Source organism: Patella vulgata, chromosome 8 (genome assembly GCF_932274485.2).
Source record: "Patella vulgata chromosome 8, xgPatVulg1.2, whole genome shotgun sequence".
Lineage (NCBI taxonomy): Eukaryota > Metazoa > Mollusca > Gastropoda > Patellidae > Patella > Patella vulgata.
In genome coordinates, this window is record NC_065886.2 from 42,072,739 (window position 1) to 42,316,531 (window position 243,793).

Below are 243,793 nucleotides of genomic sequence, written 5' to 3' on the forward strand. Positions count from 1 at the left end.
CTCAACACTGTTCCACTAATCTGGAACCAATGGTATTTAAACATCCACTACATCTAAAAACTCAGATATTTGAGAAGAGAAGCGTTTATACCCAAAGGACAAAGCTAGACTTTCTTTAAATGAAGTCACACGTAGTACTGGGGCATCAGAGATCACCAACACCTTCACCAGGGTCTGGAAGTCGTGGAAGGACAACACAAGGGTCAGTCTAATAGAAGACTAATCTAATTAATGGATTAATTAATGAGAAAGCTCCGTGTACAAAATACATTCTGATCAATATATTTCAGATCTAGTTTTATTAATTTTCTCAGGGTTTCTATTTACAAAATATTGTCAACATTAATCAGCAAAAATAACTGTGTGGGTATATTGTCAACAAAACAAAATAAACCCACAAAAATATTAACTCCTTAAGGATTCTAAAGATATATTGGTCATTTTATAAATATTTTTATATACTAATGGATACTTAATCATATTTTTTTTCTTTCAACCCCTTCATTGAGGTGGGGTCAAAGTCAAACCCTAATATAACCACAAATATTCTAGTTGTAGAAGTATAGAGGTTTGTTTAATGAAGTGTTGAGACATTAAACAAATTATCCCTTTGTTAATCCCACAATTAAGTGTAATTTTATTATAATCTGTTGTTAATTTCATCATTTAGTCAACTTCCTAAATGATAACTCATCTTTTTTTGTATTCGGGCAATTATTTCCCTATCCCATGACTAGCAATAGCATCCATGACATGACATTAGGCTGGATCTATGCCTCATACTACGCTATAATTGAGATGTTTAATAATGACACCAAAGAAGGATTTTTATAGAAATCCAGATAAAAAAACTGCCCTCTTTGACATTACCCCCATCAATAGAAGTCAAATTAAGTATATCGCAAAAGAATAAAAACTTGAGGTGTCTTAGTATTTTTTTATTTTGTTCGTCATCTTTCCGCTAGAGTAGCGTTGTTTAAAATCATCACATATATCCATTAGCACACAGTCAATACCATAATACACTCTAATATAAATAGAAGGGATAAGCTCGACTTGAAAGGGAATAAAGGCAGTGCATCCTGGTACGGATACATACCCAGATCAATTCCCTACTTTTATGTCTCCGCTAACAGTTCAATGCACAGAAGAACAATAAAGATGCGTGATTTATTTCATCAATATTCTTTCGTCCGTTGAAAAAGTTCTTCCAACCAGACATGATACATGATTATAACACATTATTTAAAATTGTACTCTGGTTAAAATCTTAACTTATGTGGATAAAAGGTCAACCACAGATAACCTGTATTTGGTGAAGAAATCATGTTTTGACACTAATCTTCTGTTGTAAAATCAATCCTTTAGGTCTCTGTTAATCTGTACACAAAATACAAGTACATTCCAGTCATTCTGAGAATTATAATCCTAAATTCTTCATGTTTTTAATTATTCTTAAAAATATTAAGACTTTTTTTCAAATATTTTATGAGGGGTCCAATCACAAGAATTCCCTTTTTAATTTCAGAAATACAAAATTTTGTCTGCGGCTCAAATAGATTTCATTCTTAACTTTACTAAATTCCACATAAAATGATATGGCTGTAGTTGTTTATTCACTGGATTATAGGGATTCTGGAATCTTTATTTTTATAGATTACATATGAATTAGTATTAGTATCTATTAAATTTTCAAATGAACAAGTAGGTAATAAATCATAATTCATAATTTTGGGTGGTCAGTTCTAGCAATTTCTATAAAAATACAACGTCCATACTACAAATCATCTTTATCTTCAGCTTTCATAATAATCTTATCCATATCCAGACTAGTGTTAAGCTCATAAACCTATCACAAAATAATCAAAAATGGTTCTGGACAATAAGAAAGGTTAAATGATCCGACCTCATGGTCAATGCTTAAGGTGATAATTTGGCAATTTGTGTGGCTATTCTGAGTAAGCAGGTCTACTTTCATCTCTTTTATAAACATTTTGACGAAGATCAACTCTTCCCCTTATAATAAGAAAAGACCCACCTTAAAGACAAAATTATGGATGACTCTTTGAAGGATGTCCAGTACAATGGAGATTCGTCCATTAAGACCCTTCATTTATTACTGTGATTCACGGTTATCATTCATATTATTTTTCTGCGCCTTAAAAAGCCTTTACAGATCTAATCACAACAGAAACAATATTCTTTAATTGTGTATAGAGAGGGCCGAGTACAATCTTCAGATACCATTCAGTTAGACACTTTAGAGTATTAGGGTGCCTTTGTACCTCCCACTTTATGTTCAGGGGTCAGTGACATTCTAAAGGTGCATGAATAGGGAAATGGACGTTCAAGGAAGAATGGTCTAAAAGCATTCACAAAACTACTTTTGTCGGGATTTCCAATATCAAAATACGTTGGTTTCCATTTTAGAGTTGAATATGAACAAAATGTTTTTTTTGTGGTCTATATTTAGGACTGTACTTAAGAGGGAAGGCATTAACTCTTTAGAATTCAGAAGAGCAATTAATTTGTGGTCCTTTCTGTCCAAATCAGATACAATTTGAATGTGTTTTAGAACGTGCGATCTGTATAGTGGAAACCCACCCGATATACAATATGTTCTATTATTTGTATAAGTACACAAGTACACTTCGACACTTCTTCATATAATAAATAGTATCCTTGAATATCTTTTGTATAATAGTGACCTGGTCATTACAAACTGACAGAAAAAAATGTTTAAATAAACCAATATGAATAACTAGTCAATGGTAGATGGTCAAGAGCATTTTGCTCTCTCTCCTATTCAATTAAAAATACTATAAACACGCGTGTAAGTTGTCAGATCTGTAGTATTTGCTTAGAAGAACTAAGAATGTGACTATGACATTCTTTCTTACTATATTATTTTGTTATAAGTATATTTTATTTAAGCATACACTTAGACAAAAACAATGAGGTTTAAATATATAATGACCAATGTTTATGTAATTAACATATTACATAATGTCGCTTGATATTCTCCCGAGTCAAGTGTCGTGGTTCCGATCCCACACTTGTGTATGTGAAAAGGAGTAATGTCGCCTGGCCAACCTTGTGGGTTTTCTTTGGACCCTTCAGTTTCCTCCCTCTGCTAAAGATCCCTATGTGCAAGCAAATTATTGCACCATGTGTTAATCCCAAAATGACCTTTTTTGGGTTGACTGGATGTTAAACTTCATTTCTCTCACTCTTAGTAAATGATACTGCAGAATGTGGTGTAATCCAAAATATAAGATTTTTCCTTTCTTTTGCTATATATTATTATATTGTGTCATTTTTTCAAACCTAGAAATTTATGAGAATTGTCGGATTCCCTTCCCGAAACATCGGAAGCTTAATTTATAACTTGTCCAAATATGTATCAGGGACATATTTTTCGGACTCTCCTCTGGTTTTCAACCATCACCCGTCTTCGTTAGCCCAGTCCAAGCAGAACAGTATGACGTAAAACCCCATTTCATTTCATTTTTTGTCAACCATCACCAAAGTCATAAAATGTCAAGAAAAAATGCCAGATAAGCAGCCGTTATTTTGTAATTCAATTTATACTCCCAAGGGACATCACAGAATGGAATTGAAATGTGCTTTAACGTCCATCGTCCATCGTTTCTGCACCAAGCGGGGTTAATGAAGACGGACGACATCACATAGAAAGTGTTAATAATCATTACAAAAAGAACAGAGCAAATAAACTTTAATCAAGTCACAAGAACTTTGTGAATTAATAGTTTTGCACATATTAGAATAAGTAGGATTAGTCAGCTGAATATGAAATACGTGTTGACATTTTAAATGTCATGTATACCTATTTCCATCTCTAGCAAATTATGTATTACCTTTTCTTACAACTCACAGTGGTGTCACTCCGATTTAGTAAATATACATTACTGTATGCATAGAACATAAAAAAAACCAAATAATTATCATAGACTCTTACATACAGATTTAAATTCCTTAAGTGACACTTGACAACTAAATAAAGGATATCACCATCCTACATATATTATGTTTCAACACCTTGTCAAGAACAAGATGTAACAAAGAAAAAGTAGAATTAAAATAATTACTTAGCCCTTTGTCAACTAAATTTAAATGTGATGAAAATGATTTAAAAGTTGATATCTGAAAAGGCAATTCTGTCTGTTACTAATATCTTTGTTTGATCATCAACCATCTACAATGTACATAGAATATATCTATATTAATATTTTCATGACTTTCTCTACATTTCTCTGGTGATTAAGAAAACTATTATTATGTAAATTTGAAATGAGTAAATATAGAATTTGTTAAAATAAATATAATTTTATCTGTACAAAAAAACCCCTGCATTTTGCATTTTATGTGATGCAACCAGTAATTATATTTCTGGACTAGTACCTATATAAAGTTTTGGAAAGTTAATAGACATCTGGGTGTTCATAAAAAAAACCAGTACACATTACAGTTGAAGGCTTATTGACCCTATTTCCTGAAGTTATGACCTCTGTTAACACCACCTAAAAATGCCAGCCATTCAAAATTTTGAAACAGCACCCCTGGTGTGGTCATATACCAACTACTCAAATCCTTTTTTATGAAAATTTCATAACCCCACCTCCCTTAGCTTTAAACTTTTAGAAATGTCAACTTGTAAACTGTGGCACCTTTAAACACTCTGGTTTGTAGCTTTAATATAGTTGTGTAAGTCTGTTTAATTCTATCAGATAATAATACTGTGCAAACAAAGACACAAATTGTACGAAGATGTCACTAAAAGACACTTAGAATAAAACATTGATTTCTTTTGGAACTGGCGTCAAAAGTTTCATGAAGCAAATCTGTGAAAAAGTCATTTAAAATAATACCTGTGTTTCCTGTGAAAGACCTGATCCGTTTACTTAATACTGATATTAGCCGAAGAATCAGGCGCTTTTCAGCTCTTTGTTCCAGGCGGGTCAATATAACTATAATACTCTATCTATGTACATCTACATAGATTACTAGGTACAAGCAACAATGGTCGATGGATGCTTCATGGAAGAGAAAACGAAAATGTGTTTTTGTTTTTACTGATATAGTTACCGCTTACGAATCCTTTATAGTCAAATAAACGTCAATATCCCCCACAAACAACTGTGTCCAACTATTTGAAAAGAAAGGAAGTGCAAAAGCGGTTAGAAATTTTAAATAGTTGAATAAAAAAAATGGATATTGATGTCTGTGCGTCATTTGGTAAAGAATTTGTAGTTTTGTACTCAGACAATGACTGAGGTTATATGGAAGAAAATATATTCAACTGGTGAAATCCAAATGCAAATTTTTGTTCCAATTAGTTGCAAGTTATGATAAAGTGTCATGCATCGGACATGGACCCAAGGTAACCATTCCTTTTTATAAAGCATCTTTTACCATTTTATTGAAAAGGAAAAACTATCACTGGAAAGGACGACGAACCAGAAGCTGAAAACTTTGAGAGACTAGTACCAGTAAGGGGATAATAACAAGATTCAGCAATGGGACTACAATTTGTAAGATACAAGAAAAGAAATAACAATTTAACAACATGAGTTGTAGAGAATATTAGCAATACCCCAGTAAATACTACCATGGGTATTAACATATTTAACCAGAAATAATTCTATCTCTATCCAAATTCAGTTATACCTTCTAAATTTATTGTTCCAGAGAGAGAGAAAGAGAGAGAGAGAAATGGGGTTTACAACCACTTGATACAAACTAGGTCATTTCGGGACTAACATATGGTTCAATTTAGTTTCAATAATCCGCTTGCGTGTAGGGGTCTTTAGCAGTGGGAGGAAACCGTAACACCCGGAGAAAACCCACAAGGTTGGACAGGCGACCCTACTTCTTGTCACGTACAACTGGGGAATCGAAACCACGGCAGATAACTCAATGATAGACCTCATGATACAGCGTGCACATGCTAACCATGCAGCCATCCAACCCCCCTTATTGTTCTAGATATTCAGTACATACAACCTAAGGTTGAGTGCATTCAATGATTATATGGAGTCTATTGACCTAATTCCTAAACAATTATTAAAACTGGTATGTTGTGAAGAAGACATCATTATAACATCTTATCTTAAAACTCATTTTATCAGGTATGAAACAACTATAATTGCAGCAATTAACAAACAAAAATGTGTGATAATACAAATCAATGTATTATTACACACACACACACACAAAGAAATTAAAGTGATGTGAAATGCAGCAGAAATGAAAATTAAACAACTTTCCATTTAGGATCCCAATCATCTAAACAGCGGTACTGTTGTCAAAAGTAAAAAGAAAAGTCAAATTCAATTATAAATGTCAAAACTTTGTGTTTTATTAGTGAAAGCTTTGGGTTTTATCTTTAACACAATTTGAACACATTTGAAAATGGCATTTCTTACATGGTTTTTTGACCATATTTCTGTTCTCTAATAAAGCTAGCGACAGGACAATCGACAGACTCCAAGCGACATTTAATAGCAACAAATGATTTTGAAACTATGAATAACTTTAAGTAGGTATTTTGAAATCAACCCAATATGGTTTACCTTTTACTGAAGACCTTTTTATTGAAAAATTTAACAAAGCATGTGTCGAAAATTAAGTTTGTTGGTAACAAAATTCCTCCATCTATCGGTGTGAATATATGGTGCTGTTTACCATATTCAAGTAACCATGGTTAGATTGGATGTAAATATTCAACCAAGAACTGTTTGTAATAGTTAAATTATGGATTAATATGCAAATGTAAATATGTCTTCACACTAATGGACGCCTATCAATGGATAGATAAATATTACTACTAACTTCAGTGATTTAAAATCACATTTCCTAATATTATATTGTTTTTATTTTGTTAATGTGTAGGCGTCTGCTATTCAAATCTGAGTTTCCGATAACATATAACAATTGATCAAAACTATATATCAAAGATATTTTTTGCTACAGAATATGATTTAAGCAGGCATGCAAAGCTGGTAGTAATAGAGCAATTGCAGATGAAAAACATAATAATATGCTCTATTTTAAACTGCTCATTAAACCTCCTGAAAATCGAAGGCCCCATACTGCCCCACTTCCTCTCATCCTATCCCCCATCTGTCCTGGCCTGGAATTAAGATGGTCAAATTAAGGTCTTCTAGCAGTAGTAAACCATGTTTAATATGAGGAGTTCTCTTTTGTTGTATTTTTTGCACAGATCTGACATCAGAATTTCAAAGTAAACATTTTTAATGTTGTTTTCTTTCTTTCCCCTCTGTGTGAGGAGATATTTTCAACAACCCAATTGTTTATTATTCGTTTAAAATATCTGATTTGATGTTGTACTTTTTATTTATTTACATATATTTCTTTTGTACTTATTATCATTGTAAAATTTAAATAGTTATATTTCTTGAAAAAATCTCAGAGGGAGGGTTGTTTGCACAGTACTAGAAAAAACAAGATACCCCCCAAACCCTGGTACCTACTCAAACCACACCACGAATAGTTTATTCTGACTCTTATTCTATTATAATTCAATATTAATAAAGAATGACTAACTCTCTTGTGAACATTCTACAATTGCAAATTTGGGTGTTATTTTCTAGTACTGACAATTATCTGTCCATGTATTGGAACAATATAATATAATATAAGTAGAAATAATAACTGCAAATCAGTGTAATCTAAAATATAGACCATATTAATAAAAGCAACAAATAATTCACTGAACTAGAAATTCTTTATTGCCTTTAGTTTACAAAACTCTATAGAAAATCCAGAATGGGTAGGGTTTTATTGCTCTAAAGATTATGGTTAATAATGAGCTTTCTTTTATCCATGAAAATAAAATTTCATGCCAATGTCTTTTGAACTAGTTACCCTTTAAGGCTCCGTATGTCTACTTTTATTTTCAGTCACTCCTCAGATTTATGAGATTATTTTTAATCTTTGAACAAATCTATAACTGAGTAAATAAAAAAACAACAGGGGTATATTTAACTAAACAACCCCAAAACATCTACAAGTAGATTAAAAGATTTAACACTAAATAATCAAATCTTAATGGGAAAATTTAGTATTTTAAGAAACAAATTGCATCAAGTCTTAGCAAAATCAGTGCTATCCAGTACTTACATTATAACCCTTGAAGAATTTGGTCAATTTAGTTTGTTTAGTCATATAAACATCTAGCCAATGAATGGAGGACTGGGATGGCCTAGAGGTCTAGAGTGTTGCACTTCAAGCTCTAGCTGGCTGGTCACCTCTGACTTGCGGTCGTGGTTTCGACTCCTGGTATGAGTGTATGTGGCTTGAAGATAGGATTGCCATCTCAACCTTGTGGGTTTACTCCGGGTACTCCAGTTTCCTCTCTTATCAAAGATAATAAATATAAGACAACTTGTCTGCAATATCACCCTCGGTGAAAGCGGGCGTTAAACACTAACAGAATAAGAAGAAATGCCCTCTTTGCAGTTAGGTTAACATTTATCATAGTGAATTGTTTCATCAAAACCTTTTGAAATAATAGCTGTCTATATGCATAAACAACATACCCATATATAAGCCTTCAGCAGGCATCGATATTTCCGCGCACATGCGCACGGCATGCGCAGGCACAATCATTTCAAAAAAATTTTTGCAGGCACATTTTTAAAGATGTAGCCACGCCGGGCGCACCGCCCGGCACAAAGAAAAAATCGAAGAAAGCCGCCCAGTCGTATTTAAACCCCTTCGTCCTTCTCTGTACACAAACTCGGCGCTCGAAATTTACCACGGCAAAAACGGCAAAGCCATGGTAAAAGCCGACGTACGTACGTAAACCATGTCTGTCACGGCATAATTTATTTTTGTGTGCCGTAGTAGACCCTATCATCCCAAATTAGTTTAAAGAAAGATGTATTGGTATTTTGTTTATTTAGACTTAGAAGATGTGTAGGCCTAGGTCTATTCATTTTACAATTATTCTACGGTCTTTATATTTGTTTATTTGCCGTAAATAGGTCACCCAGACCAATTTACGGCACTCCAATGTTAAAGGTTTGAATGTCGTAATTGTCCAACACGTGCCTGCAAATTTTCAAGACGTTTCTTATTTTATTTCTTACTCGTGTTGACCGTGGATTTGCTACGGCCCGAGAGTAGGACTAGGAGGACGATGAGAGCTTTCTCAGTTTCTGTCTGACCCGATTCTCATTCCACCGTAATAATAATAATATTCGTGAGACACGTACAACAACTTTACAAACAAGTCAAATAATACAACGTGTTTTAATTATCGATATCTACCTGTTGTCATAGTTCGTTGTACTCAAATAAAAGTAATAAAGTAATATTTGAAAAAAAAAAAAACAACAAAACAACAAATACCGAAAGGTCCTCAACTTATCTATCCAGAGAAACAGAGTGGGGCGGGACAATTTTATGCTCGGTCGGGTGGTGTCAAAAAGTTTTTAGATCCCTGTATCATTGATGAAAATTAAGTGAATTTGGTAAAATGTGAATATATAAATTGAAATTTGATTTGCACTGAACCAAATACAAAAGGCAGCAGATGCTCTGAAAATACACAAAGAAGGGTATAATTTTCATAAAAGACCACGCCCCCCCTCTCCAAAATTTTTTGGACTTGCTCCGCTCGCCACATATATTTTTACACCACTCACCAAATCATGGCTACATCCCTGTGTTTCAGTATGACCCTGCAGGCACATTTTCAAGTGTGTGGGCAGGCACACTCAACTTTTATAGAGCCCTGGCCTTCAGATGTGACAAATCAGATAATTAACCATCAAGACGCTACAAAATAGTTTTAAGGTTAACAGTATCAGTGATTTTATAATATGTACAAATTTTTCTATTCAAAAATTGGCCAAATTACCCCTAGGAGTTCAAGGAAGTGGATGAATAGGTGGCCTGTGTTTAAAGGATTAAAAGATGATATTACTCAATGAATTAAATGAAGATAGAAATCTAACAATAAATAGTGACAGGTATCATACATAAGGCAGGGTATGGATAGTCTTTCTAGAACACTTGATGCAACTTCTTATCTCACAGAACTGACAAATTTTATTGTACTAAATTATGTGAAACTGTTCACACTTGTCAGAGATGACACCTGCTGGGCTTTCAAATTAAATATGTTTAGTCATTAAGATGGTCCAAAAATCCAAAGTCCATCTCTGTCCACATTTTAAATTTTTTTTATGCAAGTAGAAGAACCCTTATTAATTACAATTCTATGAAAAGTATGTGGAAATGCTGCTATCCAGGCCAAATTCTCCCCATTGCATTGCATACATAACCACTGAAATGAAAAATATTAATTTCAAAATGATCAAAGTACTGAGTTAACGAGCCGTTAAACCTCATTTACAAAGATATGGGTGTTTACTGTAAAGCAAAAAAAACCAAAAAACAAATTTTCCCATGTAATAATACAGAATAAGATAATTTAAATTTTGCGTATTATAAAATACACGGATGACTGATATAACGAAGAAATATCGTATTTAAATAGGTGAAGTAGAAGTTTCCTTGTATCAACATCCCAAATACAAGGTTTTACAAATCTCTATTCATATCAGCCCTTCTGTCTTATTTACCTTTAATAAAGGCTTAACACATGACTTTCTTTTCACAGCGTCAAACCCATAGGAAAAATACTACTTGTGCTTCACGTTCTAAAAATCAGCTGTGTTTTTCTTTTTATGTATGTAAGTTAACTCACAATAAATTACATATTACATTCAAAAGATAAGTATATACCTGGAATGTGATTTTGTCTCCTACGTAATTTTCCCACACATGATGTTATGATAATTCATCATCATTGGAAATTATTTAATGCAGGGGTGTGGGAATGCTCGGAAATTTGGAGAAAAAATTATTGTTATTATTTCTTGCTTCGGGAGATAAAATTAATACGGGTACTTATGATGGGCCTGCAGATGTAAAATATCTTGTTGTAAGATATAAAACAGATTTTAAATAAACTCCTCTAGTCTCAAATTTAAAATTAAAAAATATTGGGAATATCGAAAATGATTTTAAGACAAAGTTTTGATCAAATGGTGCCATCATGGGTAAAAATCATAAAAGCAAAAGTCAGACTGAAAAGATGTGATCTGTCACGGAATCTGTCATGGTTTTTCTATCCATCAAAACACCAGACAGACATTGTCACATCATTGACAGTCATAAAGGTTTTATCTCTTACAACAGAGAATCATCTTGAAATGAATTAAAAGTCTGGTTCATTTTATATAAATCAGGCCATACAAATTTAATTTTTAGTTCAATAAATAATCAACTCAATTCTTGTTTGCAATTTTTTGTTAAAATAAATTTAAAAACTTAAATATTTGGAACTAAAAGCTATTGAGAAGAGCATTTATGTTCTTAAAGTAGTTTTCTTCAAGAAGAGGGGGTGGGGTGGGTGGTGGGCGTGGGTGGTGGTTGTCCAAATGATTTAACATGTGAACATTAAATCATAAGGTCTGTCACTGAGTCAGGTGGAGTGGTTTCTATTACCAGCTTGTACGTGACAAAGCGTAGGGTCGGCCTATCCAACGTTGTGGGTTTTCTTTGGGTCCTCCTATTTCCTCCCACAGCTAAAGACTCCTATGAGTAAGTGAATTATTGATCCGAATGTTAGTCTGAAAATGACATATTTTGTCACGAGTGGACATTAAACCCCATTTCTCTCTCTCTCTTCCGGAAGAAATTGGAGGCAAGATTTTTAATAAGTGTTCCAAAACAACAAAAATTGAAACTGGTATAGCCTTAATAACAGATCGATAGATAGGGCAAGATATATTTACATATTGTTGTAACATATTTTCTTTTTGGTCAATAACATGGCAATTGGTGACTAGAATTATCCTATTATAAAATCATAGAAAACTGATCTCGGATATAGACTTTCACCACTTTACTGTCAATTAATTTTTACTAACAAAGAGTTAATTTATTGTGAAAGTTGATCAGTGTAAGTATTGACAGCAGACAATAGTTATAAAGAGGTGATGATTGTTTAAAGTACCCTGTTTAATAGATTTAATGTGCTTCGTGAGTTACTGAAAGTGGTGAAGTTTTGCCTTCAGCCATCTCCTATTGTCTGTCTTGTTGACACGATTTATATGGGAGACATCAATGATAATGAAGGGGTGGGTAGAGTTACCCCTCTCTCCCTTGGATGTGAAACCTTAACACCAACATTCAGGTCCTTTTTCTGTCCTCATATCTCCCACATGGACAAATAATGGAAAACGGCCATGTGTTTAAAAACACTGATATACGTAGCAGGACTGAAATAGTCCCCCTTTGAAATACTTTCATAAATCGATGCACAGCTTTGAACTTCACTAGATTTTCTCCTTACAACTAGCTAAATAATCCTAGCAAGTTTTTAAAGATGAAACTCCCAAAACTGTAAAGCAATTAAAGAAGCAATAACTTTGTTGAAAATCAATCCCAATTAACCAAACAAAACCTTCAAGTTTTAAAACAAGAATTACTAACTGACAGCAGGGGTGACAAAATTAAACTCCCACATGCAAGAATTCAATGAAATGAAATGAAATGAAATGGAGTTTAACGTCCTACTGTTCTGCTCCTAACCTGGGCTAATGAAGACGGGCATACGCCATACAGTGTGCTATGAGGGAAATTTTGCCCGGACAGCGCCACTACGGCCTACTCTTATATCGAATTCCAACTGCCAAGGGATCTTTTACGTGCACGCCAATGTGTACACGGGACCTTGGTTTTTCGTCCCATCCGAACGACTAGACAGCTTTCCTTGTCAGCCCCTCCGTCCTGCATCACTGACAAGGGAGAACCACGCCGGAAAATCTGAATGAACTTTCTCGGCCAATGCAGGGATCGAACACCCGACCTCCAGGCTAGCGAGCTAACAGAATTCAATGAAGGTTCTCCCCTCTTTAACAAGCAAATAATGAAACATTTGGATAAATGGAAGTTCAGGATATTTATCAAGATGCTCCTATCAGAACTCAAACCATCAATGTCAGACATAGAATCCACGTACTTTTACTAACTGATTGAAGAAAATTTCCTTCATCAATGTCATTCGGGAGCATTTACATTCCTGCAATATACAGCTAGGTACAAATACTGAAATATTGATACATTTGTATTACCTGTAAATATATGGAAAAAATGTCTCTGCCCATTCTTTAATATTACTGGTCCTCAATCTTTCAGTATAGAAAATGTTCCCCACAGGAAACGTTCACAATGAAGTGTTTATGTAATTGTCCATCATGGATATGTTATTCAAATGAAATGAAATGGGTTATAAAATCCTTTCTTGCCAACACTGGGTTTGAAACTGGCACCTAAAAGGTTAGTGAGACAGCGCCTCCCCCACTGAGCCAACGTGGCTCCTGGACAAGTTATGATCTTTGTACATCAGAAGTCACTGTTGAAGATGACCAAGCTTTGATTTGATTCAAGTAGTCCACCAAACTGATTTATGAAATAGAAGGGTGGGGAGACATTTTTTTCCTAAGAGGGAAGTTCACCGTAGGGGGTGAGGTGCATTTTACAGAAGGAGGCAAGAACGCTCTCCTTCCCTTACACTTTCATACTATCGAAAATTCCATTATGTGTAGTAAACAAAAATGAATATTTAAAGTGCTCAAGGCCAAAAAATGTCAACAATTTTCATTATCTGCCAAGTCAGATTGACATTAGAGGTCAGGATCCCAGAATTCTGCCATTATCTAAAATATTTACCCAAAAGATGTAAAGGAGTAAAGATAGATTATATTACAGCTAGAATAACCAACGACAATAAAAGAAATCACTCCAACTTATTTTCACAATTTAGCCCCAAAGCAGACGGCTGTCCTCCTGTCCCACCTCGAGGATCAGTCAGTGAATAACATTGGTCAAGTGGAAAATGGGCTGTAACAACACGGTTTGTAAACTGAGTATGATGGACATGTTATGTTTAAAAACAACATGGTGGTCTCGCTGGATGTCCTCAAGTCATCATCTGGAAATATTTTCTTCCCGGGATATCACCTGAATCTTATTCAAATTCTATCTTGTAGTCAAAGACACAGAGCAGCAGTCTATTGTCATTTCATCTATTTATGGTCAAACCAGTTTAAGAATTTGGGTTTACTGGCCTTACATTATATTAATTTCTTTCAAGCTAGAGAAGTCAAAGAAACAGTTAATATCTGTGGGCCATTTGAAATCTCAACTCAAAACATTCTTGTTTCAAAATTCTGATCTGTAAATAATCAGTGAATATAACAACCAACAGCGCCTTAGAAACTGTTCTTTAGTATGAACGCACTTTATAAATGAAGATATATTATTATAGAAGAGTAACATTCAACACCAAGCAATCATTGTGAAAATATTGTCAATATATTAGAAACAGATATGATGCCAAATCGGTTGGTAAACGACTGGCATATCTCAACTGTTTATAAATGACATAACCAAAATGCAGCAGATAATTCTTCTACTCGGATATCTGGTTGATTCGGAGAGAGTGCAAGTGGACGTAAAAAAAACCCCAATATTTCATTATGCTGGATGGGAATTTGCGAATTTAGATATGAAATTTTGTTCATAAAGATAACAAGATATGATTTTGTAATTCATGTGATGGAAACAGGAAATGAAGCAAATGAAATCAAGATACAGGGAGATTCACCCAATATTATGTATTTGTTCGATTTCAATGAATTGATTACAATACTTCTAATTACCCGATGATCATGAAACAAGACTTTCTAAGAACATTTTGTTCATAAAATTTGATAGTGAATTCTTAATCTATGTAACATTCTCTTACAAACCCTAAAATTGCAAGAATATAAACTGACTAATAGAAGGAATAAAATCAGAACACCAAAAATTTAGTCATAGATAGAATAGTCTAGTAGTTTCAAAACTTGCAAAAGTGTACCCCGATTGAAAAGGTCATATCTCAGCCAATATTAAGGCTAGAGTCATATAACTTTGCAGTTTTACATATGTTTGTATGTACTATAACATATATTTTTTTCATAATTTTCTAAGGGGATCACCTGACAACTTTCTATGAATTAAACCTTTTCATTAAATAAATAATTGATTCAGCATTCACAAAATAAAATAACTTTTCAGTTCACTGAAGACCCTCTAGCTGGGGGGTGGGTGGGGTTGGATGGTCAAATGATTAGCGTGTGCATGTTGCATCATAAGGTTTGTCATTGAGTCAACTGGCATGGTTTGGATTGCCCAGTTGTATGTGACAAGGAGTTGGGTCGCCTGTCCAACCTTGTTGGTTTTCTCCTGGTCCTCCGGTTTCCTCCCATGGCTATAGACCCTTATGCACAAGCAAATTATTGAAATAAAAATGAACCATGTTAGTTCAGAAATGACCCAAATTGAGTCCAGTGGAGTAAAACCCATTTCTTTCTCTCTCTCTCTTTCTCTTTCTCTCCCTCCCTCTAGCTGGTGGAGGACTCTCGACTGCAGCCCCTTAAGCCCACGCCTTAATTCCGCCCTGCATTTTGGAGATCATGTTGGTGCCTGACTGGATTCAGTTTCTTTATAAATTATAATTTTTCTATATATATAATTTAACTAAAATTAAAGACTATTTATTCACTTGGGAACAAAATATAATACTGAACGCAAATCTTGGCAAAGAGGACAGAGATTCTAGGAAATGTAATGTGGAAGCATGGCATATTTCCCGCCAAAATTGTGAAGCGGTGAAAATAATAGTAGTTTTAACGACTTAAATTGGCTTACCATTTTCAACATCTTCCGTTGTACTTTGACCACCTTGATGTCACTATAATGCATCCTTTTTATTGTTAAATAAATGGTTCAAATAAAACAAAAACCTGTTCTCTTCTATTGTCTCCCAGACTTTTGTAACAACCGTTCAAAGCAGCCATTATTTAATGCAAGGGAAATAACTACACTATTTCTAGTAGCTTTGGGATACTATATAACACAAAATAATATTTCGTGGGAAAATAATTCATATTGGGAAGGGGAGGGGAGGGGAGGGGCGGGGGCTGAGATTTGTCGTGTAGTGAAGCCGAAATGGGGTCTCTGGGGTTTGTCCCCGGGTCAATTTTTACACTTATAAACGGGGATGATAAATGGTGTAGAAAGCATTTAATTACCTACAGTTCTTATTTGTTGATCCACATTATTGGAGAGAGAAATGGGGTTTAACGTGCATTCGAAACAAACTAGGTCATTTTGGGACTAACATATGGTTCAGTTTTATTTCAATTATGCGCTTGCGCGTAGGTGTCTTAAGCAGTGGGGGGAAACCGGAGGACCCGGCGCAAATTCACGAGGTTGGACAGGGGACCCTATACTCACTGTCACGTACAACCGGGGAATCGAAACCACGGCAGTTGACTCAATGACAGACCGTATGATGCAGCAGGCACGTGCTAACCATTCGGCCATCTAACCCCCCTCCACATAATTGACTGAACAGGAGAAGAACGAAATGTTTAATATGTCAACTAAGTTCAGTTTTCACGACCCTAATATAGGTGGAATAACTAACGGTTCATGTCTGCTTCAGTGCGCTTTGCATAAAAGTTAATAAAATATATGGATGATAAAATCATTCGTCCAAATAATTGCTTCTTTGTATCGATCAAAAATGGGGGAACTTAACCTATTTGGATAGGGCTGGCTTCGAATAAAAATTAAAACATTAATTCTCAAAAAAAATATATGTTCATTAGATAGGACGAGGTCTTCTGGTAGCCGAATACAATCGTATCGGAACACGTCAGAGTCTGACGGTCAGACCAAAGACCATTCGGACCAATGCCAGTCATGGCAATATAAAGACCAGTCGGGCCAAATTATTTTTGTATCATCAACGCTGTGTAAGACCACGATATGTCTTGCTTCGTGATGTTTAAAAAGATTTATTTCCATTTCTATAATTAAAATACAACCAATAATTATATTGATAACTCATATTTATTCATTATTAAATCATAATAACCTTGATAACAGTAATAGGTTAGTACATGCAGGTTTAGATCGATGATTCTGGCTGTCTGACATCGGTGTGCTATTGAAGAATGTGATCTTCGATGTTGTTCTCTCTGGATAAAAAGCTCTAAGACAGTATTAATTTTGGACTGAAAAATATCAGTAAAATACAATTAGACGTTAAAAGACGAATACTAAAATAAGTTTGAAACTTATGAATCAAGGGGGGGGGGGCAAGGGGGCCCCCCTATAAATCTGGTCTGCCCTCTGTTTGCCCCCCCCCCCAATAATTTTAGAAAATAAAAAAAGTATTTGTGGTACGTTTCGGTAATCAATACCTTCTACAGTGAATAAATCCCACATCCCCACTCAGTCATAGACTGGCATGTTGTAGGGCATTTCCGACAGTCTATTTTTCAAAATTTTCTTGGGGAGGTCCCCAATACCCCTCACAAGGACTCGCTACTTTGGCGCTCATAAGGGAATTCGTTATGGTTCGCATGTCCGTTCGTTTAACATTTTGTTCTATGGTCGGATAAACTAGTGACAAGGCGACGGGCGGTATCTGGTCAGACCTATTTATCTCGACGATCGGTGCCTGACTGAATACTGTCAGACAGCATTTCCGGCAGTCTATTTTTCAATATTTTCTTGTAGGAGGTCCCCCATATCCTCCGCAAGGACTCCCTACTTCGACGCTCGTGAGTGGGCTTCGTCGAGGTTCGCAAGTCCGTTCGTTTGACACTTTAACTCAACGATCAGTGCCTGAAATATTGCCAGGCTCCAATTCAGGCAATCTGGTTTTCAAAATTTTCTGAGGGAGCCCCCCCCACCCCTAGTTGAAGCTCGTGCTTTTGCCCCCTTAACCTTGGACTTTGCCCCAGCTTTGCCCCTCCAACCACCGACGGCTGGCGCTGCCACTGTTATGAATTACTTTTAAACTTTTATTACTATTCTCGTCATTATATTCAGGTTATATGTACTGAAGCGTATAGGGGTCATGCAATTTTTTTTAGGAGACCCCGACATCCTGCGATCCTGTGATACTTTCTCGAGAACCCGAGATCACCTGATAATTTTCTCGGGATCTTAATTTTATTTTCTCGAGATCCCGATTTAATTGTCTCGAGATCATCCTATCCTGTGTTAACGATCCCAAGAATTCGAGTTAATGTTCTCGAGATCTTGACATCCTGTGTAAATTTTCTCGACATCTCGAGTTAATGTTATCCAGATTTTGATTATTATGCGAGATCTGCAGTGTATCGACGCTGTGGAGCAAGCATCATTGTTAATCTAACTGTAGCCTACCTGAAAGGTAAGGACAACTTATTGAATTAAACCTGATTCATTTGTCATCGATTGTTGATTTCCTTGTTCAGCATACATGTTGCTATATAAATGTTCTGCTTCTACTGGGCTAATGAAGACGGGCATAGGCCATGCAGTGTGCTATGAGGGAAATTTTTGCCCGAACAGAGGAGCTAAGGCCTACTCTTTTTTCGAACTGTCAAGGTTTCTTTTACGTGCATGCCAATGTGTACATGGGGGTCACGCCGGAAAATCCCGATGAACTTTCTCGGCCAACGCCGGGATCGAACATAGGATCCCCAGTTAATTAGCGAGTCAACACCCCATCCACTGATCCACCGTAGCTTCCCTGCTATATAAATGAAATTAAATGAAACAACTGTGCCAATGAAGACGAGCATACACCATGCAGTGCTCTATTAAAAGGAAATCTTGACCGTACACTGTCGTTGCAACCTATTCGAATTCCGGTTTTGTCGAAGACGACAAGTCGACGAAATGAAGGCGACGATCGTCGGGTTATTATGTCGTTTTGGCGGGTTGATTTTGTCGACTTGTCGACTTGTCGCCTTCTTAACAAGGCGACGATTTAGATTCATTTGAATGGCCGCTAACAGCCACCATACAGATCACATCACCTAACTAACGGTACGATAGGCGTCAGTGTGTATGTCCCGTCAAAAGACAAGAAGGCAACGGGAAAAACATTGTGATTTTTTTATCCAAGTTTTTGTTGTGTTTTGCAAATTATTTCTTTTTCATGCCTTGGTCAGTTTATTCGTCTTGAATAGTAAAAAAGCCAAAAGCGACTCTGGTTTGCACATTAACAACGTAAATAATTTGACACTGGGAGATTATGACTTCGTGACGTTAAGTGCCACTGAAACAATTGACACAAAAATTTGAAACGCTGTTTTTTTTAGTTTTAGTTTGTTCCTTTTATTGGATATTTTTCAAAACACCGAATGTCATTATCTTACATAATGGTTATGCATACAATCTCTTTGGTTTCAAGAAAAACAAAAATTATAATTCTATCAGTCGTTAAATTAAAAGAAACAAACACATTCCTTAGTGTAAAGTTTTAAAAAATGTTAGAAGATTAAAGCATTTTCTCAATTCACCTAAACAATTTCTTATTGTTGATGCATGTACACAAATGCTGGGAATCAGTCGAATACTTTGACTTTAACTTACAGCAAATGATATTGAACAGAAATTGTTTTCTGAAAAGGATATCATGCATTAGTTCAATTATGGTTCCTTTTAAAGCGATGTCCATCACCCAAATTTTGGAACGTAAAACATTATTTAATTCCGTGTGCGATGGGTCTTCTTGCAAGGCCGGGTATGTATTTCAATTCAACATCAATTTTGTCCACGGTAATCAAGTCGGATCCAGTACAAAATCTCAAAAATAATACCAATTGATGCCAATCCAGTTCCCGGATATACCACTTGAGATGATTAGCTACTTCACTTTGAGCTTTTGTCAAATTATCGGAGAACTGAAGTAGTTTCAGGATTTTCAAGTTGCTTACCCCAAGCCTATCGTAAATGTTTTTTAGGCTTTCGTAAAACAAATATGACATGGGCGAATTTTCAAAGGCATCTGCCCAACAATCAATGACAAAGTTTGGTTCTTGTATAATTTCTTTGTGGCCAATTTCTTGTATAATTTGGACTATGTTTTCTGAGGTTCATTTTTATCAACTGTTTCAAAGTCAGACATGGACTGTTGCAATACGGATCTTTCACTTAGACTTAAATATTTCATAAACACATCAATTATATTACTGAAGGTTGTTTTGAAAAGAGCGAGTTCGATAACAGGTGGTGCGAGTCTTAATGGAAAATAATGTAACTTTTTATAAGCGAAAACAATTATTCGTCCTTGGAAATCCTGTCTTAAAAATGGAACTTTGAGATCAGAGCCCAGGGTATATCCATCGTAAAAACAAGTAAAGAATTCAGTGATGGTATCGCGGATGACACCGGACCAATGTCTGGCCCCCCTTTCTCCATTTGGCAGCACTCTTTGTATATTTATCTCATCCTGTAGAATTGTAGGGTCTGAAAATGCTTGAACCATGTCACTAATAAAACAATGACTTAGTCGTATAGTAACTGTTTGTTTACGTGGTTTGGCTTGCGTTGTGTATTCAGCTAACACATCCCCAAAGTATATTTCATTGTCAAAACTTGGTTGATTATCTAATACAACCACATTTTGACCTTCTTCCAACTCCTGTGATAGATATATTGTTGCATTTTGTGTCTCACTATAGCTACTACAAGGCAAACTTATGGAGTATCGGGGACTGTATGGTGAAGGTTCACGTGGTGTCAAGCTTATATAGTGGGTAAAGAATCATCGCTAAGGGGGGAGTTTGTAATTACAGCTTCCTCGTTGTTCTGATAAGCACCCGAAGTTATGGTGTGTGGTTTCTCTGTTACGGGTACTTCAAGTATTGATTTTTTAAAACATTTGTAATCCCACGGCTTTGACCTTTTTTCTTCTGGTGAAAGTTCATCACTGTCACCATTGCTAACATCATCTGCTGGGTTAGCAACAGTGCAGAGATAGAACCTTAGCATTTTGACATGATTTTCTGCATAATATTCAGCCACTGTCTTTTCTTCGTCCAAATCACGTTCCTGGAAGTCGCGCAGATCAAAGGTAAAATTACGCTCTGGTCCTTTATTAGAAATTCCGTTTAGGAAAAATATTGCTTTGGCCTTTTCAAGCAACGGTGCTTTTTTACAGTCCCTCCCAACTGTCCACCTCTTGTTCCACCACCGGATCTCGATCTCACTTGTTTAAAACATTGTCTGTAATCAAGCCAGCCAGGTTCAATAATTCTACTTGATTTATGGTGTGATTTTGATTCCTCGTTAGCTTTTGGTGGCGATCTTGTATTTAGCTTTTTCCTTAAAACCTCCATCAGGGAGATTTTCGCTTTCTTTGATGCTGGTTGGTACTGCTGCTGTTTAGTGATTTACAGAAATTAATTGCTGCTATCCTGTCTCCTTCAAGGGGTATGTACTTTTCTAGAGTTGCCGAATCCATCAACGTGATTGTCAATACATCAATCTACAAACGAAAATTAAAGAGAATCAGATTCAATAGTTACTGCAAAAGTAATTGATGGACAGACAGACGAACGCCAAAAACGACAGTAAATCATTAACATCGACAGGGTCCATCGTTACGGAAGAACAAACAGCTCTTAATTCATAGTTCTAAATTCATAGTCCCTAATTCTTATTTCTTCATTTGTTGTCGTATTCCGACATTTGTGCACTAAAATTATCATTTGTATCTTAAAACAAATATTTGTATCTTAAAACAAATATTTGTGTCTTAAAAAAAATATTTGTATCTTATAAGAAATATTTGTTTCTTATAAGAAATATTTGTATCTTAAAACAAATATTTGTTTTACAAATCAGAATTTGTCATCGTATTATGGTCTCACTGCATCACGTCAAATTTGAAAAACAAAACACTATCTATACACCAGAATATGTAGGCGTATAACTAACTAACACTGTCTAGATACTGCCGAGACTTAACAGCAAATAGGGTGAATGTTCCGAATTTGCAACCTAAGTCAGTAATGGGATAAAGATAAATTAAGTGGGAGTGCCCCCTCTACCCACAGCCCCCGCAAATTGTGAAAGCACCCGTCTATAGGCTCGCCACTCTATTCAATAGACTTCAGCCGTAGTGGTTCAGTCAGTATGGTCTGACGGCTCTAGTGTTAGCTGAGAAAGATCCTAGGGATTTGTGTAGCCCGGCTTCCCCTTGTCACTACAGCGAGCAATGACTTGGCAAGCAGAAACATCTAGTTGCTTGGGAGGGACCAAAAAGCTTTGTTCCGTTGTAATTGGCACGTTATACATTCCCCTGGTGGTTTGAAAATACAAACAAGCCAACAGTGAGGCTGATGCCCCCCGCCAAAATCCCAAAATAAATAGATGGCACATATTAATTAATCGCACATTTATTTTTTTCAAAAGTATCAAACAATTAAACTGATTATCAACTATACACTAAGTTTCATCATTCTCTATCAGATAGATTCGAAGTTATCTTGTTCTAAAGCATCGACCAATCAAATTGCTTAGCTTTAGCTCGAAATGTTAATCATTAACTCAGTCAAGACATTCACCTAATGAACATCTACATCAAGTTTAAACATTCTAACATTTTATGTTCCAAAGTCTTGACCAATCAAATTGCTTATCGCTCCTTAGCCTAAGCAGAAAATTCTCATCATCGAACTTAGTCAAGGTAACGATATAATGAATCTATACTCGGAGTTTCATCACTCTCACTTAATTATTACCAAAGTTATCGTGCCCCAAAGCATCATCTAATCAGATTACTTATCTCTGCTGATCGTAAGCAGACAATGTTTATCATTAAACTTGATCAAGACATTCGCCTAATTAACGCCTACACTAAGTTTGATCATTCTACCTCAATTAGAAGGAGAGTTATTGTGTTCCAAAGTCTTGACCAATCAAATTGCTTATCGCTCTGCTTACCCTGAGCAGCAAGTGTTCATTGTTGAACTTCGTCAAGGTATTGGTGTGATAAAATCTAACACTAAGTGTCCTCACTCTCACTTAATTAGAACTAACGTTATCGTGCCCCAAAGCATTAACCAATCAAATTGATTATCTCTGAATACCCTACACAGAAAATTCTGACCTAATAAACAGCAAGTTTGAACATTCTACCTCAATTTGAAGGAGAGTTACTGTGTTCCAAAGTCTCGGCCAATCAAATTGCTTATCGCTCTGATTACTCCGAACAGAAAGTGATCATTATCGAACTTGGTATTGATATCATAAAACTATACACTGAGTTTCCTCACTCTCCCTTAATTAGAACTAAAGTTATCGTGTCCCAAAGCATCAACCAATCAAATTGCTTATCTCTGCTTACCCTAAACAGAAAATTATCATCTTCGTACTCCATCAAGGCATTCACCTAATAAACACCTATGCCATGTGTGAACATTCTAGCTCAATTAGAATTAGAGTTATTGTGTTCGAAAGTCTCGACCAATCAAATTGGCTATTGCTCTGCTTACCCTGAGCAGAAAATGCTCATTATCGAACTTAGTCAAGGTATTGATGTAATAAAACTAACATCAACGTTCATCACTCTCACTTAATTAGAACTAAAATTATCGTGCCCCAAAGCATCAACCAATCAAATTGCTTATTTCTGTATACCCTAAACAGCAAATTCTCATCTTCGAACTCCATCAAGGCATTGACCTAATAAACACCTACACCAAGTTTGAACATTCTAGCTCAATAAGAAGGAAAGTTATTGTGTCCTAAAAAGTGTGACGGACGGACAGACAGACGGACGAACCCATTTTAATAGTCCCCTGCTTTCTTCGAAAGGCGGGGGACAATAAGAGTAAGTCGTAATGCCGTAAGGCAAACCTCCCCTCATAAAAATGACACTGCATGGCGTATCACGTCTTCACGAGTCCAGGAGCGTGTTCGATCCCTGCATTGGCCGAGAAAGTTCGTCAGGATTTTCCGACGTGGTTTCCCCACTTGTCAGTGGAGCAGGATTGAGGGCCTGACAAGGACAGCTGCCTAGTCATTCGGATGATACGAAAAAACGAGGTCCCGTGTATACATTGGCGGGACGTAAAAGATCCCTTGGCAGTTGGAATTCGACATAAGGCCATAGTGCCGCTGCGCGGGCAAAATTTCCCTCATAGCACACTGAATGGCGTATGCCCGTTTTCATTAGACCAGTTTGGGATCAAACCAGGAGGGCGTTAAACCCCAGTTCATTTCAGTCATTTAATTGAAAAGTGGAGGACGAGAATAATCTGTGAATAGCGATACATAAATAACTGTACATGTACACATACGTTCTGTTTCTTGATCTTCATAATTTGTGTTTCTGTTAGATTACGGGATCGTAGAAAATATTCTAATCTATCCATCATATCGGCTGAAACGAAAATCATACAGTTATTTTGAAGCTCAATTATAAAATTAAACAGGTAGGCCTACTATGCAATAAAATTTGTTAAAAATGCTAAGAATAGAAACACAAATAGCTATGCTGACCTCCTTGTAATAAGCGGGTTGGCACGTCAGAAATTTGAGATGATAATCCGTTTCGAAGGACATACTTTGAAGAACTGGCCTTATAGGGCACAGGTCACAAATTATCCTTATTACACATCTGTTGTACACAACCCAGCGAAAATTTAAGAAAACTGGGGAAATAATGGTCCACATTGGCCGACCAAATATGAACTAGCCTCCTTCGCTTCTATCTGAAACATATTTGTAGCAAAAAGATAAAGACCGGTACGTTGTATAAATCTACCACCCTCCTGGAATAGTTAAACTTACTGTAATTCGAAGAATTTCCCTTACCTATCAAGTTTAGTCTACAGTTAGATTAACAATGATGCTTGCTTCACAGCGTCGATACACTGCAGATCTCGCATAATAATCAAAATCTAGATAACATTAACTCGAGATGTCGAGAAAATTTACACAGGATGTCAAGATCTCGAGACCTTCTACAAAATTTTGCATGACCCCTATACGCTTCCGTACGTATGTGGGTCATGCAAAATTTTGTAGAAGGTCTCGAGATCCTGCGATCCTATGATACTTTTTCGAAATCCCATGATCATCTGGTAATTTTCTCGAGATCTCAATTTAATGTTCTCGAAATCCCCAGATAATTTTCCTGAGATATTGACATCCTGTGTAAATTTTCTCGAGAATTCGAGTTAATATTCTAGAGATATTGATATCCTATGTAAATTTTCTCGAGAATTCGAGTTAATTTTCTCGAGATATTGACATCCTATGTAAATTTTCTCGAGATCCCGAGTTAATATGAAACCTTATAATAGTGTTTCCACGTTGTGAAGCAACCATTGTCCCGATACTTCGCACCAAATTTGATAAAAAAAAAATACTCAAACATTTGTTACAAAAGAAAACTGCTAACTAATGAAAGAATAAACGGACAATCGATAGGAAACCCATGATTTACACTAAATTTGAAATATGATTAAAATCGATTGGGTTCATCGTCTTACGGCCGCAATACTTCACACCAAATATGAAATTCAAAACCCTACCACGTTAGCTTTAATGTGTGAAGCTTTGAACTACAGACTTGCTTGTTAAATTATTTCAATTTAATGTGTGGGCGACGTTTAATTGAAAATGTCATATTTTGTTTTAGAATAAAGCCAGACAGAGTGTTTATTGTCTTGTGGCACAAGTGCTTCGGAGCAGATTTTAAATAAAAAATCTTGAAAAACTCTGGGCTCTAACGCGTTCACAGTTTTACCGGAAAGTAGGAATAACGCCATAACATAACTTCAGGGAGCGCTGCAAATCAATAAGGTTCATTGTTCCGCCGAGAATAAATAGGGTTCCTCTGCCTGTGACACTAATGATTCAAAAGAAATTTAAACGATAGTCACGCAAAGTGTGAAGATACGCCCACGCAGCATCTATGCATCAACAGCAGATTATTCGAAAGGAAAACTTGGTTGTTTAATAAATAGTATAAGGATCTAGCATTCATCAAGAAATCTAATCTCTATCGTGTTCGCGTGCTTGTTATCTCTCTGGGACAGAAATCTTATATTGCTGAAAATTAACAGGGGTCATCCTTGTCGCGGAACACTGAATATCGAAAATCCGTTAAAACACAAAATTTGAAACAAAACCGTTAAAAACTGTAGGCTCTATCGTGCTATTAAGGTTTTCGGGAAAGTGTGTGTGTGTGTGGGGGGGGGGGGGTAAGCTCCGAAACAACAGGTTGTGGGGCGCTGAGAATACGTTAAAACTACGCGCACACATAAAAATACTCGAGTAAATTTACACAGGAGGGCAAGATCCCGAGAACATTAACTCGGATTCTCGAGATCGTTAACGCAGGATGGGAGATTCTTGAGAAATTTATTAGGGGATTTCGAGAACATTAAATTGAGATCTCGAGAAAAGATCGCAGGATCTCGAGGTCTTCTACAAAATTTTGTATGACCCCTATACGCTTCCGTAGAATTTGGAGAAATGTTTTTTGACATTGGTTTGGCAAGATTGGTATTTGGAAATTTGTTGTTCGAGATTTGTTTTTCGTTGAATGTTTCTGATTAAATTTAAATGCATTTTTTTTATTTTCGAAAATAAATTTTACCATTTATATTAAAATACAATAAAATTAAACTAAGATACAATTTACAAATCTGATATGACAAATTTTAATGTCTTATTTATAAAACAAAAAAATATTAATATTTAGTATACAAATATTAATATTTAGTATACGTAGTATACAAATGTTAATTTTATTATACATATGTCGAAATACGACAACAAATGAAGAACTGAGGACTATGAATTAACACCCAAGAATTAATAACACGGAATAAAGAGTTGTTTGATCTTCCATACTGGAATAATGAAGACGGAAAAAAATTGAATTTCAACTGCCGAGGGTTCTTTTAGTGCACACCCGAACGTGTCCTGCATCGCTGACAAGGGAAAACCAAGCCGAAAAACCCCGATGAACTTTCGCGGCCAACACCGAGATCGAACCCGGGACATAGTGAAACAGATTAGTCATCAGTATACCTATAAAAGAAAATTCGTTTTCGCATCATCCACTGAAAAAAACAAATGACTTAAATCTGAGGAGAAACATAGGCCTAATGCTATGATTGGGGCGCGGGAATGATAAATCAAGCAGGTTTTGTTTCCTTCACTTATTCTTCGCCGCGATGGGCGCCCAAGAAAAACCAGTGGATCAGAAGGCCAACAGCAAGCCTTTAAAAGTGTGCTATGAAGGAATTTAAAATCCAACTGGCAAGGGTTCTTTTAGACGGATCGGAACGTCTTTTTAAAATCAAATATTAATTTTCATACGCCGATCTTGAAATGTGATTATGTATTGTCGTCCCCCGCACCCCCGCCCCCCCCCCCCCCGTCCGTCGTCCACAATTGCTTGTGGACGCTCTACAAGCTAAAATTTTGGTAAATATTCGTGATTTAGAGGCGGAAGGATAAAAATTAACAGGTTGCTTGGTTACGTTGATGTGTACGGCGAATAGTTACATTTTTTTAGTATGGAACTTCAAGTTTGTGTATATCAAAATTTTGGTGGTCAACCTCATACAAATTTTGGTGCAAAGACATGGCCGTTTGTTTCTCCGTCTGTAATGAAAAGCATTCAGCCCAATGAAAATTTGGGGAAAAGTTGTGCCCGGGCTAAGAGACAAAAATCCGCATTGAAGTCAATCGGGAAATTAATTGTTGTCTGCATCCATTTTGCTTAAATGGAGTGGCCTCCCTTTTACCGTAAATTTATTTTTGTGAGCGGAAATTAATGGTTAGTGCTAATGATAAGGCCAGCTCAATTTTTGTCATAGGTCACGAGATGTAAACAGGGCTGGGGCTAATCCCAGCTCTAACCTAACCCTGGACCTAGCCCCAATGCTTACTCTAACCCTTACCTATAATCTCGCAAACAATCACTTGCCCCCTAACCATATTTACATCTCAACAACTGGACAAAAATTGAGCTGGCCTTAACAAATAGATTTAGCCGTTTGTTTGTATGGTGTTTATTTTCTTTCCTGGTTAATCTAGACTATCAACAAGCGCCGTGTTGTGGAAGTTTTGAACGAAAATTTAAGGAATTCTAAAATCCATCACCAGCTGTTTTCACAATGTTGTCTGTGAGTGGATGGTTGATGTATGCATTAAACAGAAGCAGATTGGTAGCACCAGGTAATGCTTAGTTCATCTACCGAATCCAAATAATTAAACACCAATTATTCGTCCCTTTTCTGTCTACATAAAGTTCCTTTACATAACAATAATAAAGCGAAAGTAGAACATAGAAAGGCCCAGGGGTCTCGAGGAATGGTAGGTATAATCTGACCATACCATCAGAAATGTTATTCTGTATAGATAGGCTACATGTGTAGAATATTATTTAGAAAAAACTGAATTTTCCTATAAATATTACCGTACATATTAAAGAAATATTTGAACATTTCACCATTATGTAGGCCTATTAATATAAGCTTATAACTTATAAGGTTCAAGATTTCACATTTTATTTGTATATTTAATTTCTTTACCGGTAGGCCTAATATATTTTGTAAAGCGCACTTTTTTTGTCCCATCCGAATGACTAGACAACTGTCCTTGTCAGACCCTCCGTCCTGCACCACTGACAAGGGGAAACCACGTTGGAAAATCCTGATGAACTACATTGAAATAGACAAAAATGGTTTTAAAAGCAAATGTAATATAGATGTATGTAAAGTGATTTATTTTCAATTTTTGAAAAAAATATTGTAATTTCTAATCAATTATATTCGGTGAAATACTTGAACAGTTCAACTTCAAATTCAACGGCATTCATTTACGTCTGCTTAGTGTATTCTACAACCGTCTTCATAAGCCCAGTTCGGAGCAAAACAGTAGGACGTTAAACCCCATTTCATTTCATTTGTATTTTACAAGTTTTTAAAATTATTATTTTGTAGGATTGTGTTATAGGATATGTTTTTATTTTTTCATTACACTTGGCACCTGAAACAATAGAATACAGGATTTGTGTACTGATTATAAAATGTTAATTGTGTCTTAAATATTGGATATTGGGATCCAGGATATTGAGATTAGATATCATCTTTAGATAATCTCCTGTATTTGATTTAAAATAGGATTTGGCTATGTCGAATTTTGACAAATTTTCAATTCATCATATCTATGTGCATTGTAATGGATGAATCACAAATTTGAAACATTTTGATTATTGTTTACAGTTAGTTTTGGTTGTCATCGTTATACTTCTGCTGCCCAATCAGCACCAAATGTTTTAATCGATATGGTTAAATCCTTTATACCACCTTTAACCTATGACCAACATAAAGGTCAATCAGGTCGTGTTGCTGTATTTGGTGGATGCCAAGAGTAAGTTGGTTGTTTTTATTAAACTATTAACAGAATTACTTTAATAAATAAAATTTATAAAAATTAATAAGCAGACTAGCGGCTAAATGAATAATCTTATTTACAGCAGTAGGAAATGGAACCGAATTTAGCACCATATTCCAGACTAAAAGACAAATACAGACTTTGCTGCTAAAAATCATATCCGATCAAAAATGAATCAAACAGAAGTAATGACCATCTGTGTTCCCATTTTATTTGATTCCATGCAGCCATGCAGGTTTTTTTTTTAGTTTGTAAATCAACGTCTAAATGATGCATCATTTTTATCCACAAGCAATCCTCAAGCTTAATTTCGGGTCTTGGCAGAGTGAGGGCTGTGAGAAAAAACAACTAGATAGGACAGGAACCTGACGTACAAGCTTGGCGCAGACGCTAGGCCACTTAACAACACCCAATCCTAAGTAAATCGGAACAACCCACTATTCTTTGTCGAATATCATTTGCCTATATTTATTGTCCCCCGCCTTTTGAAGAAAATGTTACCGGGGTCGTGAATTATAAAAGATAATCCTGACTCTTTAGACAGCGTACAACAGGAGTGAGATTTCAGTCTGTGGGGAAAGAAACAAAACATGTGACATTAGGTTTAGATTTTATTGAGCTGGCTGGGTGACAAACACAATGCACTCTGGGAAAAGATTTACCTTGTAACAATTGTCTCAATTACAATAAACATTTTATAATATGAACACTCATATAAATAAACTATTCTAGGCCTACGTCAAACAGAAACACTAATTAGCAACATTGCAGCCGTAATGTTGGAAAATGAATAGCATGAATATGATCTTTTGGGCCAATTAAAACATACTAGTAATAGTACTGAACTAAGACAATGACATGATATTAATTACTTATGTTGTATGGCGAGGCCTAATATTACAAAGATGGCTGCCATGACAAAAAACATGTGCTCTGTAAGGTTTCTAGGTATTTCAACTAAGGCTGCTCAATACTTAAAATACTGGCTATAGCAATATCAATAAGAATTATCATGAACACCTATTAGTTCTTTTAATACAAGTTATAGTAATGGTAAACTAAATAATTACCTGTGGGGAAAGAAACAAAACATGTGACATTAGGTTTAGATTTTATTTAGCTGGTTGGGTGACAGACACAATGCACTCTGGGAAAGGATTATCTCCCCTTATCAACCCTTGCAAAACTGTAGTTGTCTCCCTTCTACCATTAGCCTAACTCAAAATAATACCCCCCTATTCTCACTCCGTCACAAAAGCAGGGGACTATTAAAATGGGTCTGTTTGTCTGCCTGTCTGTCTATCTGGCACTCTTTTTTTAGGACACAATAACTCTCCTTCTAATTGAGCTAGAATGTTCAAACTTGATGTAGATGTTCATTAAGTGAATGTCTTGACTGAGTTTAATGATTAGCATTTCCTGCTAAAGCTAAGCAGAGACCAGCAATTTCATTGGTCAGTGCTTTAGGACAAGATAACTTTGATTCTATCTCACAGAGAGTGATGAAACTTAGTATATAGTTAATAATCAGTTTGATTGCTCGATACTTTTGAAAAAGATGGGGGGTTGGATGGCCGAATGGTTAGCACAGGTGTGCTGTATCATAAGGCCTGTCATTGAGTCAACTGGCGTGGTTTTGAATCCCCGGTTGTACGTGACAAGGAGTAGGGTCGCCTGTTCAACCTCGTGGGTTTTCTCCGGGTCCCCCAGTTTCCTTCCACTGCTAAATTAAGACCCCTACGCGCAAGCGAATTATTGAAATAAAATTAAACCATGTGTTATTCCCGAAATGACCTAGTTTGTGTCGAGTGGTCGTTTAACCCCATTTCTCTCTCTCTCTCCCTCTTGAAAAAGATAAATTGTGCAATTGAATAATATGTGTCATCTATTTATTTTGGGATTTTGGCTGGGGACATCAGCCTCACTGTTTGCTTGTTAAAATTATTGCAGATATACTGGTGCTCCATATTTTGCAGCCATTTCAGCTCTTAAACTTGTAAGTTTTTCATACAAATTTTACAAATGGTACACCAGTCTAATTGTAAAACAATGATTGGATGAGCACTGGTTATTGGTTTGTAATAGCTTAGTTACTTCATTTATTCTTATATGGCAATGGGTCCATCTTTAAGACAGAATATTAATAGATAAAATATTATGTCACTTTATTAATGGTTGCTAGATTAATTCATTAATTTTTAGATTGGTTTTAATTCTTTCAATATTATTGCTAATTGTTTATAACTCTGATTGGATATTTTACAGGGCGCTGATTTATCTCATGTTTTTTGTACTCAAGAAGCAGCTACAGTTATTAAATCTTATAGTCCAGAACTTATTGTACATCCTATTATGTAAGTATAGATACATTAAACTATTCACATACAGGTAGTCATCAATTGGGTTTAACTTCCACTAGACGCAATCTATGGACCCTAACTTGCTTTCACTCTGGAGTGAAAAGAGAGGACGAGGAGAAAACCCATGATGATGGGCAGGCGATCCAAACCACCACTTAACTCAACATATTTGTCTTCAAGATTTTAGTTTCTTGCACAAGAAGCATGTTTTATTTATACATTAGTGAAATGTACGTGACAACTGTCTGCAGAAAGAATGTCCCCTCCCCCCGCACGCCTCTACTAAAACATTCTATGTGCTTTATTTTATCTATCAAAATTTGTTTATTCGTCTGATTTAGAATAATATAACATCTTCAAACTATTGCCCATTTTTTCAGTAATTCTGATAATTTGTCAACTACAAGTGAGGAAACATCAAAATGGTTAGAAAGAATGCATGCTGTTATTTTAGGTCCAGGATTAGGTAGAGATATAAATACTTTAAAATATGCTGAGGTAAGTTGACCATTGTACTTCTTGTTATATTATGGGGTTTTGATACGCTTACATATTTTGAGACACAGTTATAAAACACAACGATATATAAAAAAAATATTTATGACTTCCAAGAACCAAACATGTCACAATTATATATCTGACAAAAAGGGTTGACTATCTCTATTCCTTCTGCCTCAAATCTTGAGTATTCACCAAAATCTGGCAGAAAATGTAAATTCAAACTCTCTTCTTGATTCTGGGATAAAAGTCAACAAAAATTTTCCATGCAAAAGGGGGGAAAGAGAATTGTTATAAATAGACAGGAGGAATGGTGGCAGTCCATCATTAAATTTATGCTCTCTCTCTCTCTCTCTCTCTCTCTCTCTCTCTCTCTCTCTCCTCCCTCCCTCCCTCTCCCCTTTTCTCCCCTTTTGCATGGCCATTTTAGTTGATTTTTTGGTCTAAAATCAAAGAAGAGAGTTTGGATTAACATGAAAGGATAAAAGAGATTGATTCCATCTGGGTGATATGTTTGGCGGATAGTTACATAGTATATTACTTCAAGTTTGTGTATCTCAAAATTTCACTGGTCAATATTATAAAAATTTTGGAACAAAGACATGGCCATTTGTAGCTCTGTCTGAAGTGAAAAGTGTTAGTCAAAAGTTGCAGCCAGGCAAAGAGACTAGAATTAACATTGAAGTTAACAGGGAAATTAATGGTGGTCTGCCCCCGAATAATCATTTGAGTTTATCTCCCTTTAATGTCCCCTCTATAGCTAAATATTTTCTGTGACTAAAAATCTCTGAGTTGCTATTGGAATATAAGCTTAAAGATACATTATGTAAGATTTAGATAAAGAACTAGCCATTCTTGCTATAATAATTCGAAAGTAGATGATGTAAAATGAATAATTTGAAAATTTCATTGAAATTACTATATTGCAAGCGAAGATATTAGCCTTTGAAGGTTTGACAGACATGTGCAATAATTTCAACCACCGTACTGGTTGATCGAAGCTACGTCGCGGTCCTCCATATTTGATTAAATATTGCTGAACCATTCTAATCTATTTAATATCGGAGAAAACTGATGCCATCTAGAGTTGATTAAGGCCTGGGTCAGTTAATTAATGTCTAATTAATACTTTAGAAAACACTTCAGACCTAAAGAAAGACCTGCAATAGGCAGATTTAGCTCTTGCATAATGCATGTTTAACAGTTATCCTAATATTAGAAAGCACAGCTTTAGTATAATAAATACTTTTAATTTTTTGCAGGCAATAATAAAAATAGCTAAAGAAAAATGTCTTCCAATAGTCATAGATGCAGTAAGTAAAATGCTTTTTTTAAGATAATTTTCTTGAATTAACAAATCAGAGAAATTTTCCACTATGACACTTGGATAATCTAGAGCATTAGTCCTATATTTTTGTTGAGCAATCAATAGGGCTTCAAAACATTTTGTCACCAGTATAGTCCCACAATTTGATTGGGAAGATGTAGATTTCAACCATTTCCTTCAACTGCTAAGACATGTCTAAAAGCTCTTTATTGGATAATGACACCAAGGTGAAAAACAATCAGTTGAAATTGAACTTTAAAAATAATTGTAAATCATTTTGCTTTTTATTGATAATTTACTTTTTTATTAATTTTCTGCCAATATTCTTCATTTATTATTCTTGTTTAATTTGACAGGATGGACTCTTCCTTATCACACAAAAACCTGAACTTGTCAAAGGATATAAACGTGCCATTTTAACACCAAATGTTGCAGAGTTTTCAAGATTATATGAAAAAGTGGTATTAATTACTTCATTATATTATCATATTGTTAAAAGAAAATAAGATTATTGGTTTTAATGGTCAGTAGACCTTTGAGAGAAACAAGGCTATATAAGAAAACAATTCTGGTTCTCATCTACCACTACATCACTTGAAAAAGGATGCATTACTTATGTTGAACCATAGAATGTTATGTTTGTGTTAAAGGGACAATAACACTCTTGCTGGCTTGAAAGCTCCAGAAAATAAATAATATCTCTATCTAAGTACTAGATGTTTAAGTGTCCTACCTGTTGTGTAAATTATCCATTACATCCTATTTTACTTGTCCAGAGGGTTCGAAAATATTTTTAAATTGAAGTTTCATTTGAAAAGGTTTACGTTAGACGTTTCAAACCATTATGTTTAATTTTTCAAAATTTTTAAATAAGGTGTGTTAAGATGAAATTTGTATCATCAATTAATTGAAATATCCTAAAATAGTACAATTTGTTGACCAGAATAAATATTGGGACATATTATTCAGTTACAACAAGAGTGGTATTGAGCCTTTAAGCCATTTACCCACATGAATGTTTGACAAAGTAAAGACATAAAATAAAAATTCTTGTTTTTTGAAGGATTTTCTAAGAACCAGAATACAGAATATTTATTTTGTATGGACCAAATATACAAATATATGAATTCTCACCAGAGCCCACGATTATTTTGTACTGGAGTTCCCTCCCCTTGATTAAAAACACCAACCTTAATCCTACTATGACTATTAATAGCATTTCTTTCTAATAAAATTTGTATTAAAGGGGAGTATAAATTTGTTCAACCATCTTGATATTAATAATTCTATGTATTTCAAAAGTTTGATTTAAACTATTTTGTATGATTAGTATGATAATTTTGTACAGTTTGGTGAAAAGCCACCAGAAAATGAGCCAGTTATATGTGTGAAGTCATTAGCAGAAAGATTAGGCAATATTACAATTGTACAGAAAGGATTCAGTGATGTCATGTCAGATGGTGACAAAGGTATTTATCTTTATGTATTCGTATTTAAGGGGAATACATAATGTCATCATTTGTGTCCGTCAGTCCATTCGATTTTTTAAAATTTCCTGTAAGAATTCTACATACAGGATTCTTGGCCAATTTGTTTTCAAAATTGTTGTGATTGTTACTGTGCATAAAGAATGATCCCATCACTATCCTGGAGTAACTTGATTCTTATGTCCTTTAATTGAAGAGTTCTGTAGATGATAGCTGTTGGGCAAAAGAGGGGATAGGTGGATTGGGTTGGTTGTGGGGTAGCTAGCTGGCATAATTGAAGTCGATAAAGAATATTTTTTTAAAAAAAATACTTATTGAACACGCTAGAAACTACAGTTTTTAACAGATTTTTTAAAATTTTGGATTAAAGCTTTGCAGTCATGAGAGGATGAACCCTATTGATTTTTTATGTTCCATTACTTATCCCCTGTAGGCTGAAAACTGGCCACAGTTTTAAACATTCTTTGTGGTCCTGATTGGACGACCCCTGTCAATACTCAGTGCTCCACAACTTCAGATCCTGAATTATCCCCCAATTTGCCAAAAACCTTGTTTTTAGCAGATTTTTCCCAAGCTTGAAGGTATAAATTACATATCCTTGTCAAATTTGGTAAACAAACAAGTTTTCTTTTCAGATGAGCTGCTGTCTATGGCTATCTTCTTTTTTCTTTAAAACAAAGCTACTGTGTGACCATATTTCCACCATTTGCATGTATATCTTTTTACAATTCTCTGTCAGATTTATAGTCAATAAATATAGTATTTGTAAAATTTGGATTAACAAAAGATGTATTATGAAATTATACAGCATTTTCTTCCTTCTCGGGCTTCTCTAGGGAATTACAATGATAAGAATAGGTTTCATTCATGAATCTGGCTACGGAAATTGTCTATGATTATCCTGTGTGAAATGTAATTGATTATTAAGATAAGTAAGTGTTCTATGATCTGTGTGGGCCGTGACGCTATATTTGTCATGATGTATCATCTCGATCAGTTGGCTAATAGTTAACAATAGCAGGAACAAGGCGTCAAGAAGAGTTTGTGATGTAGCAATGTCTTTGATTGTGTAATGATAAGCCATACATTGATGATTTAGCCAGTGGTTATGTCTGTTATTATTATCAACAGCGATACAATCCGTCTGCCCTTTTTATATTAAAATAGATCAATAACTTCTTATTTAACCTCTTTGATGTTTTTATAGGAAGTTTATTTTTTGACCATTAGTTAAGTTGTTGATTTTTTTATAGAGGTTATTTCCATTGCTTTATATTGTTTAATCATTTAGTTTGATTTGTATCCTTTTTGATGGTAAAATAGAATTTCATTTTGTGATAATTTTAGACTTTTTTAATCTCACTCCCGCCTACAACCATCAGTCTTTGGTTCACCTTTCTTGTTAGTGCAAAAAAAGACTACAATAATTCCTCATAAAATTCATATATATTTTTTTAAACTGATTTAGATATCTCATTCCGATGAAAGATTATTGATTTTGGATAGTAACTTCCAGAGTTATTCCACTTTCTTAGCACCATAGAAGCATCAATTATGATCTGATGTTTCTGAAAATTATATTGATTACCTGATCATTGATTTTCAACATTTTTCAATAAATCTCTGATAAGAACTTCCAGAGTTATTGCTCTTTGTAAGCACCTAAGATGCTTGAATTATGATCCAATCTTTTTTTTTAATTTAAATTTGCTGTCTGTCTTATTTAAAAGAAGACTCATATTGATTTACAGTGATTTTTCTATAATAACTTTCAGAGTTATTCTCCTTTGTTATGAAATCTTGTTAGCACCTTAGAATTTTATTGTGATCTGATCATTTTGAACTCTTTACTTGTGGGTGGGGGGGTGGTGGTGGTTGGATGGCCGAATGGTTACCACGTGCACACGTGCGTGCTGTATCATAAGGCTTGTCATTGAGTCAACTGGCGTGGTTTCGAATCCCCGGTTGTACGTGACAAGGAGTAGGGTTGCCTGTCCAACCTCGTGGGTTTTCTCCGGGTCCTCCGGTTTCCTCCCACTGCTAAAGACCCATATGCGCAAGCGAATTATTGAAATAAAATTAAACCATATGTTAGTCCCGAAATGACCCAGTTTGTGTCAAGTGGACGTTAAACCCTCTCTCTCTCTCTCTCTCTCTCTCTCTCTCTCTCTTTACTTGTGTTTTTTTACTTCATAACTGCTCAGAGAGCTTAGCTGCTTGTGGATGTAGGTTTCGTTTCCTGGCAACCTATAGTTTTAACATTTTTATAAACAATCATCTTTTATATTACAACCGTTTGTTACTGTTGAAATGTACCCTCTACATCAGATTTCCCTTGAAACCCTCTTGGCACATTTTCATCCGCTTATAAACTATTATTGTAGTGGTCATCAATCAGAAGATGTCTGTCAGTTTATTGAAAGTTGTAATATCAGTTGGGAAATAATAACCTAGTTTTCTTCTTTCATTAATCCACTCAATATACCATTGGTATTTTTAGCTTTTATCAAAGGTCATTGATGTCTAGCATCTTCATCATATCAAAAAATTTCATTTGAAACAATTTTAAGAAGGCATTATCCTTCCCACCAAGAAAATAATGCTAATTAATTGTGAAAAACAATGTATTTAAATTAACAAGAGAATCTCTTAATTATAGAACATCCAGACATTGATTTTACTTAGATTTAAGTATTTTGTTAACCTCCTTGGAAACGACCAAATTTTTTTTACCTCAAATAACATCTAATTTGAAGACACATTTTTTAACCCTATAGAAAAATAACTTCAAATAGAAAATTATATCTTTACCAACTGGCAAAAACCTCCAAAGTGTTAACAACTCATTAATGTCAATGATTTTACTGATTTGATGTATAGAGAATAAGTTTGTGTATAAGTTCCACTGTAGATTGTGTCTGGGGAGTATGACTCTGAATCTGGAGGCCTCGGGTTCGATCCCAGTGATTATCAAGGATTATCAAGCCTGGTGTCTCTTATGCCAGTCTCCACTAGTCCGGTTGGTGTGGAACTGTACAATGTTAAACTTCATTTCATTTCCACTTTAGATTACATAAAGTTTATATATTATTACAAGTAAAACTAGGTGTGATCTATTCCACTTGTCGTCTGCTTTAAGTGGAAGGTTAATTTAAGGTCTTGTTGAAGTAAATACGTCTTTGTTTGGTGGGAAATACTGCTTGAGATTACGTTCCTGACTTTCAAACCACAGCCCTGCCATTATAGAAGAGAGATAGGAAGTTGATAAAACCAGGAATTGCTCTCTTTAAGATAGTGTAAACAACCTGAGGACCTTTATGTTAAAACACTTACCAAGGAAATGAAATCTGTCCAATGTTGTAAACACTTTTAATAGACTTTTAGATAAAAAGATTTATTTGAAATTGGAGGGAATTTCTAAATAATTTCTTTTTGTCTTTGGTTTTTGCCATTTCTGGCGAAATGGAATATTTTTTGCCATAATTCTGAAGAAATGCATGGATCTTATTCAATGTTCACCATGCAATGTATTTTAAAGCAACTGTGTGTGGTTTGCATTTTTTAGAAAATGTAAAAATTTTCACATCTTAATCCATGCTAATATGTGCTCAGATTGATGTTTTAACATTTAATTAAGAAATCAAAATAATAATCTCCCGGCTTGGATTCTATCAAATTTAAACCAGGTTCATCAATTTGGTTCATGGTTAATAAAGTTGATGGCTGTCTTGTTATATACCGAGCAGCATAGATCAATTCATCATACTATTTTTGGACGGATATTCCTATCATAGATTCAACTTGCACGATATTGTCGTTTGCCAGCGATTCTACAGTGTTAAAATCACTCATAAAGTCTATAATTAATGTTTTAATTGTTCCTATTCCAGTAACACTATTTAAGTTAGGTAGTTCAGAGTTGAGAGCATTGCTAAAAACAATCCTAAATAGTTGATTTGAAGTTAAAGGTGACGTCCCGGATATATTTCAGTGAATATAACTGATTAATTCTGTGTGGACTGCTTTAATATACCTTAATCCCAAGTAACTATCTGAACCTCCTCTGTGATATGTTTTAAAAGAAGTACAAAAGCCCAGTTGTCAGGTGAAGTTGAAAAACTCTCTGCCACTCTGATGTGAGCTCTGTGACAATGTCCCGCAATACTTCTATTTTTTGTTTTTGACCTAAAACGGGTCTTGCAGGTTATTGCTGTGTTTGAATAATCTCCTGGTCAAATTCATAAATGATATCAAATAATCGCTTTTATGATGTCACTCAATGGAAAACTATGTAACCCCTGTGAACTGTTTGTCAATTTTTGTCAAATTGCTAGCTGAAACTTTCAGACAACATAAACAGGCCATTCCTTCACCTTTTGACATTTGATTTGCATGCTGTGACTTCTTCTTTAAGGAATCTTGAAACATTCATTCTTAGTGAATGACTGTATGAGAGGCGAGCATATTCAGTAGTGAGTCAAACACTGTTTAAAACAAAAGCATAATTATATTCTTGTTTGAAGCAAAATATTAACACAGAATGATCATGACCCGTGCATAAATAACCTCATTTTAATTCCGTTATTGCTCATTCAAAAAACTTCACTCAGAAATAATTCCACCAGTCTTACTTGCTGACGTCGGTACACTTATAGATCAACTTGTGACAAAAACGGCAACAAAATTGCAGAAATCAATCTTTGGTTTAACCATCCACTTTTTGCTGAAATTAATCTGAGAACCAAAAATGGCAAATTTTCAATATTGCAAGTTATTAGAAAAACTTTGAAATTAAACATCTCCTGAATTAAACACAATTACAAGATCTAGAACACGCAAAATAAAAAACATATCTTTATAAATAAGTCGAGAAATTAAATAGATTTTCTTATACTGTAATTTATCTGACTAAATACGGAAACTAAATCAAGCACATATTTTGAAGGTCAGATTGCCAATCTGTTTTCTATTTCTGAAAGGTATATTTTTTAGAATGAATTGGAAAATACATTTGAAAAAAAAAACGATTCTATAAAGACAATTGTTATATATTTCTAAGAAGCAAATTGGTGAACGTGCCCCTTGATCTAAAGCATTGCACTTCTGGTATGACATCAATTCAGTGCATGTTTTTATTCCTGATTCCTCCCTTCTGTCTAAGTAGACTTGCTTATTCCTCATTTTGAAATTCATTTTTTTTAAACATTTTGAAATTTTGTCCTTGACAGTGGCAGTCTCAAGGGATTTCAGTACATATTCCGTTAATTTCCAAAATGAATTTTTGACACACAAACATTTGATATCGTATTTCTAAAATATTGATAGTTATGGTACTGGTAACATTGAAGAACCAGTTGTTCTGGGATAGTTTGGGTATTACTTCAGAGGAAAATGTACTCAGTACCCACTTGCCTTGCCATGAACTTCAAACAGGTTTGTCTTATCACCGATTAAATCTTCATTGAATGAAGGTAAAATAAACAGGGCCTCCTGGGATCGTAGATAGTGTCACATCGGCTATGGGAAATGAGTTTATTATAAATGTCAGGGAATTGCTTGTGTGATGAAGAATGTCAATATTATAGATATAGATCTGTTCTCCCAGCTTCCTATTTAAATCACATTCCAATCAGTACTAACCAATTTTTGTCCGTTTCAGAATTCATGATTGATATTTACCTTACAGATGGGTTATAACATCATTATATTTTTTGGCCCTAAGAAAAATAGAACAATTATTTATTAATAAATTTGAATTTGTTGTTGAGTTTTTTTAGAATTTTAATTTTTTATAAAACCACATGTCGCGTGAGAGTATATTGTCGTCACTTCTGTCTTTCTCACTAGCCTTCTGTTGGTCCTTCCATGATTCTTGAAAAAACCTGAGTTTGTTTATTTCCAACCTGCTGAAATTTATCAACAAGTCTTAGAAGGAAATCAGGTCAAAATTCAAAGTTGAGGATGGAGTTACAGCCCCTGCCACAAAACCTTGTAAATGCTCTATCAATGATATTTTGATTGAAAACTTGTGTCACTAAGCTTTTGAATTAGAGCACCAGTTTTGTGTGTGATGTGGTTTTCCTACACATACTATTAGGACAGAGCTTGATATTCGTAACTCAGTGTTTATCCTGAGATTGCATATCTAAAGTAATGAAAAAAATTTACTTTCCTTCATAACTCATTGAAAATTATTGTTTTGTACAGTTAGGAATTTTTTGTAAGTCAAGCCAAATATACTTACTACTGGCTTTTATATTTGAAATAGATGCATGAATTGTGTATCCAATATTCATTTTTATTGATACGTGATTAAGTAGAAATGTATTTTAGACCTCTACATATTTAGATGTCGACTTATCAGATGAATTAACATTTTTTATAATTGTTATCTGATGAAGTTAATGTTCTATACAAGTACAATTGATTTTGTAGGGTTGCAGATTCTTCTGATGACCACATTTATCTAGCTTTGTTTATCTCAAAAAGAAGGACATTAAACCCAGTTTTATTTACTATATTTATGTTTCATAATGTCAGTTTAATGTTAGATTGAAAAATAAAAATAAATATTTGCAGATGTCCATTTTTCTTTTGACAGGATATTTTTATAAAAATTTATATGACAGTTTCTTGTTTTTGTTAAAGTAGTTGTACCAGATATCTAAGAGTAAAAAAAACCACTCAAATGTCAGAAATTGTCCATGTCCGAGAATGTTTCAACCCAGAATATTCAGTTATTTCCAAAATATTCAACATTACTTAAAACAGCATTAGGTAAGATTAGATGAGCTGACAGTTCTTGCTATAATAGTTTTAAAAAAATAGATAATTATAATGAGCCAAGGAATCAATGATATAATTATAGGCTAGCCTCGATTGTCATTAATGCAATTGTTATGATAATAAACAAAGTCTCGATTATCCATTGTTTTGGGTCATGAGCTGCAGAATCCTATTGATTTTCAATGATTTCCAATAATTACTGCCCTTGATGGTCCTTGATCGCTTTGCGGACACACTAGAGGCTAAAGTTAATATCCAATTGACTTTAAATTTATACGCAGTGTTTAATGTCAAGAGACAGAATCCTATTCATTTTCAACAATTTCCAATAATAATAACTGCCAGAGTTAAGGCCCTTAAACACTTTGAAAAATCTTGTGGACGCTCAAGAGTCTAAAGTTAATATAGATTATTTAAGGTCATGAGACAAACAATCGAAACAAATTCTAATGTTTTCTGATAATTACTTCATGGGTTATTACTCATAATCAGATTTTCATGTGTTGTAAATGTTCTGATTACTGACAAAAGAAAAAAAAATATGTGACAACACTTGTTGACTGTCCGGATGACTTAGCTGCTGTGAGCGTATGTTTTATTGCCTGGCAACCTATCTTTAGTATTTTTAATGAGTTACATTCACTGAAATAGTTCTATGAGATCCAGGGTTCTATTCCCATGTTTTTCTGAGAAAGTTCCTCAGGATTTTCCAGGACGGAGGAGCTGGCAAGAAACAGTGTCTAGTTGTTTGGATAGTATAACAAACCAAGCTCCAGTGTACACCATGGCATGCACATAAAAGAACGCTTGACAGTTGGAATTCGAAATAGGATTTAGACATAGACATAGCAAGCTGTCAGCGTAAAAGCTTTCCTCATAGAACACTGCATGGCATGGCTATCGTCATTTCCTCAGTTTGAACCAATTTCTGTAATACAGGAAAGATATCCTTGGAGAATATAGTAATCAAACATTGCGGAATGTCTGAAAGCATGTTCCCAATGCAATTTTTAAAACTCAAATTGTGGTCAATAATCCATTTTCAATCTATCTCAATCAGTAACAAATATAGAACTGAATAGAGGACATAGATACTTTCAGTCATAACAAAATGAATACTGTATTAAACAATCATACAGTTTAATTTTAATCATATTTAGCCATTCGGTCCGTATATTTTGATATTTTTGTGTTTATTGATATCCTGTATGCTTTTTAAGGTTGCTCGTGGATCGGTGAGTACAATGTTGACTCACTAACCTGGAGGTCCAATGTTCGATCCCTGCATTAGCCCATTCGGAGCAGAACACTAGGGCGTTAAACCCTATTTCATTTCATTTGTAAGCTTGCTTTATGTTCACAAGAGTGTGCTCTGTGTTCATGAGGTACTGCTCTGTGTTCACAAGGTAAGCTCTGTGTTCACAAGGTACTGTATACATGTAGTTATGAAACTGGGGTTTAATATTCACTACCTGTTTTGATATTTTTAGAGCTGACTACATTTTCCACATGAAAAAAGTCTGTTAATTTCTCTCATTGTCAAAGCCTAATTTCCATGTGTAAATCCACAGAGCGATTCATGAATCCCCATAATTCAAAGATACCCAGTTGAAGTCGGAGCAGAACAGTAGGACATTGAACTTCATTTCATTTACCCACCTGGAAATAGTCTGTTACTTCATCTCATGTTCAAAGCCTAATTTCCATAAAATTTTGAAAATATTTTGTGTGAATCCACAGAGCAAATCATGAATCTCCACAAGAATCAGATTCAGATATACGCACAAATTTCTAGCCCAGCTAGTTACAATATAAAGTAGCTACAAATACACAAAAGCAATGTACATTTGAATCTCTTAAACATACATTATGCAAGAGCTAAATCGCCCATTGCAGGTCTTTCTTTAGGCCTGAAATGTTATCTAAATTATTAATTAGACAAATATTAACATGACAGACCATAACAAACTCTTGATGCCATCTGATGGGTACAATATTAAACAGATTTGAATTCTATCTGCAAGTTTAACTGTAAAAATGGATAATCAAGACTGTTCATTATTGTTACAACGACAATCAAGGCTACTAGTGTTTTTGAAATTTGGTTTTCTCGACTCAGAGTGAAGTAATTTAACTGAAATTTTCAGCATATTCTCTTTACATTATCTATTTTTGAACTATTATAGCAAGAACTGTCAGCTCTTTATCTAATCTTCCACAATACTGCTTTAAACGAATGTTAGTCCAAAAATTTTTCAAGCCCATTAAGTATTTAGAAAGATATGCAGAATAAAATAAATGGGATGTGGTCAAAACGCGCTATAATCTTTGCTAAACTTTTTATTTTGATGAGCTTCTTTTTAATCTGACTGAATTCAAGCTCTGAGATTATCTGCCATTGATATTTTGGTTTAATTTTTGTAACTAAATGTTAAATAATCAATTTGACTCAAATTGATTATTTAACATTTAATTAAGAAAATTAGTACATTGTAGCATGTATTAATGCATATCAAAATAGACACTCTCCAACTTATATGTTATGTAATTTTAAAGTCTTCTGTATTTAAAGTTAACATAATGCAGCCATGATGATTTCTTATTGATCTGTGTTTGAAAATTTAATAACGGTATCGAAGGAACCAAATTGGATATATGGTAGTAATTTCTGCTTCTCAATAAACTCAACGAATTCGTCCTTGCATGTAATTTTTTTAAATCAAATTTTATTACAATATTACTTCCAGACTAGTCAATTTATTGGTTAGTGATCACAAAAGTGAACGGTCCGTGTAGAGCAATAAGTCTATAAAAGGAAAGACTTGTGGGTACAATGTAAACAAATGAAGCAAAACTGTCTCTCTGGCACCATAGCACAATATATATCTATAGATAACAAACTATTAACAAAATAGTGCAATAAAAAACTGATTAGGGGCTTACAACTAAATCTATTATTTAAAGCTTTCGTTCTTTATTATTGTCCTGACACATAAAATAAATACTGTTAGCAGACTAACCACATGGGGCAACTTTATAGATCCATATAGACTATTTCGGATTGTCTCTAACAGAAAGATATTAATGTATTTTGAGTATGGTCAGAGTGTTAGAAGCTTATTTTTATGATAAAGGGGACTAACTATGGCATGATTTTGCACATGTATGTTTCACAATGCTTAATGAGTTTATTTGGTAGACTATTGACTATATATGCATATCATTTTAGCGTCTTAACTGTCCTCAACCATGATTCATATCCAATATTCTTGGTTTTATAAAGACAATGGTATCCCATACCGATATGGTCATGCCTCTTTGACAATATTAAACTAACATGTCAACCCTGGACTACTAATTAATTTTATGTGTTGCCCATCATTTTTTTATTACATGTAAGTGCTATAAAAATACTAACGTTAGTTATTCTAAGGGTGATTACGATTAATGTCTTTGATAAATTCAGCGCCATTGTTACAGGAAATGCACATTGTATGCTTTATAACCCTCTAATGGTATCTTAGTTGCTGATGCTATTAGTTGTTTTGCTTAATAATAGCGTGCTGGCAACCATTTGCATTTTTTTTTTATCTTTTCTGCATTTTACCATTACATAACAAATAGTACGACTAAGCAACTAAAAGAAAGGAACTCATCCATAACGGAAGTACTGTAATTAATATCTAATTATCAGTTAGTTTATTCTACTACTTGATGCATTTATAGATTTTTTTAAAATGAACTAGAGACAAAGGACAATTTATCAGATCTTCAACATCCAAAAACAGGTAGTTGTTACAATTTAGAAAATTAACTTTACATGTACATAATGTTAATAAATTAATGCCCATGAGCAAATGTTGATCAGAACTCATCAATTTTTCTCCCCATTATAACCTCAAAGAACGCATTTTTGACCTCAATTGTAACTTTTCCCTACCAATTATTTGAGGTTTTGAAACTTTAAACTTAGGAGATGCTCTTTACATATGAAGCAACATGTAACATTGATCTGTTGTGTTTCTGTAAAGACAATTAAATCTGGTTATCATTTATGAAAAGGCCTACATGTAGTTTGTATTTTTGATCAAGATCAAAATGTGCCATACATTTAACTTTTTTCACCACTTTTTATACGCCCACATTGAAATGTGGTCGTATATTGTCGTCGCCCCCGTCCGTCCGTCCGGCATCCACAATTGCTTGTGGACGCTCTAGAGGCCAAAGTTAATATCAGATTGACTTTAAATTTATACACAGTGTTTAAGGTCATGAGACGAAGAATCCAATTAATTTTCAACGATTTCCGTTAATTCCTGCCAAAGTTATGGCCCTTGAATACTTTGTGATGCTCTAAAGGCTAAAGTTATCATCCGATTGACTTCAGATTGATACACAGAGTTTAAGATCTTGAGACGAACAAGTATATTGATTTTCAATGAATTTTTATGTCTTGAACAGCTAAATCCATGATATTAAAAGTTTTGTATACAAAACGTTAGCATGGGGCAGAATTTTATAAAAACAAACAAATTCTAATGGTTTTCTGATAATTACTTCATGAGTTGTTGCTCTTAATCAGATTTTAGTGTATTATAAATGTTTCATTACCGAAAAAAGTAAAAATATGCGGACGATTTAGCTGCTGTGGACGTATGTTTTGTTGCCTGGCAACCTATCTTTTCCAGTTTCATAACTTTAAAATGTTCTTTACGTATGTATTGATTGTCTTAATGTAAAACAGAAATGAAATGAAATGAAATGGGGTTTAACATCCTACTTGTCTGCTCCGACAGGACTAATGAAGATGGGCATATGCCATACACCGGCTCTACAGCCTACTCTTATATTGAATTTCAACTGTCAAGGTATCGTTTACATGCACACCAATGTGCCTCAAGTTTTTTTCCTATCCAAACGACTATACCTTGTCCCTTGCCAGGCCCTCTGTCCCTCACCACTGACAAGGGGCTGAACCACGCCGGAAAATCCACATGAACTTCCTCTGCCAACGCAGGGATCGAACGCTGAACCTGCAAGTTAGCAAGCCAACGTCTTACTCACTCATCCATTGTGCCTCTCTTAATGTAAAACTGCATGTTAAATTGATCTGTTGCATTTCTAAAAAGGCAAATAAATTTGGTTACCATCTATAAACAGACCTAGTTTAATTATGTTTAAAATGTGCCATAATCCAAATGCCTTTATAATGGATGAATTTTTTGAGATAAACACAAGAGAATTTGTCTGGACCAAAATGTTTCCAGATTTGAGTCTGATATTTTGTAATAACCTTTAAGATAATCCATGGATACAAGAATTAGACTTCAAGATTTATCCAGAGGGCTGTTCTATTATAAAGCAAAATGCTTTAAAAAAGAAGAATTGGAGTTGGAAAATAGAAACAATAAATCCTTGTGGCTATCTATTTTTTTTTTAATTTATCATTTCTATTTTAAAAGAGGTGCCATCAAGAAACAAAAGATATTTGTCTGTCCTATTAGGCACCATTTTGGTGTGAACGGTACAATTAAGACAATTGTCTTCTGCTATGATGGGTCAGCTTGTGATAGTATGATATATTTATTTGTAAGACATTGATCAGTTACAATCCATAATAGTTCAGCCTAAGATGGTGATTTGTCGCAATAAGATCAAGTTTTTGCGGCTCAGCTTTGAATGTATTCTGTCTAGACAGAAGATTATCGATAGCATTATCCTTTTTTGAAGTTGCTATCTTTTATTGAGGGCTATTTGTAACAAGACGGATCCATCATTATCATTAACCTTCGGACAATATTGATATCTCTAATATATACACGTCACATTCGATACAGAATGGCGTTATAACCTTTTACATATCCCATCAATAAGAACAAGTGTTACTGATGTGTATTCAATGATCTTTAGTCTGACCTTTTTTGACTTGAAGACAAAAACCAACTGTTAAATGGATTGAGTTAATTGAATTATCTTCTCAACTTCTAGGATATTTATTACTTTGTTTTAAAAAAAGGATACAATTAGTGTCTATATCCTTTAATGGGTTTTGAGTAAAGTACTGATCACATTTGACTGTATTATATTTGGTCTATTATTAATTCTGTTTTATATCCCATTTTTAGAGAAATTTGAAGATCGCTGTGGGTTTTCTCTTTCTAGAAAAAAATTATGTTGAGACCATTATTATATGTCTGTCTGTCAGTTGTTAACCTACTTGTTAAAAAAGTGATTCAACCATAAATACATACGAATCAATTGTCAATGCCACCAAAATCCTGGATGGTTTGAAAGTACAGCTATAAGTTAACTCTAGGACCACTAATCCACCAATACTTAATTCTGGAATGTATTGAAAAAAAGTTCCCCTTTTCATGTTTTGCATTTGCCTCCCTTATCCATTAACATGATTTATTATTTACAATGCCTGTGTGTTTGATGTGTCTTGTTCACAGATTTGTCTTCTGGGTTAGTTGATGTGTGGTGTGCTTCTTCTTCACTTACTATAATTATTGCAGTACAGTAGCTAACTGGAAGAGATGATTTTTTTCCTGATGTTCCGAAAATAGGACATAGACCACTATTAATTCGACCACTATTAATTCTATTCATTTGGTTACCCACAAATGTAGTTCCTTTAATTGATTGTCATTTTTTCTCCCTTTTTGCCCCCTTTTGCATGATTTTGAGCAAGACGTTGCCACATGTTGCTCCAACCGTGGTAGAATTTGTTCAACTCAGCTTGGGAGAAGGTTAGAGTCAGTCAAAGAGATGAGAAATAACATTAAAGTCTGTGGTGATGTTTGGCCAAATGTTGTGTGGCTTCCGATTTATCCACATTGTGTTATTTGTGGTTAAAACATTTTACAGAGAAGATAAGATCACATACAATTTGTCTAATTATTATCAACATTATTGTTTGAATAATTTCAGTATTGGTATGTTATGGGGAAGGTAGTCCTAGACGTTGTGGAGGACAGGGTGATCTACTATCTGGTAGCATGGGAATCTTCACTCACTGGTCACATTCGGCGGTAGAATCTGACAATAGCAAGTAAGATTTAGAAATTTTATTTTGTCCTTTTTACAAGCATAACACTACAATCATGGAAGCATAACACTAAAATCATGCAGGAAATTATGTGTAAACTATACGAAGGATGTTAATCCTTTTGTTATTTATATAAAATTGTTACAATACATGCAAATATCATACCCGAATGATCATCATTTGATTTACATGTAAAACATACAAAAATCATGTGATATACAAAATGTAAAACAAGTACAGAAATCATGTGATTAACAAAATGATGAATACAGAAATCATAATATACAAAACATGACCAGTACAGAATTGATATAAAAGTAATTGACATTCAGTAATTATCTACCAGCTATATATTTTCACTCTGCTTCTGACACAGGTACTTTAATTTTACTTTTAACATTTCAATAAAGTTGAATGCTTCTTTTAATTCATGTCTTGATTATGTTAATTACAGGTTTTGGACTTGAAAATAACAGCCAAATCAAGCTACTTGCCAGAAGAAAATATGACTTGTTACATGATTTGAACAATATTTTCAAGTCCAAGACATTGCATGAATCAAACACTGAATAAGACTACAACATGCATCCCAAACAATCACTATTCAATACATGGAAATAACATATCATACATAATATCAGTCTACGCAGACAAGTTTTTATTGATTCTGGCACCACCGTTATTATTTATGGGAATGAATGCAGAGAAAACTGTGATTCAAAACAAAACAACTCGTTCATGTACACAAATTAGGTTACCCATTAGTTTATTTACATAAATAGTGGTATTCATTCACAAAAAAACAACAACTGACATCCTTTCATTCAAATACAAAATGATTCATATAAAGTTCAATACAGCAGAATATTGATGGCATCTTCCTGTTAGTTGTTACAGTTTTGTAGCCCAATGTTATTCTTGTTTTTAAAAAAAAATGTAACAATTCTGAATGCATTTTTAGATCATCTGGTGATCTGTAGCAAATCCCCCTTTTTGTTAGAACATATTTGATAGCAAAGTTGATGAGCTGTGATGAATAGAATTTATGATGACATGCAGGTTATTAGTTACTGTGGGTATAATAGAAGCGTTGATGAGACCAAACACTGTAATGTTGACAATAGCTGTTTAAAATCTTAATAATATTTACTCTCGGCTCTTTCTATCCTAGTTTATAGGACAGATTAGAGATTTAGTCTGTTTGTAAATGACTCTTTTAAATCTAGATTTATAGAATCTGCCATACCAGATTAGAAAAATAGCCTAAAGAAAATGATTAACACACCAAGGATTAATATTTTAAGAATAGAGACAAGATTTTTTCCTTTATAAAAAAAAGACTGTGACATAGTGTGATGTGTTTTTTGGCGGAAATAATGTATACATATATTTGAAATATAAGATATATGAACATTTGAAAAAGGCAGAAAGAAATGGATTTGAGTGTTGATTAATTAGAAGTCCCCCCCCCCCCAAAAAAAAAACCCCAACCCAAACAACACAAACGAAAAGCAAGTGAGGAAACATGATACATGTAAATCAATTCTCAGCAAATTAGCACATTGGTACTATATGAAAATCGATACATAACTGCAGCTTTTTCATTCAAGACACTTGCCCGAAGAATGAGCCAATCTACAACGCGGAACCCAGAACCTTTCTACAAGATTTTCAGTACAGTAAAAGGGTCAAACTATAATCATTAAGGACCAAAATTACTATTTCTGATGTAGGATTCACTTTAATAGTGTAAATGAAAATCGGGCCGGGCCCATTTATTACAGTACACACATGTTTAGTAGTGCCATCTACTACTAAGCATAACCTTGCCGTCCCAAAATATAAACTCAGCTCCTATGAAGCTCACTCATTTGGTGTTGAAGCTGCCAATTTGTGGAACTTGCTACCTGAAAATCTTAGATCCTGACCATAGACTCCTTTAAATCCTGACTGAAAACATTCTTATCTGAGAAATATTTCCAAGAGTGTGTTTTTTTTGTAGCATTATGTGAAAATAATGTGATATAAATGGACTCATTATTATCATTATTAGTGACAGTAACCACTTCCCTGCTGGACCATAGGCAGATTAGAAAAGTCCCATACAGAACCATGCTGAGAATATTCTAGTAATTCGGAACAACACCTTTAATTTTATCTTGTCCAGATATGGATCTGGTATGACACACTTTGTTGAGGCCCCACATAAATGGTGTTTAAGTCATTTTCATTACAAATAAAATACATGAAAAAGATCAGACAAATAACAAGTTATTTTATGAACTGCAGACCAAAGTGTAATTGTGAAAGAGTCCTTATTTACTACTTGATATATACCATTAAACTACTCCATCAACAAGGACCTTCCGGATACAGTTTTGTTTTAAACTCAGCCACGCAGACGGTCTTGAACAACATCTTCTATGTTATGAGATGAGAAATTACTACGTAACTGTAAGAAATAACTGTCAGTTTCCTCCAGCTAAAGTTTCATCAAATGTTTTTTTTTCTACAGGAGTGAAAGCTAATTAACGGGTCTAAGATTATATATGGACTAACAACAATACTACGTACAGATTAAACTATATGCTAGAGGACTATAATGTCTGGACATGACTAAAATGAAATGTCAAAATACTTACATAGCTTAAAGATAAGATATGGTATTGTTTTCTTGTCAAGTCATCAATTAACAGTATTATATATAGAATATATTATGTGTATGGTGGATTTATATTTATAATAATTTCTATTTAAAAACAAGTATGCATGTACTATATGAAACATGAACCAAGCATGATGTTGATGCAGCCATCTTGGAATCATGAAGTACTGTAATATTAAATGCTGATGTGCCATTGCTTAAAGATACATTATGGGAGATTCGATAATGAGTTGGCAGTTCTCCCTATAATAGTTAAAAACTAGATAATGTAAAGGCAATTTGCTGAAAATTTCAGTCAAATTGATCCATTATGAACCTTAAACTAAGCGATCGAAATTTCCACCTAGCCTCGATCATGCTATCATTTCACAGCTGTCATACACACAAAGACTAAATAAACTTTTTCAAATGTATCAGATGGAAGCAGAATAAATACTTAACAAAATTCTCAAAGTATACTGATTTAGGACTTAAAATGTCGACCAACTAGCTTAATGTCTGTTCTCAAGTGCAAGAGCAGCTAATTTGAAGAAACTGCCCCCAGGTCTGCACCTTTCCAACCAGTAAAATGGATGAGAAAAGTCATTATATTTGTCAGAATCCACAGCACCTTCTGATCATCTTAACAGCATCCAGTGTGAAATCTATTTCTTTATGTCTTATAAGGATTATGACTATTTTGGTTCAAAGAGTTCAGTATTGAAACCTTTTTGTTTATATTTGGGAAAATGTATTAATTTCATTTAGAATCAATAACATCATATACTTGAATGGCCCTTTTTGATTTTATAGTATTGTAACTATTACATTATTCTTTCTGTTATGTAATGATTAGTTTATAATCTGAAATGCACATTACATACTGTTCTCATTTGATTTGTTCTAAGTTATAATGTTTCGTTATAGTACATTGCATGACATAAAACATATAAGATGGGGTATAGCAATCATTTGTCTTGACAAGACTAGTCCGAATCGAAGAAACTACTATTAAAAGATTACTCTAAATGTTCTTCCTCCATTTTCTAAATGATCAATTGCAAATAATACAAATGTTCATGAACTAAGTTTATATGATCATTGCTTGAAACCCATTTGTTTCATAAAAGCCAAAATAATTAATTATTTGTATTGGCTTCATTGGTGTTCATATATTAGCAGCGTCGATAACAATTTCACACCCATCTTGTTTTAATAGGTAGCCTATAATTGTAGGTGTATATTCTGATGAAAATCATACGAGAATATGGCTACAACGACTGTCTTGATTATGGTATTTATGTAACAAACAAGTGAAATCACTCCTTTAAGTATGCTTATTTGTCTCGCTCATTTCATATAAAAAAAATTATTCCGTAGTTAATTGTTTTATTCTAGTAGGGGATTAAGGAATTGGTCAGGTGTTAATGAGTACACCACCCCGGTTGAGTATATGGTAATTAAGGATATGACATTTCTAATATACATTCGGTCATTGTGATGTCACTTGCTTTTGAGGGGATTAAAAGTGTTGGCAAAGTCGTAGACTGTAGGTCTGTATTTGCAACTTTGAATGAAGATAACTCAATTAATTTTTTTTCAGATTGCTGTGATCTTGCCGTAAAGTGTATATTCTAACCACTGGCTATAAGTACATAACATTTTGTTTGGTCATTTTATGTGCTCTTTAAATATATATATATATAGGACACATCATAGTGGAATAAACATACATATAGTTAAATATACTCTACATATTACAGTCGAACGCACATCACAGTTAAATATAATTAAATTACATATTTCCGGCCAATACACATTTGATATCACAGTCGCAAGCACATTATGTACCTGAGCTGAATAGGCCTACACACAACGAATTTTACAAATACATAAAAGTTAAAGACATTAACATCTCTTTCTGTGTGCCTGTAACTGTATTTTACTTTACGTGTGTGTTAATTAAATTTTAAACACTTAGTTTTAACAGTTTTTTGTTTATTTACATCAGTAAAAAAAATAATTCTGCCTTAATTAATATTTAATCGAACCACTTTTTATTGTTAATTACTATTTCATCAGTAAGTCGGGAAAAAAAACTTACTTTTCTCTAATTACCCATGAGATTCTGTTCGTTTTTAGTCAATTGAAGAATCAATCTGAAGTTTGACTTAGTAAGTTCTCTGCTGGAAGTGCAGAAAACAAGCCTCAACAATAGATATTACATGACAACCAGACATTATTTACTTACTAGAACAGCAGCTGTCATGCATGCGTAGAATTCTTATTGGTAATTAAGCAAGACAGGATATATGTTGGGGAATTATTCTAAATGTGTAGATGTGTAAACCCTATTAACTCATGTCAACTTTTAAAGAGTCGTCTTGGAAAAGATCAGCTGTTTTGCATAACTCATTGCGGAATTACTCGACTGTTTTGCAAACTTTTGCGCCAGAGTAAAACTACGATATTTCACAATTAAGATTTAATCCTACAGCAGCGGAAACTGCAGACAAATTATGTGAGAAGGGCTAAAGATTTCTGTTCTTGGAATAAACCTAAATATTTTAGATAGCATCTTAATATAAATTGCTGCTGTATTTGTTGGCATTTGATTGGCTAATAGTTCTCTTGCCAAATTTTGTACTTTTTTTGGGGTTCTGAAAAAAAATGTTATTTAGATATGTGCCACAGAATTGTAATGTTTAATGCCAGTTTCTAGATATTTGTTTTAAAGTAAAGAATTTTTATCATGAACAAATGTTCAATGTCAAATAAATATAAGGTTGTGTTTTTTGTTGAAAAAACAGAATTTTTTTTTTAGGGTAATGGTAGGTTTAGAAATAGTGTAATTTAAAGTATTAGTAACCCAAAGCTAACGGACACAATAATATATTGATTTCAGCATAATCACTGCATCCGCAGAACATTTTTTGCATGAACCTTAGTCATGATGCCTGCTATTATCGTATAATTTTCATATAATGGAATATCTGTAAATATCCAAGTTGCATACTCATAGCAAGTAAATGCAAAACAACTGATGAGTAATCTTTAGTTTTTCCCCATTTTTCTGATTAAATCTAGTAGTTATTTGAGAGTTGTTTCAAATTATGTATGCTGAACAAAAATACAGACCAGATGAATTTGAGAAGCTAATAAACCAATTACATCTCAAGTTAGGTACAAGTAGTCAAAGAAATGTTCTATACAGAGCATGGTTTTGCTTTGTAGAACACTTCATGCCACTTCTTATCTACCATTTTTTGGATTACTTCGAAACAAAATGCGGTTTGACATCCTACTTTTTTGCACAAACTTGTAGGGGGGAGGGGGAGTTTGACCGAACACTGGCATTTTCAACTACCCATCATCAAATTACAACTATCAAAGTTTCTTTTACAATGGTTAACATATTGTGCACGTTGGATCAGAAGGTCTGTCATTGAGTCAAGTGTCCAACCGCGTGGATTTTCTCCAGGTCCTCCGGTATCCTCCCACTGCTAAAGACCCCTAAGCGCAAGCGAATTATTGAAATAAAATTGAACCATGTGTTAGTCCCAAAATGACCTAGTTTGCATCGAGTGGACGTTAAACCCAATTTTTCTCTATCTCTTTGAGTCAAGTGGTGTTGTTGCGATTCCCCGCTTATACTTGACAAGGAGTAGGGTTGCCTATCGAACCTCGTGGGTTTTCTCCAAGTCCTCCGGTTTCCTCCTACTGCTAAAAACATGAAACACAAGCGCATAATTGAAATAAAATTGAACCATATGTTAGTGCTGAAATGTCTTAGTTTGTGTTGGATGGACATTAAACCCCATTCCTCTCTCTCTCTCATTGGTGTAATTATACTATTAAATTTGCTTTCCACAAATTGGTTACATAATTTGTTCCATTTCTAAATGAAGTTGGGTTTTTTTTGGGCAATCTAAGAGGCTCTATAATAAGAAGCAGACTAATCGGATTAACAAACATTATTCCATTTTTGCAGGGATGCTGATATTGTATTTAAAATATTAAATGTTACTTAAAAACAGGATCATTTACAGTTTCAATGCTGTTAATGTATTTGCACTGAAAACATTATTTAAGATATCCAACTGGGTGAAAGTTTTTCCCACAGTGAGATGTCTTCATTAACCAGCTGGATAGAAACTGGAAAAATGGCAGCATTTCTTTTAGAATAATTAAACTTAGGAGTCTTGAAATACCAGATGGTTAGCTCACAAAAACGTAACCTTCATCTTTGATTGGGATGCTGACAAAATCATCTTCTTACTTGTAAAGAATAGATTCCTTGTATTTCTTAGAAATGTTGAGCAATAAAATACAATACATAGTCCGCATTCATGGTAATAAATGATGTGTGAGTGTAGGTGTTATTTTTAACCATGCTGATCTAATTAAAATGCCAAGTTAATAGGAAGTTAAATTAGAAAAAAAAAACTTTTCAAAATAATTTGTATTTTTAAAGTTCCTGGTTAAAAGAAGTGAACAGAGATTAATGACTAAAAGAATATATAGCAAACATAGACTTTCTTACTATACACAAAAATTGAATCTTGCGAAATAATCAATCCTTTCTGACGTTATGACCATAAAAGTTTTTGTTTTTTTTATTGTTTTTACCCCATTCTTTTTTTTTAATGATCTATATTTTAATGATTATGATCTGTCAACATTTAAATTAGAACTCTTTCTTTCCTTGAACATCAGTGACTAGATGGTATCAAACCAATTTGTTTAAATCATCTAAATCACTATCTAAAAAACAACTTTCAGCATTTAATTTTTTTTTCATTTGATATTAGAGAAATGTTTGTTGAACTTCTGATATAGTGTGTCTGTATGTTTATCAAGAGATATGGGGCACTGAACTCTAGACTCTCAAATCTAGATGTGGACCCAGAAGAATCGCAGAGTTTTTTATGCTTGGTTCAAAGTAAAGTGTTGCCTAGATGTTTGAATGGAAAATGTAAAAGAAATGAATAGAAATGGGGTTTAATGTCCTACTGTTCTGCTCCGACTGGGCTAATGAAGACGGGCATACACCAGTGTGCTATGAGGGAAACTTTGCCCAGACAGGAGCACTATAAACTATTCTTATATCATGTTCCAACTACAAGGGATCTTTTACGTGCACGCCGATGTGTACACAGGACCTCAGTTTTTCATCTCATCCAAACAACTATATGTTGTCTTTTGCCCGGCCCTCAGTCCTGCACCACTGACAAGGAAGAACCACGCCGGAAAATCCTGATGAACTTTCTCAGCCAATGCAGGGATGGAACACAGGACCTCAAGGTTTGCCAGCCAACGTCGTACCCACTGAGCCACCGTGACTCCCACATGTAAAGGATCTTTGACATTTGGAATTTGATGAAACGTTAGTAGTAACTCTGCAAAATTTCCATGACCAAAATAAACAAGGGCGTGGATACGTCATAACTTTTGGGGGGGATGGACGAACCCTGGAACCTTTCATTACTAAACCAAAATAATAATTACGAACAGTTTACCAGTGTTATTTCGATGAAAGCTGTAACTAGGGGTAATATGATGACGATATGGTAAAATTGACTACCTCCAATTAAGGAGGAGGATATCGTGAAGATGAATTACAGTGGTGAGACCCACGGCAGTGGTTAGATAACCTTCAGAACGGGACATTCATCTATACTAATATTTGTGACTGTCGTTTGTCTTTCTGTTTGTCTGTCTGTTCGGGATTGGCGGTATAGGGGTAGCTCAGACCGGGGAGTAACATAGGCCAGGTGGCGTTAGTCTACCACTTCTGGTTTCGGGTTATGACCCCCGAGCGAAGCCGGGCATTCTTCTAGTATCGACATAAACCTGAAAATCTGTCCTTGCGATCAAAATCATGGGGGGACAGAGACATATTCGTCCCCCCCTTCCGATTCTAAGGGGGGGACCCATCCCCCCCTCTAAATCCACGCCCATGCATGTATTGCATGGACAAGATCTTCAATTCAATTCCTTTCCTTTGTTTTCTTTACTGTTCTAATATTCTTTCATTCTTCTTCATTGTTACATTCCTTTGTTCAACATTCTTGTTATCGACTGATTTCATTTAATTTCCTTTGAAAAGAAAAACAAACAAGATAACAGGTATTGATGGACAGTTGACATTTCATTCAAAGCTATTGTCGAAAAAATCACCTCATTAATTATTTAGGCGTGCAGATTAACTCTAATTGAGTTTCTTGCCATGATAAAAAAATTGTCCAATAGAAAAATAAATAAGGTAAGATAATATGGAGAATTACATCAAAGTCTTTTAGTATGGGGTTTTAAACACAGATAATTCAAAATACATAATCGTCATAATTTTACTTTCGAATAACTTTTATATGTAATAACCTTTTGGCTTTTCATTAAATTTGTGAGACTTTTTACCTCCTTATCTTCGTAATTTTCATTTTGTGCTAATACAACTTATATTTCAAAGGTTAGCAACTTTTGTTTTTGAACATTGGTTTTTATTCTTTAGTAATAGTAATTGTCTTCTTTTTATTTTCTCTCTTTTTTTCGAAAGCAAATTAACTTAAATTTCAGGAAATAGAAAATTTTAGATTAGATCCAATTTGTCATTCTTTAGAAATTGTTCTTGATCTGACACAGGACTCAAAATAGCAACATGGAGGTGTAATAGAATGTAATCTTAACATCATTTGTCCTTCTCTGGGAGTTGATCCTTGATTTTATTACCCCTGAGAACAGACTTCTAGAACATACAGTGATTAAACTTCTGTTGGCGGCAAAATGAAATGTGATTAACCTTTTACTTTTCTTCACCAATCGGGCTAATGAAGATGGGCATATGCCATGCAGTCTGCTATGAGGGAAATTTGGCCTGGACAGGGGCATTGTCACCTACTCTTTATCAAATACCACCTAACAAGGATTCTTTTACCTGTGAAGATTCTTTTACCTGCAAACCTACGTGTACACAGTACCTCATGGTTTCTTTTTTCCCATTCAAACAACTAGATTCTGTTCCATGCCCAGCCGTCCCTCCATTCTGCACCACTGACAAAGGGAAACACCTCTTTAGTGTCCCAGTGCTGTCTCGCTGAGCCACCATGAATCCCTGAATCCCTATCGGCAAAATAGCTAGGACCTTAATCAGATTACCTGCCTCATCACCAATTCTCATTATGGTCCTCTTTGATATCCTCAACTGATCCATAAGAAAATGATCCACAATAGATACTATACATTTATCTGTGAAATTTGATCGAAAATAATTGTTAATCTATGTTGGTGGCATTGTTTATATTTATGTTATTAATGTTTCGTAACCTCATAACAAATAATTGTAGCTTTGTTTATATTCATATTATTAATGTATCATATCCTAATAACAAAAAATCATAACAAACAAGTAAGTAATATTAGTTTCTACAATATATCACACTAAAAACAAAATAACATGGATGGTGTTTGATCACTAAAAAACATTTATGTTCTTTTATAACTTTTCCAGAAATTAATGTTTTGGATCATATCTTTTATGACCAGTAATAACGGTGCAATTAAGTAAGTAAATTTAGAACAAATGTATTGTACAGAGATAAATTCAATAATGTGTTATTATGGCGCGTGATTTGGTTAATGATTATTATGGTTTTGTACGTAATGTAATGAATTTGGTTAATGCTTTGTACCAAACTGAATTCTTTCATCCTTAACCATATCCTTTTACATTATATTTTACATTTGACTCTATTAATTATTAACCGCAAGACTGCAAGTCCGAGTCCCCCCAAAATAAAGATATTAAAGATGAAGAAATTGATTTAACCCTACATCTAAAATATATTATGGTTATGATATTTGATTAAGTATTTAATTAACCATATAACATAATTGCTCGTTTAGATTTCAAGCTATGCTGGAACTGATATATGTATGTATATGGAGGAGATTGCTTAATTAGCCATGTACCCCAACATCAAACAACCTCCAAGACTCTTTGCAAATCCATCAATAAGAAAATCAGGCAGTCGGAACCCATGTAACCAGTTTAATGTTTTATTCTGAAATCTATATTGGGACGATCTCAAAATATTTCAGATCCAACTTTTTTTGCGGAGTATACAATTACTTTTGCATTAATCAAACATTGTGTTGTATTGCATGTATCAACCAATCCTTACTGTTAAAACTATTACAAACTTGTTTATTATCCAAGAGAAGTTGGTTGTGGCGTTTTTTGGCTTAAGATGCTTATTTTGAAATCATCCCCATGTATGAAATATTTGAAAAAGGTGAATGTTAGACGGACGAAAGTTATTTAATTAGTATCTGTCTGTTTTAGCTGTTTTCTGCACCATTAGGATTCAGTGAGACTTCAGGCGTGCAGTAAGCTATATGATTTTGATGATGAGTTTTCTGTCTGTTTTAAATGGGTGATAAACTTATCAAAGTCGCTACCTTTATATTGGGTAACATACAGATAGACTATAGTCAGACCTCTACTAACAATCTGAATTTGTGGTCCATTTCTTTTTGTTTTATTTAATGGTTTTGAGAAAGATGAATTTGAAGGTTATATTCATGGGTAAGATCAAATGGAGTTATGAAACAAGAGGTAAAATGATGCTTAATACAAGAGTTTCTTCCATTTATGTTGTTTAGAAATACAGTAAAAGAATTCCAATCACAGAAAAAATATTTGTTGCAGTGACTTCTAGAAAAAAAAATAACAAAGCACAATAAATGGTAATGGATATTCCGATATTAACAATGAATCTGTTTTTTCTGTTGCCGAAAGAATTATCTCATTTCTATTCTTAAAACAGGTGTTTATTTGTTAATTGGTGTGTGGTATTTAGCTGAAGTCAAAGTTCCTGAAACTCCGAATTGTTGCCAGAATGTCACCAAGTGCAATAGACAATTTCGTTGTTCGATTGCCAAAATGTACAAAATACTATCTTTAAAATATCACAAGAAACATGTCTTGTGGGACTGATTATTGAAACAAGAAGATTGAAGCGAGCACGTCGGCAAGATAAATAGGGACGTATGGGTAATTTTGGCATTGGAACAATATACATTTTACTAACGCTTTCATACACACAATATTCTTGTTATTTGAATGATGTAACATTTGGTCTAATAGTTGAAAACAATATCAATATAGCTGTTTAGAAATTTCTTACACCATGTGGCTGCTAAAAAATACTCAGTCTTTATTCAAGATAATGGGGTTAAAAAGTTCAAATTGTTTATGTAATAATCTGTCAGGACTAAAGATTTGTTAATGAGTATTTAAGTGTTGTGAATATGTGTTTACAAGTAAAATAAATTGTATTTATAGAATATGCCTACCAAGAATAGACAATTTATATTTACTACACATGTCTTTGTGATTGCTTTTGGTGATCTTATTTCGGTCTTCTGTCTGCTGGCATTAAAGTTCATTCCTCTAGACCTTAGTTTACAAAGTTGTATTATAAAACAGTCATTGATGATCAGAAGTAAATAGTCGCCCGCCTAACCCTGTGGGTTTACTCTAAGTCCTCCAGTTTTCTCCCACAAGGCGTGACCTGACGCACCAAAACAGTCAGTTCTGCTTTTTCGCAGTTCTAGTTTTTTTTGTTTTTTTTTTATGAATTTCTACATTTGAAATTTCTTACTGCTGCTGGCTGGTAGGTTTTATCACACTTATTATTATTTAATAGGATTAAACAGAATGATTTAATGAGATTAAACAGAATGATTTAATGAGATTAAACAGAATGATTTAATGAGATTAAACAGAATGATTTAATGGGATTAAACAACAGCCTTATGGGTGATTATAAACTGTTACCAGACTATCAGCCATCACAAATTACTTCCCTTGTTTATTTTGTCAATATTATAGTCTTGATATCATTACCCCTTTAAATCAATTTATTTATTATTCTAGCCATTAGGTAAAACTGTTTTATCATTAGCAAGACAGATGTCCAGCCTCTTTTTTCAATTAATTTGGCGTCTGCCTTTTTTTTTTATAACCAGGTTGACATGTTTTGTAGGTTTGATACCCTGTGTGTAGTCTTAATTCAATTCTTAAACTACTTTTCGTTGATCGTTTGCCGCCTGGTTTGACAGATTAATATCAATAAAAAACAGAATCGTGGAATTTGAAAAGATCAAGATTATTAAAAGAAACCGGATGCCAGTATCCCAAGAGAACATGCAAATTACATCCGATTCCATTTACTTTTTTTTTTTTCAGTTCGTAAATAAACAGAAGATAAGTAATAGACATTATGTCTGTCAGTTTGTCTGTAAAACCAATATAGATAATTCATGTATGTGTATGTTCAAAGCCCATGAGATGACGTTGACACAATTTTGTCTAAAAAGGAACCACACTGTTTTTGCTCAAAATATGTCGTGTACAGCTACAAAATGTAGCTGTGGCTTACTCAAAATGTAATAAAGATTTCTTTTGACAAAACTCCAATTAATTGAAGTTTGTACTTTAAAGGGCCAATCCCGATAATATTTTGGAGAATCAAAGTGCTTAATTTTGTGTTAAAATCCTTTAAAATCCCCTACCTTAGAGCCGAGCAATTAACTCAATATATGTGATATGTTTTCAAACAATTTAAACCCGTCAGTCTTCATTTGCAAATGGAGACCGGCGTCCCAAGCTGTATTATAGGGTGTCTGGATAAAACCAGACTTTTTTTTTTATAAAAATAATGTGTAGGTGATAATTACCTTTTGTTATAAAGTAGAGCACATGGGTCATTCATTGTATAGACCTCTAAAGGAACGGGAATCGATTAGCAGGTCACCCAACGAAAAAATTAACCTGAAATCTTAAAACGGTTACGTGTCCAGATAAGCAGTTGTGACGTTCACGTCCAAACGACTCAATATTTTGAGCTGAGATTTTAAGACAAAGTAAATACACCATTCCTCTATATTTTGGCGCCTAACTTTCATACGTACTTTGACTTTTATTTTTTAGACTCTGTTCAAATCGGGATAGTCCCTTTAAAGTAGCTAAGTCTCTAACTCAATATCATCCAAAATCTTCAACATTGAAAACACGATTTATTTGTCAAATTAAATCAACATTCATGTTGTGATCTTACCGGAAAAAGATGGGCTTTGATATCCAATATTTAAGACAAAATAAACATTTTACCATTGGTACACGAATCGTGTACCATAATGCGCTTCAGCCCCAGTTGTATCAAGAGACTCGAGGGACGAGGCTAGACACATTGCACCAAATCAAACGGCGTATGTAGACTGGAATAACCAGACGCTAGAAATTTGCACTCGCTTGAGACTGCTGGCTTATTTCGCCGAACATAACTGATTTGAAATTGGAGTAAAAACGGAAACTATTGAATGTAAATCAGTTTATATACATTCATATTACAGTATTATATGCGTTGCGACCCACTTTTGTCAATTCTAGGTCCCAAATGTTAGCGATTTAGCTCCTTTAAGTTAAGCCAAATACTCTAAAATTTCATTGACCTAAATATATTTGACTGTAGTTTTTAAACCAATATCAGAAAGTGGATTTCAAATTATAATAATTTTAATTTGCAAATAGATTTATGATTTTCATTTTTCAGGTAATATGTTGTGATCTTACCGGAAAAAGATGGGCTTTGATATCCAATATTTAAGACAAAATAAACATTTTACCATTGGTACACGAATCGTGTACCATAATGCGCTTCAGCCCCAGTTGTATCAAGAGACTCGAGGGACGAGGCTAGACACATTGCACCAAATCAAACGGCGTATGTAGACTGGAATAACCAGACGCTAGAAATTTGCACTCGCTTGAGACTGCTGGCTTATTTCGCCGAACATAACTGATTTGAAATTGGAGTAAAAACGGAAACTATTGAATGTAAATCAGTTTATATACATTCATATTACAGTATTATATGCGTTGCGACCCACTTTTGTCAATTCTAGGTCCCAAATGTTAGCGATTTAGCTCCTTTAAGTTAAGCCAAATACTCTAAAATTTCATTGACCTAAATATATTTGACTGTAGTTTTTAAACCAATATCAGAAAGTGGATTTCAAATTATAATAATTTTAATTTGCAAATAGATTTATGATTTTCATTTTTCAGGTAATATCCAACTTAAACTATATTACATGTTTTCAGAGAACTGTATTTGAGTTTGGTATGAGAAGTGGAGGGTGTACCGTATTTCACGGGGTATAAATTGAATCGTCATATTTTACTGTTTTTCCGACCTCCATCCATATATAAATTGAAGCGATATATAAGACAAATGTTTTTCAACTCCATGGTGGCAATCTATTATCAAGTTTCAGGGCTGTTATCCTAGTCTAGTAATATGCCAAGAAAAATTGGCCCATAATATTGATTAATGTAAAATAATCACTTTATAAATGTAGGACTGTGTTCTTGTATCATTTTAACCAGTTTTTATTTCAATATATCCGATAAATATAAGACAATGCAGGCTTTGTTTCTAATTGCAGGGTTTATAAGTTATGTTACTAAAAATAAAATAAAACAATGTAGTATAGTATGATTGGTTAATTTAAATAAAAACTAAAAGTAGATATCTAGCGAAACGCATGAAATTACGAGAAATGGAAACGTGCCAATTTTGGCGAATGATGGAGAAAAGATTCTATTTTTTTTCCATATACTCGGCTTGATGATCATATTTTGAAGAAGGTGGGGTGGAGGTATGTTTTTAAATAAAGAAATAAACAAGCTAAGAAATGCCCACAAATATTTCGATTGCAATAAGCCTAGTGTAAGTAGTTTTGTTTTAGACAATAGTGTGTGTGGCATCGTACATACATGGAACGACAATTACTCACTGACCAAATTTTTTGTTGAGATGTCATTTTTTTATCTTCATCCGTATATTAGTCGAAGCCGAAGGCCGGACTTCAGCGGAAAAAAGCAGCGACTCATCCCCCCCCCCCAAAGTACGGTAAATGTCTAGTTAACAGCATATACTGCAGGACATATTTTAGATATAGTTCAAGTGAAGTTGTGAGCAGGGTTTGATCTCACAGTTGATGGGAAGCTGGATCAGCTGTCGAGATCCTGGTTCTATGGTTTCCTTACATTTTTAAAAATGACCTATGCACAAATGATGTTATGAATTCAATTTTTTTACATTAGTCCTAAAAGTTGTCTGTATTGACCATTAAATGAAATAGCTTTCTCTTCAGTTTAAGGCTGGGTATGTGTCATTTGTCTGTTTATAAAAAGGTAATGGTGCTAGTTTCCACAGAAGCTTGTTAGATTTGATATATCAGATGATTTAAGGTGCTATAATGACAGATTCCTTCAACAGCTTGTCTGCTGTACCTACATCTCTATTCTCACTCATAATACCAATATTGTATTAAGAGAGGCAAGAGCTAGCTAGCTGCTGCACATTACACACAGCACTGATCTTTTTACTCTTGCCACAGTCTCATAACCAAGGTTGTCTTTTATTTCCTTTCTAGGTTTTAGTGGAGAAGTTTAGTGCGAGGCATAGAACTGGCAGAGGGTTTGAGATATGTAAAGAATAAATTGTTTCAATAAAACCATTTGTCCTGATTACTTATTGGTATGTCCAAATTTGAGATTATGAATTTAAGTTTCTTTAGAATCCTGTCTAATCGAATATTATGTTAGTTTAGTGAAAGGAGGTGAATTGGCAGCCAAATGTCCAGTCCACAACTTTCTATAATTAATCATTTATAGTCAAGATAAGACATTAGAGATTAGGAAGAGAGAAATGGAGTTTAGCATCTACTATGTGATTTCAGGACTAACATATGGTACAATTTTACTTCAATAATTTGCTTTGCGCAAAGGGTATTTAACAGACTAGAGAACCCAAAGAAAACCCACGAGGTTGGTCAGGGGCCCATCTTCTTGTCACTTACACGCTTGGGATCGAAACCATGCCCCTCGACTCAATGACAGACCTTATTATCTAAAACGCACGTATTAAACCATTCGACCACTTAACCAGAGTATCTGGAGAAAACCCCAAGGTTGGGCAGATGGTCCTCCCTACTCCTTGTCTTGTTCAAGCTTGGGATCAAAACCATGCCACTTGACTCAATGACAGACCTTATGATCTAAAATGCATGCATTAGAAAACTCAACCACCCAACCCCCTTAGAGATTAGGACCAAATAATTAAAGGGTTAAAAATGGTCAGCATTACATATCTTTTACAGGCTATTGTATTTCATGTCACATGGTCCATTAGAATTTTTATTGACTTTTAATTTTTTCTTATCACTCAAACAAATTCCATCCATATAAATATTTTATTGGTTCATTGCAGGAATAGCATTGTAGGTGCTGTAAACTGCAGGTTCTTTAATTCTCTGATCATGTACAGAGGTTTTTATGTATCAAGTGACATTTTTATAAACTTTATGATGATAAATGGAATAGGCTTGTACACTCCTAGGACTAGCTTCGAAAAGATAATAGTTTTATAGATTTATATTGCCTGGTTTCACACATACTTCCCCCTGCATATAAATCTGCCAAATTTTATTGAAGGGCATCTCAAGGGATGCATGCAGGACATAAATACTAAATTCTGTGCAGTATTTGTGGTTTCAAATTTATCTTTGTCTGGATTTTCATATGAAAACAATCGTAAGTGATGGGTATCGGAGGTGAGTGTATCTAAGCAACTGTTCAGATTATAAATTTAAACTTTAATGTTAGATTGAAGACAGTTTTATTCTAGTAGAAATAATTAATGGTATGTTTATTGCACCCGTATAATGGATACTATATCCTGTTGTTCCTCCATCTGCAAAACATAGAAATATTTTCCTGATTTTATTATTTGTTATGTCATGACATGAAATTATTGGACTACCAGAAGGTCAAAGATCTTTTGTCTACAAAATGCTGTGTATATTAAAATTGTTGCTTGATTTCTGTTAGATTTCAATATACACATTATACAATCTTATTAAAATTTTATTTTTATTTCCTTTCATCATTATGGTTTTCTACCATGCATATGATCTACATATATTCAAAGCGGCTGCAGTTGGATGACTGCTGTCTACACATTATGCATTATACACATTTCAGTGAATGATGTCTTGATATGATTGGAACTGCTGCGTTTTCATTGGCTATTTGCAGTACACAACTAGGAAGACAATACATTGATAAAATTCAAATATTGATTAAAGTGGATTCTAGTAAAATATTGAATGAGGGTGAGGTTTTCTTTATCTTATCTATAATGATCTTGAAGTCTTTGTCAAGCATATTATACAACTTTTTTAAAAAGTGAGAGGGGCATAACAACTTAATTAATAATATACCATCAAAGAATGTCACTTATTTATTCATAACTTTTATGGAGATGATCAAAGTGTTAATTAAGGTAACATTAAAAATATACGTAAAATAAAGTAAATGCATCCATTCTAGATAGTTACTTTATTGCTGACATGTTTCATACAATTTTCAAAGTAATGTAGGTAACTAGAATGTACGCATTTACTTTATTTTACATATATTATCTACTTCTAAATGGAATCTTCTAACTACTTGATTGAAATTGAATCAAATCTAAAATCTAATCTAAGAAAAACAGTTATTACATGGAAAATAATGTAAATTAATCAATAGGTAATAAAGAGATGTCCAGTCTTTAGTAAGATAACACTAAACACTATTATTATACAATCTTTGAGGTGGACTTATACATTTATACATAACTTTTACATTTTATGTCCACTTATTTATAGGCTAAGATACACAAGCTGGATTTAATTAAGATTACATTTTTTAAGTTGTAATTTATTAACTTCAAACATTCTTTCAGATTTTTTAAGGTAACTTTTAAAAATATGTTTATTATTAATTTCTAACAGATGACTGAGTACTCCATCAGTCTATTTGAGATTTCTGAACACTTCTTTCATGTAATAAACGATTTAAGTGAGCGTTAAACAACTATAATTATGTTTTTGAGCAGAAACTTGAAAAACAAGACATTTCCTCTTAATCTTTACAGCAAACTACAGAATTGACGGCAAATAAACAATATTTTACATTCTCATGTGTCTTTGGTAAATTAGCCATTTGTTTTTCTAAATCTGGGGTTGGCCAAAGACAGATTGCAGTGATAAATTTAAAACCAGAGGAAAAAAACACAAAAAGTAGGAAATATTTGATGAGCTGTGCAGCTGGTACGTTCATCTCTGCCATTTTACGTCCCTTCCCCCTCGCTTCCTGATTTGTGGCTCCGAAAATCTGATAACTTTTCAAAGACTTTGAAAAATGGGTAAAAACAGAAGTTATAGCCATTTGGTGAAAATGTGATATGTTTTTTTTTTTATACTAGATCCACTGTTTCATGTTAGTGAAGACATAATATTGTTAAGGTTAAAAGTTAAGAGGGTAATTATCCTGTTGACTTGATTCTCACCTTTATGCTATTTCCATAAGTTTGTAACCTTTAAAGTTATATATCATCAATTGGAACATTTATTTAAAAAGATATATTTGTTGGAACATTTATTTAAAAAGATATATTTGTTGCTTCCCAAACAACATTACAATTGGAATGAACTTGGTTTAATGTCATATTTTCTGCTCGAAACAGTAGCTATTTTGATTTCTAGCTGTCAGAAGATCTCACAGGATCTTGTTTTTTTTTTTTATCTCATCTGAACAACAAGACATTTTTCTTGTGAGGACTTCAAACGGATTATATCTTACAACACTACTTCAAAAGAAGTTACTTTTGCAATTTTCAAATTGCTGTAAACCTTAATGTTAGTTAATTTATAAAGAAATTTAACCAGTCGAGAAACCTATACAAAGTAACTGGGCTTGGGTACCCAGACAAAGTAGTATGATGTATTTAAATATATCATTTTTTCAGAAACAAGTCCCTAAACTTCAAACCAGTGTCCCAGGTTAAGATTTGGTTTTAAGGAGTTCATTCTCTTCATTTATGAACCCAACAGATGAAATAAATTCAATTTATATGATATAAACATACAAGGCATTCATCCTGTTGGGAACAGCAGAATTATAACAGACATACTCTTGGTTTATTTGAAAAGAAAAACACTATTTCAAAAGATGTTTATTTCAAAAACAAATTTCGATACGTTTATTTATGTAAACTTAAACCCAGTGTTCTGTCTACATATGGTAGAGATACAGAGGAATGAGAATCTTATTGTAGTGAAGTTATGTAGTTTTTGTATTGCCATAATTTTGTTTATATCTCTTACATAATAAAATCATTATAGATTGGTACAGACCAATAAAGGCAGACAAATTACTTACATATGAAGAGAAAATTCAAATTTCACACCCCAAGTGAAGCGATTAGTTTGAAATTATGTGGAACTAAGATTTTGAACTGGTTTACATTTAAAGTGGCACTTGGGGATAAACCTTAGTTTATTAAAAACATCCCAAATTATTTGTTAATATATAAGCTTACTCATTTTAGGAAATAAATGTTTCCCCTAATTTTAAATTTTGCCGTTTTCTACACCTGCAAAGTGTTACGCTCATAAAATGGAAGTAAATTTAGGATTGTTGAACTCTTCTGGTTAAGTCAAGGGTTATTATTTGAAAATGGTGATTCAATTTTTTCTTAGTGTTACTTTAAGTAAATAGTAATTTAAATTAATTAGTGGAAACTACTGGAGGAATAAGATGTTTATAAGTACATTTATTTAGGCCATTTGGTGTATCAGGTGCCCGTATACCTTGTACCTACATTTGTTACCTTCAGCTGATGTTGGGTACTGAAGACTTTCAAATTAAAAACAAATCACTTCAAGTAAAAAATATCACAGAACTCAAGGGTGTTCCAACTAGAGTACTACTCATTACTGAGATAGAAATTATGCTTCAATTAAAAGCCTATCAGGCTCAGACAAGCCCCAGAGACAATTATATAATGTTACCTGGATATGATTAACAGAATGTTTAAAATAGAAATTATTTCATATAAATAGAGTGTACACAGATTGATATTAAATCTACGATATGGTTTCTTATTAGCAGCATTGACCATTTATTGTATTCCGCAGAAAGCTGGACTGCTGTTCTAACTTCAGATGAGCAATCATAAGTGTTGAAAATCATGAATAATTTCCACAAAACTAAATCAGAATGTTAACTATGTGAATTTCCCTGATCAATGTATCAGGTGTTAAAATCTATAACGGTGGCTAAGTGGGTAAGACGCTGGCTCGCTAATCTGGAGGTCGGGTGTTCGAACCCTGCATCGGCTGAGAAAGTTCATCCAGATTTTCCAGCGTGGTTCCCCCTTGTCAGTGATGCAAGACGGAGGGCCTAACAAGGACAGCTGTCTAGTCGTTTGGATGGGACGAAAAACCAAGGTTCTGTGTACACATTGGCATGCATACAAAAGATCCCTGTACAGTTGGAATTCGATATAAGAGTAGGCCGTGGTGCCACAGTCCAGGCAAAATTTCCCTCATAGCACACTGTATGGCGTATGCCCGTCTTCATTAGCCCAGTTCAGAGCAGAACAGTAGGACGTTAAACCCCATTTCATTCTACCATCACAACTGAAGCAATAGTTTGGACTTGGGTTGTGAAGCTGAAACCTCATAATATGTTACAATGGTGGAAGCTTTGTTTAATTACATTTAGTGATAAATTAGTTTAGTTTAGGTATCTATACTTCCCCACTAATATTATCACCACACTTTAATTGATTGACTGTCAGCGCATGAATTAACATGTCAAAATTTGCCCACAGAGACTTGCCTTAGCTTGATACAAATTGATTGAATTAAGAGAGAAAATTATCAGGGCTGGAGAATTTGGAAATATTCCCAGATGGGCACTCTTAATCTCGTTGTTAAACCCATAAACCTTTGGACCCTGTCCACTCTGGTCAGTTTTAATCATGGTCCAGGGGCAATGAACACCAATATTGTGTCAATCAAGGCACTCAGAAACATTACAGGAACAATGACCACGCATGTTGAGTGTGATTATTGGTAAAATCAATTTAGTATCGGCTTTCTTCACAAGTTGTGGTGCTAAACTTAGCTTGGTTTTTGTATTCAGTAGATTTTGAGTAACGAGGGTAAGAAGTATCAAGTATGATTTGTATTATCAAGTTGAGATAGCAGATATGCAAATACAGATGCAATGATTCATTGAACAGACGACAGTGACTACAGATATGATACAACCTGAAATATTACCCTTCAAACATGGCCGATATCTTAATCCTTGAATAAAGATCATTTGTATAAATGCATTCGCTTGTTTTTATTGAAACTGATCCTTTTAGAACATTAGTCTGTCTGAGAGTTAACGATCTGGTCAAACATTTGACAAAGAAGGAATTAGACAACTGCCCATAATCTGTCGTCTTCGGCAAAGATAATGAATGAAATAAATGATTTCAGTGAATAGTATTCCGTAGTTGCCAAGATTATTATCTTGAGGTAGAACAAAGCATGTAAAGCACACAGTTTAACGCTGGAAATAAAGGTCAGAAAATATTTGACTTCAGACATATCATGCATGTATTACGTTTGATCAGGGTGCCAAATATCTGATTGGCGTAATTTTATAGATCACATATTCAAAAAGAGTAGACTTAATTAGGTTCAGAATAAAATTTGTTTTCATATCGACTGGATTTACCATAGGAATCTAATAATGTGGATTGTAAAAAACGTGTTCAGATTGAATCATTTGTTGTGTGTTCAAATACATTTACCTAGGTAACGTGTATTAATATTGCCATATCAACTTAGGTATATTATGACATGGAGTTGTCTACTATTTTAAGCTTTGGTTGTCACATACCCTTTTTCTTAGGAATTGTCATGAAGATGTTAACAATTTTATGAAGTGCATAGAAGAATGTAATTTCATACCACCATCTGCAGAAATCAAGCAATGATCATGTTGAAATTAATTCAACAATTGGATATAAATGTTTCCATATACATTGGATTAATTTTTTCTGAACTAGATGAAGAACAATAAAGAATATCATCATTATCCCGGTTGTTGCAGAAAAATGGGACGTTAAACTTGATTTTATTTCATTTATTGAACCAATAGATGACAATTACTTATTGTTTTATTGACATCCGTATTCCATGTTCTTTACTATATTGAGGGGTGGGGGTTCTAACATGTGCACTTTAGATAATTAGGATGGCCTGTCCAACCTCTTGGGTTTTCCCAGGGTCTCCTGATATCAAACCACAGCTTATAAAATTGAACCATATGTTAGTCCTGAAATGACATAATTGTGTCAAGTAGCTGTTAAACCCAATTTTCTCTCTTTGTCTTTAATATGACCTTGGATAACCCCAACCTAAAACTGGGTGCAGCTCCATTATCTTATGTCATGTATCTAGAAATTCCATCTTCATCTTATCTGAAATATAAAGCATACAGAAAGTCACATGTGGTGTGAGTTAAACTGAGAAACAACAAGACACCATTAGTTAAAATCACAGTTTCAATGAATGACCATTTCTAATTGAAATAAATAAAACTATCTATCTTGTACATATCATGTGCAGACTTCAGGTGATGTGATATGTAGAATATGTCTTAATTTGCCTGGTAAAAACATCTGAACAACAAGAATTCTCGCTCACCTACAGGCATCTGTTCCACATAAGAAATCATTTGTCTGTTAGAATTAAATTGGTCATAGTTTATAAGCAATATGGCAGCAAAATCACAGACAAGTATGCATCCATTAAGATGTGTTATCTGATGAACGATGTTGGCCACTTAACTGGTCAAGTCAACAAATAAATGATATCAGTTTAGCAGCAATTGTCTACCAGATTGATCTGCACCTAGCTCTGTATACCCAACTTTGAAGATTTGTGTTAATAAATGAGGATTGTCAAACTGACCAACCTCCTCCAATAATAGCATTCTTTCTGTCAGGTGCCATGGCACCATTATCGTTATTTCAAGTAAGCAAATTCTTGAGAACTTGTCCTCAATTTTTCTCAAACCATTGATTGGTACAGCATATTTGTTCACCACCCTGGAACCAAAATAACTCAATTATTCATCTCAAACATGTTTTGAACCAACAAAATTGTTATTCAGTAAGAGAAAAAAATGTTTTCTTTTCTCCGTATTTTCAAGGAATTTTATGGGTACCATAAATATTTGTAGTTTCTCAAATTATTTGCAGGATTCCATGCAGTTTTAAAATTAAATTTCATAAATGACCAGGCACTTTTATGTCTTGCTTTATGATGTATGATTCAGAATTGGATCATTTTAGCCACCTGAGGAAACAGAACTACATTACTTAAATCATACGTGAAGGATATTGCATGACATAACAATATTCTGGCCAATTCTGTCATAACTATATCTCTAGTTTTATCTTTCATATGGATTGGTACAAGAAATATTTCTGATGTAATTCTTTGGAGACTTGACTTTTTTTCTTTTTTTTCTTTTTGAACATTATAAAAACAGTATCTGCTCTATTGATTGTCGTGTAGAACTTTTTTTAAGCATATCTTGTAAAATTCCACTGAGTGATTTTTGGTGAATGGATATATCTAAGGCAAATGTGGGGGAATTGATAAATCAAGCAGCGCTTGTCATTCAAGTTTCTATAGGTAATAGCCCCCCTCCCCTCCCACACTCTCTCATTCTTTAGCCAGAAGTTGTTACCTCCCTTGCCAATCATATTCCAATCTGCTTTTTTACTCTCTCCTTTTGGATTTAAAGGAAAACCGCAAGTTTCTCTCAATAATATGAATTAAATACTATAAGGAATCATTAAAGATGGTATCAATCATATTGTGGTAATTAATTGAGACTGGTAAAAGGAAGAAACTTATTCATTAAGCCTATTTACATGATTACATAACGGTAGTTCCAGAGGCTCCCCATTCTGAACAGGACTTAAAAATCATGACAACCACTGACGCTCCCAGCTAAGGGATTTTAATAAATTCTATCATTTGGGTGACACACTGATTACCAGTAATGAAATGTGACAGGGCTAAATGAAAATTCTCCCCAACCCAACAAAATCACAGACATTAAATAATTTTATTAAGCCCACAACATATATGGTATAGAGATTTGTAAAATTTGCTGTATTCAAATTCATTTATTCCGTTGACGATCAGAGAATGGAACACATTGGAACCCGAAGTACAAAATTCAAGTTCTGTCTCATCATTAGTTTCAAGCTTGATTAAAAACGACTATATTTTTCCACAGTACTATTATATTGGAGATAGAAAAAATCAAATAATACATAGTAAACTGAGATTAGGCTGCAGCGATTTAAATGGTCATAAGTTTTTGAGTCATTTAACGGATAGCCCCGCCTGCGCGTGTGGTCACCATTTTGAAGATTGTTATCATTATCTACTAGTATGTTCCTTGCATTCGGGTGCCCGAGGTCAAACTATTGGTTTACTAAAGCAGCAATTTCAAGATATTAGTATTTTATTAAATGGTCAGTTTTTCCTCTCAGTTGATCAAAATGAGTTCATTTTTAACACTGTTCATAATTTCTTAAAATTGTCAAAACGTTTCTAACTTCCAAATCATCCCGTCTGTTATTGATTTATTTACTCTATACATAATATACCAAATAATACTTCACGTTTAGATAGGTTTTATATGGAGGGGAGGGGGTTTGCGGCCATATTAATATAAAGTAATGGTACCATATTAATATAAAGTAATGGAACGGACAACTGTATATATGTATAAATGTTTAGTTTATATTTAAATCTCAAATAATTTTATATTTTTATATGTTCTTGTTGTATATATGTTCTGTATGTACATAAATTAAACTTATTTTTGTAAATTCTGGAGAGGAGTCAACATAGGCCCAGCCTGTTCTCCAATCCATTTTCAAATGAAATAAAATACTGTTTAAAAAAAAAATAATATTTGAACTCATAGAATACAAACAGATAATATAAAAAATATCTGTTCATTTTGATAGTCATGTGTATTGTGCAATCATAAAAAAACGAATCTGTTTTATTAATATTAATATTAGCAAAAGTCATCAAAATTTAATATGAAACATTGTCAACACTTTATGAAAAAAAACTCATCTTGCAATACCAATCATAATTTTTGTCGATATTTCTTTTGTTCAAATCTTTCTGAAAAACTTGTTTGTCAGGATTTAATTTTCGAGCTATAAAATTTTTTCAAGATGAATCTGAAATTGTGGGGAGAATCGTGAAAGGGTAATAACAATGTTGACAAGAAATGATGTTTTTTAACAAGAAATATCGTGTAAAAATGATGTTCTGTGATTGAAAGAAGTACATTGATTAATCTTACAATTTCCAATCTTGACCATCATTTGTCAGCACTGATTGCAGGCTGTCCAGAAAAATGGCACCTTGCCTGACACTTGGTCAATGTATAATGCCAGTGTTAAAGTCATGACTCATGAATCCATTATTTTCCCCACTAAAAACCTAAATACCCCTTTTAGCATGTTTGTCAAAGAATATAATTCATTGGAATTTTTTCTCCAGGTTTTCTTTCAACCAGTTGAATCCTTTCTTCACACCATATTTCATCGTTTTATTTTAACATTAGTTTTTAAAAGCTGGTCTTTTATTACACCATTCAGATTTCATGATTGTGTGACTTTTTTTCGGTAGCCGATTGATTCTGAAGCCAAAAAACATTTATCCTGATCTGCTATCTGTCTCATGTAATGGCCAAACATTTTCAAATATTGACATCTCACAGATTACACATAGATTTGTCAGCAATTATGTTTAACAACGAACATTAGGCAAAAGATGTAGATTTGAGTGATGTTTTAAATATGCATTTAAGCAAAATGTCAAAAAAATTCTTGGAACTTTGATTTCAGAGAACTATTAATGGTAATCTAAATGTTTACGAGTACAAAGCTGCCAAAATTATTTGAAATAAATTTTTACATTCATCTTTCGAGGTTACTCTTCTGTATCATTTGTAGTCCTTAAAAGTAAAACAAACATTTTTCCTCCATGTCCAGCAAAGCTAAGTTATATATGCCATTTAGACACTTCAATTAAGCTGCTTTAAAAATGTCAGTGATATTAAGCTAGGTCTAAATACGCTAGCTCTCTACCTTTAAAAATGGCAGACTAGATATAGCGATCTGAAGTCCGAACAGGCTATAATAGTTTGGACCTGAATTTCTAAAATTTTTGTCCCCCGCCTTTCGAAGAAAGCAGGGGACTATTAAAATGGGTTCGTCCGTCTGTCTGTCTGTCCTCTGTCTGTCCGTCTGTCTGTCCGTCTGTCCGTCCGTCCGTCCGTCCGTCCGTCTGTCTGTCCGTCTGTCTGTCCGTCACACTTTTTGGGACACAATAACTCTCTTCCTAATTGAGCTAGAATGTTCAAACTTGGTGTATGTGTTTATTAGGTCAATGCCTTGATGGAGTTCGAAGATGAGCATTTTCCGCTTAGGGTAAGCAGAGATAAGCAATTTGATTGGTTGATGCTTTAGGACACGATAACTCTCTTCCTAATTGGGCTAGAATGTTCAAACTTGGTGTATGTGTTGATTAGGTCAATGCCTTGATGGAGTTCGAAGATGAGCATTTTCCGCTTAGGGTAAGCAGAGATAAGCAATTTGATTGGTTGATGCTTTGGGACACGATAACTTTTAATTGAGCTAGAATGTTCAAACTTGGTGTATGTGTTTATTAGGTCAATGCCTTGATGGAGTTCGAAGATGAGCATTTTCCGCTTAGGGTAAGCAGAGATAAGCAATTTGATTGGTTGATACTTTGGGGCACGATAACTCTCTTCCTAATTGAGCTAGAATGTTCAAACTTGGTGTATGTGTTGATTAGGTCAATGCCTTGATGGAGTTCGAAGATGAGCATTTTCCACTTAGGGTAAGCAGAGATAAGCAATTTGATTGGTTGATGCTTTGGGACACGATAACTTTAGTTCTAATTAAGTGAGATTGATGAAACTTGGTGTATAGATTTATTATATGAATACCTTAACTAAGTTCGATAATGAACATTTTTTGCTGAGGGTAAGCAGAGTGATAAGCAATTTGATTGGTAGAAACTTTGGAACACAATAACTCTCCTTCTAATTGAGGTAGAATGTTCAAACTTGGCATAGGTGTCTATTAGGTGAATGTTTAAACTTGATGTATATGTAGATGTTCATTAGGTGAATGTCTTGACTGAGTTCAATAATTAACATTTCGAGCTGAAGCTAAGCAGAGCTAATCGATTTCATTTGTCGATGGTTTGGGACAAGATAATCTTGATTCTATCTGATAGAGAGTGATGAAACTTAGTGAAAAAAATAAATGTGCGATTAATTAATATGTGTCATCTATTTATTTTGCAATTTCGGCGGGGGACATCAGCCTCACTGTTGGCTTGTTATCCTTATTGTGTTTGATTACCATGTGTTACACTTTTAAAATGTACTTGTAGAGTTGAGTGGACCGTGAACTACATTCCTCTCTTAAGCAGACATTTAAATTCAACTATTTAGTCATCTGTAATAATTCAAGGATCTTAATTATGTTAAGTTATTTATTGTTTGTTTATCCCATACATTTAACATAGAAATAAAGTCCCTAATGGCTATTTATTTAAACCAATATTTTTTATTAGACCACTTTACTTCCATTATGATTAACCTCAGTACTTAAACAAATCAGACTAGGGGGAAATTGGCCAAGTCAATTTGTCAAAACACATTACTAAATATGTAGAATTTCTCGGAATACTCCTCCCAAAGCTCAGGTGGCCAGTGGTCAATTTACACTGGACAGGCAGCAATGGTCAATGTCAGGATTAATTTAATACCAATTCCATTTTCTTGTCAGATTGTCTGTCAGTGCAGGCATGAATCAGACTAGATATCTAGAAATATAATCGCAATTTACAATGCCTGTACCCGGTTTAGAATGACAAGTATTTTTATTTGTCTGTGGGAAATGGAGTGGACAGTATATTCACTAATTACAAGAAACATAGATTAGCATGATATTTTGATTTATTTATTTGGAGATTCCATTGATAAAAGTTTTCTAAGAGAACTGCAGAGTTTATTTTATTTTCCTGATAAATGATTTATAAGACAAAAAATTGTAGTCATTTTACTAAATGTTTTTAGATTTCCTAAAATGAATTCTTTTTTGTTCCAAATTTCTGTCATTGTGTATATTTCTTGAAAATTCATCAATAAGAGTCCAAAAGCTTCTCGTTTCGATTCAATCATATATTCAAATAGCATCCGAATAATGAGTTAGAATATTCAAATAGTAGAATAAGCATTTGCTGTGACCACTCATACTTTGACCAGTGAGCTCATTTGTAAGTTAATTAGAGTAAATGGAATGTTGTTTTCCAAACTCACTTGTTTAGACATACATAAATTGAAAAATAGTAAACAAAGTTGCACTTGTCTTTCAGTGTGCAGGTAGTTAATGAACAGAAAGCGTTATTTATCTTTATTAAGTCAGTCTATAATTGACAGTTTCCAGCATATTTGTCCAAAATTCCTGGCATTGTTTATTCTTTGGAATCTCAGAACTCATATTTTATTCTAGACAGAATTTGAATGCTTAATGAACTCCAGACCACAATTTGTAAGTTTACTATGTTTTGTGATAATATAGAAAGGATTTTAAGTGATATGATTAGTTTCAGGTGTTGTCAAGATCATTGTCCTGTATAAACAGGTAATATATAACAAGAGGTACTTACAAATGAGAGAGAGGGTTTGCAGCTAGGTTATGTTTGAGTACCCAGTGTTTTTATCTGGGTATTGTTTTAAGACATGACTTATGTGACCAGCATATTCAACCCAGTGTATAGAGACTGTTACTCAATAACGGCTTGCCATACCAACAGAGTGTTGCCTACCAATTCAATCAATGGCATAATTTTGACCAAATCTGGACAGTAAATCCCATCACTGCACCAATGGTATAGTCCCTATTGTGGTATAATCAATTGTATAGCTAAAAAATGAAACAAAAATGCAATGAAATGAAATATTAATTATATATACAAATGACTATTAATATAATATAAAGAACTGCATACAGTCTAACAGGCTGTCAAAGATCACAAAAGAACTGCTGGCTTTATAAATCCACAAGCAGTGTAGACACAAATCTTTGCTTTGTAATAGCCACCTTCAGGTCTCAAAACAGAACCTGGATTAAAAAGTACTGAATATTTTTCACATGGTTCTGTATTTGATCTCTGTATTTAAAGCTTGCTAGTCTCTAAAGCACTGCTGCCCCAAATTGGTGATAACAAAAGTTATAAAATGTTTTACATCTGTTATTCTTATTTAAAATATAATATATACACCTTCAATTGAAATAAACAAATAGTAATTTATTTGATAATAAAACCAAAATAAAGATGTCTGCCCTCTGAATGATAACTCTTAATTGAAAGAAACAGTTTTATCCATTTGTACTTTGTGTTTTAAATACTGGATTGATGAACTCCTAGATTATTATGTCAGAATGTGTGAACTATGTAACCGATAGTGGGGTACTAGTTGATAATCTAATAACAGTTGTTGATTTCTAGTTATCATCTCTGTAGGAGAACAAGGTCTTATCTTAACCAGTATAACCTCTAAATTAGTGAGTTCAGTGCCAAACCAGTGGTTTTAGATATGATAGATATCTTGGATCTTCATCACAAGAGGTCTAGATTTAACATTGATTTCAGATTAAAAACAGATCTGGACTTTTTTTCCTTTTTATATTTATCTAATTTTTTGCTTGTAAAAAGGTTAGATATACATCACATGCGGTCTCGATTTAACATTGAATTAATGACATATCAGAACTCCTTATAGTTTGTTATAATTAAAGTCATCAATTCCAATCAGACATTTTTCAGACAATACCTTAATTTATGCCTTTGTTTTTTTTCATGTCTGCTTCCACAAAATTGATATCGCGCAGGAAACTAGAAACATTTAAATCGATGAACCATACCCAGTCTGAACCAGAACTGGGGCAACATCATCAGTGTAAAATTTTATAATGGAAACCGAGTTTATCCTGGTTATTTCAGTATGTACGAGCATGTCCAGAACAGTTTGGCATAAATAATGAAAATGGATACAACTTCTGGGTGTGAAAATGGGGTTGTATTGTAATTGTGTAACCCATATTGCATATTTTGGGTTAGTGTAATTTCTCAGACATTACAACCCCCCCCCTCCCCAATGAACTTATCTTGCAATGTTTTTACATCGTTGAATTAGATTTATAATTTATTTTTTTTGTTTCTCAGGTGATTATACAGGATGTAACAATCATACACAAATGATATTTTAACTTAGAGAAAAATTATTATTTTAATTCAATCCTGCTGTGCAAAGTAATATGTTCGTGCATTTTGATTATATGCAATTTCAGCATTTTGTAATTGAAATACATTGGTTCTGTACTCGTTCAACTTGACTGGTCATATTATAAATGTTAAATCAGATGTTTTCCTGGAAATTATTAGATATTAATTTAATATTCCCTTTAAGGGGAGATAATTCATATCAATCAATTTGAATCCATATTGTGCCTGAAGGTATTCCTCTTCAAGAAATCAGATAATAACTTTTTTAATGTCTAATTATTGACCATAAATTAATTGAATTTATTCAAGTGAATCCTTATGCTGCGTAATTGTTATTATAACTATTAAATCTGTTATGTTTTATGGTGTCAAGTGCAAACAGACACATTTCTTCAAATGAATGATGCTTTTATTTTTTTAGATAGGTAAGGCAGAATTATGGAAAAATTCAGATGTTTTTTACCAAAATAAATCTTGCTAACATGGAAAAGCTTTTCCCTGAAATTAAATAAAGTAAATATAATTATCTTTTCCTTGGCTTTATCAAAAAAAATGTTGATGTATCAAAATGTATTACGAGTCTTTAAAGGCACATGGGAGTTATTTTATTGACTAAATGTTTTATTCTGTTTCTGTTGACTTTATTAATGTGGACATGAGCCGGTATTTAAGACAATAATTGATGTAACGTTTAAAAACCATTTCTATAATTAAATTCATGACCATTAGCATATGTTTTTAATCAGAGATACATGGGGTAACCTTGTTTAAGATGCTATTCATTTTGCCAAAAGGTATTTAAAAAAACAAAAGATAACAATTCTTGCCGATATACTTTTTGTTGATGATTATTATTATTTACACATTTGAATACAATTTCCGGTTGCGGGGGCATTTCACCAGTTTTCGTTAAAATGATTTTATTTTAAGAATATAATAGATCTATTATTCTGATTTGAAGAAGTACTTTTTTCCTTAGGACATAACCATGTTATTAACTCAAATTGAATTTTCATGTATTACAATGGGTTGTAGAAACCGATAGAAAAAGTGAGAGTCAACTCAAATACCCATCGCAATCCCAGGTGATTCCATCAGACATACAAGGATTTTATAATAAATTTCATTATATCACTGTCATGTTAAATATTTTGTCGAAGCTGTGGTATTGATGTATATAAAAAAGACTATTTTAAAACTCAGTATCTGTAAGTCAAATTTCGATCTGCTGTAATAGTATCAGTTTTACTTCTTGAAAAAAAAAAAATTCACTTAGTCATAGGACGTACTGATAGATATTATTAGTTATTTGAACTGAATAAATTGATTAGAAAGAATAAGAAGCATACAATACCTGTTATAATAGGAGTGAGACTATAGACTTGGATTTCAGAAGACAAAGCTTTTTGGTAGAAAGCATCCTCATGGAAATGAAATTAACTGAATTGCGGACCTACTTTTCTGCACCAACCGACCTATGAGGGAAATTTTTGCACAGACAGCAGTGTTACTACTATCTTTTTTTTCAATTCCAACTGTCAACAGTTCTTTTATGTGCATGCCAAAGTGTATACAGGACCTCAAGCTTTTTTGGGTTTTTTTTGGCCAATCTGAATGACTAGATGCTATTTCCTACCAGGCCCTCTGTCGTTCACCTTCGACAAGTGCCTTACTCACAGTACTACCTAGCTCCTTCTAGAACGAGTAAGAATTGGATTTCAGAAGCCAAAACTACTTGGTTATAAAGTGTCCTCTGGGTATAATGGCAGTTTGATTCTGTTAACCAAATCAGTATATGACTGTAAGTAAAGTAATTAATGTTGCTATAATTTGCTATAAGATATTTTGATGTATATTTATATATCAGATGTAGCAGTTTTAGTGGTTCATAGATTTAATATACATCTGTGTTTATCATACTAAATCTTCTATAGACCAAACTTGATTAACTTTTAATTTCCTCGAGCTAAACAACTCCTTACGAATAAAAGAAAAACCATTGCAGGCTTCCTCTAGTATTATATGTATTTCCGCTAAGGAAGCCTCACTAAGTCGTTTAAATTGCCTTACACAGTAGGGTTCCCATACCGTTTACACATGCTTTTCATTTTATCTCACACCGGTTGAAGTTCTCCACTATTATATGATATATATGATTTCAATTTGTAGTAAGATGAAATTATCAATAGCTACAAGTGAAACACAAATTGAAATTTGTTTCTTAAATATGACATATTAAATGGAGAATCTGTTTTTGCTTTCTATTTTTTGGTTATTAACGAATAGACAATTATGACTGACAGATATGAATTTGTTTATTTCATTAACTTAATATCACTTTCTCCTGACTCAAGGTCTTTTTTATAAATGTAATTTTAACACAAGCCATCCATATTCCAGTTTTCAGTTATGTCCCCTTGGCAAAAAGTTCTTAAATAAAGTCGCTTTTACAATCTGGGCAGAAATCAATAGAGAAAAAAAAAAGGAAAATTTTTGTATTCCTCACTAAGCTTTGTTATCTTTTCTTGACCGCCAGACTCAGTGGAATACTTTTTTCGCTCTGCAAACCATATTTTGGCTGTGTTCATTGCCATTCACAGGATTTCTGCTGATTTGACTTGGTTGGAATTCCTTTTAGTCAACTGTATCATATTCATAGAAAGTTTTCTCATTGATTTTCATAGAAGCCTAAACAGAATATAGTTTACTGATTGCATACACTTTTTAAAAGGTCATGAGACAGTAAACTAGACCTTTAATAGAATGTGCAAGCATGTCAAGACTTTTTTTCCCCGACGAAGATGAATTTCTACATCGATTATTTGATAGGATCATAATAATTTGAACATCTTTAAATGGAGATTGAAACCACAAGTAGCATTTCAGTCCCCAAGGCCATAAAACATGTTTATTTTATGCAGTTGATGATATTGACTTGGATTTGTACTCATTTCTTTCTGAAGAGGTGACGAGTGCCAGAACCATTTCTTAGTTAAAGGAACTATCCCGATTTGAACAGTCTCTCAAAAATAAAAGTCTGAGCACGTATAAAATTTAAGCGCCAAAATATAGAGGAATGGTGTATTTACTTTGTCTCACAATTTCAGCTCAAAATATTGAGTTGTTAAGATTTTGGGTCAATTTTTTCGTTGCGTGACCTGATAATTGATTCCCATTACTTTAGAGGTCTATACAATGAATGACCCATGTGCTGTACTTGATAACAAAAGGTAAATTTCACCTACACATTATTTTTATAAAATATAAGTCTGGTTTTATCCAGACACCGCATAATACGGCTTGGGACACCGGTCTACATTTGCAGATGATGACTGACAGGGTTAAGTTGTTTGAAAATGTATCACATATATTGAGTTAGCTGCTCGTCCCTAAGGCAGGGGATTTTAAGGGTTTTTAACACAAAATTAAGCAGTGTTATTCTGCAAAATATTATCTCGATTGGCCCTTTAAATTTAGTAACAAATAAAGTGTATGTTAAATAATCATTTTGAGTACATTCTAGCAGGGATTAAGCAGTGCAAAATCAGATATTGTCCAATGCAAACGATGATCAGTGGCTTTAACCTGCTGAACCAGATCGAAGGCCAATAAGACAACCTGCTGAACCAGATCGAAGGCCAATAAGACAACCTGCTGAGACTTATTAAAATTAATTATAGGGAGACACAATGAGCAAGACTTACCACTACGTGCACTATATTAAATGCTTGGTTTCCATATTGACTTCATTGTTAAGAACTGGTGCCGGAACGATTATATAGTGGAAATAATTGTCAGAGTATTTAACAGAATAAGAAAAATTATTGGATGATTAGTCGTTGGTCAGTATATCATATTCCCCGTCTGTCAGTCACTCGCTCGGCAGGACATCTTTTACAAATACTATGGATGAAGGTCACAATTAGCTTGAATTAATAGTAATGAAAATTGATGACTTTCAACAATGGCTGATGATTATAATAAAGAGCCACTGGTCACCTTATCATAATTTGATCTCATATTTTTTTTTAGCCGATAAAAAGTTCTGCTTAGAAATATTGTCATGGCTCATTAAGGAATCTGAAAGATCAGCTAATTTGACAAATTATACTTATCCCTTATCTGTGTTTTTTTCTTTTAGATAAAGAAATGAATTTTGTGTTGCAGTCAAATACGAACAATACCCATTCCCTTATGTCAATGCCACCATGATTTCTGATGTTTTGACTTTCATGAATGTTATCTAACATCTAATTCTTTTCACACACAAAAAGGCCAATCCTAGATTTTTTAAATGGGATAAATGTCTTATGAATATGAGGAGCAAATTTCATTGGCTTTCTTAGAATAATAATTATTATTTACCTGTAAGATTTTTATTCCCTTGAAACAATAATAAAGAACATGTTTTGCTTATTATAACGGTGACTCTTATTGTAATTAATAAAAGCCTCTCTAAATTTAAAATATATTATCCAGAAATGCATTAACTGTTTCCAGGAATGTAGGAGTGAAGATCCCTTCAGCAACATTGATTTTGTACACATTTTATATCAAATATCTTCTTGGATTCTTTTCTTTCAAATACCATCTTGACTCAAAGTTCCTGATATAATTAGCATTAATTTTTCATCTCAGTGATTCTTGAATTGATTTTTTAATGATATATTTTAATGTTCTTAGAAATACAAAGAGTGAAATTAATGAAATTGTTGATATTCTATGAGAAAAGTACAAAGAATGAAATGATTTTTTTGAATGATATTTTTTAATATTCCAGGAAAAAAGTATTCAGTAGAGTCTTTGTAATATCTTAATAAGATACTAGATTATATTTACAAAAACTCATTAGCTTTTAAAGGTAGGGGGTCTTGGTGGCTGACTAACACACATTTCATGGCCAGAATCATCAATATCTCTAATTTGATATTAATAATTTTATGTTATTATAACTTATTTGATGTGAATTAAAACGGTGGTCTTAACTGACCATTACACTTTAATTTGGCCAAGTTTAACCTTTGAAAGTTCAACTTGAAAGATAAGTATGTCTTTATTGTGTCCAGAGTATTGTGAGCTATGCACATTAAGAGGAGTTAAGTGAGAAGTTCTCTACTTAGTATCCACAATTTTATCTATGTCCTTCTCTTTTCTCACATTCTTCAATATTTATTGTGAAACTAATCAAATGAATAGTCATTTTACTCCAGATGAAAATGATAAGAAGCAGTTACCCTATACAGTTACACATAAGTAGAATTCTGTTTGGTTGTGAAATGAAATGGGGTTTAACATCTTACTTTCCTGCATCAGCCAGGCAAAAGAAGACAGGCACACGCCATGCAGTGTGCTATGAGGGAAATTTTAACCAGGCAACAGTTTCAATTACAATGCAATTAATACTAACCATACATTATTGAAATTATTGTATATATATAATTTGTTGATAAATTTGACTCGAGGCTGACCTTTGACATTGTGACAAAAAAATATGGATTTTCACAAATAGCAAACTCGTTTTATGTATGTTCATTATTTCACATCACATAATATTTTGAAAGATGAAGAAAATCAGAAAGCTTAATAGTTGTGCATTTCTCAATATTAGAATAAAAGGTGGATTAATTTTGCACGAAAAGGTGACTTAAACCCTGTGAAACGATCATCACAACTGAAGGCATCTTTTTTTAAGTAGGGTGTCTTTTCTTGGTGAAGACAGGTGCAAACTAATGTAATGAATATAGGTGGATTTTAAACCAGGTTTTGCCTTTCAATTTTTTGCACATTTTGATTACCATGAATTGTCATGATTCTTGTCATAATCGGACACTCTTTGGTATTATCTTAATTTAAAACCAAATTTGACATGTTTGTACACATAAAAACTATAAATTCTGTATCATATTTCATGACATGTAAATTAATTGACTTAAATTCTCCAGCCAGTCATTTTGAAAATCAGTCAAGACTTGCAAATATGACCAAAACGAAGGCCCTGTTTTAAAAACATATAACCACATTGTCATCTGAAAGAAGACAATAAAGAGGTATGACTTTGATCAGCTTTCAATACAATATCTCATTTTCTTTGCTCCAACTGATCTAGAATAAGGGAGCTACAGTGATATATCTTTAGCTTCGATGGTTATAAAGAAGGAATATCACAAATGTCAAACAAATACAGACATCAAAACAATTCTAAATTCAATAGAATGAAGAAAGTAAGTAGAGGCTAATAGTTTAAGACATATCTAACGAAATCCCAAAGAGTTCAATATAAACCTAATTCCTACTCAAAGTTCCAATATTGGCTTATATTTGAAATGTTACGAGAAACATTTAGTACATGAGTCGGGGCTAACATGTATATCACAATGTTGTCTAAACTAATTCATTTTGTCTGCAAAATAATCAACTGTTCATCACAGAGAAAATGCTTATTTTTTCCCCTCTCTTTGATAGAAGATAATCATCTCTTGCTACAGATCCAGAGACGTGCTGGATCATTCTTTCCACCCAAAACGACTGTAACAATATTTGGATAACTCTCTGTAAATTAAAGAGTCCAAATCGCGTAGTTCTGCCATATTGCAGCTGTTTTTCCTACCAACATCTTCAATACACAAAGCAATTGTAAAGAATCTCTTCACATTATCTACGCCTGCCGTGTAAAAAACATCTCCCCTGAGGAATCTTCGTTAAGCGTTTGCTTGCCATCTTGTAAGAATCTATTTATTCAATCATTTGGTGCTAAGATTCTTCAAGCCATCAGGTCTGCTCTGATATTATCATTTGCCTCGATTGTTGTGTTATTCCGTCTGCCCCTAGGTACGAAAACTGATCTTCCTGTAAGTGGTGTTTGGAGAATTTGAGACCAAAAATGTCCAAAAACACTGTGTTACATCTGTTGTTTTTTGTCTCCCGTGTTGAAAAAATTTCACAACTATTTTTGCAGTATTAGCAGTTACAAAGAGGATGAATGAGTGACGAATACCACATTTCCTAACCAATAGAATAAACATTGGATTTTAATTCTAAATTTAAAGACTTAAGAGAATTTCTCTTGATTTGTTTGTAACCTGCTTGTCAAAGTTAAATTAATGTCTGCCAATAAGTCTGCTTCTTTGAGATAATAGGTTTATGTTTGTGCAATTAATTTACCTAAAAACAGTTTTGCCTATTTCTATTGTTTACCAATTAATTTTGTTCAATATGGCTCCTATAACCCTATTCACGGTTATCTTGAGCTTGAGATAATTCAGAGAGAACTGGATTTAGAAAATTGATTCATGAATATTATTAGATCAGACAGATGCAATATTTATTTTATTTTGTTTGAAGTGGAGTAGGGTGGTGTCTGTTGGTCTGAAAACCAAAGTATGTCCTGTCTTTTTGGATGGTATGAAAAACCACTTTTTTAATTCCATGACGAGTAGGTGGAAAAACTACTGCCTGGGCAAAATTTAATCTCCGGTGACATTAAACCTCATTTTTCTCTATCTTTCAAAAGTCTACAAATCACCAATTTATCATTTTTTCCCAGAAAAAAGGCTGTGTACAAAATGGTATATTTTATTGAAATATAAGTCTGTTATTATTATGTTGATTGGCTTATTTCTTTACATTGTTTGACATCTCACAGTGTGATAAGGCTTGTTTCATGTTTCTGGTAAATTTATAAAGTTATCTGGAAGCTGAACTAATAGGTAGTCTTAAAACTCATGATTATTAAATTAGGAGGCAGAGAGTGCTAACGGTTAGTTTCTTCCACCTCACAAAGAAAGATGGCGCTCCAATAAGTCTGTAACATGATTAGCACTAACAGTTGTTCTCTTTGTCAAAAGGGATCTGGTTTTCAGATTCTCTCCCCATTTTAATTTGTAGCCTTCACTGACTTCAGGTCTGTTTTTAAAAAATGTGTTGGCAATTAGCTTGTTACATTGTGAGAATATCTAGACAATTATCTGGGTGTTTGCATCGTGTGTATCATGTTCTTTAGGACTACCATGTTCTTTTTATTTTTTTTTTCACATTTCATTTGACACTGATGATCTGTTGGCTATTTAGAATATTAGTAGATCTTGGGATGGTAGGGAAGATAGTTTAACTTTCTTGAAAAGATCAGGCTTCTTCTACGTAATTGTATGCAAATAACCGTAAATTAATTAACCTAGAAGTTGAGAGGGGGCAAGGTCATTAAACTCAGTTTTATTCTTGCTAAAAACCCATATTAACAGGATTTTTAACACTATTAAGTAAATCTAGCTATCATTTCTGAATGGTGCAATAATTAGATTTGAAATTTTAAGTAAAAACTAAATTATATAAGCAAACTGACATCTGTTTAATATTTCGAATAGAATTTTATTCATATCAACTTTGTATCTTCATTAATGTAAATAACACACTTTATTTTGACATAAATCAGTGAGCTTTAGCTCCTTTAAAATACAAGGATATTGCAATACTGCTGATTCCAATTAAAGAAGTAGCATTGGATATTTTGATTAACAGTAAACATACACTGCCTCTGACAAATTGATGGATGCAATTAGTAAGGTCAATTAAGTTGTTAATTGTTTATAAATCATTAAGTAATTATTTTGTCAACATTAAGTGACTAAAGATCAAAGTAAAATGTTTGTAATCAGCTATGTAAGAGGGGTTTTAAGTCAACCCCCCTGTTTATTTACTATTTGAGGTATAATAAAGTTGCTGGGTTACATAAAGACAGGTCATGATTTATAATTGTTATTATTTACCTCTAATTTGATAATCTAACCTTTGAACTCTAGTTGTGATTGTTTACATCATTATTTACCTCACTGTTTTGTTTATTTGTTGATTGTTCAATAAAGCAATAAATGATGTAAGGTATGGAAATCGGGGTAATGAAAGCATTATGGTGCCATCTGTATCTCTTCTAATTTTGTGGGTTGGGTAGCTGGAAATTGTCTAACACATGCACTTTACATCATAAGGTCTGTCATTAAGTCAAGTGGCATGATTTTATTCCAACACTGGTATGTGACAGGAGTAGGGTCGCCTGCCTAACCTTATGAATTTTCTGTGGGACTTCCAGTTACCTCTCACTGTTAAAGACCCTATGTGCAAGCAAATTATTAAAATAAAATTTTACCATATGTTAGTCCCAAAATGACCTAGTTGAGTATTGAGTCACTGTCAAATCACATTTCTCAACCTTTCTTGTAATCTTTCTTCATACAATATTAAATTTTTAAAGGATTAATCCTTGCTGAAAATAAAAACCTTGGATTGATTTTAAAATTTTATTACTTACTTTTAAATGTTTAAATAATTTAGCTCCTGTTTACCTCTCAGATCTTTTAGAACTTTATACACCTGGCCGAACATTACGTACATCAGATAAACTACTTTTAAAGCCCAAAACTGTTCAACTAGTCTCCTATGGTCAGTGCTCTTTTAGTTATCAAGCACCTGTTTTATGGAATAATCTACCATTTAGTTTAAGATGTTGTACATCTCTGTATTCTTTTAAAAAACAACTTAAAACACATTTATTTAATCAGGCTTTTAACTGACTCTGTATACAATCGTTAACATGCCCATAATCTTGTTGTTTATGTGTGATTTACATTGTCACTTTGTAAAGTGCCTCTGAACATGTTATATGAAAGGGTGCACTATAAATATGCTGTAATAATAATAATAATAATAATAACATTTAATCAAGAAAACAAAACCAAAAATCAATGGTAGATAATCTCCTGGATTGGATTCAATCAGATTAAGAAGATATCCTTTAAATGATATCACTGAACACTTATAGGTGGTGCTGTTTATGTTGTCTGCTCAGGATGCCAAATTTTCAATTCATCATGTACTTGTAAATACTGTATGGAATTGAACCATTTTAGACAAATATTTATTTGAAAGATTCAACTTTGACAATATTGTAGCAAATGATTCAAAATCGATCAAATCATGATCAATGGCTTTAAATTGTGGTGAGCACAGAAACATTAGACAAATATTTCACAAAATGTATCACTTTATTTTGCACTATCTTCCTCCTAATAACTTTGCTCTCTGGCTTTGCTCTCATTAAATTTAATTTTTTATTAGAAGATTGAAAGCAACAATATCCATGTATGTTTATAAGATTAGATATTATTTGTTATGCATTTTTAAGTCTGCATGCAGCATTTAACCTGTGATTCTAGGATAATAAACACTTGTAGTATCTTTCCGAGAGAGTGCACAAAATGTTTCAAACGACTTTGTTATCAACAAAAAAATCAGTGTTTCTCAAAGTGCACAGCTTTACCTTAAACCAAGTGCTAAAATTGAGTTCTCATGAGTTGCATTGCAATATCTGTTTATTCTGTAAGAAGAGGAAGCCATCTTAATTACTGTTTGTTTATGAAATAGGTTGGGGAAATTGTGCAGAACCGGATGAGATTGGTAACAAGGTATAATAGTATTGCTCAATATATCTCAATGATGAGTTTAGCTGGCTAGAAGGCAAAACGTGATGATCTGCGTATTGAAGTTACCGGGATCTGCCTAACATCTCATCCATCTGGAATCACCATATTAACTTAAGATGTAATACCCTTACATAATTCGTACCCAAAATACTCTAACTTCCAGTAATCTTCCTCGTATTTTGTTTATCAATAAAAGACTCAAATTTGTTTATGTGCCGTCATCTTATAAATATATTTCCTGTAGCAATTTTTCATGTTCTGTAACAATTATTTCTTCATTTTTTTTCTGCTGTCTTTTTTTTAAATAATGGATGCCTTTGGCTTAGAAAGTTCATGTATTACATGAAAAAAAAAAAGCTAAAATCCTCTGAAAGTAAGAGAAAATAACAGTCATGTTAAAAAAAATCGTGGAAGAGTACAAAAGATGTTGTGATCCAAATTAGTATGATTTATGGAATAAGCCTTTTCTTGAGTAATGTTATTTATTAGTTACGACAAAGTACTGAAGGAAAAATTCATTTTCTTAGATCAAGCTCCTTTGATTCTTTAGCTGGAAGTTTCTGGTGAAAGGATGTAAAATCTGACAGATTTGTCACTTCCTTCAACAGTTGATATGCAGATGGTAAAAATTGTCACATGTTTGGTGTTTTATGCCCATATTTTAATAGTTTATATGATTATTTATTATCCTCTGTGTACAAAATATTGTTTATAACCATGAAATGGCATTGGATTTTTGTTAATATATCATAAAAATTTTCTGAATGTTTTCCCTTGTAAAATGAATTTTCAAAAATTCTCAAATCACAAAGAAAAACAGTTCACAGACTGGATTAATGGTCATGCCAGAGAAAGTAGTGTAGCTTGAGGGCTAGAAGGCTTATGCTCTCCCGCCCCCCCCCCCTCCCCAAGTCCCCACGAAAATAATTATTCAGGAAGTTAACTTGGAACCAAGAGTTGTATTATATTTCTTACTGTTTTAGTTATCTTTCTGACTATATTCTTTCATCTCACAATCGTCTCAATATTGTGGGTGTGGAACCAGCAGGGCTGACAAGGAACTTGTGCCTAGTCCTTTTGATGGGCATACATGTAATAGAAACCTTGACAGAAATCGAAATTTACCGCATTTGTCTCAAATAATCTGAAGTATTGTGTTGAGATTTAAAACTCTATACCATTCCATCACTTAAATGAACCTAAAATAAACTCATAGTTGCAGGGATTTTACTAAACAAAGATTTTAGAAACTTTTTTATACCCAAGTCTGCCCAAAATTTTACGACCTACAACTTAACTTTTATCTTTCCACATGTGTAATAGCTAATTATAGCACCTTTTAATTAGCCAACCAGATAACCTCTAACAGTAGTAGACTAATGTAATGATGTAAGACTGGGTGGGGTATGTATACACCTCCCATGGTTAAATTAATTTTACTGAAATCATCTCTCTCTGCTAAGCTTCTATTGGAAACAGTAGGAATCGAGAAAATATAAACATGTCATACCCTGGCTTCTTCTGTTTGTTGAAAGTAAACAGATATTCTGTTCAAATGAGTTCTTTTCATAATATGCAGAAGTCAAAAGTTCAGCCATTTTGAAAGTTAATAAATTTGAAATCTTAGCAATATTTCTTCAGCTGGACATGGTAAAAAATGTTGGTTTGGAATGTAGTATTAAATGTCCTCTAATAATACCATGTCGGAATTATCTCATTTTCTGTGTGTCATAACTTTTTCTTACAGCTGTAGCGGAATCTAGATTTATGACATCCTATTTCAATATAATAGCATTTCCTTTACATTTAATCGTATAGCCAAATCTGATATTGTGGAATCGACAAGTGGGTGTAAAGAACTTTTTCCTGTTTTAAAAGTCCAGGCCAGCAGTTTTTCAAATTCAGATTTCAAGTACCATGCATTCTCAAAGGAAAGGTTTAAATTGGGGAATTTAACAGCCAGGGGGTCAAGCATGTTGGACACTGGTATCAATGTCTCTCTAAACATTCCGGGAGGTATTGGTGGGTGTCCTAAAGACATGGACCACATACCTTGCCATCACTCTGGTTAGATTATGAACTTGTAATGAACTAGGCATTATTGATGGCACAACAGAAATCTTTGATGATCAGAGCTTGTGTAAGATCAGTATTTTATAAGATTTTCAGCTTGATTGATGACTTTTTGAAGACATTCTACAATGAAAGTGCAAGAAGACATCAAAACGTTATGCTGTAATAAGACCGATAGAGACACACAGGACATGAAATAAACTTTAAAGTGGTTTTCTTCATATAATATGCATGATACGTTAATCTTGACATTCTCCAGTCTTTTATAGCAACTAATAGAAATGATCTTTGAGGGGCATTGATGGCCCTAGCTTCTTAAACCATAAAAACCATGTCTCGATGACTGCCAATTTTTTAATACACTAATGGAAAAATATTATTTTTCCATTTTTTCAAACAGTACACTTTAGATTCCAGGGTATTATTTTTGATCTTTTAGAATGTACATTTGGAATAAACAGTAAGCTTAATATTACATTATATTTATGGATATAAACGAAGTAGAAAGCTCTACCAAAAAAATGTAAAAAAACAAATGTCTAAGTAGAAGAATCGATAAAAAGGAAAAGATATAGAAAAAAAACACATGGAGTGATCTATCTTGTCAACGTGAATTTATCCTCCCAATATAGCAATCTGTTAATACCTGTATCAGACAATTCTGACTTTAAAAGCATATTATGATTGATATTTTTCTTAAAGGTAAACCATAGAATCAATATTGACATAGAAATTACGTATTACAAGGAAAGAAGTGTAACAAAATATATTTTGATGAAAATTGATTCCTACATTTGACAACGACTTGATAATTCTGCAACCGAAATCATAATGATAGTTATGATACTAATTTGTTTAGACGAGATATCTTATTTAGTTTAAAGTAAACTAACCTTTTATTAGTCCCTTCTAAATTATAAAACATATATACACGTTATACAGGGAAAGAAAAAAACAATTTTAATTTAAAAAACACAAAAATGAAATGCTATTGCAGTTTAAAGAAAGAGATGTGGGTTAATAATAAGAATGTTTTAAAGATGCATTATGTAGGAACTAAATCTGCCTATTGCCTGCCTATTGCAGATCTTTTTTTTTCTAGCTTCAAATGTCAAATAGATTATTATTTAGACTTCTAGATCATTGCATGGCTTAGATATTAAATGGATTTGAACAGCTTTGCCATTTAATTTTTCAACAATAAAATGGATAATCGAGACATTGATTATTATCAAAACTTCAAACACTCATAACTATGCTCGGAATAAAGTAATTTGACAAATAAATTTTTCATTATTTATTTTTAAACTAGTATAGCACTAACAGCCATAATAATGCATCTTTAACAATAGTGTGGGCCCATGGAAAAATATAGCACTTGAAATATTATGGTTTCCTCTGTTTTGAATTGCACATTAGGCAGAATGTAGAATAATGAAAAGTATGGATTCTATTGCACAATTTGGTAGAAACAGAGATTTATTTGTCTGTGGACCAGCATATCAATTTTTGAAACAATGTTTATTTCATGGAGATGTGAATCCACATGGTATAATTTTTTCGTGCTCTTGACATAACTGAAGACAAAATCTTTGTCATGGTTTAAGATTATGCTATAATGAATACACATCTTGAAAATTGATCCGAACATGATAGACAAGAGACAAGTCTTGGAAAAAGACATATTGCAAAACTTATGAACTATATTATGTATGATAATGACAAAATGAGAGTAAAAAAATTGTAAAAGTTGTATCGATATTTGCAATAGGATGACAATATGTCTTTGTTACATTATATTTATGCCAGTCACCCAAGGTTTCAAGTCTTTTCCTTATGATCTGTGACAATATTAAAACAGTCATCTGTCATTCATGTTTTCTGATATCAATGAAATATGTGCATTAATTTCCTGTTTTATGGCTATTGTTTTCTATGGTACTGCTTTACTATGGAAATATACTGCAAATCAAGGTTTCACGAGGAGAAATGAAGCTTCATTTAGCTTTAAGTAGAGAAGGTTATCCTTTCTCATTCCAGAGCATCTGATACCACTTATCAATTTTGGAAAGTTCACAAAGCTACCAGTTCCGGTTGTATTTATATAATTTTAACCAATAAAAATAATTGCTAATATCTAATTTTTCATGGCTTATAATTAATTCATGATAAAATGTGCTCAAATTGATTATTAAACAAATAATTAAGAAAACAAAATCAAAATATCAACACTGGATAATCTCCAATGTTGGATTCAATCCAATTAAAAAGAAGCCCATCAAAAGACTTGGGCTTATTTTGACCAGGGGAGACACGGTGACTAAGTGGGTTAAACGCTGGCTCGCTAGCCTGGAGTTCGCGTGTTTGATCCCTGAATTGGCCGAGAAAGTTCATCGGGATTTTCCGGCGTAGTTTCCCCTTGTCAGTGGTGCAGGACAGAGGGTCTGACAAGGACAGCTGTCTAGTTGTTTGGATGGGACAAAAAATCGAGGACCTGTGTATACATTGGCATGCACGAAAAAGATCCCTTGGCAGTTGGAATTCGATATAAGAGTAGGCCAAAGTACCGCTGCATGAGCGAGATTTCCCTCATAGCACAATGTATGGTGTATGCCTGTTTTCATTAGCCCAGTAGGAGCAGCACTGTAGGACGTTAAACCCCATTTCATTTATTTTGACCATATACCATATGCTTTCCCTTTCAATAACGCCTGATTTGTTTAAGAAATTCATACAAGTAATAAAAATTATTGTACTTTCGTAACCAAAATTTTAATAGCACAGAAGATGTGATTGGTCAGAAAACTCAATTTGGATGTTCTTCAGTTTACAGGAATTCACCCCATGAGAAAATGGCGGTATTTGTGTAGTTAACAGAGCTGTGCAAACAAACACATGGACTGTCAGAATAATTAGTACAGGATCTATATAATGTGCTTCTAATGTTGACCAAACTGACTACTGGTCAATGTTTATTTTTCAAACCTCAGTGTTTACTGCAAGAAACAGATGTAATCAATGACCCTGAGTGACCACATGGACTTAATTATCCTGCAATATGAACTGGTCAACCTGCTGAAATATTTATAAGGATGCTTACACTTTCACCATGCATGGTGGTGATCAAAGTCTCTTCCTTGAATTGGATACATCCAATCAAAGCCTGAATAACAATATTTTTCTCTAATTACAAGTTCGATGCTTGGAAAAAATGATTTCGAAATGCAATAAGTGTCTATTTTCCTTGTTAAGGTATATTACTTTTATTCCATATGTTGATTCTGAAATATTTAATTCATTTGCTTCGTGACATCTGCGCAAATACTTTCTCACCATGTTGAACTTTTTATTTGGTAAATTTTTAAAAGTAACATCAAAAGATTTTGATATAATTAAAGTGGTACAGCATGGAACCGTTCAATAATTCTCTATTTACCGAAGCGTTTATTAGTTTTCTGATTATTTACCCTTGCAGCAACCCTTGTTACATGTACTTCAATTTTTAATGAAACAAACATGTCGCCAGTGTATACTGTAATAATTAAGACATCAAAAATAGTTATTTAGTTGGCATGTTGAGTAGTCGAGTGTATGAACTCATGAGATGAGATTATGGTATTGTGGTGTTTTGTAAATGTTAGGTTTTGCTACAGGCTAGTTTCAACTAGCGATGGAAATCTGATGATTTCTATTGTGAACTCCAAATCAATTCATCTTTACATTTGGACAGTAATTTTTGTTAGCAGCCAAATCAAAAACTTTTGATCTTCCTCTTGATGTGCTTTGCTTTAGATAAACAAGATGGAGGCACGCAGAAAGGCCCCAAAACAACACTAATCACAGTACTTATGGCCAATTTTATGGATACGATTTTCAGAAAATGTGGATTTAATTTTATTCGGTTGCAAGTTTATGGGCAATTAACTTGAATGAATTACCCCCCTTTTTTGCGTTTTGTTAAAGAAATTATTGGAATCAACATTAAAATATCTTCAGTTAGCCAAGATTCCTTTTAACCTAATTGTTTTCAAAAATAGTTTTTTCTTTTTTTTTACAACTACATACATTTACAAACGATTAGGCAAATCTGAAGTAGGATTATGGTTGCCATGACAACAGCTTTAAGGTAGAATTGTTTATTGCTGGGTTTTTTTTTTTTTAACTAAACTGAATCAGGTTTCATATACAATAAAAAAATGCCTGTCTTGATTTGCTGGGCAGAGGTGAATTGAAATGGGGTTTATGTACTACTTTTGGGGACGAGCTAGTGTTAGAATGTTCCAAGGGGGTTGGAGAATATTTACTTGACCTGTGAGGGTAATTGCAGAGAGCAGAAGCTCTGAGTAGCGCTGAAGTGGTCATTGTCGGTTTTAGTACTACAGGGGTGTACACGATTGGTTGGAAAACTCTGTAATGGTATAAGGATCTCAAATTTGTAAAATCTTGAAGGTGGTCACATGATATTGTCATAAAAATTATTGCTACCTCGGTTAGTCTTTGGAATACATGGGAAATATAATGGCAGTCATAATAAAGCAAGCAATCTTCATGATTAACTCTACAGTATTGAAACACTTCATCTCGATTATTAAAGCGTGATCAGGCCACTTTCAACATTTGAGTACCCAGAGGCGTGCTGGGGCCTGCGACAGAGGATAGGCAGACCAAACATAGGGCACAATTGGGGGGAGGGGACAGCACAGTGAAATATTTGGTGGTATATGCTAGAATCGATTTAACATATCGGAGCCATGACACATCATACAATGACACCTGGTCAAGGAATTATGATTAAGTTCTGAACATGAACATAGATTAGGGATCAGACGATTGATATTCATTGGGTAGTAGTGGCAAAATTTCATTCCATTTCTCCAGGGGGACCTGGTTGCACGAACTAGAAACCAATAATAAATTAGAGTCTGTAAGACAAAGACTATTTAATATTTTTGTAAGGAATCTAAAATGGTAATTAAAGTGGATAAAAGAGGTGTTAATATAACAACTAGACAAAACAATCAACGACCATCTTTCATTTACTTGCCACTGTTACCCTCTTCCTGTCAGTAAAGGTGTTAAAGTAAAGAATATATACTTGCTGAAAATTTGGCAGAAGTCACATTATTAGAGAATAAACAGACAATGTTCTTAGAATCTAGTGCAATCTGATTCCTGCTTCAGAAAAATAAACAGTTTTTCAATGTGTTTTTTCCCTCTTCCTTTGATCAAAGATGTTTAGAGAGTGTTTGGAGGAGAAGATAACTGCTAGTTACGATAACATTGCATGTTGGTGGTATTGTGTGTTCAATTATAACATTATAGTAGTGATTTGTTTTTACAATTGAATATTTATGTCCTTTGAATAACCAGCATTTGGATAATGTTTTTTTGGGTTATTGATTTGAGAAAGCCAAAAGATTGAATGGGTTTAATATTAAAAACTATAATCCTCAAATCTGAAATGAAATGAAATGGGGTTTAACGTCCTACTGTACAGGCTCAAATCTACACAATAAAAAAGTTAATATAGCATGTGTACAACTATGCCAAGAGTCCAACAAATAATAATGATAATATAATAATCTGCTATATATAATACGCAATAATACTAAAACAGAAGTTTTAAGGAGTCAATGCTTCTAATGTAGTAAGGAATGAATTCCATAAGAGAGAGATCTTTTCATAATTTCAAGATTCACTGATGGTTGATGCAGAAATTGTTTATCTGTGGACCTAAGAGTTCTTGTGGATTTGTATAGAGTGATCAGATCTTTGATATTTTTGGTGATTGGTAATATTTTGAACCCGATACTCTGTTGAACTTGGAGCCAGTGAAGATTTTTCAGGATCGGGATTGTGTTCTGACTTTTTTGTGCTTGATAAAACTCTTTGTCTCATTTCACAAAGTGCATAAATCAAACATTTTATTATACAAGACCATGCATAATGTTTGTGAATCAGGTTGCCTGTCTACACATAAGGCATTGGCAGATATGTGTATATCTTCCCTTGCAATACACGTAGTTAAAGTAAAACACATTATGTTCATCACAGATTAGCCTTAGTAATTAAAGAGATGTGTTAACTCTTAATCCATGACTATATCAGAAATTTTTTGGGGTAGAAATATTTAATAGCACGAGAAGCTTATTACAACTATTCTGAATATGTTTTGATATTCATTATTTGATAAATGGGTGAGGTCTAACGACACTTACTGAACATAAACAAATTCTAAAAGTGTATGGTTTTAACACAACTTCTCTTTACTAACATATTTTAGCAGAGAAACCAGGAAGCTTTTCTACAGAAACCTAGTATGGGGTAAACATCAGAAAGTATTTTTTAATTACAAATTGAGTTGAGAGGAAATGGTAACTCCAGAAAAGAAATCTTTGACCTATTATTTTCTCTGCATATAAAAAGTATTATAAGAATAGTTCAGAAGCCTGCAGAGACTTTTGTTACATGAGATATTTATTGTATAATAACAATGGGGACTTTGGGTTTTTTTTATAAGCCCACTTTTTATGTAGGTGCATATTGTTGTCACACAGTCCGTCCCTTTGTAGTCTGTACAAAACTCTTGTAAACACTCTACAGGTAAGTGTTTTTGTAAAATTTATTTTCAAACTTGCTAAGTCTGTTTTCCTAGTCCTAATAAAAATTCAGCAATGTGCAACGATTTTTCACAGTTAATACCCTTGTAACTAAAACCATGTGAAGGCTGTACGGATCAGAGTTCTTTTTTCAAACTTGCTGGTATTGTTTGGCTAATTATACAAATCCTATTGCAATTCAGTCTTGCCAATCAATTTTGTTATTGCCCTTGAAAACATGAAAAGATATCCTTCAAAATGAAGTTTGTAGACATACAGTCATTGTCAAGCAACACAATGAAAGACTAAACCTATTTTCTGTCGCACTGGTCTTGAAATCCCTAATCTTTCTTCTCAGCCAATGATCTAACTTCTGGATATCTGGTATATCAGGTTCAGTTAACTTACCATACTTTTTGGGAACATAATAAGTCTTCATCTGAACAGGTTGGTCCATCATTTTTAGTGCATATTTTATCACATTATGAGGAAAAATGGATTTTGGTTATTATTTAGGTTTGAAGAAAAGGTATTTGGTTTTCAAGCTGAATTCCCACTTGTCAAGGGAAGTGCCTGTTGGACAGACAAATAAAGTGTTGTCTAGTCATTTGGATGGGACAACAAAAACATGTACACGTAGTCATTGACAGTTTGAATTTGATCAAAAGTAGTCAGAAATACTTCTTTCCAGGTCCTCCACAGCATTGCACATGTGAACACAGAAAAAATAACCATATGTTAGTCTCAAATTGACTGAAATATTGTGTTGACGACACGTAAAACTTTGCGTAAAAGTCCGATAATATTAGAATATTGAAGTTGGAATTTCTGACCCACATATAATATCAATGATTCTTAATTCCAGTATGGCCAATAGAATAGGCCTACATATATGAACACCACTGATATAGATTTGTTTATTTTATACATAGAGAATATCACCAATATACTTTTTGTTTGTTTATTTATTTGAAACAAATTGATTCATGTTATATTCCTGTTTTATGCCGTAGATGAAAGAAACACTCCCTTATTATCGTAGCGATAGAAAAGAAAGATGTCTAAACTTCTCTTAAGTGGCTTCCTTCCACACCTTGGAACACTTAAAGAGTTAATTAGAGAAACAGATCTGTTTGCTACATGCATCCCGCTTTTGATACAAACGACAGCTGAAAAACCTTCACTCTCCAGAAGAAAATAATGTAAAAAAAACTCACTGGTGGATAGTTTAGAGGAAACCTTTCCCCTTAGGCCTGCCCTAATCATTAGGCAAGGAGACTGCCAATTCCCTGTTGGCTAATTTGTACAGACGAGGAGTATAATCAGCATTATCTGCTGAAGTAAAACATGCAGTAGAGAAAAAACATGAAATTTGCCAGTGAAAGTAGCGGTAAACTGGAAAAAAAACAGGAAGGAGACTAGATAGAATTAGATATCACCGTGTTTCACTTTGGGCTATTGTTGATTAAACCATCTACAGTCTAATTGAATCATATTTTAATGAAGCTTGTATTCCCAACTTTTAACTTCAAAATCCTATTTTCATTATACATTGCGATATATGGTAGAAACAAAAAAAGAGAGAGGGAAAAAAAAAGCTTTAATGGGGACTAACAAATGTTGGGGGGGGGGGACCTAGAATTGAATAGAGTTTAATGTCTTGTTAAGTCAATACTTTGGCCATTTTAAGACTAACATATTATTCATTTCTGTGGTTATGTGTGCAGTGTGAGAGCGAGGGGGGGGGGGGTGTTCCTAGATCCCGGACTGCGACATTTCAGTCTTTTTTTCTAATTCCAGCAGTGTTCTTTTACTTTTACATGTACACCAATATGCACAAGGGTGGACCACAGTTTTAGTGCCAATGAAACCACTGGGCACATTTTCCTTGTCAGCCCCTCAGCGACCACCACAAGCAAGTGAGATCCAGGATCAAAAATTCCAGAAGGTTCTTAGCCCATGTCAGGATTCAAGACCGGAACATTCTAGATGAGAGCTAATGCCCCACCACTTGGCCTCCACAGATACCCTCTGGGAAAAGCCACATTCAGCCCACCTCCATGTTTGATCAACCCTATCATGTGCATAAAAGAGGCCTTATGATCTACAGAGTGTGTCAGACCATTTGGTTATGAAACCTCCAGACTGACTGTTGCAAACTTTGTTTCATTTATTTGACAAATTCATTACCATTTGTGTTGCTTTTGTAAGCAGTGACAATCAACTAAAGAAACTACTAGAAGGAAATGAGTTCAGATGTGTGAATTATTACGTTTGTCGCATTAAATGCAATCATGAGTATAATTCTGTATCCATTGTTCAAGATCATAACCATTCAATTTTCTGTTTTATGAATGCTTAGAGGATATATAAATAACCTATTATCTGAATTATTTGTTTCATTTTGTAAATAAATTACTCAGAATTAATGTCCGCATTTCAGCTCCGAACATTAATGATTGACTGTGTTCAAAGGAATTGTTTTTTCAAGAATGTGACTTATGGAGTTAATGTCTCCCTTGTGCCAGACTTTCTCAAATTAAAACTGAATGTTGAGAATACTTTTTCTGTTGATTTTACAATAAACGAGCCTCAATTATGATTTTCACCGAAAGGATAGATCACAATTCTTGATTCCAGTTCTTTTTTTCTTATTATTATAGGAAATTCATTGGTCCCATTATATGTAGGTAGATTCATTTGTTGTCTCACGGTTTTGAAATGATGGTCAATGTCTTATATGACTTGAAATAGTCTGTCTTTAATGGTGTAGAAAAAATCTTTTTATAAGTCCCTTTTGTATAGTGTCTATTTTATCTCATTATCTTCCTGTCTGCCCCCATTGTCTGTATATTTCATACCTCATAATGGATTGAAAACACTATATAGATGACCTGCAACATTAATTCCAGTACAAAAATCAGATTTCCAAGTGTTCTGTTAAAGCACTCAGAGATATATTAATTAAATAAAAACTGAAAGAGTGCCACCAGACATGCCACAGAACAAGTCTATAAATAGTATTTTCACTAAGGCAAAAAGCTAATTTCAAGGTAGCTTTAAGTCAGGTTTTTAACATTTCCCCCTTCTTCATTAGCTCATTTGGTGCAGTTTTGAACATTTCCCCTGGTAAGAATGATGAATTCTGTCTTTCACAAGCTAGCTATGAAGTCTTCCAGACTGTTTTCCCCCTTTTCAGTGGTGCCAGACGGAAGGCCTGGCATGGGAAAGTGTCTAGTTATTCGGATGGGACAAAATTAGTGGATTCTTGGCAACATATTAAATATAAAGATAGGCTGTTGCACACTACATTGTGTACGCCCCACTTCATTAGCCTGGTTGGTGCAGAAACTCATTAAACTCCATTTCATTTCATTCCTCAACTTCATGGGTTTTCTCTGGGCCCTCTGGTATTCTTCTACAATTAAAGACCTTTACACGCAAGCAAAATTATTAAAATAAAATTGAACCATATGTTAGTGCAAAAATAACCTAGTGTGTGTCAAGTGGACATTACGACCATCTCTTTCTCATTACATTTCTCTCCTCCTCCCCCCCCCTCCTCTTACAAGTATGTGTCCCTCCGTGGCTTAAACATAAACACTGAGTTCATTTAATACCAATCTTAACACAAATCTTAACACAACCTAAATGTGACTATAAAACTGAATAAATACAAGAAGTGTATTAGTATGTACAATCTCCATATCATATCCCACCCTATGATTAATGACCAGAGTTAAATCTCAGGATCAGTCATTTTTAAACAGATCATGTCCACATGTGTCTATTATAATTCTTACAGTTGCTGTTTGATACTGATTAATAACCAATTGATGATCCCTAATCTGATTACAGATAATTCGCTTGATCCCCACACATTTCTAAGTATCAATAAATAACTATTTGATCGCCAGCATAGCTTTATATATCACTATCAGTGGGTGTGTGTAATTGGTAACCATTGCCATTATGGCATCGTAACCTCTGGTTAACAGAGGAAAATGGCTGACTTCTGATTGTTTCATTCCTGTATCTTGCTGTTCTATGTTTTGGAAAATTGTACTAATAATTGCCAATAACTGTAAACTATAATCAACTGTTAATTTAGTTCTGTTCGTCTATTGTTTTCTAACTGGAACTAAGATGAAAGGAACTATATAATCTTGTAGCAAATCTAATCTGAACCATAATGCTTTTATCAGGGCAGCTGATTTTTTTTCTGATTTCGCATATTGTTCTGAGCAATCATCAGAGTCCCAAATTATCCTGACTTGCCCTGAAATACCCTATTGATGAAATGTACTTTGTACAGTGAAATCCTGCTATTAAGACCAGTTGCAGGAATGGTACAAATTGGTATTAGTAGTGAAGCAGTTGTGATACTAGGTTGGAATCTCAGGATACAGATTTGACAATTCTTTTAAATACAGTCATAGATATGAGTTGCCCATAATACTGAGGTGGTCGTTGAACAGGATTTCACTATATTTAACAAATACTCACACAACAAGGGTAGTTTCCATTTAAAAAACATTTAATAAGTTGTTATGAAATTTCGCAAGCACACTCAGATAATAATATTATTATGAATTTATATTGAAATTGCAGGGACTTAGTACTGTGCATATTGACAAAACCTGTAACAAATCATTGGTATTATTTATACGTCAGTCGGTTGTTATATGTTGTGCAATCACCGTGAACAGCGAAAACATAATTATCTATTAATAAGCATGCATGCATTAGATTGACATGTATAAAATGGAAATGACAACAATCTGTGATTGGTTACTATTCAAATCGGTTATATTCGATTGTTTTTGTTTCTCATGACCTTGACGTCTGATTGTTTCTGGTTTTCTGTCATCATGATAACAATTTCTACAATTGTCAGCAGTTGTTATTTCACGTTGGTATCCCTCATTCTACTTGTCAATAAAGTAAAATAAGGATTAAACATAATATAAAAATCTTGGATGTTTACCATTGGAGCTCAATGTCCCCGAACAAACGTTACAAGTCAATCAATACGGAGAGAGTCATCAGAAAGAGATCGGATAAATCAACATTGTACTGTAATCATTATCAACAACATGCTTCTCTTACTTCACAACAATATATCAATATATATCTTCACATAAATGCTTGATATACAGACTTCCATCAGCGCAATGATATCTATATATGTTCCCTTTTATGGATCTTTTTTTTTTACTTAACAAATAAATGTTTTGGATTATAAAAAGTCATCAAAATGTTATGCAGAAATCCTTTCAACTCTTCCAGGCACATTTTTTAATAAATTTCTTTTTGTTGCTGATGAGAGATTGAGTGTTTCTTTTGTATTTAAACAACCTGACTTGCGACCACTACCCAGGGCCATAACCAGACTCTTAAAGTGAGGGGAAAGGAGCAAAAAGTATCATGACACTTTCAAAAAAAAAGGTAATGAGCCCAGAAAGTTCTTCCAAGGCCATGTGAAAAAATAAAATTCCTACAAAGAAAGTGAGATCCAAAATTTATTGCACAAGGTGCCACTTTCTTTTTAAAATGTGCTCTCCTGGCTCTGTCCCTAAGCCACTGATTCAACCCAGTAGCTCCAGCTTCTGTAATACCAGTCCAAACTCTAACCTGATTTAGCTTTTTACAAAGTGTCACTTAATCATTCTAGAATGTCTGATGTGACTTCCCATTTGAATGATTAACATATAGGGTATGGCAGTCTAGCAGAGGGTACTGAACACCAGAATTGTGTTCTGAATTGGAATCCTGGTGTGGGTGGAGAAGAACCTCATGATGTTTCAAGTCCAGTTCATACTTGCCAGGGGTAGCAAGCACCTGTAGGGGTGACTGTAAAAGAATCCTTGACCCTTTGAATTTGATGATGGGTAGGCAGAAATGTAGCCATCTGGGACAATTTCTCATTACATATTATACCCAAAGTATTGTGTTGAAAAGACATGAACTCCATTCCCTTTTTTCGAATGTCTAACAAATTTTTATTGTGCTAGTATCTTGAAACATTCTGATAATTTTTATGACAATGAAACTGTTTCCACTGTCTTCGTTTTCCAATTACATGGATCTAAACGACTTACAATAAATGCTGGGTTTAATTTGTCTAGTAAAAAAAGAACTTTATATCCTGTTTCTGTCTGGTGTTATAAACTAGTGTGTTATATTGCGTTAATCAGTCACCTCTTTATGGCTAATAGTTCCTGTCTAGCCCGCTTCTCTAAGACAATCTCTAGTGTCATTGATGGTCAATCAATAAGAACAATTGTTACAATTTGTAAGATTTGCTTTGGTCAGCGATCGGCCATTTCAAATATCTGGTATGTACATGGCCTGGTCAGTCAAACAGTTAGTGGCTGATAATCCACATGCGATGTCCAATAAAATAAATACGCTGAGTAGACAAACGGCAAATTATACACATTATCCAGTAATAGATAAATATAAGGTTAATATCCGTCTGCCTGCTACAATCTATTGATATTCTGTCGTGTACAACTAACAATACAATCTCTACTTGAAAACAATCACGTTACTTACAGCAAGTAGATTTACGTGTACATAGAAATTGGTTTCAATTAAACTCTACGGGATTCTTGTCGATATACATGTATGGCAATACTGGCAGAATAACTGCTCAGTAAGCGTAATGGAATGACTGCTCAGATTGTTATTGTTACTGTACCATCTAGTTAGGGGCTTGATGGCTGCTCATTTTGAAGGTGGGGGATCAAAACACTAATATTAAAATCGTTTGAGGGAGGGGCATCTTATAGTGAGACGGTCTAAAATTTCATACATCATATACATCATATATGGTGACTGTAAGTTGACCAAGTACTTCGCATCTGTAGTAATGTTAGAACAGATATGGCAATTGCATGTCAATAGTGTTAAAATCTATGTGCAAAAACTCTTAACCCATGACACAAAAAGATGTAAAAGGATATAAATGCAACAAGAGATGTTGTGCAGGGTATGCTTACTCTTTCTAGAACAATGGATACCCCTTCTCATTTATTTGGGAATTTCATTTTCACTTCCACTTTATAACTAGAAATACAACTTTGTGTGATAAGCCAAATGAGTATGAAAATTGTTTCTACATATTTAAGGAAATTGCTTTGTATAATATATTTCCATTTGTAATTTCTGCACGTGTGTGAGTTAAGCCAAATTATTCTGACAGCTTACAGTCACATATGTAAAAATCAACTCTTTCACATTTTGTTTCTTTTATGTTAATAAGATTACTCCCAAAATGTATATAAATCTTTCATGTGTTTACATTCTCTTTTAGAAAAGTGGCGAAAATTGAATACAGATGACACGTGCATGGCTTGAGTCATGCTTATTCAGCCTGTCGTAATTAATCGTATCATAACAATTAATTCATTATAGGAGGAATAAATTGTGAGGTTTTTGCTAGTATTTATGTAAGAAATGTCAGACCTGATGAAGTAGCAATTAGTTAGATCACCACCTGTTGACCATATAGACAAAACTACAAATCATATTTTGTAGATGTAGTTTAGAGCAGACATATTTATGTCGTTTGGTTGATCTCATTATGTAGGATTGTTTCTGTACGAATTTCAAATAATTGCATTATGTAGGATTGTTTCTGTACGAATTTGAAATTATTGCATTATGTAGGACTAGGATTGGTTCTATTTGAATTTGAAATTATCGCATTTTGTAGGATTGGTTCTATTCGAATTTGAAATTATCGCATTATGTAGGATTGGTTGTATTCGAATTTGAAATTATCAGTAGTTAAATCAACTAGGAAAAAAATGATTCTTATGTTATACCAAGTTCTTGTTTTATTAAAATTGTGCTCTAGATGAATACATCATGTAATTCTTGTATCCAGGTATTCATTTAATACAGAATTTTGTCAGTGAAGCCTAATTCACATATTTCAGCACTAGGCAGATTTAAATTTAAGTGCTCAAATTTTCACGGTTAGTCATTTTAGGGATTGATTCTACAGATTACTGCCAAGTAAAATGTGGTGGTTTTATGTGATCGTTGTTACACAAGAAATAAAATAATATTAAATAGTTTATCCAAGATGAATGAACTGTTAAATGTCTGTTTAGAAGGAAATTCACCCAAAAACCTACACCTTTTATTTTTTTATCTGTTGAGAAGGACCTCTCCCAATCCCACCATATTCCTAATAACCCTTTAGCACTTGGTATATATTTATTACCCCAGTTCTTTGGAAACAATAAGAGAAAATTGATATACCGGTATCACCCATGTCATATGAATAGCTCTCTGTATTTTAAGACCATATATTAGTTCTTGGAGGCACCACAGCTATTATGTTACTCTGGCAGTTTGGAGTAGCCTAAGGAGCACTAGTTTTGAGCAATCTGAGTGCTAACGGCTTAATGTAATGTACCTGTAATAGAATTGTTTATATATTTAATTATTTGATATCGGATTTGGCAGACCGTTTAGTTATTCAGGTGTTGGATCAAAACTAAGTTCTGGCAGACACCTATTTTGAAAATACGTCCAATATTATTATTTTTAAACTGTCAACTAAATTTTTATTGATTTCTACTTCACACTTGACTGTTACCTAAAAAAAAAAAAATACATAAAATTCTAACATACAGACAAATAAAAATCATTTTAGGATGTTTACCCTAGGGTAAAAAACTACGTGGTCACAGCCACTTGGATTAACAGATTTATTGAATCTATATGTAAATTTATATATAACCCGAGTGGTATCAGATGCTTTAAAAGAAATGACAACCATGCATGACAACCATGGCAAGCTAAATGAAGCAATGATTTGGAACAGAAATCAGAAGCTAAAGTTGCAAGATGAAAAGGTAAACTCCAGGGAATGGCTGGCAGCAGATACATGAATCAATGTTTAAATACAAAAAAAAACAAAAAAAATATTAACTGCATGAAGTTTCCAAACATGAAAAAGTGATATTAGGTGTTCAGTTGACCATGGATTCATTAATGGGTAAAAACACATTTTTGATAAGATTACAGATTTGGGTGAATCAGTTTATACTTTTAAGAAAATATTTTGCAGGAATTAATATTTCATTTGTATCTAAAAACAAAGTTATTGTTTCTAAAAGATGTGTTGGAAACCCAATCACCATAGTGTTAAGAGTATTTTAACAATGAGTCTCTAATGAATCGCCTCATTCATAGATCTTGAAGGTAAAAGTGGACAAGAGAGTGTGAGAACTGACCATGTTTGTTGGTCTGTCAATACCATGCCTTTATTTGTAACAAGGGTTTTGGTTGGTGATTAAATATTCCGTTGTTGGTGAGAAGTTATCGGTGTATTTGATGTGAAACAGACGATCTTCCTTCATGTCACATCACTGTCATTGAACTGTCAATCAAATCATTCAATATGTTTGTATGCTTTGAATAATCATGGAACTTGCGACCTTATTTGAACTCTGTGAAAGGAAGAGGAGGACTAACAGAACCAATAATTTAATTTGTAAATTTAATTGAAATGAAATGAATAGGGCTGCAACGATATGCTTTGTATCATGGTATTTTTTCTTTCCATGTTTACTTAAAAAATAAAAACAAGTACATGATATTTAATGCCGACACATCATTTTATTAGCCACAGCTTTTCCATTTGGCGTTTTTAATCCAAAAATGTTCCCATATTCATGATTTGCGGTTCGCAGGAGGTGAATGTTTATCACTGGAAGCCATCTTTCCTTCTTGTCACGCAAGATAGTTAAATATCAGAAGAAAACAGACGGTTAAAAAAGTCTGTATCGTGTTTACCCAACCGTAGTACGGAACTCAAGGTACTGTCAACCAAACTGTGGCCCAAATACTGTCTCACGGTATATTGTTGCAGCCCATAAAATGAAATGGGGGTTTAACGTCCTACTTTTCTGCATCAACCAAGACTAACGAAGACAGACATGTAGTGTGATATCAGCCATCAGGGACATTTTGCTTGGACAGCAGTGTTTCTGCCTTCTCGCCATTGAATTCCAACTGCCAAGAATCCTTTTAAGTTCATAATGCACAAATAGATGCTTTTTCATACCCTGCCTTCAGTCCCTCACGAAAGAGACTAGACTGCATTGATTTAGTTATAGTATTGAATTGGGTTGATCTTAACTGTTTACTTCGATAAATGTTGTGGCAAGTTCTGAGCAAGTTACTAATTTAAATTTCATCTTTGGCTTTCTGTGTCAGCAGTGGAACACAAAATCAGTTATATCTAAACTCGGGCTTGATCATTAGATACAAAATTGAGAACTACATGTATAGAGATATTACATTAATCTGAGAGTTGACTGTATTTGGGATTCCATGTCTTTCTCAAGGTACACATGATATAAATCTCACATCTATTATTTCAGGGCATAAAAATGTACATATTTTAAGCCCCTTTCTGGTAATATCAGGGGTAGGAAGTGTCCAAGTGTCTAATGCATGCACTTAAAGCGAGAATTTCATATTTTCTAAGAAAGTCAAAACATAATTATTTCTATGTCTTTTGCTCAATAGATTGTCAACTCACTATCATACGATCATAGGTATCATTCTCACACTTAAAAATCATTGACCCCAGAAATAATAACACAATTACCTCCTTTGTTTTTCTATTCCCCCATGGAATAGCTATCTTCAAATGTTTGAATTTGAAGTTAAAAATGATATTTTTGCCAATTTCTCAACTGGCAATAGTGAATATGAAACTATCGCTTTAAAATATGTCATTGAGTCCAGCGTTGTGGTTTCAATCCTAGGTTGGTAGATGACAAAAAGTAGGATCATCTGACAAACCTTGTGGGTTCTATCTGGGTATTTAAGTTTACTTACTAAAGAACCTTGTGCTTAAGAGTAAGAAATTTATTGAAATATGTTAGTCCTAACTTGGCCAAGTTTAAATTGAGTCTCTCTGGCTCTCTCTGAAACATAATGATTAACTTCAGTTAGCTTCAAAGTAACATTCTACTTTCACAAGTAATCCTTTCAATTAATATTTACATTTAAAGGTTAGCTATATCCATCGGCAAGAATTTAAATCTGTACAGTTTTAGTTAATTTCTGTATCCCACAGTTCTTTGGTGGTTTCCAATAATCTTATTAATACAATACAACCTCTGCTTATTTCCGGACATTTCTGTCTTTGAAACTACACTGCCCAGAGGCTGTTAAACTCCACATCAACTTATTGTGTCCATATAATAGAGCCAGTTATAATTTCTCAACATGCCTGCAGCTCGTGCAACAATTGTGACTCGTCAAATTCTCTACTGTGGTTCTCATATGGAAGAGAAAGAACTCCGCGTAATTAGCTGTATGGATTAACTTTATTGTTTGATTTTTTTCTCAAATCAAATTAGATTTCAACAAAATCACTCACATCAAACTCACATCATTTTTCTCCATTATCTGTTTTTTTGCAAAGAATTTCTTGACGAGGAACTGATGCTATTTTGGCTCCGACGTCAACAGAAAATTAGCTTCAACTGATGGGTTTCCAATGGACTGTATAACTTTTGGATGAATAATGTTCCTCTTTACCCAATAAAGATTTCCAAGGGAAAAGAATTAATGTTTGTAACTTGATTTTCTTAACATTGCAGAATTTGATTCATTTCAGATGCCAAATAGAGCAGAAAATTATTCTGCCTGTAAGTATTGCCTGTTGCAACAAAATTGCAGTTGAGTTAAAAGAAAAAATCTCTTATAGCAAGGAAGAAATTAGCAAACAACAAATAAAAAACCTATATATATTCACTGCATGATTGTGATATTTAATTCAATTAGGTGATTGCAATTTTGGTTGCTTGTCAATACCAATATATCAACTGAAATTTTAATGCTTTAATTTTCAATATGAAAAAAAATACTATGATTTTCTTTCAACAATATTGCCATTATTAATACAAAAGTGACCAATTTGATGTCATTGATAATCAAGTAATTTTTAAAAAGTTAAGTGACAAGTCTTTTGGCATCTCCGCATTCTTGGCAATCATTTCTGGTTTGTCTCATACTGCTATTTCCATGAACATGTAGCTCTTTTGAACTATAGATCATCTTTGATAATCAAACATTAACTATATTAATAGTTTAATCAGACTAAGAAAAATAATACTTTGAAAGGCTTTGGAATTGGTTCCAGCCATCTCTTGCATTGCCTTTATCCTCCTCTTGTCTTGGACTGTCAGTATATTACACAGTTGATGCAAAAAATGTGCCAATTTGGTGCCATAACCTCTGATTTTAAAGGAAAGCGACAATTCTATTGACATCCCCTCCCCTCCTTGACTCTTTATCTCCTTCTCACATTCTGCTATTCCCTCAACTACCTACCACATAATTCTGTTGAAATGATGAATGACTTACAGATTGCCAGTACAGCTGATGCTCATTAATTTATGTAAGTAATTTGTAGCATTGTAAGAAATGTCATTGAAGTAAATAGCTGTGATGACAGACATATTTGTTCTTATATGTCAGATACTTCATTCTCCTTTATTGTCACAAATGTGAAAAAAAAATAATTAAACTTTTTTATATCAAAGAATTCTCTCCAGGGATAGTTTTTGCATGCACTAAATTCCACAGATCAGAATGTTGGTTTGTATCTCACTCTGTTAAATGAATATATTCCACTAGTTGGTAAAGTTTGGTTATTTCTATAGACACTAGTTGATAAAGTTTAGTTATTTCTATAGACACTAGTTGGTAAAGTTTAGTTATTTCTGTAGGCACTAGCTGGTAAACTTTAGTTATATCTGAAGGCAAGTCAGTAATGTTAAGTCATTTCTGTAGGCAATAATCAGTAAAGTTTAGTTATGTAGGCACTAACTGGTAACGGTTAGATATTTCTGTTGTCACCATTTTGGTAAAATTAAGTTATTTGTAGGCACTAACTGGGAAAGGTTAGTTATTTATGTAGGCACTAGTCAGTAAAGTTTAGTTATTTCGGTAGGAACTAACTGGTATGTTGGTTTTTGTTAATCTTTGAAATAATTCACTTTATTTTAAATACCCTTAATAGTTATAATTGCACCTTTTTAAGACTAAAGGCCAATGTAGACTTTCTTTCAGACCATACACAATAAAAAGTAGTCTTGTTAAAGCATATATTGGTCAAAATATTACTAAAATTGATCAATTATAATCCAATTATGATCATCTTAACTCCACATTACTGTCTACTGATTTCACACTGCCATTTTTATTGTTACAGAACAGTTGAATAATAATTAATTTCTGTCCATTAACATCCAGCTGAGAATTGTGCTTAATCTAGGTTTTTTGTTTTAATCTTCTAAACTGCTATCTCAAAACATTTTATTTGTTTAAGTAAAATGAATATTTACCTTTTGTTGCGTTGAGGCTTTAATAAATGCTTGTCTCAAATATTGCAAATTAAAAACAATTAAAAAAAAGTCCATTCTGATGTATTGATGAAATGTATTTACGCTAAATCTGTTCCTATGACAATAGAAAAACAATTTTGCAAAAAGAAAATCCAAAACAAAAATAATGCACAGCGTATAAAAATACATGATTATTTTACAGCACAATTATTTAGCTTTGGGTATTGTATAGATGTTCGGAGGTAATCATTTATATTGGCAGCCCAATACCCAGGATACCTCTAATGTACATTATATGATCTGTTCGTCTGCTACTTAATATTCCCGCCTGAATTTATATTGTCGGGTTAATCACTACTTGATGTAATATTGTTAAACAGTTATTCTAAACATGCTAAAGATATATCAGCTATGGGTGTCAATAACGAGGATCATAACTCTCAGTACATTTTTTTTTAAAGAAAACGGCATGGTCTATTAACAGTATCATGTTTTGCAACTTAAAGGACATTTATTAATATGGTTGGAATTATGAGATACATCTAAAGAGTAAGAAATAAAATGTGGTTTAATGTCTTACTGTTTGACTCCGACTGGGCTAAAGAAGCTGAGCATACACAACCATACAGCGTGCAATGAGGGAAATTTTGCCCAGACAGCGGCGATATGGCATACTCTTATAACAAATTCCAACTGTCTTGGGATCTTTAGCGAGCATGCCAATGTGAAGACCTCGGTTTTTCGTCCCATCCAAACGACTTTACGATTTCCCTTGCCAGGCCCATTGTAATGCACCACTGACAAGGGGGAACCAGACCGGAAAATCCAGATGAACTTCTTCTGCCAACACCAGGATCGAACACAGGACATCCAGGTTAGCGACCCAATGGCTTACGCACTGAGCCATCACGGCTCTGTAGTGAATAAGACAAAATTTAGATATAAGTAGTCATTCAATTACAAGTGGAAAAAATGAGCTGGATAAATCGTGATGTTCTTCTCCAGGACATTTTAGCCAAGAGTCCAGTTCCCTTATCACTACTTTCACAACCTGGATCACCAGGACCATATCATAATTTGAAACCCTCTGTGTTCACCCCACAGATGTATTCAAATGATGTTGAGATTTTGAATTAAAATGAACAAAGAACGAAATACCGATAGTGTTTTCCTTTTTTGTGTTCATGGTACTGTGATAAAGTGACGTCTGTCTACTACCAGGCTAGGTGTCAGTGCTGTCGCGTTACTATGGCAGACGGCACTTTGAGCATATGACAAGAAATTATAGGCCATTATCACTTTCATCACTGGAACTATTTATACAGGAAGTTACTTAAAGAATGACTTTAGTACTTGTTAACCATGGAACTTTAAGTGTGTGATTTGTCAGAGTTGTAAATGTTTTTAATTTGATTTAGAATAAAAACTGAAATGTAAAATCGTGAAGACTTCAGTTTACTGTTGCCAGTTGTTTTAACTTAAACAGTTATTTTAGTTCAAGCCTTGTTAAACAGACTACATATTAAGCAAGATTTACCATAATCCAAAATGCCGAATGGACAGAAACTGGTTCAGAGTATTTCCACTGAAGATTCTGAAGTTAGCTTGGGACTCAAGTTACCGTAGTTCTTAGTCCAAGAAAACATGCCAAAATCATTTCATTTGGGATTTGTAGCTCTTCCAGCAGCTGTTTTACTGTTTTGTCATGCAGAATTGTTAGTGAAATGTTCAGACCTGACTTAGAGCTACATTTCTTTCTCATTGGGCAAACTATTTTAATATGATCAATTACACGTTGACAAAAAAAGTTCAAACATTTATTGTGACAATTGTCATATTTCTTTTGAGAGCTGTCTGCAACAGAACGTCCATGAAACTATGTTTAGTCAGATTTTGTTCTTTCAAATCAGATTGGGAACTTCTTGCCACAGTTCTCTCTGAGGATACATTTAAGTTTTCAGTGCTTGGTTGAAATACATTTCAGTTTTAAATCTAAACTGAAGTAGAATGCTAAGTTGGAATTAAACTGATCTTATAAAAATTTGGGATAATATTAGATTTTGATTAGTTTTTAATGATTCTTACATTGCTGTAATTGGCATTGTTCAGAGATTAGAAGTATCGTCATACTGTAAATTTTTACTGTAAGATTTTCTATTTTTTTTTTACATGCACATTGTTTTTAATTTTACTTAGCAATATAACAAAGATTTTATCGTTTTTATACAGCCACATTGTTTTTAATTTTGTTAACAATACCACAGAGATTTTATCGTTTTCTTATACAGTACACCTACATTGTATCGAAAAATAAATTAGTTTTTGGTGCTGAAGTACTGTAATGATTATTAATAAAACAAGTAACTTCATCATAAAATCTACCAAACAACTTCAAATTTAATAAAAAAGAAAAAAAACACTATATAAAAGGATCCGAAATTCAGAATTTGAAATTAGATATGTGTATTAAAAAAAGGTAAATTGTATATACCAGTAAATTTGATTTGTATTCAGGATTTAGAAATTGATGAAAGTAATTAACATTGCTCTTCAACAGAACTTCAAGAAATCTTTTGATCAAGACTGTCTGCGTATTTCAAACATGTTAGTCATCTATTTCTGGACACAGACCACAACTTATTATAAGATTATTGCATATCAAGTCCCTAGTTAATGGGATTTATGAGGTAAATGATAGAAAAGATGGGTGGCTCATTTGTTACAACCATGTGAACAATGCTTGGTCTACAGCCTCTACTTGTAAGGAGCAACCATTGTTACGTAATATATTGTCAGTTACATGACAAGTCAGATGGTTCATTTGACCTCTTCAAAGATCTGGCGACTCCTCGGGGACAAATCAATTATTGAATATTAGTACTAATTGTTGGTCCAGATCTTGAATTTGTCAAAATGATGAGCCTATCAGCAAAGTATTAATGATTTTAAGGACAGTCAGTTGTCTGAATTATGGTAGACATGAGTAAAGAGTAGGGGTTGCTGGAACTACGAACAGTTGGTGCATTATATGTCATTGTCTGAGTTTAGTTAAATCTCATCCTGGCCATTGTGTAACTGCCATGTTCAGTTGTCCTGTTACATAATTAATTACTGCTATATTAATAAAGTTAAATCTAATCTTATTCTATTCATTATTCAATTGTATCATTTTAACAATGACATGCAATGGAGATGATTTGGATTCTTTAAAGAGGTGTCATATTTAGATCCCCAGTAATTGAAAATAAAAGAACCGTACAAGTCGGCAACCTAAGTGATGTCGATGATGTAACCAACACAGGGGTCCCTGGTTCTTTTGTACACTAAGAATAGGGACTGCATTAAGGCACATGTGGAGCAAAATGTTGTTAAATAAAATCGAGATTAAAATTAATGATGTGCTCTGCAGCTCTGTAATTAAAGGAAATTGTTTGTTAACATCCTGTCACCACGTTTGATGTCATTTATCTCAAACTTTTAGATTACAATATCGAAAATAATTACCATTCGATTTTGTTTATTCTCTTTACGTTTTTAAGAAAAAAAAAAACTCAGCCAAAGAGTAGTATTTCATGCAAAATGGAACCAGTTATGCTTCTTCCTTGCAGCTCTTTCCATCAATTGTTCTGCAAGGTTCTATGAGCAACCTTACAAAATAAAACTGGCACAAATCCAACTACCAAAGTGCTGTTTATGTTCTGTGACAATTGACTACAAATTCAAGCGGCCTTTTTGTGTCTTCTGGAATAACTAGTTATTAAAATACTGGTAGATACATACACGAAAAGTGTGGTTGCGTCAAACAGAAGGGAATTGAGTGACTGCAAACTTAGCATTTTTTGTTTATTAGTCCCCAAACGACCTAGTTCCAATCATTGGAACAATAACAATTCTAACTGACAAAACTAAATCAAACAAGAAGAGCTGACACTCTTTAATGTCCACTCAATACGAACAAGGTCATTTTGGGACAAACACATGGTACAGTACAATGTATTTTAAAAATTTGGGTTGAACACAAGGGGGTGGGGGTGGGGGATTTTAAAGAGGAAACTGGAATAGCTGGAGACGATCCTACTTCTTGTCACGTACAAGAGTGTGAGCTAACCTTTGAACTGAAAAAATAAGAGGCCTCAGGACAGTATGTGAATCAGACAGCGCGACCACCCAACACCCATTCAGGTGTGTTGAATATGCAGGCTTGTAGACAATGGAAGAAATTGTTGAATTAAAGGCTCAATACCACTCTTGTTGTAACTGAATAATATGTCCCAATCTTTATTCTGGTCAACAAATTGTACTATTTTAGAATATTTCAATTAATTGATGATACAAATTTCATCTTAACACACCTCATTTAAAAATTTTGAAAAATTCAACATAATGGTTTGAAACGTCTAACGTAAACCTTTTCAAATGAAACTTTGATTTAAAAATATTTTTGAACCCTCTGGACAAGTAAAATAGGATGTAATGGATAATTTACACAACAGGTAGGGCACTTAAACATCTAGTACTTAGATAGAGATATTATTTATTTTCTAGAGCTTTCAAGCCAGCAAGAGTGTTATTGTCCCTTTAAGATACACTACAGCAAAGAAAACACAATAAAAAAGCAACAACAGTGGCCATACTACATACAACCAAGTGTTAAATGTGTCCACATATATTATTAGCCAGTGGTACCAGGTGTTCCAGAAATCCATCATGCATGACACCTGTCAATATTTGTTAATAGTTGAAGAAATTGGACGCAGATTGCTACTGAATAACTATGTTCTGAAGATAGCCTATAGCCCAGATCAAATGTGTCAGTGAAGTCAACCATGTGTATATGAATTCAGCTTGTCATTCTTTAATCGCAGACCAGAACAAATATTTCTGGAGTCGAGAGAGCTCTCAATATGTCATCTGTGTGTATTGACTTGTCATGACATGACATGATAGTATCGCCGCACATCGGTACCATTATTCGCCGTGCAAGGTTTTATATTAATGCCTGCGTAACATTTTCTCTCTTCCTCTTGGCTACCTTTCGTAATCAAAAGCAGCCTCTCTAAATTAGATATAGAGTTAATCTTCAGTCAAGAATAAAGAAAATCCGCACTTGATTATGTTTTAAATTGATAAAGGAGGTGAATAACGAAGACGAACCCCTCACAGGCACATTTCTACTCGTCATTACACCGTGTTTGCCTATCTCGGTATTTGTCGAGTGCTGGCCAGTGAACACGTTTAGCACATGTTTAAAGGGAAAATCAATGAATTACCCGCCAAAAGGAGTAAATTACTTTTTTGGTGACTTGCGATGACTTTAGAAGGACATAATTTCCAGTGAGAAGCCTCATTCTGTCTTTGCCCGGAAGGGAAATGTGTCATACAAAATTGTGGCAAAACAAATTTTTCTTCATTTATTTGAGTTTTTATCGCAGGAAAAGGTCTCACTTGGGTTTTCCTGAAAGGAAGTTAGTGTCTGAAGTTTTTCTTCGGACTTGTGTCTTTTTTTAAAAATTCCTTTGATAATGTTAAGTAAGATGAATGTTAATTCTCTGAGGTGAATAAGTTGATTGATATAAATGCATAACTTAACTTTCATTACTTGTAAATCAAATGCATTGTAAATGTTTTTTGGGGATTTTTTGCAAATGGACAGATAGTTGATTCTGTTTGCCTTTAGATTTTGTAACTGTCTAGTTACACCCCCAGACGGATATCTTGAATTGATTACTTGTAAATTAATTTTTGATGTGAGTCAAATGTTATTCTTACTTCCAGCCTTGGAGCAAATACCAACACGGATATTGAGATATCGGCTATGATTCAAGCCTGGATCATTTTATCTCTAATTTATGGATGGCATCCACCAATATCTTATCTAATCTAGTGCCATATCTTTATTTCAATTGTCCTTTCATATTTTATAATTCAAAATGACAACATGGCTGCCCTGTCTCCCTACCCTATCTTGTTATTGGACATGGTTCCTATTGTCTCTATTTAATACAGCTCTTGAAATGTCATATTTTCTATTTATACAATATGAATGAAATTAATTAGAGACTTGTATAGGTGACCGTAGCAGTGGTCACTACCGGTCAGTTTGTCCATCTGTTAACCATGCTGGTTGAATAACATGTATTGTTATGGAGGACAGCAGGGAATGACAAGTGGATGGTCAGCAGGTAGTCCATCCATTCTCAACTTTAAAATTCTTTACATTCAGTAACTCTGTAGTTTTGCATTCTTTCAAAACTTTATTTTTAAATGCAAGTTTCAACAGATGTCTAGAAAATATTTTAATAGAAAAATTAATTAAGCCTCGCAAGAAGCAAGATACGAATGCCAAGACCTACCCCTACCCACCAAAACAACAATATAATAACCAATAATGATAAAATTGATGATAAACTCTATGATGGAAGAACAAAATCTATATCATAAAATATTGCCAAAGAAAATATGTACCGGTATTTATTTTTTACATGAATGTGGAAATATAGTGCCAATCGCCTCTGTCTATGTGTGTGTTTGTGTGTCGCCTACAGGCCACAATTCTTAACTGATCGTCTTCAAACTTATTCCTTATACCCTATTGTATTTGGTGCATGCCCGACCCTCAGGGGCAGAGCCACGCCCATTTCTTGTATTTGTTTTGTCGTCTACAGGCCGCATTTCTTAACGTATCATTTGGAAACTTTGCATACTTATTCCTTATACCATAAGGAACATCCCAGTTGTTTGTGGTGCATGCCCAGCCCATAGGGGCAGAGCCACAGCCAATTTTTGTGTTTATCGTATACAGGCTGCAATTCTGAATGGATCAGTTTTGAATTTGGCAACTGTTGATTTTGATTCATGTCCTGACCCCCAGGGGCAGAGCCAAACCCAATTTTTGTGTTTAGCGACCGAAGGCCACAATTCTGAATGGAATATCTTGGAACTTGGTATTCTTATTCCTTATACCCTAAGGATGGCAACTATTAATTTTGGTGCATAATCCCCCCCCCCCCACCATCACCTTTGGGCAGTGCCACACCCACTTTTTGTTAATATTTTGTTTATAAACGCAGCAGATTTGGATGAAATTTGGAATGACCCATCATAGGGTTTCAACTATTTATATTGGTCCATGTCCATTGTCCAACCACCAGGGGCAAAGCCACACCCAATTTTGGATTTTTTTTGTCTACTGGCTGAAATTCTGAATGAATCATCTTGAAACTTGGCATGTTTATTCCTTATACTGTAAGGATAGCAGTTATTAATTTTGGTGCATGTCCTGACCCCCAGGGGTATGGTACCACACCCACTTTTTTGATAAAAAAAATTTCTGTAAATACTCTACAGGTTGCAATATTTAATAGATTTTGTTCAAATTCAGCATATCAATCATTTCAATAACAGCTTGGTACCTATTTATATTGTTCCATATCCAAACCCTTGGGGCAGAGCCACACCCAATTTTTGTATTTATTGTCTATAGGCTGCAATTCTGAATGGTTCATATTTATTCCTTATACTGTAAAGACAGCAACTATTTATTTTGGTGCATGCCCCGACCCCCTGGGGTGGTGTAACACCCACATTTTTTGTATATCAATCAAAGCAGGAATGTAGATGTATATTGCAGCGTTAACGATGCTCTTGTTCTTTTGTGCAATTTAGTCATTATTCTATTGGTGGATCCCTTTTAAGATTTTCAGAATGTAAATTTTTAATATGGTGTGTATGTTGATATGGTGGGTATGGTATGTTGACTTGAACATGTCTGTGTACCGAACATCTAATCTGATTCCTCTCTTTACGAAAACAATGTTTATACCTTAGTCTTAAAGGTACACAAGGTGAGATGTACTCAGTCTGTATCCATACAACACGTGGTAGACATGTTAAATATGCAGAATTAGTTGTTTCTGCAGAGATCATTATTTTATTTAAGAGTTCATCAATAAGTCATCACCTGTTTCTGACTATCACAAAACACATGTTTAATGATAGAGCTGTCTATCTTTACATATCTCTATTATCATTGATAACTTCATAAGTTTTGTGGAAAAAACTCTGATATCTATATTGGTTTGAATTTGATATTCAAACTGCAATGGATGTAGATAAAATGGAGATCTATTTCAATTAAGAGTGAAAATGGTATTAAAGATTTCAAAGAAATTCCCCCTCGTCTTTTGAAGATATTTTTGTAACAAAAATGTGTAATGTCAATACGAATATCAAATCAGATTTCTTTTCCTAGGAGAAAAATTGATAGGGAAAGAATAGTTTTGTAGGTTTTAACAGAATTTACACTATCTTGGGGAGTATAAGGAATGTTTTAATTTCTAATTAGCAAAAATAATAGGTTGGTGTGTGTACAAAGTTTCATGACATATATTGAATAGATCCAGAAACAACCGATGGACAAAAGGACAGACAGAGTCCATTTCAATATCCCTCCCTTAAATTCATTTGACGTGGCATAACAACAGAATTGCTTCATATAATTTTAACAAAGAAGTAAGATACCATTATCAATTGTACTATGTTAGTCCCAAAACTCTCTCTCACCTCTCTATTATATATAATCAGCTAATTACACTAAATTCATGATTAGACCGCTATCTAAATAATCACCATTCATTATTTAATTGGTTAAAGGAGTGTTAAGTCCCTCAATATCGCAAAATTATTAGGAGTGCTAAGTCGTGCAATATCTCATAATTATGAGGTAAATACTACATACTTTATTGAAATTGATGCAACTGGTGATAGATCACATTTAATGGAGTTAAAGAAAACTGAAGAATTAATCTACCTCCCGTCTTATTAAATAGAGCAGAAGAAAATCGGAATATTGAAACCTTAATTTACCGTAAAGAAATATTATTTGTTACTGATGTAATTATCTGTGTGATTTGGATATCCTGTGGCAATCAAATCTTTATTCAAAAGATAGCTAAGACAAAAAGTGACAGCATATTGCTGCAGTTATTTCAGTATAATTATCTCCCTTAATCATCATTTCTGTTGTCTTTGTAATTGTAGGTGCCTGTTCAGGATCATTGTAGGCAGTTGAAATTGAGCAATATTGTGTTTAAAAAAAGTATTCTATTAATAATATTTGAGTTGTAGAAAAAAGATAGCTTTAGGCCATGTCAGAGCATTTCCATTGATAACATTGCAGAACGAGATGGTTCATGGTACACATCATCAATTTGAATCATTAGGGGGCCCCCCTCTACAGACACACACACACCATTTTTGTGTTCGACAATTACACTGATATCACCCATCAAATATAAAGTCTTAGTCACCTTGACTATTGGTTAATTGAATGTGTTATTTATTACCACATGTCGTCTGTTTGGGAATGAAATATTTTTGCACAAAGAGAAAATGAAGTCAAGAAAATCCAAAGTTTGAAAGACCATTTTGCATATTATATTGACCTGCCTTGATAATTAATATCCAGATGTAACAAAAAATGCTTAGATAACTATTTCAGAAAAGATAAAAATGCTAGTTTTGTAGAAATGTATTACCGTTTCAGACACAATGATATATTATGAAAACTGGTACACTGTTATTTGTACTATATTAATAATTTATTATCTACAAAATGTCAAAGACAAATTGCCCCGAAAAGAATATTACCCTGCGTGCTGATATACAAAATATATTAACTGCTGTTACTTAAAGAAATTTAAAGCAACTTAATTTTCACAGTACATAATGCACACTAAAATATACTTAAATTATTTAATATTTAATTAAGAAAATAGAACCGAAATATCAACAGTAAAAAATCTCTCGGTTTAGATCCAATCAGATTAAAAAAGAGGCCCCTCAAACCAAAATATCAACAGTTATCGTAATAATAATATCTTGATTTGGATCCACTAATCCACTCAGATTATAAAAGAGACCCATTAAAAGTTTTTACCAAATCCTTATATAGGTTGCATATTTATATCATTTGCAGTGGTTGCTGAATGTTGCGAAATTTTCAATTCACCATATATTTGTAAAAAATGAAAGGAATTAAACCATTTTTGAACTGATATTTCTTTTGGAAAGATTCCACTTTCACAATATTGTAGTTTGCCAGGGATTCAAAATCCCTCATATGACAAAAATCAGCAGCTTTAAAGAGTGATTTCAAAAAAATTATTAGCTTAGTTCTTAGGAGTTAACATATCTAACAAATATCTTACTCTATCTTCCTGGATTTTTTTAACTTCAAAGGCAAAGAATATTTTGATTCTACCTGAAATATGTATTACAATTTTTCAATGAAATGTCAATCACTTCGAATTCTGTCCATATCAAATATTTAAAAAGTTTGTTGGTTTTAGGAGAAAAAAGGGAGAAACAGGTCAGTTGCATATGTAGAAATTTTTGAATATACAAGATGGAAAAGAAAACCCAAGATCTTAAAGTCATTTTCAATATGAAGACATATTTTGGGGTTTTGCCTTGGAATCTAAAATCATCTAAACATGATACTTAGTATTTCAAACAAAACATTGCTTTCAGAATGATTTTAGAGGTATGAGAGATAGAGAAAAGGTTGGAATTTAAATATTTTAAATCCAGGTGATATTGATATGGTTTTGAGAAAACATACCTTCATGAAAAAACAACATTGCCATATGTCCTGGGGATAAAGTTGTGAACCTGATAGAATAATTTTGAATGTGTTATTGTAAAAGGTAAAGCCTATGTTAAGACGTCTGCATTATTTATGAAGGTAATGTGGATACAGGTAAATGGTGTATGAAAAGAGGGTGGCCTCGTATTGCACTATGTTGCCGATCAGCTTACACTTTAAAATCTTTCAACAATACCAAAGTTGACTCAGGCATTTACGTTACAAGGGACAAGATATTTGGCGTTAGTCCTATGGCACGTCGAACAAACACATAACCTGTAAGGGATCAAGAGAAGATTTGGAAACACGAGCGAAGCAGACTTGCATAGTAGGTCTCTGCTCGAAAATCGTGTTAGCTTTGTTGGTTTTGGCTGACCAGAGTTCAACTCCCATTGTAAGATCGGAGATACAATTACTGATCCTCTATGGAGCAATGAAGGGGATATTACAATCATTTTACACTCTGATTATGACAAAAAGAAATTTCAAAAGGGAACAACAGACTGTTTGCTCTCCAAACAAGATTGTGGCTGAAAGTGAGGGTTAGTATGACATGTGAGCTGGCAGAAGGGAGTTGTGGAAATTAGTCAATCTGACTGACAGGAGATTGAGGACGCAGGTTAATCAAAAGGTAACACAAGATAATTCGAGAAGAAAAGACGACATTTAACCCTTGAAAAGATGATCTGTTTGCTCTAATCTTAATCTGACAAATGATCAATGGAGGATTTATTGAGTTGTCCATAGAAAAGTGTTTGTTCCCCACAATAGATTTTTTCTGCTTGTATAATTCCCACCTGTTATTGGTAAGGAGATGACCACTTGAAAATGATACAGTGATAAAATTTATAGTAACAGATGATAAAATATGTGTTTCATGGCTGTCTAGTTTTAAGGGGCAATGGGTGAGTTTAGCATAAGCTCACTGATCATCAGGAGGTCCTGGGGTGGATCATGATATGTTAGCCAAGAAAATTCCTCAGGATTTTCCAGCTTGGTTTGCTCCTGTCTTGGTGCTGGACCATGGGCCTGGCAAGTAAAAGTGTTGATTCCTTTATATGGGAAGACACATCAAGGTTCACCTTGAGTTATTGATTAAAGGACCAGTCTTTGGAGAGAACAACAAATGGAATAATTATTCTGTAGCCAGATATGAAATGCTAAGATTTTTTTAGTAATGATCATTACTGAAAAATATGCATTTATGCTTCAACCGAAACTCAAGTCCGTGAACTTTATTGAATATTAAATAGGAGAGATTTTGTTAAACTATTCTAAAATTATATGACTAAAATACAGGAAGCAAAGAAGGTGTGATATTTCACCTATATGGACATCTTGTTCTATAGGCTGGCTTAAGAAATATAACCATTATCCTTACCCTTGCCTAAACACAACATTGTACCACTACTATAAAGGATCTCAGCTATAAGCATTGATGGGTGTTGTGTAAAAGGCAGGGTATGGTTACTATTTATAGAATACCTGATACCACTTCTCATTTCATTATTGTACCACTGTTATACTGATACCATTTCCCATGTATATGGGATGTTCATATAACTATTTTTAATATCATACAATAATGTACCTCTTCTATAAAGAATCTCACTATATATAGTGATCAGTGTTCTGTACAAAGCATGGTATGTCCACTATTTCAAAAACACGTGATACCTGTACTCATGTCTCTGTAACCATTGTAATTAACATTTCCGCACTACTTTTGTGTCAGTAAGGTTACACTAACAATATTTCTTCAGCATCCCAGTTATTTCTAAATTTATTATTTTGCTGAAGATGTTTATAATTAATCTATTTTGTTTACCCCCTAGTCTTAATTAAAGTTACCTACATGTTGATTTGTAGGTTTTTGTTTAAACCCAAGAAATTGATTTTACAAAGATAATTGGCATCTCTTTTGTTCAAAAATATTTGTGTCTGGAAGACAGAAAATCTCTGTGTATTTTTTGTAGATTTTGAATATGACAAAAGGAAAAATAGAAATGATTGACGTATTTCTTTGTAATGCAGACTTTGAAACTCATAACATTTTCATATAAATAGTTTAAAAAGAAACGACCATGACAGAGACAAGGTAGGAAAACAACTAAAATCGCTAGAGGAAATGAAATGGGGTTTAAGATCCTACCTTTCTGCACCAACTGGGCTAATGGAAATGGGCATATGCCATGCAGTGTGCTATCAGGGAAATTTTGCCCAGACAGCGGCACTATCAAATTCCAAATTGCGAAAGTGTGTACATAGGACCTCAGTTTTTTTTCCATTTTGTCAGGACCTCTGTCATTGAGAAGGGGAAACTGCAGCGGAAAATCCAGAGGAACTTTCTTGACCAACGCCAGGAGTATTAAAACCGAGATCGCCAGATTGCAAAACTATCGTCTTATCCACTGAGACACTGCACACAATAATATCCCATTATGATCAAAAAGTGAAAGAATATTTCAGTTAATTCATTATTAGTGAGTTAATCCCTCGTAAAATTGATCAGAGTGTCTGTCATTGAGTCAAATACTGTGGTTTTGACCCTTGTTCGTGACAAGGAGAAGAGTTATCCTGGTGCTCTGGTTTTGCTCCAGTATTCAAGATCCCCCTGTGGAAGAAATTTATTGAAATGTATATGTCATATGTTAATCCCCAAATGATCTAGTTTATATTGAATGGATAATTAACCCCACCCACCCACCCTCTCTCTCTCTCTCTCTCTCTCTCTCTCTCTCTCTCTCTCTCATATTTTAATAAAAAAATACATCAATAAACCTAGTATTAAGTATTTTATATGTTCAATATATGCTGATTTTGAAGATAAGAAAAATATTTAAAAACTCTTTTTCTCTTTTCTAATAAAACCATTACATTTGTTAGTTACCCACTGGTACACTTTATAATAAAACATGCCCTCTCTCTCTCTCTCACATGTATACCCTGCCTCATGCCTCATACATGACAACAATCACATCACAATCAGTAGCTATAAATATGAGCTGGGATTTGACAGTGAAAGGATAATGAAAAGTGTAAGGTGCAAAATCTAACCCATTACACCATACTCAACTCCAGTGATTCCAAATAATATAAAGTAATAATGAGGATTCCTGGAGGTTTAAAAAACAAAAAGAAGAAAATATATCTGGAATACTGCAAAAATGAATGATTCTGTACGTCGAAAGTAATTAAAAAGAAAGCCTATTATGCTAAACCATTATTAGGTGACTGTATTTAAAATTGAATGTAATAAATACTCAACTAGAAATAGGATATCAGTTATATTGGGGAAGTTATTTCTGTTCGGCCATATCAATTCGTTTTATTTAAGTATCATAAGATGGCCGACTGGCTCCTGGCGTGGAAGTATCTTATAGTAACTGTAATTTAACTGTCATGAAGACCCAGAAAGGATATAAATTCTGTTAACACATTTTACCGGATCAATCTTCTCTATAAATTGTGCATGATCAGTGGTATTGATATTTCCCGATTTCTCAGATCCAGGAAACGTGGTTTCAAGTTCCATAATCAAATAGTTTCCATGCTAACGCAAGATAGGGGTCTACTTTAAACCAATTTACCTGGAAAATGGCCAGTCACATTTTCTCAATAACGCAAATGTATTTTGGTCCACCAATTTGATTTTTCTTCTAAGATATTTCCTTTGTAATGATTTTTCTGGTAAATAAAGTAGTAATTTGAAATGAGTCTTGTCAATTTTTTTGGATGTGATCAAATTTGAAGTCATTGATCGCAAGGCGTAATTTTGATGGAAAGAAAATATAATTTTCGAAAACTTGTTGAGAGTAATTTGAACGTCACAGGACGGGATATACTCACTCGGAACAAAAAGAACTCGTTGTCTTGAAGATTTTTACAAAGAATCGTTGAATTACTTTGCTTTTTTTCTATTACAAATTCCAAGAGAAAATTGAATCAAGCTGTCTCTAAGCACGTTGATTATTTAAGAAGGGTTCTTAAATACGTCAGATAAAGTGAGCCGATGAATAGTGTTCAATTGTACCGTATGAAGTGTATGTATTTAGTTATGTAGTTTAGCTGAAATTAGGTGAACATTTGGACGAATTATCACTAAACAACATTTTATAACAGAAATGAGTGAGTTTGGGGATCAGTCAGACTGGGTAATCCTGATATAATAAATGCAAGCATAAAAAAATTCCCTCTTTTTGATACTCCAAATTCATTTTTATTTGAAAGTATATCTGTGCGATGACCATGAACAGTGTTAGCAATGGAAGTTCCTTAAAGGACAAGTGTTATCAAGTGTTCTAGAAAGAGTAGACATACTCTGCCTAATGCATAACTCCTGTCACTACTTGTAGCTTTCTGGAACAATATATTTTGACATGAGTTTTAGAAACTTATGGCTACTGGGTAAAAGATAACATATTGGTGCCAAAGGCCGCCAGCAGATATGAACCTCTTCCGTGAGTATGGTGCAGGTTCACTAATGAGTTCCTGTTTCCCATTGCCAGTGGTGGAGAGCAGAGGGCCTGGCAAAAAAAAGCATCTAGTCATTTGGATAGTACATAAAATCAAGGTTCTGTGTATACCATTTGCAGTGCATTAAAAAGCCATTTACAGTTGGATATCAAAATAAGAGTATGCTTTAGTGCCATTGTCCATTCAAAATTTTCCTCATAGCACACGGCTTGGTTTGGGGAAAAAAAGTAAGACATTAAACTCCATATCATTTCATTTCCAAGAACAGAGTGACCAGCCCATTTGTTTAAATTCTACAAGACCATTATTAAAATAACACTTTACTAGTCAGAAAACTAGTACTTTAAAAATAATAACTCCATGTATATGGTTTTGACAATTATTTGACAGAATTACAGAAAGATCATGACAGCTACAGAAAACCTTCCATTAATGACACATTTATTTCTCCCAACTGACACTCTCATTTATTTTATACCAATATTACTATCTAGGACATTGTTTCAACATTCAGAACTCATTACAGACTCTATTTACACCCCTCTCTTGGGACCTTAAATGAGGAATAGTTGGGTTATTTCTTATACACAGCTTCACTTTACAAGTTACATTACTTGAACATTTAATTGACTTACAGGGGAAACTACTAGTGATAAGAAATGAAGATGAATTAATAGTTTCTTCAAGTGGTACATAGGTACAAAATAAAAATATGAGCTTTCTAGATATGTGATAAAAGGTATCAGGTGTTCCAGAAATAGCAAGCATATTCTACCTCTTGCAATATACTCAACACTATGTATAGCTAAAGGAAATAGTCATCTGACCATTGGTTTAAATACAAAAGTGGTAGCCAAAGCTACAGGGTAGAAAGCTTGAGACAATTTATATGTCCATTGTGGTTCTTGCCATTAAATCCCTAATATTAAAGCTGCTGATATTTATATCAAGTATTTTGAATGCCTCCAATCCACAACCTTCACCGTCCTCTGCATACGATATAAACCAGCTAGCTCAACCCTATAAGTGTTAAGTAAAATCATTTTATGGGCCTCTTTTAATTTGATTAAATCCAAGCTGGGAGATATCTACAGTTCTGTCTTTTTTTAAATAAATGTTTAAAAAATCAATTTGAGTAGTGTGGATTAAGTCGTGGAAAGTCAGGCATTGTATGGAAAATGCATGTTTGGTATTTTGGACTTGAGTGTTATTTACAGTGTATGCTGCTGAAAATATATACTGTTTAAACCAATTATATCAGATGAATGATATCTAGTTTGTCCTTTGTATGAAATAATGTTTTAATTGATGAATATTTTACACAAGTATTAAACTATTATTACAATGGCATTCATTACAAATATATTTTGGTATTTTTATAATAATAATAATAATAATGTACATTTATATAGCGCTTAATCCATCCATGAGCATGCTCTAAGCGCTGTAAGTTAATAGCTTCTGTGGATAATACATCGTGAACATATGCGTCTTAAGTCTAGATCGAAATTGAGCAACTGTTTCTGAACACTTTATTTTGTCAGGTAAGTCATTCCATAGTCGTGGACCATATACACTGAAGGCTTTATCACCAAAAGATTTTAATTTAGTTGAAGGTACAACAAGTGATAGATTATTCTGTGAACGGAGCGGTCGGTTTGGTACATAAGGCTGCATAAGATCTGTGATATAGGATGGAGCTGAATCATGCTGAGACTTGTAGACCAGTGTTAAGATTTTAAAGTTTATACGAGCCTCTATTGGTAACCAGTGAAGCGATTTAAGGACAGATGTTATATGTTGACGTTTTGCTGTTCTTGTGATGATTCTGGCACAGTTGTTCTGAATTATTTGAAGTCGCTTTAATAAATGTTGAGATATTCCAGCCAAGGCACTATTACAATAGTCCAATCTTGAAAAAAATTAGAGACCGCACCAAAAGATGACAAACAGCAGTAGTCAATAGATGACGAATGTTTCCTATACTACGGAGATGAAAATTACAAACACGGCATAACTGATAACCTGTTTTTCCATTGTTAAAGACGGATCAAATATAACACCTAGATTTTTAACCCTTGTTGCAAATTCAATACTAGAGTCGCAAATTACAAGACGAGAATCAGGAGTTGATGCGAGACGCTGTGGTGTTCCAACAAGTATTGCTTCTGTTTTTTCATCGTTTAACTTCAATTTATTATTATTCATCCAGGATTTAACAGCTTTGGAGCAGCGAGTGGTATTTTCAAAGGAATCATGAGCATTGTCTTGTTTAAACTTACTGATTAACTGTGTATCATCAACATAGGAGAAATGGCTTATATCAAACTGGTCTATAACATCCCCCAGACATCGTGTGTACAGTATAAACAATACCGTCCAAGAACAGATCCTTGAGGCACTCCGCAATTAAGGTTTGCAAACTCGGAATGAGATTTGTTTATAATGATCTTCTGTCTTCTGTCAGTAAGATAAGATTTAATCCATTGTAAGGCTGTACCAGTTATGTGAAAAGTTTGATAAAGTCTTCTTAAGAGAATTTCATGATCGACAGTATCGAATGCGGCAGACAAATCTAACAGGGTCAAAGACACAAGTTTACCACTATCTACGGAGCGCAGCAGATCATTTAGCACACAAAGGATAGTTGTCTCAGTGCTATGATGTAGTCTGTAAGCAGATTGAAATTGGTCTAAAAGATTTCGAGAAACTACGAAGGACTGTAGTCGATTGTTTATTGCCTTTTCAATGATTTTGGAGACGAATGACAAATTTGAGACGGGTCTGTAATTCTTAAGCACATTCCGGTCAAGAGAAGTTTTCTTAATAAGGGGTCTTACAACAGCATCTTTATATATTAAATGAAATACTCCTGTACTAAGACTTGTGTTCATAATCTGAGTAATGACTGGAAGAAGCAGATCAAGATATTCAACAAGGATATTTGTTGGAAGAGGATCGAGTAGACAAGTTGTCTTCTTTCAAAATATGTTAGATAATCTCCACATGTGGCTGAAAAAGGTGTAATGGCTTCAGCTTCTTCATTTTCACTGGAGTGATCTAATTGTTCACGTATTTGATTTATCTTGGATGAAAAGAATTGACAGTAAGAGTTTGCAAGATTGTCATGTGGACGTATATTGTCGTCGCCCCTGTCCGTCCGTCCACAATTGTTTGTGAACAGTCTACAGGTTCCAATTTTTTTCCGATTTCAATGAAACTTGAAATATAGGTTTATCACCCTAAGATCTCTGTTCCTTTCGATATTGGCATCTATCGGACCGTAACTTCATGGATTATGGCCCCTGATTGTACGAAAAATCACGTTTTTGGCTTGTGAACACTGTAGAGGTCACAATTTTTATCTGATTTTGTTGAAACTTGAAATGTAAGTTTATAACCCAAAGATCTCGGTTCCTTTTGATATTCGCGCATATCAGACCGTAGCTTCCTGAATTATGGCCCCTGATTGTACGTAAAAACGCGTTTTTTGGCTTGTGGACCCTATAGAGGTCATAATTTTTATCCGATTTAAAAAAACGTATTATTGTATCACCGTTAAACCCTAAGGACGGTTGAATTTGAATTTCGTGAAAATTGGCCCAAAACTGACAGACAAAATGGCCGCTGTTGGTTCTCAAATAGCATAAAAAATATGGTATATCAAGGTTGTGTACCCTATAAAGGTCACAATTTTTATCCGATTTTGTTGAAACTTGAAATGTAAGTTTATAACACAAAGATCTTGGTTCCTTTTGATATTCGCGCATATCGGACTGTAACTTCATTAATTATGGCCCCTGATTGTACGCAAAAACACGTTTTTTGGCTTGTGGACCCTATAGAGGTCATAATTTTTATCCGATTTAAAAAAACGTTTTAATATATCACCGTTACACCCTAAGGACGGCTGAGTTCAAATTTTGTGAAAATCGGCCCAAAACTGACAGACAAAATTGCCGCCCTTCGTTCTCAAATAGCGTAAAAATATGGTATATCAAGGTTGTGGACCCTATAGAGGTCACAATTTTTATCCGATTTTGTTGAAACTTGAAATGTAAGTTTATAACACAAAGATCTCGATTCCTTTCGATATTCGTGCATATCGGACCGTAACTAAATGAATTATGGCCCCTTATTGTATGACAAATCGCATTTTTAGCTTGTGGACCCTATAGAGGTCATAATTTTTATCCAATTTAAAAAAACGTTTTATTATATCACCGTTACACCCTAAGGACGGTTGAGTTCGAATTTCGTGAAAATCGTCCCAAAACTGACAGACAAAATGGCCGCTGTTCATTCTCAAATAGCGTAAAAATATGGTATATCAAGGTTGTGGACCCTATAGAGGTCACAATTTTTATCCGATTTTGTTGAAACTTGAAATGTAAGTTTATAACTCAAAGATCTTGGTTCCTTTCGATATTTGCGCGTATCGAATTGTAATTTCCTGAATTATGGCCCTTGATTGTAGGAAAAATCACTTTCGTTTTAGCTTGTTTTCTATCCATCTCTCGAAAATGTGGGCGTATCCTGTCTGGCAGCCGCTGGTTTTAATTTCTGTGGTTAACCTTATATGAGCAATGCAAGAAAGAGAATTTTGCCCAAAAATTGAATTTTCTACTGTGCTTTTCTCCAATCTTCCGCCAATTGCTCATCCAATTTGAACAAAGGAGTCCAGGATCCTAATCTTTCGGACATCACAGCCCCCTGAACTATTATAGTATTTTAAAATAAAAAGGAAACCCTGTAAAATGGAACGATTTTGATCATTTTGTCATCCATGGTATTATTTTATTCTGATTTGTACAAAGGTAGTCCAGTGTCCCTTTCAGACGCTACTGTTCCCTGAATTATTATTTACATTAAAGCAAAACCTGTAATTTTATCACTTTGTCATCCAGTCATGTATTGTAATTACACAACTCATTCTATTATTAAATAGAACAAAAAGTATTTTAAAACTGTTGGGATCAGATGCTTAATCTGTTCTTCTGTCACATTAGAACAAAACAAATGCACTCGCTTGACAGATTTACACAATTTTCTCCAAATTTCTGTAACATTTTGTTTATCGAGACCAACTTAATGTCTTTTTTGTCTTGCAAGTTCAGTACATGGATCGTGTGGAGGCCATGTTTGAGAAGGCAGTCGTTTTATTTTAGAATGTAAATTCCATGTAGTTTAACGTTTGCAATAGCACGGCTTATTATTTGAACACCGGATCATCAGAAGATTAAAGTGTTTACTTCAGCTTAAATCTGACTTCCTCTCAGATTATAGGCATAAGATTGGTCCTCTGCTGCACACAGATTTCTTTCATTCCTATTATGCCAGACGCAAGCAGTGGCGTTTGATACAAATTAATTAATTACAGATGTTTTTGTCTCAGACATGGTGTAAACAAGTTGTTGCAGGAAAGTGTTAAAATATTCATACCATTTCTATGGAAAACAAATTATGATGAAATCGAATTGATAATGGCTTTGTTAAATCATACTGGTAATGGATAGAATCAATGTCAAAAGTTCAATGTGCTGACAGGATCATGTGTAAGGGTGATCGTTTATTTTAATGTTTTTTCCATTTTGTTTTTTTATGCAAACAAATGTGAGCTTGTTACATTTGCACATGACATCAGTGCTTTTTATCAGTGTAGCAACATATTTAGACATTTGCGCTGTTCAGGTTTTTGAACCTTTGAGTTTCCACATTAATTCCTTTTGATCAGATTGTCGACTTGTTGAAATACCCTCATTTTAACTAAATTTTATTGCAGGTCGGTGATCAAACCATTCAACGAGCTACAGTACACAGTTCATGTCTCTTTTCTCGCTACTTCTGCTATGTACCAAGGCCAAAAATCAATCTGCCTTTAGTTGTATTTAATGAGAAAATAGTTCCTATTGATTGACGGTACGTTCAAATCACAACGAATTTGCTTTTATAAACGTCACATGTGTATGTCAAATTATAAGATCCTACATCACCATTGACATCATTGACTTTAAAGCCATTATCGACTGTTGATCTGGTCATGACAAGCTGTAAAAAACGTCAAAATTCGTTACGTTTATTTCTATTTCCTATGTATAAACTTTGTTCTTGGTTTAATTCAATTAGCCACTCAACAAGGAGACAAATTTCAGTTTATGTTAGGTTGTATGAAGAAAAAAACAAATGGATGCCGAAGAGCAAGACAAATGTTCGAATTTAACACAGAGAGAAAGCAGCACTAGGAAAGTGGAGGAGTAGGGTCATTTTTCCAAAATCCAATCCTCTCTGGATCTAATTTCCATAATTTCCATAATTAACCTTGCTCCAATTTAGCTCCCACCTGCTGGGTTGTCTCTCACAGACAACATTGGCATAACTTCTGTTCAAGATGAATATCCAACCTCGTGGGTTTTCTCCGGGGCCTCCGGTTTCCTCCCACTGCTAAAGACCCCTACGCACTAGCAAATTATGTAAATAAAATTAAAACCATATGTTAGTCCCGAAATGACCTAGTTTGTGTCGAGTGGACGTTAAACCCCATTTCTCTTTCTCTCTCTCTCTCTCTCAAGATGAATATAAAATAAGACCCAAACTTTTGTTCGATCTTATCACTTATCCAAATAAGAATCATTTGATCAGTTAACATTTTGCATGTATCCGAAGTCTCATTGATGCATCAGTTAGTTTGCCTGATACTGAAACTCTCTAAGAGCTTAATTGTAAGTGCAGTGGGACTGCATCATACACAATTACACAATACAAATTTACGGACAAGACACAATACGCAGAAATCACAATGGTACGTATCAGATTAAGTGAATGGAAGATAGAAATATGTTCATATTTTTAAATGGATAAACACAAGGACCTTGTTAGAAAAATAGCCTGTCTATTTGCATGGGACAAAAAAAGAAGGTCCCATGCACACTTTGTCAGGCACAAAAAAGAAACCCTGGTAGTTGGAATTTGATTTAGAGTAGGCAGAAAGGAGACTTCCTTAAATGACATCTAGAAGCACGGTTAACTATTCATAATAGAAATAGAAATGCCACCTTCTGGGCAAAATTTCCCCCTTTGCACACTGCATTGCATATGCCTGTCGTCGTCATTAGCATGGTTGGTGCAGAAAAGTACAGGTAGTACATTAAAACCCATTTCATTTCTGCTTCAGGAACAACAGTAAAGATTTGAATTCTTGCCTCTGAACAGTTTCGTCTCTGCCTGACTTGACAGTAATTTGTCCCCTTCTTTCAACATCTGTGTTTATTGAGGTGTTTTACTATCTGTTGAAGTATGTTTAATCTTTTCGGAAGTTTTAAAGTTTTGTGTTTTTAGCGTTATTTCTTACAAGTAACTGCCATTTAACTTGTTCAATACAACCTTTCTTGATATTCAACTTGTCATGCTTACTTCCTAATATGGCTCATTTCTGTTCAATTTCATCTCGGAGCAATTATTTTTTTTCACTGATTTCAAAACAGCTCTTAATGTAAAACTTTAACATTTTCGAACTGACATAATAATCTTGTTTTTTTATATATTATGGAGGAAAACTGCACAACTAAATACAGATATAGCAACTAATACAAGAACATACTAGTCAGCAGAGAAAAGATATTAATTTAACTGAAAGAGAAAAGAAACCTGTCAAAACTTCTTTCCATTAGCCCACTTGGTGCAGAAAAATAGGATGTTATACTCGATCTCATTCAGTAGGGAAAATCTAAAAAGTTAAAAGTATTTTAGATCTAAAAACTTTATTTATCCGATTTCTGCACTCTTGGTAATTGTTCAGTTTGTGTTTTCAGTTTACAAATCGCCCTTATTTAAACATTTCTTGATATTGGGAGTTAGTTTTTAAGGAGACAACCAGACGACAGACAAGCACACAACAGTTGTACAGTTGTAGAAGTTCTGCCAAATTATCAACTTTATTTTTTGTCAGGGATCATTAATCTTGTAAAATGACAGGGTTTTTTTTTTTGCTTGTAACCACACTACCACCTCCAGCAAGCTTGGATCATATAGAATTGGCACAGCTCTTGTCTTTACAGGCCTGTTGAAACACTTCTGTCAACTCTACATTGCGGACAAAAAAAAAAATGGCTTTAAGTTTTTTTGTGCTAAAGGAGGCAATGCCAATAAAATGTCCTGAACAAACTACAATGACGATGAAAAGCAGCAAAAAAAAAAAAAAAAAAAAAAAATTGGGTCAAAGTCAATAAAGAATAGGGTCATAAACATGGCTTGAAAGAATGCAACTTCCTCATAAAATTCAATTTGATTGATCGTTTTCTGCAGACCAGTTTAAATGGCAGCAATTCATTTTCTTTTTATTTTCGACCATTAAATCTCTTGCAAGTGATTCTTCTCCTTTTAAATATTTATTCTCCAGTTGCCCAAAATCTAATTGAAGACAAGACTTTAAGGATGAATAATGCTTGTACTAAACAACTATTCTTTATTCTTTACTTTGTTCAAATAGGATGTAACAAGTTATAAATTTCATATTTTAATGAACTCTTTTTTCAAAGATGAATTAGATAAAGGGCTGGCCGTTCTCGCTGTAATAGTTTAAAAATAGATGAGGGAAGTTATCAGTGTTTAAAGTTTTTGCAAGATAGTCTCGATCGCTACCATAATAAACATGTTATCATTAATTTATCAAATGGTGAGTGAGGCTGTTCTAATCCATTCAATTTTTAAGCCATCCAATGGAAAGGAGAGTTAATTATGGTCTTGGCATGTTGGCATGTTAATAAATGTCTAAATAATTTATATAACATTTGAAGGGTTATACTATGTACTGGAAAACAACCAGAAAACTACCGGAAAACACCATGTTATACTGAATACCGGAAAACACCAGAAAAACACTAAATACCGGAAAACATCCTAAATAGGTAACTCAGAGCTTAGTCCTCTGGAAAACACGGGAAAACCTAACCCTAACCCACTGCTGGTCCTCTGGAAAACACCGGAAAAACCTAACCCTAGCCCTAACCCTAACTCCCCGCAAACAGAAGAACAGGCTCTTTGTTACCTATTTAGGGTCTTTTCCAGTATTTAGTGTGTTTTCCGGTATTTAGTGGTTTTCCGGATCAGTATAACATGGTGTTTTCCGGTAGTTTTCCGGTTGTTTTCCGGTATATAGTATTGCCGCATTTGAAGCTAGAAAAAGATCTGCAATTTACATAATGCATCTTAAAAAAATCGAAATATGGTGTTTTGTATTATTCAATATAAATTTAACAGAAATTCATTAACTACATGTCATGTCAATATCCTAAAAAAGATGGTATTACTATTACAGAATTAGATAATAAGATAAAAACTTTGTAATTTAAGAACGAACAGAAAAAAGGGTAATATAACTGATCATTGTGTCTTTTGTCATGACAAGCCTCCCACTTTTATTTTATAGATTTCTTTTTGTTTTCCCACATACTAGTTTAAAGTTGATTTAAAAGAAATTTAATTTTGAATTGATAGCTTCAAAGTTGAAAAACTGAATACATATAACTTGTCAAAAGTCCATTTTTCCATGATTTGGATAAAAAGTCCTTGAACTGCTGGAACACTTCAAGACAAAAGTACCTGTAGCTTCATAAAATCCAGATGTCCATAATTTTTCCATCATTTAAATGAAAAAGTCTTTGAACTGTAGGAACACTTCAAGACAAAAGTACCTGTTGGTAGACTGTTGACTAAAGGTCTTCAGAAACCTGAAGACAAAAACATCTAAGACCTGAAACAGGAAAGTGGCTAGATAGAGTAACAGAAGAATATCAGCCACTTGACTTTCTTGAACAAGTCAACAGTCCTAAAGCTATGACCACATACACAATTCTTCTTTGTCTGATATTCACAGCGTCTGTTTGGGAAATTTTTACGACCTTGTTCAAAATCCATTTATCTTGTGATAATTATCTGATCTGGAAAGTAAATTATATGAATTCATAAGAAATCAAGGTGAAAAAAAGATTGAGTTGAAATGGTGCTTTGACATTTTTATAGCCAGAATATAGCAGTATATTCATATTGTCTTTAACTGAAATTGAAAGGGCAGCATACTGTATAATGGGAGTTTGAACAAGGAATCATACTGCTAAGGATTAGTACTAAACAAAAATTGGTCATTTCCATGTTATATTTCTTTTCTTGGTAGGATTATAGCCTTAAGTCATTTACTGGAGCAAAAACTCAATTAGATTTACTAACCTTGGCCAGCTGCCCTTCATTTATTTTAGAAAGGACCATTTAAATATTTAAATCACCCCATTTAACAATAGGAAGTCCTTTATAAACACCAAGAGATCTCAGCTCTACTTGGATGCAGAACAAATGGTGAATTAGTAGGAAATCCTTACAGTTATGGCTGTCCATATTTATTGCAGATAACAGCAGAATAAAACAATTAAGATAATAAAGTAAATAAAACAAAGCTGTTAATCGATGGTCTGAAATTTTTTACAGATTTGCTCAAATGATTTCATGATGACTGAACAGCATTCTTTATCACCATTTTCATTTTTCATTTAATATAAAACTGACCAGGTACAGGTAGGTAACAGACTGAGATGATCTGGGAGTAAAGATGCTGTACACAAAATTCCTGTATCTAATTTGTCAAGATAAAAAATTTAATTTTATAAATTCTTCCCCAAACATTTAAGCCCCAATCTGCAAAAATAAATGTTTAATGTAGAGTTAAAGACCCTGCACAATCAGGGGAGCTACGGGGGGTACTGGCTCGCTAGCCTGGAGGTCGCATGTTCAATCCCTGCATTGGCCAAGAAAGATCATCGGGATTTTTCGATGGGGTTCCCTCTTGTCAGTGGTGCAGGATGGAGGGCCTGACAAGGACAGCTGTCTTAGTCATTTGGATGGGACAAAAAAACAAGGTCCCGTGTATACATTGGCGTGGATGTTAAAGATCCCGTGGCAGTTGGAATTTGATATAAGAGTAAGCCATAGTTACACTGCCCGGGCAAAATTTCCCTCATAGCAAACTGGATGGCATATGTCCTTCTTCATTAGCTCAGTTGGAGCAGAACAGTAGGATGTTAACCCCCATTCCATTTCATTTCCTATACAATCAAATCAATGTACTTTTATTAAGAAACATTTCTGTCCAAAAGTTGATTAAGTCGATCAGTTCTATCTTAGCTTACAGACATTTAAAGTTTACATTGTTTTTGATTGATTTTAACTGCCATCTTTTATGCATTTTTGACAAATAAGGTACAAATAATTGTTTCTTTTTTGTGAACCAGCCAATTGATTTTGGAGTTAGTTTTCTTAAATTACATAATAACAACAATCTTAACATTCTACTGGTACATATGTTTTACTTTCGAAATAAAAGTGGACATATGATCTGCTTTATTGTGCCGTTAATTGAAAAAAAAAACATCAACTTCATTGACTTGGAAATCAAGGTGGTCCTTTAATAAGGGGTACAGCTGACATCTTTAACTATCATCCTTTAATATGTTCAATTGCAATTCATACTTCATAATTTTACACACATTTTACCGATTTTATATTCTTGATCAGTTGACTTAAGTATTCCTGAACAATTGAGTTGAGGATTCCTGAACAATTGACTTAATGATTCCGGTTCATAAAGGTTCGGAATTTATAACACAGTTATGGTTCATCGAGTATTAAGATATGAGCGTGGATGATAAACACAGACAATATTTGAACATTAACACCAATGATTGGAGTGTAATGGGCTATTTATCTCTTTACAATGGGGTGAAAGTGTGCTCTACTCTCCACTCCAGACAACCGAACCTGTTCACAATATTAGTATTGCTTAGTCAAGTGGAAAAATCGAGTAAATCACCCAAAATTTAGTGTCCCATTTGATTATCCATAGAACCCCTTGTTTTTATGTTGTTAAATGAAACACATCATTCCTGTGTTAAATGGGTGATGTCTGTCACATGTTGTGAAGGGTTGTTAGAATATTAGGCTAGCCAACTGACAGATTTTACTCCTGATAAAAACTCTTTAAAACTAAATCACCAAACTTCATTATCATGAACATATTTAAAGGGGCTTAATCTTAAATATCATTTGAAAATAAAATCTTATGAAATGGAACAAATCTAATACACGTAGCCTTTTGTAGACCTGTTTCATGTCCTCTTGATTTTAATGGAATTACATAGGTAATGAAAATGTTGTGGTTTCCAATGACAGTCATCATTTTGCAAACAAACTTTACTTTCTATGCATCATTTTGAATGACAGCTGTAGGTATGTAAAAAGAGGAATTTTAGGAGCTTACATTGTTTGAGGGGCCTATAATTTCAAGTGTTAAAATGAAGCCCTGCTCATGTTAATGGCTTTCAACATGTAGAATGTGTCCCTTTAAACATGGTTAACCAGCAGCCAATGCCTTTTTAAACTAAATCACTAATTCTTCATCAGGGTTGACATGTTTAAAATTAGATCTCCAGAATCTTTCTCAGAGTTCAAAATAACCTCATATTCTCAATTTCGTGTTCAAACATTATGTTCATTTTGTCATCAGGGCAATTCCCATTAGTGCCAGGTTCTAAATGTCATGTCTTGTGGGTTGTGTGTGGCAGACACATTTGAGAAAATTGCCACCTTTTGCACATTCCATTATATTTAGTTAGTTGATAATATAATCCAAGCATAGATTCAGTGTAGAAACTATTATTTGTATACATGTCACCTGCCGCACCTTGTGTGTTTTCTCTCAGGCCTACGGTTTTCTTCCATAGCTAAAGACCCTAATGCACAAACTAATTATTAAAATAAAATTGTAATATTTGTTAGTCCCGAGTTTGTGCCAAGTGGGCGTTAAACACCATTTCTTGCTCTATCTCTCACTAACAAATATCAGTAGCATAAAATACAGTCAATGTAGGCTTGATCTGAGAAGTTCTGAACAAGTCCTCATCACGATAACGTTCCCACATGGAATTAAACTTAGATATGAGAATTGTGAATTAAAAGTTTTATATGATCACCTTGAATTCTGTGTTCTCAACGAAAGAATTGTTTGATTTCTGGACCACAGCCTTTCACTCAGTTAAACCAAGTGGTCAGGCTGTTGTTCTTCAAGATATAAACATTTCTTACAATCCCCTCCGTAATTTTTTTTTATTCATCACTAAGAGAAGGCTTGCAGCCATAAGTGTGGGATGTGATGCCCCCCTCCCCACCGCAGGTTTGAGTTCCCAGGGTCTGCCCCCACCATGTTAATTTGGTCCTGAGTGCTTCATGTGAATCAGTATCAGCATTGTACTTTGTGAACACAGTCATATGAACTGGCCATCAGTCTATGAATAATATTTGTTAATCAGATTTTGTCTTTCTTGGTTGGTTTTTGTCCTAGCGTGACAAGGTTTATGTGAGAACTTAAAATAGGTTGAAAATAAAATGAAACAAAGTATTAATGATATAGGTTAGAACTGTATAGCTGTCTAACAGCTGTAAGCGGTTCTAGTTTTTATTTGCTATTAACAAGCCAATAAAAGACATCCATATTATGTTATGATTGACATTGACAGACTATCAATTACCTAATTATTATCTGTAATATACTTGTCACGGCCAATGACAAGTGTTTTCTTAACACCATACAGTAATAATATCTATACACATCGTGCAGGGCTCAATCAACTATTAACTGCAGCAAAGTGCTAAACGACTATCAAAGAAACAGGTTGACTAGAATTGATATTATGTCAGTGTTATGATTGATAAAGGTATTAAATCCTACTGCAGGTGAATGTCATATTTTAAGAAGCTATTATTTCTATCTGAAGTAATTGACATGGTTTTGATCTGCAAAACGAAATATGTTACAACCTGCTGATTATAATAAATTACAGCAAAAATTCAATTAAACCCAATTTTAGGAAGATCTGTTGAATTTGCAGTTGCAATTGCCAAGGAAAAGAACAAAAACAAATTGGATGATATTCTGTACATCATTGATGTTATTGTCGGCCACAAAATAGTACTCTTAAAGATTTGGGTTGAGTGGCTCAGTGGTTTTGTATGTGACAAGAAATAGGCCCAACCTCATGGATTTTCTCCAGGTCCTCCTCCCACTGCTAAAGACGCTTGCGCATAAACAAATTAGTTAAATAAAAATGTCAGTCTCCAATTAATTTGGTTGTGATTTGTCATGTGTACTGACTTTGGTGATAAGAAGAAAATCTGCCTAAATATTTAGATAGAGTTACATATGTTCTTGAGCCATTGCCAAAACTCTTTATCTATAAAAAACAAAAACAAGTGGTATGGCTGCTTTAAATTTTCTTATAGAGGCACCAAATATAACAGACACGAAAAGTACAGAAGTTTATTTAGAAGAAAATGAACCAATACTGATTCTGATCAATCAGACAAACGTTTCTTCGTGTGTATAATTTTACACAGAAAAATTTGACAGAGTGTCTTGAGCACTGTACTAAATCCTGACTCTTTTTTAATTCCCAATTCTGTCTTGATGCCCTATACATAGACCGAATGGCATAAAGATAGGTCGGGGAAAGGATGAAGGTATCAAATTAGTCGTGAAATAGCAAGATGAATGGTCGCTGTGGTGGTAGGATTTGTATGTGTTGACTTTTTACAATGATTAAAGCATGTGAAACATTAATCACTAGCTGCATTTCAATCCTCCCATGATGCTACAATAAACACAACTTTAATCTGTGAAAGTACACTTTACAGCTATTCCATTTACCCCAATGGAAATCCAAGCCTGAAATTGCCGTGTTGCAAAGTAAGAGAAAGATTTACGAGGTATTTTCAGATGATAAATGGAGAATATTAAGCCGGTATTTAAAAGATGAACCAGAAAGTAATCCTTTATGAACAGAATCCGTATCGAACCCTAACAAAGGCAAATGTCAACCTTTTTAACCCGTAAGGTATACAAAGAATAACTGAGGATTGGGGCAGATCTGAAGTTTGTAAAGGAAAAAGCCTCCAGCAGAGATAAAGACCAGCTTCAAAGATAGCTCTTCCGTCAACGTTTTTTAACACCCAGTGTTTAGTTTAACTATGTGACACAGCACCTTGCTATTGTTACTCCGAGCTCAACCAATTAACACTGCATCATACAGAATCCAAACATTGTTGGCAGAGAGTCAGTTACAACGCTAAAACTAAATACAATACAAAGCTTTCAAAAGACTTGCTTTCATTCCTTCATATTGTGATGACATCTTGAAAAATCTCCACAGTTTAAAAACAGTGACAAAGAATTTAAAGCTGAATCCAATACTGTCGTACTGCTGATAAAATCTCACATCAGGGAATTACTGTTGATTATCTGTAATTGGTAGAGGATATCAGTAATGGCTGCAGTGATTCACTCTGTGCAACCTGAAAAAATACAAAAGTTTTTGTGTAGATTTTCTGTTACCTTAGGCATGTGATTATGCTCAGAGAAGCGAATCAATGTAATTCAAATCATTAGCAATTGGTTTTTTTTGTTAAATTGTTACATTTCTGTCCAATTTTCTGACATGCTAAAAGAACATTTCAAATTTATTGATAGTTTCGCAACACATTTCGGTGTAAATAAAAAATGAGAAAGAAAAATAGGACATTATTTGCTCGGTAGCGTATCTAAATGCTTGAGATGGGGTTACGATAAAAAGAAAGGATTTGTGGCATGAAAACATTTTGGGAGTAGTTTGATAACACTTCATAAAAATTTCGGTCAGAAGGATTTCCAATATTGTAAAGCATTTTACAAAGCAATTTCTACCTCAAGTTGCTCAAACGTTTACCATCGGACCATATTTCTATCCTCATTGTTCTTGGATCGCTTGGCAGGGGGAAAACTCAAAAAGGGCACATTTTTGGAGGCTTTGTCCTGCCTAGACCATCATGGAAAAGATCATTTGACCCTCTGACACATTTTTAGTAAATTTAGTTACTTAGACTTTTAACTTGTGAATATAAAAGGGCAATTGATTTCTTAAGTGGATGTATGTAGGCGTAAAGAACCCCATACCCATACCTGTATCCACTCTTTATTGCAAGCAAAATATTCAATTATTAGTGCCGAAATCATCTACATATAGTTAAGTGGATATTAAAACCCATATTCTCCACACAATGGAGGTATATAAAGAATACAAATTTTGCTTTTAAGTAAAACACTTAGTTTTGCTATAGGTACCAGAAAACTCTAGTCCACAATTCCCCACTGATTGAAGACACTAATGAATCCGTACTTCCTACATACAAGAGTTAGTCTTTTTGTAAGAATTTTGATTGAAGTAGCCCTGAAGTTTGTCTTTTTTCAATGGCTACAAATGAAATGACCATAATGGTTTCTCTGAATATAAAAAGCTATTCATAGTGGACAGTGACTAACAATGTATTGAAGATGTTCAAGATGGTGTCCTGCCAAGAGTTAAGGATGTACCAAGCTGTGAAAATGAAGACGCACAACGTTAGGCCTTCCGTCTTGTGATTTTATCAAACCTAATTACCACTTGGTAAGCAATATGTGTAATCAGAACTAGCAACTACTGTCAATATGCAAGCTTGAGACCTTCTTTACGACCAGCAGGTACTATTCAATTATTTCTCACCTTTGAATCACGAAATACTTGAAGAATTCTGTCAATACACCTTAAAGACTGACAGAAATTATTCCATTGATTATCTAACTGATTTAGTCAGGTAGACATCTTGAATTTCTTGTTAGTTTTTGACATGATTCTTTGGTTTTTGAAGCATGTTTTGTTGCGTTAGACATTTATACTCTATGTAAAGTTGCCATAGATTGAGTTTATTTGATAGGTGTAACTAAGTGTTATTTTCTTATGAAGGGAGATAAGTTAGTATAATTAGACTTATTTTAATTCTGCTGCTTTTGAAATTTGTTAGAAAACAGACATTAAGTTTTGCTTTTGAAAGATTAAAAGACTTTATATTCAAAATTTTATGTGCAACCATGTTATAAAAATTTGTTAAATGTGAGAAAGAAGTACAGTCAAAATTCCTAGCCATGTAAATTTCCCAAATAAATCAGTAGTGGTATCAAGTGTTCTAGGAAGAGTAAGCATACCCTGCCATGTGTAATGGCCATTTTTTTCACATTTAACACAAATTGTAAAAATGGGGGTAGGGTGGGCATGTTACGATGACTTACTGTAAATAAATTAAAAAATAAAATCAGTTAAATATATGCTACATCTCTTTTGAAGATCACACTGCAAGACTGAGGTACAACTGGAAATTATGGACATAAAAAAATTACAGGTGGTGTTGAAGCACCATGCATACTCACTTTTAGGGCAAACATACAACTTTTACTATGTTTTAAAATCTTATTTTAAAGAAGTCAAATTAAGGTGGAATTTTATAAAAGACTGCAGTTGGATTCAAAGTACCGTGCAGACTGACTTTTAGATCAACACAAAGCTTTTAATATGTTTATGTTTAGAAATAAATGCTTTAACTGGAATTGCAGATGACATCAAAGTACCATGCAAACTAGCTTTTAGGGCAAACCATGGACCTTATAATACATTATAAGGTCCATGGTCAAACACACAGCTTCTAACAGTTAAAAGTATGAGACGGAATCTTAGAAAAAACATCTGATGAGCGTATATAGGAGAGAGTCGGTTAATATGTAGAATACAACCCAAAAAAGGAACAATTTAGATATTGTTTCTTAATTTGAAAATAATTTTTACAAGGTTACCTCATACTTCTTCAGTTGGAAAATTTTACGGGGATTGTAGTGTGTGGTTCTATTCATGGAAAAACTTCTTTTTGTCCAATTTTAACCAAAGAAAATTTACGATATTTTCAAATATTGATGGCCTCACGGTGATGCCTTGTTATTAATTGGTGACTTTTTTTAAGGTTCACGATTGACAAGTGAGTTGTATGTGTAAATTACACACATCAAGATCACCATTCATGTGAAACGGACATTTTTTGACATGCCTAAAAAAAGAGTTTTAGTTAATCTTTAATTACTCAATATGTCTTGTAGAAGGGAATCCTAGAGGGTTCTCCATGCAGGTTTCTTGTTCTTTTGATGTGTAATTACAAGGTTGTAAGGATGTAACTGGGATTTACAAAAGTTGACACATTACTACAAAAAAGCAAGTAGTATTTAGGAACAAGTGAACCCGACAAACATCTTGACCTTTGTCATGTTGGGGGCCATGTTAAGTTAAAGGTAGCCCACCCTCCTCATCTATTAAACTGACAAGGAGTAGTATTTATCAGTAGGGGGTTTCCCTTTAATAACATGGTTCGCTCTTCAGCCACTTGTCACAGGAATAAAAAAGAAAAAGTAGATCCGAGTTCCTGTGATAACCACATGTCATCGAGTGCCATTGACAAATCGTTTAAAAAAAGCCCTTGAAGAATGTGTTCCTTTTTTGATAGATGGATGTAGAGTCTTGACAAAAATAGATAGACTATAATATATTTTATGTCGGAACTGTAGTAGACAGTAAGATTACTGTCAATGCAATGAATCCCGTGTTCAGTGGCTGTGCTACCTGCTTACCTTTATTTTAATATCTATTGATTGTTTTGACCCTTGCTACAAACTATGTGACTTTTCACAGTACCAAACTTCCAACAATGAGCCCATAATAATGGAAAATAAAAATGTAGAGAAATGTAATGGTCTTTTACATTTACACTTCTTATATTATATTATACAAATAACCATTGATGGGTGTCATACATAAGGCAGAGTATGCATACTCATTATAGAACGAGTGATTGTCATTGAATAGGTATAGGCTGGTCTGCCTAACTTTGTGGGTTTACTCTGGGTCCTCTGGTTTCCTCCCACTGCTTAACACCCCACATGCAAGCCAATTATTAAAATTAAGAAGTACCATATGTTAGTCCTAAAAAAAAATGTCTAATTGAATTCTCTCTCTCTCTCTCTCTCTCTCTCAGTATTCAGCTCTGTATAGCTCTGTTTCCATCTTGATAATACACTGGTTTTAAAACACTACACTACAACGCCTGCCAATAAAACAAACAACTTTACAATGCTAAAAAATTAGCACTTGAGTCTGAAGATCTCTTTATTTTTTACAAGCAAAAAATAAATATGCACCATAAAGACCTCATCGAGAAACAACAAATAATCTTTTGATATGGTAAAACATGATGAACAAGGCGACCAAGAGTCGTGTACTAATTGAAAACCTCGGAAAGAAAATTATTAATGATACTAGAGAAGGACATCCTTCAGACATGTTACTGACATGATGTACCTGTCAATGTCTCGTCAGACATCTATCATAAACTCTAACTAGCTGTTGTAATCTGACATATATAGTGGACAATATGATCTATTATATACTTACTTAATATTCACTTAGACATAATTCATTTACTAATTATATTAATATTTTTGCGTCATTTAACTCCATTTCTTTATTTTCCTTACGTATTGGAAGGGGGCAGGGATGATAACAGGTTGCATCAACTGCTTTACCTTGTGTGGTTTATGTGGGTTCCACGCAATATAGGTACTTATTAAATTATATTCACTGTTATTAATATGTCTGCTTCAATTAACTCCATTCATAAACTCCATTCCTTTTTTTTGTATTAAACTTCATTCCTTTTTTTTTTATGTTTTTGTGTTAAACTAAACTCCATTCCTCTCTTTAATGTTAAACTCCATTCCTTCCTTTCATTTTAAACTCCATTCCGTTCTTTTCCTTGCATATTGGGAGGTGAAGGGGGAAATTAATGTGATAAAAGGTGTGTGTCATCTGTCTTATGTTAGTCTTGAAAAAACCTTGTTAGTGTTTCTCTTTCTCTTCCATGCTTTATTACATGTTATTATTAGGCTGTGGATAACAGGTTGGTCATCAATGCAAGCCATGAGTTTGATACCATAATTTTATTTGTGCAAGAAATGACAAATGGGTTTGTCCGTCCTTCTGTCTATCATACATTTTAGAACACAGTAACTAATTGAGGTAGAATGTTCATACTTGGTGTAGTTAGTTGTTCAATAGATGAATGCCTTGATTTTGGTCAATGATAAACATTTTAATGAATTATGGTGTGAAGATTCTTGACTAATTTCGATAATGAACAATTTTAGCACAGGTTAAACGGGGAAATAAGCAATTTGATTGATCCATGCTTTATAAAAACATTAATGTGCTACTATTTATTTTGGGAGTGTGGCGGGGGACATCAGCCTCACTGTATGGCTTGTTGAAATTTAACTTTAGGTTTAAAACTGTTTGATTATTTTTTTTCCTGATAATGAAATAACTAAGTTGAAATGTGACACTTGCAATAACAATAGAAATGACAAGATGAAGAAGAGTAGAGAGGCTGTCAGCTTAACTGCCCGAAAATCTTGACTTCCTTAATCCCCTTAGGTGGGACTAGTAGAGCCCATCCAGATTAAATAAGATGAACTTATGACAGGTTTTGAATCTCATCCCCTACTGTGTTGCCTAATATTGAATGATATGCAGGATGCAACTTGAAGACCCTATTGTGATATTATTTAACTTTTACACCTCTCCTTTTAAAATGAATGACCTTATATTAGAGCCTTTTTTGGATACTGATTCAAAGTAGCTATTGGAATTCTTATACTAGGTCAAGAGATTATTAAAACATTATTCCTGCCCAATTTGTATTTTATTCAAATATCATTTGATTTTTTGCAAACTCTCATAGAAAACTAAAGAATTCGTTTCCTTTTGTTCTTTTAGATTGGCATAAAATAACATTTTTGATCTTGAGGGCCTGACCATGTTTCTCCCGATATAGGATTGATGAAATAGGGTTTAATGTCTTGCTTTTCATCTCCAACCCACTATTGAAGATGGGCATACGCCAGAACAGTGGTTCTTTACCAACAGGTGGACCTCAGGTTTTCTGTACCTTTGAAATAATTAGACACTGTCTTGTACAACTGATAAAGGGGAAACCAGGCATGAAAGGTCCAAAGGACATTTTCGTTCAACACCAGGATTGAATCTGAGAACTCCAGGTTAGTGATCTAGCTCCCTACTCACTGAATCACTGTGACTCAGGTTTTCTTCTACCTTGAGTACTCATCAATATGAAAACTCATTGAATCAATTCATACACGTCTGCAAAACTGCGAAATTAATTTGGTATGATCCCCCATATTGAATACATGATAACTATTCATAGTGTTCAAGAAGTTCATTGTTTAACAGGATTTTAGATGGTATGTTTCCTTAACTTTTTAATATGCTCGTAAATCTAAATGATATGTAGAAATAGAGATCAAATATCTTAACTGACCTTCCGTCAAATCTATTTGATATCGCAGAGTATTAAGAACCGATGTTATTTGGTAATATGGATACGGTCCAGATTGTTGTCATCTTGTAGGGCCTGTTTATCTTCCGACATTTAATACTCAGTTTACCTTGTAGAATTTCTTCTTTACATTCTTGCGATAAACAAATGGCCTTGTTGGGGTGGGTTGAAGTGGGTGTCATGTCTGTAAGAAGGTTGTTCAGGATGACAAGATGAGCTCAAGTACCAAGAAAAAATCAACCTCTTTAGCGAATCCATTGATCCAACATCACTCAATAGATAAATTGCCCCGACTGTTTACAGTATCACTTTTTACATACCAACTTGATATAGAAAATACAGTGACTGTTATTCTAAGAATTTAACGTAACACCAGTACTTCACTCCTGAGTAGTTCTTCTGTGATAAACTGGCGATTGCTCGAAATAAAACAAAAACCTGTTTCAAATAAATTGATTAAGTCGCATGGCATGTTTTTTACGTGGCTGTGGGAAAATGTTTTGTACAGCTAGAGAGAAGATATGGCATATGGAAGCCGATGAAATTTGATAGATTATTATGAGAATTGATCTTTACTTTTATCCAACCGTTGATCAGTTTTAACTGAAGTGTGATGTGATATCTTTTTCTCAACAAAAATATTGACAGACAAAAACATTGGTTTTCGGACGTAGGACATGTCATTGATAACTTCAAACTGAACGAAAATCTTGAGAAAAATTAATCCCTTTGGAAGACAAATGATGACATCCATGTTGAAGGTGCCATTGTAGCTACCAAATCTAAGCCTATTTATCCTTCTAGGTGTCATGGCTGCCAGGTTGCTAAGGAAGTAGATAAAGACGGGTTTCAGATAGAATGGTTGATATAATACTCCATGACAACGTGTCATGTAACAGTGAGAAATCTTCATGTCACATGATATTATATGACATGTGGCAGAAATTAATTAAGGTGGCTTAGGTCTAATTACTGGGTGCAGGAATGACACAATGATGCTTTGAATTTGAAAAGTAGCAATTTGTTTCCAATTATTGTTCTGCTGCAGATTAAACATTTATGTCAAGTAATATCATAGCAATAACTATCTTGCTACTGGTATTATTTTTAGCTTCAGATTTAAAAGAAATGTCTTGAAGCTCAGGCATCAGGAAGCAGTTTCTAATTCCACGCCATTCTTTTGTGGAACATGTTGAGGCAGGGAGGGTGAGGGTGCTATATGGAAAGAAAGGCAGTTTAATTTCTTGTCAATGCAATAGTTTGTTTTTTATTTTTGATATATTTCTTGAAACCAACATGATTAATTTTATTTGCTATGGGAGGAACATTTTTCCTGGTCATTTTGTAGCAACTCTTCTTCATACTGGTATTCTATGTTATTTACATTTTTTTCTTGTCCCATCCAAACAACTAGGCAGTTCTTTTCCTTTCCTTAGCACCATAGCAGTAAAATTAAAAAATGGCGGCAGGCATGCTTGAACATTTTTGTCCAGATTCGTGGATTGGGAGTACAAGAATTTTACATTTCAATGCATATATGATCTTGGTTGAATGGGCTAAAGTGTCGATGACAAGTAAATCAGGATTATAATTACTTCCACATTGTACTTGAATAGTACAGATGTGATTACTGCCATCTTGTCTTTTCATAAATGCAATAAATGTTCATGATATATTCTCTGGAGGTCCTATCAGGAACAGCTAATGTGTTTTTAATCCATGCACTTCAGGATTTCTGAGAATATTTGATGAGAGTTTGGTTTTCTTTAAGATACATTTACCCAAAGCTTTGCCACCCTTCCAATAAATCTGACTTTCTCTGAATTTAAAACTTTCAACAAAGAAGAGATTAAATTTTGCTCTGGTCAAAGATTGTTTTAAAATCAATTGTATGATGGAGTTTAGTAAAAGTTTTGATTTAAATTTAAAAATGACCCTACTTAAGGTAAAAAAAAAATATGGATTTGCTTGGTTTTCAGATTTGAAACTGGGTTCCAGGATATTTAAATTATTTATTGTGATCGTGCGATCAGTGAAAATATTATTAGGATTCAATCTTTTCATCACGAAATGAAATGCCGAACAGGGGAAGAATGACAACATTTTTCTTCTTTGACAACACAAAGATTGAAACAAGGTTGTCAAGTTCATGCTAAATGAGAAAAAAAACTCTGTATACCTTTAGTTAATAATTTTCGTGAATTGATTGTTTGGTTAGAAAATAATCCCAGTTAATATTATCAAAACCTGATGTATACATGTGTCTACTCAGTTCAAAATGACACCTTTCGCGTGCCTTGGCCAACGGCTTGTTCTTTTTATTCAGCCTCTAATCAAGTCAGGACTGAAGCAGACTTGTTGTTTTAATTTCTTGACCTGTCAGCGTCCATTGATAGCCTCAAGGCAGAAGTGAATTTGTGGGAGTAGAAAAAATTAGAAAAAGTGTTTAACCATAATAATAGCCTTTGTGTGGCTTATGTTTTTTCACCAAATTTCATCGATTGCAGAAGCTTTCGGCATCTTGTTATTGTAAATAATCAGAGCGTAGGGTTTTCATATATTTAAGTACTGGGCTGTTGCAGGGGTGTTTGATGTTGTTAGCTTTGTGTTAATTCTCTTGTGTGGCTTCACCAGCATCCGAGAAGCTTTTTACAGGTGTCTAACTGTTGTATGTTAAGATTAGCAAATACTGGTCAGCCCCTGCCTTTTGTCAGAAACTTTCCTGATGTGTCTCGATCACAGTCCCTTTGATCACATGCATGAAAAGACATTTCTCATGCTTTTTATGTTCAGCATGGATTTACAACTAGCCATGAAATATGTGTTTAATGTATGCCAAGGATTTGCGTAGAGTGTTGAAAAATATTCAAAATGTAAATTCTATACAGCATTCTATTGTTTAACACTGAGTATCCAGCAATATCAAAACAGTCTTAATCCATTTCTTGTTTGTCTTGCGTCCTTATGGTATCTCCACACGACTTCCTGACCTGTGAAAATTTATTGAACTTTTGAACACAATATGAAATGTCTTCGTTTGACCATTTAGATTTTTATTCATGATTACAACAGATGCCTTCAGGTGGTCAACAGGAAAATTAGAAAAAATCAACTCAGATAAAAATCTTACAGTTTTGCTCTTTACAAACATTCTTCTAAGTTTATCACAAAAGTTCATCATTTACCCTTTTCCTGCCATTTTGCACTTTCTTTAAGTTGAGTAGTAATGCACCGTTTACATGTTCGCGGTCGGATGAATTGAAATGGATTATAAAAAGAATTGATCTGTATGGCATGTCGATCCACATTAATCTCTTAGCCGTTATGATCAACATAATTTGAATGTTATTTAAATAATTATGTTTCTAACCTTAAGGCCATGGAAGTTGTTAGTACTTTTTTGAAAGTTTACTTAAAATTTCTTTTCAGCTTCGTCAAAAAAATAAAGCTAATGGGTGAGGAAAGGGTGGGATTACAGAGTTTATGTAAATTTAAAGGTATCGTTACAACTTTTAGGATAGTAAAATAAATTACTGAAAGAGTGGAATGGTCTGTAAAAAATAAATTTAAGGAATTGGAATTGTTGCCTAAAAATAAAATTTTGAACTTCATTTGAATTTGGCTGCACAATTTGGTTATTCTCAGTTTTATTCTAGGGTACATTTATTATGCATCTTTTAATTGCTCATTATAAAACAAATCAAGAGAAATATTTCCTAGGGCATAACTTTATCAAAGCAGAAGGATAAATGTGTTGGTAGTTGATCAATGAATCCAAGATATTTCTGGATTCAAGCAATTTTTTTTTACCCTTTTTAAAGTGTAGCATACAGAAATAACCCATCTGTTCCTATTCATTTGAAATAAAAGAAAATAATTTTTTACTTAATAAAATAAAATTTATGATTACTGTTTTCTCTTATCTAAATTGTTCATCTGATCTTTATACCATAGAATAAATCAAATGATATCTTTGATAAATATAAGATTACATACTCCATTGTTGATTTTAATGTCAGAAGGACAAATTGTATGAAGAATAATTGAGAATTGTGATGTATTTCATGAGTTTCTCCAACAACATATGCCATAAAAGGCATTACAGGTGAAATTTAAGAGATGATTATCTGTATCATACGACTGTAACAATGTCAACAATAAATCTGTGCCATGCGATCATCTTTTTCTTTTCTTCCGTACCTTAATATCGACTAATTAAATATCCAACTCTCTAACAATAAAAGGTAAAAACACCTGTCATCTGAGCTGTCTTTTCTTTCATGCAATGATCAGAGCATATGCTCCTAAGATAAAACTAACTGGACAATCTATTGTTCAACTTAATTTCATTATCTTTTATCGATTTTAAGCTAAGGGATTTTAAGATCTGCAGCTCATCTTTCTGCTTTGCACGTCCAGACTTCAGTATTTGTAGTTGTGGAGGATTATCTGACCACAGTAAGGACACAGGACGCGTGTCTAAGAGAGACCATGCTTTCTTTACTCCCATGATCACCATCTTTTCATATCGTATTTGTTTACTCACGTCAACTAAACCCTAACTTTCACTGTTCAACTGTGTTGTTGGGTGACTGAGTGGAGCTGTAGATCATAAAGCTTCTTATCTATGCATGTTATGAGTTTGTGTGTGACAAGAATCAGAGTCAACTGCCTACCCTCATGGGTTTCATCTGGGTACCCTAGTTTCCTCCCACCTCTGAAGAGCTCTGCAAGGAAAACGAATTACAAAAATGTACCAAATGTTAGTTCCAAAACAATCTAGTTCGTATCCAGTGGACATTAAATCTCTCTCTCTCTCACACATTGGTCATCAATATTCAAAAAAATGTCATGATGATAATGTAATAGAATGAAAAGACTATTATTGTAAAATAATTTGTTCTCTATATTAAATATTTGAATGTCAATCTAGAGGTACAACTGAACTCTAAACAATTGATGGTATGTCATTTTATGTATTTTGTAACCATGACATTAGAAAATTAAGTGTCATCATATTCAAAATTCAATATGGCTGCAGTTCAAATATGTACAATAATTTGTTGAGAGCTTATCAGGTCATTCCACAAGATTGTTTGGAATTGATGACCATTAGTAAGTGACCACATCAATTTCCTCACAGCTCATTCACTCGATATTTTGTTTAGCCTACCAAGGAAACTAATCCTTTACACGCCTCTGTCTTCACTTATTGATATTCCGTGATCAAATAAAATCCAGATTTTTGGGTTTATTCACATCAGCTGTGTTAAATTCTACGAGGCTTAGGGAATTTATTGCAGGCATTGTCAAATTTTGGAGGAATTTTGAATCTTGGAAAAGACCATGGTGTTTGCAGCTGTGAGTGTTTGGATCCCCGTGGAAAAGAAAATAAACAAAAATGCTTGGACACATCCTTGGTTCATTTGAAGGCGGGTTGTTTCCTATTGACAAAATTTGTTTGAATAAACAGAAAGTAAATGTTGATGTATATGTTTGAAGTACCTATGTACTTGATTTGTACCGATTGTTGTTGAAATTTAATTCTGTGATGAAATTAAAGATCCATAATTAATGTACTCAAGTATGCACAGTATTACGGGTTACTATTGATATTGAATCCCAAATGAACATCTGAACTATAAAGTTGTGGTAAGGACATCTGTATTGTCCTGATTTACCACTAAGATGGTGGAACTACAAAATGAACAGACGTATTGTTGAACATTTTCGAGCTGGAGTTCATCAAGTAGGATACCTTTGTAGTTGAATCATTCTAAACAATTGAAAAGCTTCCACTTTCACCTGCAGATGTTCTGGGAATCAAAGAAGGAAATAAAACTACAAATGATTAAAAGAAATACAGACATGCTATTGGTGCCATTTTGATTTCCTCCTTGCTATTTTGTGTCTGTTTTGATGAAGTTGGTTGCATATTGAGTCATTGAATCCGCATTTTTACCAAATGTAATCTCTTTTGGTTCATCTTTATGTTGAAATTAGGATGAAAAATGGGTTTGGACTCATTGTGATTTTAATTAAAAACATAATTTATGTTCGAAATGCAGTCTAGAGCCAGCTACCTAATTTTGTGCAATTTATTGGATAGATGGTAGCTAATTTTTCTCTTTACTGCTACAAATAAATTTGTCAATTTTCAGAATGGTTGCAATCCTTAAATCTTCGACTTCTTAATTTAAGATTATTTAGGAAAGTTAGTCTCATTAAAATTTTGATCGTATTGATAAAGGGAGTATCCTAATATAAAGTTTCTTAAAAAAAAAGACATTATATTTCAATCACAGCATTCGTTTTTACTTGATACCTCACTTTTTGAAATGTTTAAAATCTAATCTCTGCAACTGCAATCTGTTTTTTATTTTATAGCCATTGAAAAGAAATCTTACTTAACTTGCCAATGTGAAAATATTTAAATGTTATCAAAGTCTACATTAAGAATTAAACAGAAGTTAATGTTACAGCCCTGCCATATGTTAAAGCCATTCTGTAAAGGATATTGAAGAAAATAAACTTTAATTTGAAAAATAACACGAATGAAGAAAAAAATCGGGAATAATATAATCTATTATGGTGTTGAACTATTTGCCTTATGTTCCTCATTTACGATTGAATTGACTGACTGGATCTGATCAAAAGGACCAAGGGTATTGACAATTTCTGATTTAATTGCCGCAATTTATACCCATTCCCGCTATTTGGCTTTATGTGTATTTAAATGTTATTTGTAGATAATGTATACGTGAATTGCTAAGCCTTGTTAATATCTCATATCATTATATCATAGTTTATCTATACGCCTGCTGTGCTATGATTTGATCCAATGAGATAACACAGTTGGATGGATTTAAGAGTGTGTCTTTATGGCTGATCTTTAGTTCCACTTATCATACCTTTATATGTCTACCTACTTCACATGTATGTAATATTATTATTATTAGTCATTGCAATGTATGAGAGAGAAGGGGGGGGTAAACTAGGTCATTTTGCAACTAACATGGTTCAATTTTATTTCAATAATTTGCTTGTGCAGAGGAGTCTTTAGCAGCGGCAGGAAACCAGAGGATCTGAGAACACCCATGGCCATGAAGTTGGATAGATGACCCAATTCCTTGTCAGGTACAGGTGTATGTTCAAAACCACTCCACTTGACTCAATAACAGGCCTTATGAACTAATGTGCATGTGTTAGATCGAGACCATTTGGCCACTTAAACCTCCCACCCCTACATGCTTTCAAGTATATTCTGACAAAAGTGTTATTATTCGTCATTGTGTTACAGATGGAAGAGTAAACATTACTCTACTTGGATACGGAAATTGCTCAGAAAAATATCATAAATTATCAACTTATTGATTTTGAGTGTCAGTGAATTTACGACATTATGTTATACCTAATTCTTGATTTACAGTTTATTGATGTATACTCGGAAATTCCTCAGAGGTGATCCATTTTGAAGTAGAATAAGAATTTTTGAATTTTCGTTTATATTTAAAGCTGCTAATTGTCATTTGCATTTTTGGACAATATCATATTTTTCATGACTTAATCCACGCTATAATGTACTAACTGGTACATTGATTATTTAACATTTAATTAAGAAAACAAAATCAAAATATCAACGGTAGAAAACGCCTAGCTTGGATTCAATCAAATTAAAAAGAGGCCCATCAAAACATTTAAGCTAAGACTTATAGGTGACCCAGGCTTGTTTATATGGATTAAAGAAGAAACTACAGTACAATCTGTATGAGCAGCCACTCCTATTCAGCGACATCTGCTTGTAAGCGGTCACGATAAATTCCCCCGTAACAATTTTATTGTTTCATCTCTTTATTCAACGGTCCTGATCTAAAGCGGCCTGCGCTCTTTATTTTACTAATAAATTCAACAAAACATCGCCCATTCAACGGCCATTGTTGAATGATACCATCTTGTCGTTCTTCGTAACACCCCCGCTAATCCCGTGATGAGTAGTTAATTAAGTGGACCCCCACTGATCAGGTAAAAAGAAATGTAAAAAAAACAGTCAACCCGGGATTATCTGTTAATTAATCTTTTGTTTTATTAAACGACTAATCTGATCATTGTTTTCACGCGTAACGACACATTATTTGATACTGATTGAATAAAATAAAAGTACCGAGTTTTGTCACGATCATCTAGTATCTCTTTTCCATTGCCACTTTGTTGTTAAACAGACATTTTAACGCCTCCTATAATATTACATACAGAGTTACACCCTCTGTAAATAGGTGATAAAATCAGCGATGTTTTTTTATTCATGTGCATTTTTGATAAAATAAAATTAATTCATCGATTTTCTTCACAAAAATGGATAAATGTTATCAAATGCATAACAATGGTAGACAGTAGTATCGAAGGTTGGTACAAAATGACAAGTTTACAGAAGTTATGTCCGACTCCGAGACTTGAGTAAAGAATTTTCGTTCGGCGCAAGATTCAGCGACGGTCAAATTTACTGATGTAAGTATTGATGTTCGCTTCCAATGCATCCAAGCGTAATATTTAATTTATGTTAGCACAAAAAGCACCAAGATTTTATTAAGAGGTCACTTCCGTTAAGCGGTCAGTCGTGAAAATTCCCTTGGGTGGCTGCTTAATGCAGATTCTACTGTATCAGCAGATTTAAGATTGCACTTTATCTTGAAAATAAAGAATTCTTTGTGGATTTGTTTTCTTATTAAATATTATCCTCTGATCATACCAAGATTACTGAGTATGATGTCTTGTCCATGTATTTGTTTCTTTATAAATTATGTGTGGTGCAGTCCCCCTGTACTTACTGTTAGATTATGAATCATATAATGGAACTATAATAATGAAATTTTGAACAGCTAATTTTATTGAGGTTATAATATTTCTTAACAAGCAAGATACACCCACATTATGCAAGAGATTGACATAGAACAAGCTGAAAAAGCGATTTTTCGTGCAATCAGGGGCCATAATCCGTGAAGTTATGGTCCTATTCATGCCATTATTTAAAGGAACCAAAATCTTTGTGAGATAAAACTATATATGTCAGGTTTCGTTAAAATCGTTTAAAAAATGTGACCTGTAGAGTGTCCACAAACAAATTGCGGGCGGGTGGACGGACGGACAGACAGACAGGGGCGATAACAACATACATCCACATGAAAACGTGGGCATATAAAAACACAAAGTATAAATGTCAGAGCTCTTTATTGTTTTTCAATTTCATTTAGCCATAATTTATTTGTTAAAAATCATTAACATCTTTAAAGGTTAGACAAGCACTCTCCATTTTATTCCTGATGGAATATAGTATTAATGTATAGTTGATCAACTGCTGCAGACAGGGCATTTTTTTTTAGTATAGAAATTAACACCTAATGTTTTTCTGTTAATTTCTCTTTTTCTCATTAATTGAATTATTCTAAAGTTCACGTTTTTATGGGAGTTTTTTTATGTCATTATATATACCACATTATATATATTTTCTATGAATTAAAAAAGGGGTAGACTTGGAGATTTTTTTAATTTAACTTCATCAGCAAATAGCAGATGTGTTAAAGTTTCTTCATCCTATGACAGTCAGTGCTAAAGTTGTTTTGTTTTTTTTAAATTAATATTTCTTTTTTATGTCTGTTTTTAAGAAATATGATTGCCTTTTATTCCCCAAAAATAACTTGAAAGAAAAAAAAAAGATTTTTTTTATAATTTGAAGATTGTAAAAAGGGGAACCATATTTGTAAAGCTTGACGAATGACAATGATGTTTGTGTGGCCCCCTTATTACCCACTCAACAATAAAATATACTCATCTTAAATATGTCTACCCAAATTGTTCAAATTATATCTATTGTAGAAAGTGGACATAATTACAAATTATTGTTCCATGATGGACATTCTTGACTTTTATGTGACCTGTATTAGGGATGACCATTCATTTATTAATATTAATATATGTTATTATCTATATACACGTTTATAAACTATTGTTTGCCTCACTTGTCAGCTTTTTATATATGAACTTCTAATATCTGTTATATTCACTTGGATCTCTTAGTTCTAATTAAACAAAGCTCTCTATTAATGCTCTAGCTATACATCTGTGAAGTATGTCCGTGAACAATCGTAAAAAAAAACTTTTTGTCATACCCTTAACCTTGGTGAAAACATAACATTACAGCTCACCCCAGGTGTTATAAATTTTCACCCCATTTTTTGCTCGTATTTTTTTGTGTGGTTGATCAGCACAGCATGGGTAGTCAAGTGTTTAAGTCTGTTATTGGAGTGAACTATGAGGTGTCATGACAATTTTTTTTTTCAGTGACTACCAACTTCAGTGTTTGAGATTATAAAAGAATGTGATATGGTCTCTTTGGTAGATGTCACATTTCATCAAGACATACTTCAAATATATAGATATTTTTTTTTTTTTTTTTGACAAGGAACTGGGTCCCCTAACGTTATTCATCTTATTCTTCTTGTTCTTAGGGGTCGACACTCTTCAAAAAAGCCTACAGCTTTGTCAATTCAGGCACAATCAACATGAAGCTTGGCATTCTTGTTCCTTGTATAACTGCGCATCGATTGACGAATATCTCAATTTCAAGATGGTGGCAATGATGTTATGCTCAGTACCTGGTCCATAGTATGCTCGTACTTGTTTATAGAACAATTTTCATCATAAGCATAGGCTAAGTGGAAGATGACAGTAGCTCCCTCAAATGATCTTTTTAATCACTTTTTTGTGGACAGCAAATGAAAAAAGAGAAGAGAATGAAATGGAGTTTAACATCCTACTTTTCTGCACCAACTGGTATTAGAAGCGAAGTAAATAAGTACATTTGTTACAGGTGATAGTCAATCCAATGTTTGGTTATGTAAAATGCCTTGAAGTAACCATCTGTAAATTGAGTATGATCAGTGTGTTATAGAATAGGAGATATTATGAGATTTTATATTAAATATTTTGGTGAGGGGGGCAAAACATCTTATGAAGTCTACTGATAAAATCAATGTGTGAAAATAGTACAATTATTATATTTTTTAAAATTTCATTAAATATTTGTTTATGAAACTAAAAACATATGTCCCACAGGTGTACACTTATTTTACTCAATGTAACATGCTTGAACACAGAAAATAAACCCTTTTTTTTTTTGGCACTTTATTTAACTCTTATAAGACTTCTTTTGAAACATAGATATGAAACTAAATACTGTACTTTTTTTTAAAAATGTGATTTGACCAAAAACTTCTGTTTTTCAAATCTCCCTTTCTTAACTTGGCATGTCAAAATATCACTTAATCATAACTTTTGTCCTTTTCTTGTCCACTTATGGTCATTGAGATGATTTACTGGCTGTGGTAAATGGACTCTAAATCTAGCCTTTATTGAATAAAGAGCACCGAAGATTATATTTATGTACACTGTCAGCACTATCGCTATTGTATGCACTATTCAAATGTTGATGTTAGACCAAAAACAACTTGGGTGGTTTTACTAGAAAGATGAAAATTAAAGTGAAAAGAAGGATTGAAAGGAAATGGTTTACATAGAATAAAGGAAGAAATAAGAATATCAAAGTACCGTTATAAGCCAGCTGCAGAATTCTCATAGAGATGTCTTGAATAAAGGAAATGTCATTGTAATGTGAAGATGTATTTACATGATGACTGTAGCATTTGGTTGCCCATTCAATCCTTTAAAAAATTTTGGCCGATGTACATAGAATATGGATGTTGGCAAAAGTTTGGTGTATGTGTCTGCCTGATTTTTTTACACCTTTGTAGTTATTTCATTCATCTGACATCCTATGAAAAAATAAAAGAGAAAAGATTCGTAATGTAACTTCAAACTTTAAAAAAAAGATCTTAGATCAACCATTTATTTTGTAAGATTGTTGATGGAATGTTTTGTTTTTTTTCTTTAGACATACTATTTCAAAGCCAAAAGGATTTGACATGAATTTTCATCACACATCTTAGCTTCCTGAGATATCCATTTTCTGTGCATATTGTGAGGAAGAATTGTGCCAAGGTATTGATCTTACTCTTCTTTTACTAACGTGGAGATGTGCCTTGGAATTCGAAATAAGAGGAGGCCTTAACGTCCAATGTCTGAGCAAAATTATCTTCATACAACACTAAATGGTGTATGCCCATCTTCATTGGCCCATTTCATTTCTTCTTCACTCCAAGAAAAGTCAACTACATTTACTTAAAGCAAGTTAACGATTGATGTAAAAAAAAACAAATAATGATTTTTTTTCTCAAGGATTTTAGTTCATTTTGAAGAGCAGTGTACCCCAGGTACCAATATGTACCCGTTACCATCCTCTACAGATGAAATCAATTAAACACTTTATACTGTAACATTTACTTGATACTCTGCTACAGTTCCTGTTTCAGAATACTCGAGACATCGATAAAAGTTAACTAGACTAAACTGACAAAGGATGCAAAAACGTTTGCAATGATTGTTGGAAGGGAAAATTCACTGTATTATGACAGTCTTTCATGTGAGGAGTCAAGTCTTTACTTCCAACATTGTCGCTGATGTGACGTGGTATTGGAAATTGTTTCAAGTTAAACAAAGAATTAAATCAGCTACCAGTAAAACAAATAATCAAACTCAAAAGTCAATTGACATAGTCTGACAAGCTAAAGGAGAAAAAAATACAAATGATCGTTGATAGACGTGAAGCCATAGATGTCAATATCTCCTGTTACACAATTAAGTCATTGAAATTTTTCTTTTAGAATCTCAGACCACCTTGTCACATATTTGACATTGCGGTAAACATGTGGAATGAAAAAAAGTTGGATTACATTTTAACTATGGAACAAGCAATTTTCTGCACTTGTTTTTGATATCGTTTCTTTTAGACCTGCCATAAAGCAAACATAAAAACCCATGTATACTTGGGTCTTAGAATGTTGGTTTTAGCCCAGCCTTTAGTTCTCAGGGACTGACGAGGAAAGTGCCTAGTCATTTGAAAGGAAGAAACAAGATTAATTTTTGTGATCACTGGCATGCCATAACTTGCAACCCTTGAAAGTTGAAAATCAAAGAAGCGTAGGCTGAAATGCTGCTGCCCTGGCAAATTTCTCCTGCTTCACATTGCAATGAAAAATAACTGTATGTTTGTCTGAAAATGACCGAAGTATTATATTAAATCCTATTTGACTACAAGCCAACATCTCTCTCAGAAATGAATCCATTCGCAAGTTTTACTTGATGTTCTGGAAAGACTAAGAGTACCTCTGAGATACCCAGCAGACCAACATTTATTGAATTAATCTTGCTAGAATTAGATTTGAGTTTTGTTTTCTTACATTGTTAATTTGATTTGATTTGAGAATTTAGTTCAGTTTATATTCAAATTAATGTCAACAATTTACCATTGTTTTATTCTAGAATAATGTAAGGTATGACTCATAAACTGGAAACAAAGTTTACACCATGTTTCCAAAAGTTTTGATGTTTCTCTAATGTAAATAATAATCTTTTATCTTTACAAGTCACATTCCTTAATTATGCATTTGTTTGCCTCATTTACACTTTCAATAGAAAGGTTCTAAATAAATAATAGACACTTGTTTAAACGTGGCATAATCATATATACTCCATTACAGAAACCTGTTATATTGAAAAAGTGCACTAAGTTTATTTCAATATCATCAATATCAACATATTTCAACTGTCGTTCTTTTCAATATTGATTGAGCATTGGCAATTGGAAGGATCACAGATTTAGCTTTCTATCTGTTGATAGAATTATTATTTTATTTAAACACCAAATAGTTCCGCTGGGCATAATATTTATATATGGTGTTTGTCTTATTTAGTCTCAATACCTCCGCAAATATTATCTAATTCCCAACTTAATTTGAATTCTTCTGAAATTGAAAACAGTTGCTATAATTTAGCCATAACTGGTGACATCAGTTATGTACAGAGCATGGCATGCTGACTATCGATATGTCAAAAAAACCTGATGCCACTTCTTGTGTGTTTATTTGTTTTATTTAATCTCATTACCTCCACAAATATTATCTAATTCACAACTTAATCTGAATTCTTCTGAAATCGAAAACAGTTGCTATAATTTAGCCATAAGGAGTAACATCTGTCATACACAAGACAGGGTATGCTAACCATAAAAAAAAACCTGATGCCACTTAGTTTTCATTTAGGATGCATATCTATTTAATTAACAAAAAACATTTAAATGTCCTAAAAAAAAATTAATGGTGGGGGTTTAGACAACATTACATTATCTGCTCAATCAAGATGTCAGCAAAATTGTCATTATGTTTATAGTACTTTTAGAAAAGTATGTCTGTTTATCCGATACGTCGACCAGTCAATAACCTAACAATTATTGTGTTTGTATTTTGTTGTACAAGAATGTTGACTGAGAATTATGGCGGCTTAGGATTTAAGTTTATTAACTGAAGTTTAATCTAGACTTTGACTTTCACTTGTCAATATTAAATGAAACTCTTTTTTTGCCCATTAGGACACAGTTTGCGTATGGAGAACTTGTTCTTACTGATTCGCGACAGACACATTCATAGATTAAAACGCTAAGAACATGATCAATGGCCATTCTTGAAAAGTAAATTTGTACCGGTTTAAAACTTTTACTGGATCAATTAAACCAAGCTTGATACGATTAACCAAGCTAACGCAGGATATTGGTCTTGTGGGGTAAATAGACTCAATCATTAGTTAATTCAATGATAAATTTAATGTCATAATATTGGAAAATGGGTCTTTTAGATCAGTTCAAATTTGTTCTGATGTGTATCATGTGGAAATCAACAAATTATTCTGAAATTGCATTTAGCAATTTTTTTTTTTTAGCTGGGTAATGATTTTATCATTTGATTGCACATTCACAATTTTATATGGCTTTGTCATTATTTCAAAGGTTTCTGCAGAATATTGTTTTGGAATGTGATTCACGTGGCAATCAGATATGCTGTTCAGGTGACTATATATATATTAGATAGGAATCAAGTTAGTGTCCTTTGTCAACATTTTTTACATTTTGTGACTACAGTAGCAAAGATGAAAGCATGCTTCAAACCAGTTTGAAGTGTTTCCATTGGCAAGATTGCTGAACACTGAATTGTTTGTTAACCGTAAATGCTGTTTTTGCAAATGATTTTCAGTTTTAATGGCTCCAAATCAGCTTTTTTTCTCCTTTGGTACTTACTCTTATCGTACTAGTTCCCAATTTATTCAAATATCCTATTATTGGTTTTATTGATAACAGACTATTTTGGTGGTTGTGTTAGGAGAGACAGCATTTATGTAACCAAAGAACTGGTGACTACTTCTCAATCAATGAAAGGTATTCTTCTTAGAAAATTTCAGGCACTATAATGAACTTGTACCTGATGTTTTAAATTTGGTACCAGTAAAGTACCAATAAAACAATGGAAAAAGACAAATCTGTACCAGACAAAATTACTGGGAACAGAGGGGCTGTACCTGGCTGTGACATGAGCCTTATTTCCAGTCAAGGTTGTCAGAGATCTTTCTACTTTTCATATTTGTACTTTCTGAACTGAAACATTTCAGTTTTGTATTATGAAACATGAAATCCCTAGGTACTTCAATAGAGATACGCTATTCAGTATAGATTATTTTAGACAATTTTTATTAATCAACGCCTTCATTCAACTGGTTTAAATGAAGCTATAGTGTTTGCACGTATGTAAATGATAGCATTAAGTTCCATTCAGTGATCTGAAGCATTAAAAGCACTCAATGAATACAAGTTATGTCTTGCAAGAAGAAATCAAGTGGAAAGATAGAAAGGCAATCAAGCAAAAAGTTAATTTCCTTTTTAAAACAAGAACTTTTGTACTTGTCTTCAATAAGTCGAGTGGTTATGTTCAGCTAATCCCCACTACAAGTAGTAGATATTTCAATAAAATTAAGACTGATGCAGAGAATATGGAGGAAATGATAGGCTCATTAATCATTGTTAGATTACCAACTGTGAAATCAATTTCATCTGACCGTCTGTCAGTGTTATATTAGTGTTATTCTTCTTACATATTAATAATTCTATATTTATACCCTGACCAAATGACTTCTCGGGTATTTATTATTATATTATATACTATTCAAAAAAAAAGTAGGGGATATTTGATTTTTAAGTGTTATTAAAGTCACCTAATGAAACTGACGAAGAAACAAATGACAAAATGAAATGAAGTTCACATTCATCGATTTATTCCAAATGATCGTTAGACTAAGTAAGGCACAGACTGACCATTATAAGGGTAAAATGATACCCGGGGTCAAACAGCAAAGTTACCACAGCATCACAACCAAGTCAGTAACAGGTAAATCCTCCTCTGTTTGCCAAACAAGCATTGATCCGACGTGGCATACTCCTAATGAGACGTCTAAGGTCATTTTGGTCCAGATTGTCCCATTCCTGTTGCAACGCAGCAGCAAGTTCTTGGACATTGGCAGGACGTTGTTGATGTTGACGTAACCTCTGTCCAAGCATGTCCCAGACATGCTCGATGGGGGAGAGGTCGGGACTCAGTGCTGACCAAGGTAATGTGGTGATGTTCTGTTGTTGGAGGTAACCTGTAACGATCCTGGCCCTGTGACATCTTGTGTTGTCATCCTGGAAGATGAAACGGCGGCCATGACGTCGTGCGAACGGCACAACATGGACTGCCAAGATGTTGTCCCGGTAGTACTGGCCTGTAACACGCCCTGCAACAACATGTAAAGCCGTTCTTCCAGCAACAGTGATGCCTACCCACACCATAACAGAACCACCCCCAAATCGATCATGTCTGATGACGTTAACGTCTTGGAAGCGCTCGTTTCGACGACGCCACACCCTCCTACGTCTGTCCAAAAAATCAACAGTGAACCTTGACTCATCTGAAAACATCACATTGCTCCAGCGTCGATTATCCCAGTGTTGACGATCCCTACACCAACGACGTCTTGCTTGAATGTGATGATCTCTCAAACAAGGGATCACGCGAGGACGTCGGGCGCGAAGGTGACCCCTTTGCAGTCGATTCCGAATCGTCTGGCCACTCACTCTCACACCAGTGTCTGTTTGAAGACGAGCGCTGATCTGATTTGCTGTGATGACACGATTTCTCAAGGCCAAGGTACGGATAAATCGATCCTGGGCTTGAGTTGTCGCCCTTGGTCGACCTGAGCGTGGTCTGTCCTGTACAGATTGTGTATCACGGTATCTGGACCATAGCCTGCTTATGACAGACTGAGAAACATTCATCGTCCGCGCCACAACCGCCTGTGTTGTGCCGATCTGTAGCATGCCAAGGGCACGTAACCTTTCATTTTGGGTAAGCCGACGCATATCAAAATTTGTTTTCTGGTCACTAAAACAATTAAACTGATGTTTCCACCCTGGAATTCAAAGCCACAATGACTGTAACATTCAAAGTCAGAGTCGTGCAAATCTTGGGTTGGACCCCCATGATGATCCCAAGCATCACCTGCATTCCAGGCGGTAGCTATTGGTGCGTTTGGGCGTCACATGTAACTGGAAATGTTTCTTCTGTTAGGTTCTATAGTGACTTTTTTCGTAGTCATTTGCATATTTTAGTATTATGCCCCCAAAATCAAATATCCCCTACTTTTTTTGAATAGTATACATATCTCATTATAGTATTGTAGAGATGGAGATCAAAAAATTAAAAGTTACTTAAATTACGGAAAGTAGTGTTGGGCAAAGTTCAGAATTTTTTTTTTTTTTTTTTTTTTTAAAGTGAGAGCTTTAGTATAAACCCAACTAATAGTTATTTTGTTATGCACAGTGCAATAAGCTGTAACGGACATCTGAATGACCAGAAAATTTTGCTTGCCAGGCCCTCTGTACTGCACCTCGGACATGTAGAAACCAAGCTGGAAATCCTGAGGATCTTTCTCAGCTAAGACTGCGATTGGATGCGGTACCTCCAGGTTAGTGAGTCAGTGCCATACTCACTGAACCACCATGACTCAAGAGAGAATGCACATTATCAAGCTGATGACCCTACTTCTTGTTTGGTATAATCATGGGATTGAGCAAGAATAAAGACAACCCAATCAGTAAACAACCTCAACCTCACCTGTATCTTCAAGAGAGTAACATCTCTTTAGAATTACATTTGATTCCAGAAGAATGACATCAAAAGAGAGAGAAATGGGGTTTAATGTCCATTTGACACAAACTAGGTCATTTCGAGACTAAGATATGGTTCAATTTTATTTCAATAATTCGCATGCGCGTAGGCGTCTTTAGCAGTGGGATAAAACCTGAGGACCCATAGGAAACCAGAGGACCCAAAGAAAACACACTAGGTTGGACAGGCAACCCTACTCCTTGTCACATACAACCAGGGAATCAAAACCATGCCATTTGACTCAATGACAGACCTGATGATACAGTGCATAAGTGCTAACCATTCAGCTATGCCCCCCCCCCCCCCACCACCACCACCCGTAAATTATGAACTTTCTTCATGTTACAATATTTTGCTGCTCATTGTACTCTTGCTACACCTACGTTTTTATGACACAGATTAGATAGATGCTAACAGGTGCTAATTGGATCTAACTGATCATGAACCTCTATCTATGACTGAAATGTTTCATACATTCTTTTTCTTTGGGGAGAGGGTGGGGGTTGGGGGAGTTAGAGAAGTCGGAAACTAAAACCCTTATTCAAGATTTAGCAGTACACCAAATATAAGAATAGAATCTGGAAAGGAGGGCATCTTCGCATACATCCTTCTTGGATTACAGATGGTGTGAACTCTGCATTTTGACTAAATGTTACAAACTCTGACAATGAATAACTATGAATCATAATTGAAGAAAAGAAGATGGCTTCTTATAATACTTGTGGTCTGCTGGCAATGTCCTTTCAGCTGTTGCACAAAAACGATCTGTGACAAAAACTGCCTGCTCGGTCAAACTGACCCAAGACTTTATAGGGGGGTTGATATGATGATCAATCAAATAGTCTCTGATAATTAAAGAAAATGACATTTCTATACAGGAAAATCTGAACGGTTATTAGAGCTTGGAATGGTGTGCCTTTTTGTTAAAAAGCCAATAGCTGAATACGACTGTCGTCAAGCCTGTTCTTATAGTGATCTATTTTAACGTTTCTTTATCCTATATTAAACCTACCATATAGATCTGAAGGAGAGATTATTATCTCCCAAAAATGACTTGTGCAAAAAGATGATTGATTAGCCTCCATTTTCTATCCATTTGCTGGTGTATTTTGAGGAACTGCTACACTGAAAAGATTGACGTATTATTTATAAAAAAGTACAATATAGCATCAGAGACATCCGGACTATTGGCCATTATGGATTTTTTTGATTTTTTTATCATGATTAATGACTTGGGGTTGACATCATTTTTGAGATAAAGAAAGAATGGTATATTTTTGGTGCCAATAGATATTTTTGTAATGCAAGGTACAATGTTTTTATAAATGTTAAAGGATGTATAGCTCTATTTTTTGGAACCTTAGAATAAACGAAAATAGGCCTAAAGCATATTAAGTGATTTATATTCAATTGCTAAAAAAATATTATAATTCATTTTAAATCAATTATGTTCAGTGAAATATGTGGACAATCCAAATTGAAGAGCAGTTGTTTGTGCCTGCTTTGTCCATTTTACACATTTTCTATTATTATTTAATTTGTGAACTTTTGATACAAACTTTACAAAATAATATTTTATATGAAACAAGTCACTTGAAGCCAATAAGAGTTAATGATAGGGCAAGGGGAATGCTAAAGGAGCTCGACTCTCAAAACTCCAAAAGAGAAAAATCATAAAGAAAAAATTCACATGAAGAAACAACTGAAAATGACTCAATAGTCAGCTGACCGATCTGAAATTGAAACAGAAGTTTCACCATCTTTGTTTTGAGTTGCATGCATTGACTACATGGAAAATTAATTTTGTGTAAAATTCCCTCAATTGCACAACTAACACCTACTAAAAAGTGAATCCACCATTCTGCATCATGTGAACAATATTGAAGTGATGACACAATCATAAAATGCCAGATGATTTCAGTAAATGGGACCTTGGTTGTTTTTTTGAATCCTCTCATGATGCATATATACAGTGTTATATTTTTTTCACAGAGTTGTGTTCTCTGAGGAAGTTGGATTTTATACCCATCACTTTGTTTTTAACCTATTAAATAAAGTTGTTATTAATTTAATTCTTAAGGTTATTGACTGGACATTTCTACTATTGACAATATCAGAATTTATTATGAAACAACCACATATCTAACATTTATACAAGAATTTTAATTGAATATCTCAATAAAATTGCTGTTTACAATCAAATGACCATAAAAATGTCACCCAATGAACATATCTAGAAATCTTAATTTTGAATTCAATACTAATTTAATTGACATTTTACGGACTAAATTGATTGTCAACAATTTCATCTTTTAACCTTTTAATATTGATTTGATATTTTTAAAGCCTCTGTGAGCAGCCTGGAGGTGACATAAAAGAAACATGGCCACCCAATAATCAGATAATGATATTAAATCACATTTATCATAATTTGGTGTTGATATGAAATCTAACAGGTCTAAACGATGGACTTGGATCAGGTAGAGATCAACAAATGTCACCTGACTTTGACTGATTGACTTTGAAGTTAATCTGCGGCTAAGTTCACACCTGATTTCTGATAATGATTTTTTAAAACAACTTTATTAAATGGATTTCAAAGAAACTGTTTCAAATGTTCTAGATAGTATTTTCTTTTTTAACAGAGGAAGGTGTTAATTTTGAATGACTTGAGATCAAACATTTTGTTTGATGAAATATTAGATGCCAATCATAGATAAAGTGCAAATATATAATTGTGAATTACTCAGTCATAGATACGGTGCATCGATATTGGTGATTGTGAATTACTCAAGTCAATCATAGATAATCGTGCATTGATTATTCTTTATTACTTTAATAATCAATACTCTTTTTCAAATTCAAACGTTCAAAGCTATGTGGATAGAGTTGTTATCTTATCACTGGGGGGACCCAAAAATCAATTGAAAAAATAGGATTAAGGTTTATATTGGGGTGTTAAGACTGCCCTGTTCTGAGCCCACATCAGGGCCCTGAGATGTTTACCAACATGACCAAATACTGTAGTCTTAAGAAATTCAAATGGCAATCGATATACCGGTCCGGTTATTGATTTTGAACTGAAAAGTTGACCATGTTATGCGCCATCATTTTTTTTAATCTTCTTTTATTGAATGTCATTAATCAGATTTAGTATTAGCTATCTTAATATATCATGCTTTACATCAATTCTTAAAACTTGTATTCTGTCATTTTTCTTTGCTTATACATGGTATTAAACTTTTATGAACAAGCTAATAACTTTTGTTAAAATCGACTACTATTTCTACAGTGGTAGTACACATAAATCATACTAAACCATCATAATTAATAGATGGAGTGTAGTGTTTCATGTAAACATCAGCAAGAAATCTCTTTTAAATCTTAGAACATCAGTGATTTTCTATAATTCCCTGATTAAGAAGTCATGTAGACATGCTAAGCCAGTGTTTATATAAACATCTAATTCATTTCTGCTGTCTTTCAAACTTTGTAGCTGCAGAAACCAGTTGTAAAACTAAAATAGCCCACATGTATTTAGTTTATTATTCCCTTCAGATTTCCATGAAGTATGATATAAGGCATTAAGCACTTTCCATTTAGTCTAGTATAAACATTAGCTGTCATTGAGGCACATGTTACAGGGTCTGATAGCTACCATTTGCAGCCGTCAATCAAGAGGATGGAGAAGCATGCAGCCAATCAGAGTTCAGTAGGTGGAGTTTAGATAGCCAATAACAATAAATTGGGTGGGGTTAAACGGCAAGTGGACAGCTACTGCAAGAATAAACTATTTACATGTGTATTCCCCTTTACATAGAAGTGAGATAGTAGTCATAGTACACAATCATATGATAGTCCTCCAGGACACTTTTTTCCACTCCAAAGGGATTACTGTGTATTTATGTGTATTAATTGTGGATTGTTTGGCTAATATACATTTGTATAAAGCTACTGTTTTACTCTTAAGAAAAGTTGTGTATCGCATTCTGGTGACTTATTGGCAACTTGTATTCAACTTTTCATGTGTATTTAGCAATTTTAGGAGACAATTATTGATTGTTGTCAGTGACAGTATTATGAATTTGGTTGGATATCGATAATTAAAGGATTACCAGATTTGAAATTTAAGGTAAGTCCAACTCAAAAAGTTTTAATCCATTCGATATTATTCTGGAAGTACTTGATAATCCAGTGAAACTGAAATATACTATTTTAGAAGTGGACGATTCTGCTAATAATACCACCTTGTACCTATTTACACCTTTTTTTGCACCATATTCTGTAATCTTTGTCTGGCCAGTGTATACTTATCATTCTACAGCTCTTCTACATGTATCACCTATCAGATGTTTAAAAAATTCCAATAGTTAACAACTTTTTTCTACTTTTATAGTTGCCATTAAATCTTGCTACTTAAAGTATACCACATTGAGTTATCCTAAAGTTCATCACCTTAAATTCGCTGTGGGAACGGTCAATACTCAAATACTGGACACAGAGATCGGCAACTGATCGACAAATTCTATAGGAAATACTAAGAAAACAAAATGGTCCTCTAATCTAAATGGATTGACAGTCAAACTGCAGTATCTCTGTTGCTTTCCTTCATTTCTTAGTTCATAACGGTCAGCACTTTCATCACTGGTCGTGAAATACTGGCAACTGTTCGACATCTTCAAACTTTTTTTCATCCTTTCAAGTCTTAGAGCACATGTGATGAGTACAGATTTAACGGACATTAAAATTCAATACACATGGATGATGTGTTTTACGAGTGATCTTGGGAAATTAAAGTTGTACTAGTAGATCATAAACTGTCTGCCTGTCTCAACTATCATTGATTTTATTGAATATGCATTAAGATCTCATCTTTCAATACCTAATGTCAGATTAAGTCCCCTTAAAATCCACTTGAAGGTAAATCTAAATCCTAGCTGTTAATTCCAACAGTACAATGATCTCTTCCTATTCAAAACTTTTGGAATGACCTAAATGTTTGTAGCAATAAAAGTTCAAAAACGAGAAGTGATATCATATGTTCTAGGAGGAGTAAGCATAATCTGTCACATACAGCATGAGATATCACACCAGTCCTTGTACTTCTATTTAAACTATATTGGATTTCATGCAGTGTTGGAATAATTACTCTCATGCCTTTGAGGTTTCCATTAGTTTCAAGCTATATTCCTTAACCTCCATGCACAAATTCTTTTAGAAATGGATGTTGAACCAATAGTTTCAAAGTATAGTGAAAGGAAGTTGGGTCTATTGGTAATATCATTGTCTTGAAGACAAATCCAGCATATTTTGAATAAACCCATTTTAGAATTCTATTTAATAATTAATCTATTCTAGTACTTACGGGCATATTTTAATAGCAATTTGAGGGACTTGGTTCGGTAAAGAAAGAAAAAAGGATGGTGAAGTAAAAAAAAATGTTTTGTTTGTTTGTGACATGCTTGCAGATAATTAAACATTATAAATAAATAATAGAATGATGTAGTGTTCAGCTCAATAATTTGAATGTTGTGAATGAAATCAAAGTCATGATAAGCCTGAAGGAGGATGAAACAGCGTTGTAATCATTAGAGTATGTCCAAATAACTTCAGTCATGTGGAAAAATGAAAAAGAACTTTTTAATGTTTTCTTTATTAATTTGAATTTCTTGAGGCGGATGTCATTTTTAATGTTTTATGCAAATGATACAAATATGAATAAATTCAGTGATTTGTAATAAGGAAAAGGGGATGCAAAGATTTATGTTTAAATGTGGAGCATTTTCTAATTAACCAAGAAGGAAAAAGTTAATAGTATTATGACTTTTGAATGAAACTTCATTGAAACATGGTAGATGTCTTGTTCACAAAGGATTTAGTAAATATATTTGATCCTACCAATAAATATGTTTGAATTATGTCAATGAATTATGTTATAATGTTATATATCTGAACCCTATCAATAAATATATTTGATTCCTATCAATAAATATGTTTAAATTCTATCAAAAAATGTGTCTCAGTAGATTTGTTTGAATTCTGTCAATGGTAATGCAATTCTGCTATCAATAAAACTGATCTCAATCAATAGAGCTATATTTCCACCAAAAAGGCTATATTTTGAACCTTAAGGCACAGTTCCCACTGGAATAATTCAGATGGAATATCAGTAGATAGAAACAAGCAGATGGGCCAAACCAACTTTCAAGCAAACCCTAATGCTGATACACCAAACTAAATTGTCTTTTGATTGACTGAAATTTATTTCAGACGACTATTTAAATTCAGTAGGTTATGGTTCCTAAAACCTTGTTTATAGTATAGATGAATTGAATACAAACCTTCATATGTATTATATCCGTGGGAAAACTGAGTTGACTAATACATGATTTAGTGATGATAGAATGGAATGCATCCTTCACTCAATGAAATAACAGTTGAATAGGCGAGGTTTTGTTAGATTAAAGCCAAGTTTTAGCGTGAATTGTACTTAAGAAAGAGTATAAACAAGTCCGGTTTAGTGTGTTCATCTGTTACTGCAACAGTTTTGGGTGGATTTCAAGAGCTGACAATATATAATTTAAAATAAAAATATTTCAGTATTCAGTTTAATACTATTTCACAGATGACTGGAATGAATTCTGATACTTTAGCAGTTTCATTACTTCATCTGTATAGCAGGAATTATGTTGAGTTGGGGGTTTTTTTGTTGTCAAAATGCTATGAATAGTTATTGAATATATTGAATAATTCAACTCAATAGTCTGAATGGTTTCCATCTTTTCGAACCAAATTGAAATGTTTTATGATCTAGTTATGACTCAAAAGATCAAGTTAAGAATTGTGGTGATGACTCAAAAGAAATTCTAATTAGGTAACAAAAAAAAGTAAGCAAAGTTACTACATTGTACATTGGTGAGACCTGTCCGATAAAAGAAACTGGTACCTTTCCTGTTGAATGCCTTTGTTTAGTTGACAAAATTTTATTTATTTAGTCTACAATACAACAGTTCTTGTGACAAGCGCATCATTTCAACTTTTTATTTTTATTACATCAATGATTTGTTGAAGAATCTTATCGTTATGCCAGTAAACTTTGCTTTTTAGTACTCAGAAAGGAATAGACTTGAAATCGGAGATTCACAACTGTTTAACCAGTTGCTAGGATCTCTGCCTATTGCTACTGAAATCCAAGGAAGCAAGATGTTAAAAAGTTTAATGCTAAGAGTAGAGTAGATAAAGTACTATAAAGTCTAGATGAGCTGTTTGTGGAGTTATTTACTGGGCAGGCCAAACCATAGATCACTGGGGACTAGCTAGATTGTTAGCACAGATAGCCAGTGAAATTTTTATGGATTACTGTTGATTGTTTAACAACTGAGGTGAATGGAGAGGGTGTTAAGATACTAATTGCCGTTACAGTTACATTATTACACAAGGTGTTAAGGCGTACTAATACCTTGATTATACCTTTAATCACTTCATAGGCTTCAATTCACATTCATTGAAAAACAATAGAATTTAATAATTAGATTAATAAATTTACACCCAGCTAACAGATGTTGGACAGGGGCTGAAAATATTAATCTGATGAGCAGTAATCCCTGTTTAATAGGATTTTTAAAACTTGGTAGAATTATTGGCATTAGGCTTGGAAAGCATTATAAATTGATCGGATGAAATTAGGACCAAAGACAGTTGAATAAAACACAGACTCTCTTCTTACTGTGAAAGTAAAAATAAGTTTTAGGACCAAGGTTTACTACTCCCATTCTACCTAAACAATCATTGAATAAAACTCAAGACATTTTCCTACTCTGAATGTAAAAATAAGTTTTAGTTATAGTATCAAGTTTTATTCCAACTCCACCCAAAAGATTATTTACAGAGCATATGGTTCTATTCTTTGGGACGTGAAAATAGACGAAAATCCGCAGATATTAATGTAATATGAATGAATAAAGTGATTATATTCAATTTTTAAAACATTTATTGAAATTTCTAATCAATTGTGTTCAGTAAGATATGTGAACAGTCCAAATTGACTGAAAATCTTTTACGCCTGCTTAGTCCATTCTATATGTTTTAAATTATTATTTTTTCGTTTGTGAATCAGCCATTACTAATTACTTCCACATTGTCTTGTAGGATATGTTATTCTTTGTTCATTACAAATGACACCCGAAACGATAGAATACATACATGACTTGTGTACTTATTATAAAATGATCATTGTGCCTTAAATATTGGATATTAGGATCCCATATATTCACAGCTAGATAACAACATCAGTATTGATTGAAATGGACAAATATCGAATTCTAATTCATCTTTTCAATTTCAAATATTATTGAAAATATTGAGCTAGAATATAGCTTCTTTAATAGAACACAGACATCTTCCTACTGTAAATGCAAAACAAACTTTTGTATATTTTTTCGGGTGAAGGCAGAACAAACCAAGGAGATTGATTCGCAGAATATGAATATTATTCATCACTGATCAGAGATAAAACAAAAAAAAAATGGAATTGAAGACGCGTGGGGGGTCGTAGTTATCAGCATTGCCACTCAATTTCATTTGGAGAATAAATGTTGAAGCTTTAATAAAAGAAATTGGAAAATATTCATAGAATTGGGAGATATGCATTAGTTGTTGTCTTACTGGAAAATGACAGGGAAGAGAAAGTTGAAGATGTTCTCCATTTGATAAATTAAAACCTAAGCTTGTGTTAAGTCGAGCAACTTTTGATGAATTAAATCAACTCAAGATTTTCAAACTGTTTTGGCCTCTCTTGATCTTCTTTTGATTAAATAAATTCCATTTAATTCCTGATATTTGACTTTCAAAGTTGAACAAACACAATCACATCAGAATTCTCTGAGATGCACCATCAATTTTGGACAAAATAGTTGTCAATTTAGGACTGAATATAAATTGCTGATCATCGTAAAATAAATATTATATTTAATAATGAAGTATTTTATGTAACGTTGATTGAGTAAATTGGTTAATTGATGGTGTGAGATCCTGTTCTACAGAGGATGGAATCACAAGATTATTGATCTTCCATAAAAGTGTTTAATCTACAGATTAGCGGCCAGTAACTTGATAATAGCTTGTGTAGGTGTGTTGACATAATGCATTTTTATTGCAGTTTTATCGAAGAAAAATATTCATATATTTTGTGTAATTCTGATATTTGCGAGAGAGATGAATCAATATTTGCTCTGCAGATTATATAAGATAGAGTTACATTTTTTTGTGCCATTTCCTTTACAATATTTAATTTATATGCAAATCCGTTTGTTTGATCCAGAATAACCCTAATATTAGAAATATTGTTTTGGTGTTAAATCCATTAAGTATATTACAAACCTCTGTTTTGGTTTTCCTGAAAGTAAGCGCATTAATGATATAGAAATAAGTTTTAAATGTATCTTTAGTTGTATGTTGGAAATATTCTATATGCATTAGTCATGATATCTTTATAAAAAAAACTACCACTACTACTTTGGTTTTGGAACATCTGTTACTTTGACACATTCCAGTGGTAAAATCTACATAATGGTACAATTACACTAAAACTGCATTCACTTCAGTTGAGGCCACAGTTGTCAAGTGAGTATGGTGTTGACTATCGAAACAGGAGGTTTCAGGTTCAATTCCAGAGTTGGTTAAGAAAGTTCATCAGGATTTTGCAGCCTAGTACAAGTCTAGTGCCCATGCGCGGAAAAGTGACTAGTCATTATGATGGTACGATTGGCACACTGCATGGCATGTCTGTCTTCATTATCCTGGTTGGTGCAGAAATGTAGGATGTTTAAACCCATTTCATTTATGTGAATTCAACCAATTTTGTATTAAGGACTCCAAATATGTTTGGTCTTTAGGTCGATGGCACTCTATTTTATTTACATATCCTACTGGTTACAAAATGACTTAAAACATCTTTTTATCACCATCACTGTTGACTAACTTTGCCGCATCTGTGATGAAACTTCATAATAAATGTTGATATTTTGGCAGTAATTTGATCTTAGGTGGAGGTTGAATCTGTGTTCTATTCTGGGTCTTGACTATTAATGATACTTTGTTATGATCTGTTTATTCTGGGCATGACCGTGTTTAATGATGCCTATTATTGGTAGGACTAATTGACACTAGAGAGGGTACCAGGAGTAACTCAATCCCCTATTTTAAATCCTTAGAGCATACTTCTGTTGTTACTTCATTGCTTACCAGACAATTGGATTTCGATTGGTACAAGTCCACCATTTTGCTCCAACTGTTTGTTCATCTGGGAGGTTTTGTCTCCATGTTAAATGAGGACCATACAGGTTTCACATAGCCAAGTTAAATGAATTAAAGAAACATTTTGTGTAATTTGCCTCGGTGTGTTTCAACCTTAAGGATGTTAGTATTAGAGTCCAATTTCCAGTTAGTGGAAAAGCCATTATGAGAGTTGAAAATTAAGTTTGCACTAAGACTTCAAATGTTGGTCATGCATGTAAAGCGGTTGGTGTGAACTACCCTCTTGAAGTCAGTTTCTTCCTGATCGAAATGAATTTGCTGAACTTAACTATATCCCAAAGATTTCATGATTAGTGGCATATTTATGTTAAGGGGTGGGGTATTGGGTCATAGCCTTCCCCCTTCCCCACACCACAAAAGAATCTTGTTAACAGTTACATCTGTTTACTAACTCACCAGAAATTAAAGTTCACAGGCAGTACAGAGACCAGAGTTAAAATCCCCACAGAATGTTCTGATGGGGTGCCTCCCTCAATACACGCTCTTAGTTCTACATTAAAATACACTTTCAGGTTTACATGTTAAAGAATCCTTGGCAGTTCGAAGTGGATAAACTTTTGTCTGCACAAAATTTCCCCCCCTTGCATTGCACACGCCAAGGTTTTGTTTTGAAAAGACCTTAAACTCCATTCCATTATTTGAAAATGTTAGTTTACAAATGAAACCCTGAATGAACATGGTATATTGTCTTCTTTATCTGTTTCCATCCCATCATTCTAATGTTTAAAGAGCAACACAAACAATTCTTGAAGTTTTCATCAAGGTTCATATTCTTCCGATGGAATTATTCAAATTTTCTGTATAAATTTGTAGTAGTTACACTAATGTGGGTCAGCATTTTTTACGTTTCTCGGAACACAACATTACCATTTCATCAATATTGACTAACATCCACTTCTTTGAATTTTCTGCTAGGATCAACATGTTAACAAATCATGTCATCTATTGATATGAACTGTTACTAAACTGATTTTATCTATATCGGCTTTACGCATTAGTCCAAGATCTAATAATTCTTAGTAATCTAGTATGTTTACTCGAATGAATAAACTGAATTAATTTATTAATTAAAAAATGATTGATTACTTTGACCCTGTGACTTGGTTGATAAACCTAGATTTTTCTCTATGGTTGATTAAGTCTAATCATTTTGACTGGTGTGCTGGTGCATTTTCTATGTTTCATTGAGAAGGATACGTTTATTGAGCCTCGAAGCTTAGCTTGTTTCAGAATATGAGATAAAATCACTTATTTTGGACACTTATATGCTGTTCAGACTCCTAAAGTTACTGATCCTTACTTGAACTTTTCTGGTTTTGCTTATAGTAGATATGAATGCAAACTCTCATGGCTTAAAACTGCCATCTGAACAGCATATTAATGAAATGAATGCAGTTTACTATTCTGCACTAATAAAGATGGGCATACAGTGTCGTATGAGGGAAATTTTGCCCAGACAGCGGCGCTACAGCATACTCTTATATCAATTTCAACTGCCAAGGAATCTTTTATGTGCATGCCAATATGTACACGGACCTCAGTTGTTCGTCACATCCGAACGACTACACGTTGTCCCTTGACAGGCCCTTGGTCCTGCACAACTGACAAGAAGAAATGATGCTGGGAAATTCCGATGAACTTTATAGGCCAACGCAGGGATTGAACATGGGACCTCCAAGTTAGCAAGCTCGTATCCTACTCACTGAGCCACCATGACCCCCATATTAATGAAACACATATTTGATTTGTGATGACAGTTTGAAATAACAAACTATTTAGCCATCAGAATTTAGGGAAAAAATATATGAAATTGGCATAATGTCACTTTGCTGTCCCCAAAATTCGTGAAAAAACATGGTTGGATTTATAATTGTCTGGGAATGTTTTGTGTGACTGGGGGGCAAGGGCCTGGTACGACAATAGCAAACGTGATTGAAATCAAGAAGCAATTTTTCCAGACACTCAAGTTTTCAATTTAATGACAACAAAACAATAAAAATCAATTATTTTAGGAAAACAATGAAGAGAATATTTTAAAAATCAGTGTTAATATTTGGCGAAATTAGTCTGGCAGTTTTGTAAATGGCTATCTCTTTCAATTAGTGTATTTGATAAGGATGAGGAGATGGGGTGTAAGGCTCGCAGCCAGATGGTGAATTGTTATATCAACATTCCTTAAACAAAGTCTCTATTTACACAAATTGTTTACTGCAGACCGGGGCGAACTAGCCCTACAACCATAAATGCAAATTATTCTAAGCTTTATTGGATTCTCGGATTAGCCAAGTTTGAAATCCCCGAGAGAGTTGGTGCACTAAAAGATGCCAACGATGGACCGTGTTTATTTTCTATGTTTAGTTCACCCCTGTATCTCCAGCAGACAGTATTAATTGAATGGTTAAACTTCTGAAAATCAAATTGAGAAGAGTGGAAGAGTAAGCATTCCTTCTGTAAACCCCTTTTAATAACGTTACTTGGAAGATTAAAGGCAGAGTTACTTTCATTTAATGTCCAATAAGATTAAGTCGTAGAATGTGGGTAGGAATCTTGAAAATGTGCCGTTCTGTCACCTTCATCAGATTATGTGTTTATGTTTCATCCAGGCGTAAAGACTACATGTTTGTTTAGATTTATAGTAGAATACAAGATGGACACCTTTCGTTAATGTGGCATACAATTCTATAATAAGATTTTGATTAGTCTTGTCAACTTTTCAGTAAGGTTAAAGACTTTTTCCGTTTCATCCTGCCATCTTTGTTAGGTGTGTCATCAGTTGATCCGATAACCTTAAATAAAAATAAATAAAATGAATACCTGTATATGTGTATATTTATATAAACCCTAAGGTGGCTGGTTGTCGTGTTATGCTCTATGATTTTCTTTACGACCAGAAGGGTAGTACGCAAACAATACACTAAAAAAGATTAAATCTACTTTCAATAAAATGACGAAGATGAATAAATTTGTATCAAGGAAATTTCTGAAAGATGATTGTTTTTTTTGGTAGGATGGTCTTTTAGGGAGATTGTTAATTATGATTCATAAGTAATAAGCTACATATTTTGACTTATTGATAGGAAATGTAATATTTGTAATATAACCATCAGTTAGCCGAGCTTTGGTTAGATGGGATGGAGTGATGAGATTGATATAGTTAAGTTTTAAATAAGTGTTTTTAAAGACTTTTTTCACAAGATCTTACTCATTTTTAAAATATTAGAAAACTTTCATGTAAGTAGACCTATCCATTTCTGAATATCGTTTAAATGTTAACTTTTAAAAAAACTTCAAACTGAGGACTAGAGATCTTGGTCATTAATTTCCTGCTTGAGAAATCATTAAATGGTTAAAGTATAGAAAATTGTGAATATCGCCATGGTAACAAATAAAGTGATAAGTAAAGAATGTTATGTATCTGAGTTTGGTGTTTTTAAAGTTAATCAACAACACATTTAGGTAATTATTATAAACTCTAGAACCTTTAAACTGAAGGAAAGAAAGAAGAGACTGGCATCTTGCTACAATTTTCGAGGAGTCGTAAAGCTCATTCGTTTAATTAGTTTCATTTATGTAAAAGCACATTTTTTTTGACTGGAAGAAATTTTGTGGTGCCAACAGCCGTTAATGAAATATCAGCATATGGCTAGAACTCTGATCACAGCGTTCATAAAATATATTTGTATTGATTATGAGAGATGAAAAGCACTTGCGATATCGAACTTTTCTTGATGTTAGTTGTACGATTGATGTTTGATGGACATGACAGTTAAGTTAAAGGTCTAATAAAAACAGTTAGTGTCAAGTACTTAGACTATTTTCATTCTGTCTATGTTTTAGTGGCTGTGGCGACTTAATTCTCACTCCATGTGTACTGACTTATTGAGTTCAATCCACTGTAGTCCCCTTCATATTTCATTAAGAAAACATTTTTAATTTCATTATAAAAAGGGAATGGGGAGAAGTTTACTTTGTTAACAATTTTGTTGGTAATTTTGTCTAATTTTGGAAAAATTTGAAAAGTAAAATAAATTAATCAACCTTAATTTTAATGTTATATTATTTCATAGATTAGAAAAAAAAATGTTTCAAATAATATGTCATTCAGTCAATCCATCTTATGGCTGTATGATGAAGGAGTTTGAAAGAGATTAGCTTGTAGGTCTTTAAAGAGTCTTTAGAGAAAACTTTGGACAGAAGTTGACAACATTTTGCTCCATTATCCACTTGGCACCTCATCAACAGTTTTCCCAATATCTTAAATTGGCGGCCATTTATAGTGATAGGAATCTTGTGTAGGTATCAACAGTTTTCACACCCGAGTACTAATCTGATGGTTCCTGATAATTGTCATTATGATAGTTATAATCTACCGCAAGTAATAACAAGTAAATCACATCCCCTTTTAATAGAAAGCTGACAGCCCTTGATGGATGAAGTGTAAACCGATCTGACCAGTGTAATGTGCTACCTATCTTTTTATTGATGTGGGATTTAGATGGGGCAGACAACATTGTGTCATTGTTGTTCATCTAGCTTTATTCTTATTCCTCCATTGTTCAAATTGCGGTGTCTGCTTTCTACACGTTAAAAGGCCAACGATTTTGAATCTATCACAATAAGGACCTGAACCTCCGACCCTCTTTCAATTTTGTATTGTTTAACAACTAACTTATCTCTGTCTTTTCTGGAAACCTTCTGGCCTTCATAAGAGTAGAAGTCTGATAAAAATGTAGTTTATGTACCGTGGCTATCAGATGCTTGACTGCACCAAATTACTATAAAATGTCAGAATATGAACATCACTGGTTATGAACGTCTAGACCAATATATAAAACATCTGTAAATTTCTTTATTACATTATTAGCTTTGCTACATCTTACTTTGAAGTGTGTGTAGCATGAAATTATGGAATTTATTAGTCCTGTCAAAATCACCTATTAATGAGATTTAGAGACAATTCAATGTATGTGATAACTGAAATCAGCAAGATCCTTTTCTATATATCAGATATCGGCACCTATGTTATACGTTTTTCTACATCTATCGTTTCATTACAAAGTAAAAAGAAATCTCTTTACTTATTATGTAAACATCGCAAATGAGAAGTGACATCAGATGTTCAAGATATATATATGAGATATTGGCACCTATGCTTTTCTACAATTTTTGTTTCATACTAAAATACAAAAACTTATGACTTAAGTGAACGCCACAAATTAGAAGTGCTATCAGGTGTTCTAGGAAGATTAATTAGACATTAAATTCTCTGTCAAAGGAAATCATTAAATTGATTATGACAGTTAAATTTATTTCATACTGAGTTTTGATTGAAAGATATTTTAACATGGATATTTAGATTATATCAAAATATCACAGTTCTGTAGATTAAACATGTATGGATTACTAAAACCATTTACATAGACATTAAACTACTGTAACCTGTTACATTATCATTTATCATAATATTTATAATGTGCTATTAATGAGCAGGATTAAGGGGTTTTCCCTTTTAATCTGTGCAGAACTAAATGACGTTCATCAAGCTATTCCCAAGGGGAGGTAATCCATCTCAAGTCAATTTTCAAATCGGGTATTTTCTAAATCAACTTTATTGATTTAATTACTGTGATATTTGATAACAATAAGATCTTGTCAAGATATCGTTGACGAGGGTCACTATTCCTGACTTTGGTTTAATTTCTTCCGTAGAGACCAACTGTTCATGCAATGCAATGTCGAATGCCATCAATGCCATGAGTTCGTCTGATATTGCGACAGTTGTTAATAAAGTGAGCCAATTTCCGCTGTAATATGTGTTTCACCGGTGAAAAGTGTTCAATATCAGAACTTTTACGTCCAAACATTTTGAGAAGACCCATGGTTCATGAGATTCTGTTTCAATATATCAAATGGTATCAGCGTTTTTGGACAGTGTTTTATTCATTAGAGCCGTGAATTATTGAGACATTGGATCGCTTTTATTGTTTGCTGTGATCGACTGCGGAATAACACTCATGCTTCACGACCTGATCATTGCCTGTTTCTTTCATACAAGTATCGCCATGAAGACATGAGGTAATTTGAAAATGAATTCTCAAGAACTGGCTAGGGTTTAATTTGGAAAATCTTCACAGACAAAATCAACTCATAAATTCATCAGAAGATTATTCGATGGGGGCTTTAAGTGACCAATGGATTTGAAAAATCGCTAAGATTAAACCATAATGAATGATGTAGTCTGACATGTAGCATTGCTCTATAATCTAAAATGGTATAAAATAATAATAATTTGATGCTTAAAGCTACGTTCCCAGAAAAGTATTTATCGGGTGGTTATTTCCAACAAAAGTATGGCAATTTTGGTATATATGGAAAGTAGAAATATCCAATCTTACTAGAAAAATACTGGATTCCCTGAAAAACACTCATAGAGCGAATACAGGGCAAAAATGTACAGGTTTCCCTAATCGACGACCCGATGATTAGGAGTGTCTGCACGCGTGACGTCAAGGTTGCACGCGGAGATTGAACGCTTGATGTACATGTTGATAAACTTTATGAAGAGTTAGACGTACAACACTTTCTGAGATAAAAATCACGGAAAAAGACGCAAGCAGTGGATAATCCGAGAATTTAATTAGGCTTCGATATTTGTAATAAATCGTCTTGTGTATGCAATGAATTCTCCTCCGACTTCGCACACAAACGTGACCTCTTTTGATCAATATTTTATAGCCGCCTATTCCCTGACAATTGCAATGTTTTGAGTAGGATTTGAAATAAAATTATGATAAATTAATTAGTTTGAATATGTTTTTAGTCCAAATATATCATCAAATCACCCAATTTGTACCCGGAAATGTATCTTTAACATTCTGCTTTTCTCTTTATCAACTTGACAATATTATTAACATTTGTAGAAAGGAAAAACAGCCAAGCTGTTCTGCGAATTTTGTTTATCAATGACATTTACATCCATGACCTAAATGCAAAGGATTGTAAATAAATTAAATATTTTGTCATTTTTGTTGAAAGATATATAATAATGCTTTCATGTTTTTTTACTTGATGAAATATATATTTTCTGTCCTGTTTAAACTAATTAAGTATAAGTGGCATTTAAGATAAAAAGAATAAATTGAACATGACATTTGGTTATCAAATTAACAACTGGTTCTTGTTATTGATTCCATTAATTTAAGAGAGCTGAGATTAATATATAGAGATATTAGCTGTACTAATGGGATTAAACTGCCAAAAGATGCTTGTTTCTGTCAGAAGATACAGATTCTGTTCTTTAGATACCATTTCAAGGAATTCACGTACCTTATGAATTTGTTGTGGGGGAAAGGGGGGGGGGGGGAATTCAGGGTAGCTATTTGGAATTTCTAGCATACAGATCGAATTACATACAGATTTTCCAAGCGAACATGTTCGAGGGCACGCATACCTTTGGGGGAGCCAGAGAGCTGCTCCTGCAGTTCCCTGGTCTTATTCCCTTATCCTTAGGGGTGTCTTTTCAGTTCCATGGCATAGTCTTGCAATTTAGCTTTATTATAGAATTGTATTGCCAGGATACTAACTTAGCAATGGATGACATGTTTATAAAATATGTTACTTATTTTCATTAGTTGAAATTGATGTATGTAAAAAGTGATATATGATAATTATCTCAGCATGGGAGAAAATTTACAAACCCACATCTTTTATTCAACATGGCGTCCTGTGTTTCAAATTTATTAAGCCATACATTAGTTCAGTTGAAAGACGAGACAGACCAACATGGGAATATTTTGAAAGTATATATATATATATATATATACACGTAGATAATTAGTAAGTAAAATATTTGATGATTAATTCTGGGTAATTATGTTAGAAGGTAGTTAATATTATTTATGGTTTCGAAAGCTAATAAATAAAGGTCAGATTCTCAGCAGCAGAGCATAATGGGGAACAAGGTATTTCCATTGAGAGATTATTTAAAATTGTACTTTTTCTCCAGGGATTTGTAGGTTAAAGTTAAGAAGGAATTTAATTTTGATGCCGCTTCGTTGAGATGCCATAGTGCATGTGAAATAAATAGTAGCAGAACATTCTTAATCAAAACTATCTCATAGCACTGGTAAACCATTAAGATTAAAATTACTATATATTTCTATTATAATAACAGAATTAATACTCATACTAAAAAGTTTAATTGAACAAGAACACATATTTGGTCTAAACTAATCTTTCATTTGTTTTCACATTGTGTTGATAGAAAGGTAATCTCTATTCCGTGAAATAATAGATGGATTATAGATTTATATACAAGAACTCTGCCATTCAATAACTTGTCTTAAGGCACTTAAACATCCTTGATATTGATTTCATTTCACTTAGAAAATCATACATAAATAAAAGAAACCAAGTGATTTGAATAAAAACATTTTATTGTTATAAAAAACGGTGATCAAAGTTAAAAAGCAGACAATCTATTTATTCAAATTTACTCTGTTAAGATCAAAGGAAATGAACCCAGAAATTGATGCCCTAAGAGAAAAGAAGAGCCATTTATTTGATTTCTAGATAATCCATCATATCATTTAATTCCATGTATTTTATTGATAAAGCGAAAGTAGAGAGAAGGGTTCAGGAGTTGAAAGCTGACCTTTTGCTACGTTATAATAAACCACAGTGAAGATGGACATACAATAGATTGGGTTACAGAACAATAGCTGTGAATTATATGGGTGAAAACGAATGGGATCAAAACCCAATAGAAATCACAATAGATGTGCAGAAAGTCAATAAAAGGGTCGGAAAAAAAAATAGAGTTCAAAATCAATGTTGATTAATGGGAAGAGAGGTGAACATGGATGCTGATCATTGTCTGATTGTCCAGTGATTGATCTCATAGGTGTTAAGTCTTGAATAGCCAGGCAGGTTTCCAGTCAGAGTATCAGGTGTAAAGCTGTGGTCACGACAGGTGAGAGAGACCCCACTTCAACCTGTCTGCTGTGATAAATCACCCTCTTTTATGTTTTCGCCAACTTGTTCCTCAGACCATTAAACTGACCACAGTAGTTAGTAGAATGCAAGTGTTTATAGTCAATAGATTGTTTGCCTCGTGATTAATGATGGAATCATTACAAAGCTGATACTTTATACCCGATCTTCCTCTTTAGATATGTCGCTGTCCTACCCTTAATCATTTTGAGAGCCGGAATCACGCCATATTCTATTGTCCCTCTGCAGTTTATCTGTCCATAATCTTTTCACAAGGTAAATTTGCGTAAAAGTTCATCAATATTATTTTCTCGTTAATGGATTTACCTGTGAATTACCTGTTTAGGATGATGTGTGTTTGATGGCTGTTCGATTAATTCCGACATCTTATTGATTTAGCTGTCCGTTCATATTTTTAAAGAAAAAAAATCAACATTCATGAATATTCCTTGTCTGCATGGAAATGTGTATTCTATGGTAATCAGAACTTTGGTCTAAATGTCAGACATTCTATTAACCAATAAAACAAATTTTTTATTGTTATGTTCGATTCAGGAGTAGAATCTACATAATAATATTTATTGATGAATATTGTTTGTATCATTATAGATCTTTATGATCATATTCATCTTAGGTAATCAAGTGTTATCAATGCCCACCTTATATATCTGAAAATAGATTTTCTTCATCATCATATACATCTTGATGTAATCAAGGGTGATCAATGCCCGCCTTATAATATAAATCAAATATCAGTTGGCATATTCATTTCTGATACAGTTAAGTACAAAATATGCAATAAAATGTTTATTTAAAGTAAATGAATAGTCATCTTTGGTTGCTTAAGCCTAGAAATAATGATCTTATTTGTAACTAAATAGGGGGTGGGAGGGGGGCTGAATGGCGATTTATTGCAAAAAATTGAACCATATGTTAGTCCCGAAATGACCTAGTTTGTGTTGAGTGAATGTTAAACACCATTTCTCTCTCTCTATCTGTCTCTACCTGAATAAATGGCAGGCGCTAATGAACTAGTACCTGACATTTTTAAGGATGACGTCTGACACGTTATAAATATCATTAAAAAAGTCTGTGTCAATGACAGACACCACAGAGATTGTCTGTGGCAAAGCCATAATTTGTGCCTGGCAGTGTCTGTGACAGGTGCCTTATTTCCAGGTTTGCTATTATTCCACAGAGAGAACGAATATGCTATGCTAAAAAATACTATGATTTCAGAACAAATGTAAAAACAAAATCATTAACTTTTTAAATCTCTCTGATGAAATGCATTTTCATTGTTCTCAATTGTTTTGGATGTGATTACAAAGATAAGATTTCAGATTTTATTGTAATCTAGAACATTAAGGAGTAATTCAGATAGACAAGATGAAGAAATTTGATAGATTATGCTTTATTAATTATTTATTGCCAACAAATCCATGAAGAGGTTGAATTAAAATTCAGGTGTGTTGAGCAGTTAAAATCTTGCATGATTCAAACATATATCCACTCAGTTTATCTTTTTAGAGATCTTTTAATCATATTTTGCAACCTTTAAACCTAGTTGGGTAGTCGAGTAATCTAATGCATGTCTATCCGAGGAATTTGTGTGACAAAGAAATAGGTCTGCCTGCTCAACCTTGTTTCCTCCCACCCTGAAAGAGCCCTATGCACAAGCAATTTATTGAAATAAAATTTTACTATATCATATGTTAGTCTCATATTGAGTGGACATTAAACACAATCTCTCTCTCTCTCTCTCTCTCTCTCTCTCTCTCATATTCATTATGCACCAAAAAAATAAAAATAATTATAGACTGATAAAGATGGATAAGCTGACAATAAAATATAATAGATGGAATCCTAATGACATAACTGTAAGTGATCTGTTAGCTGTAATGGTTGTCTTCTGCACAAATTTATTGTTTTGAGTAACATATACGTTTTTTCCTGTTAATTTGAATATGTGCTTTAATTGATTGGTCTATAATAAGGATGTCAATGGACTATATCTTTAAATCTCAGGAGATCTGACGATAATGGCAATAAACAAAAAAGGTGTTCTGACTAATTGGCTAAACACACATCATTAATTTAATACATAAACAATGGAGGTTGTAGTCAAAAAGAATACCTAACACGATATAATAAAGTACATTTAAACATAAATCAATCTTTATAGGTTTCGGTATACTTTATTTTGCTATAATGGGTAATAGCACGGAAAAAATGTCTCGATATTACTTGAGTATTTGACGACATTGTGTCATTAATTTTGTCCTTAGAATTGCCTGACAACTAACTTGTTTCTTTTGTTGAAAACCTCGAAGCAGAAAACAAAACCACAATCACATTTTTATGCTTTGAATTCTTTAAGAACATTTCAAGTGACAGGCAGGTAAAAGGCGAGACGTAGAAAAAGGGAGATAATTAATGAGACTAGGGAAATCCTATCACCTTGACGATTATGGTCTATAGATCGCGGGTCATAAGACTATTGTAACAAACCAGCGTAACTCATTTATCAACCATTTCTACACAATTGTTCCCTTTTATCATTGTTCATTATTTGAAAGGTCACGCAAGGATAATGTTTTAAATCCATAACCAACTTAGCAGGAAGTTAGAATTCTGTTATTCTTGATAATTGATCTTATTATTCATGCACCTATGTGGCTTTGAGTATCCATAATTAGTCTGTGTGACTTGCCCCATTCACATCCATGGTGTCAGACACACTTTAGGAATAATTCATGAAATGGGGAAAAAGCTTTAACAACAAAAATTGAACATATCATTGAAATAATTTTCAGATTGAGTTATTGGTTGTTATCTGGAAATTGCATGATTAGTTTTCATAGTTTTGTTTATATTCAAATAGATATGAAGGATTATTCCAAGATTCGTGATTCAAAGAAATATAGATTACATGAACACAGCATTAATGTCATACGTGAGCAAGTTTTTGAATTTCTATGAGTTTGGCTTGCTTGACTTTTATGATTATGTTTCACCATTTATGATCTAACCAAAGTAATAAAGTCAATGGAATTGGTTTTTACAGCTCCTTGATCAGCAGACACATTTGTCCCTCTATCCCTCTCATTTATTTACATCCTTTCTTCTCAATATGTACCAAGATGTAGTCAGTTTGTCTACAAACAAATATAGCCCCCCGAGAAGATGAAATTGACCAGCAAGTTGTCTGACTAATCAGATTTTATAAACGATGAGTAACTTTATTAAGGCAAATCTTGTCATTATTCGATCAAAGCTTTAAGTCCATATCTGCTGATTATCGACTAGCGGCTTTTGTTTGCATTCAGTGGCAGCCCTCAGCAGTTTCTATCCGATCTATGGCCCAATCAATTCAAGTATTAACGTCTTAGGGCTAAAGTTTACTATATAAATCAACTTTGACAAATACTGAAGTAGACTTTAAATTCAGATCCTTGGGGATGATATAATAATAATGCCTAAAGCATGTAAGCACATCCTCGTCAAGGATTGACACCTCTAGTTAACTGGTTATTGCTTAGATTTTACCATTTTAACGACAGTCATGGACCATATTAATCATACTATCACTGATGACTTAATTCTTAAACCCCATTTTTCAGCAGACGACAAGTGTCTGTTTTTTAAACCATTATTCCTGCATCCCATCAAAGACTATAATGGAGAATAGAAAACATGTTTTTTTAACGACTACCGTAACCATCTGCTCAAACCGATAGATTCCTTCAGAGCTCATCAAGCGTGCGCATTAACTTCCTGTGGTAGGCTTCTATTGAGCTTTTCCTTTTTCATAAATTGCCTGAATTGAACTCTTACCCTGGATTACCATGGCTACTTAACCAAAGGATTATAACTTAGCCGAGGAAGAATGATAGGAGAAGTGAATCATTCGTAGAAAAAGTAACAGATTACTGCCATTTTCAATCTCGTTTATCATTTTAAAAACACCAAGATTTATATGCTTATCTTTAAATACTTTTGTGAAAGAGGATATTTTGTAGCAATTGAAGATGAATTTGTTTTTTAAGTTGGTAATTGTTTGTTGGTGTTGAGCTCAAACCTTGACAAATCTTTTTACCAAGTCAACTAGGTTTTGATTTCGTGGTCACCTCCTCTTGGGTTTCCTTCAGGTACTCTGGTTTCCTCCCACTTCTAAAATTCCTGTGCCCACAAACGAATTGTTAAAATAAGAATATACCATGTTAGTCCCAAAATGACCCAAGTAATGTTGAGTGAATGTTAATTACCATTTCTATATTGATGTATGTGTTCTATACAAGTAGATGTAACCCAGAGTTTGTAACTGTTAGAAAGGTTGTAGAATCAATTGTAAGAACTGTATTGAAAAAGTAACTTTGTCAATGAAGGCTTTGCAGTTTCCCTTTAAATATCATAATCTATTTCACATATACCTTGCCTGAAGGTATTTTAGTATTTTCCTTTTCTCCATCATTTCACATATAACTAATGATCCAACAAGTGTGACTAATGCTGCTGATTTCGCGCCAAATCCCGATTCGACTTTCAAGTGGTTTTGCCCTTTGGCTGACTTTATTAGAAGTTTGTATGCAGCCGTCACTTCTTAGTTGGGGCTTTTTAGTACCATCAGACTGTTGCTTCAAGCCAGTTATAGCTTTGAGCAGACATCATAATGAATAACTCCCTTGAAATAATTCTTATAGCCTTATCCGTGTCTGGGATATTTGATGCAGACTTAATTGGCACCAATTATCACTGGTGAAGTCAAGTTATAATGTAATATTTGGAGCTATATTGGTCACTTCTAAACTGTTAGAATTACCAGTATCTATAAGAATAGTCTGATAAGGAATTGTAGATATTGGGCCAAGTCTTTACAGATAAAATTCCATTATATAAACCTTATATAAAGCCACACCAATATCCATTATCTCTTAAAAGAGGCCTGATATTTCATAGAATGGTGTTGATTCTTAACTTTAAATATGTGGAATATGATATTTGACTTTTACAGGGCTTTTCCATCTTGTCTTTGATTTCAAACAGCAAAAGTACCTTTTATATTGATTGTGGCTCATTGTCTGACAATCACTTTTACATTGATTGTTGCTCATTATTGCATTGATGCTCATCCTATCCTCATCTTGATTTACATTCAAATAATAATTAGCAGACTACTGTCACAATAGTGTGTATCTTCTACACAGTTCCTTAATGTTATAAGGTGAAAAAATGTTTTTGATGTAAAATAAATATCTGTTTAAAAAAGCAGAAATACATGAAGAATAGTTGCGTTTTTTTGGCTTGTAGCATTATTTGTAAAAGTTGTAAAATTGCTGTAAATGTAAATAATATGAGCAGAAGAATAAATATTATTAAGGTAGATCTCGTGTCAGAAATTGTTGATTCCTTGGGACATCTATTGTTCTGACGCCATTGACCGAACCTTTTGATGATTGTGATTTACTTTGCTTTCTCCATCAGGATTTTGATATGATTTCATTTATTCTGAGGGTCGCAAATCCATAATTGCAGGAACTGTATTGATATATTGATTAACAATGTTATTATTCTAAACAACACAGCTTCTTCTATTGATCCCTGTCTTTTATTTAGAAGGACGTAAGAAAAAAACAGTTTTGATTTCATTTTATGGCTTCTTGCGGGCAGATTATCGACAGAAGTCAAATCTGATCTAATAGATCAATATATAAAGTGTGCCAAATAAAACCTTGGCATATGTTTCATGTAATTAAGTGTTTACCCATATAGACCCTTAAGAACTGTTAAGGTTCATGTAGAATGACCTCCCCTTGGATTAGTCATTCATACTAATAATACCTTTACAGTCTAAAGAATGGTCATAAGTAGGCTTTCTGATCATTAACTTTTACTATGACCGTTTGGTATTAAATTTCAAATCCTAAAATCCTTTGTCTTCAGACTTCCAACAGTGAAAAAAAGAGATATCTAGTATTTATAATGGGGCTGTTTGTTAAATTATGAACATCTGAATTACTTTATGATATGTATTTTGGTCGTAAAATGGCTGTTAAATGGGAATGCCTTCTATTTCTTGTTAGCCTGTTGTTTATAGCTCGGCAATTAAACTTAGCAACTGGGGCTAATGATCACTATCACCTAGGACAAAACTTGCATGATGATCGGCAATAAAATGTGACATTGGAGTGGTTTGTTTTATTCTTTTAATTCTGTAGTGGGTCCATTTAGTAAAATGATAGAGTACGTCTAGTTTAACTGCAATAAAACATCCTCAATGACTCAATGTCACAACACCCTACTTATGTGGTTTCCATCATCGTGTGGCAAATTCTATACTATTGTAAGAGAATTCTTGTGCTTAAAATTTTCTATCATTTTAGGAGAATTCCGTTCCCAGCAGATGTTAGCAACTTCTTCTGGATCATTACATATCAGAAATTTTTTCATTGCTTTTGCGGTTCAGCGCTATATTCCAAAACAATTGCATCTATCCATTGGATTGATTTGTATTCCGTGTGTGGCAGTATGTTGTAAATTGGTTAAAGATTCTTTATATTAAACTTATCAACTAAATGTCAAAATTTTCATCCATGAAATTACCTTTTCCGGAATAAGATAGAGGGAAAAATTTAATTGTAATGGATATTGATGGTAGTGTTAGTCAATCATATATGACATGCTGTGATTGACAGAATTATCAATAAATCTGGTATGACAGTCCTTTCAAGCAAAACTTCTTACTGGATAATCTGAATTTTGAAACAGAAAACAAATCTCGTTTTAGGTTGACATTAATGAAGTAAATATGGTGGTATTTTGTACACAGTTATTTTTCCAGCCTTGGAGCAAAGTTTGTTCTTCATATTTAAAATCTCAGAATTTATAAATAAACATGTGTCTAATTGATAAAATAATGACTTTTTAGCAATTAATAACTCTAAAACCAAATATTATTTTTTGCTGTTGCTGAGTTTGCGTGGTCTGTAAATTTCATTGATTTGTCCATTGAAGTTGTAACATCACCTGAAGCGATAATTTCCGCTGTGTATTAACATGTTTTAACCAATAATAGCAGCCACATTCGATAATTCATTTAAACCTCAATATATTAACAACGAACAGTTTTTATTGGAAGTTACATTAAACAAACAAGTGCATAAATTTGTCAATTTAGAGTCATAAAGGATATTTTATTCCACCCAGTATGCTTTAAAAATTCTCTGCAGGACTTTGTAAAAGCACTGAATGATTCCAGTGCATTAGATCAATTATACGATAAACAATATCAGACATCTAATGGGCAGTAACACATGAGTAATTCTTCATTAATTCTGCTTAAAACCCCCAAAAAATTCAGCAAAGCCCTTTTCTTTACAAGGAAATTATATTTTGGGCCAGGCAATGTGGACCCAGTCTTCCATTTCAGGGGTTTTGAATATCCTATCAAGCTCTTTTTTTTTCCTCCCATCTTTTCATTACAGAAAACAACATAACCCCCACATTTCCATGGTGTATTTGAATTGATACAAAAAACTTTTAGAGAAAATTTACGCTGTCTGGCTTTATTGCATTCTTTTTCATTGTGGTTTGAATTAAGGAGAACTGAAATGTTATTGAAATGCATCGATACAAATGCGTTTATTCATTAACAAATCCCTATGATGTTGGTATGAATGTTCGGTTGAAGTGTTTCAACAATTTATAGAAAACAAGTTTTCCTATTTTAGACTTATTACAACATTCAATGTTCAAGGCAGATCACACTTCTATTTTATTTCTTTCTTAAAATCAAGTCATTAGGAAAATTCGTACACGCTTCATAAACTTTAAACACTGTCTTAATACCTGCAAGAACAAATCGATCACTCCTATGTTTTTTTCCTGCGTTTCTTACTTTTTGCCTTGCAGTGATATATTTTATTCTTTTCTTGTAATTTCGAAGAGTTGGGGCTGACTGAATAATGATTATTCTTCTTGTTTTTTTCAGTGAGGCGTTTGAGATATATGGACCCACTATTGGAGCTGCTTACGCTGCCTGTCTGCTCACAAGACATTGCAACAACCTTGCCTTTAAAGAATATCAACGTTCGATGACCACCACGGACATGATCAATAAAATTAGTGAAGCTTTTCAATTTCTGTACCAATAGTTTTTTGTTTGATGAAGGTGAGTTTACATTACTTTTATTCATTTATCTTGTGTAGATGTCAATATCATCCATGTATAGAAAAAAATAAGACAAAAAGTAACTGAATGTATTTAGTATGATTTGTCTTATGTACTGATGAGATGTCAATATTTACAAAATGTAATAGACAATTCAGGAAAACTGCATATTAAAACACAAACAGAACAAACAACACAATAATACAGTAGACAGTTCAATTGGATATACATTCTCCAAGAAGAAATAACATTGAGATTGAACATTGATCCAAAACATTTGTGATATGGGCAAGGGGAAACCACCTGAAGTCTGTTGGTACTGTGTGGCAACAATTTGTGAGCTGAAGTGTACCGGTATTTACATATTTTATTTAATCAGCAGTGTGATATGGGGCGCGATCCACCTGACTGCAGCCTAGGTGATACTAAAATCAAACATATGTTCAGAACATATTGTCATAACATTTTTAATTTTTTCTACTTACTAATGATCAAAGCAAATCAAACAAAAATTTATTAATATTTGCATAAGAATAAAGCAACAGATAATTTACTTTCCAATTAAATAAAATTTGTAGCAGTGATATTGTCTGTAGGTACTGTATGGTGTGGTAATAATTTGTGAGCTGAAATGTATTTACATATTTTTATGCGATCGGCAGTCTCGACACGCGTGACAAACGTTCAAAGGACATGCATAATAAACAATAAAAATCATAAAATGTCTAGCAATAATAGTGTTATTATATAAATATATAAATATAATCAGTGACATTATGATAAATTAGTGAGTAGTCACCAAGTACAGAATGTATCAATACGCAAATAATACGATAAATTCCTCGAGATATGTCATGTAGTTAAGAGCGCACTAAATACTATTCCCTAATCGCTGTTTCATTCAAATAGAACAAAAATAAACCATTGTTTAATGGCGATTGATAGCGAGTATTGTTTATAAGTGGTTTATAAGTGAAAAGCAGAAACAATATATCATATCCATTATCTTATACTCTCGCTAATAATAATCATCATACAATACAATTGAATTATCTGCCCCTTTTATCAGATTTATCCTAAGAGAAAATTGGATCTATTCACGGAGATTAATTCTATACATTTGGAGTAATAATATCATGCATCAATACTAAATCCTTTAATATGCAGAATTGCAGTAGAATTAGTCCGGTCGATAAAAATAAGATGCTTCTTTTATTTAAAAATGATTTAAAGTAGCAGTGAGTCTATGTTAGTCAGACAAATTTTGTTATTAATCATTTACAAAATTTTGTTAGAACTTTGTGGGCAACAATTATTAACATATCTTTCTTAAATTTATATTGGTTGTCTTTTCATTTAAAATAATTCCCAAAGTTGTTCTCCTTTTTACAAAACTGTTTGGCATCTTAGTGGCTTTAACTAAAGTCTGATGTTTTGAAATTTTTATGAGTCAAAACTACTTGGAAACAAACTTGCTGGCGGGCATATGTTCATTGCCTGGCAATCTACATTTGTAAATTAATAACACTTTTGCTATTTTAAGCAAACACTGGATAAAAACTACATCTGCTAATCTTGGATGTCACAGACATTAAAAAGTGTGAAAAATTAGAAATAGACTCTAATTGACATTAACTGAATCAAAATCGTATTTACATATAAAACTAATCAAGAAGACATTTTTATGGTCATTGTTCACTGAACAAGGAAATGATGTTTCCTAAAATATTAATTGATTCAGAATGCATCAGCAATAATCCATATCTAACATTATGGCTTTGTAATATTTTCGATAGATTTCTGTTATTGTTCTTCGGCGATGAATGTGTCAGGGGGGCGTTACTGTTGTCCCTGGACTCGTTAGATTTATTAATTAAACTTGACGGTGATCAGTAAATCTATTGAGAAATATAAAAAATTGCTTTTAACAGCGGATATGTTTTTGTCATATTTTCAATAAATAATGAAGACATGTCGCGACTGACCATTAAGATTTTAATATCATAGAGTGACCACCTCATTTAATTAATGAAACGAGGTTTGTGGAAATAAAAAACTAATATTTGTTTTCTTATTAATTGGTAGAAGAAATTGATTGAACATTATTAACATGTGGTATTATTGTGTGACTATGTTGACTATGTAGCTTGTTAGTTTTATACCATTAATACAGGTGCTATTTTAATTAGATGAGCGTACATAAGGTTTTCTTCCCACATTATTTACAACACTTTATTTGAAATACCTATCTTAACCCCTATTTCTCTCCGCAAACATTATTTTGGATTGTTTCAATGACCATTTGTCAGATGTAATGACATCGTGAGAATTAATTCATTTAATGATACAATATCACACATTGGCAAAAAATAATACAGAAATGAAGAAAAGATTAAAATGGCCATATTTGAGCAGTTATTTCGATCATTGTAAGCGTGAAATTTGATAGTAGGTGCCACATGCTCAAATGTTGATTGGTCATTGTGCAAAGAATTCATTACAATAAAACCAACACACTTCACATAAAGTTGACTTTTTTGGCATGAAAGGTGACTCCAATTACTCCCACTAGCCAATCAAATTAACAAACTGGTCCGAATATCCAATACATTATCTGAAATGACTAGCAATGAAAACAAATCAATTAGTATACTTTGTATATTGACATGTAAGTAAAAAGATTGGAGTGGGCATGTGTTATTTCACATATAGTCGTAATTTTACACCCGATCGCCATGTTTGCTAATATCTGTAGAGGGCAATTAACAGGTGACAAATGCTAACTTCAGTATTGAAGAGTCACGTCTGCTTTGTTACAAGTGCGTTTGTCTTGCTGGTACTGCATGACAAATACCCACAGGTCACTTCTTACGAATTCTTAACAACATCTCGGGACTCAGCCATATTTGTTTAAGCTTCATCCCTACGTCTAAGAGATATTGTGCTGAATTCTATTAGATTCGTGTTTATATGTGAAAAAAACTTGTCAAGTCGTCTGCCTCTTAACTAAATTCAACATGCGAGGTCAAAAGGGTTAAAGCTTGGAAGAGAAGGGAGATGCCTATTTAGCTTAACAAGCTTTCTTCTCTATCCTATCCTCTCCAATAACATTTTCACAGACTGTTTTATTAAAGGAATATGAACCTATCTATAACCTTTTTATTGTTAGTTTTTCTTCGTCTTTGATGAAGGAACAGACACCCCCAATTAACTTATGTGCACACATGATAACTTTTGTTAGCATCATTTTCTTTTCTCTGGGAGTATTAAACTTTGTGTTGGGATTTTTAGGAAATTGTTTTTGGCCAAGATTCTGTATTGAACCTGGATGGATATGGCCAAATAGACAAATGACTTGCATTTGCATTTTCACTTAAATATGTCTCTCTTCCCAAACCAAATAAAGCCTTGGAAAGATAGACAGCAGAGCAGTATTCTTTTCTGAAGGGGGGAGGGGTGGATGGCCTAATGGTTAGCGCCACATGTGCTTTGTATCATAAAGTCTGTCATCGAGTCAACTGGCCTGGTTTCGATTCCCCGGTTGTACGTGACAAGGAGTAGGGTCGGCTGTCCAACCTCATGGGTTTTCTCCCTGCTCCTCAGGTTTCCTCCCACTGTTAAAGACACCTACCCGCAAACGAATCATTGAAATAAAATTGAACCATATATTAGTCACAATATGACCTAGTTTGTGTCGAGTGGACCACATTTCTCTCTCTCTCTTTACTGAAACAAGGAAAGCTGTCTAGTCATTCGGATGAAACGAAAAACTGAGGTCCCGTGTATACATTGGAATGCACGTAAAAGATCCCTTGGCAGTTGGAATTCGATATAAGAGTAGGCGATAGTGCCGCTGCCCGGGCAAAATTTCTCTCATAGCACACTGTATGGCGTAAGCCCGTCTTCATTAGCCCAGTATAGGAGCAGAACAGTAGGACGTTAAACCCCATTTCATTTCATTTCATTTCATTTCTCTTTACTGAAGTGCAGGCATTCTATAAATTTGTTATATCATTTTTTATCATATATAATAAAATATTTATCAAGTTAGCGAGTAATACAATACCCAACAAAATAAAAACCCAGGGTATCACTCAGCATCTTGGAAGCTAATACAACATTTTGTCCAGTTGAAAGCTGCTTACTGTTTACTGTAATTAAGTGCTATATATCCTATAAACATTGCTTATAGTTCAAATCAAATACAACTGAAATCCTATAATGTGTCATGTTTTAATTTTGCTTAAAAAAACCAACTCAATATCCCATGGTTTAATTTTGATGTTTTTGTGATTTATCTATTGGCATACGGGTACTTGATATTCAGAATATGTGTTCCACTGTGAAGATTGCCTTCGAGTGTGAGAAAAGTACAGGAAAAATTCTGATGCATGCTGCGCGGATTAAAATAAAAAAGTGAGCCACTCAAATCAAAATCAATAAGCATTGATATTAAGAATCAATATGCTTTGATATGGTCCTCATCTCCAAGTTTATAAAACGTTGGCGTCACAGATCAGTGAATCTGTCAGTTAGTGAATTTTATATCAAATTTCCGTTAATCATATATACATAGAAACATGATGATCTAATTAGACACTTAACAATGGCTAACAGAATCCTTTCATTAGCAGAGCTGCCATGTTGAAAACGGACTGTTAATTAAACTGCTGGTATGAGCTATTGTTTGGGGTAAGAATAATGTGATCTTGCCATCAGCGACCATTAGCGTAATTCTAAAGATCTGTTAACACTTTTTATAGCAGTAATGATCAGAAATGAGGGTCCATTTTAAGCAGATTTACACAGCAAATACCCAAACTTATTTCAGCACAGGAAACGATTTGATCATTTCCCCCATAGCTGCCATTTTGGCTCTTAGCGAAACGCTTCAAAAATTATGAAAGAAACTTTTGCTTTCAATGGATTCCTTTGACCACAAATTACGCTGAAGAGTTTAAGCAGTAAATAAAGAAAATGGCTTGATTCAATGTTTCATTGAGTAGTTTTAAGTGTTATTTGTGAATTTATCAACTTTAGTCCTCGTCAAGTTCTATAAAAACAAAATCTACCCTCTTTTATTTAATCTTTTGGTGGAGTAACCTTAGGTTTTCATTGCCACAGGCGATTAAAACCAAGTATTTTCTTTTCACTTTCCAAATAAAATTTTATTTGAGGATACCCCTTAATATTGTCCTTGTTCTTTTATACAAAAAATTAAAATGGATGACATCTATCCTATTCAAATGATTACGCTACAAATTGATATGTTTTATTTGTAAAAAGTAAAGTGTCATTATTGAAAAAATTTCTTTGATGAAATAAATAATTAATTTAATGTATGCACTGAATATACATATCTTTGATGATTTGAATGAAGTAGCAAAAAAGATCTGATTTGAGTTAATATATCAGTATAATTGGAGTTCAGTTTGTCAATACTTTCTATATTGTATATAATATGCTGTTCAGATGCCCATACATGAGCCAGTTTTAAACTACTGATGTTTTTAAGCCAAGAGAGTAGTAGTTTTCTCCACAGACTATTAGTAAAACTGGCTTAACTGTTCTGACAGCTTTGGTCAAAGGTTAAATTTCCACAAAAAGTGATGAAACACGCATGCCCTAACATAACTGAAGCCAGAAATTTGGAGTTTTTAAACTGTTATATTTGCCTCACCATTGCTTTCAGACAACAAAGTTTAATGATTGCAACAGCTTAATGATTATCAGTACCAGGCTATAATTATTTATAGGGAACACACAAAACGTTAAAATTGTACAATTTATGGTTATAAATTGATGCATTAATACCATATCACAAACTTTCAGGTTGGTAAATTATTTCGTGAAATATGACAAATTTATGTTGTTATAAATAAATATTCAGCCAAAATTGTAAATACAGCTAATCCACTAAAATCCTTAAGGAGTGATTGACTTAAAATTGGTGCACACTTCTTTTGTTACAGGGATCATCGTTTGGGATGAAATAATATTGTTAGTTTAACCTTTGATCTTATTTTTCTAATCCTCTAATTTCTTTATCAAGAAACAAAGGATCTCTCTTAAACCCTAGTGAGATGTAAACAATCTAGGGGTCTAGAGGGGATTGTAAATTATTCTCCCTCCTTCTAGGAAGACTAAGGGGCTCATAAAACCTGTCTGCAGTGCTCAGTTGTAAATTTTATGAGCTTTTATGTAGAGACGAGCAATAAATCTAATAGGGTCGAATAACCCCTTGTTCTAGCCTTCAACTTGTTAAGAGATTATAAAGGTGTTGTAAGGGATTCCGATATAATGCTCCTTAGTATAAGAGTCTCATAAATCAATCTGTAATTCTAATTAACATAAAGTAGATTAAAGATTATTAAAGTCATTAATATATAATTTACTTCCAATAAAATACTGTACTAATAAAGCGATGGTTATGTGAACTTGCCCAAGACGTGATAAATGGAATCATGTGTTTTAGAGAGGTGGGATCAGGGGTTAGGGAAAAGCATCATCAGTTCTTTTAGACAAGTAGTATCAGAAGTTTTATAGAAGTGGTATCAGTTGTTTTATAGAACTGGTATCAGGTGTTTTATACAAGTGATATCAGGTGTTTTATACAAGTTATATCAGTTGTTTTAGGGAGAGAGAGTGGGATCAGATTTTTAATAGAAGTAGGATAAGGTGTTTTATAGAAGTGGTATCAGGTGTTTTATAGAAGTGGTATCAGGTGTTTTATAGAAGTGATATCAGCTGTTTTATAGAAGTGATATCAGCTGTTTAATAGAAGTGGTATCAGAGGTTTTAAAGAAATGGTATTGGCTGGTTTAGAAAAGTGGAATCATTTTTTCCATACAGGCAAAGCAAAACGGGCATCTTACTTGACTGACCAATAGTTTGGGCATAGGTCTCAGAAGCCATAGCAAAATAAAAATAAACAGAATGAATGTAAAGAAATAAAATATAACATTTAGATTATAAGAAAAATTACAAAGCATGGTTTGTTTATTCTCTAGGTTGATTTTCAAATGGCATTTATACAGTTAAGTTAAGAGACACATTAAACATAATGGCTTACATGAAAAGTTAAAACCCCTACTTTGCATGTAGTAAGAAATGTCTGACGATGATAAATTAACAAATATAAATCTCATTTATTTTGAACAAGACCTAAATTTACTATCATTCTTCAAATAACTCACTTAAGAAATGTCTGACAAGGGTTTAGAATGAGGAAAAGTGGTTGGAAATGGCCATAAAGATCACAGATTATGCCATTAACTAACTCGGAAAAGTATATTCAAATTGAAAAAAGACGTACTTTTCTCATCTTTTGGGAATTTATGGATGCCTATTTTGTAGCGATTCAGAGAATGTAGCATATTTCTGTAAATGTTGCTAAGGAGTTTGGGTATTTTCCAGACGATGTTTATGATCTTAAATGATCCTATTGCATGTCTTACTAAGAAAATATTTTAAGTGGTTGAAATCTCAAGATGGCAATCTTACTCCTTTTGTGCTTTTATTTTGTTCGTGTTATAATCCTAAATCGTGACAGATTTTCTTTCTAACCTTTTGACGCCTGTTATTATCTTCCTGGACGTCTGCCTCAATCAGGTACATATATGGAATAATCATATATTAAGAAAGACATTTTTGATCCGAAGATCCAATTATTGTTTACGACCGAACTGAAAATATACAGAATCATATTTAATGTATAATTAGTTGCAGGGATTTCGACCCACATCACAACCAATTAGGTATGCAGAAGTGACATAAACTTTATCTTTGGCTATGTTATATAAGGTAAAAGTAAAACCTGATTATGTCATGCTTGTGGGGATAGATGTTTTATTCCATTTTTAAAAAAACATTATCTCTTTGTGCTTGTGTACTCAATTATATAAAATAAAAGTGCAAATGGGAGAGAGATGGGGTTTCGTTTTGGGACATTCATATGGAGACTTTATTTTAAAAATTCACTTGCATGCATGGGTCCTTAGCACTGGAAACTGGAGAACCTTGAGGTTAAGCAGGTAACTCTACTCCTTGTCAAGAACCCATGATGCCTTGCATACATAACGGTACACATGATCTGCAGTGTGCATCATACTCTCAGCCATCAAAGCCACCCATCCCACCTCAAGCTTCTGAAATAAATGAGTTGTATCATAACAGTGATAGTTTGGATGTGAAATTCAAATACATAAAAATAAGCAAAATAGTTTCTTGCTGTTTCAGAAATTATTAGAAGAAATCCATTTCTGGCATAGATGACAGATGTATTCAAAACAACCTTTTTTCTCCACTTGTATTTTTTCACTTACAGAAATTTTGAGTATAGAATTTCACAATTTCCAATAAATGGCTTTTTTACTGCCAATCATCAAATTTATATTCTGCTCTCATATTCAAATTACCCAAAAATATTGTCTTAACTGGCACTTGTATCTGATTCCACCAACAGGGTTATTGATTGAAGGGTTGAATGGCACGATTCTACAATAAAACTATTGCAAATCATTTATTATAGATATCATTATGGTATCATATGCTGTATTTGAGCATTGAATTACAGTTTATAATATACTGTGAAGGCAGATAATCTTAAATAATTAAATAAACTGTTTTTATATAACAGACACAATAGTGTCATTTAATTTGTTTACTTTTATAAAATCAGTTTACATTCAATTACTTATAAATTTTGAAATTTAAATGAAACAAATTGGTTCAGTGGTTGCCAAAAAAAATTATATTTTTGTGTTCACTGCGCCTGTATGGCTGCAACAAAAAGTTATTGAATATAAATATGATTTTCACCTTACTATGTATGTTTTGTATCTATTTAATAAGGTGTACTAGAGGTGTGATCATAAATATACTCTATAGATACTTTCCACAATGTGGCTGAACAGTGCTTAGAAATAACCATTGGACATAATGTAGCGCTATATAAGACAATTTATTATTATTAATACCATTCTGCTAGATTATTTTAAGTCACTGCATACATGCAGACAACCATTTTAAAGCGTGAGGCATTTTATGCCACCTCACTTTTTCGTAAATTTTTATGTTAATATTTGTCAGGAACACAACTATTTTCCTCGATCTTTACAAGGTTATCGGCTTGTTGAAAAAAGGAATAAACCCTTCTTAATAGCAAACTGGCACTAAATGGACCTTTTCATGAAAACCCGTCAAAGATTTTTATGAGAAGATAAAACAGTTTTCTTGATCAGTTAAACAAAAACAGGTCAGATTTTTGTGTGCCATGTAATATTTCCTTTTTGTCGAATACTGATACAAAATATAACAGAGATTGTCTATGTATAACTAAGTTCACAGATATGGTATATTGCAAACACATTTTGCCCTCTGTTAGCTTCCTAAATATCCTCCTAGGATTTGAGTAGGCTTGTAAGACATCTCTGAGGGAACAACTTTCTCAGTAGTTGGACTTTTTGTTTGTTTATTTTTCCGTCAGTTTCAACTCCTGTTTCAATGTAGGCTGGGAAAAAGAATATCAACAAATTAGACATATGCTGCGTGCTGTTTGTTTTTCCTCCCTGTTTTGTCAGTGATTGTAACAGTATCGTTAACAATAGCTGCAGACTCTTTTACGTGTTCCTCTTTATCCATGATATATTTTTATCGACTGTGATACACAAAGAGTCAAAGGCTCATCCTCATTTATCGTTGATAGTTGATAATCAGGGACAAAAAAAAGCTGTGAAATGAAAATCTGCTTTCTCGTAGAACATTGTTCATATGATGTCCATCTGCACTTATTATCAATGAATTTTCCATTTTCTTTGATGTTTTGCTATTTTTTAATAACAAATGTGAATGGTAAGCCGAAAAGAGGACATTTTATTACTGTTATTATTAATATGTCCATCTGCACACATTTCTAATCTCTCCTAAAAAAAATGGAGTTAATTAAATCTTATCTTATGATTGTATTGAAATTCTATTAATAATATACCATCATAAATATATGATTTATATACTTATACTTTCAATTATATATTTCTATTATATACATATTCTTTTGTTGGGGCCATATTGCAATAAAGATTTCTGGTACTCTGTTTGACAGGCTGTACTAATAATTGTACTAATAAAACTAATATGATGTACTAATGGACGTGACCGAGTGTCATTTATTGACGGTTCAAACTGTGGTCAATATTCGTTAGTTCTTGCAGGTGTTGGATATTGGCAAGGCATTAGTGCACATCTAAACTGTCAGGCGATCTCACAAAGATCAATTTTTGAAACCCATAGTACCATCCAATTCTTGATTGAATCAATTATGCACCATTATCCATATTTTCGACTTAATTGTGAGTTCTTGGCGATGTAAAGTGTGATGCAGACAAATCCAAATTGCATTCTACAATGCTTATGGTGACCTCATCATCGTCCATTGAAAGAAAATATTTTACTTTGAATATACACAGAACCATATTTCTACATAACAAGTATCACAGTACTCTGGATCAGGAACTGGGTATGATGTCATCACTGCCATTTTGAAATTGTGATGTCATATCAAAAATTGAAGTCTGTCAATCGATGAGTAACTGTCCAAGGAACAAAACTGCCAGGTTGCATGCCGATTGTACATGAATTGGCTAAGCCGTAGACTTTTTTTTTAAAGAGTGTCTCCCCCAAGACCATGATGAGTAGTGGGTTGGGATTAGTTCCAGATCCAACAAAATAAATTACTTTTGCTAACATTTTACTTTCAATACACACAGAACTCTATTTCTAAAACTTAATTGGAACCATGGTGATTAAGTGAGTAAGATGTTGGCCGAGAAAGTTCATCATGATTTTCCGGCGTGGTTTCCCCATGTCGGTGGTGCAGGACGGAGGGCCTGACATGGACACATTGATGTGCACGTAACAGATCACCTGGCAGTTGGAATTCAATATAATAGTAGGCCATAGCTCCACTGTCCGGGCAAAATTTCCCTCATAGCACACTGTATGGTATATGCCCATCTGCATTAGCTCAGTCGGAGCAGAACAGTAGCACGTTAAACCCTATTTCATTTCATTTCATTTCTAATACTAAAAATTAAAATTTGAATTTAGCGACAAATTTGTAAATTCCATCTAAATTAAGTTCATAGCACAACTTAAAATAGAACGAAATCAAAGAAATGTCACATGGATTTGTTTTCAGCTGATTCAAAGATGAAACTAAATTGAGATAGGATAAAGAGTATAGGATATAGTGCTAGCTATGTAATATTGTAGTTAAAAGAGTCCCTGGACTGAAGAAGCAATAGAAGGTCTAGTCGATTCACACCACACTATACAGCAATCAATACGCTAGAATAAAGATAGTATAATATACCATTAATACAATATCATAATGTGATGTTTGAAGACTTCTCTGTATAGCTTCATTACGTGCTGTTCTTCTCTTTCATCTTTCAAATATATTATTAGACACATCACTACATATATAAACACAGAGACAGAATAAGGTTGTGTTCACGTTAAGAAATGGTGAGGCAAATAATCCATTTTCACAATGTGAATAGAAAGACTTGGATTATAATACTTTACGTAAATTGTAGGAATACTTTCTGAATATGCACGCGAAGAGGACTATAATTTCAACAGTTTGATGCTATGAAATTCAATTTTTGCTTGATCTTTGTTACAATGTTGAGATCGTCAAGACAGTTCTAGTGAAACAACTTGAAACATTAGATAACTCTGTAGTAGACAACTGTTTCACAATCTAGCAAACTTATTGGGGCAGTGTGAACACAAATTTTGATCTATACTTAAACATTTCAGATCAAAAAATGTGGGTAAATGTTTGTAAACATAGCTCATGACTTTTATCAAGGAACTAGACAATAGACCTCTTAAAGGACACAGTACTGTTGTCTAAATACATCATTCTTAGTATAGAAGTCTTTGAGTTATAATCCTGTTGATGTTCTGAGTATAAAAATTCTTATTTCTATAATCTCTAATTAAATCACATTAGACATGTACCAGTTCCAATATATACATCCATATTAAATGCTTGACATTTGACATGAAACCTTATGAGTATGACTGTGGGTTATGTAGCTCACCCTAGAATGTTGAAACTTGCTTGTGATATTTTTATTCCCATTTTAGAAATAATTTTGTAATCAATAAGCAAATAATTAAAGAAGTTTGTAATGATTATGTGATAAGCCAATGGGCTATAGCTATAGACCATGTTTTCCAATTCGAGCAAATATATACATGTACTGGTCAGGACCTTTTGTCTTAAAACTAACTGAATTTTCTTAAGAGTCATTGATCAGTTTTCTCCAACTCCTATTTGAGTAGACTGTATTGGATATAACAGTGTCTTATAATTTTTAAAATCTGCATCCTGGGATTCCCTGTCAATAAAAAGACAGTTCCATTATTAAGGCCATTTAAGTCATACAACTAGTCTAAATAGATGGATTTCAATGTATATGTTTGAATTGAGCTTGAAAAGGATGTTAAGAACCTAATTTTGAGAAACATTTTTAGAAACCAGACACACATGTACTCAAAAGTTTATTCCCCTATTTATTGTCCTATAATTACTGTTGTCTCATGGACCAACTAAAACTTTTTATAGCTCCTCGGACAATGGAGCAAATTTAGGAGTCCTTTAAGTGGTCTGAGTTACAGCATTAAGTATTAGTAGAGAATCATTTGACCAGTATATTAGGAAGACTAGGAGTAGGGTGGGTACACAAAGAGAGCAATATTACTCAATGTTAGTCTCATTAAATCCCAGGTGCTAGCCATCCTTACGTCTATACATCCACCTTCAAGTACCTGTTAACAGATACTTGACATAGTATAGACCATAAAATCTTAGCTCGTTCAAATGGTCAGAGATTTGTGGTGTTTCATAGTATATTGATCGGGACCAAGTTGTAACTTAAGTATGAAATTTGTATGTATGAGCTTGAAACTGTTTTCTACTTATATTAGATGTGTTTCACCCAACTTACCCTGTTCCAGTTGATGCTTATTATTTATTCATCAACCAATTAGAAAAAATGGTAGAAAAGATTACCAATTTGACAATCCCATTATGGAAAGGTGTATAGATATTTCTTTTAAAAAAGGTCATAATATCATTTTTGAAAAAATTACCAATTTAATATCATAATTCAATGCAAAGAAAAAAGATATTTCTTAAAAAATCATTAAAAAAATATTACCGATTATCATAATTCAATGCAAAGATAAAAAATTCATTGATATGAAAATGATGGATGCTATTAGTTTTTATATTTTGTGAATAGCGATACTTTGTATGTTTGAGTTTTCCTGTGGTTAATCATCCGTATAATAATTATTTTAATAGCAGACACCATTAACTAATAATCATTAATGTTAATATCAATATTAACTTATTCATGAATGCATACAATTTAATGTATGATACAATAGGTTATTATAAATCCTAATCTTCAAATACGATACAATAGGTCAATACTAATGTATCTATAATACAATAGGTCGTTATCAATTGTAATGTTGCAATTGTAACAATTGTAATAAAACTTAAACATTTGCGGAAACAAAATTTAAACCTTAGAGATGTTGTTTCTTGAAAAACTTCCATCATCCAGTGTAATTTACTACAAACTTGCACATAAATATTTGAATGCGCCATTCTGAGTTCCTTTACTGAACTCTCAATACTATTCTGCGTAATTGATCAGAAAATGAGATGGCAGCTTTTATCTGTCGGCAGCACATAAAGCATGAATTTTTCATCATGTTTTATTTTGTTAGCCATATAATTTTTGGGCTGTTGAACTTGTTCTTTATGACGACATAAAAGAGACAAAAGCTATTAAGAACTGATACAAAAGAAAATGCTATGATTGAAACTAATGATGCAGCTGTACTTTAAAAGACAAAAAATAAATAAAGATAGTGTAATCTCTCTCGTCTTAAGATCTCATTAAGAGAGCCAGTCGTTTTCTTTTGTTCAATAAATAATCTTTTTCATATTTTATTCAAACAAATAGATTTTAAAAAAAAACCTGCAGACGTATTTAAAAGTATAACCAGATTCTGCATTTCTAAGTCAGTCGTCAACAATCATAATCATATTTGTAACATTAATATATGAAGTAAATAAGGATGTTTACAGACACTGATGTTTTTGATCCTCTGCAGAAGATTGGTTCCTGATTTTCAGAGTATGCCAATCATGCACTAAACACAGGGCTTGTAGAATGTCTCTATACTATAGAATCAAGTATAGGGCATGTAAAATGTGAGTATACTACTATAGAAACAAATATAGCACCACATTAAATAGACATGTAGAATGTCTCTGTACTGTAGAATCAAATATAGCATTCAACATTGCACGTGTGCAAAGTGACTCTACTGTAGAATTAAATATAGCGCCCAACATAGGATGTGTATGTGGATGTACTATAGAATCATATATAGCACCTGACATAAAACATGTGCGACATGGCTGTACTATAGAATCAAATATAGTGCCTGACATAGGACATGTACAGCGTGGCTGTACTATAGAATCAAATATAGCACCTGACAAAAGACATGTGCAGCATGGATGTACTGTATACCAGTAGGTTCAAACATAGAACATGGACCTGTACAATGTGTCCATACTATAGAAACTATTTTCTTTGCTTTAATTCAAATACTTTCTAAACGGTAATTTAAAATGTGATAAGATCTCCATATTGGTAATTAAAATATATTCTAACATTTTGTTATCTAAATTTATACATGTACTATTATATATACCAATTAAGAAAAAAAAGCAGTCTATCAGAGTCAAGCAATGTAAAAAAAGAAAATGTTTTAATAGTTAAAAGATGTAAAAGATAATACCAAACAAACTAGTCACTATTTCTGGTGTGTTCTAAAAATTTGAACATTTGTGAAACCTAATGAAACGGATATTTTATTTGACATGTCTTTGTGTTGTTCATTCAAAGAACATTTCTGCTCAATTACACAACATGTTATAGGATGATTTTTGTTCAGGATAAAATCTATTTGGGTTATTTTCTTCTCTACTGGTCTATGTGTCTGCAGCCTTTTCTTTGGCTGCCATATTTGTTTGCTTGAATAAGTTCAATTCTGTAATAGATGGCAACAAGGGCAGTTAATTAAGAAAGTATTGTTGTGGGTAGTCTTGCGAGCAATGTAATAGGTGGATATTTATTTGGTAAATCTTATCTTCATAAGTGATAAGGGGGTTCATTAAAGAGTAAGATACCTGTACCAAGCATCTCTTTGATGTGGATGGTCTATAAAGGTGAAAATTAGGCTAGTTAACCAAAATCTGACCTTAATTTGATCATCTAGGATAGGAACAAGGAGAACAGTTATTGTCTTCGGTTATCTTTTGTCACCATTTTAAGAATTAGTCTCTGGGGATTTAGACAGATATTTATCAGGTTTATCAGCCAATGTTGCACCATGTTAGACAATAAAGGGTGTTAATAATTGGGGATTTGTTCGAGGACCACTTACAATCAAACATACAACTGATACCAAGCCCCACCAGATAAACAAAAATAAATAAAAATCAACACACCTTATCATTTCCATATTTAAAGTCAGTTGTGTACATATTTACATTTGATCATTAATGCAAATAATAATTTTAAAATGTATTGAAGGGAGTAGATACTTCTTCATATCTTTTAGATTATCTTGTTCCCCTTTGAAGAAATTTTGGGGTCTCTAAATGGTATATCTTTAAATGGTATATTTAGTGTTTTTAGAATGAAAGTGAAATGTAGAATAATGTGATATAAATATTAATTGACTACCCCAATTCTTTTATGAAGCCATTTGTGCTCAACTGTCATAAAGATGGGACCAAACAGATTTCTTAGAATGATACACCAAACTTCTACTTCTAGGTTATTGAAAGATATTTTTGTGAGCATTTAGGATCTGCATGCTTTGTTATCAAGAATCTTGGTAGGTTAATCTTGCAGTCATCAAGAACAATGCTATGAATCATGAATTTGAATAATTAAACATGAAGAGATATTTTTGGGTAATTATTACTGGATTTATCAATTTGAAGAATTGAGATTAACCAAAATTTGATAAATTATGTATATGAATGATTAAATACTTTGATATTGTAAAATTGCTTCATTTTATCATGATAACAGTTGTGAGTAAGGTGGTGGTGTGCAACCTGAAAAAGAGCTAACAATAAACAGAAAAATTGAGGTTGAACCACTACAACTCTGCTCTAGATAGATATTTTGTACCATTTTCATATTAATATTTTGCTTCTAGATGGCTATAATGAAATCAAGATCGCACCTGGAGGTGAAATAATCACTGGACATACTTAATTATAACGAGATTTAAAAATCCTAATCACTATGCATACTGGTAGTAAACAACATGTGTTGGGGATTAAATATAAGTAAAAGTTGATAAGTATGTCCATCAGATATCTTATTACCCACCCATCACTTCAAGTCGAGGATTAGCTTTGAAGATAACCAGATCAGTCAGTAGAAGTCTGATGGGATTAAGAGCAGACACACTTTTGGTCAGCTAGACCACCTCTAATAACAGAACTTGATACACTTGATTCCCCAAACCCCACCAGAAATAGAACAATAATTAAATAAAAGTCTTTGAAGATGGGTTAAACAGTGCATAATTAGGTCAATTATTGCCTGAATTTCATCAGGTCAAATGTTATAAATTTATTTGAAAATAAAAGCTAACACGTAGGTTAATTCAAACAGATGAGATTTTATATGTAAACATTTCATAATTAGGAGTAGTATTCTCTCACTGAATTTCATCAGACTGGATGCAAAGAATATGTTTTGAACTCAAAGATAATTCAATTTTTAAAAAGAATGTATTCTTAATGTCCCGGGAACATTACTTTTCTCAAGACTGAATTATATTTTACCAATTATCCTTAAAGGGCACCAGTCCAAAAATACAAAGTTACAAAATAGTGTGATAGTATGTGGACTATTATCAAGGGAAGATACCAAAATAACGGGTGTTCCCTTGATAAAGTATTATCAGCACAGAATTTGGCTTGTTAATTTCTGAATTTGCTCGAGTTAAATGCTGACAATAAATGTTAGATAAACAAAATAATTATAAACAATGTCCCTTGAGGTTGCATTTCTCAGACAAAAGAAATTTTGAGAAAATATTTTTGGGTTTATTAAATTAAAAAAAATCAAATTACTAAAGTTATAGAGTTCAGATGTTTAAAAAAATGATTGAAGAATCAGAAGTGCAGAAATCATTAAGATGGGATAGAAACCAGCAGTAAAATGAATAAAACAGAAATGTTAAATCTGGACAGATTACAGTTCTTACGCTGTAAATGTTCTCTTGAGAGTTCTAACAAGATCAAAGAAAGCCGAGAGTTTGTCGTTGATTTGTTGTCATTGAAAGATAAAAAATAACCCGAATCTTATGTGATGTGAGATTAAATGATTGGAGCAGAAATAAACATCTTCGATAACTTCATTGTCGTGTTGATCCGACTGTTAAAACATCAAGGAATATGGTGGATTAATTTAATGGGACATTTATTCAATGTTTTATTTTGGAGATTTCACTTAGAATTATGTATTGTCATTGAATGCTTTTGTAGACTTGCTGTGTTCTTTGTGGTTTTGAATACAAACCGTATCCCTTTTGAATATGTTCCAGTTAAATTTTCTGGTTGAAATAACAGGGAAAACAGAGGATTTGATGTTGAATGACATTGGAACTACTAAAAATGCATCTTAAATGGAAAGGGCCAAAAACTATTTGAGTGGGGTTTTTTTTTGTATTTTATACTATATAAAACTTGCTGAAAAGATTTTTGAGAGATTATATCTCAATTGTTCTGATTTCCATTCTGGGCATATAATGACTAAAAGTGCAGCTTTAAAGTTGAGATATAGCCCATTCAGACGCTTATTTTTAAACCAGTTTATAATCGCTGGGGTTTTTAAGACAGCATCATGTTGCATTCATACGTACTATTAGCCAAACCAGTTTAACTATTCTGACCTCTTCGGTCGGAGGTTGGAGTTAACTACGCATGGGTAGCTTCATATTCTTTATTCGGTTCTCGCACGCTTTCGATAACATTGGCACTGTCTGACCCCGATATTTTCACAGGAATGTAACTTACAGCTAAGATGAACCAGTTTAGAATAAAAAGCCTTCTCGAAGACAGGTCGCCAGCTGGGGTTTTTATACTGGTTTATTTGCGTTCAGACGCTTAAGTTAAACTGGTTTAACGATCCCCGGGGTTTTTAAACCAGTTCAACTTAAGCGTCTGAACGGGCTAATAGATTCAAATGGGGTTTAATATCCACTCAACATAAACTAGATCGTTTCGGGACTAACATATGGTATAATTTTATTTCCATAATTGCTTTGGGAGGACCCAGAGAAACCCACAAGGTTGGGTAGGTGACCCTTTTTACGTTGAGTCTAAAACTATTTTAGTCTTCTTTCTATATTTTATATGGAATGAAACCAACTGAAAATATTTTGTAAGATTACAATATCTCCCAATTGATCACATTTCTTGTAGGGCATAAAATGAATCCTGACATACTTCTGATCTTCTCGGCCTCTAATTACCTTATCTCGACCTATTTTTTTGTTATCTTTATTGGTTACAGAAGTAAGTGGTTAATTAAATGTTAACATATTTATTTACCATGTTAAGTCAAAGTCTTAACTTTTTTCTTAGATACAGTTACATTTAGACTACTGATAAACTTGCCTCTTATTTTGATTTCTGTGACGGAGATCTTTCTGTTAATTGCTTGTAAAACTCAGAGGGTTATCAAATGGTGGTCCTGTCGATAAAACAAAGAGCTTTGCTAGACAGAAAGTCAAAGAAATCGTCCAGTGTCAGTGCTCTTAACAAAACCGTAATGTGAAAAAAAGGTCCCATGGGGGTTCTGTTCTCTTGATTTGCATCTTCACAGACATTACCAAAGAAAACATCAATATTTCTCCCCCCATTTAAAAGAGATTAAAGCATGAAGCAATTAGTTTTAATTGCCGTAATCTGTGTTTTATTATTGAGGCTTGTATTTCTGAAGCTCATGTTACCACCCTTTTCACACATACCCTTATAACGCCACTCACAAAGAAAGAAATTACCAAGAAATAAAATTAGGTAGCTGTATGAAATGTTTCGTTTCCGGTAGAAAATTGACAAGAGTTTTCAGTAGCTATAAAGATAAAAGGAAGTTGGGCCGCAACTAATTCAGGACTGTAATTCTCCAGTTTCTTCTCATTACCCTTTCCCACAAAAGAATTAATCAAATATAAGAATTGCTATGTTAGTCCCAAGTAATTTGTTTGGGTTGAGTAAGGATACACTGTGTTTTTCACCTTCAACTTGTTATGTACCGGTATGTCTTGGGTTTGTCAGGAGTGTATTGTGAGACCAAAAACATGAGCGAACCCTAAGACATGACTTTCTGTGCCATGTCTAAAGATCCAGGGTAATTTCCAAACACAGAATGTCGAATGTTTACCCCATGCCTAGTAAAATATTCTACTGAGCGGTTCCTCTAATCTAACACTCTAACTAACTCAGTGAGAATAAATACCACTGTTATTTAGTTAGGTGGGAAGTGCTGGGAATTGTACTTGTGGCATGCCAAAACGCCTTGGTTCTGAGACCGCGATATGTTATTATAGCAGTGTATAATAAACTATCGCGTAATCAATGCAAGAATACATTGCATGTTTAACATCATCGAGTAATGTTAGGCCAACACTTTATGACAAGATGGAAATAATTTTTCGCACCATGCAGGAATGTTTTTTTCCACGTCATGTAGCAAGGGAATCGGGGTGTTAAAAGGAATTTTTCTTGGTGGCAAAAGAGTTGAAATGTTATTTATTCATTTGTTCTGCTCTGATAGAAAAAAAGACTTTGTTAATAGTTTTGTAAATTGCTCATTTATTTGTTTGAACATGCGTTTCATAATTTTTGTTATGTTCAAATATAAAAAGAACGATAGTGATGGAAATTGAATGGATTCTTAATTACTTGCTTGTTTTATAAACAAGAAAGAATGAGAGACATTTGTGGGTCCTCTCGGGCAATCACTGATCTAGAGTCCAGCTTGAAAGCACATGACCATTAACATTATTTCTTGTTTCAAAATATCTGTTATTTATTGTGAGCAAGCTACAATTAAAGTGAGAACTAGACGTGATAAATCCTGAAAGGAAATTGAACCAAGGACATTTTAAAATATAATTGAACCATATGTTAGTCCCAAAATGATCTAGTTTGCGACGAGTGGACGTTAGACTCTATGTCTCTGTCTCTGCTAACAACACAACCACCGACACCCCACCTGATCTATGAATCAATATTTATTTGATAAAGTAAAAGTTAACATGTCTTAAAAACAAACATTGTATAATGAAATTGTTTTTAAAAAGTTGGTACGGTATACAATTTCATCTTATATGCATTTGGCATTTTAAAAGAAATCTGACTAATTTTACCAAAAATCTTAAATTGGTATAGGACTTTGGAAGATTAACACTTTTTACATCGTAAAATACTTTATTTATAAACTGGCTTCTATCTATTTACAAAGACCATAATTCCATTTACAACCCAGCTGATCGCAGACATTGAAAGAATGTAGGAATATAAAATAATATAAGATTAATGTTTGAACTAATTGACCATATTATCAAATAGTAAACTTAAATGGAGTCACAATTTGGTCAATGTGTTATAGTCACCTGGTAACAATGGTCACTTATCACTTTGTGCTTGATTAATTAACAAGTAAAAACTTTGATGTAGGTAGGGGGCTAACTTACTATCAAAACAAAATCAATGGGAGATTGGATCAATTTCTCACCTGTTCACACCTGGATCCACTTGAAGGTGTAATGAGAGTTGAGAACAATAGACCATAAAGAATACATTTATCAAAACATACATCAACCAAAAGTAAAAGTAGATCATCACTTGGAAATTGGTTTCATTCTCTGGCCATGATAAGATAAGACTAACACCTTTTGTTAAAACCGAGGTTAATGATGCTCTGTTTATCTGCTAATAATAGAATCAGTATAACATGTTTTCTATATAACTGGACGTATGTATTTCATAAGACATCAATTATTAAAATTAACAACCCATGTGATAATCCCATCGGCTAATTATCATTAGTCTAAAATAATATTGTCACTGTTGTTATTTTAGAAGTCGTAAATTTATATTTAGAATTAGTGTCAGTTTATTTATCGGCAAGATGATGTTTATTTTTGTTTATTTTAATGGTGAAACATGACAGTTGACAAGTTCTTGTTTCATTGACTGTACAGAGAATACCTTGCTCCATTAATCTCTGTACTGATGGTGGAGTATGGTGTTGTTATGCAGTTGTGAATTTTTATCTCACAAATGTATACAAAAGTACCCCCAAAGAAGAGAAGTGGTACCAGGTATTCTAGAAAGAATAAGCATAGCCTGCCTTGTGTATGATACCCCTCACTTATAAAGCCAATTGCAGTTATGGTTTGGAAATGACTACCTATCATGCTGTATATTCTCCTATTTAACTGCTTTTTCCACCCCAAAAGAGTTCTGTGAGCAGCGAAATAATGAAATGATATCTTCCTAATTTTTCGACAATTCTCGGAGGGCTAACTATTTAACTCCTGCTTAGCCTGTTTTGCTCCTGTTGAGTGGAGAAGACACTTTCTTCTTGACTAACTTGCAGTCGGCAGTATTCAACCTTAAGACAAAAGATAGAAGTGAGAAGTATTGAGAGAGATGGAAAACAATGGCTACTCAGGTGTCAAATTGAACAATATTGTGATATATTCAAACTTACATCTTTCAAATTAACCTTTTCTCTGTAACAATCAGCCTCTTGAGTGTCATCTTTATTACCTTTTATTATTAAAGTAGGTGATCTCTATCTCCCCATACACATTAAATACCTATTGCGCACCATCAAAACCTCCATAAATGTTTTTCTAAATTACTGAATGATTATTTTATCATCTGTTTAGTGTCAGTTACAGGTCGCTAGTTTCTCAAGTACCCCTTTTTTTTCTTAACCTCCATCTGAGATGTGGTGTTATTTTAAAAACTGCAGGGTATCTGTAATGGGTTACACCGTATAAGAGTTAAAATTTACGTAAGTCTACACCTATAAAAATAACAAAGCTAGTTTGACATGCTTTACATCTAAAGCTTTAAACTTAGGTGTGAATTTTCAACTAATGCCATGACAAAGTTATTATTAAACATTTGTTAACCTTTTCAAATAAAATAATAATCTCACACTTTTGTGAAACCTAAAAATAATATGGTTATGAGTGACATCAAGACTTTGACAAATATTGAAAGATAGTTTCTAAAAGGTTTTAAAATATCCCATTTGTTTTTAAAGTTTAATGTACTCTTGAAGATCAGAAACAGTAAGTTAGGCTGTTTTAACATAAAGGAAATGTTTTAAAACTATATTAATCGATGTGCAGCATGATTTGAAAGAAAGGAATTTTGTAATTGATGGAATTCGGTTTGAGATCTTACAAATTACCGTAACCAAAGAAAATAGATGAATTTTATAATTGATGGAATGCTGTTTTTTCTTTGAGAAGCACATTTTCATTATGACTATAAAAATGTCTTTTCTATTATTTGACAAATTGTAATGCATCTTTTATGTATTCACACCATAGTATTTTTTTGCGAAAACCGTCTGAGTAAAAATGTAATCAATTTGTGGGATTAGAAATGAGATGGTTTCTTTTCATCCTTGAAGATTTTCGGCTTTTCTTGAGTCTTTTATTGCTGAAAACGATATTCAGGAACTTGCTTTCAGGATTTGAAAGTTAAGAATCAGATTTAGGCATCGCATGACAGTGTTGGTAGCAGGAACAATACTTTATCAGAAGGCTAATGGTGGAACTTGGTTCCTTTGATTGGATGAATCAATTCAATCATTTCTTGATAGACATTTAAAGACGTGGGGAGTTAGAAAGGGATTAACGGCAAACCTCTCAACATGCGTCAAATCTCAAGTGTTCTGTTTCCAACTGTTAATCTAATGTTCGGGCTGAGATTGTTATTTACGAGGGGGGATTAGGCAGCCTTCTAAAGTTAGATTGAGTATCAGACGGACCACTACAAGTTGGGTATTGAAACCATGTAACTCGATGTCCGGATATTGGCGAGATTATTCCACGGAGAAATGAATTCAGGTGTATGATTTCTGCTAGCAGGTAATTAATCTCTCTTTACAATTAGAAAGTTCATCAGCAGAACATGCAACTGCATATCGCATTCACATCGTTTAATAATGCCGAGACACAACTATCTGTTAGGTTAACAACTTGGCGACATCTAAATGTATTTTTAGTGACAATTTATGTACAAAATAAATTGGATCCTACCAATTCATGTCTCGCGTAAACAACACTGACTAAAATGAATTGTGTTTTCTCCACCAGCTTTATGAACATTGATTTGTTTCTCTTTGTCTAGAATCTATGGGTGATCATTTGTCACATTTAAAAGAAACTTTATTGTTGTAAAATATAGATTCTACAAAAGATTTGCCAATATTATATTCTTGTTGGAGATATACCAGCTTCTAAATCATTGCTTTAGTTAATCCAGATTGTTCCTTGAATTTGGTAATTAACTTCTAAAAGCAGTTTTAAATTTCCATAAATCACTGAAGAACAATGATAGGACTTTGAAATGTGACTTTCTAGAAGGATGTTGGAAAACATTTTAGCCCGAAGGCTTGTCAAAACATTGTTTAATAAATATCTCTTCTAACACTCTCCAAACAGAATCCAAGCATCCAGAGGTGTTGAAGCGAGGGAAGTTAGCTAGCCTCCCTGTCCACTTACAGGTCAGAGAAGTGGACATTAACTGACAATCAAGATCTGACTGACCAATTATATCACCTGTTCTAAAACCGCCTGCAGGGCACCATTTGTTAATCTTATTGACCCCCTCATTAGTTGATGGGGCTTCAATATTTTAGGGACACAGTAAGAAGCTGTTGTTAACTGGGCTCTGATTGGATAAAAGTACAGGTATTGTGTTGGTCTCATTACATCACCGAGTTCAATTGATTTTTGTGTTAGTTCCAGTGATGGTAGAACTAAAGTTATTGTGAATGGCAATAGTCACAGTGTTACAATACTGTAAACCTCGGAATAAGTGTTGCTAGCTATTCAATTATATTGGATTATCCTATGAATTCATGGTTAGTACTTTTATCACATTTACGCTATAGAATAAAAGCAATAATGATTTTTTTGGTAGGAAAAAAGAAAGAATTATTCATTGCTTCCAGTACTATACTATAATTGTATTTGATTGGATTATCGGAAATCGCATTCTAAATTGTTAGAAGAAAATAATATTCTATTTTTAACTTTATGGTATTTAGAATGGTTATAGAAGTCAAATATAAGGACTACTGTTTTGTTTCCATACTAACAGGTTAATGCAATTAAGGTACTACTGTATAATGTTTTCCTCTAAATCTGACAGTTTCACATTAGTTTTGACGAGAACACTTGCGCTACAAATTTGTACATGCATTCTGGCAATCTTAAGAAAATTGGAATTTAATGTAAAAGTAATGTTCTTGTATACTTCTGTCGCAAGAACTCATTTGAATAAGTTGACTAAACGTGTCCAATATTTCTAACCGCCTTTAAAGGCATGAAATCTCTCTTTTATGAATAAATACGGTTGAACTAAAGAGATAAGACTCAGTTGAACTGGATTATAATAAGAAATATTGACCAGTGACGAATACTGTGTTACATGATTCCTGCATTACTCTTCACTTTCAACTATAAACTTGGTCTCAAGTGTCGTGTAATTATATCAAACAAGTTGAATTATCTGAGGAAATATTTGTGATATTGCGCTAATCACAGGATAAATATATTGATTTCTCCCTGTATGATTTACATGACTTCAAGATTCTTGACTGTGGAAGTCAAAACTCAATTGCATATCACGTTTGTTTTATTAGATTTTGTTTGCTCTAGACAGTCTCAGTTGGTGTAATATTATAAATTGTCTCCCTTTAATTTTTAGAATTTTAGCTTAAATGCAATTATTTAAGATTGAGGCAGACGACAGTCTTCTGTCTTTATAGTTGATCAGATTAATATTTATGTTATTTCTTAAGAGATCCATCAAATTTGCTCCTTTGGTTTCATTACTATATAAAAAAAACAACTCATAGCCTACTGTATGCCTGTCCTCGGGGAGCCAAGGTGGCTAAGTGGGTAAGACCCTGGCTCGCCTGGAGGTCGCGTGTTCTATTCTTGCATTGGCCAAGAAAGTTCATCAGGTTTTTCCAACGTGGTTTCCTGTTGTCAGTGGTGCAGGACGGAGGGCCTGATAAGGACAGCTGTCTAGTCGTTAGGATGTGACGAAAAACCGAGGTCCCGTGTATATACTGACATGCACGTCAAAAAGATCCCTTGGCAGTTGGAATTCGTTATAAAGTAGGCCATAGCGCCGCTGCCTGGACAAAATTCTCCTGTATAAAATATGCCTGTCTTCATTATACCAGTATAGGGGCAGAACAGTAAGATTTCATTTTGTCTTCATTGGCCTGTTTGGTACATACCCTGATTAGTGTATAACATCCACCATGTTAAATAAAAAACGGCAATGCTATATACCGGAAAACACTGGAAAACAACCGGAAAACACCATTTTATTCTGAATACCGGAAAACACCGGAAAAACACTAAATACCGGAAAACACACTAAATACCGGAAAATACCCTAAATCAGTAACCCGGAGACTGGCACCCTAAATAGGTAACCGGGAGCCTGGTCCTCTGTGTGCCCGGGTTAGGGTTAGTTTCCGGTTTATAATATAGCACTTTTCCGGGTAACCTATTTAGGTTGGTTTCCTGTATTTAGTGTGTTTTCTGGTATTTAGTGTTTTTCTGGTGTTTTCCGGTATTCAGTATAACATGGTGTTTTCCGGAAATTTTCCAGTTGTTTTCCGGTGTTTTCCAGTATATAGTATAGCCAATAAAAAATGGAAACAGATATACAAACATGTTAAGCAATAACAATATTTTTCATATATTGGAATTTTACATTAAAGGAATAAGTACATTTAGGCGCCAAGCTACCCCCCTTTCCTTATAAGCTTAGAATACAATGATAAACATGTTTATGTGTTTAAAACCTGTATTTATAAAGATAACCCTGTCACTGTAACTTGTCTATTTGTGGATATTAAACGAAGTCATCTGAGAATTGGAAAAGCTATCCATCACAACAATTGTTACCAGTCAAAGCAATTTCCAATTTGATTGTGCATCATTATTTTATCATGAGTCAGTGAAGTTCACCACATTTCAAGCTATAAAAATAAACTTGTGCATAAAAGAAAAGAAGTTATATCAGGAAAATGGCTAACAAATACGCAAATAAAGTCATATTCATCATTCATAAATCATGTAATTTGACATTGGAAATATCATAATCTTCGAGTAATTCCCACTTAGATATTGCCAGTCAACAATCCATGGTTAGAAAGACTTTTGACAAATCGTTTCTGTGGCTGATGCACATTTTTTTTTTTCGCTTCATCATGACGGTAAATGAATCATAAGCTTATTTTACTGAAATGGAATGTAATTTTGGAGTGGTTAAACAGTTAATAATTCTGTTGGTTATTTGATGAAATGTTGGATTGTTTCGGGGCAATATTGTTAATTTTCTTTTTGCTTAGATCCATTAGTATGAGCTAATGGTATACAGGTTTTGTGTCTTTATTTCTCTATATCGGTTTCTATGCAAAGCTGTCTACATATGTAAGCTAATAGTCAAACCAAGGCACCAAAAGCAATCTGGAATCAAATTGATAAACATAAAAAAGGTCTCTTCTCAAATTTGATCAATGGAAAAATTAGACATTCACTGACAAAACACCATCAGATGTATGAAATAAAATAAATTTGTTTGGCTCCATTTACGACATCAGAATTGATTTGGGTTGTTATTAGCTTCCAAGTTTTTTGGGGGGTTGATCCATCAAGATTGAATTTTATTGCTTATTTTGCAGAGAGTCTGTGACTTAGAGAGCCGACCGTTGGTGCCGAGATCACCGTCCATTGGAATCATACACTTCACTTCTGATTGATTAAGTTGTTAGAAAGGAAAATTGTAAGCAATTTACTGCTCTCGTTGATCGCGCCTGACTGGTAATATCTGCAAAACTTGTCAGCCTTCCAATGTCAAACAAAGATCGCAGAATCAAATCAATTCATTTTCTTCCATAGACGTAGAATTAGATTCTTTCAACCATTTTACATCATTAGATGATTAATGCCATTTTCATTAGGTTTTCCTATTCATGAAAATGAAGTTTATGACAAACATACACTTGTAATTTATGTGTTTTTTTGTTGTTCGAAGACGTTTATGGTACGTAATACACTTTATGAAGTTGTGAAGTTTGATGATGGTAACTTGTCTGATGAAAGCAATCAACATTGTGTGTGAACAAGACACATTTTCTCCTAGACTGGATCTATATTCTCTAATTTTCCAGCGTAAAATTTCAGCTTCTTTGAATTGCTTTAACTTTTGGTAATAACACAAGCATTACCACTGGGTAATATTGACTATAATACAATGTATGAGTTTATGATTAATGAACGTCCAGCCAGACAGAGCAAAGATGATCAACTTGAATTATTCCTAATATATCTACAAGTCCATTTGTCTTGGATATGATTTATTTATATGATATCCTGTTTTCAATAGTGGACAGCAGAAAGCTAAATGAATTTCGTCTGGCGCCAAGAATAAGACATTTCACTTGTCATGCAACGCTTGTGGTCAGATTGATTTCTGATAATTTTTATCAAGTGGATCTCTGGTGGAAAAGTGAATGTGTTATTTTTTAATTATGACGATAACTTGATGTGACTATCATTATTGTTTAGTAGATAATTTCTTGAAGAAGTTAGTCTCATAAAGTAATCAAGCTTAATTGGTCTCCCGTCAGTTGACATTTTGTTTAAGTACAAAAGACATTTTAAAGTGTTATCTAATTAGTAACCTTATCATAATTTTCATCTAATTGAGCTTTGGGTAAATGACAGTCGGCCAAAAAAAATCAATATTGACTGACAAAACACAACTGACAATGAACAAGTTGAAAAATAACAGTTATGGTGCCAAAACTAATTTCCTAGTTGACATTGTAATTGGAACTGAGTTCAATACTTTCTACTTATCATGAATATTTCACATGTCTTTTGTGGTTTTCGAATAACTTACTTAATAAATGAAGCTGACATTTTTCCTTATCTGAATAAACTTTCTGTCAGTAATTCTGAACCGGACTATGATATTTTTACCCCAAAAAAACCCTAATATGACTTCTTTCATGGCTGGCCATAGTCAGTGTCCAGGTATCAGACTTTAGTTTGGACAATTCACTAAGACATTTTTACCAGAAAAACGACATTTGTTCCATGGTTGGCCATAGTCAAATGTCCACGTATAAGACTTTTAATGCTTATGCTTTCTAGAACACCTGATGAAGCTTCTCATTTGTTTGGAAAGTTCACATAGTTAAAAGATTTTTGTAATTTGTAACCTTATGTTGAACCCAGTTTAAAAGAGTCTTTGTCATAAGATCTGTGTCTAGTATAGATTTGTGTAAAAGGTTTTATGTAGAATATGGAATCGGATTATTCATCTAATGACAGTGATTAATTATGTGAACGTGAATAGCTGATCAATCTAAACAAAAGGGAAGACATCTTCTTATATTACTGCTAGTGAGTCCTGCTCATATCCGTTTGTGATGAATTTACACATCAATACTGTTCATGTATTCTATGTTGTTCCGTTCTTCGGACCAGATATCTCTTAGTGCAATGGTTTTACGTGATACTCTTAGATTACTACAACTTCTGTTGACTTATAATTAACATAGAAAAATTGGAAATGGATGCGACTGACAGACGGTCACATTTATCACATGACATTTGTGTTTTGGATTGAAGCAAATACTGCATCATAGCAGAACCTAGATTTTAGGGAAATGAGGCTCCTACAAATGTAACTCTTGAGGCAGTATTGAAGCAAGAATAAAGGTTAAATATGGACTTTAAAGTACTTTTAAAAAAATAAACCCGCCAAAAAACCCAACATTTTCGTCCAACATTTATTCAAATCGTTCAATTCTAACTTTGGCATTTACAGTGTACATTGGTTTCTGGTGAAATTTGATATACTGTAAGAGTAGGCTGAAGCGCAGTTGTCCAAGCAAAATTTCCCTCATAGCATACTGCATATTTCCATCATATTAGCCCAGTCGGTGCAGAACAGTAGTATGTTAAACCTAATTTCATTTTTTCTATATTTAACTTAAAGAAATATATATGCTTTTAACAAAACGGTATCAGACAAACTGATTCCCAGAAGCAGTCTGAATTTAAAAATAAAAGGATGTGTCTCAAATTAAGCAATATTTCTGCAGACTTTCCAATCGGACAATGCCACCATGATTGCTAGTAATGTCTCCAATTGCTTTTATGTCAAATATTATTCTTTCCTAAATCATTGACGAACAATCAGAAAAAGACTCCTAGACTTGCAAAATTCTAGAAACGGAACCTTACGATCAATGAGTTATTTGTCCTACTAATTCTCATGCCTGTGTGATTAGTCTGTGAACATGACATATACATTTTGATGGATGGATATTCTGATGTTAGTAGATTTTCATATTAAAGGCTTATGAATAAAAAACACCTAGTTTTATTTTTAGAATCCCAAATGACCATTTGATCAATAGTATGCAAATAATATTTGAGTTTGATGGATCATAATATTAGTCTCGATAACTCAGCTAGTCCTGATCCATTTGTACATATATTGATATACTACATTGTTATGCTTCCCGATTTCTATTGGAAGCAATGGTCTAGCTACAATAGTTTTTCCAGAAATTGTTTAAATAGCCCAGTCGCCAGACTTTGACAAAGGAAAATAATGCATATTTTGAGCAGTAATCTTTTTGCTATTGTCCAAATGAAATTGGAATAATACATGTTGTTGAGCTCAAACATTACTTTGGTTACAACCAGGGCAGCTGCCATTCTTAAAAGTTCTATACAATTTTATACCTATTTATGAAATCATGGATATTTGGTAAAATATAATTGGATGCTTGAGGACATGTATCGTTTTTCTTCCATTGAACTAAAATTTTGATATCAATCACATAGTATTCTTATGGAAGTTGGTCGGAACAAAGAAGATTTCATGGTTGATCGAGTTTGATTGAAAAAGAAAAGAAAGTAATGTTCCAGTCCATTAGTTCCTACAGATATAAATAACAATGACTCAATAAGACAGTCTTTATGAGGCCTTGATTACATTTATTTAATTTCATTAAACTAATGGCTGCCCTCTATTCAGTTTGACAAATGTTCTAATATCTTTCTTTGTATTGGGGTGACCCTTGTTATATTGTGTCTTGGATGTCCGAGCACCTTCTTTTATTATCAAATAACACAATTCCCATAAAATTCACCTATTGTTCAAGACAACGAGAAGCAATATGGCTTCTTGATTTGTAACCCTGGCTGGACAGATGCAGCAGTGGACTAATGAGTCAAGTTGCGACCTCCGTCACCCTTTGAGCCCTCTAACTATTGTTTCTTTTCGCTGTTCTGATCAATAACTATAGTATTGGTTCATATCTAATTGGTCCGGAGAGGCTTGTCGTTATTGGAAGGCCGGTGCTGGTCAAAGGATGCTATCACAACCCATCCTTCACAAGACTAGTATTTTCCCATCTAAGATAAATGCTCATTAATTGGTCATCTATATTAGTTTCTGGAGTCAGATCTGCTCATTAATTTTCTCCCTTTGATCCAAATTGACGCAAATTCGAAATTTGTCATTTTTCAAGGGTTTTCGAGTCTGCTGAGAGTTTTGTATTCATACTTTAGAACAAATACTCCTTGATTTAAGTCTTAAGGAGGTCAAATTTCATACATTTAACTATTGTTCTAAAGCGATTATAATTTGAGAAATTGTCATTTTGAACAAGATGAATTCCATTGAACAATACCATTAAATTGTCCAGATGTTGATTTACCACCAATTTTAATCAACAGCTCTGTTTCTTCAAACTATGCGACTGCTAGTATGAATGTCGACTTTGAACAAATTTCTTTCTGGAGACTTGATGGTGTACGTAAATGGCAATTTGTTTATGACTTCAAAAGCTATTGCTGCTTAAACCTTTAACATTTTGATTTCTTATTTCATTTATACACTTACATGCATAAAAGACGTTTATTCTGAATTGATAGTTTTCCGAGATTCTTAAGTTTAGCATTAAAAGTTAATGTTTGAAATGCCTGTCTGTGTATAAATTTCTAAGACAGTTTCAAGCCCTCTATTGCACCATAAAAGTTAATGTGTGATTTGAAGCATGTTTATTAAAGCAACGTTAAATATGGATGGAAATAGTCGCGTTTAAGGAAGATTATGTTCTTCTATTGAGTTAAATCGGGATTTAATAGTAACATCTGACAACCATAATGTCTGACTGGAGACCAGAGTCTGTACTAAAAGTTGAAAGCCGTGGAAATTGATAAAAATAGTTGTGATTTGTGGGAGCTTTCATCGAGATACAATAATGTAACTTTGTTACTGATCCAAAACAAATTGCATCTTAAACAATATCCTCACAATCACTGACTTATGATTCGTTCGACTCATCACAACGAAAATGCAAATAGATTCATTTAACTCCCAGAAAGATGTTGTGATAAAGTTTAGTTAAACGCATTAACCTCACTTAACATGGCTGTTTGTACATGCAGTAGCCATTTTTAACACAATTTTCCGTAAAAGATAACCATGGCTATCTTTTGATGGCACTTTGGTATAGAACAGCAGAAGTACTGGAGCGTAGAGTTAGAAAATGACTTCTTAATCGGCTATTTAATGAAAAAAACTCTCAATATGTTACTTGAAATCAATAGTTACCAATACAATGATTTGTTTCTTTTCATAAAGACCAGTAATGGCCGATCAGTTGGTTACCTCAGTAGCTACAATGACCATAGCCAATGTTAATTTCTCTTTGTTAATGGTCCACTGTTGACAGATTTAATCATCTCAGACCATTTGTTGGAATTATATTTTTTATATGCGTCAGTAGTTACATTGATGGAATACATTCTGGAGATGTAAACTGTGTAATAATCGAAGGAACTTTATTCATTCTACCAATAATTTTACTCTGCTTTCTTTTGTTTGTTAAATAAACGGATTAGTACCGAGTCTCCTGAGCAATGTTAGGAAACGATCAAATGTGTTTTTTTGTCCGATTTACTTAATTATTTCATGATCTTTTCTGACTTGTCGACCACAGAGAAGAGTGGATGATCGATCAGGTATTGCCTGATATTACAAATTCTATACAAACTATAGAATTTGATTGACAATTATTCATTAATTTGTACATTTTCTTGCTTCGTTGATAATTCTAGTCGTTGAATGTATAAGTTTTATTGCAACAATAGGATTGATCATTTCAGTTTTCTGGCTTATCACAGAATCAGTATTCTATACACATTACAATAAATGATGTCTTATGGTTCGGTAATGAAGTTTCCAAAGTAAATCAGAATCCATGTTGTTTTATAACATTATCCATTTATTTTGTGAATTTAATTTTCGAGGTTGTTGGTGCATTAATGAATCCCTGTTGGAAAAAGTTAAATACATTATCATTATTCATTATTAACAGAGAGTGGAGGATAAGCGTACTATTCATAAACAACCCGTAAGAAAAACCGTCGGTGGATTAATGGAAAAAGTTAAATACGTTAAACAACCTGTAAGACAAACCGTTGTGCAAGACACCACACACATGTGACATACATACCGTACATGTATGAACACTGGAAGTAACAACAATAAAAATACTACCAAATCATACAAATGGATCCAATGGCTGGCCATTTGCCTTCTTACTCCAAATTGAATTGTTCTAAATCATTTGATCAGTGTACCAGCATTGAGATTGTTTGTAGAATAGTACAATGTTTGGGAGATGCTCTGTTTTTCTCATTTTGAGTTTGTGGGTTGCTTCCCTTGTTAGGAGTGTGGTTTCACTTTGAATGAATGTACTAAATATGTAGTTAGTGCATAGTTCATTTTTGAAAAACAATTTTAAATATTATACAAATTATGCTGTACACGTATCTTATTGAACATTTTCTAATAACAGTTTGTTTAGAAATAAAAGTGAAATGCTATCACCACAGTAACAGGTGCTGTGCATGTGTTGGGGTATGCTGATTCTTTTTGGAACACCTGTGATGATTTTGAATAATATATTGGTTCTGTTCTCATAGCTAATACTTTCTATTGTATTATTTAGTTTATATTTATCTCATGTCTCCTGATGTGGGTTTGTTTGATTTAGCGATAATGATGAAGATGACGATTATTTAACTCGGTAATGAATACTGTGTGTTATGGTGGTATAATACCGATGGTGATATAATCTGTAGCTTGTTAGGTTAGTTAGAACATGTTTAGTGCTGTCCAATCAATATCAATCACATTATATACGTATCATTATTATATAACACAGGGATATAATTACTATATGATAATTTCTGTCGTGTAACAATTTATAAATTGTTCCTTTTCCCAATTGATAACTAGATTCTATTTACTTTGATTAATTTCATTAAAAATAAAAAAAGGACTCAGTAAAGATCAGTGACTAAAATAAAAATAGTTGAAATATAAATGCTGAAATAAAAGAAAGCAATATAAATTGTTACCTATTCGATCCTGCTGTTCATAATTTGAGAGATTTTAAATTCCTGTCCAACCTCGTGGGTTTTCTCCAGGTCCTCTGGTTTTCTCCCACTGCTAAAGACACCTACGCGCAAGCTAATTATTGAAATTAAAAAAATTGAACATTATGTTAGTCCCGAAATGATCTAGTTTGTGTTGAGTGGATGCCAGTGTCACCTACATGTATACAGGCTGGGTGGTATCAGTAATCTATAAAGCATATACATTAATAGACAATTAATAATGCAAAAACAACATTATTTCAGTCATATAAATATGGCTCTTGAATTCATTAGAAAGAGAATATCGGGATCCTTTAAGGACAATTTCTATGATGAGTCTAATTGAATCAAGAAAAAGATAATATTAATGGATTAGATACACTAGTCTATTTATTATATGATTTAGAATTGATCCGTCTATTTGGGGATCATTAATATTATTTTAAATCGATTTACTTTCTTTGAAGTAGATTAGTCAGCATGTAAGTCTTTTTGATTGGAAGATGCTGATTTTCAATCAAAAGAACCAACCAATCAATCGATCAATTTAAATGTTGTAAATCTTTGAGGATAAAATCAAATGAATTAAAGAATGTTTTACTAATAAACAATATAAGAAATTATTAATCAATAAATCCATAGATTTTATGACTTAACAGTTATAAAAATAAGAAATGATATGAAATGGAGTTTGACATCCTACTATTAAAAAAAGAGAAAATCCAGAAAATTCAACATATTGAATAAAATAAAATGTCAGAATTTGGTCTTAAAAATTCCTCTTTTTGATAATTTAAAACCAAGTTTTAATAAAACCATAATAGATTTTCTGCACCAGAGAATATTAATTAAGATAATTAACTAATATAATGATGCCTTGAGCGTGACCATTATAGTCTTAAGCCAAAGGTGAATTACAACCATAACTGGACATATTGTCACTTTAAGACATTCAATAAGCATAAATGACCTTTAGAAAGAAAATTGTCTTTTCCTTGTAACGAGATATGTATACCATCATGTCCTCGTTTGTAGGTAGTAATGAGATAAGTCTTCACACTAACGATAATAAAACATGGAATACGATGTGCCATAATTATTTTTGTGGTATATATTAATGGTACTACAAAATTGTTAAACAGAGTCAAGGGAATAATGGTAGCTGGTAATTGACAACTTCTGTCCATCTACGGCACAAATAGAGTTTGCTTAATCAAACATGGCAGAAGTAATTTGAGGATAATTTCTAAGACAATCTAGAAAATTGTAATGGTCACTTCTCCCCAGATGCCGTCTTCTGATATCTGTGGTCATTTTCTTGTAGTTGGATCTATTTTTGTCTAGTGGCCGTATTGATCTGCCCAGATGATCGTTGGTCAATGACTGACCATTATGTTCTTTGATTAATCCCTCCCTGAGATCAAAGCGATTACTCAACCAGTGCAGATCTTTGTAAGCTGACCGATAGACATTACAAGTAGGGAGGTGTTCTTTAACTAAGAAGATAGAAAAATAGTCCAGCATCAGGTGTTTGTTTCACAAGTTCAATATTTTCACTACTGATTTATACAAATGACAAACTTCAAGGAGATGAATTATGGATGATGAAAAGAGAAAGGTGTGAGGAGATAATCAGGAGGATTAAGATTAAGCGGTACATGTATCCTGGATCAGTTCAGGAACATGATATGTCTCTAGTTCCCAGGAGTATTAAGTAAGGAAGAGCAGTTAATCTTACTGTCTGAGGTTCATTAATCTTATTAATCTCTTGTTTATTTGCACAACGGTTGATCTTATTTTTAAATTAGATTAATTATTTAGCTTTTGATCGACGAGGCATTGCTATTTTCATCACCGTTTCCCTGGGACTCACGGGAACGTAGCTCCTGTGCATTCTCTGCGTCGATGACTTTTGGGAGATTGTAATTGCAATTTTATTAATCTGTTACCGAAGCTTTAGAAATGAGTTCATGAAATTTAACAGAAAACGTTAATAAGGCACAAAAAAAGTAGTTGCGCTTGAGTCAAACTGAAGATTGCTCTTTTCAATCAAACCTACAAGTGAATTAGAATTCAAAAATTCTATTAAGGAATGAGGATGCTAAGATGTCGAGGAGGGGGATAGCTCCTCCATCATCAGAGGTACATGAAATGCGTTTTAAAAGACAGTTATATGACTGACACTATAGAAAATGAGTTCTTTCAGTCCTTACTCATCACTTGATGGACTTTAATGGATGTTAACTTGATTATTTTACTTGAAAATGTGATTAAAGCATTAAACATGTAATTGTGTTAGGTTTGGAATTACTCATTTTCTGTCTAATGATAATCACAAAATGTCTCTCAAGAAAAAAAATTATCTCTTCTTTTTTTTTCGGCCACAAAATTATAAACAGAATAGAAACATCAATCAAATTACCAGTTGAACTCGGACAGGACAAAAATATGTTAACATGTAATATGGAGGGTGATAATACAAATGGTAAATTAGCGACACTTTTTCATGACATTTTCATAGTGTATAAAGACTTATACTATGGAATAAAAGTTTGAGAAACCAAGAGTGCAAAAAACAAATAAATGACAATAAATGTCACTCTTTTAACATAACCTATCCATAAAAAGATGAAATTTTAGCAGGCTTTTGATTGGTTTGACATCAATTATAGATGAGTTAGCTTTACCGTAGTGTTAATCATGTGGCAATGGATGTGAACTGCAGCTAATTGGTAGAGTGAAAATCGTTAACGATTTTTATTTCTAGTTCTCGTTTCAAGAAATATTTCATCAGAAACAAGGAAAAGGTGTAACTAAATTGATTATTAGGTTCATTTTCATGTGCAGTGGATTTTTTCTGTGGAGTTGTCGAAATGTCAACATCGGACAACCATAAATAGAGAATTTCTTTCCCCTTTTACAACTAATCTACTTATTAATGTTAGACTATCCTGCAGAGAAAACATGGTACTTTAAAGATATATACCAAATTGTGCACAATTGGGGTTTAACATCCTGCCGTTCTGCTCTGACTGAACTTCATAAAAGAAATAAGCAAAATTATTTGCAAAAAGAGAGGATTTGTATTTTCAGTTTTTGAAAATCATAATTGCATTTAATTATTAACTCCCTAAAGTAAGAAAGAAATATGATTTCAGAAAATATGTTTGTAAGTCTTCAAATAAAAATGGAAAAATAACAATCTCTTATAAATAAAATATTTTATAAATTTATCAAAAGAATAAAAAGGTTTTCCTACAGAGGAATATACATGTGTGTATTGCATGTTTGTATGTAACATAAAACTTATAAAATTACTAAAGCAAATACACTTGCTCTGAGTTCATAGGAATAAATTGTAATGTTTTATTTGTAAATTAATAAACAATATGGCTTCTATAACTTTTGAAACTCTATCATTTTTGCAACTCTCGCTGGGATCAAAAGCTAGTCTGTATTTTGATAGCAATATGAGAGCAGGCAAGGCAACCATTTCTCACAACAAATAACGCTTGAGTAGTAATACAAAGCAAAAATTTCAGTTTGAAAAACATTGAATCACACCTAGTGTATTAAAATCAAGTATTCTTAAATAACTGTTGTTTTTTAATGAGCAAGTGACAAAAACGAAACCATTAGCTCGCACAAAGAGTTAAGTAGTTATACTAAGGTGTTGAAATCAGAGATGGTAAAAACAGGCCTTAAACAATAGCAATCAGTACCCTATAATGACTCTTTTGTTAGGATTGTATCAAAAGGGTTTGGGAGTTAAATTGATATATAAATATACAGGGATTTGTTTGTAGGGTAATATGTTCTAGCTAGGTAATTGACTTTCTCATTGTGTGCTATTTGAATCAAAGAAACTCCAAGGTAAATTGTTAAGAAAATATTGACATCTCTCAAAGGTAGCCATCATGTTCTCAAAGAAGCCAGGTTTTGTACTAATGAAAATATTATGTATTGTTGTCCATTCACATAATGGGCAAGACTCATTAGCAGGTTTTACCTTTCTGAAAATATCTTGTAAATAATTTTTTTAATGGTTTTCGTCTATTTATTTCCAGGTCCTGAAGTCAGCCATCAGTTAAAAGAGAAACTTCAGAAGAGCAACATCTCAGGATATCAACAAGGACTAAACTGTAAATTAATTATAACTGTGGAATCATTTCGAACATATATATGAACTTAGTGTGATATCATTCAGCATCTACAAGAAGACATGTCAACTATAGTCGATTTATGATATGAAGTAACTTTCCTTTTTGTATGTAGATTTTATTTTTCCAATCATCAATGATGGCATTTATGAGCGTTTTCACCCTGTTTGTGATTTGTGGGAGCATGTCTTTAACTCTAGGACAAGAAATAGCATTAACTTATAATTTAAGGGAAAATCAAGAAGTGGGAACATTTGTGGGCAATGTGGCCAGAGAGAGTTTATTGTATGGAAATATTTCTGAATCAGAGTTCCAGAGACTAAAATTTACATTTTTCACTCAAGGTAACCCCAATGCTAAACTTTTTACTATTGATGAACATAGTTCAACCATCCGAACAGCAGAAGTAGTGGATAGAGAAGCAATTTGTCCATTAAAAGTGGACTGTTCTGTAGCTTTGGATATTGCTGTTTATATGCGCGAAAGTGGCAGGAATGCGTTCAATTTATATAAATTAATGAAAGTTATGGTTATTATTGATGATGTAAATGATAATGCCCCAACTTTTCCTCGTGCCAGAATTAGTCTGACTGTTCCCGAATCTGTGTTATCTGGTCATGTTTTACTGACGAGTGGTGCTGTGGATGCAGATATGGGACACAATAATTCCATCCAATCTTATGATCTTATCCCTAGTTCGGGCATGTTCGGCTTAAAGGTTGTCAAGAATTGGGACGGAAGTTCCGATTTAGGAATTGTTGTTAAGCATCCATTGGATCGGGAAACTAGAGATGAATTTCAAGTTAAGGTTATTGCCAAAGATGGAGGATATCCTATTAAAACAGGATCTGTCATCATTGACATTAAAGTAACAGACGTGAATGACAACCGTCCAGTTTTTAGGAATTCTACATACAACATTTCTGTGTTTGAAAATATTCCTAAAAACAGAACAGTTTTGCAGCTATCGACAGTAGATGCAGATGAAGGCATCAATGGTCAAGTCAAATATAAATACAGTTCTCGTGTTTCTGACAAAGTCCGAAATGCTTTTGGCATCGAAGAAGAAACTGGTAGGATTTATTCCAAGGGCAGTATTGACTATGAAACTACCAAACAGTACCAATTTATGGTTGAAGCACATGATGGTGGTTCACCTCCATTATCATCCCAAGCTTTGGTTACCATTGATGTAGAAGATGAGAACGATAATGCTCCAAAGATCAGCATCAACCTGTCCCCAGAAGGAACTGACATATCAGAAGCTGTGGACACCAAGAAGTTTGTAGCTCATGTTTCTGTGACCGATGCAGATTTCGGTAATAATAAAAATGTGCGCTGCACTATGAGTGATACACATTTTGCCTTGGAAAGTTTTTTTGACACAAGTTATAAAATAGTTCTCGGTAAGAAGTTAGATCACGAAACACAAGCTACCCACAATGTTACAGTTACGTGTACTGATCAAGGCAGGATTCCTCTGTCCAGCACAGAATCCTTCATGGTCAATGTTTTGGACGAAAACGACAATTTCCCAGAGTTTAGTCAAACAATGTACACTGGAAGTATTATTGAAAATAATGATGTTGGTGAAGAAATCCTGCGAGTCACTGCACATGATTGGGACAGTGGTAATAACGGAAGGGTCCGTTATTCCATAGATGATGAGATTGCCCGATATTTCGCTGTTGACAGAGATACAGGTATCATCAGTGCCAATGCTGTGTTGGATCGTGAAGTGAACCCTGAGTTTAAATTCAACGTAATAGCCACTGACTATGGAAAACAGCCAAAAGCTCAATCTGTGGGGATTGTCATCACTGTTTTAGATCAAAATGATGAACCACCGAAGTTCACAAAACCAGTTTTCTTCTGCTATGTCATGGAAAATCAGAATCCAGGTGCATCAGCTGGAAATATCACTGCCACAGATAAAGACGAAAAAATTAATGGTGAATTCTTATTCTCTATGCCGGTTAATTCCTGGGCTAGAGATTTCTTTGATATCCATCCTAGGACTGGTTTAGTAAGTACCAAAAAGAAATTTGATCGTGAAACCAATGACCAATTCAGTTTTTCTGTGAACGTTCGTGACCCTCAGGTTCCAGGTTTTTCTGATACTGCTAATGTGACTGTTTATATTTTAGATGATAATGACAATGTGCCTATTATTCTTTACCCAACTGCTGACAATAATACTGCAGAAGTTGCTTTTGAAACAAAAGTTGCAACAGTTATAGCAACAGTTCAAGCATATGATAAAGACGAACCTGCAAACGCCAAGATAATCTACATGTTAAAATCAGGAAACAATCGTCATCTGTTTAACATGAATCGCATCACAGGTGATTTGGCATTATCACGAACAATTCGACCAGACGATTCTGGCTACTACAAACTTGACATTATGGTTACAGACAGTGGCAACCCTCCCATGGCTGCCAGAACAAAATTATTCATAGATGTGGCCAAAACAAACGGTACTTATATGGGTTTTGACGGTGAGGGCGAAACAGATAAAAACATGTTAATAGTTATTAGTTTAGTTGCGGTGACATTAATACTGGGTATCGCTATCGTAACCACCATTTGTTTAATTAAAAGAATAGACAGAGAAAGACAACACAGGACTTTAATGGTAAAAACTGAGGAAGAAAAAATGTTTTCTGTTGTTAAAAAACGAGAGAGTTTTTCTTCCATTTCAAGAGATTCAAATGAAAATGAAGCTGCCTTAAAGCGCAAAAACAATCGAAAAGAAGTGAGTTTTTCAATAGAGGATGAAGCTGAACACAATACTACTGCATCATCAGGAGCAACATCATTTTCAACTTTTAAATCACAGCCCAGTGAACATTCCCAAAAGGTGAGTTTTATATCAGTATGTCCACAGCTTATATCAATGTACAGAACTGCACACTTTACTTCGGGCACAGGAATGGCAAACAATTTTTAAATTTTTTTTAGTTTTCATTATTGCTAGTATAAACCTACACACAAATCGGAAAATGTACCTGAGTTGTGTTTCAGAAAGATCACTTCCAGGGTTTTTAAAAGTTCTTATATATAGTCATCTGAACGGCATCTGTATTGTTATGCTATTGTTTTATACAACCATTTCAATACTAAATCTTTTGTTTATCTGAGAAGATGCCCAAAATGGTTTGATGCATATGAGGCATGCATATCCAAGATGTCTTTATTTAAAAGAATAGCATAGAATTTGAATTGTAGACAAGATTTGTTTACATCTTATAGAGCGTCTGGTCGTCCAGTGTTTATTGGTTTCTGTCTACCAGTTGTAATGTGAGCCCAAAAGTTGGATTCTGTACATACAGAGAGAAATACAACATCTTAATACAGTGTTAAGAATTTCCCTATAGAACATCCACTACCTTATGGTTACCACATGTTGTCTAAGCGCACTTAATGTGTAGGAGGCGCTCAACATCTAAGTTGCTATAAACATTATGTGGCAAGTCAAAGTATGATCATGTCAAAGTGAAGGATGTTCCCTGAGAATTTGAGCTTAAAATCAATTAGTACTTTTCACTTACTGCTCAGAATTTTTAGTATAATAGAAGTATTGGAAATGAAAATAAATAATGTTTTGAAAACTTGTATAACTCTAAATAATAACTCTAAAAAAAACCCAAAAAAACGAATACATAGCTCAATTATTTTTATTCTGTAAAGAAAAGCATCTTGTAGAACTTTCAGTTATGATATGCATGGTTACTTATCATTTATACTGATAAAACGAAAGTTCTTCGTAGTCTTTTCTATATTTGATAAGGATATTCATTATATATTTTTGACGCAAATTCTTAGGGGACTAATAAATTGATGTGTGGTGTAAACAAGACTGACTTTTGTGCTATAGAAATATCCCCGATGGACAAAGAAACATTTGAATAGATCAGTTTCCTACTTTGTTCAATCAACTATTTATTGTCTTTCCAATCAAATTTTTATGAGAAACATCAAACAGAGATAAAAGAAAGATAAGTCATTGGATTATTGTCGTGGGCTGGTGGGGATTTAACTAAGAAAAATGTCAGCTTAACACTTTTGTATTTGATGACCTTTTAAATTTCCCATATTTGGTTTTTGCTGATCATGACATAACAAATTTGAATTTTCAGGTTATTTATTACTGAACGTTTTTTTTTTTTTTTTTCAGAGTGGTCTTCAGGATAACTGTTTAGTTATTGGTAATTCTTTAAACTTCAACAATAAATTACAAAGCAGCATTCCAGTTAGTGATGATTTACCCCCTCCTCCACCATTAAATCAACAGTGGCATCAAACAAAAGAAGAGGAGGTAATGGAAAACTTCCTGTTTTTCTTTAGAATCAGGGATAATTTATGTTGGTTTAACACAGCCACTAAAGACCAACAGCCCCACTTATTTTTCCGTTGCACATGAGTAGACCTAGATCAGACATTTTATTGTTGGGGCAGATGCACAAGTTTTTTTAGTTCTTGCTGTAGTGAAGATATATCAATGTATTCTTTGGGGAAATGGGGACCGTTGGTCAGTTAGAGACTTGATAATCCCGTCTCTCATGCTAACACATGTATTGCATTGGTCCGAAGCCTTTATTCATGATTTTCAAGCCACTGATCATGAAGTGTGGACTTTTGGCACAAACTCAGTTAATATTTTCCATTAATGTCAGTTAATGAATGTCTTAATTTATTTTTTAGAAATTATAATGGTCCTAATTATGTTTCAATTTCTTGATTTTTCCAAATTTTGTTATTGATATTCTGTTTTTCCACTCTTTATGATTAACCCAATCTCTTTTTTTCTCATTTATGATTTTAATATTTTTCTAACACTATTTTATCATTAATCCCTTTTAAATTCTGTTTCTTTGGTTTGCATGTAGATGTATTGCCTTCATCCCTTCTCCAAGCTCTCGCCATTTAGTCGACGAGATTCCCTTCCCATGGCACTTCAGGTATTAATTGTCTTAACTCTTGTCGCTTTCATTGTCTAGCCAAGAAAACTTCGCTATCAATCATTAGTTTAATAATAGTAACTTTCTCAGGTCACTTTGTCGATACTGTTTCGATGGTGTTTCATTAGTTTGTTACATAAATTGTTACTAAAATTAGATAAACGAAACAGTATTTTTGATTTAAATTTTAATTGTGTTTTTGTTCGACCATAAAGATAAAAATCAATCTTTCTAAATTGATTTTGTGGCTTTGGTATGCGGATGAATTGTTAAATATTTGAAAGGCTTATCGTGTTTGGATATAGGAAGTTGTAAAGTTATTTTTTGTGAAATTTTCTGTGTGCATGATCATGTGTTATGACCATAAAATATATATTTTCTGTCTTGTAGCTGTACTCAATAGACTAGATTTTAGATCTTGGACAGCATGTATCGTGTCTGATAGAAAATATAGAAATACACTAGAGCTTCACTATAAGGCTGGCTGATGTTGTCAAGCATTGACCATAGTCACATTATAATGAGACCCTTAATATATAATACTTTATACAGAAGGGCATCACTATAACGCGATTGGGGGTCATGTTGATAGCGTGTCTTATACTGAAACAGGCATTGTAGTGGGGTTCTTATGTATTTAGAAATTGAATGAAATAAGTAGGATTTTAGACATTAGAAATCTAATGATTTTATATATATATATTGAGTATCTATCCATGTGCTACTGTATTTGATGTATCCTGCATGAATTAAAAGTTGTAAATTATGTGGAGCAGATTCATTTTGCGGGAATTTTGAAAGATTGATGATTCGTAAGTCTTGATTTTATTTTCAATGAATTCTTTTGATTCATTTTATGCTCAGTTCTGTCCAAGTTTGAATTTGAATGAATGTCTCTGTGGTGAGTATGAAACTGTGTTATATATCTCTGTAAGAGGTCATTACATGTATATAGTTGGCCAAGGATCATGTCTTAAATTGTTCTTGATTATAGTAAGAAAGGTAAGCGTGAATAGTAAAGTGACCAGTTGAGAAAAAGTCACATAAAAGGTATCATACTACTTCTTATTAACCCCCACCCCCAATCTCTTATAGATGTATATCTGTTCTCTTTACCTGCATGAATATATATACTATATAATTTGCATGTACATGTATTGGTATATATATATATACTTTATATCTTTTCTTATCTATAATGCATCACTATCCTTCTCTATTTTAATATTTAACAAGTTCTGTTCTAGATACTTACCTTATGATTTAATCAACCCCTCAAATAGAATCTGTAAGACGAATTTGAAATTTTTTTTCTCTTCATTCCTTAGGCTCGTCAATTGATGGAAATTTTAAAGAAAGCTGATGATGCTGCTAGCGAGTCATCTGGAGAAACTGGCACCAGTGATTCTGGGCGTGGTGGAAGTGACGAAGATGTCAATAGCCATAGAGAAAGTGGTTTAGATCCTGGTAAGAACCATATTTTTACTATTTCTGCTTCAAATTTTATTTTTTACAAATAATGTCTCACTTCACTTCCGAGGCTTTTATCTTTTTTATTTGCCTTTATCGACTTTATTTTAAGATTTAGAAAACAAAACACGTAATTTAAAAAACACAGAAATACTGTGAAATTGAAGAAAGGATAAATTACTATTCTCGTCTTATAAAGAACATTTATAGTAGATAAATTACGCCCCCCCCCCCTCAATCCACACAGCCTTCTTCCTTAAATCAATTGACATACCTTATCCTATTCCAAAATATTAAATTACCAGTATTTATCAATGGGTGCATTATTATCTCGTGTAATTATTTAATCTCATTAATCAGTATGTGATCAGTAGAGAGCTGCCCATGGCTATTAAAGATATGTTAGGTTGAATAATCCCCCAGGGGAAATAACTATGGTCTTATCCCATAAAATATCTAAACGATTCTTCGACTGACACTTGGTGTGTGTATCTAAGTTTATCACTTGTCAACTAATCAAACATTTATTAATGACCTTAGTTAGATGTTAAAACTCTTTTCAAATTCGAATCTGTGATTTGAAAATAATTTAATTTTTAGGGGATTATGTGCCATGATCTTAAAGTACATAAAAAAACTGATGATTTTTAGAGTGTTAAAATGGTCTTTTACATGATAAGAATATATAGTAGTTATTTATGTCTTCAAATTTTTTAAAAATAGCAAATTGTAGCCATATTTTTAGTTATTTTTTTTTTTCAAAATTAAGTCTTACTTTACTTCATTTTTATTTGCATCATTGATACTTTCTTGAGATTGAAAGTAAAAATTTAAAAAAAGAGCATTAAAATGATCTTTTTGGCATATCAGTAGCAAAATAAGGAAAAGATTGCGAGTAAATTTATTTATTAAATAGTGAGTCATTTCCAACCCCCCCAAAAAAAGAAAAAAACACACAAAATCTTCATTTATGATATAAGTTCAATAGCATGCCGTTATCTTTCAACATTATTTCATTGGTAGCTAAAAGTGGTAACAGAGCAACTTCTTCGAAACCTGTGATAATTAAACAGTTGTATGTTTAAAACAGGGGGGGTAAGTCAATGGGATGATTGCATGTTGAATTGTCTTCCCTTGACATTAGCACCTGTATCTCTTTGAAATCACTACCTGGTTTTTGTACTATTGTTTAATTTCTAGGCACTAAAATAGTTCTTTTTTATGTACAGTTCTTCTATATGTTTGTTCAATTGTTTCTTGCATTTTCAAATTTCTAAAAAGTTTTGTTTCTTAAAATCTTTGTTAATGTCTTATTCTACGAGTTCTTTTTTTTTAAAAACGATTTGGAATTACCAAAGTAATAATTATAGACAATTATAGGATAATGCCCCTTTAGAGAAAATAAAATATATCTGAATATCCAATTATCCATAGCATCTTGAATGGAGTTTTGAATTTAGAAGAGTTCAATGTAGTCAAAAGTGGTGTTTGACATAATGGCAGTTGTTTTTTCTACCTTTGCCTAACTAGTTGTAGCTGTTGTTTTAGAGAAAAGCCTTTTGTTGTTTTGAATTGTAAATATATAGTATAAATACATATATTTATATGGATATTGTTTGTTGATACTAATAGTATTACATTACTAGACTTGTGTATCATCATCATTCCCTCATTTACTTGCTTCACATTCTTCAAATCATTGTTGATACTTCTATTATTTAAATGATGTAGACCATTTTAAAAAGCTTAATCAAAAATCAATCAATTAAAAGGTGATCTGTAAAGTTATTACTTATATTGAAATTAATTTTACTTAATTTCTTATTTCGTTTCGAAAAATAATCATTCATATTACATACATATTAATTGAGTAGCCTGTAAAATATCATGTTCATTTTCTTTATGTTTTCAGATGATTCGAGAAATTTTCACGCAAACAGTTTTTATCCAACCTCTTTTGATCGTTTCAATGATGGGAGACAGTCGAGTTTGTCTATGACGTCTGGGCACGGCAGTTTACAAAGAGCTTCCCCATTGAGCAATTACCAAGGAAAAATAAACACTGGTTCCATTGGAAGTGGTTTCACACGCTGGCAAGATCTGAATAACAGTCAAGGCCCTGATGATGTTTTCGAAGACTCCTATCTTCGAAGACCCAAGTACGCAGGAGAACAAATGAGTACCTTCAACGGACGTATGCATAATCAAATGGACTATAAACATCATTATCCGCGACCTCTAGAATTTATTAGAGACGAAAGCTTCAGAACAGGTGCTTCAAGTGTCTGTGATGATGATGATAGAACAACAACGTCGGGTAGCTATACGATCAATCCCGATGAGCTACAATCCGAAATTGACGGACTCTTCTTTAATGATGTAGTGGTGTAAGCGATCAGTAACAGACTTGTGTTTTAACTTATTAAATTCTGGTGGTGCCAATTTTACCAAATAAACAAATCACATTTAAAAGAATAGAGTTGAAAACTCTTAAAAATAACTCCAAAAACACTGCCAATGGGAATAGATGTCCTGGCAATGAAACAGACTCCAAAGAGAATTATGATTAAAGGGAAATAACTCTTATTATTTTTTACCTTTTATTTTTAAAGGGAGGCAACTCTACTAAGATCTGTGTTTAAAAGTTTGCTGTTGAAGGCAACAATGTAAAAAACAATAAGAAATATAAATCATTATTTTTCTTCTAAAAACAAACAAAGATTGTGTTCAATAGCGGTTACTTAATGCCTTTAAAACATAACTTAGCTGATCTGTTAATTTGATTGGTCCAAGAAGGATACTAGTCATTAAATCGGCTAAAATAATTAACAGAACAATTACCTCAGTTTACGAACTTTCTTTAATTTGTGGACAAAAACGTACATTTTAATCAGGGAGGTAAAATACTCCCAGGTTTCATTGAAAAATGTTTGTTTTAAGTTGTTGTTTTTTTAGTGTATATTAACTGAAGTCATCTAAGCTTAAAGTGACTGTATATGGTGCTATTCAATAATGTTTATGGTATGTAACTAAAAGTTAGACAACAAAGAACAGTGAAACAAGTTCAATACGGTTTTCATATATTTCATTTGTATGTGTGACTAAAATAGACTAGTAATGATTAGAGATAAAGGGCCCACTTGATTAAGAGAATCAATCTGTTTCATATTAAGTTATGAATTCAGACTGATCAGGTAGGGGTGTGACAAGAGCCTTGTTTGCTTTACTTACTATCTGGAGAGACCATTAGAGAACAGGGAAGAGATCATGGTAAATTTTGAAGATTAGGTTTAAAATTTCTATTAACTGTTATTTACCATACCCAATTCTCCAAAGAACTGGTTTAAGTTTTGAACCGAAGCAGATTTCTCGACTGGTTGTAACCAAGTTGGGCCCACATTATTATTTAATGAATGAATTTGACATGATTTCACTGTATTAGTAATATATTTGTATGAAATGATTCCATAGATGAGGTATGTTTGTTTGTCCTTGTTGATTAATTGTGAGCTTGGCTCGTTAAATAGTGCTTTTTGCTTTCTTTTTAATTTTCAATGTTAATTAATTATGATTGCATAAATAAATGTTTGTATATATTTTTGTTCTTGTTAATATATGATTGTACATTTATTTTAATTGAACAGATATAATTGTTGCATGAAGTCGTTTTTAAATGATCAATTTCAAAATTGTGTATAATTAATTATTAATATGGAAATTATGTTAATCAACATATTATATTATGAATGAAATAATATTATATACAGAATTGTGTATATATAATGAAAGAATTTAATCTTGATCATGATATTTGCATTCCCTAAAATAAATATAATTTCAGTATTTTATTTAACGTATTTAAGCAGTTTCCGAATAGTATATACAGCATCTTATTCATTTGGTAATAACATTTTATTAGGCCCAAGAGATTCATCAATTAACTTTACTTTTATCATTCAAATATAGAATTTCCGAAAGTTGATTAATTAATATTTGAGTACATTACAGTAATTTAAACAAGAACAATGTAATATATGTATATTTAATATATAATATAAATATAACCTGATCATTGTATATATGATTTTGTACAGAATATCTCGACAACTATGAGAATAAAATACAAAACTAAACCAAAGTCTTATGATATTATCTTGTGCGTTATGAAAGATGTGTTCCCACTTCCCCGATAAGAAGAAAGATCTGGTTATTTCTATATAAAGATCAAATTATTGGACTCGGTCGCCTAATATACATGTACCAACAATGAATTAAATAGTATAAAGCGTCTTTTACCCAGTCTGCCACTGGCATCAATCATACTGTTCTTACATCTTGCCTGGTACGCCAGTACCTCATGGTCAGTCGCCATCTTGCAAACGTAATAAAATGAAACGGAGGTTACTTTTCTGCGTCGACTGGGCTATAATAAAGACGTGCATGCAGTGTTCCAGGAAGAAATTTTATCATACATCGGTTTTCATACCCCTTTTATTCAGTCTAATGATGTAGAATGATTCAAAGTGTTATTCAACTAGTCTCAGGGAATCGGCTACTGCTGGATGAAACTGAAAGGCACACTGCCTGCCCGCATTGACATTTAGGATGTGGTGGTTTAGATTTTACTGCAGATATTCATCGGGTGGGCCTATTTCTACAA

The 243,793-nt window shown here is 33.5% G+C and overlaps 1 protein-coding gene across 4 annotated transcripts; it reads left to right on the top strand.

Moving 5' to 3' along the window:
• The first annotated feature begins 28,007 nt into the window (after positions 1-28,007).
• On the top strand, positions 28,008-243,265 carry LOC126830817 (ATP-dependent (S)-NAD(P)H-hydrate dehydratase). 4 transcript variants are annotated; one of them, XM_050561231.2, is made up of 11 exons: positions 28,008-28,164; positions 29,214-29,361; positions 31,336-31,381; positions 31,651-31,739; positions 32,126-32,243; positions 33,506-33,556; positions 33,927-34,028; positions 34,919-35,039; positions 48,777-48,897; positions 194,412-194,591; positions 232,607-233,024. In XM_050561231.2, exons 1-10 carry the CDS (start codon positions 28,104-28,106, stop codon positions 194,572-194,574), a joined length of 1,020 nt encoding a protein of 339 aa, XP_050417188.1. In that variant the 5' UTR covers positions 28,008-28,103; the 3' UTR covers positions 194,575-194,591; positions 232,607-233,024. The 4 variants fall into 4 exon arrangements, with proteins under 4 accessions (XP_050417188.1, XP_050417186.1, XP_050417184.1 ...); XM_050561229.2 differs by having other exon boundaries at positions 28,009-28,164; positions 33,927-34,031; XM_050561227.2 differs by lacking the exons at positions 28,008-28,164; positions 29,214-29,361; positions 31,336-31,381; ... (5 more) ...; positions 48,777-48,897; positions 194,412-194,591 and adding exons at positions 217,105-217,217; positions 236,880-237,020; positions 237,592-237,663; positions 238,992-239,130; positions 241,046-243,265 and having other exon boundaries at positions 232,607-235,562.
• Positions 243,266-243,793: the final 528 nt, after the last annotated feature.

Excerpts from the sequence above, each read along its gene's own strand:
- LOC126830817 (XM_050561227.2), top strand. The coding sequence starts at position 232,836 with ATGATGGCATTTATGAGCGTTTTCACCCTGTTTGTGATTTGTGGGAGC. Across the intron at positions 235,563-236,879 it reads CCAGTGAACATTCCCAAAAG|AGTGGTCTTCAGGATAACTG; the intron begins GTGAGTTTTATA and ends TTTTTTTTTCAG. Across the intron at positions 239,131-241,045 it reads AGAAAGTGGTTTAGATCCTG|ATGATTCGAGAAATTTTCAC; the intron begins GTAAGAACCATA and ends TTATGTTTTCAG.